Source organism: Salmo salar, chromosome 02, assembly GCF_965601325.2.
Source record: "Salmo salar chromosome 02, fSalSal1, whole genome shotgun sequence".
Classification (NCBI taxonomy): Eukaryota; Metazoa; Chordata; class Actinopteri; order Salmoniformes; family Salmonidae; genus Salmo; species Salmo salar.
The window spans coordinates 24224856-24495000 of record NC_138292.1 but is presented as its reverse complement, the minus strand read 5'-3'; the positions used below and the strand labels follow the sequence as shown (position 1 = coordinate 24495000).

At 43.4% G+C, this 270145-nt stretch overlaps 12 protein-coding genes, 1 long non-coding RNA gene and 3 pseudogenes across 31 annotated transcripts; 4 read left to right on the top strand and 12 right to left on the bottom strand.

Moving 5' to 3' along the window:
* Positions 1–26698: 26698 nt before the first annotated feature.
* LOC106578847 (uncharacterized) lies at positions 26699–45118 on the bottom strand. Of its 3 annotated transcripts, XM_014158058.3 has the most exons (5): positions 44829–45118; positions 33994–36651; positions 30252–33850; positions 29408–29918; positions 26699–28990 (listed from the first exon to the last, which is right to left on the bottom strand). In XM_014158058.3, exons 4-5 carry the CDS (start codon positions 29862–29864, stop codon positions 27567–27569), a joined length of 1881 nt encoding a protein of 626 aa, XP_014013533.2. In that variant the 5' UTR covers positions 29865–29918; positions 30252–33850; positions 33994–36651; positions 44829–45118; the 3' UTR covers positions 26699–27566. The 3 variants fall into 3 exon arrangements, with proteins under 3 accessions (XP_014013533.2, XP_014013573.2, XP_014013570.2); XM_014158098.3 differs by lacking the exons at positions 33994–36651; positions 44829–45118 and having other exon boundaries at positions 30406–32221; XM_014158095.3 differs by lacking the exons at positions 33994–36651; positions 44829–45118 and having other exon boundaries at positions 30280–32190.
* Positions 45119–45877: 759 nt separating this feature from the next.
* LOC106578889 (uncharacterized) lies at positions 45878–50094 on the bottom strand. Of its 6 annotated transcripts, none has more exons than XM_045712930.2 (4): positions 49839–50094; positions 47761–48140; positions 47576–47651; positions 45878–47339 (listed from the first exon to the last, which is right to left on the bottom strand). In XM_045712930.2, exons 2-4 carry the CDS (start codon positions 48106–48108, stop codon positions 45955–45957), a joined length of 1809 nt encoding a protein of 602 aa, XP_045568886.1. In that variant the 5' UTR covers positions 48109–48140; positions 49839–50094; the 3' UTR covers positions 45878–45954. The 6 variants fall into 6 exon arrangements, with proteins under 6 accessions (XP_045568886.1, XP_045568887.1, XP_045568888.1 ...); XM_045712931.2 differs by lacking the exon at positions 49839–50094 and adding an exon at positions 49762–49834; XM_045712932.2 differs by lacking the exon at positions 49839–50094 and adding an exon at positions 49583–49735.
* A 4713-nt stretch (positions 50095–54807) lies between these two features.
* On the bottom strand, positions 54808–58928 carry LOC106578895 (uncharacterized). Of its 3 annotated transcripts, none has more exons than XM_014158146.3 (4): positions 58858–58928; positions 56784–57163; positions 56597–56672; positions 54808–56342 (listed from the first exon to the last, which is right to left on the bottom strand). In XM_014158146.3, the coding sequence occupies exons 2-4, from the start codon at positions 57129–57131 to the stop codon at positions 54958–54960; spliced, it is 1809 nt and encodes a 602-aa protein (XP_014013621.3). In that variant the 5' UTR covers positions 57132–57163; positions 58858–58928; the 3' UTR covers positions 54808–54957. The 3 variants fall into 3 exon arrangements, with proteins under 3 accessions (XP_014013621.3, XP_014013613.3, XP_014013625.3); XM_014158138.3 differs by having other exon boundaries at positions 58740–58869; XM_014158150.3 differs by lacking the exon at positions 58858–58928 and adding an exon at positions 57975–58171.
* A 992-nt stretch (positions 58929–59920) lies between these two features.
* Positions 59921–64697, bottom strand: LOC106578882 (uncharacterized). Its single transcript, XM_014158119.2, has 4 exons — positions 64573–64697; positions 63832–64138; positions 63638–63725; positions 59921–62536 (listed from the first exon to the last, which is right to left on the bottom strand). The coding sequence occupies exons 2-4, from the start codon at positions 64123–64125 to the stop codon at positions 61104–61106; spliced, it is 1815 nt and encodes a 604-aa protein (XP_014013594.1). The 5' UTR covers positions 64126–64138; positions 64573–64697; the 3' UTR covers positions 59921–61103.
* Positions 64698–77751: 13054 nt separating this feature from the next.
* On the bottom strand, positions 77752–115275 carry LOC106574911 (multiple epidermal growth factor-like domains protein 8). Of its 3 annotated transcripts, none has more exons than XM_082961212.1 (43): positions 114752–115275; positions 113414–113665; positions 113056–113219; positions 112559–112768; positions 112007–112187; positions 111506–111594; positions 110313–110526; positions 106442–106625; positions 106010–106155; positions 105678–105788; positions 105420–105583; positions 104864–104965; positions 104573–104720; positions 103726–103889; positions 102497–102700; positions 102162–102365; positions 101768–102013; positions 101539–101657; positions 101308–101439; positions 100920–101117; positions 100442–100681; positions 100105–100289; positions 98224–98437; positions 97561–97804; positions 97311–97443; positions 96933–97183; positions 96652–96762; positions 96454–96572; positions 96047–96284; positions 95695–95866; positions 95254–95417; positions 94923–95058; positions 94583–94814; positions 94277–94403; positions 93984–94200; positions 93650–93864; positions 93310–93505; positions 92883–93051; positions 89235–89427; positions 88680–88850; positions 88203–88333; positions 81539–81671; positions 77752–81346 (listed from the first exon to the last, which is right to left on the bottom strand). In XM_082961212.1, exons 2-43 carry the CDS (start codon positions 113586–113588, stop codon positions 79850–79852), a joined length of 8643 nt encoding a protein of 2880 aa, XP_082817338.1. In that variant the 5' UTR covers positions 113589–113665; positions 114752–115275; the 3' UTR covers positions 77752–79849. The 3 variants fall into 3 exon arrangements, with proteins under 3 accessions (XP_082817338.1, XP_045568880.2, XP_082817339.1); XM_045712924.2 differs by having other exon boundaries at positions 105432–105583; XM_082961213.1 differs by lacking the exon at positions 114752–115275 and adding an exon at positions 114683–114702.
* A 1831-nt stretch (positions 115276–117106) lies between these two features.
* Positions 117107–126707, bottom strand: LOC106596675 (nuclear factor 7, brain). Its single transcript, XM_045712942.2, has 6 exons — positions 126027–126707; positions 123731–123826; positions 123003–123233; positions 122813–122835; positions 122605–122723; positions 117107–122412 (listed from the first exon to the last, which is right to left on the bottom strand). The coding sequence occupies exons 1-6, from the start codon at positions 126453–126455 to the stop codon at positions 121874–121876; spliced, it is 1437 nt and encodes a 478-aa protein (XP_045568898.1). The 5' UTR covers positions 126456–126707; the 3' UTR covers positions 117107–121873.
* A 19889-nt stretch (positions 126708–146596) lies between these two features.
* Positions 146597–154487, top strand: LOC106578934 (C-X-C chemokine receptor type 3). The gene is made up of 3 exons (XM_014158215.3): positions 146597–146675; positions 150957–151340; positions 151515–154487. Exons 1-3 carry the CDS (start codon positions 146673–146675, stop codon positions 152247–152249), a joined length of 1122 nt encoding a protein of 373 aa, XP_014013690.3. The 5' UTR covers positions 146597–146672; the 3' UTR covers positions 152250–154487.
* Positions 154488–155620: 1133 nt separating this feature from the next.
* On the bottom strand, positions 155621–158878 carry LOC106578808 (C-X-C chemokine receptor type 3). Of its 3 annotated transcripts, XM_014157995.3 has the most exons (4): positions 158580–158876; positions 158196–158271; positions 157086–157445; positions 155621–156774 (listed from the first exon to the last, which is right to left on the bottom strand). In XM_014157995.3, exons 2-4 carry the CDS (start codon positions 158205–158207, stop codon positions 155998–156000), a joined length of 1149 nt encoding a protein of 382 aa, XP_014013470.1. In that variant the 5' UTR covers positions 158208–158271; positions 158580–158876; the 3' UTR covers positions 155621–155997. The 3 variants fall into 3 exon arrangements, with proteins under 3 accessions (XP_014013470.1, XP_014013510.1, XP_014013501.1); XM_014158035.3 differs by lacking the exon at positions 158196–158271 and having other exon boundaries at positions 157086–157441; positions 158580–158878; XM_014158026.3 differs by lacking the exon at positions 158580–158876 and having other exon boundaries at positions 157086–157441; positions 158196–158509.
* A 14101-nt stretch (positions 158879–172979) lies between these two features.
* Positions 172980–175349, bottom strand: LOC106578794 (C-X-C chemokine receptor type 3-2). Its single transcript, XM_014157958.3, has 2 exons — positions 175215–175349; positions 172980–174237 (listed from the first exon to the last, which is right to left on the bottom strand). Exons 1-2 carry the CDS (start codon positions 175245–175247, stop codon positions 173128–173130), a joined length of 1143 nt encoding a protein of 380 aa, XP_014013433.1. The 5' UTR covers positions 175248–175349; the 3' UTR covers positions 172980–173127.
* Positions 175350–180932: 5583 nt separating this feature from the next.
* On the bottom strand, positions 180933–183302 carry LOC145860373 (C-X-C chemokine receptor type 3-2). The gene is made up of 2 exons (XM_082961145.1): positions 183168–183302; positions 180933–182190 (listed from the first exon to the last, which is right to left on the bottom strand). The coding sequence occupies exons 1-2, from the start codon at positions 183198–183200 to the stop codon at positions 181081–181083; spliced, it is 1143 nt and encodes a 380-aa protein (XP_082817271.1). The 5' UTR covers positions 183201–183302; the 3' UTR covers positions 180933–181080.
* A 26865-nt stretch (positions 183303–210167) lies between these two features.
* Positions 210168–211817, top strand: LOC145850266 (uncharacterized; annotated as a pseudogene).
* A 7009-nt stretch (positions 211818–218826) lies between these two features.
* Positions 218827–224447, top strand: LOC106578661 (toll-like receptor 13; annotated as a pseudogene).
* Positions 224448–224731: 284 nt separating this feature from the next.
* Positions 224732–229749, bottom strand: LOC106578743 (uncharacterized). The gene is made up of 4 exons (XM_014157881.3): positions 229556–229749; positions 227795–229237; positions 227368–227519; positions 224732–227090 (listed from the first exon to the last, which is right to left on the bottom strand). The coding sequence occupies exons 2-4, from the start codon at positions 229224–229226 to the stop codon at positions 226401–226403; spliced, it is 2274 nt and encodes a 757-aa protein (XP_014013356.2). The 5' UTR covers positions 229227–229237; positions 229556–229749; the 3' UTR covers positions 224732–226400.
* On the top strand, positions 229713–234327 carry LOC106578751 (platelet-activating factor acetylhydrolase IB subunit alpha1). Of its 6 annotated transcripts, none has more exons than XM_014157889.3 (7): positions 230379–230401; positions 230614–230707; positions 231102–231194; positions 231362–231451; positions 231646–231762; positions 231985–232107; positions 232884–234327. In XM_014157889.3, exons 1-7 carry the CDS (start codon positions 230394–230396, stop codon positions 233142–233144), a joined length of 786 nt encoding a protein of 261 aa, XP_014013364.1. In that variant the 5' UTR covers positions 230379–230393; the 3' UTR covers positions 233145–234327. The 6 variants fall into 6 exon arrangements, with proteins under 6 accessions (XP_014013401.1, XP_014013364.1, XP_014013410.1 ...); XM_014157935.3 differs by having other exon boundaries at positions 230380–230401; positions 230614–230643; XM_014157926.3 differs by lacking the exons at positions 230379–230401; positions 230614–230707 and adding an exon at positions 229713–229739.
* A 19469-nt stretch (positions 234328–253796) lies between these two features.
* On the bottom strand, positions 253797–257355 carry LOC106578929 (uncharacterized). Its single transcript, XR_014380412.1, has 4 exons — positions 257197–257355; positions 254490–254615; positions 254208–254285; positions 253797–254066 (listed from the first exon to the last, which is right to left on the bottom strand). It is a non-coding gene; the product is annotated as an uncharacterized LOC106578929 (long non-coding RNA).
* A 2115-nt stretch (positions 257356–259470) lies between these two features.
* On the bottom strand, positions 259471–264239 carry LOC106578657 (platelet-activating factor acetylhydrolase IB subunit alpha1-like; annotated as a pseudogene).
* Between the last annotated feature and the right edge of the window lie 5906 nt (positions 264240–270145).

Sequence of the window (270145 nt, the reverse complement as noted above, 5' to 3'; positions counted from 1 at the left end):
CTGGGTTTCTGGCGCCTGTTGACGATATAGACTCGTGTTCATCAAGCCATTATCTCTGTCTGTTTGTGCAATTATATGCCTTGGTCCTAAAGCGGGGCCAAAATCAGCCAGGAAAGAAAATGACAGGTCATTGTTGAGAATATGCACTTGAGACAGAGGGAAATACATTGTGAGGCTTGTGATGGTGGGATACAGGGAAGAGCAAGGTCAGGCTGAGGGTAAATTACATATCACATTACCTAGTGGGGGTCACCCAATTCCTCCCAATCTTTCACCATCCTCACCACAGTAACAGCTCTTTCTGTCTTGTTCCGTCCATCTGTCCGTCCGTCTATGCATCTGTCTGTTAACAGTATTGTAAACATTAAAGCTAATGTCCGGGACTACTATCAGCAGCAACAGTTTCAGGACCTTGGACAGCAACCCCGGCAGGCACTGTCAGACTATAGCCACATTTCAGCACTGGACAGCAACCACTCATTAGTAAAATGACTGTTTTCTAGTATGAGAGGACCATTTATTGGCAGGCATTACAATTGTTACTCTCAGTATTTATATTCAATCTCAACAAATGTATATTAATAACAAGTATGAAGATCTTGCCTTTCTGGTTTTGCTTTCATACCTAGAATCACCTTTATAGACATGTCATATGGTCAGACATGATCAAGTGTAAACAACAGTACAAATAGACAGACAGACAGACTCAGTCGTCTCCATGTTGGTCTCACAGAGAGATGGCTGACAGGGGTTGGGCTTCTTTCTGAGAGAGGTCACGACCTGAGGAAGTATAACCTGGTTAGGCTATAATAAAAACTAAGAAGACAGACATGGTAGTGAACATAATAACACTTTGAGAAGCATGGTAGGAAAAAGCTACTGGGGGAGGGGGGAGGGGTAATCTGAACAAATGTTTGAACATAGAGATCATATTAAATGTTCTAATTCTTAATTCTGTGTTAAAAGACATAATTATGGAAAGGAGGGTCCTTTTAATGACATGAGGAGAGGGGACTTCAAATCCAGGCCCTGCGGTCCAGAGTGCTGCTGGTTTTCTTTACTCCCTGGTAGTTCATTGATTGATTAATGTCATCGATTACCCTCCTTTTTCCTATCACTGTGATGGTTAGTTTGTTCTTATTTACACTTACATGGATAACCGTCCAGAACTTTCACCTCAATACCTCTTGTTAGGCCCATTCTACATCCTCTCTCTCTCTGATCCCTCTCTTTTTTTCTTCATAACTTTGACTCTCTCTAACCCTTTCATTCTCCCCCCTCCACCCACCCACAGCCTTTCCATTCTCATCCCTCTCTCTCCCGCCCCTCCTCTCTTTCCTCTCGTTCACAGCCCCTTTCTGTCCCTTCCAATCTCCCTCTTCCTCTCTCTCCCTCTTCTCTGCCTCACAGGGCAGTATTATATATTCCAGTCCCATGCTTTGCATGATTTGGGCAATAGATGAAGCCATATCCCTCTCTCCTCCTCCGTCTCTCCCCTCCCTCTCTCTCGCCTTGTTGTTTAATGTTTCAATTTGGAGGAAGCAAACATTCAATCAGACAGATTAACTGTTTAATGCATGTCATCAGTCAAACTGTCTAGGAGAGGGGGCCCCCTCGGCCTAGCGCTTTCTCCTCTCTCCCCCCTCCACCCGTGCTACGTCCTTCTCACTCCCCTGCTCTCCACGCGCCCACTGTCTACTCTCATTCAGGCTGGCCCATCCAGCACCAAGCCTAGACACAGCAGTGTGTACACGTACACACACACACACACACACACGGTTCATGCTGATATACTTATAAATATATAGCTTAGGCAAAGTGTCAAATGTGCTCAGACACACCCATACACAGATGGAATAGAGGTGTGTGTGTGTGTGTGTGTGTGTGTGTGTGTGTGTGTGTGTGTGTGTGTGTGTGTGTGTGTGTGTGTGTGTGTGTTTCAGCAGTACATTCAAACATTCAGTGGGATTCCGATGCCACATATCTTGATGTGCTAAAGGACACGTGGTGATTCACTTAGGATGGTAAAACTGATTTACACAATTAAGTCACACTCTCTTAACAGACGACAGTCTCACACACACACACACACACACACACACACACACACACACACACACACACACACACACACACACACACACACACACACACACACACACACACACACACACACACACACTACACAGGCCAGTGGACAGGGAAATCAAAGTGACATGGATGTAGAGCAAGGGAGTGAAAGATTAGAGGAAATGAAAAGAATAAAGAGGAAAGAGGGAGAGAAGGAAAGGGTTGCAGAGCATGGTGGAGGTGGAGTAGACTGGAAAATAGGGCTGATAGAGACATGCACTTTAGGAATAACATGAAACACACTCCAGATGGAACATCCAGTTCTACTGTAGATGCAGCTGGAGTTATGAAGTGTATTGTAATTTTAAAAAAATCACCTTTTCATTTCTGTTAATTGTATGTTTTTTATGAATGAGTATGAATGTCTGTGTCAATGACATCTGCTTAAAGACAACAGTGAGATCATTTTCACTCCTTTTATAAACATGTCAATCTTCATCACTTTTACTGCCCCATCTCTCTTTTTCTCCCTCCCCCTCTCTCGCTCCTCCTTCCTCCTCTTCCTCTCCTGGTGCTCCAGTGCGCCTGGTCTCCCCCACTCTCTGACCACAGCGCTGAAGGAGGGTGTCTAAACCAGGTAAGTATTGACAGGGAGCTCCAGAGACACAAGGAGAGAAGAGATAGTCAATGCCCAGGCACACAGGTCAGGGGTCAATGACAAAAGGTACAGTTGAAGTCGGAAGTTTACATACAGTTAGGTTGGAGTCATTAAAATTTGTTTTTCAACCACTCCACTAATGTCTTGTTAACAAACTAGTTTTGGCAAGTCTGTTAGAACATCTACTTTGTGTATGACACAAGTCATTTTTCCAACAATTGTTTACAGACAGATTATTTCACTTATAATTCACTGTATCATAATTCCAGTGGGTCAGAAGTTTACATACACTAAGTTGACTGTGCCTTTAAACAGCTTGGAAAATTCCAGAAAATTATGTCATGGCTTTATAAGCTTCTGATAGGCTAATTGACATAATTTGAGTCAATTGGAGGTGTACCTGTGGATATATTTCAAGGCCTACCTTCAAACTCAGTGCCTCTTTGCTTGACATCATGGGAAAATCAAAAGAAATCAGCCAAGACCTCGGAAAAAGAATTGCAGACCTCCACAAGTCTGGTTCATCCTTGGGAGCAATTTCCAAACACCTGAAGGTACCACGTTAATCTGTACAAACAATAGTATGCAAGTATAAACACCATGGGACCACGCAACCGTCATACTGCTCAGGCAGGAGACGCGTTCTGTCTCCTAGAAATGAACGTACTTTGGTGCGAAAAGTGCAAATCAAAGGACCTTGTGAAGATGCTTGAGGAAACAGGTACAAAAGTATCTATATCCACAGTAAAACGAGTCCTATATCGACATAACCTGAAAGGCCGCTCAGAAAGGAAGAAGCCCCTGCTCCAAAACCGCCATAAAAAAGCCAGACTACGGTTTGCAACTGCACATGTGGACAAAGATTGTACCTTTTGGAGAAATGTCCTCTGGTCTGATGAAACAAAAATAGAACAGTTTGACCATAATGATCATCGTTATGTTTGAAGGAAAAAGGGGGAGGCTTGCAAGCCGAAGAACACCATCCCAACCGTGAAGCACGGGGGTGGCAGCATCATGTTGTGGGGGTGCTTTGCTGCAGGAGGGACTGGTGCACTTCACAAAATAGATGTCAGGGTACTCAAGGAAGCAGGAGGGGTGAAGTCAGGCGCAGGAGACTAATGTCCGTGAAACCACGTTTAATAGGAAAAATCCCAAAACTGCCAACAACAAGGCAACAATACAAAGAACAGAACGAGCCCAAAAACAGAGTAGGGGCGCAGCCCAAAACTCGCAGCCTTACATACACCAAAAGGCAGAGGGAAAAATACCTAACCCCAGCCTAACAAACCAGACAAAGAACAATCACGCACAAACCCAAACCTAAACGGAAAGACTAAATAACCCCCCCACTAATGAAGTTAGGCGCCACCTTCAGTCGACGTTGTGACAGTACCCCCCCCCCCCCCCCCGACGCACGGCTCCCGCAGCGCGCCGATGCCGGCTTCGAGGACGACCCGGAGGGCGAGGCGCAGGGCGATCCGGATGGAGGCTGTGGAACTCCCGCATCAGTGATGGGTCCAAGATGTCCTCCACCGGTACCCAGCACCTCTCCTCCGGACCGTACCCCTCCCAGTCCACGAGGTACTGCAGGCCCCTTACCCAGCGCCTGGAGTCCAAGATGGACCGGACTGTGTATGCCGGGGCCCCCCCCGATGTCCAGGGGGGGCGGAGGGACCTCCTGTTCCTCAGCATCCTGCAGTGGACCAGCTTCCACCGGCCTGAGGAGAGACACATGAAACGAGGGGTTAATACGATAATAAGAGGGAAGCTGTAACCTGTAACACACCTCGTTTAATCTCCTCAGGACTTTAAATGGCCCCACAAACCGCGGACCCAATTTCCGGCAGGGCAGGTGGAGGGGCAGGTTCCGGGTTGAGAGCCAGACTTTCTCAGGGGCCTAACTGCGGCGGCTGTCAGCGTTCTCCTTTTGTCGTCCCCTGGCCCGTTCAAGGGATTCCTGAACGGCGTTCCAGGTGTCCTTAGAGCGTTGGACCCAGTCCTCCACCACAGGGGCCTCCGTCTGGCTCTGATGCCAGGGCACCAGGACCGGCTGGTAACCCAACATACACTGGAAAGGCGACAGGTTAGTAGAGGAGTGGCGGAGAGAGTTCTGCGCCATCTCGGCCCATGGCACGAACCTTGCCCACTCCCCTGGCTAGTCCTGGCAATAGGACCGCAGAAACCTGCCCACATCCTGGTTAATCCTCTCTACCTGCCCATTACTCTCGGGGTGAAAACCTAAGGTCAAACTGACCGAAACCCCCAGTCGCTCCATAAACGCCCGCCACACCCGGGACGTAAACTGGGGGCCTCGATCAGAGACGATGTCCTCAGGCACCCGTAGTGCCGGAAGACGTGGGTGAACAGGACCTCCGTGGTCTGCAGGGCCGTAGGAAGACCAGGTAAAGGGAGCAGGACTTAGAGAACCGATCCACAACGACCAGGATCGTGGTGTTCCCCTGAGACGGCGGGAGGTCGGTGAGGAAATCCACCGACAGGTGGGACCATGGTCGCTGTGGAACGAGGAGGGGCTGTAATTTCCCTCTAGGCAGGTGCCTAGGAGCCTAACACTGGGCGCGCACCGAACAGGAGGAGACATAGAGCCTCACGTCCTTCACCAATGTGAGCCACCAGTATTTCGCACTAAGACCCCGCACCGTCCGCTCAATCCATGGATGACCCGAGGAGGGTAGCGTGTGCGCCCACCGAAATAACCGATCGCGGACACCGAGCGGGACGTACGTCCGACCCACGGGCCATTGAGGGGGAGTAGGTTCCGCTTGCAGCGCCCGCTCGATGTCCGCATCCACCTCCCAGACCACCGGTGCCACCAGGCAGGAGGCTGGAAGTATGGGAGTGGGATCGGTGGACCGTTCCTCGGTGTCATGGAGACGAGACAGTGCGTCGGCCTTAGTGTTCCCGGGAACCTGGGATGTACGAGATCGTGAACTGGAATCTCGTAAAGAACATCGCCCACCTGGCTTGACGAGGGTTCAGTCTCCTCGCCACCCGGATGTACTACAGATTACGGTGATCAGTCCAGATGAGAAAAGGGTGGCGCGCCCCCTCAAGCCAATGTCTCCACACCTTCAGGGCTCTTACCACAGCCATAAGCAACTCCCTGTCCCCAACATCATAGTTACGCTCCGCCGGACTCAGCTTCTTAGAGAAGAAAGCAAAGGGGCGAAGCTTCAGGGGCGCGCCCGAGCGCTGTGATAGCACAGCTCCCACCCCAGCCTCGGACGCGTCCACCTCCACTATGAATGGCAAAGAGGGATCCGGATGCGCCAGCACTGGAGCATCGGTAAACAGAGCCTTCAGCCGACTAAAAGCCCCATCCGCCTCCGCTGACCACCGCAACCGCACCTGCCCCCCCTTCATCAGTGAGGTAATGGGAGCCGCCACCTGCCCAAAGCCCCGGATAAACCTCCGGTAGTAATTGGCAAACCCCAAGAACTGCTGCACCTCCTTCACCATGGTGGGAGTCGGCCAATTACGCACGGCCAAAATGCAGTCACATTCCATCACCACCCCGGATGTGGAAATGCAATACCCCAGAAAAGAGACGGCTTGTTTGGAGAACTCACATTTCTCAGCCTTGACGTACAGGTCATGCTCCAACAGTCGCCCAAGCACTTTGCTCACTAGAGACACATGCGCGGCACGTGTGACGGAGTAGATCAGAATGTCATCGATGTACACCACCACACCCTGACCGAGCAGGTCCCGGAGAATCTCGTCCACAAAGGATTGGAAGACGGCTGGAGCATTTTTTAACCCATACGGCATGACGAGGTACTCATAATGGCCAGATGTGGTACTAAATGCAGTTTTCCACTCGTCCCCCTCTTGGATACACACCAAATTGTACGCGCTCCTGAGATCCAGTTTTGTGAAGAAGCGCGCCCCGTGAAATGACTCCACCGCCGTGGCGATGAGAGGTAGCGGGTAACTTAAACCCACCGTGATGGAATTTAGACCTCTATAGTCAATGCACGGACGCAAACCCCTTCTCCTACTTCTTCACAAAAAGAAGCTCGAGGAGACAGGTGATTTAGATGGCCGAATGTATCCCTGCCTCAAGGACTCCGTGACGTATGTCTCCATAGCCACTGTCTCCTCCTGAGACAGGGGATACACGTGACTCCGGGGAAGTGCAGCATCAACCTGGAGGTTTATCGCACAATCTCCTCGTCGATGAGGTGGTAATTGAGTCGCCTTCGTTTTACTGAAGGCGATAGCCAAATCGGCATACTCTGAGGGAATGTGCGCGGTAGAGACTTGGTCTGGACTCTCCACCATAGTCGCACCGATGGAAACCCCTATACATCTGCCCGAGCACTCCTTCGACCACCCCTTAAGAACCCTCTGTCTCCACGAAATCTTAGGGTTGTGATTGGCCAGCCAGGGGATCCCTAGTACCACCGGAAACGCCAGGGAATCAATGAGGAAGAGACTAATACTTTCCTCATGACCCCCCCCCCTCCCCCGCATTACCATGACCAGTGGCACAGTGACCTCCCTGACCAGCCCTGACCCAAGTGGTCGACTGTCTAAGGCGTGCACGGGGAAGGGTTGGTCCAACTGAACCAGGGGAAGCCTAACTTAGTGGCGACCCCACGGTCCATAAAACTCCCCGCCATGCCTGAATCGACTAGCGCCTTAAGCTGGGAGTGAGGGGAAAACTCAGGAAAGGAAACTAACGCATGCATATGGCCGACAGGGGGCTCTGGGTGAGGCTGGTGCTGACTCACCTGAGATGTCGAAGGAGTGCTCTGCCTGCCCTCTGGACTCCCGGGCGAGCTTCTCCAGCAGCAGTCGGCAGTGTGCCCTCTGCGGCCACAGTGGGTGCAGGAGAAGGCTCCCCCTCCAGTCTTCCTGGCTGCAGCCCCCCCTATCTCCATGGGCGTTGGAGCAGGAGGGCTGGGAGGTGGAATAAAGAGGGCCCGGTTCGGACGCCCGCGGGCGGCCAGCAGGTTGTCCAGTCGGATGGATAGATCAATAAGCTGGTCCAGGGTGATGGTGGTATCCCGACATGCTAACTCCCGGCGGACGTCCTCCCTCAGACTACAGTGGTAGTGATCTATCAGGGCCCTCTCATTCCACCCCGCTCCAGCGGCCAGGGTCCGGAACTCCAACGCAAAGTCCTGCGCGCTCCTCGTCTCCTGTCTCAGGTGGAACAATCGCTCATCCGCCACTTTACCCTCCGGTGGATGATCGAATACTGCACGGAAGCGGCGGGTGAACTCCGGGTAGTGGTCCCTGGCCGAGTCCGGACTGTCCCAAACGGCGTTGGCCCATTCCAGGGCTCTACCCGTGAGAAACAAGACGAGGACGCTGACACTCTCCTCCTCCGAGGGAGGGGGGCGGACGGTCGCTAGGTACAGCTCCAGCTGGAGTAGGAACCCCTTACACCCAGCGGCCGTCCCATCGTACTCCCTCGGGGGAGCGAGTTTGACCCCACTGGTACTGGGTGCTGTCGGCGCTGGTAGAGGCGCAGGCTGTTAAGCAGCCGCGTTAGTGGGGGAGGGAGCGCTTCTCTCCCAGCTCTCCAGGCGCGCCAACACCTGGTCCATGGCGGTGCCCAGACGATGGAGGATGGTAGAGTGTTGGTCAACCCTTTCCTCCATGGACGGGGTTGGCGCTTCAGCTCCTGCTGACTCCATATATTCGGGTGCGTGATTCTGTCAGGGTACTCAAGGAAGCAGGAGGGGTGAAGTCAGGCGCAGGAGACTAATGTCCGTGAAACCATGTTTAATAGGAAAAATCCAAAAACTGCCAACAACAGGTAAGGCAGGGCAACAATACAAAGAACAGAACGAGCTCGAAAACAAAGTAGGGGCGCAGCCCAAAACTCGCAGCCTTACATACACCAAAAGGCAGAGGGAAAAAGACCTAACCCCAGCCTAACAAACCAGACAAAGAACAATCACGCACAAACCCAAACCTAAACAGAAAGACTAAATAACCCTCCCACTAATGAACTAACACAATACAGGTGCAAACCTAAACCAGACCTAACCAAAAGAAAATGAACAGAGGATCGGTGGCAGCTAGTAGGCCGGCGACGACGACCGCTGAGCGCCGCCCGAACGAGGAGAGGCGCCACCTTCAATCGACGTTGTGACAATAGATGGCATCAGTCAGGAAGTTAAATCTTGGTCGCAAATGGGTCTTCCAAATGGACAATGACCCCAAGCATACTTCCAAAGTTGTGGCAAAATGGCTTAAGGACAACAAAGTCAAGGTTTTGGAGTGGCCATCACAAAGCCCTGTCAGGAGGAATGGGCCAAAATTCACCCAATTTATTGTGGGAAGCTTGTGGAAGGCTACCCGAAACGTTTGACCCAAGTTAAACAATTTAAAGGCAATGCTACCAAATACTAATTGAGTGTATGTAAACTTCTGACCCACTGGGAATGTGATGAAAGAAATAAAAGCTGAAATAAATAATTCTCTCAACTATTATTCTGACATTCTTAAAATAAAGTGGTAATCCTGACCTAAAACTGAATTTTTACTAGGATTAAATGTCAGGAATTTTGTGTGTGTGTGTGAGTGAGTGAGTGAGTGAGTGAGTGAGTGCGTGAGAGAGAGAGAGAGAGAGAGAGAGAGAGAGAGAGAGAGAGAGAGAGAGAGAGAGAGAGAGTGTGTGTGTGTATGGTTGAAAAGCAATGGACAACAAAATACACAGACCAAGTTCTGACGTGTCAATGTGAGCCCATCTCAGAGGAATAAGACAATCCGTTTCTGACACCTATACAAATCAGTGGATTAGAGGTACTCATTATAAATAGAACTTTCACACAATCAAATAATCTGGATTGTAATCTCAAATTTAGAGAAGGCATTGAGAGAGATGGACTGAGACAAAGCGAATGAGAGAGATTGACTGAAATGTAGCGAGGAGTGGACAAGAGCGGGTATGCCACTGGACTAGGATTAGGATGCACACACACACACACACACACACACACACACACACACACACACACACACACACACACACACACACACACACACACACACACGATTTGTGTTGACACAGAGGGAGAGTGTCAGTGTGTATTGAACGGCGGCGGTAAGCGAGCCCTCCCCTCCCTCCATCTCTCCCTCTCTATCGGATATCAGTCCCTTCTCCTCTAATCATTTCCTTCCTTCTGGCCCTCTCTTCTTTCTAATGCAATTATCCATCATTCATCTCTTCCTCTCTCCTTCTCTTTACCTATTTTTTCTGCTTACTTCATCCCTCTATCATTTGTACTCTTTGCTTGGATGGCAATGGCCTTTTGCTGCATCTTTAGTTTCCGCCTCAAACAACTGACTCCTCTTCTTCCTTTATCTAAAGCTTCTCTTGTTGTTTCTTCTTTTGTTGGTTCTCACCTGGTTTCCTCTTCTGTTCTGATCAATTTACACCCTCAAAGAGTGAAACAAAATAGCACTGATCCATGTATGTCCCTCTCCAAATCCTAAATGAACTTTCCTAAGATAAATATAAATGTCTATTACATCTGACCTTTATGAACAGAATTCAATGATTATTTTCAAGCAAATACACAGTGGAGCATCCACCTGCTCTATAACCTCTCTGGAACTGGCCCAAATCATTGGACGCTGTTGGAGTCATTAACAACAACAACAGATCAGATCTAAGATCAGCTCTCCCTCCCTTAGCTTTAATCTTAACCTTTATGAGCAGAACAAGATGACAGGCCTGGGACCAGCTATTTAGCTGACCATAAGATGTAGTTAGACATACAATAACAACCACCAGCCAGAAACAGAAAACCCTCTAATATGGGGTCCTCAACCTGTTGGCTGAAATGTAGCAAACCAATTTTGGGACCTATACTGTAAACAAAACCAACGCCACAGGCTAGGACACAGTCTTAAGATACACCTCAGAAGGAATCAGCTGTGTGTGTCCCTCCAGTGCCCACAGTTGGGAAGCACTCCACTCCTCTAATCTATGAACTGTATATAATCACATGTACTGTATAAGCCATTGACTGCCATGGGCACTTCCCCTCGAAGAGGTGCTTTGTATCTCTGCCAGTTCACCTTGATAACACACACACCTTGTTCTGCGCCAGACGTTCTCTTAATGAACAGAATGGGAACAGTGTTAATTTGTTGACAACCTTCAACCCACCTGTACGTTCCCTGGTCTCTCTTCCTTCCATCTTGCTCAATCTTCCTCTATCCATCTCTCTCTCTCTGTTTCTTTCGCTCTCTCTGTCTCTCTGTCTCTCTCTGTCTCTCTCTCGCTCTCTCTAATGTGCACGTTTTTGATCTCTTCTGAAATGAAAGTATACACATAGCTCAGATTCTGGTTTTGAGAAGTACACTTACAGTATAGAAATGTAATGCAATGTAACTAGATAAAATTAAGTAATGTAAGACAGGTAATAGGTTAGTGATATAGGAATGAGCCTGTGACGCAAGTGTTTGGTCACTTTCATATGAACCCTATATTAACTCAGTATGTTGAGGATATCCTTTGATTTACGATTTTCGCCTAAAGAAGACCGTTAATCTGATGGGAAGATGTGGGTGTTTATAGACTGGGCTAGTGTGTGGCAGTAGGAAGGCGGTTTGTTAATTTCTGCCAAGGAAAAAAAGGAAGATAGCATGTATTTTCTTACCTCCTGTTGGGTCTTTAGAAAAGTTGAGTGGAAAAAGAAAATAAATCAAACGGAGCATTTTCACAGTAACAGGCGTATTGGCAGACAACCACCTTTCCCCGCAAATTTGCGAACTCCGCTTCCAACTCTGCGCTCAGAGATCTTCCGGAAACAGATGGTTGCCGGAATGTCCTCGAGCAAAGTACTACACAACTTGCTAGCCAAGAGGCGCGTGACAAGGGGTGCGCGCATCTCTGACAACTTCTGCTATTTTCTTTCGTCGTCCTCTTTGCATGAAAAACTGATAACAGTCGTTAAAATATATATCTTGAAGTGTAACAGCAAAAACAGACAAATAAGACGGAAGAAAAAGTAGGCCTATTCGGTGCTATAGGCTATTTATCTCTACGATGGAATGAATATATGTGGCCCACATATGTCATAGGAAAATGTTAGAATGACAAGAACTGCCTACAACGTGCCAAAAAGTGATGCAGTCTTGAGTATTTAAGGAATCTGCAACGTGAACTCGATCTGGCGCTGTCCATGGTGCTGAAATAGCTAACGCCTGACCATAGCCAGGCGCACGGTCATTCCGCGTTCAATGAAACTCATATATAGCAACATTGGCTATAGGCCTAATATGAATAGGATATTGTAGGCTGCACATTTTGAATCCCATAGGCCTAGGTCTATGACTATATGATAACTGTATCCAACAGTTTCGCTTTGGCCTATGAGGGAGTAGTGGGACGACAGAGGCCTAAACGAGAAGCAGAATGTTTGAACAACCTCTTTTAATGGATTTACAGACGCATTTCCAATTAGCCCGTTGTAATCCGCAGCTCATCCCTGTTTTACGCCCCGCTTGTCCTACACCCGATACTTTGATCTGGACTCAGCGGGCCTGACGCTCCGGCCCTTTGTTAAAGACTTCGCCAGGACTAATCTCAGTGACCCGGTGGAACCTTGACCACCAACTCCACGGCATTGGGTTTGGTTCGTCACCGCCCCGGACAAACAACGTTTCCCGGGATAAGCACTTGATCGTTTCATCAAACAGTGCGCGCCGTCGACTTCCCTCTCATCCTAACACGGGGGAGGGGGCACCGCCATCGAGCAAATTATCTATAAACAGCGCAGGCCAATATTCAAATGGGTAATGAGATACTTTATTTAAACTTCAGAAGCATGGGCTGAAAACTAAAATAAACAAAATAAAGTGGGAGAGGATTTTGCATATGGCTATTTTTGATGGATGGGTGGATGGATGGATGGATGGATGGATGGATGGATGGATGGATGGATAGATGGAAAGTTTTTTCTCTCCTCCGAAGACAGATGTGATAAGGGACGGGGGTAGGCTATAATGTCTCAGCAGCTAACAATGATCTTAATGGGAGTCTACGTTTGTCATCATTGTATCATTAATAACGGCACGCCAATTTAACAACACTTCAACCAAAGAGAATGGGGAGAGTTAATACGGAGGCGTATACATCAATCGTTTTGCATATATTTAGTCGGAAGGGTACAGAAAATGATACGCACAGACGAAAAAGCTCAATCGGATGAAGATAAAGACGGTGTCACTGGCTCTTATTGCAAAGCAATATACAACACAAGACACTCTCACAAGCACTCAAACTCAAACAGAGAGAAGGATAAGGAGAGAGAGAAGGGGGGAGAGAGAGTGAGAGACCCACACAGTGGCACCTCTCACCCCCACCCCTCCCTCCTTTCTTCTCTATCTCTCGCTCTCTCTCCCCTCTCTCTCTTTCCCTGTAAAAAAACGGCAAGCAGCCCCGACTCGCAGGGCCGCACATAGCTGATCAATATTCGATTTAGTTGCTAATTTAGGGCCTTTCTATACCTGTCATCCCGTGATGTATGAGTCCTAACCCGAGGTCGCCGCGGAAAAGAACAAGGAAAAAAATAAGAAGAAAAAAATCAAACACCAGTCAACTTTTCACTTAACAATAGAGCGACTTGAATATTATTTATGGGCGAAAGGCCCACTTTATGGGTGAATTGCTCCTATAGCTGGCGGAATGATGAAGCGCCTTGTAAGTACATGCCACACAGGCATTGACACAGGCGTAAACAGACACACAGGGGACAAAACATGTAAACATGTGAAAACATGCTGTTTTTTATAACGCGTGCAAAGAGAGGAAGCGTTGGCATCAGCACACATCAATTGAGTATCGATACACGTATAACTAACTACATATGAGCTCACAGCTGGTGTTTTTTTTATGTAAAGGAGATTTAGCTAGTACAACATCAGTGATGACATTTGGCCATTGTAAGTAAGTACATTATAACATGCTATAACATTTGGATTGAAAACAAGCCTTATGGACTTAGAGAGTTACATCTAGAGACAGATGATAAGCTTTCCTAAGAAGACACACACACACACACACACACACACACATCACAATCCCTGCTTTATTTTTATCAGTTAATGTCTTACCGATCGATCACTGTTCTAAGGATGTTATCAATAATTTGAAAGCTTGATTAACTTCAACGTTTCCACAACAATTCTCTACGTTTATACTCTCTAGAATTTTTAATTAACGCTTGCTTAATTAGTTCGAGATCGTTTAGGAGTAAGACGCTTTATTTTAGGGGGAGGGGTGGAAATGAACATAGAAATCTCGGCTGATAAATTGATATATTATCAGGAAAGAAATGTTGTAGGAATTTCTTGGCGGAACGAATCATAAACAGACATCCATCAAAATAAGGCAGCTAGAGATAAAATATTATTCTTTAGCAATATTATTTAATTATTTCATGCCTTTACAACCGATTAAATGTTTTAGACTGGAATAATGAGGATACAGTCATAATGTACTTTAGTACTGCCTCTTCACAAATGCCAATTAAATTGCCTATTGTTAAATATTCTATCAAAAGGGCACAATAAACAAAGACAGGCCAACAGAACACTATTTATCTCCCAAAGCCAAACAAATCATTTCAAACATCAGTAGGTCTGTTATTGGGCAAGTATAGAGCACCTTTGATATGAAAGTACTGACTTTGTCTGTGGTGCAGTAGAGTCCCATTCCTCCCTCTCATTGGATCTGTAAAGATAATCAAACATGATGCATCGACAATTTTAGATACAATTGCCACTTCCGTTGTTTTAGGGGTCAGTGGAATGAGTCAAAGGTCACAGTGGTCAAGGTCTGGGTGATGTGCTGAAGGTAACATATATTCCAGACAAAGAGGAAAGCTCTAACTGTGTATTAGTTTGGCATCAGACTTAAGACCTAATGGTGAATAAATGAATGCACGTTCTAATGCAATGCTAGTTCATAGAAGGCATTTCATTAGTGTAATCACTTGAAGGATCAATGGGCTGGCATTAGCAACACTACTGTTAGCCAACCATCTCCTAAGAGATCTGTGGTGACTTTGTCACCTGCAGAATATCTAATGTTAACATTTCAGAACCATGGACAGCGATGATAGCTGTGTTCAGTTTCCAACCTTCAGCACTACAGGGCAATGGACTGGGACTGTCAGCCATATTATATATTTTTTCCCTTCAGAATTGTAAATAGTCTACACCACCTAAGGGCTCTCTGAGACTTCTGGACAGACCAATGGAGAAATAACACTCTATGATTAAACATGAGGTGAATAAAGTATTCTAATTTATGTCAGCTGTTGTTGGTCCCTTATTAGAAGCCTAGGAAGGAACCATGATAGTGGATGGAGAATGGATCAACTTGGCCTGTTTATAGCTCCCTCAGCTCAGTCCTATAGGATCCAGTTGTTTGGTGGAAGTGCGAGTGTGATTTCCCCAGACCCTGCTCTCCAGAGACGCCCCGCTCCCCTGCCATCTCTCTGAGCCCGGCTGGTTAAATGGACAGGTCATTCATTCCCTGCTGCCTTTCAATCTCCCCTCCCTAGATGGGCCCTCACTGCCTTAAAGGCCACATTTCCCTGCCCATTATCTACAAGTCACAGGGAATATCTCAGCGCACTGCAGAATGATAACCCAACCAACATCATCGTAATCATCATAACCCAATCAACACAGTCGTAATCATCATAACCCAATCAGCATCTCTATACCAACACCAGTGAGCTACAGATGTAGGATCTTAATTTGAGCCAGTTTGCTACTGCAGGAAAATAATCCTGCACCAACAGGAAATGTGAATTATTATGTGGATTAGAATTAATGGACATTTGACATATTTTTCGTAAGGGAAAATCAAGTCTGAAATTTCTAAGTAAAATTTACAAACTTCAGAAGCCTTTTTGAACCTCAAATAAATTACAAGTTTTAAATGTCCTGCAACAGGGTGATCGAATTAAGATCCTACATCTATAGAGGCATCATCTAAATGAGTCAAATGAAATGGGTGCCACCTCCAAGAGCCTACATGACAGGCCATAGAGCTGTGTGCTGGGAATGAGAGATGATCAGAGTGTCCATTAAGTCTCTTGTCTGTGTTGATGATGGTGGTCCTGACTGGGCCGGTTAACAGTGTTATTAATAATCCTGTGATCTATGAGCTTGTCTGATGTCAGTCAGCCATTAGAGACTTGCCTCTATGTTCTCCACACCTCGTTTCCTTTACGTCGGTGTCGGCAACGGCCAAGAGGCCTGTTCACATAATTGTGCGTTAATAGGCAAAGAGTGGTGGGGGTGAGGAGAGGGGGAGGAGGGGGAGAGAGGGAAAGAAGGGTTTAAAAGGCAGGGTCATTATTTACAGGAATGATTAGGTGCCTTGACTGACCCATGCCATGCATCTCACTCACCAGAGTCAAATGACGGACCAGAGATAAAGAGAGAGAGAGAGAGCGGGAGGAATTAGAGACATAGTAAGAGAACAAGCTTGTGAAACAGGGAGACTGCAGACAGATAGGGAGGCCAAAAGAGAACAGAAGAAAATATGAAGAGAGTTAGACAGAAACAAAAAGAGTGAGAGGAAAAGAGAACAAGGTCGGGGTGCTCTGATAGGATGTCTAGTGGGCAGAGCAGTAGCCTACGGGGTCGGGGTGCTCTGATAGGATGTCTAGTGGGCAGAGCAGTAGCCCACAGGGTAGGGGTGCTCTGATAGGATGTCTAGGAAGCAGGGCAGTAGTCTACAGGGTAGGGTAGTCTGACAAGATGTCTAGGAGGCAGAGCAGTAGCCTACAGGGTAGGGGGGCTCTGATAGGATGTCTAGTGGGCAGAGCAGTAGTCTACAGGGTAGGGGTGCTCTGATAGGATGTCTAGGAGGCAGAGCAGTAGCCTACAGGGTAGGGTTACTATACTAGGATGTCTAGGAAGCAGAGCAGTAGCCTACAGGGTAGGGATACTATACTAGGATGTCTAGGAAGCAGGGCAGTAGCCTACAGGGTAGGGGTCCTATACTAGGATGTCTAGGAAGCAGAGCAGTAGCCTAAAGGGTAGGAGTACTATACTAGGATGTCTAGGAAGCAGAGCAGTAGCCTACAGGGTAGGAGTACTATACTAGGATGTCTAGGAAGCAGAGCAGTAGCCTACAGGGTAGGAGTACTATACTAGGATGTCTAGGAAGCAGAGCAGTAGCCTACAGGGTAGGAGTACTATACTAGGATGTCTAGGAAGCAGAGCAGTAGCCTACAGGGTAGGGTTACTATACTAGGATGTCTAGGAAGCAGAGCAGTAGCCTACAGGGTAGGGTTACTATACTAGGATGTCTAGGAAGCAGGGCAGTAGCCTACAGGGTAGGGATACTATACTAGGATGTCTAGGAGGCAGGGCAGTAGCCTACAGGGTAGGGTTACTATACTAGGATGTCTAGGAAGCAGGGCAGTAGCCTACAGGGTAGGGATACTATACTAGGATGTCTAGGAGGCAGGGCAGTAGCCTACAGGGTAGGGTTACTATACTAGGATGTCTAGGAAGCAGAGCAGTAGCCTACAGGGTAGGAGTACTATACTAGGATGTCTAGGAAGCAGGGCAGTAGCCTACAGGGTAGGGATACTATACTAGGATGTCTAGGAGGCAGGGCAGTAGCCTACAGGGTAGGGTTACTATACTAGGATGTCTAGGAAGCAGAGCAGTAGCCTACAGGGTAGGAGTACTATACTAGGATGTCTAGGAAGCAGGGCAGTAGCCTACAGACAGAGTCAAGTGAAGGGGACGTTTTAAAAGGCCTAATCGGAGCGGAATGAGCCATGAGAGGAGGGAGGAACTAACGAACACTGACTAGCAGGCCTCCCCTGACCTCTCTCTAACTCCTTCTCTCCCACCTCTACTTTCCCTCCCTTCATTTCCTCACTTCCTTCCTCCCCGTCCGTCCTCCACTCTTTCCCTTCCATCTACAAACAAAGTTGCCCAGTGTTGACTGGACTCTGGAGGCTTCAACAGGAAGGTGGGGGAGAGAGAAAGAAGGGGAGAGAGAGAAAGAGAATGAGAGAAAGAGAGAGAGAAAGAGGGGGAGGAGGAGATTGAAGCGTTTCTAATTTAAATAAACCCTTCGGCAGACTGAAACTGGCAGCAAGCTTCCCCTCCACGCGCCAGTGAAAGAAAGAGAAGAAGGGAAAAGAGGGAGGGCAAAAGGAAAGGAGAGAGAGATAGATAGATGGATATAGAGATGTCTCCATGTTGGTTTGGTTATCCGCATGGGAGAGCTAGGGACAGGGACGGGGGTCGAAGGGAATAGGCTAAAGTGGAAAAAGATAGGGGGGTATATAGAGGGGAAAGAGGTGGGACAGGTAGAAATAATGGGTCCCAAAGAGAAAGGAAAATGGAGAAGATACAGGAAGTAAAGAGGTAGGGGGAAGAGGAGAGAGCTGGGAAAAGTTAGGCGTTAAGGAGAGAAGTCACTGTGTGTGCGTGTGTGCGTATGTGTGTGTGTGAGAGAGAGATTGGGAAATAAGGGACAACGGCATGAGGTCATCCATTGGGAGACCTCCAGTCCTGCTCCCTGTTTCAACCACACACACATTCAGACAGGGTCTCTCAGCGGTGGGCCGATCAGTCTAATTTCATCAAAACTGGGCTTAAGTTTTTTGGCTTGTTCCCAGGACATAATGCTAGTCAGTCAGATTGTCTCCCCCTGCCCCAGCATAGCAGTGGCCCTCCCTCTCTCTCTCCCTCTCTATCTCTCACTGGGCCACAGATCAACCACCTGGAGGGATGGTTCAGTACAGCCACTAGGCTGAGCTATCATTAAAGTCCCACTGTTGAATGCCTGAGAGTTAAGGATTGTTGGCCAGTGGTGTCCTAAGGATTTATTTGTTCATGAAAAGTTTGTGGTTCGGAAAAAAAACAGTCAGTTCAGTCTGTTCAGTCATAAACAGTAATAAAAGAAAATCAGATGGAAAGCAGGCAAATGCCTTTCAGCGTCACAGACATACAGTGTATATTAAAACTATGAATGTAGTCTGTAGAAACCCAGAACCAAAGCATCCTGTCACCCTGCACTACATCAACTATAGACTATCACCTAGCTCCATGAGAGGCACCAATCGAAGAAACAGGTCCTATAACATGCATGTAGACAAAAATGACAAGATACGATTACACAGTCCCGGAATAAAGGAGCATGTGCACATAGCGAGACACGCGACTCTGTTTGTGTATATGCAAGGTATGTGGAGAGAGAGAGAGAGAGATCACCCCCTCCTTTCTTCAAACACACACACACACACCGAGAACTGGCTTTGGCTTCGGCGGCGCTGGAGTGGAGCGGAGACGACGGGAGAACCATAAATCTTCATATAGCGGCTGTTTTGATTAATGCAGCCGAGTCGAGCTAGGGGGCTGGACCTATCCCATTACGGCCTAATGGAAGATGGAGCGGCGCTGTCTCCACCACTAGGCCCCTGTCATTTGTTCCACTTTGCAGTCCATTTGGCCGAGAGACTACAAGCCACTCCATCAAAAATATTTTCAGAGTTAATTTCCGCCCGCTTAATTCGCCTTGATTCGGATTGCGTATCGAATGGCAGAATCGATTTTCGCCTGGCGTCTAAATTAAATAAAAGAGGGGGGTATACTTTAACTCTGCGTTTTCTTGCTTTTCTCTTTTCCATTTCATTCTTCCACCCATTTTTCCAACCATCCTTTACTGTTGGTTCCCCTCATTCTTTTTTTTTTCGATGCATCTCATTTCCCACCTCTCTCTTAGATTTTGATATGTTTGGGGAGGAGGAGGAGGAAGAGGGAGAGTGGGCACAGATCCTTGGGTGTAGTTACAGATGAAGGTAGACCTATTGAAAGAGAAGTAGTTTAGGTTGATAGATTTATGGATTTGTCATAAATTATAAACGGGCACAAATAAAGACACTCGTTTTGGGTAGCCTATGGGTTAAGTAGCATGATCCCACGCGGAGAGTAGCATCATGAAAGTGGTTGATCATGGGTTAAATGTAGGCAGGTAGTTTATTATTAATAATACATAATAGCCTAATGCAAAAAAGAAAAAGATAAACAGATACAATTTTAGGCGAATAGTAGCCTAACCAAGACAAAAACAATGTGGGAGATGTGTAAAGAGAATGGATGGAACAGGATGGGGTGAAGAAGAATTGGATAGACGGGAAAAGCGGGGTAAATTAGGGGCATCGGGGTGTTGAAGCGGCGAAAATAATAGGGGGAAAAGTACAAAAAAAATAAATGAAAAAAGGTAAAGAGCGCAGTGACAAATTGGTCGAGTGTGTCGCGCATTCCCTTTCAGATTTAAAGCCGCGTGTAGCCTATCGTCATATCTTTCCAGAGTAATTTATTTTCTCATTTCTCCTTCAGTCTCTCTCCCTCAGTCTCTCTCTCTCTCTCTCTCTAAGCCCCCACACAGGCTCCAGTCACGTGCGATTGAGGAGGGGGAAAAGTCAATACAAGTCTCCAGCGACAACTGTTTCCCCCCGTCGGCCTCTAGCGTATCTAGCACTCTCTTCCCGGTTTCGCCTTTTATTTGTTTATTCGTAAAAGTTTATCTTTGTTTCTTTCCCGTCCTCTTTCTCTCTCTTGTCTCTCAACCTTTCCCTTTCCGTCACATTGCTTCGTTTATTCTCCTCAGCAGTCAACATTTAGATATTGATTTGATTCTTCCTCCTCAACTGTTCACACTGAAATGAATGATTAGCCTAAATCCCTCTCGAGTCCAGAGGGGAAGTATTTTAGAAATATGAACGCAGGCATAGACATACATGGGGGTCACAGTTGATAAGGCCTCTGCATAGCCCACCCTGAGGGGGTAAGACATGTCCAGATAGGAGGACTGATGACCGATGTCTCTACTAGTGATATGACCAGTGCACTCAACCCATCCCGATATCTGTGTCTCTATTTCAGACCCCACATCTGTTATTGTAAGATCTTTAAGAAAAACTGCCTGAGCACAGAATAATGAAATCAAAACACAACACACACAGTCAACAACCCTCTGGTAAGAAACACACCGTGTCAATATTAATCACACTGACAGAAAGTCGAAATATGGCATCTGCCACAGCCATCTTCCCTCTCTCCTGTCTTTCTTTGTGGAGGACGGAGAGATGGAGGGAAAGGCAGAGAGGGGGAGGTTTAGGGGGAGAAAGAAAAGGGAAGGTGCTTTAAATGGAGGAGTTGGAGGGTCCGTAGAGAAGAGGGGATTTTGAAAGTGAAGGTATATGAGGTATAGGCCTAATGATGTGTACAGTCTAGTTGCCTTGGTAATGTTTAGTGTGCTAGTTTGAGTTAATTCAGTAGGAAAGGCCTCAACATAAGGCTAATGGCATCAAAACTAGGGTTAATATTGTAAAAAGCATGGAGGGAAAATGACCACAACGCAGTAAATATATGTTTTGTTTGGTTGATGTGGAAATCCCTTACAATACACTTCCCTTTAAGAAATGAAGTGATTGAAGGCCAAGGTCTGAGGTTCAACAAGTCTCTAAAATTGAGATCCGAAGCCTGTCTGTCTTCAGAGTTAGAATGACATCAGGATCTACACATTGTCAGGAATTACACTTGTAAGAGCTCAAACAATATAGAATCCATTCTCTGTCCCTCTACATTTCATCAGTCTTCCTGTTTCCTATGCTTCCCCAAATACACCCACTATCCTCTATTTATCCCTCAATCCTCTCGTCCTCTCCCCATCTGCCTCCTCCAATTGACCCTCTCCCTCTTTCTCCCTTCTTCTTTGGCTATACGGTGGTCACTTCTCTGTTGCCGCTCCTTCGCTCGCTCCTTTCCTCTCCTCCTTGCTCCTTTCCTCTACCCTCCATTCTGCCCCTCTCTGTCCCCCTCCTCCCTCTCTCCCTTTCCCCTGTGATGAATGAGTCTGTCTACTGGGTGCAGTTCATATTTACTGAGCAGGGGAGCGCACACTGTCAGTCTCTCTCGCCATCCACATTTCTATCCCTCCCTACACAGACAGAGGGAGCAAAAGGTTACATGGGGATGGAGGAGGAGGGAGGCCGAGGTCAGAGAGCCACGACAGCAGCGGCCGCGACAGATGCTAGCTGGATGGTACACCTGGACAAGCCCTTAATCAAGCAAAGAGAAAGTGGTTAGCAGTTCCTGTTAGTGATAGCCATGGAAGTCCTCACTACATACACTACATGTACTGACTAGGAAAACCTCTGGAACCATATAGGCTATATAACTAAGGCCCTGAGTTTTTCTAGGTCAGAACTTCAAAACACAGGCCCTATCTATAGGCCTACATGCCAGAGGGTGTAAAACAAATAGTTGGCAGCAATTGTCTAGGACAGAGGTTGTTATACTTTTTCAGCCTGCCCAGCAAACCAAAACTGTTTCTGTGAAAGTTCCCAGAACATTCGTTAGGTTGTGGCAAATGTTCTCATAACATAAAAACTGTCCAGTCGTGCTGATGATTATAGAATGTTTGTATAAAACATTCAATCTGATGTTGCAAAAATATCCCTAGAACACATTTAATCCGTTATTTAAAAGGTTCCCAGAATGTTTCATTACTCTATAGAAACATTCTGGTGAGAACATTATGGGGATATCACAAAATATATGTTCTCAAAATACAAAAACAGTTGTGTGGTTGATTCTGCCAGTTGTGTGTTTGATTCTTTTAGGGTGCAAAACAAAATAACCTGATGTTACCAGAATGTTCCCAGAACACATGTCATCTGTTCTTTAAAAGTTCCCAGAATAATTTTTTGGGTAATTAAAAAAAAAAAAAACATTTTGTTATCATCCTAACATTAGATAAAACCATAACTTGAACTTAATGGGAATCTTAGCTAATGTTCTGGGAATTTTACCAGTTTTTTGGGTGGGACCTAAATGAGAAATTCAGTCTTTTCCATGGGCCCAAGCTCATGAAAACATGCCCCCTTATGGGGGCCCTTTTTTTGCAATTTTATAACAATTTTCAGCAATTCTACTCATTTTGCCATGGGATGGAGTGAAATCTTTTCAGTTTTAAAGGTAGACACAGCGATATGACGTAGATGCAGAAAGTAAACAGCATTGTGGGTCTGTGTGCCCTCCATGTCCGGTTGGTATTCAGCCTTGATTACTTCAAGTTTAGATAAACTGGATAGATTAATTTACCAATCTAAAAATTATTCGCTGACATGACTAATTGAGTGAATGTCAGTGACTGACATAACAAGACGAAAACTGCTGAGGCACAACCAAATTTTGAAATTGCACCTTGTGTATTTTACTATTCTAACACTCAACCGTAAGTTGAGAGCCCAGAGGGAGTTCCTAATAAATGTAAAAAAATATATAGGCTATATATATATATATATATTTTACTCTGACATGTCGCGATCCACCATTAACATATCAGTGGCCCACTTTGGGTCGTGACCCCACTAACATACCCAGGTTGTTCACCAGCCTCCTCATTGTACTCTTTCCCAAACAATTGAGTTGTTTTTTTCCTTCTTCTTTTGTGTAAACCAATAGTTTTTGGCATCTTTGGACTTGTGAGAGAGTGAGGCGAAATAACTATTACCAGCTGCAGCCTATACCAAAGCCCCCCCAAAATACCCAGTTTCATCTACGCCTACACACCAGCGCGTCTCTCCAGTCTAACGGGATGTTTTGACCCGCATTTTGACCCCTTCATGAATGAGAGGAGTGGATGCGGACCTGGTGGAGCCCAAAGGGACGGGCCGAGAGCGGCTCCAAAGCCCCCATAGAGCCACCCTCTCTTCCCACACACTGACCTCCAGGGCCGACGAGAGCCAAAACCACCGTACCACGACGACACCGGTGACATTGAAGCACCAACACATACAATGTGTTCCTCTGCCAAATTGACAAAAATATAGACAGTAAATACGAGGAAAATTGGATACCTCAAATTACATCACAGAAAGAAAATCCCCCCAACTGGACTTTTATAGGATCCAATATGAGGTAATTCAATTTTTAGACTGCAACCTAAAAGACTACCAACTGTCTGTCAGGGGGACAGATTGAAAATGCTTTTGCTATTTGTCTTTGGGATGTCGAAGGCTAAATAAATGTTTGCTTTCATGTTTCGATTTGTTGATGATTTGCAGTAGTATCCGCAATAGTATCATCTATATTGTACTGATGAAATATAATGTCATTGCAGAGTCAGACATTCATAGAGTATACTGGAGCACCATAAATACAATGTATCTGAGGCTGGGGAGAGATAATGGATGGAAAATAAGAGCCATAGAGAAAAAAATACATTATTGAAGGGAGGGAAGAGATGCATCATGCCATAATTATGTGAATATTATAGAAAATAGGACAGAATGTAGGAGAGAGATGTTTGTCATTGGACACAATGACTGGTTTCAAAATAGGAAACACAAAATCTTTGGCTGTGTTCTCTTTCTACAGGTTCTAAAAGCAGTTTTAGACGGAAAAAAACACAGTGCTAAATAAAAGGGGTGTATTCCACTTGTGGCATGTAACACTGCTCAACATTATAGATACAAGAATACATGTAACACTGATCAACATTATAGATACAAGAATACATGTAACACTGATCAACATTATAGATACAAGAATACATGTAACACTGATCAACATTATAGATACAAGAATACATGTAACACTGATCAACACTATAGATACAAGAATACATGTAACACTGATCAACACTATAGATACAAGAATACATGTAACACTGATCAACATTATAGATACAAGAATACATGTAACACTGATCAACACTATAGATACAAGAATACATGTAACACTGATCAACATTATAGATACAAGAATACATGTAACACTGATCAACACTATAGATACAAGAATACATGTAACACTGATCAACACTACAGATACAAGAATACATGTAACACTGATCAACACTACATTATCTCTGGATAAGAGCGTCTGCTAAATGACTTAAATGTTATCAAATGGAATAGAGACCTTCTGATTCAGAACATTCTGTGCTTATCTGAAACAATGTGCTAAGTCTGTAACTCCCGTCTCTGGTTTGTGCCATCTAACAGCACTCAAGCTCTTCCTCCTGCCTGCCCCTAAATCAGAGGAGAGATTTCCTCCCGTATTCCCTGGCTGAAGCATCCATCGACAGCTAGCGGTTTCCCCCTGCTGCCCTGAGAAAGGAACTGCTTGTCAATTAGGACCCTTCAGTGACAATTCACGGGTGAACTCATCTGCAATAAGGCAGTTCTGGACTTCAAACTATGACAGATCCAGCCATTACAGTACTAACCATAACAGAGACACACACTCACTCAACATATCTTCACACTAACGCCTTTATCTGTGAGGCAGGATACATTCTCTGCTGCTGCCCTGTGTGTGTGTGTACTCTGTTTTATTCCCCCCCACCACCACCACAACCCCTGATCATATTTGTCCATCTTCCTGCCAAACCAATGGAACATTCTAAATATGTCTGCTGCACAATCCATCTCAATTTTCTAAATCTATTAACTTTCTTTGTGCGGCCTGCCTCCCCTAACGCCCGATCTTTAAAACCCGTGGTTGTTCAACACTTATGATAACGGCAACAGGGGAATTAGAAGATCCAGCCCATTTATCTCCCGTCCCCTCCTCTGCACAGACATGACGCGGCTAAATGAAAAATGGACACGGTTTAAAACGTATTGATTCCAGCTTTAAACAAAGGTACACTCAATATTATTTAGTTCTAAATACATCTTTGTTATCTGTGCCCGAGTGGTAGTTACAGCTACGTCCTCGTAATCACGGACATAAAAATAATAGAGCAATTCTCCTTGAATTGACCCAGACAAGCTTGTTTGGGACCCTTGTCCAAGTGATGCATATTCAGGCTGTAAATGAATGTGTGAGTAAGGTTCACAGCTGATGACTGGCTGGCTTACTATAGGATACTATTAGGGACAAAAGTGTTTGTGGTCCTCAATGACATGAGGAGTGGATTTAACACAAGTTCAAAAGATGCAAGTGATTTCAAGAATGCACAGCAGCAAATAACTTAGTGCCTTTGAACGGGGTATGGTAGTAGGTGCCAGGCGCACCGGTTTGTGTCAACAACTGCAACGCTGCTGGGATTTTCCCGCTCAACAGTTTCCTGTGTGTATCAATAATGGTCCACCACCCAAAGGACATCAAGCCTACTTGACACAATAGTGGGAAGCATTGGAGTCAACATGGGCCAGCATCCCTGTGGAACGCTTTCGACACCTTGTAGAGTCCATGCCCCGAAGATTTGAGGCTGTTCTGAGGGCAACTCAATATTAGGAAGGTGTTCCTAATGTTTGGTATACTCAGTGTATATCAGCAGAAAGGAAGAGGCGAAGCGAAAGGGTTCACTCTCACCAAAACCTGTCCAAAATAATCCCAATGCATTTCTATGGGCTTAAGCTACCTTCCCGTGGGCTACCTTCCCGCCTTTGGGAAACTACTCCGGGCCGAGACGTGAGCATCTTGTCATCATATACAGATCTTTCACTTAAACCTATGGTTGTCTAGCAATGACCAACAACCAATTTGACAGAGCTGAGGCAAATGTTATACAATCACAGGTGTGGAAAGCTCTTAAGAGACTTACCCAGAAAGACTTGCAGTTGTAATATTGACTCAGGGGTGTGTACTGACTCAGGGGTGTGAATACTTATGTAAATGAGATATTCCTGTATTTAATTTTCAATACATTTGCAAAAAGTTCTAAAATCATATTTCACTTTGTCACTATGGGGTATTGTCTGTACATGGGTGATATATATATATATATTTTTTTTTAAATCAATGTTAAATTCAGGCCTTAACACAAAATGTGGAATAAGTCAAGGGGTATGAATACTTCCTGAAGGCACTGTACGTGCTATATTAATTCCTAGCATCTATTAGGCCTACATTGTACAGAAATGGTAAGCTTCAAAACAAAACACATCCACCTAATAAAATAATATATCAATATACAATTTTTTGAAATAATTTATTGCATTGTGCAAGGTTTGGTTAAACAGCCTTAACATTGTTGTTCATATTTATTAGTCAATGTAATGACTTAGTAGATATCAAGTCATTGACACATTCTTATAACAACAGTTGCCTAATCATTTAGAATAAATACAATGTAATTAATCAGTTAACACTATTTATCACACAGCAAGACAACACTACTATTTATCACGCACACCAAGACAACACTATCAGTTAAAGTAGGTTATAGATTCAGTACATAGGCTGTATAAAGAGTATTTGTTTCTTGTATGTACTGCAGAGACCCAATCTGCTCACCTTCATAAGAAAAAACTTGTTATCATACATTCAGTAAAATAGTGACAAGATTTTAGATATAGTACAAAACAGAGATAATTCACTCTAAATAGTAATTGACATGATAGTCTACCTTACATTTAAGTCACTTTATTGCGCTATAATCACATCTTGACGTTTTGATGAATCATCTACACCTAAAGCCATGGCAAGTGGGAAAGTATATGCATTTGTATTTTGTAGTGAACTATCCCTTAAACGTCCAGAAAACAAATCTGAAACTGCATGCAAACTAAAAACTCTGCCCAGCATCTAGCTGTATCTAGTGGAGTGTCAATGTCTGGAGCGATTGGACCTTTGAATTGATGCTTCCTACATCATCTTGTTTGTCCGCTGTAATAGTCAGCCAAATACCCCACCACCACCTCAGTGTTCTGGTGAAATATGGCTCATCCCCCAGGTAAGGGCTATACATTGGGAGTAGTGAAAAGGGTGAGTTACCCCCATAAAGCATAATGCAATGAGTTTGAGAAAGGCGCGACACAGCCAGGCAAATCATTATCAATCAGCGACACTGAGCCAGGTGAACAGAGAGGTGGTGGGTGCGAGCGAAGGTCCGGAGGCAGCGGGGGCAGGAGTACGGTCTCTCCCCAGTGTGGGTCCTCATGTGAGTTTTAAGGTGGCCGACCAAGCGGAAGCTCTTGTCACACTCCTGGCAGGGAAAGGGACGTGAACCATTGTGGATCCTCATGTGTTTCCCCAGATCCCCTGAAGAGGTATAGCAGCCGTGGCAGACAGAACATTCATACGGCTTCTCTCCAGTGTGAGTGCGTATGTGTTTTGTGAGATCTCCAGACTGAGCAAAGCTCTTGCTGCACTCCGAACAGACGTATGGTCTCTCACCTGTGTGAGTGCGTTGGTGGTTCTTCAGATGTTCCAGTCGAATGAACTGCTTGCTGCACACTGTGCAGTGGTAAGGCCTCTCGCCGGTGTGTGAGCGCATGTGTGTCTTCAACGCCCCAATGTCTATCACCTTCAGGCCGCACTCCCCACACTGGTGGCCTTTCTCATTGTTGTGGATCTTTAGGTGAAGCCTCAGGTTTCTCTTGATAGAGAAGTCTTTACCACACTCTGTGCAGTGAAAGGGTTTCTCCCCTGTGTGAGAGCGTAGGTGAATGGTCAGACTAGACTTGTATCCAAACTGCCGGTCACAGTGGGAGCAGGAGTACTGCTTTTTGCCAGAATGAGTGGTCATGTGACTCCTGAGACCCTTCATACGGGCAAAATCCTTCCCGCATTCCTGGCATTTGAATGCCTTGACTCCAGAGTGTATCAGCAGGTGTTTGCGTAAACTGCCGCTCTCCGCAAATCTTTTGCCACACTCCTTACAGGCATAAGGCTTCTCTCCGGTGTGAATTCGCATGTGAATGTTCAGGCTCTGAGGACTACAGAGGATCTTGCCACACTCTGAGCAATGGAAGCCGACATCCAGACAAACCACAGGCTTAATGTCCTGAGGTTCAGTGCCCTCTGGTTCGTGACACTGGTGAGGTCCCAGTCCCCAACAATTCTTGAAGCTCTTCCCACAATCGGCACAACTGAGGTGTCCATTGGTGCTGACAACAGCCATTTTGTGTGAAAGCTCACAGTGGTTTTGCAGACTGCCCAGGTACCTGAATCTGCGGGCACACTGTGGGCAGGTGTAGAGTTTCACCGAAACCCTGTGGGGACGGGCAGGTTTCCGGGGAGTGGCTGAAGGGTGGATCTGGCGGGTGTGGATACTAAGCAGCCGTGGGGTTTGGAACATGAGGCTACAGTGGAGGCAGCTGTGTGCTGGGACCGTCTCTGTTCCACTGCTCTTTGAAAAACTGTTTCTCAACATGGCCAGATACTCCTTCTGGTGGTTCCACTTGATGTGCTTCTCCAGGAAGGAATGGTCGGTGAAGGAGATGGTGCAGTATGTGCAAGGAAAGAACTGAGGAGAAGAGACTGAGGGAGAGGGAGAGTGGTAGAAGCAGGGGTAGAAAAAGACAAAGAGAGAATACTAGATGGTTATAATAAGAAGAGTATTTTTGACCTGACTCTTTTTATTGTTATTATTGCTATTGACTGATGTACTGCATAGTTGAGGGCGCTAGCACATAAGCCTTTCACTGCACCTTTTATACCTGCTGTAAACTGTGTATGTGACGAATAAAATGTGATTTGATTTACAGAAGAGGGACATGAAAACCAAAATAAGAAACAATATAATTCCAAAAGTAAACGAGAGTAGTCTTATAGTTTCATGATGAATCTTAAATTCAAAGTCGATATCAAATAGCCATTTAGCCTAGTCAGTCAATATCAAATATTCATGCAAATTTTAAGATTACACAGATTTTAAAGATGGGTGTGCATGCATACCTCTGTTGCTGTCTGTATCCCTCCTGTCTTCGGTGTCCTCATCTGTGTTTTCTTCACCCACATTCTCCTCCTTCATGAAACACACTTGAGTTTCTCTCTTAACCACCACCTTATGTATTTCAGAATCAGAATCATACTCTGCTTTCATCTCTACTGTTCCTTGGCTAATGTAAACGGAATCTGTTTCAGTCTTGGTTATGACGGATCCAGAATCCTTGTGGAGTGCTCTAGAATCCAAGCAATGACTCTGCACTTCAAAGTCTGCTGGTTCCTCTTTAACTTGGATGGAGTTGGAAGTGACCCCTTTCGTGTTGGGAGAGGGAGCTTGGCTAATGTCTGATTCTTCTCTTTTGCAGTTAACATCATCTGACTGTGTTTCACACTCTGTTTTGATGGGGTCTCGATGGTGTTTAGACCTCTTGATTTTGTGTTGCTTTTTCACAGGTTTGTTCTTCATCTTGTTGACTAGTGTGTCTCTGCTAAGGTCAACACCTTCCCATTACTTTACATTCTGTGGAGAAAAGACCATGTTTGATTGAACATCACCCTTACAGAGAGCTACCAGGGATCATAATAACCCATCCAACATGTAAAAAGTAAGAAACCCCAATTCTGCATTAACTATGCTGAAGTCTGGTTTAGTAATCTCAATAGCCTACTACTTCATAGCCCTTCATTACACCGCATTATCATCATTACCACGGTCAAATGGACATCCTGCTAGCATGCAGAGTAACTTTTGGTTACAACCTAACTAGCTATATTTTTACGCCGTCGTTGGTAACCTTTATACGCTTGCATAGTTGTAGCAAGATAGCTAAACGTGTCTGTTAGCTAACGTTACCTTGCTACTTTGTAAGATTGTCACCCACCAAATGTAGCTATCTTGATTATGAAGACAACCACGAGAGGAAAATGTTGTGTTTCTCGTATAAATGCTCACGGATAAAAAAAAAAAAGCAGCCCAGCATAGTTTTGAAAATAGCTTTGCTAGCTACCTTATTTCTGATTGTTGTCATCTGAAACAGAGGCGGAAGAGGAAGCGAGACATCCCACTCCCTAATTATTCTGGTTCATCTACGGTCAATGAACTAAGCAGACCAGACCAAACTACTAATGCATTGGAGAGCCACCACGTTAAGAAGACCGGAACTGACCATTTTATTTCAATGATCAACGGCCTGAGTGGGACATCTTTATTTATCCACCATCTTTAACCGGAAAGACGCTGCATTTCCTGGATTGTTAACGTCATGAAACCTGTCCAATCAGGCAAAGGTCCCTGGGTCATGTGCGACTGATTCGACTGATTAATTCTAGCCACATTCATTCTCGACAAAAAGTATCTGCCATAGAGAACGATGGAGGCCTCTAGTGGCCAACAGGCCGAATTAGCATGGCCAGCACAATTGAGCGATTCCACCATTTTAATGTAGCCAACTGGGTGGGACTTACAACTTCATTGGCTGATCACTCCTGGAGACCCTGTTGCAGTCATGTCCAACCAGGCCATCAGGAGGGATCAGCCAATTGTGAAGAAGAAAATTGACCACCTCATAATGGAGATTACCGCAATGTCGCTGCCCATGCTGTCACAGACACTATAATCACAGATAGAACACTGAGCCAGATATTTTACTGGATGTAAACGTGAAGCATCCGGTTGGCGTTTCTACTCACTACAAAATATGGTGAAGAGATGAAGCCCAGTGGCCAGAAGTAGGAGAAGATGAAGCGAGATGGATTTTGTCCAACATTCTGCAAATGTTCTAATCAATGAAGCATTTTATCTCCATACAGTTTTCTGTTTCCAAAACTAGAATCCGTAACAGTATATATCCGTAACAAGGCATTTTGTAGACTTGACCCTTTGCCAAAGTTTTGCAAAAATTGTGTTGTTTAGAAGGAGTGCAAGGGCAAATTGAGTTATTACACATGCACATTTCACAGAGTTGGTGTTCCCTAATGGAAATAGGAAAATAAATGCTAGAACGTGCCAATAGGATCTCACTAGCTCGTGCTTAGCTCTGCCCACCTCCTTGCTTGTTCTGCCCACTATGATGAATTTGCTCCCATTGGAAACAACAGGCTCTGGTCTATCTTGGGTTAGTTATAAAAAAATATTTGCTGTAATAGCACATATACAAAGATGAGTCTTCTATCTATCTCTATGTTATCAGCACAGAAAGGGAAAAGTTACAAGTACACTACATGACCAAAAGTATGTGGACATCTGCTCGTCGAACATCTCATTCCAAAATCATGGGCATTAATATGGAGTTGGTTCCCCTTTTGCTGCTATAACAGCAACATTTAGTGGAATGCCTTCCCACTCACTAGATGTTGGAACATTGCTGCAGGGACTTGCTTCCATTCAGCCACAAGAGCATTAGTGAGGTCGGGCACTGATGTTGGGCGATTAGGCCTGGCTCGCAGTTGGCGTTCCAATTAATCCCAAAGGTCTTCAATGGGGTTGAGGTCAGGGCTCTGTGCAGGCCAGTCAAGTTCTTCCACACCGATCTCGACAAATCATTTCTGTTTGAACCTCGCTTTGTGCACGGGGGCATTGTCATGCTAAAAAAGGAAAGGGCCTTCCCCAAACTGTTGCCATGAAGTTGGAAGCCCACAATCGTCTAGAATGTCATTGTATGCTGTAGCGTTAAACTTTCCCTTCACTGGAACTAGAGGGCCTAGCACAAACCATGAAAAACAGCCCTAGACTATTACTCCTCCTCCACCAAACTTTAAAGTTGGCACTATGCATTCGGGCAGGTAGCGTTCTCTTGGCATCCACCAAAACCAGATTCGTTGATCGGACTGCCAGCGTGATTCATCACTCCAGTGAACGCATATCCACTGCTTCAGAGTCCAATGGCGGCGAGCATTACACCACTCCAGCCGACGCTTGGCATTGACATGGTGATCTTAGGCTTGTGTGCGGCTGTTAGGCCATGGAAACCCATTTCATGAAGCTCCCGACAAACAGTTATTGTGCTGAGGTTGCGTCTAGCGGCAGTTTGTAACTCGGTAATGAGTGTTGCAACCGAGGATAGGTGATTTTTACACACTACGTGCTTCAGCACTCAGCAGTCCCGTTCTGTGAGCTTCTGTGGCCTACCACTTTGTGGCTGAGAAGTTGTTGCTCCTAGACGTTTCCACTTCACAATAACAGTACTTAGTTGACCGGGGCAACTCTAGCAGGGCAGAAATTTGACGAACTGACTTGTTGGAAAGGTGACATCCTATGATGGTGCCACTCTGAAAGTCACTAAGCTCTTCAGTATGGGCCATTGTACTACCAATGTTTGTCTATGGAGATTGCATGGCTGTGTCCTCGATATTTATACACCTGTCAGCAACGGGTGTGGCTGAAATAGTCAAATCCACTCATTTGAAGGGGTGTCCACATACTTTTGGTATCAGATTTGTAGCAGTTGCGCCCTTCTCATTTTATAGCTTTATCAAAGCAGTACTTTCTGTAATAGTGTTGTCGAAGATGAAATGTGTCCATTGAATTAGCAAGATGACGGTTATTGTAACCAATATCTAAACTACAGCGGAGGCTGGTGGGAGGAGCTATTGGAGGACGGGCTCATTGTAATGGCTGGAATGGAGAAAATAGCATAGGAACAATAATCTAATTGGTAGAGACCATCACTATCAAGATGTGGGAATCACAATGTAGCCTTCATGCTTGGCCCAATCATCTTCAATAGAATGAATGTGTATGATTATTAGCAACTGAGACATGGTGCAATATCAAAACCAGTGCAGGCCATTGATGGCATATGGATTGACACAAATCAGTTATGACAGGCTGTTTAAGTGATTACTGTATAATTGATTTTAAAGTCATGTCTAATGTGCAATTACCAAACGTGTCCTCTTTCACATACTTTATTCACAGCAATCATTGTTACTTTTGTCATCCCCAGGCAGTAAGTCGGGCATATACAACCATCTGTGCATCACTCTTCCCTTGTTAACGAACTACAAAAATGTTATAACTGCCTTAATGTTGCTGGACTCCAGGAAGAGTAGCTAATGGGGATCCATAATAACTAGAAAATACAACACAAAATCAAGAATTGGCATGCTGTACTCAACAATTCAAATAAGTCTTTGGGTGCAGGGTCCAAAAGGCATATAAACTACCAAAGGAAAACAGGCATTCAGCAAAATAGTTTAAGTTTTAATGTTCTTTAGTAGCAACAGCAGAGGTCAAACAAACTGACATCTTTCGATGACACTGATAGCTTTAGTCAATGCTGACTGCAGTGCATGAGAAGGGTTGAGGTCTCCAGAGGAAGAATGAAAGGTTGTGGACATGTGCACATGCTTACAAACAGGAGCTACACGCTGCTTTTAATACATTACTGGCATCATGGGACCTTTTACTCCCTCTCAGTAGTTCAGGGAGTTTCCACCATCCAGTCTCCATCACTGTTGGAAACAAACCAATTCAAAACACAGTTGGGCCGAGAAAAAAAAATAAAATACTATTTACATAAATATACAATCTATTACACATAGACGCAATAAAAAAAAAAACAGCACAATTAAAAAAAAAATTAAATTAAGGTTACCTTGAATATAAAGTCCATTCTTCTCATAGTTTGGTTGGCAAACTGGTCAATGACCCTCTCATACCAGTGAGGATTCTTCTGCAATGATTTAAGAATTCTCCTTTCTATGGATAGGATTGCCAGGTTCTTGAGTCGCTCTTGTCCCATGGTGTTCTTTGTGTAGCTTTTCAGCCTCTTCAGACGAGAGAATCTGCTCTCCACACCTGCTGATGTTGCCCCTATAGTTGCAACTAGGCACATGAGCCGGTACACCTCAGGCATCACTTCATTCAATCCACACCCCTTGAAATGCAAGATTCTGTCACACAGTTTTCGACTGTTCCCTTGAAGCTCCTCGCCACAGTAGAACACTTGCAGCTCATTTTTCAGTTTTTCCATGTTGAAAAAACGGCCATAGCTCTGGGACAGGCTTTCCATTGCATTTGTAGGGAATTCACTCCGGAATGACTCAAATTTCTCATCATCTAACAACTCCATGTATCTCCTGCTGTCCAGGCTTTGGAACCTCTGTGCTATTTGTGTGTTGATATTGTCATGGATTGAATCGTACAGTGATTTGTACGTCTGCATTACATCCTGAGTGCCCTGCCTCCGCTTCCTTCTGTGCATAAACTCTGGATCATCTGTCATGTTCGAAGCCTTCTGATATATAGCACTAAATTCTTCTTCAGATTTGTGCTCCTCTATCTTGAGTAAAATATTCTCAATCCTCCTCTTACAAAATTCTACATCCATGGCATTCTGTTGCACACTGTCAAAAACCACATCTGTGCAAGCAAATATATATTCAAAAGTGAGAAGTAAAAAAATAAAATGAAAATCTTCCAGCTGTGTCTTGAACCCATTTGCATCGAAAATCGTGTCATCATCCATGTTAGGATGCTCTGTGATACTTGTGAATGTGTCCAACAGATGCTCAAAGTTTTTTGCCACCGTGTTAACGACTCTGGACGTGAAATTCCAATGTGTTGGTGCGTTTTTTGGCAAACTTGCACAAGCGGCCTTTTCTAGCAGCATTCTATTAGTGGACTTACAAAAAAAAGTTGCGAAGCCACCCAGTGTGGCAAAGAAAACCTTGGTCTTGGGCATAGACTTCACGCTCTGGCTTAATACGGAGTTGAGGGGATGTGCATAGCAATGCACAAAGGTGGCGCTCGGAGCTACAGCTCTTACTTTTGCTTGCAGATCATTTAAATCAGAAGCCATTACAGCAGCGCCATCATATGTTTGAGCGACTAGTTTCTCCACAAAGTTAAACTCTGACATCTCCGAATTCACTAGATCAAAAACAGACTGTGCATCTCGCCCAGCTGACACATCAAAGTAGCCCAAGAAACGCTCCTGGACACACCCCCGATCATCCACATACCTGACAATGACAGACAACTGCGAATGGTCTGTAGTTTCATCCATTTGCCATGAGAAAAATGGAGCAGCGTCAACCTCGCTTTTAATCTCACTTCTAATTGATGATGCGATAGCAGTTATCAAGTCGTTCTGAATTGTTCTTGACATTCCAGTGAACACAGTTGAAGATTCCATATGCTGAGCAAGTAAAGCATCATACCGCGCGATTACCTCTGCCAATTCCCTGTAGTTGCCTTTGTTTGCGGAACTTTCCGTCTCATCGTGCCCCCTAAAAGCCAACTCTTGCATGCCTAAGTATGCAATGCTGTCAATGAGACGTTTAAGAACATCCCTGTTTCTTCGGACCTTCTCATTGTGTTGCGCAGCTTGAATACGCAGGCCTTCATTAAGTGAGTGATTGGCACGATGACTCGGCTGTCCCAAAAGCTTGAGTTTTGCGTAGGAGTTGAGATGCTCCCGGCTTTCGTCATGCCGTTTAGCTGAACGGTCAATGTTCTTCAGGTCACTGAACCCCCCTTTAGCCCAAGGCTCAAACGTTCCAAAGAGCAGACAAGGCCAGCAATACAAGCGGCATGATGAAAGACTCCCTGTTAGCCATTGATACTTTTTATACCAGTTGGTATTGAACGCCCTCCTCACTTTGTCATCCTTCCTTATGTACTTGATTTCAGGCAGAGGTCGACCCTCGGTTTTAATTTGCACCCTTTCTGTGGACTCCAAAGAATGAAACGGGGTCTTCAACAAAAAATCCACAATGTTGTCAGAATTCGCGACCTGGCAGGTGTGGATAAGTAGCTGCTGTGGTGTGTGGAACATGCAACTGCAGTGGGGGCAGCTGTGTGAGGGGGCGTACACTTTAGTTTCTATCTTAACCACTCTGATTTCAGAATCATGCTCAGTCTTAATTTCCGCCGTTCCTTGGCTAATGTAAACAGAATCTGTTTCAGTCTTGGTTTTGATGGTTAAAGAATCCTGGTGGAGTGCTCTAGAATCCAAGTGACAATTTGATCTGATTCCGTTTTGTTCCTCACTTGTTTCATGCACTTCAAAGTCTGTTTCCTCCTCTTTGATTTGGATGATGTTGAAAGTAAACCCATTACTGCTGAGAGAGTGTGCTTGGCCAATGTCTGAATCTTCTCTACTGGAGTCAACATCATCTGACTGTGTTTCACAATCTGTTTTGATGTGGTCACGATGACTTCTAGTCATCTTGGTTTTATTGCGTTTTCCCAGGTTTGATCTTAATCTTGTCGATTGGTTATTGTCTACACCTTCCTCTTCATTTGCATTCTGTGGGAAAAAAAAGAGTTGATTTGAATAAACGTCACCCTTGCAGAGACACCAGGTCAGGAATCATCATGACAATCATCTTATCCAACACCACAAAGTAAAACAAACAAGCTGGTACATACTAAGGAGAGCATTTGGTTACAACATGCATTTTTACATAGCTAATCGATGGGCGAGCTAGCTAGCTAAGTTGCATAGCTAGCAAGACAGTAGCCCAATATTGGACAAAAGCAGCCTAACGTTACTACTTAGTCCAAGGACCTTACATGTTGTTTAAAGGGCGAATTGGCTCTCGAATCCAAAACAGCTAAATACTCATAAACGTGAATCGATTCTTAATTGCAGTACGGTTCTAGAAACATAAATCCCTCTACTTTCATCTCACATCAAAATAATTTCACAAATGCAAAATATACACTTACTGTAAGCTAATTAGCACAGGTAGTCGACTGTCTTTCGTAAAAAAGCGCTGTAACATGGAAATATGGCCGTGTGGGGAACCCTAACCCTATAAAAAGGTGTGTATCAATTTAATCTTTGGTTTATTGAAAATTATTTCTCGGCAATATGAAAGATAAGGTCCTTATGCTTCCAAAACCGTACCGCAAGTGATGCGTGTCAAATGTTCAGGCCGAGCGTCACTGCTCTTAACAAAAACTACCCACTACAGAAGACACCTTAGTCCAATTACTCTTTTTATGTGTAATGCAGAGCCATATACAATGCATTCAGAAAATAATCACACTCCTTTACCTATTCCACATTCTGTTTTGTTACAGACTACATTTTTATTGGTTCAATTGAGATTGTGTCAATGATCTACACACAATACCCCATAATGTCAAAGTGGAATTTGTTTTGTAGTTTTTTTTAATTAAAGCTGAAATGTCTTGAGTCAATAAATATTCAACCCCTTTGTTATTGCAAGCCTAAATAAGTTCAGGAGTAAAAATGTGCTTAACAAGTCACATAAGTGGCATGGACTCATTCCGTGTTCAATAATAGTAGTTAACATGATTTTTGAATAACTACTCCATCTCTGTACCCTGTAAGGTCCCTCCATCGAGTAATGAATATCAAGCACAGATTAAACCACAACAACCAGCAAGGTTTTCCAATGCCTCGCAAAGAAGGGTACCAATTGGTAGATGTGTAAAAATTAAAAAAAAGCAGATGCTGAACATCCCTTTGAACATGGTGAAGTTATTAATTAGGCTTTGGAAACTGTATCAATACACCCAGTCGATACAAAGATACAGGCGTCCTTCCTAACTCAGTTGCGGAGAGGAAGAAAGCTGCTCAGGGATTTCACCATGAGGCCAATGGTGATTTTAAAACAACTACTGAGTTTAATGGATGGATCAACAACATTGTAGTTACTCCACAATACTAACCTAAATGACAGAGTGAACAGAATGAAGCCTGTACAGATAAAAAAAATATTCCAAAACATGCACCCTGTTCGCAAGTAATACTTAAGTAATACTGCAAAAAATATGACAAAGAAATATACTTTTTGTCCTGAATAGAAAGCGTTATAAACTCAGCAAAAAAAGACATCCCTTTTTCAGGACCCTGTCTTTCAAAGATAATTCGTAAAAATCCAAATAACTTCACAGATCTTCATTGTAAAGGGTTCAAACACTGCTTCCAATGCTTGTTCAATGAACCATAAACAATTAATGAACGTGGACCTGTGGAACGGTCGTTAAGACACTAACAGCTTACATACGGTAGGTAATTAAGGTCACAGTTATGAAAACTTAGGACACTAAAGAGGCCTTTCTACTGACTCTGAAAAACACCAAAAGAAAGATGCCCAGGGTCCCTGCTCATCTGCGTGAACGTGCCTTAGGCATGCTGCAAGGAGGCATGAGGACTGCAGATGTGCCCAGGGCAATAAATTGCAATGTCCGTACTGTGAGAAGCCTAAGTCAGCGCAACAGGGAGACAGGACGGACAGCTGATCGTCCTTGCAGTGGCAGACCATGTGAAACAACACCTGCACAGGATTAGTACATATGAACATCACATTACAAACATTTCTAAAAACACATTTTCACTATGTCATTCTAAGGTATTGTGTGTAGATGGGTGAGGGAAAAAATATATTTAATCCATTTTGAAATCAGGCTGTAACAAAATAAATGTGGAATAAGTCAAGGGGTATGAATACTTTCTGAAGGCACTCTCTGTGTGTGTGTTATATACACACACACACACACACACACACACACACACACACACACACACACACACACACACACACACACACACACACACACACACACACACACACACACAGCTCAGGTGTAATGGAATGGAACTGAACTGAGTCATGGTCAAGGGCTAGCAAGATACAGTTAAAGTCAAGTTTACAAACACTTAGGTTGGAGTCATTAAAACTCGTTTTTCAACCACTCCACAAATTTCTTGTTAACAAACTATAGTTTTGGCAAGTCGGTTAGGACATCATTGTGCATGACAAGTAATTTTTCCAACAATTGTTTACAGACAGATTATTTCACTTAATCACAATTCCAGTGGGTCAGAAGTTTACATACACTGAGTTGACTGTGCCTCTAAACAGATTAGAAATTTCTAGCAAACTATGTCATGGCTTTAGAAGCTCCTGAAAGATTAATTGACATCATTTGAGTCAATTGGAGGTGTACCTGTGGATGTATTTCAAGGCCTACCTTCAAACTCATTGCCTCTTTGCTTGATATCATGGGGAAATCAAAGGAAATCAGCCAAGGCCTCAGAAAAAAAAATTGTAGACCACAAGTCTGGCTCATCCTACGCAAGTATAAACACCATGGGACCACACAGTCGTCATACCGCTCAGGAAGGAGACGCGTTCTGTCTCCTAGAGATGAACCTACTTTGGTGCGAAAAGTGCAAATCAATCCCAGAACAACAAAGGACCTTGAGCGTTATTTGTAACTTATTTTGTACATAATGTTTCTGCAACCGTATCTTACGGCAAAAAAAGAGCTTCTGGATATCAGGACAGCAATCACTCACCTTGGATTAGACAAAGCTTTTTTCTACAACAAGGACGACGCACAAGACATTTTCCAAACACCCCACAGGCCCGACATCCCCGTTATTTGCAAGAGGAAGCGACGCAGGTACAGAGGACAAAGAGCCGGATGCCTGGTCAGGACCCGGAGAAGGCAAGTGGGAAAGCTGCCGTTACTGTCAATACTACTCGCCAACGTGCAATCATTGGACAATAAATTAGACAAGGTACGATCACGAATATCCTACCAACGGGACATCAAAAACTGTAATATCCTATGTTTCACGGAATCGTGGCTGAATGACGACATGGATATTCAGCTAGCGGGATATACGCTGCACCGGCAAGATAGAACAGCACACTCCGGTAAGACGAGGGGGGGCGGCCTGTGCATATTTGTAAACAACAGCTGGTGCACGAAATCAAAGGAAGTCTCTAGATTTTGCTCACCTGAAGTAGAGTATCTTATGATAAATTGCACACCACACTATTTGACAAGAGAGTTTTCAGCTATACTTTTCGTGGCTGTTTATTTACCACCACAGACGGATGCTGGCACTAAGACCGCACTCAATGAGCTGTATCAGGAAATAAGCAAACAGGAAACTGCTCACCCAGAGGCGAGGCTCCTAGTGGCCGGTGACTTTAATGCAGGGAAACTTAAATCAGTTCTACCAAATTTCTATCAACATGTTAAATGTGCAACCAGAGGGAAAACAATTCTAGATCACCTTTACTCCACACACAGAGATGCGTGCAAAGCTCTCCCTCACCCTCCATTTGGTAAATCCGACCACAACTCTATCCTCCTGATTCCTGCTTACAAGCAAAAATTAAAGCAGGAAGCACCAGTGACTCGGTCTATAAAAAAAGTGGTCAGATGAAGCAGATGCTATCACAGACCGGAACATGTTCTGGGATTCTTCCGATGGCATTGAGGAGTACACCACATCAGTCACTGACTTTATCAATAAGGGCATCGAGGAAGTCGTCCCCACAGTGACTGTACATACATACCCCAACCAGAAGCCATGGATAACAGGCAACATTCGCACTGAGCTAAAGGGTAGAGCTGCCGCTTTCAAGGTGCGGGACTCTAACCCGGAAGCTTACAAGAAATCCGGCTATGCCCTGTGACGAATCATCAAACAGGCAAAGCACCAATACAGGGCTAAGATTGAATCATACTACACCGGCTCCGACGCTCGTCTTATGTGGCAGGGCTTGCAAACTATTACATACTACAAAAGGGAAGCTCAGCCGCGAGCTGCCCAGTGACACGAGCCTACCAGACGAGCTAAATCACTTTTATGCTCGCTTCGAGGCAAGCAACACTGAGGCATGCATGAGAGCATCAGCTGTTCCGGATGACTGTGTGACCACGCTCTCCGTAGCCGACGTGAGTAAGACCTTTAAACAGGTCAACATACACAAGGCTGCGGGGCCAGAAGGATTACCAGGACGCGTGCTCTGGGCATGTGCTGACCAACTGGCAGGTGTCTTCACTGACATTTTCAACATGTCCCTGATTGAGTCTGTAATACCAACATGTTTCAAGCAGTCCACCATAGTCCATGTGCCCAAGAACACAAAGGCAACCTGCCTAAATGACTACAGACCCGTAGCATTCACATCCGTAGCCATGAAGTGCTTTGAAAGGTTGGTAATGGCTCACATCAACACCATTATCCCAGAAACCTTAGACCCACTCCAATTTGCATACCGCCCAAACAGATCCACAGATGATTGCACTCCACACTGCCCTTTCCCACCTGGACGAAAGGAAAACTTACGTGAGAATGCTATTCATTGACTACAGCTCAGCGTTCAACACCATAGTAACCTCAAAGCTCATCACTAAGCTAAGGATCCTGGGACTAAACACCTCCCTCTGCAACTGGATCCTGGACTTCCTGACAGGCCGCCCCCAGGTGGTGAGGGTAGGTAGCAACACATCTGCCACGCTGATCCTCAACATTGGAGCCCCCCAGGGGTGCGTGCTCAGTCCCCTCCTGTACTCCCTGTTCACCCACGACTGAGTGGCCATGCATGACACCAACACCATCATTAAGTTTGCAGATGACACAACAGTGGTAGGCCTGATCACCGACAATGACGAGACTGACCTCCTCCCTATAGGCTGAGACCTGGCCAGGTGATGCCAGAATAACAACCTATCCAGCAACGTAACCAAGACTAAGGAGATGATTGTGGACTACAAGAACAGGAAGACCGAGCACACCCCCATTCTCATCGACAGGGCTGTAGTGGAGCAGGTTGAGAGCTTCAAGTTCCTTGGTGTCCACATCAACAACAAAGTAGAATGGTCCAAACACACCAAGACAGTCGTGAAGGGGGCACGACAAAGCCTATTCCCCCTCAGGAAACTAAAAAGATTTGTCATGGGTCCCGAGATCCTCAAAAGGTTCTACAGCTGCAACATCGAGAGCATCCTGACTGGTTGCATCACTGCCTGGTACGGCAATTGCTCGGCCTCTGACCGCAAGGCACTACAGAGGGTAGTGCGTACGGCCCAGTACATCACTGGGGCTAAGCTGCCTGCCATCCAGGACCTCTACACCGGCGGTGTCAGAGGAAGGCCCTAAAAATGGTGAAAGACCCCAGCCACCCCAGTCATAGACAGAGTGTGCTCTCTACTCCCACACGGCAAGCGGTACCGGAGTACCAAGTCTAGAACAAAAATAATTCAAGTTTATACCCCCAAGCCATAAGACCCCCGAACAGGTAACCAAATGGCTACCCGGACTATTTGCATTGTGTGCCCCCCCCCAACCCCTCTTTTATGCTGCTGCTACTCTCTGTTTATCATATATGCATAGTCACTTTAACTATACATTCATGTACATACTACCTCAATTGGGCCGACCAACCAGTGCTCCCACACATTGGCTAACCGGGCTGTCTATCTGCATTGTGTCCCGCCACCCGCCAACCCCTCTTTTACGCTACCGCCACTCTCTGTTCATCATATATGGATAGTCACTTTAACCCTATGTACATACTACCTCAATCAGCCTGACTAACCGTTGTCTGTATGTAGCCTCGCTACTTTTATAGCCTCACTACTGTATATAGCCTGTCTTTTTACTGTTGTTTTATTTCTTCACCTACCTATTGTTCACCTAATACCTTTTTTGCACTATTGGTTAGAGCCTTTAAGTAAGCATTTCACTGTAATGTCTACACCTGTTGTATTCGGTGCACATGACAAATAAACTTGATTTGAAGATGCTGGAGGAAACAGGTACAAAAGTATCTATATCCACAGTAAAACTGAAAGGCCGCTCAGCAAGGAAGGAGCCACTGCTCCACAACTGCCAAAAAAAGCTAGGCTACGGTTTGCAACTGCACATGGGGACAAAGATCGAACTTTTTGGAGAAATGTCCTCTGGTCTGATGAAACAAAAATAGAACTGTTTGGCAATAATGACCATCGTTATGCTTGGAGGAAAAAGGGTGAGGCTTGCAAGCCGAAGAACACCATCCCAACCGTGAAGCACGGGGGTGACAGCATCATGTTGTGGGAGTGCTTTGCTGCAGGAGGGACTGGTGCACTTCACAAAAGAGATGGCATCATGTGGATGGAAAATTAAGTGGATATATTGAAGCAACATCTCAAGACATCAGTCAGGAAGTTAAAGCTTGGTTGCAAATGGGTCTTCCAAATGAACAATGACCCCAAGCATACTTCCAAAGTTGTGGCAAAATCGCTTAAGGACAACAAAGTCAAGGTATTGGAGTGGCCATCACAAAGCCCTGACCTCAATCCCATAGAAAATTTGTGGGCAGAATTGAAAAAGCATGTGCAAGCAAGGAGGCCAACAAACCTTACTCAGTTACACCAGCTCTGTCAGGAGGAATGGGCCAAAATTCACCCAACTTATTGTGGGAAGCTTGTGGAAGGCTACCCAAAATGTTTAACCCAAGTTAAACAATGTAAAGGCAATGCTACCAAATACTGAGTGTATATAAACTTCTGACCCACTGGGAATGTGAAGAAAGAAATGAAAGCTGAAATAAAAATCACTCTACTATTATTCTGACATTTCACATTCTTAAAATAGTGGTGATCATAACTGACCTATGACAGGGAATTTTTACTAGGATTACATGTCAGTAATTGTGAAAAACTGAGTTTAAATGTATTTGACTAAGGTTTATGTAAACTTCTGACTTCAACTGTAGATACTACAGAGTAAACAAAATACTAGGCTGGTGGAAACACAATTCTGCCTTAGTAAACAGACTTAGGGTTTTGTCTTCGACATACCTTAATTGAACAACATTATCGTCACAGTACAAGTCATAATACCCATAAAACCTAGCAGTCAAACAATGAAATAGTTCCAATTGTTTTTCCACCATACATTTTTCCCGATTGGGGATTTTAGAAACTTCAAATATGGGCTTTGTTTCATGTAGGTTTACCCTGGCGTGACGTTTTGATAACCATGTGACTTTTACTAATATATTCACCTATATTTACGCCCTCCAAAATGAAATGTGTAGTCTTGCATATCTACTTTGATGCTAATTAGCAATTGTTGGATCTGAGAGTAAATAGAGCTGAATATATTGATTAAAGTAACCTTGTCCAAAATATATTTACATGGTTATCAAAACGTCATGCCAGGGTAAGCTTCCACGAAACGCAGCCCTTATTTTAAGTATTTCTACAATACCCTATGGGAAAGATGTATGGTGGAAAAACGATTTGAACCATTTCCCAGTTTGACCGCTAGGTTCTATTGGTGTTAGGACACCTTCACTGTGGGTCTCTACAACAACGGTCACCTGGACATACAACTATCAAAAACAGTAGCACCGAGTTTCTGTACAGTCTCAAATCATAGGTTTAACATGCAGATGAGAGCATTTGAAAACATCATACATTTTTACGTTATCATTGGGAGGTTAGTTAAGTTAGCGAGGTTGCATATCTTTCTGGGTCAGAAATGGACTCTCTTCGCCTGGCTAACGTTAGCTAACGTTAGCTAGCAAGATTAGCTAGATAGTAGATAATGTAAGCTACTTTACTGCTTTTGACGACTAGATATCACCCACCAAATACTGATTGTAAAGATATTAACCATTAGAGGAACAAGTTTATGTTTCTCGTACAAATACTCACGAATAGAAAATAAAGTTTCGCTACTCCGGAAGAATTATGCGTTTCCTTACAGAGGAAGAGGCGAAGCGAGAGGCTTTACTCTCGTTAGAATCTGTCCGCGAGATAAATGTTTTGTTGTTGTATGGAGGTCTATGAGAGTGTCGAATTACGTGAGGCTTTTTTTGATAAAATATAAGTTTCGTAATGTTTAGGTTGTTATAAATGTACGGATATAAGTGGATGCACGTGGCATTGCGGCAGCTAGGATAAAAACGACTTAGTCCTGCCTGTTGTGCCCAAGTTTATCTGCCCTCTCATTGGCTAGAATGGTCCAGCCTGTCTTCCATCATTGAGGGAGGACATGTATTTCCATTGCTAGAGCGGTCACTTGACTATCTTGTCAACATAATAGACAAACATTGCTTTTCTGCAGTTAAAACGTCACGGTACCTGACCAATCAAACAATGGCCCCTCGAATATATGAAAAAATTAGAGGCTGTTGATTGGTGTGTATTCTTAAATAAATATACATTTTCGCCAAAAGTATCAGTTTTGTATCAGCAATTTTTTGTAGCTATGCCAGTTCTGGACTCTAATCTTATTTATCAAGGACGAATTGTGGTCATTGTAATAGCAAGAAGATAGTTATGTATGGCTAAAGCATCTGTTGTAAAGAAGATAGAGCATACCCTTTAATTTACTGTCCTGATTCTCCATAGGCAGACAGGTTGACTCTCACACTAACAATGTTGCCCTAGGTCTGGGATTTCAGAAACAAATAAACTAAATTGTTGAATCAATCCTCTTCAAAAGCTTTCATATTGTAATATGAAATGTACGGCTTATTGTAATATCAAAACCAGCCAGTGCAGGCCAATAATGGTTTACCAATAGAATACTGGGAGACTGAAATGTATGTGATATGAGGCTCTTATTTCAGCTCAAAGAAAACATACAAAAAAACACCAGAACCACACAACAGGCATGCCATCTTTCACAGAATATAGCAGCCTTTATTGACATTACCATTTATTGTTATTAACACAACAAAGTCAGGAACAAAACCATCTTCTGTACATCACTGCTCTTTATTAAATAACTACAACAAGAGTAAAAGAGTTGACTGTATATAAATAATCAAATCATTCAGCAACATCTAGGCAGGTGACCAGAGAGGTGGTGGGCGCGAGCAAAAGTACGATGGCAGCGGGGGCAGGAGTACGGTCTCTCCCCAGTGTGGGTCCTCATGTGAGTTTTAAGGTGACCGACCATGCGGAAGCTTTTGTCACACTCCTGGCATTGATATGGCCGTGAGTTATTGTGGATCCTCATGTGTTTGCCCAGATCCCCTGAAGAGGTATAGCAGCCGTGGCAGACAGAACATTCATACGGCTTCTCTCCAGTGTGGGTGCGTATGTGTTTTGTGAGATCTCCAGACTGAGTGAAGCTTTTGCTGCACTCAGTACAGGTGTATGGTTTCTCACCTGTGTGAGTGCGCTGGTGGTTCTTCAGGTGTGCGTGTCGGAAAAATGTCTTGTCACACACTGTGCAATGGAAAGGCCTCTCCCCAGTGTGTGTGCGCTGGTGGGTTTTCAATGCAGCAATGTTTATGAACTTCAGCCCACAAACCCCACAATGGTAGTTCCTTTCATTGTTGTGGATCTTCAGATGCGTCTTCAGATAACCTTTGTCCGCAAAGTCTTTACCACACACAGTACATTTGAAAGGTCTCTCCCCTGAGTGTGTGCGCAGGTGAAGCTTCAAAGAATAACTGTATGCAAACCGCCTGTCACATTTGGGACAGGATAAAGGCTTCTCGCCAGAGTGAACGGTCATGTGAACTCGGAGGTGCCACATCCGGGCAAAATCCTTTCCGCAGTCTTGGCATTTGAATGGCTTGACCCCTGAGTGTATCATCATGTGTTTGCAATGACTGCTGGCTTCTGAGAAGCTCTTGCCACACTCCTTACAGACGTAAGGCTTTTCGCCGGTGTGTGTGCGCATGTGAATGCGCAGATTCTGAGGACTAGAGCAGCTTTTGCCACACTCTGAGCATGGCATGCCGATGTTCAGACAGACAGGGCCATCCTCAGGCATAGTGTCCTCAGGCTTGTGACACTGGTGAGGTCCCAGTCCCCAGGAATTCTTGAAGCTCTTTCCACAGTCAGCGCAACTGAGGTATCCATCGATGAAAGTAACAGCCATTTTGTGCCAAACCTTGCAGTGAGTATGCAGTCTGCCTATGTACTGGAAGCTCCGGGCACAATAGGGGCAGGGGTGGAGTTTCCTTAGAGAGGGAGAGGGGTGGGCCTGACGGATGTGGACGTGTAGCTGTCGTGGGGTATGGAACATGCAGCTACAGTGGGGACAGCTGTGTGTGGCGGCATACACGGTTTTACTTGTTGAGACTTGGCTTTTGAACAAAGCCAGGTACTGCTTCTGGTGTTTGGTCTTGATATGGTTCTCCAGGAAGTAACAGTCAGTGAAGGAGATGGTGCAGTGTGGACAAGGAAAGAACTGAGAAGTAGAGACTGAGGGAGAGGGACAGAGCAGTGGAAAGAAGGTAGAAAGAGAAAGATGACGGAACAGAACATAGTTATGATTTCCTTCATTTCCTCATTCAACAAAAAAATGCTTGAGTAAATATCTCTGCTAAATATTAATTTCAAAGTTTGGTAAATTAATGTTCAAATGATGTTCAAGTAATCCCATCATCCATTTCAAATGCAGTGTTGAGGGTGGACTGGATGTATGAACTATGCCCTACCTTCATCTGTCTCGTCTGGGTTTTCCTCCTTCACCAAACACACTTTAGTGTCTCGCAGAAGAGTCTTAACCACCACCTTATGGATTAGAAAAATGAAGAAACAACAGTATGTATTAACCAAAAGTAAATACTATTTTCTAGTTACTAACTGTCACATGTTGGGAAAGACCACTAACTCTTCTTACATTAGACAATCTTGTTAGCATCACCACAGGACTCCATGATATCTCGCTACACCGGGTCATAGTACTGGATGTATTTTGATGTTTGATGTGGTTCTTCTGGATGGAAGGAACAGAACGGTTTGGTTCCTCTCCCATTCCCTGCTGTTCAAAGTCTGTTGGTTCCTCTTTGATTTGGATGGAGCTGATATATACCCCTTTAGTAATGTAGGGTGATTGGCTAATGTCTGGTTCTTCTCTATTGCAGTCAACATCATCTAACTGTGTTCCACACTCTGTTTTGATGGGGTCTCGATGGTGTTTAGTCCTCTTGGTTTTGTTGTGTTGCTTTTTCCCAGGTTTGCTCTTCATCTTGTTGACTGGAGTGCTTCTTCATTTGAATTCTGTGGGGAAAAGAGCAGGTTTTATTTAGCATCATCCCTTAGAGAGCTATACCAAGCAGTGATCATATTAATAAACCATGCAACACACTATAAGTCACAGGAAGGCCAAAAAGATGATCAAGGACAACAACCACCCGAGCCACTGCCTGTTCAACCCGCTATCATCCAAAAGGCGAGGTCAGTACAGGTGTATCAAAGCTGGGACAGAGACTGAAAAACAGCTTCTATCTCAAGGCCATCAGACTGTTAAACAGCCATCACTAGCACAGAGAGGCTGCTGCCTATATACACAGACTTGAAATCATTGGCCACTTTAATAAATGTAACACTAGTCACTTTAATAATGCCACTTTAACAATGTTTACATATCTTGCATTACTCATCTCATATCTATTGCATCTTAGCCTATGCCGCTCTGACATTGCTCATCCATATTTGTATACATTCTTATTCCATTCCTTTAGTTAGATGTGTGGGTACTAGGCTTTTGTTTTGTAATTGTTAGATATTACTTGTTAGATATTGCTGCACTGTCGGAACTAGAAGCACAAGCATTTCGCTACACTCGCAATAACATCTGCTAACCATGTGTATGTGACCAATCCAATTTGATTTGACCAATCATCGGGTAATTGAAGAAACCACAACTCTGTATGAACAATAAATGTAACTGCATACGTTTCCAACAGTCAACCTACCAGTAATAATTGGCCTATAGACGGGTTGGTTGTTTAGCAACAAAACCGACGCGAACACAACTAGGGCAAAACAGACGGGGTTGTCTTAAATTTTTGATAACATGTAAACTATATTTCGTCTCCAATGTCTATTGAATACATAAATACATTTGCAAAATGAGAACTTGTCTCTCAAATACATCGTTACAGTTGTTGGTTAGCTAGTTAGAGGAATTTAGCCATTATAGTATAGATGACGTGGCAACAGTTAAAACACCTCAAAAAACGACACGGCAGCTTCTAGTCATTGTTGATGTTAGCTAGTTGGACATCCAGAATCACAACACATGGAGTTCTGCCCCATTGAAGCATCGTTTTCGTGACGTTGTCAGCTAACCCTTCAATATGACATTAGCATTCATGTTGCTCCCAACCCGCTCAGACATAAGCATAGCTCGTTATAGGATTATATTACCTAACGTTACTTACTGTTGCAGCCAACTAGCTAGCTACTGTTTTGAGCTGCTAGTAGCCTAGTCTTTGTAAACGAGAACAACACAGCAAAGGCCAATTACTTTGTATCTTGTAAATTCTCAATGATAGCTCAATGATAGAATGGCACACAGCTTCGCATTCCTTTGTTGACGCCATAAAACGCTGCACTTTCTGGTCTATGTCCGCAACGTTCCACCACTGATAGAACAAGGTCGTCACTAGTTACCACAGCCACAAAGTCATAAACCCCGCCTTTTTAAAATATCATACCTCATTTAGCAGGCACTCATATACCGTAGTGAATGCATACATTTTTGTACCGTTCCCCCGTGCGAATCGAATGCACAACCCTGACGTTACAAGCGCCATGCTCTACCAACTGAGCCACACGGAACCTATTTCTACAATTTCTCAAAAATGTGGGTTTAAACCTTAATCACACTGCTAACCTTATGTCGAAACCAATTTAGATGTTGTGGCTTTGGTAACTTGTGGAAACCATAGAAAAAGGGAACAGATGTTTTACCGGATGTATAAATCTGAAGCATCCGGTTGGAATTCCCACTTCACACCAAATATGATGAGAAGAAGCCCAGTGGTCTAGCCTGGCCACTGAAGTATAATAAGAATGAGCCTGATGACTTGCACTAAATTCTTCCGCTGCTCTGTCGTTCGCTACATACTTTAGTCTGAGACTCCCATAATTGAAGTCGTTTGTTGTGAAGAGGGGCACGAGTATCAAAGCCAACAACATATTTTCAAACCACCGCTTTACCCAGGGAGAAAGACTGCCCCCTTCTCATTGAAGCATAGACAGCGTTAAAATCACTAGACAGTGATAGCGCTGACGTCATCCACCTATTCCTATGGAAAACTCCCAATTGCGATTTTGAAACGCGCTGCGCCATATTGCCACAGAATAATCAGCAAGATATTTCACAGGATGTATTAGTGTGAAGCATCCGGTTAGCGGTTCCACTCACTACCAAAAATGGTGATGAGAGAAAGCCCAGTGGCCGGCAGTGGGAGAAGATGGAGTGAGATGGATTTTGGCCTACATTATGCTAATGTTCTCATTGACGAAACGTTTGACCTCAATACAGTTTTCTGTTCCCAAAACTAGAATCTGTTACGAACAGAGTGGACTAATTTTAGTAGATTTGACCCTTTACCAAAGTAAAAAAAAAAGAAGTTGTTTAGAAGGAGTGAAAGGGCGAATTGGCTTGCTGGAGTGTTTACGGACATGTTCAATCTCTCCCTATCACAGTCTGCTGTCTCCACTTGCTTCAATATGATCACCATTGTTCCTGCACCCAAGAAAGCAAAGGTAACTGAACTAAATGACTATCACCCGTAGAACTCACTTATGTCATCATGAAGTGCTTTGAGAGACAAGTTAAGGATCATATCACCTCTACCTTACCTGACACCCTAGACCCACTTCAATTTGCTTACCGCCCTAATAGATCCACAGAGGATGCAATTGCCATCGCACTGCATACTGCCCTATCCCTTTTGGACAAGATGAATACCTACGGCAGAATGCTGTTCATTGTCTATATCCCTGCCTTCAACACAATGATACCGTCCAAGCTCATCATTAAGCTCGGGGCCCTGGGTCTGAACCAGGCCCTGTGCAACTGGGTCTGGGACTTCCTGACAGGCCGCCCCCAGGTGGTGAAGGTAGGAAACAACACCTCTACTTCGCTGATCACCAGCACAGGGGTCCCACAAGGGTGCGTGCTCAGCCCCCTCCTGTACTCCCTGTTCACCTATGACTGCGTGGCTACGCACGCCTCCAACTCAATCATCAAGTTTGCATACGACACAAACGTAGTAGGCCTGATTACCAACAATGACGAGACACTCTACAGGGAGGAGGTGAAGGTCCTGGTGGAGGGGTTCCAACTGATCGTATACTTCTGGAAACAGCAGAGGGAGCACACCCCTATCCACATCTACTGGACTGCAGTGGAGAAGGTGGAAAGCTTCAAGTTCCTCGGCGTACACATCACTGACAATCTGAAATGGTCCACCCATGCAGACAGTGTGATGAAGAAGGTGCAACAGCGCCTCTTCAAAGTCAGGAGGCTGAATAAATTTGGCTTGGCCCCTAAGACCCTTAGAAATTTTTACAGATGTACAATTGAGAGCATCCTGTCAGGCTGTATCAGCGCCTGGTACGGCAACTGCACCGCCCAAATCCGCAGGGCTATCCAGAGGGTGGTGTGGTCTGCCCATTTGCCTGCCCTCCAGGACACCTACAACACCCGATGTCACAGGAAGGCCAAAAAGATCAAATGACATCAATCATCTGAGCCATGGCCTGTTCACCCCGCTATCATCCAGAAGGAGAAGTTAGTACAGGTGTATCAAAGCTGGGACCGAGAGACTGAAAAACAGCTTCTATCTCAAGGCCATCAGACTGTTAAAAAGCCATCACTAGCCAGCTACCACCCGGCTACTCAACCCTGCACCTTCGAGGCTGCAGCCCTATATACATAGACATGGAATCACTGGCCACTTTAATAATAGAGCACTAAATCAAATCAAATCAAATTTTATTAGTCGCATGCGCCGAATACAACATGTGTAGACCTGTAGACCTTACAGTGAAATGCGTACTAGTCACTTTAATAATGTTTACTCATCTCATCGGTTTACTCATGTATATACTGTATTCTATTCTACTGTATTTTAGTCAATGCCACTCCGACATTGCTCGTGCTAAATATTTATATATTTTTTAATTCCATTCTTTTACTTTAGATTTGTGTGTTGTTGTGAATTGTTAGATATTACTGCACTGTTGGAGCTAGGAACACAAGCATTTCGCTACACCCACAATAACATCTGTTAAATATATGTTTGTGAACAATAAAATTTGATTTGGATTATTGCACACCCGCACAGAGTAGGCGGTCCCTAATGGAAATATGCAAATTAACACTGGAGTGATAGATGAGCAGATGGTGATGTGCAAGTAGAAATACTGGTGTGCAAAAGAGCAGAAAAGTAAATAAAAACAATATGGGGATGAGGTAGGTAGATTGGGTGGGCTATTTACAGATGGGCTATGTACAGCTGCAGCAATCAGTTAGCTGCTCAGATAGCTGATGTTTAAAGTTAGTGAGGGAAATATAAGTCTCCAGATTCAGCGATTTTTGCAATTCATTCCAGTCATTGGCAGCAGAGAACTGGAAGGAAAGGCGGCCAAAGGAGGTGTTGGCTTTGGGGATGACCAGTGAGATATACCTGCTGGAGCACGTGCTACGGGTGGGTGTTGTTATTGTGACCAGTGAGCTGAGGTAAGGTGGAGCTTTACCTAGCATAGACTTATAGCAGACTTGGAGCCAGTGGGTCTGGCGTCGAATATGTAGCGAGGGCCAGCCGACTACAGCATACAGGTCGCAGTGGTGGGTGGTATAAGGGGCTTTGGTGACAAAACGGATGGCACTTTGATAGACTGCATCCAATTTGCTGAGTAGAGTATTGGAAGCTATTTTGTAAATGACATTGCCGAAGTCGAGGATCGGTAGGATAGTCAGTTTTACGAGGGTATGTTTGGCGGCATGAGTGAAGGAGGCTTTGTTGCGAAATAGGAAGCCGATTCTAGATTTCATTTTGGATTGGAGATGTTTAATATGAGTCTGGAAGGAGAGTTTACAGTCTAGCCAGACACCTAGGTATTTGTAGTTGTCCACATATTCTAAATCAGAACCGTCCAGAGTAGTGATGCTAGTCGGGCGGGTGCGGCAGCGAACGGTTGAAAAGCATGCATTTGGTTTTACTTGCATTTAAGAGCAGTTGGAGGCCCCGGAAGGAGTGCTGTATGGCATTGAAGCTCGTTTGGAGGTTAGTTAACACAGTGTCCAAAGAACGGCAAGATGTATTCAGAATGGTGTCGTCTGCGTAGAGGTGAATCAGGGAATCACCCACAGCAAGAGCGACATCATTGATATATACAGAGAAAAGAGTCGGCCCGAGAATTGAACCCTGTGGTACCCCATAGAGACTGCCAGAGGTCTGGACAACAGGCCCTACGATTTGACACACTGAACTCTATCTGAGAAGTAGTTGGTGAACCAGGCGAGGCAGTCATTAGAGAAACCAAGGCTGTTGAGTCTACCGATAAGAATACGGTGATGGACAGAGTCGAAAGCCTTGGCCAGGTCGATGAAGACGGCTGCACAGTACTGTCTTTTATCGTTGGCGGTTATATCGTTTAGTACCTTGAGCATGGCTGAGGTGCACCCGTGACCAGCTCGAAAACCGGATTGCACAGCGGAGAAGGTACGGTGGGATTCAAAATGGTCAGCGATCTGTTTATTAACTGGATATATGGATATAGGTCTGTAACAGTTTGGGTCTAGAGTGTCACCCCCTTTGAAGAGGGGGATGACCGCGGCAGCTTTCCAATCTTTAGGGATCTCGGACGATACGAAAGAGAGGTTGAACAGACTGGTAATAGGGGTTGCAACAATGGCGGCAGATCATTTTAAAAAGAGAGGGTCCAGATTGTCTAGCCCAGCTGATTTGTACGGGTCCAGGTTTTGCAGCTCTTTCGGAAAATCTTCTATCTGGATTTGGGTGAAGGAGAAGCTGGGGAGGCTTGGGAAAGTAGCTGCGGAGGGTGCGGAGCTGTTGGCCGGGGTTGGGGTAGCCAGGAGGAAAGCATGGCCAGCCGTAGAGAAATGCTTATTGAAATTCTCGATTATCGTGGATTTATCGGTGGTGACAGTGTTACCTAGCCTCAGTGCAATGGGCAGCTGGGAGGAGGGGTTCTTACTCTCCATGGACTTTAGTGTCCCAAAACTTTTTGGAGTTAGAGCTACAGGATGCAAATTTCCTTGATTACCTTTGACCTTTTTCAAAAGGAGGCAAGGAGAGGATGGAAGAATTAGCTAACCAATTGAGAATGTCCCTATGTCCTCATTTGACTATCAAAATGTGGGAATGATAGTGTAGCCTAAAAAACTATTTATGCTTGATCTGCATATGTGGTCGGAGGCTTTGTATGGCGTGTATGAGCCTCCGGAGGCATGCAGAGGCCAAATCAAGCTCCGTACCACATCGCTGTGCGCCTCTCACATTTTGTAACAATGCGGAGGGCTCTGTATAGCCCAGCATTGACATGATTGGTTGACGGTAGGTGGGGGCGGAAAGTCCTGTATAAACACAAACCTACTTACTTAAAAAGTTTGTTTCCTCTGACTACTGCGGTGGCTGCATCTCAGTAAACGCTATACTGCCACTGCAGATGGCGGATTGATCATGCAGAGACTTTAAGAGCTTGAATCATTCCTCTTCAATAGCTTGCATATTGTAATATGCAGAGTCAGACATGCTGCAATATGAAAACCAGCCAGTGCACACCTCCAAGACCAATGAATACTGGGAGACTGAAATGTATGTGATATGACTCTCTTATTGGCTACACACGCTTCCAACTCAATTATCAAGTTGGCATACACAAAAACACCAGAACTACACAACAGAATATACAGGCCTTTAATGTCATTACTATTTATTAGCATTACCAGGTCAGAGTCGGGCACAAAATCATCTTCTGTACATCACTGTTCCCTTATTAAATAACTACAATAAGAGTAAAAGAGTTTATTTATATAGTCTAATTTCATCATTCAGCGACATCTAGGCAGGTGACCGGTGAGGTGGTGGGTGCGAGCAAAGGTGCGATGGCAGCGGTGGCAGGAGTATGGTCTCTCCCCAGTGTGGGTCCTCATGTGAATTTTAAGGTGGTTGGCCAAGCGGAATCTCTTGTCACACTCTTGGCAGGGATATGGCCGTGAGTTATTGTGGATCCTCATGTGTCTGGTCAGATCAGCAGAACAGATAAACCGTCGGTGGCATTCAGAACATTCAAATGGCCTCTCCCCAGTGTGGATGCGCTTGTGTTTGGTCAGATCTCCAGACTGAGTGAAGCTTTTACCGCACTCAGTACAGGTGTATGGTTTCTCACCTGTGTGAGTGCGCTGGTGGTTCTTCAGGTGTGCGTGTCGGAAAAATGTCTTGTCACACACTGTGCAATGGAAAGGCCTCTCCCCAGTGTGTGTGCGCTGGTGGGTTTTCAATGCAGCACTGTTTATGAACTTCAGCCCACAAACCCCACAATGGTAGTTCCTTTCATTGTTGTGGATCTTCAGATGCGTCTTCAGATAATTTCTGTAAGCAAAGTCTTTACCACACACAGTACATTTGAAAGGTCTCTCCCCTGAGTGTGTGCGCAGGTGAAGCTTCAGACAGTCCTTGTATGCAAACCGTCTGTCACATTTGGAGCAGGAGAAAGACTTCTCGCCAGAGTGAATAGTCATGTGAACTCGGAGGTGCCACATCCGGGCAAAACCCTTTCCACAATCCTGGCATTTGAATGGCTTGACCCCCGAGTGTATCATCATGTGTTTGCGGTAACTGCTGTCTTCTGAGAAGCTCTTGCCACACTCCTTGCAGACGTAAGGCTTCTCGCCGGTGTGTGTGCGCATGTGAATGCGCAGATTCCGAGGACTAGAGCAGTTTTTGCCACACTCTGAGCATGGCATACCAATGTTCATACAGACAGGGCCATCCTCAGGCTTAGTGCCCTCAGGTTTGTGACACTGGTGAGGCCCCAGTCCCCAGGAATTCTTGAAGCTTTTCCCACAGTCAGCACAACTGAGGTATCCATCGGTGAAAGCGACAGACATTTTGTGCCAAACCTTGCAGTGAGTATGCAGTCTGCCTATGTACTGGAAGCTCCGGGCACAATAGGGGCAGGGGTGGAGTTTCCTTAGAGAGGGAGAGGGGTGGGCCTGACGGATGTGGACGTGTAGCTGTCGTGGGGTATGGAACATGCAGCTACAGTGGGGACAGCTGTGTGTGGCGGCATACACGGTTTTACTTGTTGAGACATGGCTTTTGAACAAAGCCAGGTACTGCTTCTGGTGTTTGGTCTTGATATGGTTCTCCAGGAAGTAACAGTCAGTGAAGGAGATGGTGCAGTGTGGACAAGGAAAGAATTGAGAAGTAGAGACTGAGGGAGAGGGACAGAGCAGTGGAAAGAAGGTAGAAAGAGTGAGAAGAGAGCGATGGGAGGAGAGAGGAAACAGAACATAGTTGTGATTACTTACATTTCCTCATTCAACAATAAAATGCTTGAGTAAATATATTTTCTGAAAATTAATTTCAAAGTTTGGTAAATTAATGTTCAAATGATGTTCAAGTAATCCCATCACCCATTTCAAATGCAGTGTTGAGGGTGGACTGGATGTATGAACTATGCCCTACCTTCATCTGTCTCGTCTGGGTTTTTCTCCTTCACCAAACACACTTTAGTGTCTCGCAGAAGAGTCTTAACCACCACCTTATGGATTAGAAAGACGAAGAAACCACAGTATGCATGAACCAAAACTCTAACTCCTATTGTCTAGTTACTAACTGTCACATGTTGGGAAAGACCACTAACTCTTCTTACATTAGACAATCTTGTTAGCATCACCACAGGACTCCATGATATCTCGCTACACCGGGTCATAGTACTGGATGTATTTTGATGTTTGATGTGGTTCTTCTGGATGGAAGGAACAGAACGGTTTGGTTCCTCTCCCATTCCCTGCTGTTCAAAGTCTGTTGGTTCCTCTTTGATTTGGATGGAGCTGATATATACCCCTTTAGTAATGTAGGGTGATTGGCTAATGTCTGGTTCTTCTCTATTGCAGTCAACATCATCTAACTGTGTTCCACACTCTGTTTTGATGGGGCCTCGATGGTGTTTAGTCCACTTGGTTTTGTTGTATTGCTTTTTCCCAGGCTTGCTCTTCATCTTGTTGACTGGAGTGCTTCTTCATTTGAATTCTGTGGGGAAAAGACCAGGTTTTATTTAGCATCATCCCTTAGAGAGCAATAACAGGCAGGGATCATACTAATATCGAACCAGGGTCTGTAGTGACGCCTCTAGCACTGAGATCCCGAGTGGTGCAGCGGTCTAACTAGCTAATGTCTTGAGCTGCTAGGATTAGTATTTTATTAGGATCCCCATTAGCTACTGCTAAAGCAGCAGCTACTCTTACTGGGGTCCCAACAAAACATGACATATTACATAACATGAATAGATAGGTACAGAACATACATTTTAAATTAGAATACACAATTTTATACAATTCCATGCATAATGTAGTCATTATAACGGCAATACTGCAGCCATTAATTTCCCATATAGTGCCACCCTTTGCTCTACCGTTAAAAATAGCTTTGTCTAAAAGCCGATTAATGCTTGATACGAAAATGTGGTCAGAGGCTCTATATGGATAGTGTGACGCAATCTCGGAGCCTCTGGTGGCATGCAGAGGCCAAATTGAGCTCCATACAGCACCGCCGTGCGCCTCCCAAATGTTGTAACAATGTGGAGGGCTCCATATAGCTCCTTCGCATTGACATTGTTGGGTGACGGTAGGTGGGGATGGGAGGTCCTGTATAAACACAAAGTCATTCTTTGACAACTTCCTTTACAACAGATCTGCGCTGCTCCGCAAAGCGCAATAAATATACATGCCCTGACTTCTGCAGAGGCGTATCGCCGTAAATGCTGAACGCCAATGCAAACATCAGATTGACCACGTAACGCCTTTAAACAGGTCTAATAAGGTCTAAAATATAATAATCTCACAGCAGAAGTTGTTTTGTAAACACCAGAGAAAATCTCAGAACATCAGGGGTGTAATCATTAGTCCAACCACGAGTTTCTATTGGACAAATTCAGATAAGTCCCTCCCCGTTTCGTTCCTTTTGCTTCCGTTAAAGAAACGTTTTGAAACAGAATCAGCGTAATGAATAGCCCCTGGAACCATCCTGTCCTTGGTTCTTCCGTTTACGTCAATCCTATGTAATCGTGTGATTCATCGATACTACTGAACGCAAGTGCAACCAGATAGGAAGAGGCAAAGCGAGAGCGTGTCTCTGCCCAAAATGTGTCCACGTTAAGCAGATCATTATTTATGTGAGGAGTGTGTGTATGGGGTCGGGGCAATGAGTGTCGAATTTAGTCACGATAAAAAGGAAATTATATTTTTATACGTGTGGCTTATTTTATATAATATAAGTTTGGTAATGCTTAGGTTGTTACGAGTATACTGATATAAGTGTGATGCACTGACATCCCGGCAGCTTTGAGAAAAAACACTTTATACAAGAGTTGTTCCTGTTGAAATTCGAGACGGTCTTACAGGCGGCGGACGTCAACACCCCTCATAGAATATTCAAAAAACGAGATGTATCCACCTATCTAAAGAAAGGAATAGGGGGGAGCCCGCCGTTATGCTCTGTAGACAACGAATCCCCATTGTTAGGGCGGAGACAAGCATCTCGTCATTATATCCAGTATCTTTGGTGCAACACACGAAAACGAAAATGCAATAATCATATGGAGTTTCACCTTAGTCGTTAACAAGTAGTCTCGTCTTTGTTGATGAGAATAATACAGCAAAGGCTAACGTATTATTTTATATCTCGTAAATGCTCAATGATAGAAGGGCCAACACAGCCTCGCCTACCTTTTTCGACGCCATAAAAACGCTGCACTTCCTACTTTATGTCCTTAAAGTGCCTACTCAACGTGGCCTTGACCAATCAGGTAATGGCTCCTCGATATGCAACAACGATTTGGAGGCGGTTTATTGGTGTGGATTGTTAAAGATATATTCCTCAAAATAAATGATATTGGAAATATGTTATGTTTATGATAATAAAAAGAGTTATTTAATTGCAATAATAACAGGCCTCTTCTGTCAAAATGTGGGAACGATACAGTACAGCATTGGTTCCCAACCGTTTTTGGTTACTGTACCACCAACTAAAATATGCTTTGTCTGGAGTACCCTTGAAGTATACCATAATGTGCATTTTACCAGTAGGCCTATAGTCTCATGAGTCTTCTCAAGTACCCCCAGGGTTCCTAGGCTTGTACCCTTAGTTGGGAACCAATAATCTACATGACAAGGTCATATCAACACCACTACAAGCCAATGATGGTTCTTAGCTTATGGACTAGTAAAAATCAGTTAATGACAGGATGGGTGGTTCTCTGTTCAAGTGGTAACCCTGTTAATTGACATTACTCTGGGAGTGATGTGGGTTCATGTTTTCATGTGGATTTACGTTAAAGGTAGACTCAGCGATATGACGTACATGCACAAAGTAAACAACATAGCGGGTCAATTCCTGCAAGAACTAAGTGCATTGAAGTGCGAGGCTAAATCTCTCTGCGGTTTTGGTCCTGGTGCCATCACGCTGTAATAGTATGAAGTGAACCATGCACATAGCGTAGATCAGAGGAGGCTGGTGGGAGGAGCTATTGGAGGCCAGAATCATTGTAATGGCTGGAATAGAATAAATGGAAAAGTAAAAAACAAAAACATGGAAACCATGTTTGACTCGGTTCCATTCCAGACATTCCAACGAGCCCATCCTCCTATAGCTCCTCCCACCAGCCTCCACTGGCGCAAATACTGTGTGAGAGCAAAGTCTGGCATCTGGCTCATCGCAATATCTGTGGTGCTGCTTGTGGCAATGTCATTTCGCTGAGTCTACCTTTAAGCACAAAACAGACATGCCATATTTCACAAACTGTCACCTTTATTGTCAGTCATCACCAGGAATCGGCATACAAATCTCATGTATATCATTTAAAAAGCGATGAAATTAAGAAAAAAAAATACAAAAAAAAGTACAAAACATTGTTTAATGAACTATGTAACTATAACCTAATGACTATCCATTATAACGTTATAATTTCACTGTGGCGGAGTCATCTCCAAGTGATAACTATGAATACAATGCATTTCATTATATACAGTGTTATATAAAAAAGCCAAATCATGATAATTTACAACATTAGGCAGGTGTTTCAAGAGGTTTGGTTTGTGAGTGAAGCTGGAGAAGAAAGGGGGGCAGGGGTACGATCTCTCCCCCGTGTCCTCATGTGGCATCTAAAGTGTTTCAGTTCATAGAAGCTTTTCCCACATTCTTGGCAGAAGTATGGCTTCATAAGTTTAGCACTGCAATATTACAACCAGTGCAGGCCAATGATGGCTTATGGACTGAAACAAATCATGTGTTCCAACTGTTCAAGTGGTCTTTATGTAATTAACTTAATTTAAAAAAAAGTAAACTATGCAAGTCAGTTAAGAACAAGTTCTTATTTACAATGACGGCCTACACCGGCCTATCCCGGACGACGCTGGGCCAATTGTGCGCCACCCTATGGGACTCCCAATCACAGCCGGTTGTGATACAGCCTGGATTCGAACCAGGTGTCTGTAGTGACGCCTCCAGCACTGAGATGCAGTGCCTTAGACTGCTGCGCCACTCAGGAGCCCCATGAATCTAAAGTCATGTTTATAACAATACTAGGGGAGTGACCTTTACATAAATGCTCCTCTTCTTCCAAATCAAGGTATACACTACAAACAAAAAGGAAAATAAACATCCCATCATCTTTTCGAAACATTATCACCTACTAATCACTAGGACAATCAGTAAAACCATCTTCTGTATATCACTGTCCCTTAAATTTTTTTTATTTAAAAATATAAAATACAGGTTAAAAACAAACAGACAAAAACGTAACTAACAATCTAATGTATATGAACAAATTGGAGTATTGCTAAAGACATTGTGGCATCATAGGTAGATTCTGTGATATGGAGTTATCATACACAGTAGGGGTACAGTTCGCATCTGTTGTCCAGCATCGATCACTGAAGGGAACGAATCCACCCCCCCCATTCATAGGTTTAACTCATTTAAGTTTAGGACATCTAGACAGGTGATTGGAGAGGTTGCTCTTGCGAGCAAAGCAAAAAAAGCAGTGAGGGCAGGAATACGGTTTCCCCTTGTGGATTTTCATGTGGACTTTTACATGACTCTGTTCATAAAAGCTCTTCCCACACTCTTGGCAGGAGTATGGCTTTACATCACGGTGAGTGTGGGTCCTCATGTGCAGGGTCAGAGAACCTGAACAGATAAACCGGCTGTGGCATTCAGAACATTCAAATGGCCTCTCCCCAGTGTGGTGGCGCTTGTGTTTGGCCAGATCTCCAGACTGAGTGAAGCTTTTACCGCACTCTGTACACGTGTATGGTTTTTCACCTGTGTGAGTGAGATGATGGTTCTTAAGGTGTGAGAGTCTAAAAAACTTCTTGTCGCACACTGTGCAGTGGTAGGGCCTCTCCCCGGTGTGTGAGCGCATGTGTAACTTCAACAACCCAAGCCTTATGAACTTCCGCCCACAAACCCCACAATGGTAGTTTTTCTGGTTGTTGTGGATATTCAGGTGTGTTTTCAGATAACATTTGTCAGCAAAGTCTTTACCACACACAGTACATTTGAAAGGTCTCTCCCCTGAGTGTGTGCGCAGGTGAAGCTCCAGACTACCCCTGTATGCATACCGCTTGTCACAATGGGAGCAGGAGAACTTTCTCTCACCAGAGTGAACAGTCATGTGATTCCTGAGAAGGTTTGCCTGGGCGAAAGCCTTCCCACAATCCTGGCATTTGAATTCTTTGACCCCCTTGTGTATCAGCAGGTGTTTGCCTAAACTGCTGCCGTTCGAGAATCTTTTGCCGCACTCCTTGCATTCATAAGGCTTCTCTCCGGTGTGGATGCGCATGTGAGTGTTCAGGCTCGTAGGAGTAGTGAGGATCTTGCCACATTCGGAGCAATGGAAGCCGACTTCCAGACATATCACAGGCTTAATGTCCTTAGGTTTAGTGCCCTCTGGTTCGTGACACCGGTGAGGCCCCAGTCCCCAGCAATTCTCAAAGCTCTTCCCACAATCCGCGCAACTAAGGTGTCCATCGATGCGAACAACGGCCATTTTGTGCAAATTCTTGCAGTGCTTCAGCAGGGTGCCCAGGTAAGGGAATCTGCGGGCACACTGCGGACAGGGGTGGAGTTTCCCCGGAACCCTGCGGGGATGGGAAGGTTTCTGGGGACGGGCAGAGGGGTGGGCCTGGCGGGTGTGAATATCTAGCTGTCGTGGTGTATGGAACATGCAGCTACAGTGGGGACAGCTGTGTGTGGGGCCGTACACTCTTTTACTCTTTGAGACTTGGCTTTTCAACATGGCCAGGTACTGCTTCTGGTGTTTGTTCTTGATATGGTTCTCCAGGAAGTAACAGTCAGTAAAGGAGATGGTGCAGTGTGGACAAGGAAAGAACTGAGGAGACAAGACTGAGGGAGGACAGAGATGGGTGGAAGGAAGGAAGGTAAAGAAAAAGGGTATGATAAAAGGAGAGAAAGGGAACAGAAATGTCATTTTCCTCAAAAAAAACAAGTTAGAAATCCTTGCTGACATTTAATTCACCTTCAGTAATTCATCACCCATTTAATCCTGTGAGACCCAAGGATTTTTGCAACACTTGTTTTCTACATAATCACTACATCTTAGAGATGATAGGACACAAATGCTTCTAAGAGATACATCTGGGTAGTGCCGAGTGATTAACCGAAATGTTGGTTATTTAAAAAAAGAAAACCTCAATGACCGACGTCGGTTCAATTATTCAAATTCAATTTATTTTGATGTGAGCTCAATGCACAGTTTCTCTAGAGATTAATCAGATCAAGCCCGAACTCTGCAATGTAGTATGGAGTTGTAGTTCCCAAATAGTCTACATAGTTTTGCAGTGAAAACGTAGTAATTAACTACAATGACCATAATCCATTACGTGCCTACTTGTCCGGTCCGTTTCTTTTACGCCTCCTATGTAAAAGAGACATTAGAATGCACGATCGAGAGCAGTTGCTTCGAGAGGTATCTTTACCTGAAAATACATGATCTAAGTGATTGATAGTTGGTAATCAGCAGTCATAAAAGTATGCCTTATTTACACTGAACTACTAAAATAGTGATTTTGTCAGAAAATAGGCAGCAGCTCTATAGAGAGGAAATGATGACTTGGAATGTAATAATAAAGTGTAATAGACAAATATTTTAAGTTAAGTAAAGTAATGGGAATAAATTATGGTTAATAAGTGATAAGCAGTAATGGGCATCAAATGACTTTCATTAATTGTTATATTGTATGTTACAGCATTCAACCCACATAATGCATGGTGCATTTAAGGTTTTAAACTGATCCAAACTGAAAACCGTGAACTTTTTTATATTTTAATTGAAACAGAACAGACCTCAAAAAGCACTAATCACTCAGCACTATATCTGGGTCACAGGAGATGAACTATGTAGTGTTTGACATGAATTAAGGCTCTTACAGGGTTAAACTGCAGTGTTGGGAGTAGACTGAAGTATGTATGAACACTATATCCTACCTCCATTGTTGTCTTCATCCCTCCTGGCATCTGTCTCTTCCTTCACCAAACACACTTTAGTATCTCTCAGAAGAGTCTTAACCACCACCTTATGGATTAGATTGATGAAGAAAACTGCATGCATTAACCAACAATCTAAACACTCTTGTCTAGTTATTAACTGTCACATGTTTGGAAAGACTAACTCTTCTGACCTTAGACAATCTTGTTAACAGCACTAGAGGACTCCATGATATCGGACTACACATGGTCAGTTGGTTGGATGTAGTTTGTTGTTGCTTTACATGCTTCTTCAGCAAGGAAAGTTTGGAACGGTCACCATCACCAGTTTCCTTCTGCTCAAAGTTCCTTGGTTCATTTTTTATTTGGATGGAGTTCAAAGTAACCCCATTCGTTTTGGACTGTTTAGTCCTCTTGGTTATGTTAACTTTCTCCAGGTTTGTTCTCCATCTAGTTGACTTGAGTACCTCAGTCTGGTTAACATTCATCTTTCTTTGAATTCTGTGGGGAAAAGACCAAGCTGACTGAACTCAAGAGCTAGACCAGGCCATCACCCATCCAACACAAAAATGTAACATTAGGCTGCGTTATCAAATGCTATGAACTAGCGAACTAGTCTACTTATAAACAAACCAACAGCGGCGATCGATTGACATTCCCATAATGTTGCGGGTTGCTACCATGTCAGAACGTGCCGTTTATAGTATTTTATGGCACTAGCCTCTTTGCTAATGATGTAGCAAGTTAGCTACAACTCTGCACCGTAGACCTGTGTCTGCACTAAATTGACTACTGCTAGCGCTAGGTAGCTAGCCAATAATGATCTTTGTTGATGCGAACAGAGCGAGCTAAAATAGCAAACCACCACCTGCAATTCAATGCTATATACTGGCAAGCAAGAAAGCTAACGTTAGAAAACTTTTAACCTGTCTCACCCAAATATTACCAAATTCACCAGAAACAGTTTTTGTTTCTCGTTAATCTTCACGGATAAAACAGCATGGATTTCGTACTGGCCGAGATTAAAACCAGAAAACAATTTACTTTAGCGGGGACAACTGGCCAATCAGGTAATAGCCAAAGATTAAGAGACTGTTGATTGGGTGTGTATTCTTAAAGGAATATTCCCGTGGAATCATGTACATAATAAATTGTAGACAAAATGTAGGAATGATACTACCATAGATATACAATATAGATAGATATACAGTATATACATACTCCCTGGACAGTTTTATCTCCATCTCTTCATTCAAAGACTCAATCATAGACACCTTACTGACAGTTGTGGCTGATTCGCGTGATGTATTGTTGTCTCTACCTTCTTTATATATATATATATATATATATATATATATTTTTTTTATTTCACCTTTATTTAACCAGGTAGGCCAGTTGAGTACAAGTTCTCATTTACAACTACGACCTGGCCAAGATAAAGCAAAGCAGTGCAACACAAACAACACAGAGTTACACATGGGATAAACAAAGGGACAGTCAATAACACAATAGAAAAATATATATACAGTGTGTGCAAATATATACAGTGTTCTTTCCCTTTGTGCTGTTTTCTGTGCCCAATAACATTTGTATCATGTTTTGTGCTGCTACCATGTTGTAGTCCTGTTGTGTTGCTACCATGCTATATTGTTGTTTTAGGCCTCTCTTTATGTAGTATTGTCTCTCTTGTCCTGATGTGAGTTTTGTCCTATATTTTTCATCCCAGCCCCCATCCCCGCAGGAGGCCTTTTGGTAGGCCATCATTGTATATAGCTAGCTAGTCTATTAATAAACAAACCACCAGCAATAGCAGCGATCTATTCCCAACATGATCATAATGTTGCGGGTTGCTACCATGTCAGAAAGTGCCTTTTATGGCACTGGCCTCTTTGTTAATTACATTTACATTTACATTTAAGTCATTTAGCAGACGCTCTTTTCCAGAGCGACTTACACCTTATGATATCCAGTGGAACAACCACTTTACAATAGTGCATCTAAATCTTTTAAGGGGGGGGGGGGGGGGGGTTAGAAGGATTACTTTATCCTATCCTAGGTATTCCTTAAAGAGGTGGGGTTTCAGGTGTCTCCGGGAAGGTGGTGATTGACTCCGCTGTCCTGGCGTCGTGAGGGAGCTTGTTCCACCATTGGGGTGCCAGAGCAGCGAACAGTTTTGACTGGGCTGAGCGGGAACTGTGCTTCCTCAGAGGTAGGGAGGCGAGCAGGCCAGAGGTGGATGAACGCAGTGCCCTTGTTTGGGTGTAGGGCCTGATCAGAGCCTGAAGGTACGGAGGTGCCGTTCCCCTCACAGCTCCGTAGGCAAGCACCATGGTCTTGTAGCGGATGCGAGCTTCAACTGGAAGCCAGTGGAGAGAGCGGAGGAGCGGGGTGACGTGAGAGAACTTGGGAAGGTTGAACACCAGACGGGCTGCGGCGTTCTGGATGAGTTGTAGGGGTTTAGTGGCACAGGCAGGGAGCCCAGCCAACAGCGAGTTGCAGTAATCCAGACGGGAGATGACAAGTGCCTGGATTAGGACCTGCGCCGCTTCCTGTGTGAGGCAGGGTCGTACTCTGCGAATGTTGTAGAGCATGAACCTACAGGATCGGGTCACCGCCTTGATGTTAGTGGAGAACGACAGGGTGTTGTCCAGGGTCACGCCAAGGTTCTTAGCACTCTGGGAGGAGGACAAAATGGAGTTCTCAACCGTGATGGCGAGATCATGGAACGGGCAGTCCTTCCCCGGGAGGAAGAGCAGCTCCGTCTTGCCGAGGTTCAGCTTGAGGTGGTGATCCGTCATCCACACTGATATGTCTGCCAGACATGCAGAGATGCGATTCGCCACCTGGTTATCAGAAGCGGGAAAGGAGAAGATGAATTGTGTGTCGTCTGCATAGCAATGATAGGAGAGACCATGTGAGGATATGACAGAGCCAAGTGACTTGGTGTATAGCGAGAATAGGAGAGGGCCTAGAAAAGAGCCTTGGGGGACACCAGTGGTGAGAGCACGTGGTGCGGAGACAGATTCTCGCCACGCCACCTGGTAGGAGCGACCTGTCAGGTAGGACGCAATCCAAGCGTGGGCCGCGCCGGAGATGCCCAACTCGGAGAGGGTGGAGAGGAGGATCTGATGGTTCACAGTATCAAAGGCAGCAGATAGGTCTAGAAGGATGAGAGCAGAGGAGAGAGAGTTAGCTTTAGCAGTGCGGAGAGCCTCCGTGACACAGAGAAGAGCAGTCTCAGTTGAATGACCAGTCTTGAAACCTGACTGATTTGGATCAAGAAGGTCATTCTGAGAGAGATAGCAGGAGAGCTGGCCAAGGACGGCACGTTCAAGAGTTTTGGAGAGAAAAGAAAGAAGGGATACTGGTCTGTAGTTGTTGACATCAGAGGGATCGAGTGTAGGTTTTTTCAGAAGGGATGCAACTCTCGCTCTCTTGAAGACGGAAGGGACGTAGACAGCGGTGAAGGATGAGTTGATGAGCGAGGTGAGGTAAGGGAGAAGGTCTCCGGAAATGGTCTGGAGAAGAGAGGAGGGGATAGGGTCAAGCGGGCAGGTTGTTGGGCGGCCGGCCGTCACAAGATGCGAGATTTCATCTGGAGAGAGAGGGGAGAAAGAGGTCAAAGCACAGGGTAGGGCAGTGTGAGCAGGACCAGCGGTGTCGTTTGATTTAGCAAACGAGGATCGGATGTCGTCGACCTTCTTTTCAAAATGGTTGACGAAGTCATCCGCAGAGAGGGAGGAGGGGGGGGGGGGAGGATTCAGGAGGGAGGAGAAGGTGGCAAAGAGCTTCCTAGGGTTAGAGGCAGCTGCTTGGAATTTAGAGTGGTAGAAAGTGGCTTTAGCAGCAGAGACAGAAGAGGAAAATGTAGAGAGGAGGGAGTGAAAGGATGCCAGGTCCGCAGGGAGGCGAGTTTTCCTCCATTTCCGCTCGGCTGCCCGGAGCCCTGTTCTGTGAGCTCGCAATGAGTCGTCGAGCCACGGAGCAGGAGGGGAGGACCGAGCCGGCCTGGAGGATAGGGGCATAGAGAGTCAAAGGATGCAGAAAGGGAGGAGAGGAGGGTTGAGGAGGCAGAATCAGGAGATAGGTTGGAGAAGGTTTGAGCAGAGGGAAGAGATGATATGATGGAAGAGGAGAGAGTAGCGGGAGAGAGAGAGCGAAGGTTGGGACGGCGCAATACCATCCGAGTAGGGGCAGAGTGAGTAGTGTTGGATGAGAGCGAGAGGGAAAAGGATACAAGGTAGTGGTCGGAGACTTGGAGGGGAGTTGCAATGAGATTAGTGGAAGAACAGCATCTAGTAAAGATGAGGTCAAGTGTATTGCCTGCCTTGTGAGTGGGGGGGAAGGTGAGAGGGTGAGGTCAAAAGAGGAGAGGAGTGGAAAGAAGGAGGCAGAGAGGAATGAGTCAAAGGTAGACGTGGGGAGGTTAAAGTCACCCAGAACTGTGAGAGGTGAGCCATCCTCAGGAAAGGAACTTATCAAGGCGTCAAGCTCATTGATGAACTCTCCAAGGGAACCTGGAGGGCGATAAATGATAAGGATGTTAAGCTTGAAAGGGCTGGTAACTGTGACAGCATGGAATTCAAAGGAGGCGATAGACAGATGGGTCAGGGGAGAAAGAGAGAATGTCCACTTGGGAGAGATGAGGATTCCAGTGCCACCACCCCGCTGGCCAGATGCTTTCGGGGTATGCGAGAACACGTGGGCAGACGAGGAGAGAGCAGTAGGAGTAGCAGTGTTATCTGTGGTAATCCATGTTTCCGTCAGCGCCAAGAAGTCGAGGGACTGGAGGGTAGCATAGGCTGAGATGAACTCTGCCTTGTTGGCCGCAGACCGGCAGTTCCAGAGACCTGGAACTCCACGTGGGTCGTGCGCGCTGGGACCACCAGGTTAGAGTGGCAGCGGCCACGCGGTGTGAAGCGTTTGTATGGCCTGAAGCGTTTGTATGGCTACGGTGCAGACTAGCTACTAGTCTGCACCGTAGACCTATGTCTGCACTATATTGAATACTGCTCCTGAGTGGCGCAGCGGTCTAAGGCACTGCATCTCAGTGCTAGATGTGTCACTACAGACATCCTGGTTTGAATCCAGGCTGTATCACAACCGGCCGTGATTGGGAGTTCCATAGGGTGGCGCACAATTGGCACAGCGTGGTCTTGGTTTGGCTCGTGTAGGCCGTCATTGTAAATAATAATTTGTTCTTAACTGACTTGCCAAGTTAAATAAAAAAAAAACACAATATATACAATGCATTTGTAAACTATTCAGGCCCGTTTCCACATTTTGTTATGTTACAGTCCAATTCTAAAATGTATTGAGTCGTTTTTTCCCCCTCATCAATCTACACACAATACCCCATAATGACAAAGCGAAAACAGGTTTTTAGACATTTTTGTAAATGTATTACAAATAAAAAACTGAAATATCACATTTACATTAGTATTCAGACCCTTTGCTATGAGACTCAAAATTGAGCTCAGGTGCATCCTGTTTCCATTGATCATCCTTGAGATGTTTCTACAACTTAATTGGAGTTCACCTGTGGCAAATTCAACTGATTGGACATGATTTGGAAAGGTCAGTACAGGTGCATCAAAATTGGGACTGAAAGACTGAAAAATAGCTTATATCTCAAGGCCATCAGACTGTTAAACAGCCATCACTAACACATAGAGGCTGCTGCCTACATACAGACTTGAAATCATTGGCCACTCGAACAAATGGATCTCTAGTCACTTCATTAATACCACTTTAATAATGATGTTTACATATCTTCCACTACTCATCCCAGATGTATATACTGTATTTTATACCATCTATTGCATCTCGTCTATGCCGGTCGGTCATGGCCCATCCATATATTTATATATACATATTCTTATTCCCTTTACTTGGATGTGTGTGTATTAGGTAGTTGTTGTGGAATTGTTAGATCACTTGTTAAATATTTCTGCACTGTCGGAACTAGAAGCACAAGCATTTCGCTACACTTTACTGGTCACATACCATGTGTATGTGACCAATAAAATTTGATTTAATTTATATAAGGTCCCACAGTTGACAGTGCATGTCAGAGCAAAAACCAAGCCATGATGTTGAAGGAATTGTCAGTAGAGCTCCAAGACAGGATTTGGTCAAGGCACAGATCTGGGGAAGGGTACAAAAAAAATATCTGCAGCAACCCTAAGTCTCTGAATGTCCTTGAGTGGCCCAGCAGAAGCCTGGACTTGAACCCGATCGAACGTCTCTGGAGACCTAAAAATAGCTGTGCAATGATGCCCCGCAACCTACCTTGACACAGCTTGAGTGGATCTGCAGAGAAGAATGGGAGAAACTCCCCCAATACAGGTGTACCAAGCTTGTAGCGTCATACCCAAGAAGACTCAAGGCTGTAATCGCTGCCAAAGGTGCTTCAACAAAGTACTGAGTAAAGGGTCTGAATACTTACGTAAATGTAATTTCATTTTTTTCAACTCTAAAAACCTGTTTTTGCTTTGTCGTTAAGGGGTATTGTGTTTAAATTGAGGAAAAAGTATTTCATCCATTTTAGAATAAGGCTGTAACATAACAATGTGGAAAAAGTGAAGGAGTCTGAATACTTTCCTGAATGCACTGTATATACACACACAAACACAGACATACAGAGAGAGAGAGAGAGAAATAATACTATATGCTTGTCAACCATGTTCAAATGTTTGGTAATGCAATAAATCACAACCAGTGCAGGGTTCCCGAATGGCACAGCATGTCAGTGCTAGAGGCATCACTACAGACCCTGGTTCGATCCCGGGCTGTATCACAACCAGCCGTGAGCAGGAATCCCATAGGGCGGTGCACAATTGGCCAGCGTCGTCCGGATTAGACCATCAATGTAAATAAAAACTTGTTCTTAACTGACGTGCCTAGTTAACTAAAAGGTTGAAACAACAAAGAAAATGGCCAATGACGGCTTATGGACTGAAGCAAATCATGTGGTCTCTAACTAATTAACTTAGATAAAAAATATGTTTATAACAATACTAGGGGCGTGACCTTTACATAAATTATTTTTCCAAATCAAGGAATACACTAAAAACACAAAGCAAAAAAACTGAAGCTCTTTCAGAATGTATTATCACCTACGGATCACCAGGACAATCAGTCATGATACCATCTTCTGTACATCAGTATATTTTATTTGTTTGTTTAAAGAGCAAATAAAAAAAACACAAAAACAACTAGTGTTTAAAACCTCTTAGACTTAAGGTCCCGTTCGGGAGACCTGTGTGGTTCTGGTACAGGTTCAGACCCTCTAACGTAGGATGTGAAATCTTAGACCACTTGAAGCTGGGATGTCCCTTCTATCATTTCAATCGCTCTTCCAACTGGCCAGCTCCTGGCTGAACCCAACATCACAGCCACTGACAAAGCCCATGCCTGAAATCCTTGTATCATAGCGCAGCAGGAGTGGTTTCATCACAGTTGCACATTCAGAGATTATTGGCTATAAATCAATCTAAAACAATTCATAGATTTTAAACAAAAAATATTAATATGAAATGAAAGGAGAGTTCCTAACGAGATCATGAAGCCAATCTAGAGCTCTGTGAGACGTTCACAGCAATGGGGGCAAACATTGACAGTAAACATACAAATATGTCATTTAAAGTTATAAGGAACATGAAATCTTAGTGTCATTTTATAATTTATTTATGCTATATTCAGAAAGCAAGTCATTTCAAGTCTTATTCATACAATTTTGTTGAATAGGAAATACAATGAAACTATGCATCATATTTGTACTGTGTACTTGAGCTTGTGTCCTCAAAAAGTTACCACCTCAACAATTTCACTTTTTTTTTTAACCAGAAAAGTTAGATAAAACTCCTTCTTTGAGTATACAGCATTACTAGTTATTGTTCATGGCCCTCGTGATAATTACTTTTGTGGATTACATTTTACTGGTTAAAAACAAATACCCATAGAACAAAAGTAACAACGTAATATACACTGAGCTCCAAAAGTATTGGGACAGTGAATTCTTGTTTTGGTCCTTTGGCTCTGTACCTCCAGCACTTTGGATTTGAAATGATACAATGACTATGAGGTTAAAGTGCAGATTGTCAGCTTTAATTTGAGTATTTTTATTCATATGAACTGTTTAGAAATTACACCACTTTTTGAACATAGTCCCTCAATTTTAGGGGACCAAAAGTATTGGGACAAATTCACTTGTGTAGTGAAGTAGTCAAAGGTTTAGTATTTGGTCCCATATTCCTAGGGACCAAATGATTACATCAAGATAGTAGAGTAACAAACTTGTTGGATGCTACCATGATAACTGATAGTCCTGAATACATTGTGAATATCGAGTGAGAAAGTTAAGAGTACAGACACACAAATATTATACCCCATGCTAACCTCTTACCATTACAATAACATGGGAGGTTAAGATTTTGTCAGAGGGTATGATATTTATGCCTCTAACTTTCTCACTCATTAATCACGATTCATTCAGGATAATCCGTAATCATGGTAGCCACTAATATAGAAGAAAACATTCTATTCTTATTTATAATAAAAAAAGTGACAATACATGATTTACCATTAATTTCTATTGGGCACAAAATACTCTGAAACACACCCAAACAAACAGCAAATGCATCCAGTCACAAGCTTGATGTAAGCATTGCGTGCTAGGAATATGGGACCAAATAATTTAACGTTTCCCTTAAAACGGGCGAGGAATATGTACAAAGTGTTCTTCTTTATAAACGGTTCACCCGCTATGGATGAAAATACCCCCAAATTAAAGCTGACAGTCTGCACTATAACCTCAGTCATTGTATCGCTTCAAATCCAAAGTGCTGGAGTACAGAGCCAAAACATGTCACTGTCTCAATACATGGAGCTCATTGTGACCCAACTGGAGGACTGCTAAAACATTGTGGTGTTATCATAAACAGGGGAGCAACATTTCGTTAGCATTTGTGGTCACACATCAGACAAGAGATCGGACTCCACTCCTATTCATTCATAAGAGTAACAGCTTCATAAAATGTGTTATGTTAAAAACATACATCATTATCATTTAGGTTTATGACATCTAAGCAGGTATTTGGAGAGGTTGGACTTGCGAGCAAAGCTGATAAAGCAGAGGGGACAGGAATAACGTTTCCCATTGTGGATTTTCATGTGGCCGTTCACATGACTCTATTCATAAAAGCTCTTCCCACACTCTTGGCGGGAGTATGGCTTTACATCACGGTGAGTGTGGGTCCTCATGTGCAGGGTCAGAGAACCTGAACAGATAAACCGGCTGTGGCATTCAGAACATTCAAATGGCCTCTATGGTTTCTCACCTGTGTGAGTGAGATGATGGTTCTTCAGGTGGTCGAGTCGGGCAAATTGCTTGTCACACACAGTACATTTGAAAGGTCTCTCCCCTGAGTGTGTGCGCAGGTGAAGCTTCAGACTCGCCCTGTACAGTGAGGGAAAAAAGTATTTGATCCCCTGCTGATTTTGTACATTTTCCCACTGACAAAGAAATTATCAGTCTATAATTTGAATGGTATGTTTATTTGAACAGTGAGAGACAGAATAACAACAAAAAAATCCAGAAAAATGCATGTCAAAAATGTTATAAAATGATTTGCATTTTAATGAGGGAAATAAGTATTTGACCCCTCTGCAAAACATGACTTAGTAGTACTTGGTGGCAAAACCTTTGTTGGCAATCACAGAGGTCAGACGTTTCTTGTAGTTGGCCACCAGGTTTGCACACATCTCATGAAGGGATTTTGTCCCACTCCTCTTTGCAGATCTTCTCCAAGTCATTAAGGTTTCGAGGCTGACGTTTGGCAACTCGAACCTTCAGCTCCCTCCACAGATTTCTATGGGATTAAGGTCTAGAGACTGGCTAGGCCACTCCAGGACCTTAATGTGCTTCTTCTTGAGCCACTCCTTTGTTGCCTTGGCCGTGTGTTTTGGGTCATTGTCATGCTGGAATACCCATCCACGACCCATTTTCAATGCCCTGGCTGAGGGAAGGAGGTTCTCACCCACGATTTGACGATACATCGTCCCTTTGATGCGGTGAAGTTGTCCTGTCCCCTTAGCAGAAAAACACCCCCAAAGCATAATGTTTCCACCTCCATGTTTGACGGTGGGGATGGTGTTCTTGGGGTCATAGGCAGCATTCCTCCTCCTCCAAACACGGCGAGTTGAGTTGATGCCAAAGAGCTCCATTTTGGTCTCATCTGACCACAACACTTTCACCCAGTTGTCCTCTTAATCATTCAGATGTTCATTGGCAAACTTCAGACGGGCATGTATATGTGCTTTCTTGAGCAGGGGGACCTTAGAAAACACTAATCCTACTTACCTCAGCCAACCTGGTTAGCACTACCACAGGATCCTTGTGGAGTGGACTAGAATATGAATGATGAGTTGAACTGGTGCTCTTTGAGAGGGCTTGGGTACAATCTGATTAATCTCTGCCGGTGGAGTCATCACCTGACTGTGGGTCATGTTGTGTTTATGTTATACCCAGGTTTCCATGGTGTTTAGTCCCCTTGGTTTTTTGTGCAGTGGTTTTGTTTTTGCACGTTGTTTGATCTTCATCTTGTTGACTAAAGTGCCTCTAATATCCTCCTTACTGGCATTCTGAGTGAAAAGAGAAGCAGAGTGTCAGTGAGCATCAGCCTTACCAAGACGAGCTAGACTAGGTCAGGGACCATAAGGGAAACTCTTCTCAAGGCACTTAAATATTTTAGTGACTTTTTCGTAGCAGGTTAGGAGACTGGTTTTGGTTAGGTAAATGCTCTCCTTACCTGCTACGAAAATCACTTTATTTTCATGGCACTTTGATACAGTGTATCCCAGGACCATTACAGCCTATACACCCAACACTGCAGACTTAGGCTGCTAAGGCAATGATGATTACACACAATTATGGATTATTAGCAAAAAGTTGAATCATTCAACTAACAAGGCTAGTTGTCTTAAATGAATGTCCCAGGCATTTATTTTATTAAATCACTACATAATAGGCCATTATTAGAGACAGGCTTCTATTTGAGCAAGGCATCTACACTGAACAAAAATATAAACGCAAAAGTGTTGGTCCTATGTTTCATGAGCTAAAATAATAGATCAAATTTTCCATATTTACCAAAAGAAATTCTCAAAAAAAGGTTGCACAAATTTGTTTACATCCCTGTTAGTGAGCATTTCTCCTTTGCCAAGATAACCTATCCACCTGACAGGTGTAGCACATCAGGAAGCTGATTAAACAGCATGAATACATTTACATTTTAGTCATTTAGCAGACACTCTTATCCCATAGTTTATTTCTCCGTACTGGGCCCCCGTGTGAATTGAGCCCACAACCCTGGTGTTGAAAGCACCCTGCTCAACCAACTGAGCCACACGGACTATACACATCATTACACAGTTGCACCTTGAGCTGGGGACAATAAAAGGCCACTAAAAGGTGTGTCATACAACAATGCCACAGGTGTCTCAAGTTGAGGCAGCCTGCAATTGCTGACTGCAGGAATGTTCATTTAATCTGCCTCAAACTTCCAACCGGTCTCACAACCGCAGACCATGTGTAACCACACCAGCCCAGGACATCCACATCCAGCTGCGGGATTGTCTGAGACAAGCTACCGGCCAGCTGATGAAACTATGGGTTTGAGCAACCAAAGAAATTCTGCACAAACTGTCAGAAACTGTCTCAGGGAATTGTATCTGCTTGCTTGTTGTCCTCACCAAGGTCTTGACCTGACTGCAGTTGGGCATCGTAACCGACTTCAGTGGGCAAATGCTCACCTTCGATGGCTACTGGCACGCTGGAGAAGTGTGCTCTTCACGGATGAATTCCAGTTTCAACTGTACCGGGTAGATGGCAGACAGTGTGTATGGCATGTGGGCGATCGGTGGGGTTATGGTTTGGACAGGCATAAACTACGGACAACGAACAGAATTGCATTTTATCGATGGCAATTTGAATGCACAGCGATACCGTGACGAAATCCTGAGGCCCATTGTCGTGCCATTCCTCCTCCACCTCATGTTTCCGCACAGCCCCACGACGTAAGGATCGGTACACAATTCCTAGAAGCTGAAAATGTCCCAGTTCTTCCATGGCCTGCATACACACTAGATATGTCACCAATTGAGCATGTTTGGAATGCTCTGGATCGTTGTGCACAACAGGGTGTTCCAGTTCCCGCCAAGATCCAGCAACTTCGCAGACATTGAAGTGGAGTGGGACAACATTCCACAGGCCACAATCAACAGCCTGATCAACTCTATATGAAGATGTGTCACACTGCATGAGGCAAAAGGTGGTCACACCAAATACAGACTGTTTTTCTGATCCACGCCCCTAACTTTTTATTTTTCTTGTTCTTGTTATGTTATTCCCAGTCATGTTAAATTCATAGATTAGGGCCCAATGAATTTATTTAAAATGACTGATTTCCTTAACTCAGTCAAATCTTTGAAAATGTGGCATGTTCAGAGTATTTTCTTAATGCACACAGCTTTGCATAGTTGTGAAATTGCAGAATTTTAATCAATTTCTTAATTTCCTGAACTAGTGTTATCACTTACACACTAATGTTTTAGTCTTAGTATGCCTCTTAAAATTAAAAAAATACATCTTTGACAAATAATTATTTGAAAATACATTTTCGGCGATTATTATTTTCGCAACTAGCAGTTTCTTACTGGCGATAAAAACACAAGTCAATACTGAATAATTTAAACGTACCAAATCAAAAATATTAAACTAAGTAAAACAATTCATTTTAACCAGTTAAACTAATTTAGACCTGACGTTTATTTGAAACAGGCGTATATTTGCTGACATGTGTGCCGTTGACCGGCTATTAAAAAGGGACAGGCGGCTATTTGAAACGGCGTTTAATTGAGCTACGGTTAAAGCTGTCAAGAATCTAGCTAGAAAATGTGGTCTTTGTTTTAAAACGGCGCGAGATAGCTACAAAAACACATCACGTGGTTTTAGTGAAACTTGGATATACCAAATTACGCAGCTTCCTACATCTTATTTAAATACATTTGACAATGGTCACCTAACGTAACTTTGTTATAAACATATCAACGATGAGCGTAAACGTTTGCTTAGGAAACAAGTCGTTCACGGACAGAAGTCTAAATAACTTAATTTACCTTCTTCGATTCAAACACAGTGACCGGAAGAACTCTGTTTGCACATCTTTGGCATGGGTGTCATGTAGAAATATGTAGTCTACTGATTGATGATGATTTTAAAAGGGATACTCGCAGAAAAGTGTGGGTACCTACTGACCTTAACCTAATTGTAACCCATTCTGAAATTAAATAGCCTATCGGTTTGCGGGCCAGGACTGTCCATTTATAGGGTGCGTTCGTAAATTCACTCTGGTGTGCCAATGGGTGCGCTCTGTACGCTGTGGCGGAGGAGTAGGGTTGATCCGAGCCTTCTGACCTCACAACGGCAGTCAAACACCCAAGCTAACTGGCTAAAGTTAACTAGCTTGCAAGTTACTTCCAGACATAAATGAGAGAACACCGCACTCTGACCATTTTACTTGACCTAGCAGAGCTGGTTAGGCGGTTTTCATGTTATCCAGAGCGTTGGCGACTAACTGTGCTGCTGGAAACAATTTAATTAAATGTTTTTGCCGATGATTACTGACACCGGCCATTTTCAACGGGTGTTGAGCGTTCGTAAATGCATCAGTTATTCTGCGTTCTGGCACCGCTCGCATGTACACATACATGTTATTCAATCATTGCACCCGATAGCCAGAGCGAATTTACAAACGCCTATAGCCTTCCCCTACTGATGACGTAACAGGATAAAATGTTCTTCAACCAAGGAATCTGCCACCATTTAAATTGTGTGTTGGACTGACATGAATAGGTGTGGCAGGTAGCCTAGTGTTGGGCCAGTAACCGAAATGTTGATAGACCGAATTCCCGATCTGAACAAGGCACTGTTCCTAGGCCGTCATTGCAAATAAGAATGTGTTCTTAACTGACTTGCCTAGTTAAAGAGAATATAACTAGTCGATCTCAACTATCGCCCCCCTTTCACTAAAAAATAAAACATGCACAAGAGGTGTCATCTTGCACTTTTAATATTGGCACCTACTCATCACCAGCGCAGTGTTCCCTTCAAAAGAACAAGCGCAAATGAATAATGTAAACACACAAATACAAGACAAGCACAATGTAACCAGTTTAATAATGCTTGTGACCGGACTCAAGCGTAGCTGAAGATAGCGTTACAATTTTCCTTAATTAGGTGCAATGCTACTAAACAAGAAAGCTGTCATTTGTTATATATTCGATTAAATACATGTAAATGAGAACGACTAATCATTTTGTAGCCTAATGGTTGTTTTTTTGTAGTGTATCCATTAGCACCATTCAGATTATCTTGGGGGGATTCATATGAGAATGCAAAAACAGTAACAAAAAATGGAACACACCCTCCTTGAAAATAACACTTTTTTCCCATTCATGTTATCTTTCAGTAGGAAGATGCAGCTTTGCACATATTTTGTCCCTTTCCTTGTCTCCATTATAATCTGACTTAATTTCCATAAAAAATGTTGTTCCACATACTAATGGTTCCATTTGTCACAAGACAAATCCAAAAAGTTAATTAAATTCTAATCATAGCTCTCATTGGCTGATACAATCATCCAACCGAGAGAGCCAAAAACAAAACCATATAATTTAACATACAGTTCATATCAAAGAACTGAAATAAAATCCTTAGAAACTAAACAATACATAGTGTTATGTTATCCACTCATAAAATGGCTACAGGGACAGAAGTCTGATGACAACCAAGTTAAATCCTTCATTTGTAACAAAATCAATTTAAACAGATATGAAATGTGTCAAAAGTGTTGCTTTGCTTAATATGTTCTCCATAAGCCTCACAATAGGAAACAATACACAACAGGATTGTTAGTTGTAGGCCTGGGAGTTCCAAGGCCCAAGAACCGGAGGCAGATGAGCAGAGAAACAAACACAACAGGATTGTTAGTTGTAGGCCTGGGAGTTCCAAGGCCCAAGAACCGGAGGCAGATGAGCAGAGAAACAAACACAACAGGATTGTTAGTTGTAGGCCTGGGAGTTCAAAGGCCCAAGAACCGGAGGCAGATGAGCAGAGAAACAAACACAACAGGATTGTTAGTTGTAGGCCTGGGAGTTCAAAGGCAGAAGAACCGGAGGCAGATGAGCAGAGAAACAAACACAACAGGATTGTTAGTTGTAGGCCTGGGAGTTCAAAGGCCCAAGAACCGGAGGCAGATGAGCAGAGAAACAAACACAACAGGATTGTTAGTTGTAGGCCTGGGAGTTCAAAGGCCCAAGAACCGGAGGCAGATGAGCAGAGAAACAAACACAACAGGATTGTTAGTTGTAGGCCTGGGAGTTCAAAGGCAGAAGAACCGGAGGCAGATGAGCAGAGAAACAAACACAACAGCAACCGATAAAGAACCAAGTAACAGGTCCTGTGAATGAACATGCACAAATATATACTTAGGGGTTTGAGTTCATAAACAGACACTTAGCTTAAAAGCCTGCCATATATTAAGTTACAATTAATATTACTCATCATTACTACCATGATATAAAAAACATCTGACAAACAAGCATCACTTTTGAATTTTTCCTATCATGTCAATTCAATGTTGCACATCCTGGCGGACTGCGCCTTCTGTCTCTTGTTTTTAATGGCAATGTTTGATTGTCACTTTTTGGGGTATAAAGCACATGTTGGTTCCAACGCCAGTAGTTATCATCCCTACTTTTATTGGTCATTCCAAAAAACGACAGTGCAGCAAAAGTCTCTGGTTGTCGACTGCACTCATACCTCGATAGCGGACGCAGACAGGATGCAACTGAATGGTTGAGCTGATATTACGTGTAGTTGTAGTGCATTTTAGAGATAGCTGGCTTGGTCACGTGAAGCGTTTGAAATATAGCGATACATGACAGAATAACAGACAATCAATATTGAAACAGTGTATATAAAGGTACGATCCTATCAACTTCAACAGGCTCTTATACAACTTTCTCCTGTATGGCCTTTTTCATGTAACTCCCCATCTCTCTTCTAACCTCTTAACATGTTACTACCACCCCACCACATACCCCTCTCTCTCTTACCCACTTTCTTTTTCCTTTCTCCCCCTCTCTTCTCTACATAGCCATGGTGGTGAGGTGCTGATGCCCTAGCAGGCCTTTGCGCCCCCCTCCCACCCCGGGGTGTCCCCCTCCATTGCCGTGACCACAGTACTCCTGGAGATTCTGCCGTAGTGTGACCAGGGCGGACCCTAGGCAGGCGCGGTTAGGGGCCAGGATGCCCCCCGGCAGCTGGATGAGGACGGTGGCCACCCCGGCCATGCCGTCGTCCGTGGGCTCCAGGGTGATGGGCCCCACCTTGAAGGTGGAGTAGGAGAAGCCCATGAGCTGGGACAAGAAGGGGTCGGAGCGGCAGAAGTGCTGGTAGCCGCTGTGGGAGGACGGGTGGTGGTGGTGCGAGGCCGTGGTGTTGGCGGTGGTGGGGACATAGTGGTGGGTGTTGAGGTAATGCAGGGGCAGGTGCTGCCCACTGTTGCCGCCTCCGCCCAGGGTAAGGTGGTGGTGGACGGTGGGGCCGGAGCCTGGCTCGTGTTTGTAGGAGATGGCTCCAGCTCGCCCCCTCTGGCCAACTACAATGCCCCCCAGCTTGCCTGTGCGTGGATGGGCTAGGGACACGGCACTGCCCCCCACCCCTCCGCCCCCTGTGGAGGGCAGGTAGATGAGCTGGGGCTCCTCTGGCTCCAAATAGACAGTGAGCTTGGCGAAGGGCCTGGACGCCATCTTGGTCATTTCCTGGATATGACGCCTCTGCTCTCGGCGGAAGTCCATGAACTGCTTGATCTTCCAGAGGAGGACGCAGACGGAGAGGAAGAGGAAGAAGCAGGAGAAGAAAACAGAGAAGAAGACGAACAGGTCGATGTGGGCCTGATCCTGGCGGAGGAAGAGCAGGCCCTGGGACTCGCCCTGTCTCTCCTCGGTGCCTACCCCACGCAGGGCGATGTAGAAACGGCTGGACTTCAGGGAGTGGACCTCATGGGGGAAGGTGATGACCACGCGGTCACGGACACCTCGAACAATCAGTACCGTCTGGGGCTTCCACACCGTGATGTAGGAGATGAGCCCCTCCGTCTTGGCCTCCCGTACCTCCCTGTCCGCCCCCTGGGGCTTGGCGTGGAGCTGCAGGGGGGTGTTGGGGAGCATGGGCCCAGCCAGGCTGGATGAGGAGTTGGCATACACCTTCATAGGTGATGGAGGCGTCTCCTTATCCCCCCCGCCCGCCCCACCTCGGGCCGCCGACTCATCCTCGATCTTGATGGCATGGATGCCTGTGTGGCGGTCCACTTCTACGATGAAGGTGTCGTGGGAGTTGGACACGTACACCTCCACCTCCCCGAAGGTCACGTCGATGGTGACCCGGATGTCCACGTTGGTGAACTTTGGCTGGGCAGCGAAGAAGACGGTGCGTCCCTTGGGCAGATTGCGGATGGTGGGGTCGTGGAAGCAATTTGTCTGAGAGGTGGGGTCGAAGCAGCACTCATTGTCCACGTTGAACTGCCGGTAGCACTGGCGCCCGTTTACCGGTGTGCCGTTGAAGGAGTCTTTGCACTTGGCGCACTGCGTGGAGGATTCCAGATAGGGAGAAGAAACAAGAAATACAAGAGCATGTAAGTACTGTGCTTATTGCCTGTATATGGATGTGATCTTTACAACCAGGAAAATCAAGGTATACGTATTCAGAACTCCCCAGGCTGTATCAGTATACCTGCTTGTAAACTGTGTCTAGTGCCTGCACTATCCTATCCATACCTGTGTTCTGTAGCAGTCCTTCCTGTCGCTCTGCGGGCTGCTGAGGCAGGAAGAGGTCTCTGTGTTGTTCTGACATGGGCAGCCTGTGCCGTCATGTTCATTACACGTGTCTGCATGGCCGTTACACTGACACCTGCAGGTGGGAGGAACAAAGAGCATTTCAGCTTTCTGTGGGATTCAGCCCTCCAAAGTGATTTTTACAGAATCACACCTTCATCAAGAACACTCTTCTGAAGTTCACAATCTGGAAAAGTGAAGATGGCGCCGGAAGAAAAATGGCGGCGGAAGAAATGACAGCAGTTTTACGGGCGCCCAACCAATTATGCTATTAAGTTTTTTATTTGTAACTTATTTTGTACATAATGTTTCTGCCACCGTATCTTACGGCAAAAAAAGAGCTTCTGGATATCAGGACAGCAATCACTCACCTTGGATTAGACAAAGACAGGACATACTCCGAACACCTGACAAGGCCAACATCCCCGTTATTGGCAAGAGGAAGAGATGCAAGTACAGAGGACACAGAGCGGTGTCCTCGTAAGGATCCGCAGAAAGCGAGTGGGAAAGCTGCCGTTACCGTCAATATTACTCGCCAACGTGCAATCATTGGACAAAAAATTAGACGAGGTACGATCACGAATATCCTACCAACAGGACACAAAACTGTAATATATTATGTTTCACGGAATCGTGGCTGAATGATGACATGGATATTCAGCTAGCGGGATATACGCTGCACCGGCAAGATAGAACAGCACACTCCGGTAAGACGAGGGGGGGCGGCCTGTGCATATTTGTAAACAACAGCTGGTGCACGAAATCAAAGGAAGTCTCTAGATTTTGCTCGCCTGAAGTAGAGTATCTTATGATAAATTGCAGACCACACTATTTGCCAAGCGAGTTTTCAGCTATACTTTTCGTGGCTGTTTATTTCCCACCACAGACGGATGCTGCCACTAAAACCGCACTCAATGAGCTGTATAAGGAAATAAGCAAACAGGAAACCTGCTCACCCAGAGGCGGTGCTCCTAGTGGCCGGTGACTTTAATGCAGGGAAACTTAAATCAGTTCCACTTCATTTCTATCATACATGTTAAATGTACAACCAGAGGGAAAACAATTCTAGATCACCTGTACTCCACTCACAGAGAAGCATACAAAGCTCTCCCTCCATTTGGTAAATCTGACCACAACTCTATCCTCCTGATTCCTGCTTACAAGCAAAAATTAAAGCAGGAAGCACCAGTGACTCGGTCTATAAAAAAAGTGGTCAGATGAAGCAGATGCTAAACTACAGGACTGTTTTGCTATCACAGACTGGAGCATGTTCCGGGATTCTTCCGATGGCATTGAGGAGTACACCACATCAGTCACTGGCTTTATCAATAAGTGCGTCGAGGATGTCGTCCCCACAGTGACTGTACGTACATACCCCAACCAGAAGCCATGGATTACAGGCAACATTCGCACTGAGCTAAAGGGTAGAGCTGTCGCTTTCAAGGAGCGGGACTCTAACCCAGAATCTTATAAGAAATCCTGCTATGCCCTCCGATGAACCATCAAACAGGCAAAGCGTCAATACAGGGCTAAGATTGAATCGTACTACACCGGCTCTGATGCTCGTCTTATGTGGCAGGGCTTGCAAACTATTACATACTACAAAAGGGAAGCACAGCCGCGAGCTGCCCAGTGACACGAGCCTATCAGACGAGCTAAATCACTTCTATGCTTGCGTCGAGGCAAGCAACACTGAGGCATGCATGAGAGCATCAGCTGTTCCGGACGACTGTGTGACCATGCTCTCCGTAGCCGACGTGAGTAAGACCTTTAAACAGGTCAACATACACAATGCTGCGGGGCCAGACGGATTACCAGGACGTGTGCTCTGGGCATGTGCTGACCAACTGGCAGGTGTCTTCACTGACATTTTCAACATGATTGAGTCTGTAATACCAACATGTTTCAAGCAGACCACCATAGTCCCTGTGCCCAAGAGCACTAAGGTAACATGCCTAAATGACAACAGACCCGTAGCACTCAAGTCCATAGCATGAAGTGCTTTGAAAGGCGTGGCCAGGCACGACTCCAACACCATCATTAAGTTTGCAGACGACACAACAATGAGACAGCCTATAGGGAGGTCAGAGACCTGGTCGGGTGGTGCCAGAATAACAACCTATCCCTCAATGTAATCAAGACTAAGGAGATGATTGTGTACTACAAGAAAAGGAAGACCGAGCACGCCCCCATTTCGACGGGGCTGTAGTGGAGCAGGTTGAGAGCTTCAAGTTCCTTGGTGTTCACATCACCAACAAACTAAAATGGTCCAAACTAGAGGTCAACCGATTAATCGGAATGGCCGATTAATTAGGCCGATTTCAAGATTTCATAACAATCGGTAATCTGCATTTTTGGACACCGATTATGGCCTATTACATTGCACTCCATAAGGAGACTGCGTGGCAGGCTGGCTACCTGTTACGCGAGTGCAGCAAGGAGCCAAGGTAAGTTGCTAGCTAGCATTAAACTTATCTTATAAAAAACAATCAAATCTTAACATAATCACTAGTTAAACTAGTAATATCATCAACCATGTGTGGTTAACTAGCTTGTCCTGCGTTGCATATAATCGATGCGGTGCCTGTTAATTTATCATCGAATCACAGCCTACTTCGCCAAACGGGTGATGATTTAACAATCTCATTCACGGATAAAGCACTATCGTTGCACCAATGTGTACCTAACCATAAACATCAATGCCTTTCTTAAAATCAATACACAAGTATATATTTTTAAACCTGCATATTTAGTTAATATTGCCTGCTAACATGAATTTCTTTTAACTAGGGAAATTGTGTCACTTCTCTTGCGTTCTGTGCAAGCAGAGTCAGGGTATATGCAGCAGTTTGGGCTGCCTGGCGAACTGTGTGAAGACCATTTCTTCCTAACAAAGACTGTAATTAATTTGCCAGAATTGTACATAATTATGACATAACATTGAAGGTTGTGCAATGTAACAGCAATATTTAGACTTAGGGATGCCACCCGTTAGATAAAATACGGAACGGTTCCGTATTTCACTGAAAGAATAAACGTTTTGTTTTTCGAAATTATAGTTTTCGGATTTGACCATATTAACTTAAGGTATAGGGGGCAGTATTTTCGATTTCGGATTAAATGCGTGCCCAGAGTAAACTGCCTAATACTCGGGCCCAGTCAAATATTTGCATATTATTAGTCGATTTGGATAGAAAACACTCTGAAGTTTCTAAAACGGTTTGAATGATGTCTGTGAGTATAACAGAACTCATATGGCAGGCAAAAACCTGAGAAAAATCCAACCAGGAAGTGGGAAATCTGATGCTTGTAGTCTTTTCAAGTCATTGCCTATCTAACACACAGCGACTTAGGGTTCATTTTGCACTTCCTAAGGCTTCCACTAGATGTCAACAGTCTTAAGAACCTTGTTTCAGGCTTTTGCAGTGAACAGAGAGCGAACAAGAATGCCGGGAAGCTGGTGACTCAGAAAATGACATGAGTTCATTGGCGCGCGTTCACGTGATGTGCTGTGTTCCATAACATGTGTTCCATAACATTTTTCAAGACGCTGGAATCGTCTGGTTGGAATATTATTGACGTTTTATGTTAAAAAGGGCCTAAAGATTGATCGTGGTGAAATTTTCGGCGCGCTTCCTACATTTGGAGTAGCTTACTGAACGCGCAAACAACGGAGGTATTTGGACATAAATTATGGACTTCATCGAACAAAACAACATTTATTGTGGATCTGGGATTCCTGGAAGTGCCTTCTGATGAAGATCAAAGGTAAGTGAATATTTATAATGCTATTTATGATTTTAGATGACTCCGAAATGGCGGGTATCTGTATTGCCTGATGTATTTTTCTGAGTGCCGTACTCAGATTATTGCAAAGTGTGCTTTCCCCGTGAAGCTTTTTTGAAATCTGTCACAGCGGTTGCATTAAGGAGATGTTTATCTATAATTCTTTGAATAACAGTTTAATATTTTATCAATGTTTATAATGAGTATTTTTGTAAATTGTTGTGCTAATTCACCGGAAGTTTGAGGCAAAATATTTTCTGAACATCACGCACTAATGTAAAATGTTTTTTTTTAAATATAAATATGAACTTTTTCGAACAAAACATACATGTATTGTGTAACATTGAGTCCTAGGAGTGTCATCTGATGAAGAACGTCAAAGGTTAGTGCTTAATTTTAGCTGTATTTCTGTTTTTTGTGACCCCTCTCCTGCTTAGAAAATGGCTGTGTGGTTTTTCTTGTTGACGCTCTGTCCTAACATAATCTAACTTTATGCTTTCGCCGTAAAGCCTTTTTGAAATCGGACAATGTGGTTGGATTAAGGACAAGTGTATCTTTAAAATGGTGTAAAATAGTTGTACGTTTGATAAATTTGAATTATGAGATTTTGTTGTTTTGAATTTGCCGCCCTGATATTTCACTGGCTGTGTTCACTCGCTAGCGTCCCACGTAGCCCATAGAAGTTAATGACCTAAGGCTCGTATTTCTGTGTGTTATTATATTATAATTAAGTCTATGATTTGATATTTGATAGAGCAGTCTGACTGAGTAGTGGTAGGCAGGAGCAGGCTCGTGAGCAGTCATTCAAACAGCACTTTCCCGCATCTGCCAGCAGCTCTTCGCTGTGCTTCAAGCATTGTGCTGTTTATGACTTCAAGCCTATCAACTCCCGAGATTAGGCTGGCAATACTATAGTGCCTATAAGAACATCCAATAGTCAAAGGTATATGAAATACAAATAGTATAGAGAGAAATAGTCCTATAATAACTACAACCTCAAACTTCTTACCTGGGAATATTGAAGACTCATGTTAAAAGGAACCACCAGCTTTCATATGTTCTCATGTTCTGAGTAAGGAACTTAAACGTTAGCTTTTTTACATGGCAAATATTGCACTTTTACTTTCTTCTCCAACACTTTGTTTTTGCCTGTTTTAAACCAAATTGAACATGTTTCATTATTTATTTGAGACTAAATAGATTTGATTATATATATATATATATATATATATATAAATTATTTCCCCTCAGGAAACTAAAAAGATTCATCATGGGTCCTCAGATCATCAAAATGTTCTACAGCTTCAACATCGAGAGCATCCTGATTGGTTGCATCACTGCCTGGTACTGCAACTGCTCGGCCTCCGACCGCAAGGTACTACAGAGGGTAGTGCGTACGGCCCAGTACATCACTGGGGCTAAGCTGCCTGCCATCCAGGACCTCTACACCAGGCGGTGTCAGAGGAAGGCCCTAAAAATTGTCAAAGACCCCAGCCACCCCAGTCATAGACAGACTGTTCTCTCTACTACCGCATGGCAAGCGGTACCGGAGTGTCAAGTCTAGGACCAAAAGACTTCAACAGTTTTTACCCCCAAGCCATAAGACTCCTGAACAGGTAATCAAATGGCTACCCGGACTATTTGCATATTGTGCCCCTCCCCAACCCCACTTTTATGCTGCTGCTACTCTCGGTTTATCATATATGCATAGTCACTTTAACTATACATTCATGTACATACTACCTCAATCAGCCTGACTAACCGGTGCCCCCACACATTGGCTACCCGGACTATCTGATTTGTGTCCACCCACCCACCACCCGCCAACCCCTCTTATGCTACTGCTACTCTCTGTTTATCATATATGCATAGTCACTTTAATCATACCTACATGTACATACTACCTCAAATCAGCCCAACTAACCGGTGCCTGTATGTAGCCTCGCTACTGTTATTCTTCACTGTCTTTTTTACTGTTGTTTTTATTTCTTCACTCATCTATTGTTCACCGAATACCTTTTTTTACTTAGAAATTGCACTGTTGGTTAGAGCCTGTAAGTAAGTATTTCACTGTAAGGTTGTTGTATTTGGTGCACCTGTTGTATTTGGTGCACGTGACAAATAAACTGATTTGATTCGGATGGGTGTGAACACCAAAATATGGCTCCATGTCCCTTTCATCCATTAAGCAGTGGTGTAAAGTACTGAAGTTAAAGTATTACTTAAGTATTTTTTTGTGGTATCTGTATTTTACTATTTATATTTGACAACTTTTACTTTTACATTCCTAAAGAAAATTGACTTTTTACACCATACATTTTCCCCGACACTCAAAAGTACTCGTTACATTTTGAATGCTTAGCAGGACCGAAAATTGTCCAATTTCACACACTTATCAAGAGAACATCTCTGGTCATCCCTACTGCCTCTGACCGGACAGACTCACTAAACACAAATGCTTTTTTAAATGATGTCTGAGTGTTGGAGTGTGACCCTGGCTATCCGTAAATAAAAGAAAAAAAGAAAATTGTGCCATCTGGTTTGCTTAATATAAGAAATGTAAACTTATTCATACTTTTACTTTTGATAATTAAGTATATTTTAGCAACTACATTTACTATCGATACTTAGGTATATTTAAAACCAAATACTTTTAGACTTTTACTCAAGTAGTATTTTACTGGGTGACTTTCACTTTTACTTGAGTCATTTTCTATTAAGATATCTTTACTCAAGTATGAGATTTTAGTATTTTTTCCACCACTGATTACAAGTGAATTAGATGTGGCTAGAGGTTCATTTGAAAGGAATCACTACTCACTTGTCACAGTTCCCCTGCAATAGGAAGTAACCGCTGAGGCAGCTCTCACACTTGTCCCCCACGCTGTTGTTCTGGCAGCTCACACAAACCGCGGAGTCCTCTGTAGGACCCTCCGACACCCACTGAATAATCTGATAATGGAGAGGGAGTTCAACAAGATAATTGCAGTTAAATGACATCCAAGATGGTATACCTGTTCCTACACAGTGAGTTTCTAGCTTGCACATAAATCTCTTTAATTACTTGTTACTTTTATTTCTTATCCGTATTTTTTTAAACTGCATGGTTGGTTAGGAGCTTGTAAGTAAGCATTTCACTGTAAAGGTCCACACCTGTTGTATTCGGCGCATGTGACTAATAAAATTTGATATGACCACAAAAGAGGTTGTTGATCAGATCCAAAGTAATCCATTAATAAACTCAAAGCAAGTTGGAAAGAACATATAAATGAAGTAAAACAGACAGTGAGTCACTTACGCTGACTGGGTCCAGAGGGTGGTCTTGGGGGTGGTCTAGCGCCCTCTTGAGTTCATCCCGGGACAGACACACTGCGCTGTTCCCCCTGCAGAACTCCCGACAGGGGCGGCACGTCCCCCCACCCACCGCCGATCCCACATACAGGGGCTTACACTTCTCACAGTGATCACCCTGGAACAGGGGAGAGAGAGCCACAAACATCAGTATTTGATACACTGAATGAACTGAGAATCTGACCTGGGATCAGCACCAGTGTGTCACTAGTGTTTTGGCACTCAAGATACACATTGGGCTGTGACATGCATAATCTTACAGTTATATATATATATATATATATATATATATATATATATATATATATATATATATATATATATATATATATATATATATATATATATACACAATCACACAGTATTTCAGCACGTGATTGTATGTATGTATGTATGTATGTATGTATGTATGTATGTATGTATGTATGTGTATATATATATATATATATATATATATGTGTGTATGTGTGTGTGTGTGTGTGTGTGTGTCTGCCCCACTCACCATAGTGTTGTTTTTACACTCCAGACACTTGTCAGGCTCAGACACTCCTTTACAGTTGCTGTGTTTGTTACAGCGACACTGAGACGAGCAGTTGTCCCCCACAAAGCCAAAGTGACACTGACACACTCCCGGGGACACACAGGTCCCGTTGACACAGCCCTGAGCACACACCGGCTCACACTGGCCTGACACACTGCAGAGAGGGAGTAGAGAGAAAGAGGAGCAACTTAAACGGATACTATGTATGTATGTATGTATGTATGTATGTATGTATGTATGTATGTATGTATGTATGTATGTATGTATGTATGTATGTATGTATGTATGTATGTATGTCTACTGAATTTGTAGCTCTGTTTGTTTCCAAGTTTTAATGTCACATGCACAAGTACAGCGAAATGCCTTTCTTGCAAACTCAAAACCAAACAATGCAATAATCAATGTATTACTAGAAAAAAACATGAGAAATAAGAAATATGAAATACACAATAAAGTAAGCAATAAGGATACTATACACAAGAAATATTTAAAAAGTCTGTTCCAATACCATATTTACATGTGCAGGGATACTGGAGTGATGGAGGTAGATATCAAATCAAATTTATTTATATAGCCCTTCGTACATCAGCTGATATCTCAAAGTGCTGTACAGAAACCCAGCCTAAAACCCCAAACAGCAAGCAATGCATGTGAAAGAAGCACGGTGGCTAGGAAAAACTCCCTAGGAAAAACTCCCTAGAAAGGCCAAAAACCTAGGAAGAAACCTAGACAGGAACCAGGCTATGAGGGGTGGCCAGTCCTCTTCTGGCTGTGCCGGGTGGATATTATAACAGAACATGGTCAAGATGTTAAAATGTTCATAAATGACCAGCATGGTCAAATAATAATCATCATAGTAGTTGTCGAGGGTGCAACAAGCACGTCCGGTGAACAGGTCAGGGTTCCATAGCCGCAGGCAGAACAGTTGAAACTGGAGCAGCAGCACGGCCAGGTGGACAGCAAGGAGTCATCATACCAGGTAGTCCTGAGGCATGGTCCTAGGGCTCAGGTCCTCCGAGAGAAAGAAAGAAAGAGAGAAAGAGAGAATTAGAGAGCATATTTAAATTCACACAGGACACCGGATAAGACAAGAGAAATACTCCAGATGTAATAGACTGACCCTAGCCCCCCGACACAAACTACTGCAGCATAAATACTGGAGGCTGAGACAGGAGGGATCAGGAGACACTGTGGCCCCATCCGATGAAACCCCCGGACAGGGCCAAACAGGCAGGATATAACCCCACCCACTTTGCCAAAGCACAGCCCCCACACCACTAGAGGGATGTCTCCAACCACCAACTTACCGTCCTAAGACAAGGCCGAGTATAGCCCACAAAGATCTCCGCCACGGCACAACCCAAGGGGGGGGGCGCCAACCCAGACAGGAAGACCACGTCAGTGACTCAGCCCACTCAAGTGACGCACCCCTCCCATGGACGGCATGGAAGAACACCAGTAAGCCAGTGACTCAGCCCCTGTAATAGGGTTAGAGGCAGAGAATCCCAGTGGAGAGAGGGGAACCGGCAAGGCAGAGACAGCAAGGGTGGTTCGTTGCTCCAGCCTTTCCGTTCACCTTCACACTCCTGGGCCAGACTATACTTAATCATAGGACCTACTGAAGAGATAAGTCTTCAGTAAAGACTTAAAGATTGAGACTGAGTCTGCGTCTCTCACATGGGTAGGCAGACCATTCCATAAAAATGGAGTTCTATAGGAGAAAGCCCTACCTCCAGCCGTTTGCTTAGAAATTCTAGGGACAATTAGGAGGCCTGCGTCTTGTGATCGTAGCGTACGTGTAGGTATGTACGGCAGGACCAAATCGGAAAAATAGGTAGGAGCAAGCCCATGTAATGCTTTGTAGGTTAGCAGTAAAACCTTGAAATCAGCCCTTGCCTTAACAGGAAGCCAGTGTAGGGAGGCTAGCACTGGAGTAATATGATCAAATTTTTTGGTTCTAGTCAGGATTCTAGCAGCCGTATTTAGCACTAACTGAAGTTTATTTAGTGCTTTATCCGGGTAGCCGGAAAGTAGAGCATTGCAGTAGTCCAACCTAGAAGTAACAAAAGCATGGATTAATTTTTCTGCGTCATTTTTGGACAGAAAGTTTCTGATTTTTGCAATGTTACGTAGATGGAAAAAAGCTGTCCTTGAAACAGTCTTGATATGTTCTTCAAAAGAGAGATCAGGGTCCAGAGTAACGCCGAGGTCCTTCACAGTTTTATTTGAGACGACTGTACAACCATCCAGATTAATTGTCAGATTTAACAGAAGATCTCTTTGTTTCTTGGGACCTAGAACAAGCATCTCTGTTTTGTCCGAGTTTAAAAGTAGAAAGTTTGCAGCCATCCACTTCTTTATGTCTGAAACACAGGCTTCTAGCGAGGGCAATTTTGGGGCTTCACCATGTTTCATTGAAATGTACAGCTGTGTGTCGTCCGCATAGCAGTGAAATTTAACATTATGTTTTCGAATGACATCCCCAAGAGGTAAAATATATAGTGAAAACAATAGTGGTCCTAAAACGGAACCTTGAGGAACACCAAAATTTACAATTGATTTGTCAGAGGACAAACCATTCACAGAGACAAACTGATATCTTTCCGACAGATAAGATCTAAACCAGGCCAGAACTTGTCCATGTAGACCAATTTGGGTTTCCAATCTCTCCAAAAGAATGTGGTGATCGATGGTATCAAAAGCGGCACTAGGATCTAGGAGATATGTACAGGGGTAAGGTGACTGACTAGGCAACAGGATATAAGATAAACAGATTAGCAGCAGCTTGTATGTGAGTGAGTGGGCGGGTGTGTAGAGTCAGTATAAATGTATGTGCATATAATGTGTGAGTGAGCAGATGATGGAGTGAGTGTTTGTGTGCGTGTGTTGGAGTGACAGTGTGTGAGTGTGTTGGAGTGACAGTGTGTTGGAGTGACAGTGTGTGAGTGTGTTGGTGTGACAGTGTGTGAGTGTGTTGGAGTGACAGTGTGTTGGAGTGACAGTGTGTGAGTGTGTTGGAGTGACAGTGTGTGAGTGTGTAGGGCCCTGTGAGTGTGCATAGAGACAGTGCAAATATTGAAATAAGAGGTCAATAAAGATCCAAGACAAACTCAGTCTGTGTAGCTATTCTGTTAGCTAATTATCAGGCTTATTGTTTGGGGATAGAAGCTGTTTACGAGCCTGTTGGTGTCAGACCTGATGCATCGGTACCGCTTGCTGTGCGGAAGCAGAGAGAATAGTCTATGGTTGGAGTCTTTAACAATTTTCCGGGCCTTCCTTCCGTACCTCCTGATATAGATGTCCTGGATGGCAGGGAACTCGGCCCCAGTGACGTACTGGGCTGTCCGCACAACCCTTTGTAGCACCATGCGATCGAGGTCGGTGCTATTGCCATACCAAGCAGTGATGCAGCCAGTCAAGATGATCTCAATGGTACAGCTGTAGAACCTTTTCAGGATACTATGCATGTATACCAACTGAATGTTTACAGGACAGGTGGAGTGGTAGTACTGATGATTGTGATGATGAGGTTGTGTGTGTATTGCTGCGGAGGTATCCAAGTGCTGCTACTTCTGCCGTTAATGATGATTGTGACGTGTGCCTTCCTACCGGCTGAGAACGTAGCCCTGCTTGCAGGTGCAGTGGTATCCCTGGGTCAGGTCATGGCAGTCCTGGGTGATGTTACAGTGGTGGTTGCCGTTGGCACACTCATCCTCCTCTGGGCAGTGGAGGAAGGACCAGCTGCTGTTCCTCTGGGGACACACTCCCTCACTCACACCTGACACACACACAGGGGAAAGTGAGAAGAGGTAACTTGAAATAGTTATCGGGAGTAGAGAATATAACACTAAATGAAGGACAATAAAGTTGCATTCTATAAAGCTCATATTGTATTCATACATACATACATACATACATACATACATACATACATACATACATACATACATACATACATACATACATAGGATGAGGATCTATTATTCTATCCTATAAAAGGATATTCTCAAGGTCTACTCAATTCTGTTCCCCTCACCGTCGAGGCCTCCCTGCTGGCAGCGTCCAGCCCCGTTGCCCCCCCGGGCAGCACACCAGCCACACTGGGGCCAGGCGATGCATTGAGAGCACTGGGTGAGCTGGGCGCACTGGGGGGAGCAGGAGTCCCCACCAGACAGCAGACGACCACACTGACCCGCCTCACAGCGCAGAGGCACGAAGGACGGACTCACACACTGGAGGAGAGGAGAGGGGGAAGGGAGGACAGAAACATAGTCTTGTTCATTTTTTAAGCTACAATGCAGAAATATATTTTTGGCAAAAAATAGACACAGATATGCCCCTACCCGCCACCCACACACAGTCTGTCTCCGTCTTACCTGCTGCAGTGCCATGCTCCACATACAGTGCTGCCAGCCCCCGTCTGAGCCCCGGGAGCCCAGGCAGAGGCTGCAAGTGCTGAGGTGGTGGCAGGGGGGCGGGCAGGGCAGAGGGGGGGAGGACTCCACCTGCATGGGGGACACGTTGAGCAGGGCGTAGCTGAAGCACGTCCAGTCGTAGGTGGGGTTCACACTCAGGATGCGCCTGGTCTCGCCTGGAGGAACCGCAACAAGATGTAAGAGAGTGGTTCTCAGTTCCAGCCACAACTTAGTCTAGTGGTCAACCCAAGACTCCTGTCCCTAGCAATAGAAGGTGAATGGCGGTGTCTCTCACCGGTGCGTTTGAACTGGCGTGTCCACATGCACTTCCCTGAGGCGGTGCACTTGGGGCAGTCGGAGGCCTCACAGCTGGTCTCAGTACAGTTGCTGGACAGGAAGATCTCTCTCTGGTTGATCCTGCAGTCGTGTTCGGAGGTGCAGCTGACTGTACTGCTGATGCATGCTCCCTCTGGACAGTTGGTGCACCACTTACACTGCAGAGCAGACTGGGACTGACAGAGAGGGGAGGTTAGTGTGTGTGTGTACTGTCTGAGCTGGTGTTTGTGTGCGTTTGCGTGTGTGTATTACCTGTGAGGGGCTAGAGAAGGTCCTGGGGTGGCGTGCCAGACACTCGCTGCAGGTCTTCAGTCTGCGACACTGGTCTGGTAAACGAGGGGTGGGGGAGCAGGGAGACTGACCAATGGAACAGCCCAGTCTGAGAGAGTGGGACAACACACCATAAAGAGGTAGAGAAGGGATAGTTTGTCACTAATTCTGAGATAGGGAAAGAATAAACATGATTACACAAAGTGACAACCCCAAGAAACACCTCCAAAATAAAAGACAGTCAACAACTTGGAAACAACATCATTCCCATGATAACCATAGCTGTACCTCTCAGCGGTATCGGAGGCGGCGCAGGTGCCCCTGCACCAGACACAGCTGCCTGTGGTGGTGTTGCAGGCCTCGGGCGTGGGCAGCAAGGCACAGGGGTCAGAGGGAAGGGTCAGGGTGAGGAGACGCCCCAGGGTGACCCCGTTGAACCCCCCAGAGAGGAACAGCCGCCCACCCCAGCCCACCATGGCCAGAGAGACTGAACGGTTAACCGGCTCGCCCACCGCCGAGTCTGAGAGAGAGGAAGGGAGAAACGTTAGGATAATCTCCACATCATCATCAAACTGAGCATATATGCAGTGTTTTGGCTAGTCACATGTAGTGTCAGTCACACAGTTACCTGGCTGTATCCAGGTGTTACAGTTGATCTGGTACAGAGACACTGTGTTGCTGTAGTCCTCCACTCCTGTCCTCCCTCCCACGATCACCATAGTGTCTTTTATCAGGGCTGCAGCGTGGAAGAAACGAGACAGGGGCTGGGGAGAGAGAGGGAGAAAGTAAGCGAGGGAGAAAGAAAAAAGAACGTGTTCATTTAAGAATAATTGTTACGATATAATGACGATGTCATCAATTAAGACCAGCCTGGGAACATGTAAAAGCTGTTTAAATACCGGTTAGCTAGTTGTGAAAGAAGCATGTTCTCGTGGTAAAGCTGCCGTGGTACTACCTACCTTATTCCCCTGTGAGGGGACCAGTAGGGACCAGGTGAGGTTGGCATAGTAGAGACTGTAGAGCTCTCCTGAGGGCTCCACTGTCTCCACGTGGAAGCGGTAGCCTCCGAACACGTACACGGCGTCCGTCTGCTCGTGGTACACAGCCGAGTGGCCATACAGACCTGAAGAGAGGACAGGACACACAGGAGTCAGTCAAGAGGCAACACGGGAGGGTTAAGGGTTAATCAACAGACTGGTAAATCATGCAACATCATAAGGGACAGCAGTTTACAGTTCATGGTGTCAGAAATAACTCTTTGCTCCAACCATAATGGATGCACCTCAATCTTTATATTCTATGCCTACTTAGTGGGAGAGGTTCCACGAAAGCTGAGTATGGACTTTCCAGATTGGCAGGTACTAAGTGAGTTAATGAGTGCAGGTGGAGGTCCTTCTGACCTGTAGGAGGTGTGCCGGTGTGGGGGGTGACGGTCCAGTTGCCAGAGTGGATGTTGAACTCCAGCAGGTGATGGTTGAAGCCGTTCTCTGGAGAGTAACCTCCGATGAGCAGCATAGAGGTGTCCCGACGCACCGTTAGAGTATGACCTGCCACCGGTGGCAGCACTGAGCTCTGTGGGGGAAGAGGACACAGACTAATTGGTTACATAGAACAAGTCTATAGTAAATTGAATCGTGGGGTGTAGGCTGACAGTTAACTACCAATATTTTATGTTTAGTGTTTTTTTGTTCATATATTTTCCCAAGTAAGGCAAGATGGTGGATTATTAAAACTAAACAAACCAACTCTAACCTTGTGCTGTCTCCACACCAGACTGCTGAGGTTGAGGCTCCATGTATCCATGGCGACGCCCTTCTGCGTGACACCGCCCACCACCAGCATGAGGTTGTGAGTGGCTCCCTGGGCGTCGGAGAGAGGCTCGTGACTGGCCAGAAGGGCAGAGGCATGGTGGTAGCGGGGGCTGGGGGTGGAGCCTTCCTCCACTGAGCTGGTCAGCATCTGAGTCCAGCGCCGCTCCAACACAGAGTACCTGAACCCACCAATCAACACAGAGGGAAGAGAGACATACAGAGAAACTAACTGATATGAATTACTGGTAATTTCAAACAATTACAACAACAAAAAATTGCTGTCTCATAAAAGGCATCTTTAAATGAACGTTAATAAAAACACAGCTATTAAAAAGTCATCCCCCCCACCTGTAGACGTTTCCCAGGATGCCCTCTGAGAGAGAGAGGCCTCCATACATCCAGAGGTTCCCCTGGGGCCCAGACACTAGAGAATGGCCCATCCGGTGGAGGAACCTGTGGGCCTGGTTCTGTGGAGGGAGGGGGAAGTTTAACACTGTGACACTCTGTGGTGGGAGTGTTTTTATATATGTGTGTCCTTGTTCTTACCGCTGTGAGCTGTGTGTCCAGTAGGGTTTCCCAAACTAGGCTGCTGGAGTCCAGAGGGGTGGAGCAGTCAGAGCCACCCCAACCGTCTGCACACACACACACTCCCAGAGACTAAAACGTACACATAGAGAGAGAGAGAGAGAGGGTTAACAGAGACACACAAGAGACTGCAATATATAGGAACAGGATAAACAAAGAGGAAAACATCAAAACACCAACAAAACAACAATGAGCATTCACACTGTCTTGCAGTAACAGTGCTACTGTTCAGTCCCTCTCACCAAGTTGCAGGAGCCTCGGCCCTCTGCTAGCCCACAGCCCCCGGGACAGAGGGGCCTGTCGCAGTACGGTCCCCCATACCCCGGAGTACACTGGCACAGCCCCCCGCTGCACTGCGCCCCTCCCTGGCATACGGGTGACCCATCCTCCCCCGCCTCAGAACCCTGGCGACAGCGCCGCACCCAGAAGGAGGCGTTGAAACCCTGAGGACGGTCGGACGAGACGTTGGCTTCAAAGTAGACAGAGATCACACCTGGGAGAGAGAAAAACAGAGGGATCAGAGAGGGAATCTTTCAATACTACTCATGATATTTACAGTCAGAAAATAAGTTGGAGAAAAACTTTATTTTAAAACTTTAAAAAAAATGACTAGTTTTAACCTGAAGTGGCCTCCACTGTGATTGGCTGAGTCCGGGTCGTCCCACAGAATGCGCCAATCAGGTTGTGGTCCGAGTGCACCACCCCGTTGCTCAAGAAACGAGGCAGGCCGTCAAACACGTAAACGTAGGAGCTCTGTGTGTGAGAGACAGAAAATACATCTCAGGCCATGGGAATGCTGGTGGCTCTGTTCACTACAGCACAATAAACATCAGTCTGTTGTAGGAGTTAGTGTGTGTGGTTAGTACTCACAGTGCACTGTGTGTAGGAGTCTGGGTGCAGGGTGAGAGCCACAGGAGGGCACAGCTCGCCCGGCACACAGGGGGCCAGGTTCTCAGAGACAGACAGGACCCACAGACAGTGGGAGAGTCCCCCCTTCCCCCCGACTCCCCCTCGCCACCCCATGGAGGACGAGATGGGGAGCTCAGAGAGGGGTGACTGGTGGGACAGGATCACAGAGCGCCCCTGACACTGACGGAAACAGGTGCCATTATTCCTGAGGAAGAGAGAGTTATATAAGTGATATGCATTAAGTGAGAAAAAGTCAAACATTCAAATGTATAGTGTCGTGGAAATTGCAAGATTATGTTATAATGCTTGTATTGTATTATAATGGTTGTTTTATTCGACAGAATAGAGTATTCTGTTAACTATTGCAGTTTAAGTATAACTCTGACTGGTGTGTGAAGTTTGTTTCTCCTCATTTGGTAATAGAGAAATTAGCCACAATAGTAAGCAGGTTCTTAATTACAGAGCACATAGCAACTAGTTGCTGATGCACAGTACACATACTGTTCTATAAAACAGATCATTTACAGAATGCCTATTATTTGCCCCTTGTAATGCTGCAAAACTAATTTCCTCACTGGGGATAATAAATCCATCCATCCAGAGTCCATTGTCTGTCCCCCTCACCTGGGGTCTCCGTAGTATCCAGGCAAGCAGGATTCACAGTGTGGTCCCTGGGTGTGGTGTGTGCAGTAGCATTGGCCTGTCTGATTGTGGCAGTAGCCCAGGAGGGGGCCTCCATGGCCGTTACACTGGCAGGGCACACAGCCCCCGCCCCCGGCCAGCGCAGAACCAAAACTCCCTGGTCGACAGTGCTCACACTGGAGACCCATTGTCCAATCTGAGGAGAAGGGAGAACGGAGAGCACATTAACTAATTAGAGAAAATTATAACTTTTGAAATTAATAAACTACAGTCGTGGCCAAAAGTTTTGAGAATGACACAAATGTACATTTTCACAAAGTCTGCTGCCTCAGGTTGTATGATGGCAATTTGCATATACTCCAGAATGTTATGAAGAGTGATCAGATAAATTGCAATTAACTGCAAAGTCCCTCTTTGCCATGCAAATGAGCTGAATCCCCCAAAAACATTTCCACTGCATTTCAGCCCTGCCACAAAAGGACCAGCTGACATCATGTCAGTGATTCTCTCGTTACCACAGGTGTGAGTGTTGACGAGGACAAGGCTGGAGATCACTCTGTCATGCTGATTGATTCGAATAACAGACTGGAAGCTTCAAAAGGAGCGTGGTGCGTGGAATCATTGTTCTTCCTCTGTCAACCATGGTTACCTGCAAGGAAACACGTGCCGTCATCATTGCTTTGCACAAAAAGGGCTTCACAGGCAAGGATATTGCTGCCAGTAAGATTGCACCTAAATCAACCATTTATCAGATCATCAAGAACTTCAAGGAGAGCGGTTCAATTGTTGTGAAGAAGGCTTCAGGGCGCCGAAGAAAGTCCAGCAAGCACCAGGACAGTCTCCTAAAGTTGATTCAGCTGCGGGATCGGGGCACCACCAGTACAGAGCTTGCTAAGGAATGGCAGCAGGCAGAAGACTTTTGGAGCCACGTCTCTCCAGGAAAAACATCAGGGACAGACTGATATTCTGCAAAAGGTACAGGGATTGGACTGCTGAGGACTGGGGTAAAGTCATTTTCTCTGATGAATGCCCTTTCCGATCGTTTGGGGCATCCGGAAAAAAGCTTGACCGGAGCAGACCAGGTGAGCGCTACCATCAGTCCTGTGTCATGCCAACAGTAAAGCATCCTGAGACCATTCATGTGTGGGGTTGCTTCTCAGCCAAGGGAGTGGGCTCACTCACAATTTTGCCTAAGAACACAGCCATGAATAAGGAATGGTACCAACACATCCTCCGAGAGCAACTTCTCCAAACCATCCAGGAACAGTTTGGTGATGAACAATGCCTTTTCCAGCATGATGTAGCACCTTGCCATAAGGAAAAAGTGATAACTAAGTGGCTCGGGGAACAAAACATCGATATTTTGGGTCCATGGCCAGGAAACTCCCCAGACCTTAATCCCTTTGAAAACTTGTGGTCAATCCTCAAGAAGCGGGTGGACAAACAAAACCCCACAAATTCTGACAAACTCCAAGCATTGATTATGCAAGAATGGGCTGCCATCAGTCAGGATGTGGCCCAGAAGTTAATTGACAGCATGCCAGGGCGGATTGCAGAGGTCTTGAAAAAGAAGGGTCAACACTGCAAATATTGACTCTTTGCATCAACTTCATATAATTGTCAATAAAAGCCTTTGACACTTATGAAATGCTTGTAATTATACTTCAGTATTCCATAGTAACATCTGACAAAAATATCTATAGACACTGAGGCAGCAGACTTTGTGGAAATGTATATTTGTATCATTCTCAAAACGTTTAGCCACGACTGTATATGTTGTTTTTCTGGTCATCTTGGGGTGTTTCTGTAAATTGTTCCTTTTTTGGAAGGCTTAGAATGGGTTGATATTTATGTCTGTCTCACCCTGGCAGTGGTCACAGATGCCTGGGGCAGTGATACAGGTGCTGTGGAAGTTACAGCCACAGTCCACGTCACACTCCACCCCGCTCAGCACCAGGGTGGCTGGGTCAGATGTCCAGCCCAGGGAACACTCACACTCGAACCGCGGGCTGCCGCTGCACTGGCCCTCACGACACTCATTATAACAACTGGAGCAGAGAGAGAGAGAGAGGTCAGCTTTAGGAGAATGGAGTTATTCAGAGAACGAGACATTATAAAAGCTAGTGGAAGGGAAAAGGGCTTGTCATGATTGAGAGGGAGAGAGAAAAAGAAAGAGCGACAGGGAGTGAGCCTCTCTCACGTCTGGTTGCAGTGCAGGGTGCCGTCCCCGGTGTAGCCCCTCTCACAGTGGCACTCAAAGGAGGTGGGGGTGTTTACGCAGGTGGCGAAGGGGTGGCAGCTGTGGAGGCCCAGCCTGCACTCCTCCACATCGGGACAGGTGGGGTAGGACCAGACTGGGTCCCTCTCTCCCTCCTCCAGGTGCTCCAGCTCCATCTCCATCTCCATGGGCCGCGGGGGGGCCAAGGTCTGGGGCTCAGGACTAGAGGGGGAGGAGGAATAACAAGGTTCAGTATTACCTCCTAATGCAGAGAGGTGGTCTGGTATTGACATGGTAACTTCACAGGCAGATCCAGTGTAGGCAGGCATTAGTTACACTGGACCTGCTCAGAGAATTAGTTTTTACCTCACCACAGCCCGTTTTGTGGGCTTGTCCTCAGTTGAAGTCAAACCTGGGTAAGTAAGCATTTTGAAGTGTGGTAGTTTGCTGGTCATCATACCTGGTAGCCCGTACTTCATCCACAGCCACACTGCAGTTATACACAGAGGGGTCGTCCATCCCTCCCCAGTCTCCTCGTAGACACCTGCCGATGGTGGGGTTGTTGTAGTCTCCACACCAGCCGCACTGAAACGTCTGGAGACAGTCTGTACAGGTGACCAGAGCTGAGCACTGCTTACACTGGGGCACTGAGTGAACACTGGAGTGGGGGAGAGAGGGATAGAGGAAGGGATGGAGAGAGGATTGGGGGAAGGAGGGAGAGGGAGACAGAAAGGTTTATTGAACGGTTGGTACATAATAGATTCCAAATAGGAAAGAGAAATAAGATTAAACCTCCATTTTAAAACTGCTGACTACAGGAGTTCAGCTCATTGGTTGTAATGGTTTACCTGTCATACCAGTCCCTGCACTCTCCGTAGGGATACTTGGTGAGGTAGGCAGCGAAGTAGAAGCAGGCCTGGGCCGACTCACACCACGCACACTGACTGGAGTTAGACAGACACTCCCCACAAGTCCTCCTCCTGTGAGAGAGAGTGAGAGAGTGAGAGAGAGATGCATACCCTAGAAGTAATTGCCCCAAGCAACATTATATTACGATGTGCCTGACAGTGGGTACTCACTGGTTGCAGACTTTAGGGCACCCCTCTGGGTCGCGAATGGATCCATCCAGTCTTCCCCGTCGGCTGCATTGGTAGTCACCCTTCTTGCTGGAGTTGATCTGCCACTCACAGTAGGGGTCCTGTCGGCCAAAGATCATAAAAGTCAAAAGGTCTACAAGATCTATAAGGGGAGTATAAAAAATCTGTTTTATGAAGCTAATGGCAGTGAGGTGTTCTGTATGTTAAATACCTGAGTGCAGGCGGAGCAGTCCCTGTACTCCTCACAGAGGGTGCATTGTGGCGGGGCCAGCAGCAGGTGGCGCTCCCCTCCCCCCTGGTCCTCCGGGCAGGGCTCCAGGTCAGGCAGCGCACGGAACAGACAGCGGCCCAGAGATGGGCACCAGCCACAGGACTGGTCTGACAGACACGCCAAGCAAGACTGGTACCCCGAGCAAGAGCCAGAACGGAATGGCTCCAAGAACAGGAAGGAAATCTCCTACAGAGAGAAAGAAATGAGAACAAAAAAAAGAGCTAGGCAGTGGGAGAAGCAAACGTCTTCGATATTGATGTTAAGGGTATTGAGCCTCAGTATTACTGTGAAAACCTTTTGTTTATAAAATGTGTAATTGTCAGCTGGTACTCACACTTCCGCCGGGCAGAGCGGTTCTGTTCCAGGTCAAGGCCATCTCACTAGTCTGTCCAGAGCCTGAGTTGTTGAGGTATCCCTCAGCCTGGACCAGGTAGCGGTTCCCTCGGGTCAGGTTGGGAAACAGACGACCCATGTCAGGACGGGACAGCAGCTTCGTCTCCTTCTCCTGGTGAGCTGCCCAACGACCTACCAACTCCTTCTGAGGGGAGGAGGAAGAGGGAGTGAGAGAGTTCAGTAAAACAAATTACTGGCTGGATCTACTCGTATCTCTCAAAAAATGTGTAATGTGTAATGTAAGCACCCATCTCCCGCTCGCTCTCCCTCGCTCACCAGTTGCAGGGAGTTGGGTCCAGCAGCCATGCGGGCCTCAAAGTGTAGCCTTTGTATCCGGGCCCACATGGAAACAGTCTCGGTGGGAGGGGGCGCAGGTGGAGGGGCGCCCCACAGGGGGTGGATGAAGCCCCGGAACTGCAGGGTGACGTCCATCTCTGTGGTGGGGCTGAGGATGATGGAGGTGCTGCGCAGGATGGACACCTGAAGGGGTGGAGGTTCAAGAGGGATTGGATGGAGGTGTTACAACAGACAGCAAGGTACAACATGTCAGAAGTCAGCAGCACTACATTCAGTCAGATAAGAGTTTGGGAAGCCCACAGTATCTTAAGCAGGGTGGGAGGAGGGAAAGTACTTAGAGGGGCGTTAGAGACGCAGTATAGCTAGAAGTAGAGGTAATACCAGTAATACCAGAAAGTAAGGTGGTACGGTGTCCCAGCAAAATAAAGTGGGGGTATGCGTACCGGTAAAACACAGGCCTATCATAATAATTCAAACAAAATGTCAAGAAAACTGTAGGCTACTACACCATTATTTTTCATTACCGCATGTCAGAGGCATGAAACATTTGCAAATGGACTTGAAAATAAATGGGTGGTATTAGCCTACACTCCACAATGTGATGTGGTACGACGAGAACACTGACATTTTGACAAGCCAGAGTTGAGTGGCCGACACCAGGACAGCAGTGGATGCAGAAATTATTGCCTAATGATAATCGGCAAATGTCATTACACTTTTTGTGTAAAAGATGTCGCTTTCCATTCAGCACTGTTTGGAGGCTGGAACTATGTTGAGAGTGGATGAATGTGCCTGGGTAGCCTAGTAAAAGGAGCCCTTTGAAGTGATTGTTTGACAAATCAGATGAAAACATCATGACTGGTTGTGTTTGTGAGGGAATCGAACCCACGAGCCACACAGGACCACAATACTTGGCGGTAGGGTTGTCACAATACCAGTATACTGATACTCAGAGGTATCGTGGCATGAAACAAAACATGGAGCGGAGTAAATGTTCTGAGGAAACAGTCCTAATGTTGGAAACAAGCAGCCTGATGTCACCCAGAATTCAGTTCATTTTCCAAGCTATAACACACAATCATCTACATACAGTAGGTTTTTTAAAAGACCAAAGAGTTATGTCTGCTTTGTGTTTTCCTTTTTGCCATGGAAAATCAGTTATAGTAGTATTGCGATGTTGGCAGCCCTACTTGGCGGGGCCTCTGTACCTTGTCAGGCTGGGAATCATTGCGGGGGTGCTGGAAGGTGAGCAGATGCAGTCCCGGGACATAGTTCTCAGTGCGACAGGAAAGGAGGGAGGTGAGGAAACGGGTGCGCTCCCCCCACCAGCCGTACGCCCCTGAGATCTGGTCCACACGGCAAGCACTTTGATCTGCAATACCGAGAGGGAGGGAGAGCTCATTAAACAACACACGCAGTACCAGACCTCAATCTTACAATACTTTTCATTTCATCTTTATTTAACTAGGCAAGTCAGTTGAGAACAAATTCTTATTTACAATGACAGCCTACCAGAAGGCAAATGGTCCCCTGCGGGGAGAGGGGCTGGGATTAAAAATAAATAACAAATATAGGACAAAACACACATGACAAGAGACACCACAACACTACATAAAGAGAGACCTAAAATGACAACATAGCATGGTAGCAATGCATAAAAACAACATGGCAGCAACACATAAAAACACAGCATGGTAGCAACACAACATGGCAGCAGCACAAAACATGGTACAAACATTATTGGGAACAGACAACAGCACAAAGGGCAAGAAGGTAGAGACAGCAACAGATCACAAGAAGCAGCCACAACTGTAAGTAAGAACGTCCATGATTGATTCTTTGAATGAAGAGATGGAGATGAAACGCAGCGAACTGAAAAGAGGAGCGACCCAGGGATGTGTGTGCTTTGGGGACCTTTAACAGAATGTGACTGGCAGATGGGTGTTGTATGTGGAGGATGAGGGCTGCAGTAGGCATGGTCCCTCATGTCTTTTTTCTCCTATGCATTTTAGCTTTTGATATTTGTATTTCCCCTCCTCCCTCTGTGCATCTCACCTGACACAGGTAGGCAGGACTCGTTCTGGACACACCAGCCGAAGTCACCGGGGGCGCGGGGCAGGGAACCTGGAGCCCCACTGAACACCAGGCAGGACTGGCAGTCAGACAGGAAGCGAGCCAGGCCCAGGCACCCTGTGCTGCCACACTGGAGAGAGACAGTTAAACATTGTTTTTATCCATGGTCAAGTTAGGTTGTTAGAAGGTGGATGGGGAGGACAGATGGATGAGGTTTGGGTTGAAGATAGAGAAAAAGGGATGGAAAAGCAGGATGTTGGATAGGTGTGTTACCGGGTTGGTGGGTTGGTACTCCCGACAGCGGCCCTCACACCAGCTGCATTCTGGGTTCTTCAGACACATGCTCTCGTCTGGTGCCTCGGCACACACAGCGTCCTGACACACACAGAAACACAGTCAAACAATTACACACACACACCACAGCAGGGCTCTCCAACCTTGTTCCTGAAGAGCTACCGTCCTGTAGGTTTTCGCTCTAACCCTAATACTAATGATCTGATACTAATAATTTGCTGGTTGATAAAAATGAATCAGGTTAGTTACAACTGGGGTTGGAGTGAAAACCTACAGGAGGGTAGCTCTCAAGGAACAGGGTTGGAGAGCCCTGTACCACACTATACTGTGAACTACCCCAAAATTGTGCACAAGAAATACAATGTTTACAAGTCCTGCTTTCAACCCGCAAAAAACTTTATCACTGAAAAACATTATGCTTCAGGAGATGAGAGCATTGCAGTTTCAACCATCCACCTCTCCCCCTTTCAATACGCCCCTGTCCACCATGCAATAATACTCCTTAATAAAGTCTCCATCCATCCCCCCTCCTTACTTCTTGACTCACCCGGTCTCCTGGGTCGCTGCTCACAAAAAGTGGAACTTTGTACGCCACCAGGTCTCCACGGGCAATACCACTGTAACCCCCGGCAACCAGCAGCACCCTGCCCTCCATCACAGCAGCTACATGGGAGTACCGCCCTCTCACAGCCTCTCCTCCTGTACGGAAAGAGAGAGAGAGATGATTCAACATAAAGCAACATGAATATGTCTGTGTATGAGTGAGTGAGAATGTGTGTGTGTAGGGACTCACTGTGTTGGAGGCTCTCCCCAGCTAACACCCACTGATGACACCCCAGGTGGTAGAAGAAGATTTCCTCATCATAACACTTCTCCTCCTGGTAGTGGATGTGCACATTCCCCCCTGAGTGTGTGTGTGTGTGTGTGTGTGTGTGTGTGTGTGTGTGTGTGTGTGTGTGTGTGTGTGTGTGAGAGAGAGAGAGAGAGAGGGGGAATAGGGAGAATAAGAGCGATATTAGAGGGAAAAGGGGCTGGACAGCAAACAGTTGTATGAATCCATTCAAGAGGTCTCCATCTCTATCCAAAATTCTCTGTGATCAGCATCTCTACCATATGTCCCCTCACCATAGACCACCATGTAGTTTCCGATGACGGTGGCTGAGTGGAAGGCTCTCTCCCTGGGGCCTGTGGCTGGGAAACGGGAACGGAACGAGGTCCAGAACCTCCGGTCCACGTGGAATACATCCGTGGAGTTCACACGTACACTGAACCTGAGGGGGGAGAGAGAGACAGGAAGGAGACAAATGATTTGAGACAATAGAAACAGTCCAACGTTAACACAGACACCTGCTGAGACACAAATAGATACCAAACACTACTGGGAATCACACGGACACTGACACTTGGAGAAGCCAAGAACCTAGCGAGAACCTGTTCTTGCATTACCAAATAGCATCAAACACACACGACACAATGTGTACTCTCAGTGTGTACTTTAACTTTGATAATAAACACACATCACCGTCACAGTCCCACAACCCCCTCCTCCAACTGTACCTGGCAGTGGTAGGCCTGTGGCCCCCGTAGACCAGCAGGGCCCGGGACGGGGGGTGGAACACCATGGAGTGGCCTGCTGTGGCGGGGGGCTTCCCCCCAGTGGGCTGCACCGCTTCCCACACCCCAGACCCCCGCAGACCAAACCGATACAGAGATGACGAGAACATGTCCTCTTCCGTACGACCTGCAGAGGGGAGAGGAGGAGAGAAAGATTACAAGAGTACTTATTCACAACGGATAGGCACAATCTTAGGATAGAGTGAAGTATTGAGACAGTGACACATTTGTTGTTGTTTGGGTGCTTTACTCCAGGACTTTGGATTTCAAATGATACAATGGACTATGAGGTTAAAGTACAGACTGTCAGCTTTAATTTGAGGGTATTGTAATCCATATTGGGTGAACTGTTTAGATAGAACAGCACTTTTTGTACATAATACCCTTATGTGTGTATTAAAGACGTCAAAAGTTTAGTAAGTGGTCCCATATTCCTAGTACACAATGACTACATCAAGCTTGTGACTCTACAAACTTGTTGGATGCATTTGCTGTTTGTTTTGGTTGTGTTTCAGATTGTGCGCCCAAATTAAATGAATGGTAAATAATGTAGTGTCATTTTGGAGTCACCTTTATTGTAAATAAGAATATAATGTTTCTTAAAAAAACTTCTACATGAACATGGATGCTACCATGATTACTCATAGTCCTGAATGAATCGCAAAAAATGTGGTATTTTATTTGGATCCCCATTAGCTGTTGCAAAAGTAGGATCTACTCTTCCGGGCGTCCACACAAAACACGACATACAGTGCATTCGGAAAGTATTCAGACCCCTTGACCTTTTTTGCATTTTGTTACATTACAGCCCTATTCTAAAATGGATTAAATCGTTTTTCCCCCCTCATTAATCTACACACAATACCCCATAATGACAAAGCAAAACCAGGTTTTTAGAAAGGTTTGCAAATGTATTACAAATTTAAATCTGAAATATCACATTTACATAAGTATTGAGACCCTTTAGTCAGTACTTTGTTGAAGCACCTTTGGCAGAGATTACAGTGTCGAGTTTTCTTGGGTATGACGCTACAAGCTTGCCACACCTGTATTTGGGGAGTTTCTCCCATTCTTCTCTGCAGATCCTCTCAAGCTCTGTCAGGTTGAATGGGGAGCGTCGCTGCACAGCTATTTTCAGGTCTGTCCTGAGATGTTCGATCGGGTTCAAGTCCAGGCTCTGGCTGGGACATTCAAGGACATTCAAAGACTTGTTCCGAAGCCACTCCTGCGTTATCTTGGCTGTGTGCTTTGGGTTGTTGTCCTGCTGGAAGGTGAACCTTTACCCCAGTCTGAGGTCCTGAGCACTCTGGAGCAGGTTTTCATCAAGGATCTCTTTGTACTTTGCTCTGTTCATCTTTCCCTCGATCCTGACTAGTCACCCAGTCCCTGCCGCTGGAAAACATCCCCACAACATGATGCTGCCACCACCATGCTTCACCGTTGGGATGGTGACAGGTTTCTTCCAGATGTGACACTTGGCATTCAGGCCAGAGAATGTTGTTTCTCATGGTCTGAGAGTCTTTAGGTGCCTAGGCAAACTCCAAGCGGGCTGTCATGTGCTTTTTACTGAGGAATGGCTTCATTCTGGCCACTCTACCATAAAGGCCTGATTAGTGGAGTGCTGCAGAGATGGTTGTCCTTCTGGAAAGTTCTCCCATCTCCACAGAGGAACTCTGTCAGAGTGACCATCGGGTTATTGGTTTATTATACCTCCCTGACCAAGGCCCTTCTCCCCCGATTGCTCAGTTTGACCGAGTGGCCAGCTCTAGGAAGAGTCTTGGTGGTGCCAAACTTCTTCCATTTAAGAATGATGGAGGCCACTCTGTTCTTGGGGACCTTCAATGCTGTTTACATATTTTGGTACCCTTCCCCAGATCTGTGCCTCTGCACAATCCTGTCTCGGAGCTCTACAGACAATTCCTTCGACCTCATGGCTTGGTTTTCGCTCTGACATGGACTGTCAACTGTGGGACCTTATATAGACAGGTGTGTACCTTTCCAATATATATATATATATATATATATATATATATATATATATATATATATATATATATATATATATATATATATATATATATATATATATATATATATATATATATATATATATATATATATATATAATTTTTTTTTAAATTTAACTAGGCAAGACATTTTAAAACAAATTCTTATTTACAATGACAGCCTACACCAGCCAAACCCGGACAACGCTGGGACAATTGTGCGCCGCCCTATGGGTTCCCAATCACGGCCGGTTGTGATACAGCCTGGATTCGAACCAGGGTGTCTGTAGTGACGCCTCTAGCACTGAGATGCAGCGCCTTAGACCGCCACGCCACTTGGGAGCCCTAATCATGGCCAATCAATTGAATATACCACAGGTGGACTCCAATCAAGTTGTAGAAACATCTCAAGGATGATCAATGGAAACAGGGTGCAGCTGAGCTCAATTTCAAGTCTACTAGCAAAAGGTCTGAATACTTATGTCAAGAAGGTATCCGTTTTTAATATATTAGCAAAAATGTCTCAAAATCTGGTTTCACTTTGTCATTACGGGGTGTGTAGATTGATGAGGAACATTTTTTAGTTAATCAATTTTACAATAAGGCTGTAAGGTAACAAAATGTGGAAAAAGTCAAGGGGTCTGAATACTTTCCGAATGCACTGTATATTATCTCTCTGATTACAATGAAGAGCAAGACGTGGCACTCTGTTCTGGGCCAGCTGCAGTTTAACTATGTCTTTCTTTGCAGCACTTGACCACATGACTGGACAATAATCAAGTGAAGACAAAACTAGAGCCTGCAGGACTTGCTTTTTGGAATCTGAAATCTAACAGTACAGCGTAAAATAAAAAGTTACAGACGCAAATATCATACCCTGATAAGGGAATTTATATGTTTAAAGTAATAAGAAAATCTGAATGACATTAAGAGTAATGACTAAAGTATTTCACCCTAATAGTTACAGAAGCTTAGTGATAATGGAATATATATGTTGAAGGTAATGACTAAGTAATTCCCCCCTGAAACGTAATTATTAGATTATGTAACATGTATAATGAATAATTAGACTAACGTAATTATTAGACTACGTAAAGTAAAATGAATTAGAGTGATAAACTTAAGTCCAATAAGGTTTGGTCGAGACAAGTAAGGGAGAGAAATGTGTGTGTGACTAAGAAAACACAGAGGACAATTAAACTATACATGACCTGACCTGGTTGGAACTTTGAAAAACTTACGACAGGAAAGAGACACTGTCAAGGTCCCTCTAATCTCGGAAGGGAGGGAACGGTATGGAACTGCCAGCTTGGTAGTGATATACGAGAAATGTGGACTGTGGGGAGAGATACAGCCCACCTACAGTTTGTGTGTGTGTATGTGCGGGGAAGTAGGTGGGGGTGGAAGTTATAAAATGACAGGTCTTTGTATTTTTGACTTTAGAACGTCCTCGTGAATAAAGAACCAACCTTTTGCAGAATCTGAGTCTTTGCCTAATTATTATTAAACCCAGGGTCTTACAAACCTCGGGGATTGGTCAAAGCGTAAATAATTGTTAGTTATAATCATTGGGATTGAAAATTCTCGTGACATACCCCCAAAGACATGCTAACATCTTACCATTACAATAACAGGGGAGGTTAGCATTTACTCCTCTAACTTTCACACTCATCATTATTCACCATTAATTCAGGATTATCCATAATCATGGTAGCATCGACATTAATGTAGAAGTGTTTAGAAACATATTCTGCAAGAAGTATTCTACAAATTCAGTTAACAACATTGCATTTCAATAAGTTATTTACCTCCAAATATGTAGAGATAGTTGTCCACTACAGCTGCTGCATGGTTGGCCACTCTCGGTGCCCCGGGCGAATGGGATTGTCCGAGCTGCTGCCAGTCATCCTGGATTGGGCGGTACATCCAGACGTCGCTGGCTAAAGCGCCGCTCGCGAGCTCTCCTCCGAAGATCACCATGTTCCCCATCCACTCTACTGCCGTGTGGGAGTGACGAGCCGCCTGACAGACGGAGGGGGGAAAGAAAGAAGGGAGAGAGGAAGAGGGAGGTGATGAGAAGAGAGATGGCAGTTGGGATAGGGTGGGCAGGAGGAAGGGAAGGATGAGCGGAAGTGGGAACAAGAAGAAAGAAAAGGGAGGGAGGGAGGGGTGAAAGTGAGGCAGTAAGATAGAGAGAGTTGTAGAAATGGGTTAACAGGAGAGGGAGGGAAAGTGAGATTTTTAGGAGCATTGGTTTAGTCCAATGAGTGCCATCGCATCGCCGGTGCATTTTGAACTAACCCCTTTTAGTCTGTGTGATTAACGGGGGCGAAGCTAGAGTGGTGTTTGTGAGACAAGGCGTAACCCAAAGGGGCCCGGGGCCGGGTCTTTTATACAAAAACGTCTGTAGAGTCCAAACGGTTTGAGCTACAAACTATTAAAAGCTGAGAGTCACATGAACACGCACATGTAACATATTTTGCTCTATGACGCTCACAAGCTACAAAAGAGTCATTAAAACATAAGGGGTTCTTTAACATAGAAGATCATAGTGAATCCCAGGACATAGTGTCTATAATACAGTAATAAGCTCACATACTGTAGTTGCTGTCACAAACTCCAAACAGGTGTCACTGACAATTTCAGTACTTACAGCATTCATATCAATTCATTTATCAGGTTTTTGCTTTGGCTGACCTTATTTGTTTATGGACATGTGTCAATAAAACTCATGAATGTAACTGTTTATGTCAAATTGTTTTGTGTTCTACTTGTAGCCCTGGTTGTCTTGAAAAGAAAATGGTAAAACACTTTATTGTGAGGCTATATAAGGGCTGGACATGTAGTTTAATGAAAGTCAGATAAATGAAAAGCCGATTTTTGCTGGGATCTTGAATAAAATATCAAAGCATAAGATAAACACAGGTAAGAATAACTAAAGAGAACAGTCTTTGACATATTTTATTAAGATTACATTTCTGGCATGCGGGCAGGCACTTACTGGGGAGTGTCCATAAAATCTGTTCTCCCATTGGTTCAAGCTGAAGTTGTATTTAACCAGGTCCCCCAAAGCTCGGTTCAAGTCAAACCCTGAAATATCAAACAGCCCCAACCATACAGAACCAGTTAACCCATTACATCATGACATACATTGAAACCCACATTGATTACTATGCAGAGCCAGTTGTCCAACAGCAACAAGGTCTTCTGTGAAGCCATGTGCTCGCCTCATCTAAACTGGGTTAATGTTAACCAAGCCCAACAAAACTCCTGACTGGGTCGATATCAGGTCCAGTTAGACAATGAATCAGCACATAAAGTGAAAACAAATCAATCCTAACATCCTGACTAGCAACACCCTGCTAACTAACAACACCTGAATTAGAATGGTACACATTATTTGTATACAATGGGCATGTATAATACTTGTTTTATGTACAATGGGATCCACCACTATATAAAAATAAATAAACAAACAGTTGTTCAGTGTTCCATCTCTCACCTCCAAACAGGTACATGGCTCCAGTGGAGGACAGGTAGACCCCAGCCGAGCCGGTCCGGGGGGGCGTGTAGGGGTCGCCCCCACTCACCTGCCACCACTGCCCCGCCCCACTGTCATCACGGAGACCCAGCTGACAGCTCTGGCCCAGGAAGTCTGAGCTGCAGAGACAACGCTCTCCTCTCTGAGAGGAAGAGAAAGGAGAAAGAAAGAGAGAGGAGAAAGTTTGACAGAAATCAGCAATCAACGATATTACAACATGTAAAGGAAAGGAGGGTCATTCAACCCTTATTTATGTTGCAGCACTGGTTTCCCCTTATGTGTTTGAACTCAAATGCATACCCTGCTTAATTATTAACTTCTTAGGCAGCCTTGTACATAGGTTCCCTCAGCTAGCTGTCTCCAGCATCTCAGTTGGCTGTCCACTTTCAATCCACGCCTAACTGATACCAACCTTTGTTTTATTGCACTGTAATAAACCAATACGTTGCCTGTATGTTGTCTAAAGACTGCAGTTTCCAATGTGGATAATAAAGTCTCCCTTCCCCTTCTTACCTTGTCACAGGTGCCGTGCAGGATGCAGGCCTGGGGACATAGAGGGGTGCTGCAGTCGGCTCCTCCCCAGCCCAGATGGCACTGGCACAGGGACGAGGCCGTGTCACAGCGCCCGTGACCTCCGCAGGCCCCAGGGCACACAGAGAACGAGTAGGTGGCATTGAAGCCCAGGAGGTTGTAGTTGGCATCACTGAAGAGGTGGAGCAGCATCTGGAGGGAGGAGAGAAGAGAGAAAGGATGTGAAGGGGGCAATGAACAACTGGATTACATTTTTCCCATGATATTGTAATCATTCCAGCCCATCGAGTCAGAAAAGTCCAGCTGTCACACTGAATTGTGTGCTGAAATCAAATTGGGGCCATGGAAACCCGTCAATAAATCCATCCATTTAATGGTGGTATGAAGTTTCCCCACCCAAATCCCCAGCAGTCTGAGGTTGATATCCTACATTTCAGAACATGTCTAGTTCCGCCTTCCATAGATAATGATGCGGTTACCTTGCCAGACTTGGCTTCTATGGGCTGCGGCAGGGTGGTGCCACTCAGACTGGCCAGTAGAGGGTTCTGGTAGGAGTCTCCATCATAGACGAACAGGTAATCATATGTGCATTCTGTCTCCATGAAGGTAAAGTTCAGGACGATACGGTAATTGCTGCTGGGGGCTTGGAGAGAATACAGGTAAGAAAGATCAGTCTGATATAATTTAGAGTTCACTTAATTTGCTCTATACAGGATTTTCCTTGGCATATCTTGAGACCCATGTATTCACATCAAACTGACAATCAACTAAGACAACTAATCTATCAACACACACTGTCCTCACAGCACTCAGTTTTCCTACCACCATCTCACTCACCTTTGATGAGCCACTCGCAGTTCCCGTTTACAGAGTAGTTCCCTGGCCCGTCTGTGACGTACCCTGGGGGGCCCCTGAGCACCTGTCTGTGGCCCTTACAGTCTCCTGCCCAACACCCAGGGGCCACAGCCACCAGCAGCAACCCCAGCAGGGGGACATGGAGGAGGGAGGCCATCCTCTCCCCCACCTGGAATAGGTGGAGGAGGTGAAGAAGATGGGGTTGTCCGATTACCTCGCTCACAAGCCGGGAACCTAGAAATGGTTCAAACAAGCAATGCAACTTCAGTGACGGACTACATATGCAAAAAATATTTTACAAAGAAGTTACATTTCAACATAGGATGAAATAAGCTCCAGTTTTGCCTATATGTGTTGCATTCTGGTTACAGCACCATATTTAGAGTCAAAAATATAAAACTCTGCAAGATAGGCATTAGGCAATAACTTCCAATCAAACTAAATACATACATTTTGCAGTCACATACAGAAGTAACCAAACAGGGTAAAGAAATCTGCGCTGGCAGGCAGAGAACATATTCTTTCATTTATGTCGATGGCACAATGACAACTTAAGGAATGTGTTTTTCATATGAGACTAGTGTTATTACTTTTCCAATTATTTCTGTCTCTAAGAAAAGTAAATTAATGATTCACATTTTGTAAAGTGACAACAGTCAGAGCCAGCTGTGATGTTGTAAACTGACAACGTGTCCCCCGCACATTGTAGAAGATTCAGCTTCTGCCAATATGACAGAATCTCATTCATTTGAATTTCAGACATGTACAAATAGTTTCTTGTTACACTTGTCAAAACATTAAGACATTTTCAATATAGATATTCATAGCTAATCATCATCACAGTTATTCTGTCTATGGATGCTGCTCTGTTTCTAGCTTACTAGTTAGCAAACATCTCAATTGAACCACGTTTAGCAAATCATTTTAAAGAAAGATAAACGCATATAACTTATAGCTAAATGCCAGGAAACCGTGAGCGAGCAGTTAGCTAACGTTACTAGTAGCTAGCCACTATCAAAACAATGCTAGCTAACCGCAGACAAACCATAACTAGCTAGCTAACATTAACGGTTATTGCTAAGGCTAGCTAACGTAATGTCATTAGTTGGCTAACGTAAACAGAATAGCTAAATACAAACGGTGTACGTTGCTAGTATCTAGTTAGTTATAACCAGCTAGCAAGCGAGTATTGAACGTTAACAGCAAATTCCGCTACGCTAGCTATCTTGAAAGAGATAACGTTAACGTTACCTAGTTAAATAAATACCACAGTAGCAGAGGACCGTTAGCTTAGCCTTCCCATGCATTCGTAATACTCACCAGATCCCGTGTCTCCGTCCCTATGATATTCTACATTGTCAGTGAGTTATGAGCGACACAACGCAAAACTGCTTGTGAGGTAGCTAACGTTAGCCAGCAGCGGCTACCAAAGAGGATCGTCGGACTCCAGCACTGGACTCCAGTCCCCTGCGTCCTGAATCAAAGGACACAGATCACCCTGCGCAGGGGCTCGCGTTTACTGGATTGCTGCTAGCCAGTTAGCGAGCAACCTATTTCCAGATGCAAAAGCGCTGGCATCTATTCAATGATGGTTAGCTAAATCATAATACTAATGAAATATATCTGTCGCAGCTTCAGACACATCTTCATAAATTTGCCTAAATTATGCTGTTACACCTTAGCACACTAGCCAGCGTACAATGTTACTTAATGTTTGTTGTTTTTGTACATGGCAGCCTCCCACACAAAATGCTCCTCTTCTTTATCTAAAGTTTTATGGCACACTACACCTATTCTGCCACCTACTGTACAGGGTATAAAAACAAAAAATATTCCATTGTATTCGCTGCTTCTTCTTTTTTAAGGTTTTATTGCAGACTACACCTATTGGTGTATTGCCGCCACCTACTGTTGAAACAAAACGCATGAAATAATACCATGCTATTGGTTGAGGAGAGTGCACAATTATGAACTTGAAAACATATTAATAAACCAATTAGGCACATTTGGGCAGTCTTGATACAACATTTTGAATAGATATTCAATGGTTCATTGGATTAGTCCAAAACTTTGCACATACACTGCTGCCATCCAGTGGCCAAAATCTAAATTGTGCCTGGGCTGGAATAATACATTATGGCCTTTCTCTTGCATTTCAAAGATGATGGCACAACATTTTTTTTCTTTGCATTATCTTTTACCAGATCTAATGTGTTATATTCTCCTACATTAATTTCACATTTCTACAAACTTCAAAGTGTTTCCTTTCAAATGGTATCAAGAATATGCATATCCTTACTTCAGGTCCTGAGCTACAGGCAGTTAGATTTGGGTAAGTCATTTTAGTAGAAAATTGGGGAAAAGGGTTGGACCCCTCAAAGATTTTTAAAATGCAACATGTCAGGATTGTTGACAAGGAATATTATCTGGTGTCTCTACTCCTACTACCATCAACTTCACTCCTTTCTTCCACTCTTCTCACCGACTCCGGATAGGAGACTTGCTGGACAGCCCTTATTCTTGCCACCTCCGTCTCCTTCACACTAACAGGACACTTCATAAATTCAGGTGCGTTCACAATAGCCACATTTAGGCTCAGCTGGCATATGATACCCCTCCCGTCTACATACACTTGACACATGACCAAATAGTTTGCATTTATTACCCTGCATAGGTTTGGGCATGAAGGCTCTCACAGGGAATCTCATAAAACCCAAATACACTTGAGAAGGGAGACTCTTCATCAGGAAACAGTAGAATGGATGGAGTGGGCTTCCTCACTCCATCCACCATGTTGGTTAGTCAGTGCACACCAACCACTTGATCCAATTCTTACCATATACTCTTGGCTTTTACTTCGAGCACCACCCCACAGATAACACCCTTGATTGGCGTCATGATTCGAAGATCCACATGCCAATCAATCAACTATGTTGTTGAGTCGCAGAGCATGCTCCTTCTGTTCCATAGGTATCAGTGGAGGCTGCTGAGGGGAGGATGGCTCAAGATAATGGCTGGAATGGAGTCAATAGAATGGCTTCCACTACATAGAAAACCACGTGTTTGATGTGCTTGATACCACGCCATTGACTCCATTCCAGCCATTATTATGAGCCGTCCTCCCCTCAGCAGCCTCCACTGACAGATATACAAAAAACAGAATATGCCCACTTCCCGTTACTCTCATCTATGACGCCTCAGCCAACGCATCCACAATTTTCTTCTTCTGTTTTTAAATGACGGTTGGCAATAACATGGTGCTTTACCGCCACCAATTGGACTGGAGTGTAAATCCATTACTACTACTCACAGGGATCCTCACCATTGACCCCTCCTGTACTTTCTTCACTGCCTCAAAATTCAACACCTTCTGCGCTATTCTGCCCTGGCCACCGCAACCTCAAAAGGCCACTCGTCATCACTCCATCACTAAAATTGTAAACCTCAGCATTGCCCTCCAGTGGCAATGTTTGGTAATTGCATCCTCAGAGAAAATCACCCGAAAAAGTATGAATATTGACAACTAGAAACGGTGAAACGGTGTAAGGCAAAGTGTAGTTCGGATGTCTAATCAGATGTAGTGTCTACCAGTTAAACCTTTATTACCATAGCTATAGCTGCTGTGCATCATCTGACAAGTGCATTGGTGGTGAATCTGGTGTATGTAGACTTCAAAGCACTCCATCCATTTATTCGTCATTATTTTACAAAATCAGTATCAACACAAACAACTTATTCAAACAGATTACTGGTTTAACAAACATTGAATAGTGTCTGAACATCTCCCAGAGAAAAAGCTTGACTGATTCAACAGCTTTATAGTTAAAAAAATAAAATAACATAAAAAGACAAACTCTACTTTCCCATAGTGTTTTTGAAAAATATATATAATAAATTAATAACAAATACAATCAATTTGATTGAGAGCAAAACACTTCGGCATTCACTCAAACCTAAGAAAATGAAAAGTAAGAAATTATCAATGCATTATTTCATGTCATATGATCTAATTGTCACAGATTTTTCATTGAAACATTACATCATGTCACTAAAATATCATACAACACTGTCAAAAGAATATGCAATCATATGCCTTACTAGATTTTTTAAAAATTTTGACATTAGATGAGCAAATAAAGCATCATATAGAATAGGCTTATACAAAGACTAAGACAGTTTGGCATAGACTAATTTGTAAAATAATGGTACCCGAACTACCTGCACTGACTCCATCTTGCACTGACCCTACACGCACACACAAGACCACATTTTGTTACATTACAGCCTTATTCTATAATATATATATATATATATATAATATATATATATATATATATATATATACTGCTCAAAGAAATAAAGGGAACACTTAAACAACACAATGTAACTCCAAGTCAATCACACTTCTGTGAAATCAAACTGTCCACTTAGGAAGCAACACTGACTGACAATACATTTCACATGCTGTTGTGGAAATGGAATAGACAACAGGTGGAAATTATAGGCAATTAGCAAGACACCCCCAATAAAGGAGTGGTTCTGCAGGTGAAGACCACAGACCACTTCTCAGTTCCTATGCTTCCTGGCTGATGTTTTGGTCACTTTTGAATGCTGGCGGTGCTTTCACTCTAGTGGTAGCATGAGACGGAGTCTACAACCCACACAAGTGGCTCAGGTAGTGCAGCTCATCCAGGATGGCACATCAATGCGAGCTGTGGCAAGAAGGTTTGCTGTGTCTGTCAGCGTAGTGTCCAGAGCATGGAGGCGCTACCAGGAGACAGGCCAGTACATCAGGAGACGTGGAGGAGGCCGTAGGAGGGCAACAACCCAGCAGCAGGACCGCTACCTCCGCCTTTGTGCAAGGAGGAGCAGGAGGAGCACTGCCAGAGCCCTGCAAAATGACCTCCAGCAGGCCACAAATGTGCATGTGTCTGCTCAAACGGTCAGAAACAGACTCCATGAGGGTGGTATGAGGGCCCGACGTCCACAGGTGGGGGTTGTGCTAACAGCCCAACACCGTGCAGGACGTTTGGCATTTGCCAGAGAACACCAAGATTGGCAAATTCGCCATTGGCGCCCTGTGCTCTTCACAGATGAAAGCAGGTTCACACTGAGCACGTGACAGACGTGACAGAGTCTGGAGACGCCGTGGAGAACGTTCTGCTGCCTGCAACATTCTCCAGCATGACCGGTTTGGCGGTGGGTCAGTCATGGTGTGGGGTGGCATTTCTTTGGGGGCCCGCACAGCCCTCCATGTGCTCGCCAGAGGTAGCCTGACTGCCATTAGGTACCGAGATGAGATCCTCAGACCCCTTGTGAGACCATATGCTGGTGCGGTTGGCCCTGGGTTCCTCCTAATGCAAGACAATGCTAGACCTCATGTGGCTGGAGTGTGTCAGCAGTTCCTGCAAGAGGAAGGCATTGATGCTATGGACTGGCCCGCCCGTTCCCCAGACCTGAATCCAATTGAGCACATCTGGGACATCATGTCTCGCTCCATCCACCAACGCCACGTTGCACCACAGACTGTCCAGGAGTTGGCAGATGCTTTAGTCCAGGTCTGAGAGGAGATCCCTCAGGAGACCATCCGCTACCTCATCAGGAGCATGCCCAGGCGTTGTAGGGAGGCCATACAGGGACGTGGAGGCCACACACACTACTGAGCCTCATTTTGACTTGTTTTAAGGACATTACATCAAAGTTGGATCAGCCTGTAATGTGGTTTTCCACTTTAATTTTGAGTGTGACTCCAAATTCAGACCTCCATGGGTTGATAAATTGGATTTCCATTGATTATTTTTGTGTGATTTTGTTGTCAGCACATTCAACTATGTAAAGAAAAAAGTATTTAATAAGATTATTTCTTTCATTCAGATCTAGGATGTGTTGTTTAAGTGTTCCCTTTATTTTTTTGAGCAGTGTATATATATATATATTTTTTTTAATATCCTCATCAATTTACACACGATACCCCATCAGGACAAAGCAAAACGTTTTCTTTATTTTTGCAAATGTATACATTTTTTTTAAACAGAAATACCTTATTTACATCAGTCTTCAGACCCTTTGCTATGAGACTCAAAATTGAGTTCAGGTGCATCCTGTTTCCATTGATCGTCCTTGAGATGTTTCTACAACTTGATTGGAGTCCACATGTGGTAAATTGAATTGATTGGACATCATTTGGAAAGGCACACACCTGTCTATATCTGTCTATATAAGGTCCCACAGTTGACAGTGCATGTCAGAGCAAAAACCAAGCCATGAGGTCGAAGTAACAGTCCGTAGAGCTCCGAGAAAGGACTGTGTCGAGGCACACATCTGGGGAAGGGTACCAACATATTTCTGCAGCATTGAAGGTGCCCAAGAACACAGTGGCCTCTATCATTCTTAAATGGAAGAAGTTTGGAACCAACAAGACTTATCCTAGAGCTGGCCACCCGGCCAAACTGAGCAATCGGGGGAGAAGGGCCTTGGTTAGGGTGGTGACCAAGAACCCGATGGTCACTCTGACAGAGCTCCAGAGTTGGGAGAACCTTACAGAAGAACAACCATCTGCGCAGCACTCCACCGATCAGGCCTTTATGGTAGAGTGGCCAGACAAAAGCCACTCCTCAGTAAAAGGCACATGACAGCCTGCTTGGAGTTTGCCAAAAGGCACCTAAAGGACTCTTAAACCATGAGAAACAACATTCTCTGGTCTGATGAAACTAAGATTGAACTGTTTGGCCTGAATGCCAAGTGTCCCATCTGGAGAAAACCTGGCACCATCCCTACGGTGAAGCATGGGGGTGGCAGCATCATCATTCTGTGGGGATGTTTTTCAGCGGAAGGGACTGGGCGACTATCCAGGTACGAGGGAAAGATGAACGGAGCAAAGTACAGAGAGATTCTTAATGAAAACCTGCTCCAGAGCGTTCAGGACCTCAGACTGGGACAACGACCCTAAGCACACAGCCAAGACAACGCAGGAGTGGCTTCAGGACAAGTCTCAATGTCCTTGAGTGGCCAAGCCAGAGCCTGGACTTGAACCCGATCGAACATCTCTGGAGAGACCTGAAAATAGCTGTGCAGCGACGGCTCCCCATTCAACCTGCCAGAGCTTGGGAGGATCTGCAGAGAAGAAGGGGAGAAACTCCCCAAATACAAGCTTGTAGCATCATATGAAAGGAGACTCGAGGCTGAAATCGCTGCCAAACGTGCTTCAACAAAGTACTGACTAAAGGGTCTGAATACTTATGTAAATGTGATAGTTTTTTAATTTGTAATACATTTTTCAAAACTTTCTACAGACCTGTTTTTGCTTTGTCATTATGGGGTATTGTGTAGATTGAGGGGGGGAAAAATGATTTAATAGATTTTGGAATAAGGCTGTAGCATAACTAATTGTGGAAAAAGGGGTCTGAATACTTTCCGAATGCACTGTATATTTATGTATATATATATATTTTCACACAAACACACTACATTGACACTTCCACACACACTTTTACACTCATTGACTGTTGCTGCTCTGTTCTTTATTTTACTCTTATATATCCTGATGCCCAGTCCCTTTACCTTGCCTTCATGTACATTTCAGTAATTTAGCAGACGCTCTTATCCAGAGCGACTTACAGTAGTGAATGCATACATTTTCATACATTTCATTTCTCATGCATTTTTTTTGGTACTGGCCCCCCGTGGGAATCGAACCCACAACCCTGGTGTTGCACACACCATGCTGGCGTTGCAAACACCATGCTCTACCAACTGAGCCACAGGGAAGACGTGTACATATACATATCGACCTCAAATACCTCGTACCCATTGATCTGGTACTCTCTGTATATAGCTCCATTCTTGTGTATTTTATTCCTCGTGTTACTATTTTATTTTGATTTTTAAACTCTGCATTGTTGGGTAGGGCTGGTAAGCAAGCATTTCACGGTAAAGTCTACACCAGTTGTATTCGGCGCATGTGACATAACATTTGATTTTTTTTGTTCATATAATTCCATACCGATACATAATTAAATCAGCAAACATACCAATAAATCTCAGAACGTAGCTAAATTTGACAGAAAATACGTTCTTACCACTGGATCCCCTCTAGTCCTAGAAAATCTATCTAAACATACCAGTTAAAGAAAATCAGTGTAAAAAAAATCCCTCATGTAATAAATGCCTGCATACTGTACATCCTATGGAAAGCATAGGAATACTGCTATGGCACATTTTCAAAGATGATTGTGACCACACAAAAAGCCTTGATCCAAACCTCAAAGCAAACCTATAGCCACAGTAAAATTACTAGAATACAACCACACCATCTATTCAAGTGCACATCTTAGGCTACCTTCTGACCATAACATGTGACCTCTATCCAAGCGAGTACTACTACTGCCCATCGGCTATTGAACCAGACACTTAGCAAGCTGTAGTGACTGTCACACTGGCCTGTCACACAGTATGAATGGTCACCTTGGCCGGGTTAACCTCCATCGGGGTGGTGTGGAGCCCAGGACCAAATATGGGGAACACTCTCTCTGTAAACTCATGTGTGAAGGTGCACAGGTGCTTCCCACCGTTGCCTGCATCCCAAAATGACACCTCCCCCTTATCCATGTTTAGCTTGACCCGGACCCGCTCTGGCCGACTCTCCACGACCAGCACTGTGCGTTTGCCCGTCAGCGCGTTGTACACCCCTTTGCTCAGCCCGATGGTCCACACGCCCCTGTCTGTGGACACGGTGAACTTCCTCTTGCGAGCCACAGACTCATTACAGATTCCCAGGATCCACTTCGGGTTGTCTCCCACATGGACCTCCCAGCGGTGCTTGCCGGAGCGGAAGCCCTCAGCTCCAAGGACAAAGACACAGGGGTCGAAGCGCTCAGGGTTGTCCGGGAGGGACTGGCGCTCTGGGCTGTCCCGTACGCTGGCCAGGTCTGGGGACATGGAAAGCCAGGGAGAGGCCGTGTTAGGGTCCATCACCACTGGGACTGGAGAGAGAGAGGGAGACGTGTTACAAAACATTATGACTGAAGCGTAACTGTTGCTCAAAGTGTTTCCTCCTTCATTCACAACATTGACCCCATTACACGTTATATAGCCATCCACACCCATTTTATTGTGTGTCATAACTTATGTAGCAAGTTAAAACCCTAACCTAAACCTTCAGTACATGTACTCACGGCATGTGACGTGAGCCTGCATGCTCTTCCAAATGCTGTAGCCCAGAGAGCCCACGTGCTTAGCCATGTTCAGGAGAGCATCTGAGGGATTCTGGGGGTCTTCACGAGGCCACTGGGCTCTGTGAAAACATGACATCCTAGATGATGACCATATTAGAGGGAGGGTACACAAACTGTTGGGCAACTGATAGGATGTTACTGTACTTACTTTTTCTTTAAGGCTTGGAAGTTCTGAAAAACAACACAATTGAATCCATTAGTTCATTGTGAATACGATTGACAAATGCATGCATTCAAAAAGGTCTCACTGTCATGCATAGTGACAATGTAGAGTTAGGATGAGAGAGGGCGACCCACAACCCCCCCCCCCCCCCCCGAGGGAGACCCCTCCTGCTTACCTGCAAGAAGGTTAAATCCTCCGCCCCCATCTCCCTCTTTACGGTTTGGACCAGCTTAGTGAGGGCAGCAATGTCACTGGTCAAGGAGCTGATCCTTTCCTCCATTCTGGATCTCTTGTCCTCCTCCTCGTCTGCCAGGGCCTTCAGCCTGGCAGCCTCCTCTGCACACAGCACCTGACGGAGCCTCTCAAACTCTGCCTTGATCTGCTTCTCTGCCTGCTCGGCCTGGCTCTGGGTACGAGAGAGGTTGGAGGAAGAGTGACATTTTGTAATGATACTGACATAGCTCTCGTCATTTATATCTCACACAACATTACTCATCTATAGGCTGTAATTATAGAATCCTCTAGAGGCTTTCTTGGACTTTTTCCTTGTCAGGACTCCAGGCCCTAGGTTTGATCTACAGTCAACTATTTTGTTACTTCCAATTCTTTCTGGTGGGTCAAGGAATCTCAGTCTGTCCCTACTCGTAACCAGTCAAATAGGTTGGTTCACATATCACATTACAGAACAATGATGAACATCAAACTGTTGGGCTCTGGATAGGCTACACACGTCTAGACAGAACTAGTGAGGGCATCAAAGAGGTCTAACAAATATCATTATCTTACACAAAACCGTCACCAAGATCTATCCACATGACATTGACAGGTGTGCATTAGTCATGGTCATGGATAGGCCCTACAGTGTAGATGTCAGCAGGTCAAGCAGAGACAGTATTATAGTACCTTCATGAAATCAACTGTGTTTGAGTATTTCTTTTTCATTCTCTTGAAGGTCTCCACTTTCTCCTCCAATATGTTGACTTTAATGGCCAGTTCTTCCTGCAATAGAACACATAAAACAAAAATTAATATGCATAATAGTTTGTGATCTATTGACTACCAGATAATAAAAAACATACAGCAACTTATTTGCAGTATTTGTTTCAGGTCCTAAGCTATTGGGTGTTGACTAAGGGACAATAAAGCCTTGTTCACACTGCAGGCCTTAATGCTCAAATCTGTTTAGGAACACTGACTGTCCGAACAGCAAGTTACAAGTGACCAAATCAGATGCGTGTTCAGACAGCAGTCTGACATGGCTACGCTAGTTGTCATAGTAACGATGCGTGTGTCCACAATGGTGTTGGCTGATTGGTGGTGGTGCTCGTGGTTCCTATCACTCAGAAGTTATGTAGCAAGCTAAGGTGACAACAATGCCTGCCGGGAAAGTTTTATTGTTGTAATCACTAACTTGGGGAGGGAGAGCAATGGCAGAACCAGAAGCAATGCTTGATTCTGTTGGTGTGAGTGAAGATAGATGAAATGATTGGAATACTGACATTTCTAAGAATGGAGGTAAAAAAGGGCTAAAGTTGTAAATCAAGATAAGCCTCAGTATGATAATGCCTCATTTGTTGTTGGACCGCGATTCGTGAGCAAGGATGTTTTTTGAGGAAACCCATTTGTGGTCACAAAGATGGCAAAGGATGCATTGGGAGAAGTGGAGTCAGAGAGACCAGGAGTGGTATGATGTCGATTTCATGTGTGTCAAAAGAACAAATGGATAATGCACAAATTATCGACACATTTAGTGGAATGCAATGATTATCGGAGTAAGTCACCAATAAAAGGTGTCATATCTGGCATCTCTATGGATATTGAGGCTTCATGGTTTAAGATTAACATGCCAGGAATAGTTGATTCACGTTGCTTAACCCGCACTGTGAATGGAAAGGAGGAAAGCCTTTGTGTTATTGACGTTTGATGAAGAATTTCTCCCAACCCATGTAAAGCTGGGATATGAGATATGTGGTGCGAGTTTATGTACAAAAGCAACTTCAATGTCATAAATGTAAAAAGTTTGGCCATGTGTCAAGTGTTTGCAAACAGAATATCATTGTTGAAGAGTCTGAGGACGCACAATGTTGCCATTGTGATGGGAATCACATTCCAGAGTTCCCTGAGTGCCCTGTTAGGATGGAAGAGGTTGAAGTAGGAAGGATCAGGGCTGTTGTGAAGGTCTCCTTTGCAGTCTGTGAAAATTGTTGACGCAGCGAGTAGAGATGATGAAGCTATGGCAGTGGATGCCCAAAAGTCTGTGGATGTCAGTCAGTTGAAAGATCCAGAAACACTAATCGTGAAGAATTTAGATTTTGTTGCGTTCATTGCATCTGACGCAGGTGATTATTTGTACAGGACAAACAAAACAATTTTTAAAAAATCTAAGAAACTGGAAATCATTGTGAAAGCAGCTAATGTTCTTAGAACTCCAGGATTTCACATCTGAAACATTGCAGGGAATGTCTGGAATTCTCCCCCTCTCAGGCCCCAGAACCTGTGTCGGGATCTGAGTACATTTGACTAAGTGAAGGAGTACATTGACTTTTTTGTGTGTTTTTTGTGCGTTTTATTTTGTATTAGTAGTACATTTCTTTTATCTCAGTTCTACCCCACCCAGTAGGTGGTGACAATACCCCTTTTGGATGTAGTCCGCCAATAAAATATGGAAGAAGAAAAGGTCTGCTATGGACGTTTTCTAGTTGCTTTGAATGTTCAAAATCAGTGTAAGAACACTTAAAGCCTCAAAGTATAACATGATCCAACTTTTTCGCTAGACACAGCAGTTCAGACACAAGTCCATGGCCAGGAATCATATTTGTATCTGACTTCAAACCATCTATAAAGTGCAAAAGCGGTGAGGGAGGAGTGCCCTTCTCAACTGAACAGTAATCTGCAGCGCTTGGTCATGTCAACAAGGCAGCATGGTGCCTCGTTTAGAAACACAGTTATCATTGCGAAGCAGATAAATGTAAAAAAAAAAAAAATCTAAATCAATCACTTTGCATGTCAAAACACTGCATTATATTAATACTCCGCGTGCCACTTTTGTTTTGAGCCGACTTCGCCGTCGGCCAGAGCGGGCATCTGGCTCAAGCCAGGGAGGCAAACGGGTTCCAAAACGAATGCAACTACTTTTCACCCAAACAAACTCCTCTCACCTGGAAACCCTTCCCAGATAATCGAATCTCCTCACTCTCACCTGACACAACGGCGCCCCCTCGTTCAGTGGCAGCAGCTCATGAGCCCGATGAAGAGGGACACAGTCGACACACACGGGCTCCTCGTCCTTTACGCAGTAAAGTTGAAACGCCAAACGATGCAGGTTACAAAGAGGCACTTTACTGATTGCGTTCGGTCCCCGCCAGCGCTTCTCCTTCTGAAAGGACTCGGTAGCGGCCATCAGCGCCCGGTTGGATATTGGTTGCTCGCCGTCACAGCTCTTCCTGCACACGGGACACTTCTGCTCCGGCCCCTTCCAGCATTGCTCCAAACACTCCTTGCAGAAGCTGTGGCTGCAAGAAAGAAGAACGGGCCCCCGGTAAAGATCTTTACAGACCGGACAGGTCAGGTCCTCCTGAAGGAAGGATGGACTCTCTGACATCTCCTCATCCCAACCACATTCAGCCATGGTGTCGCTGTCGGATCTGCAGGCCCCTTAAGAAAACGCGTAAAGTTTTTATTTTCGCTTTCTTCAAAATGCTCCTTTTTATACGCTGACAGTTGTCCAGAGACACTCTTCCTTTCTGATTGACGGTTTACCTTTATTCTTTGTAGATTTTTTTGACCCCAACACAAAACTTTAGTTTGTAAACAGGTAAAATGTGCCTTTTTGTAGAGCCGTTGACTGCCGTTCCAACCGTAACCTCCCTTCTGACTTCCTTCCTTGAGTAGGTGTGTGTATGGCGTGTAACCTTCTTCTGAGGTTTTAACAGCGGTTGGCATCCAATTTTTTGCATTACCGCCACCTACCAGACTGGAGTACAATTCCCTTATACTTTGCTTGAAAAATGTAATAAATAAATACCCTACCACACTACACTCACTAATATGGTACACAACCAATGATGTTCTACTTAAGATAGACCACCACATCCTGCCGTTTCCAATTGGAGCCGAGTAGGTGGGATCAAGTGTCGAGATGGGTTTTTCAAAGTCGCGTTTATTGGTCTGTCAGATGGCTTAGTAAATTAGGTTCAAAATGAGAAGCAGACGTTGGACTGGAGGTGATTTGGAAAGGACTTCAACGCTTGTGTTAATGTAGCGAACGTTAAGTAAAGATTCGTTGTTGAAACTTTTATAACGCCACCGAGATAGAAAAGGAAGTTCTGAATATATAGTTTAATGTTATGCATAAATTAGATATTAAAGCGTTTTGTACTGGGCATTAACTGTTTGGCTAGCTATTTTCCGTTAACATGCTGAGGAACAGTAACATTTTTACATTTTAGTCATTTAGCAGACGCTCTTATCCAGAGCGACTTACAGTAGTGAATGCATACATTTCATACATTGTTTTTCCGTATTGGTCCCCCGTGGGAATCGAACCCACAACCCTGGCGTTGCAAACACCATGCTCTACCAACTGAGCCACACGGTAAGTTAGCTAAATCAAGAGCGTTAAATTAGCTGGGCTCCGCACATGCAAGAAACTGATGACTAGTTAATAACAGTTGTCATTTTGCGAATCAATACTGGAGACTATTGGTAAAATATAATTGAGTGAGGTTATTAATAGCTTAATTACTCTAATCTTAAAACGTGTAATGTGCAGGCCAGGCAGCAGGCTGTTAGCCAGCCTGCCAGCTTAGTGGAGTCTGCCACTAGCACAGTCAGTGTAGTCAGCTCAGCTATCCCCATTGAGACCGTGTCTGTGCCTCGATCTAGGTTGGGCAAAATTAAAGATAGCGGTGTTCGCTTTAGCAATCTCACTAGTATAAAGACCTCCTCCATCCCTGCCATTATTGAAAGAGATTGTGATACCTCACATCTCAAAATAGGACTACTTAATGTTAGATCCCTCACTTCAAAGGCAGTTATAGTCAATGAACTAATCACTGATCATAATCTTGATGTGATTGGCCTGACTGAAACATGGCTTAAGCCTGATGAATTTACTGTGTTAAATGAGGCCTCACCCCCTGGTTACACTAGTGACCATATCCCCCGCGCATCCCGCAAAGGCGGAGGTGTTGCTAACATTTATGATAGCAAATTTAAATTGATCAACAAAAAAAACAACAACGTTTTCGTCTTTTGAGCTTCTAGTCATGAAATCTATGCAGCCTACTCAATCACTTTTTATAGCTACTGTTTACAGGCCTCCTGGGCCATATGCAGCGTTCCTCACTAAGTTACCTGAATTCCTATCGGACCTTGTAGTCATCGCAGATAATATTCAAATTTTTGGTGACTTTAATATTCACATGGAAAAGTCCACAGACCCACTCCAAAAGGCTTTCGGAGCCATCATCGACTCAGTGGGTTTTGTCCAACATGTCTCTGGACCTACTCACTGCCACAGTCATACTCTGGACCTAGTTTTGTCCCATGGAATAAATGTTGTGGATCTTAATGTTTTTCCTCATAATCCTGGACTATCGGACCACCATTTTAATATGTTCGCAGTCGCAACAAATAATCTGCTCAGACCCCAACCAAGAAGCATTAAAAGTCGTGCTATAAATTCTCAGACAACCCAAAGATTCCTTGATGCCCTTCCAGACTCCCTCTGCCTACCCAAGGACGTCAGAGGACAACAATCAGTTAACCACCTAACCGAGGAACTGAATTTAACCTTGCGCAATACCCTAGATGCAGTTGCACCCCTAAAAACATTTGTCATAAGAAACTAGCTCCCTGGTATACAGAAAATACACGAGCTCTGAAGCAAGCTTCCAGAAAATTGGAACGGAAATGGCGCCACACCAAACTGGAAGTCTTCCGACTAGCTTGGAAAGACAGTACCGTGCAGTATCGAAGAGCCCTCACTGCTGCTCGATCATCCTATTTTTCCAATTTAATTGAGGAAAATAAGAACAATCCAAAATTTATTTTTGATACTGTCGCAAAGTTAACTAAAAAGCAGCATTCCCCACAAGAGAGGATGGCTCTCACTTCAGCAGTAATAAATTCATGAACTTCTTTGAGGAAAAGATCATGATCATTAGAAAGCAAATTACGGACTCCTCTTTAAATCTGTGTATTCCTCCAAAGCTCCATTGTCCTGAGTCTGCACAACCCTGCCAGGACCTAGGATCAAGGGAGACACTCAAGAGTTTTAGTACTATATCTCTTGACACAATGATGAAAATAATCATGGCCTCTAAACCTTCAAGCTGCATACTGGACCCTATTCCAACTAAACTACTGAAAGAGCTGCTTTCTGTGCTTGGCCCTCCTATGTTGAACATAATAAACGGCTCTCTATCCACCGGATGTGTACCAAACTCACTAAAAGTGGCAGTAATAAAGCCTCTCTTGAAAAAGCCAAACCTTGACCCAGAAATTATAAAAAAACTGTCGGCCTATATTGAATCTTCCATTCCTCTCAAAATTTTTTGAAAAAGTTGTTGCGCAGCAACTCACTGCCTTCCTGAAGACAAACAATGTATACGAAATGCTTCAGTCTGGTTTTAGACCCCATCATAGCACTGAGACTGCACTTGTGAAGGTGGTAAATGACTTTTTAATGACGTCAGACCGAGGCTCTGCGTCTCTCCTCGTGCTCCTAGATCTTAGTGCTGCTTTTGATACCATCGATCACCACATTCTTTTGGAGAGATTGGAAACCCAAATTGGTCTACATGGACAAGTTCTGGCCTGGTTTAGGTCTTATCTGTCGGAAAGATATCAGTTTGTCTCTGTGAATGGTTTGTCCTCTGACAAATCAACTGTAAATTTCGGTGTTCCTCAAGGTTCCGTTTTAGGACCACTATTGTTTTCACTATATATTTTACCTCTTGGGGATGTAATTCAAAAACATAATGTTAAATTTCACTGCTATGCGGATGACACACAGCTGTACATTTCAATGAAACATGGTGAAGCCCCAAAATTGCCTTCACTAGAAGCCTGTGTCTCAGACATAAGGAAGTGGATGGCTGCAAACTTTCTACTCTTAAACTCGGACAAAACAGAGATGCTTGTTCTAGGTCCCAAGAAACAAAGAGATCTTCTGTTAAATCTGACAATTAATCTGGATGGCTGTACAGTCGTCTCAAATAAAACTGTGAAGGACCTCGGCCTTACTCTGGACCCTGATCTCTCTTTTGAAGAACATATCAAGACTGTTTCAAGGACAGCTTTTTTCCATCTACGTGACATTGCAAAAATCTGAAACTTTCTGTCCAAAAATGACGCAGAAAATTTAATCCATGCCTTTGTTACTTCTAGGTTGGACTACTGCAATGCTCTACTTTCCGGCTACCCGGATAAAGCACTAAATCAACTTCAGTTAGTGCTAAATACGGCTGCTAGAATCCTGACTAGAACCCCAAAATTTGATCATATTACTCCAGTGCTAGCCTCCCTACACTGGCTTCCTGTTAAGGCAAGGGCTGATTTTAAGGTTTTACTGCTAACCTACAAAGCATTACATGGGCTTGCTCCTACCTATCTTTCCGATTTGGTCCTGCCGTACATGCCTACACGTACGCTACGGTCGCAAGACGCAGGCCTCCTAATTGTTCCTAGAATTTCTAAGCAAACAGCTGGAGGCAGGGCTTTCTCCTATAGAGCTCCATTTTTATGGAATAGTCTGCCTACCCATGTGAGAGACACAGACTCAGTCTCAACCTTTAAGTCTTTACTGAAGACACATCTCTTCAGTAGGTCCTATGATTAAGTGTAGTCTGGCCCAGGGGTGTGAAGGTGAACGGAAAGGCTGGAGCAACGAACCGCCCTTGCTGTCTCTGCCTGGCCGGTTTCCCCTCTTTCCACTGGGATTCTCTGCCTCTACCCCTATTACGGGGGCTGAGTCACTGGCTTGCTGGTGTTCTTCCATGCCGTCCCTGGGAGGGGTGCGTCACTTGAGTGGGTTGAGTCACTGACGTGGTCTTCCTGTCTGGGTTGGCGCCCCCCCTTGGGCTGTGCCGTGGCGGAGATCTTTGGGGGCTATACTCGGCCTTGTCCCGGGATGGCATGTTGGTGGTTGGAGATATCCCTCCAGTGGTGTGGAGGCTGTGCTTTGGCAAAGTGGGTGGGGGTTATATCCTACCTGTTTGGCCCTGTCCGGGGGTTTCATCGGATGGGGCCACAGTGTCTCCTGACCCCTCCTGTCTCAGCCTCCAGTATTTATGCTGCAGTAGTTTATGTGTCGGGGGGCTAGGGTCAGTCTGTCACATCTGGAGTATTTCTCTTGTCTTTTCCGGTGTCCTGTGTGAATTTAAATATGCTCTCTCTAATTCTCTCTTTCTCTTTCTTTCTTTCTCTCTCTCGGAGGACCTGAGCCCTAGGACCATGCCTCAGGACTACCTGGCTTGATGACTCCTTGCTGTCCCCAGTTCACCTGGCCGTGCTGCTGCTCCAGTTCCAACTGTTCTGCCCGCAGCTATGGAACCCTGACCTGTTCACCGGACGTGCTACCTGTCCCAGACCTGCTGTTTTCAACTCTCTAGAGACAGCAGAAGCGGTAGAGATACTCTCAAAGATCGGCTATGAAAAAGCCAACTGACACTTACTCTTGTGTTACTGACTTGTTGCATCCTCGACAACTACTATGATTATTATTATTTGACCATGCTGGTCATTTATGAACATTTGAACATCTAGGCCATGTGCTGTTATAATCTCCACCCGGCACAGCCAGAAGAGGACTGGCCACCCCTCATAGCCTGGTTCCTCTCTGAGTTTCTTCCTAGGTTTTGGCCTTTCTAGGGAGTTTTTCCTAGCCACCGTGCTTCTACACCTGCATTGCTTGCTGTTTGGGGTTTTAGGCTGGGTTTCTGTACAGCACTTTGAGATATCAGCTGATGTAAGAAGGGCTATATAAATAAATTTGATTTGATTATGTCACATAGGCAAGAAGAGAGAAATAACGTTAGTAGCTAGCGCGATATATACACTATTTTATATTTCTCCGCTAACACGGTAGCGCAATAAATCCGATTCTGCACGTGTCAGAAATAGAGTAACTAGTTAGTTTAGCTAGCTAATCATTCAGGACCACACATCTGAGAGAGAACAGGACGTAAGTTATTTGTTTACTCGAGGTAGGCTGGACACATGACATTTAACGCTTTTTTTTCCTGATAAGAAGTTCATTGCATCCGCCGTGGAGCGCAGTTAAATATTACCATCTGTCCCAACTACTTGCGCTAGTTTTGTAGTAATCGCAAAAAAACAGGTTATATTTTAGGGCATTTTTCACCCTGCCAGCTCCTATTAGTTCTATTGAGCACCAACTCGCCTTCAGAACGTTCTATTCCCAGTCCATTGTTCCACGTCACAATGCCTGCTTCGCTATTGTTAGCAATATGACATGCCCACGTTAAACACGTAGGCTTACCTCAAGTAATGTATTATTAACAAGGTTAACAATAAGCTCACTGTTTGCCTGGGTTCACGTTGATGTAACCCACAGTGCTAACGATGGCTGGCGCATAGCCATAAAACGTTTAACGTTTTCTGGTCATGGTTAACCATATGTCCTTGTCCTATTTTCAAGATGTTGCCGATCTAAACAGCCGTAAGACATTTTTAAATTAAGAAATAACATATTTAAAAAAAAGAAAAAACACTTTTTGTTGTTTCTAAATAGCTGCTGAGTTTTTTGATATGCGTCAGTCTGTTTGTTAGTAGGCATCGAATGGAGTGAATGCTGCGCAGGTTCAGAGTTGCAAAATTGAATGGATAGGTCTAGTTTATTGATTTGTAGATCTGACGCAGTTGCTACCTCAGATTATAAGGCGAGCAAGTGTCACTAATGAGTTATGTAGTACCCACAGAATGCCACAGGGAGGCGCAAGAGGGCTATAAACCTATACTGTTTTTTTGCCTTAAAAACCCTAACCCTATCTTAGCCATAACCCTAACCCTAATTGTTAGGTAGGGTAGCCTAGAACACTTTTAAACAATTTTGTAATAATATGTTAGTAAATACCATTATAGTACTAAATAGCGTTTTCATTATTTTGTTAATCAAAACCTATGCAAGCATTCTGCTATTTTTTGTTATTTGTTATTTTATGATATTTATTTTTGCAAGGCAGAACACTTGATAAACAAGCCACATTTTATTTTTCAAATGTGGTTTGAACTGGGTGTGACCTAGTAACCTATATGTGAAAGTCCAGCAATTGGCGGGGATAGGTTGTGAAGGTTTGAGACTGATCTCAGGAATTAATAAGAAAAATACAATTTATTTCTCAGCTGCTTCACCAATGCCTTTATGTGAATTAATAACTTTTAATTGCTAAATATTTCCAATAGATGGCAGCATAAGACCACGAAGCATCAGTTATAGGCTATTTGTAAGTCAGAGCGTCTGCTAAATGATGTAAATGGTGTGTGTGTGTAACATGCAAAACATTAACAGCCCGAGGGATTCCACAAAGAAATTAGAAAAAAATGAAACTAATCCACATTATATCAATTCAAATACAGACATGTAGTGAATACATTTTTTTGACATTTTGTTTTGTTTAAGTTTTAATGACTCTAAATAGTTTTCCGAATCAGATTAAAAAAAAAATAGGAAAAGGGCCTTTTTCTTCATAAAATATTAATTTGTGTATGAAAAATGTTCCTAATAAAATAGATTTATGACATACTCGCGTTCAGTTATGGAATCAGTGTAGTAAAATAATATGTCCAGCTTAGAAATTTCAATGGTTGTATGCAATTTGAGGCCAAGATAGTTTTACATCAGTCCAGAACACTTCACTATATAAACAATGACAGAATAAGTGTACAATAGAATCAGTTTCTAGTTCACAAAAACACAAAAACTGCATTCACTGGTAACATCAGGTATATATTTAGAAATTAAGCTATTACACGGATAGAATCTATGGATTATCTTAAAGGAGATCTCCTCTACTTTATTGGTCACCATAAATTTGTGTGGAGTGAGCCAAGCATGGCGCCAGTTTACATCAAACGATGAAGCCCAACAAAATATTGCAGAGGGAATAGACTTCCTGTAGAAAATATCCCTTAATAAACTATTGTTGAAGTTCGTATCTAGTAGACCTATGCCATTCACCTGGATATCGCTTACAATCGGAGATATTCCAAAATATGCATTATTCTGAAGTAAAGTTTTTATCCCACTACGTATAGCTTTAATAAGTGTCATATTCCTTGCTTGAAACCTCAAAGTTATATCTTTCCATAAAATCTCTCCATGTAAATAGATTCCCACTAATATTAACTAATTGGCTGACAAGGACAATGTTTTTCGAGAACCATTTATGGTTAAATAACATCAAGATGTTATTAAAATTTCTATGTAATATCGACCCATTGTTCCATATAAAACATTTGAGGTGAAAAGTTGTTTATACAACAAAGCCCAGCACATTAAAGTCTGCTTGTGAAAAACCGCCAGTTTCACAGGAAGTTTACCCACAATATATGGACATTGTAGTAAAAAATTAAGCCCTCCAAACTTCTGAAAAACAAAATGAGGTTTAATATTCCAGAAACGGAGGATTTTTTATGTACCTTTTTAATCCAGTTGACCTTTGATATCTGATTGAAGAGAGTGAAGTCTAAGACATTTAGACCGCCATCACAAACCCTGTTGGTGATAACATCTCTTTTTATCTTATGTGGCTTGTTTTTCCATATGAAGTTGTACAAAAGCCTATCTAAGGTACAGCAAGTGGATTTGGGAATGTCAATAGATGAAAAAGATAGCCCCTCAGCTTTGGATAAAAGCACCCTTCCTTGAAGACTTAAATCCCTCCCTAACCATGAGGATCATTTTCTTTGACAGATTCAGTTACAGGGTTCAAATTAAGATCATTCACAGCCTTAAGATTTTTGGTGATCTTTACACCGAGGTAGGTTACAGTATCTTTTTCAGAGATGTTACAATCTGCTGGATTGACAGCTCCTTTCAAACAAACATCTCACATTTGGAAAGATTTAATGCCAAACCTGAGATTTAGCAGAACTGCTTCACAATATCCAATGCTAATCTAGCTTGTGACACATTTTTCAAAAAAAGTGAGGTGTCATCCGCCAGTTGGGATATCTTGATCTCTCTGGCCTGGAATGTAATGCCTTCAAATGGACTTTTATGAACTAATGAGCATAACATTTGAGATGCTAACAAAAATAAAAAGGTGAAATTGGACAACATTGTCGTATTCATTTGTAAATGTTAAACCTTGAGGATGTTCCATGACAGAGTTTGATACAGCTAATGCCACCATTCTACAGAGTTCTAATAGCATCAACAAAAAAATGATAAAATTTAAAATGCTTAAGACAATCAAAGATAAAATTGTGACTTACTGTATCAAATACTTTCTGAAAATCAAAAAATAGGATAACAGGGAAGTCATCCAATAGATCACAATACTCAACCAAGTCTAACACCAGCCTCAGATTATTAGATATATGGCACCCTTTCATTAAACCCTGATTGACAATCAGATCATTCAAGCAAGACTAACCTTTTTGCAAAGATTAAGGCTATAATTTTGTAGTTATTTAGGAGTGTGATTGGATGCCAATTATCAATATTTAAGACATCCTTGTGTGGTTTAGGTATAAGAGTAATAACCCCTTGCTTCAGAGAGGCAGGTAGTTCTCCCTTCTTTATAGCCTCAAAGGTTTCAAATAAAAATGGTGCTATTTCTTCAGAGAAGGTTTTGTAAAATTCAGAGGTTAATCCATCACAACCTAGAGATTTGTTATTTTTTAACTGAGCAACCCCGTACTGGATGTCCATAATGGATAAATCTTGACGACAAGACCGATTGAATTCTTTACTAACCGAATTACCATTCTTTATAGAATCAAGGAGATCCTTAGAGTCACTCAAATTGTTATCTAAGGAGTAAAGATTCTCATAAAACTTAGTGGTAAAGTCTGATAACAACTCTCTATCCTCAGTGGTAACCCCATTAATCTTAAGTTTCCGAAGTGTGTTGAGTTCCCCTCTCCTCTTTTCATAATTAAAAAAGTATCTACTATTCTTTTCGCCTTTTTCAAGCCATTGTTTTCTGGATCTTATGAAAGCTCCTCTAGCCTTTTCCTCATACAATGTATCTAGTTGATTCTGTAAATCATTCAATTTAGCTTTCTCATTAAGATCAAGATGCTCAATCTCTGTGATATCCACAATTGTCTTAGAGAGTTCAGCTACCTCACATCTCTTTCTTAAAGCAAGCGGTTTTTCATAAGTAATACCGGCTGAGCGGATTTTAAATTTCAGCAGTTCCCAATATTTCCCATATTCTGCATTAGATGTAGCTAAACTCCAGTTAACAGTAATTAGATTCTTAATAACATTTTTTAAATCATCATGCAATAACAGTTATTTAATTTCCAATAACCACCAGAGTATTTCTTACCATCATTACTGCACATTCTTACAGTCAACCATATGACTTTATGATCCGTCAGGACTGCAGGCAGTATTTTTACCTCTACAGTGTTAACCTCTAGTCTTGAGCCCATCACCCACAAATCAATTCTTGGTTGTAAAGAACAATCTCTATTACTCCATGTGTATTGTTTCTCTCCAGGGTTTTTAACTCTCCATATGTCAATTAACCTCACTAGGGTAGGGGGCAGCATTTGGGGCGGCAGCGTAGCCTAGTGGTTAGAGCGTTGGTCCTAGTAACCAAAACGTTACGAGTTCAAATCCCCGAGCTGTCGTTCTGCAGATTTAACCCACTGTCATTGAAATTAAGAATTTGTATTTAACTGCCTTGCCTAGTTAAATAAAGGTAAAATAAATTTGGAATGTTGGATGAAAAGTGTGCCCAAAGTAAGCTGCCTGCTACTCAGGTCCAGAAGCTAGGATATGCACATAATTGGTAGATTTGGATAGGAAACACTGTAAAGTTTCCAAAACTGTTAAAATAATTTCTGAGTATAACAGAATTGATATGGCAGGTGAAAACCTGAGGAAAATCCATCCAGGAAGTGCTATTATTTTGAAATGTCTCTTTTCCATTTAAAGCCTATCCACCATACAAAGACTTATGATGCAGTTCACGATCTCTATGCCTTCCACAACATGTGGCCAGTCTTTAGGCATTGTTTCAGGCTTTTACTCAGAAAAATGAGGGAGAAACAGCACTTTCAATGAGTGGACAGTGGACATTTCCAGACATGAGTCCAGCGTGTGATCGGGAGCACGCCTTTCTTGTTTCTCCTTTTCTATTGACGAAGCTTTTGTCCGGTTGAAATATTATCGATTATTTATGACAAAAACAACATGAGGATTGATTATAAACATCGTTTGACATGTTTCTACTTTTTAGATTTTTCATCTGTCTGTTGTGACCGCGCTTTGTTCCAATGTATTACTGAACAAAACGCACCAACAAAATGGAGGTTTTTGAATATAAAGAGGGACTTTATCGAACATTTATTGTGCAACATGGAGTCTTTGGAGTGCAACCATATGAAGATCATCAAAGGTAAGTGATACTTTTAATGCTATTTCTGACTTTTGTTACTCCTCTTCTTGGCTGCTAACTGTTTGTAATGATTTGTCTGCTGGGCGCTGTTCTCAGATAATCGCATGGTTTGCTTTCGCCGTAAAGCCTTTTTGAAATCTGACACAACGGTTGGATTAACAAGAAGTTTATCTTTAAGCTGGTGTATAACATTTATATCTTTTATGTATGTTTATTATGAGAATTTCTGTTTTGTTGAGTTTCACGCTCTGCAATTTCACCGGATGTTGTTTGAGAGTGTTTTACTGAACAAAACGCGCTAACAAAACTGAGGTTTTTGGATATAAAGAGGGACTTGATCGAACAGAACGAACATTTATTGGGTAACTGTGAGTTTTGTGAGTGTAACCATATGAAGATCAAAGGTAAGTGATTCATTTTATCGCTATTTTTGACTTTTGTTACTCGTCTGCTTGGCTGGTTACTGTTTATAATGATTTGTCTGCTGGGCGCTGTTCTCAGATAGTCACATGGTTTGCTTTCACCGTAAAGTCTTTGAAATCTGACACCGTGGTTGGATTAACAAGAAGTTAATCTTTAAACAGATGTATAACACTTGTATATTTCCTGAATTTTTATAATGAGTATTTCTGTTTTTGAATTTGGCGCTCTGCAATTTCATTGGATGTTGGCCAGCCCCCTAGAGAGGTTAAGTCCAGGCTTTGGCAGAAATTCACCAACTTGTTCACACCAATGTTAGGCCTATGGGGCAATCTATCAGTCTCGTTAGAATAAACCATATTAAAATCTCCAACTATAATCTGACTGGATGGATATTTTCTCAGACTTTTAAGAATTTCTTACATTTCCTCTAGAAGTAAGTTATTTGGAGGACTAGAACATTATCCATATACATTACACAACACATAATCTGCCCATGTGGTTGATGACTGCTACTAGCAAATGTCCATTTGAGTAAACAAAAATTACCCTTTGAAATTGTGTGCTAAAATTGCAACCCCAGCTGAATGATTAGTCCCGTGGTCCCAAAAAATGACATTGCCCCACTGATTTTTCCAATAATTATAGTCCTCTTTGCATGAATGCGTTTCCTGAACAAATACAAGATCTGCGTTGCAGTCTTTACAAACAAAAAAAGCTTTTTCTCTTCAACAGGTTTTGTATCCCCCTGGCATTGATTGACATAAACTTCAAGTCCATATCTACAGAATAGAAAGAAAAATCCTATGCAATCTCAACTCTACCCTCTCTTTAAAAAGTTGCTTCATATGTATTAACAGAAGTCTTAACTTGTAAACAGTAACACCATAATTCAAAACTAGAACGTTCAGTTTGCAGTGGGGAAGGAGCTATCTTGTAAACCTACTGACAGAATAAATCACCCCGGTCGTATTTCTTTTCCATCTGCGAAAAAGGCTCTGATTCCCCTGTAGTATCCACCCTTTCCTTGATTTCGGGCCTGTTGTCTGCTGCAGTCAAGTCCTCACCGACTCTAAATTTTCTCTCTTTCAGAAAGGCGCTTTCCTTTGCTTTCTTCCAAACGGCATCTCTCGCTGTGCGAAAAGCAAACTGGATGATGATCGAGCAGCTGACGATGGATGGCATCTTGTTTCTTCCCAATACGATGAGCGACATCCACAGCCATATCCATATATCCATCGGAGAAGTCCGGTAGCACACGGTTACAGATGTCTCTTACTAAGTGCTTCACATTCTCATCCTGGTCCTCGGAGACACTGTAAAGCCGTAGCCCCCACCTATCGCTCTGCTTCCGATAAGCACTCTTGCATGTCTACTATGGTCTTCTCCTGTGCAGTGCATTTCTCAGAAGTAGCAGTGTTTGCAAGTTTAAGCTCTTCGATACTCATGTATGCATGATTCAGAGAGGTCTCGAGGTCAACGATTTTTGATGTGTTTTCGCATATCATTTTTTCCAGACCATTGGCTCTTTCGTTTGTCTTTGCAGAGACAGCATTGATTATGTTGACCTGTAGTTTGCGCAAAGACAATTCTTTCTGTGTCTTTTTGGGTGCGGGACTATTGACTGGATTTTCAGAAACAACCCAATGTCCAGATTCTTCCATTTCTTCTCCTGAGGAGTCAGGTGGCGGTTTTTCTCCAATGTATGAGTGCTCAGCTAGCTAGTCCTCATGAGACAGTTTCATCATGGCGCTTGATGGTTTTTGCGACTGCACTTGAAGAAACTTTCAGTTCTTTAAATTTTACGGATTGACTGACCTTCATGTCTTAAAGTAATGATGGGATGTTGTTTCTCTTTGCTTATTTAAGCTGTTCTTGCCATAATATGGACTTGGTCTTTTACCAAATAGGGCTATCTTCTGTATACCACCCCTACCTTGTTGCAACACAACTGATTGTCTCAAACGCATCAAGAAGGAAAGAAATTCCACAAATTAACTTAACAAGGCACACCTGTTAATTGAAATGCATTCCAAGTGACTACCTCATGAAGCTGGTTGAGAGAATGCCAAGAGTTTGCAAAGCTGTCAAGGCAAAGTGTGGCTACTTTGAAGAATCTCAAATATAAAATATATTTTTATTTGCTTAACCTTTTTGTTTACTAAATTATTCCAAATGTGTTATTTCATAGTTTTGATGTCTTCACTATTATTCTACAATGTAGAAAATTAGTAAAACATAAAGAAAAACCCTTGAATGAGTAGGTGTGTCCAAACTTTTGACTGGTACTGTATATCACTTGTTGCCCTATCGTTCTGTACCGGTACAGATCTACTACTCACACCACTCCTCTCAGGATCCATCCCCCTTGACCCATCTTCCTCTACTTCACTGCCTCAGCATATGACAACTTCTGCACTACTCTAACCCTGGAAACCTCAACCTGCCTCGCTCGCACGGGCCATTTCTCATCCCCAGCTCCATGGGCACCCTTACAATTAACACATACCACTACTTTCCCCAATGCTACACCTTCCTTTGTCTCATGCCCTTCTACACACTTCTCACACCTAGGAACCTTCCTCCTACACACTGCTGCCACATGCCCATAAGCTTGACACCTGTAACAACGTAATGTATTCAGAACAAAAGCTCGTACAGGATAACTTATATATCCTAACATCACTTTATCGGACAAAGACTCAACATCAAAACTCAAAAGAACAGACAATGACTCTTCTGTTTCACCACTCACGCCACCCTGTCTGCGTTGCACCAAATGAAGAGCATCAAAAACCTCAGGAATCTTCCCTTCAGTTGGTCAACTTTTGCGTTTACTGCTACCCCAGTAATCACTCCTTTCAATGGCACCCTTTTCTTGAGAGCAAAACGATTCACATTTCTTGCCTCCATTCATTTAACGCGGAACGCCTTCTCCATCTGACCCAGCAAAAACACAAACAATTCTCACAAGACCAGTTCTGGTTACCCTCACTGATCTCGCAGCACCCAACTCTGTTTTCACCCACCCTGAAAACACAAATGGATCAGCCAAAAGGCAAGGGTCCACTTTTCCCAAAAACTCCTACTGTCAGACTCTTCTTTATCCTGACCCTCGGTGTAAGCCTCGGGGTCCGACAACTTCACCACACTTAACACCTCCGATACTTCGACTTCATCTTCCACCAAATTGAGAGGTGAGAGAGGAAAGGGTGGTTTTATGAGAGACATATTCAAAGTCATATCTTCAGTGCAAATGGTAAAACTCTGGTATTAAAATAGATTCAGTATTCTTTTTCTCTGAAAAAATGAGTTGGTGTGTACACCAATTTTGAAAACACTAAGAAGATATTAAACAACCTTTCAACTCAGTCAAATTCAGTCCTAATATTTGTGTTGTCGTTGATATGGTTTGTTTGCTGCTCAAGCACCATAGTGAACTATAATTACAGCTCATGTGTTTTGTGGTACCAGTTCCTTGAACAACATCTATAAGAGAGTTTCCTTTTCACTATTAGTACATTTCAGTTCTTGTACCATGTGGAAGTAGTGCACTCAGTCAAACTTGTTACATGTGTAACAACTGCCTTTTGAAACAATTGCTTTTTTATAAGTTTTGAGAACAAATGAAGCCTTAAATTATTTTTGCAATATGTTTTTTTTCTACTATTTGTCATGTGAAGCCAATTTTCATGTACAGAAAATTGGTTTTCGGTGAAAACCGAAAAAGATAGACGGGAGGCGGCAGTGGAAAGAAAGGGGGAGGAAGAGGGGCAAGTGTAGGGTTTTAAATAATTCCATAATGTGTGTGACTAGAACATTGTCACTATTTCGCAATATGAGTTTCTACTGGTGTGTGTGTGTGATAAAATGACTGTTCTCATTTGGAGGACAGAGTACTCTCTGAATAAAGGATTGATCTATTGTAGATTGGGGGCTTTGTCTAATTCTTCATTAACCAGAGTCTTACAAACCTCTGGGAATTGGTCAAAGCTTAAGTGATTGTTGAGTTCAACAATTGGGATATAAATTCTTGTGACAATAACTATTTTTGATTCCAGGTAGAACCTTTTTGGTTCCAGGTAGAACCCTAGTGGGTTCCCTCTAGGGAAAGGGTTATACATGGTTCTACCTGGAACCAAAAATTATTCTCCTATAGGGACAGCCGAAGAACCCTTTTTTTCTAAGAGTGTAGGACTTGAATATGTGTATGGAATGTGAGGCTCTCGCAGGGCGAGGGAGTTCCAGAGTTGGCTAAAAACCCAGTCTCCAATGGAGGGGAGCCTGGTGTGAGAGATGATGAGGCGGCCAGTGTCAGAGAAGCTCAGTGAACAGGTAGGAGTATAGGCATAGCATAGGCACAGGAAAACATGTTTTTCACGCACTACAGACGGCTATATCTGGTCAGCTAATACAGGACTACATATCATTATGTAACCAGGCCCTACAGAAACAATTTGTGTTCTAGAAGATAAGAGGTTTGAGTCCTCAAAAGGGGTTATACATATATAGTTGAAGTTGGAAGTTCACATACACTTAGGTTGGAGTCATTAAAACTTGTTTTTCAACCACTCCACAAATTTCTTGTTAACAAACTATTGTTTTTGCAAGTCAGTTAGGACATCTACTTTGTGCATGACACAAGTCATTTTTCCAACAATTGTTTACACAGATTATTTCACTTAAAATTCACTGTATCACTCTTCCAGTGGGTCAGAAGTTTACATACACTAAGTTGACTGTGCCTTTAAACAGCTTGGAAAATTCCCGAAAATGATGTCATAGCTTTAGAAGCTTCTGATAGGCTAATTGACATCATTTGAGTCAATTGGAGGTGTACCTGTGGATGTGTTTCAAGGCCTACCTTCAAACTCAGTGCCTCTTTGCTTGACATCATGGGAAAACCAAAAGAAATCAGACAAGACCTCAGAAAAAATTGCAGACCTCCACAAGTCTGGTTCATCCTTGGGAGCAATTTCCAAATGCCTGAAGGTGCCATGTTCATCTGTACAAACAATAGTACGCAAGTATAAACACCATGGGACCAGGCAGCCGTCATACCGCTCAGGAAGGAGATGCGTTCTGTCTCCTAGAGATGAACGTACTTTGGTGCGAAAAGTGCAAATCAATCCCAGAACAACAGCAAAGGACCTTGTGAAGATGCTGGAGGAAACAGGTACAAAAGTATCTATATCCACAGTAAAACGAGTTCTATATCGACATAACCTGAAAGGCCGATCAGCAAGGAAGAAGCCACTGCTCCAAAACCGCCATAAAAAAGCCAGACTACGGTTTGCAACTGCACATGGGGATAAAGGTCGTACTTTTTTGGAGAAATGTCCTCTGGTCTGATGAAACAAAAATAGAACTGTTTGGCCATATTAACCATCATTATGTTTGGAGGAAAAATGGGGAAGCTTGCAAGCCGATGAACACCATCCCAACCGTGAAGCACTGGGGTGGCAGCATCATGTTATGGGGGTGCTTTGCTGCAGGAGGGACTGGTGCACTTCACAAAATAGATGGCATCATGAGAATGGAAAATTATGTGGATATAGTGAAGCAACATCTCAAGACCTCAGTCAGGAAGTTAAAGCTTGGTCGCAAATGGGTCTTCCAAATGGACAATGAACCCAAGCATACTTCCAAAGTTGTGGCAAAATGGCTAAAGGACAACAAAGGCAAGGTATTGGAGTGGCCATCACAAAGCACTGACCTCAATCCCATAGAACATTTGTGGGCAGAACTGAAAAAGCGTGTGCGAGCAAGGAGGCTTACAAACCTGACTCAGTTACACCAGCTCTGTCAGGAGGAACGGGCCAAAATTCACCCAACTTATCGTGGGAAGCTTGTGGAAGGCTACCTGAAACGTTTGACCCAAGTTAAACAATTTAAAGGCAATGTTACCAAATACTAATTGAGTGTATTTAAACTTTTGACCCACTGGGAATGTGATGAAAGAAATAAAAGCTGAAATAAATAATTCTCTCTACTATTATTCTGACATTTCACATTCTTAAAATAAAGTGGTGATCCTAACTGACCTAAGACGGGGAATTTTTACTAGGAATAAAAGTCAGGAATTGTGAAAAACTGAGTTTAAATATATTTGGCTAAGGTGTATGTAAACTAGAGATATACATGATACAATTTTTTACATTAATGTTATGTCATTGTTAAGTGAGAAAAGCACTCTGAAAAGGGGGGGAACAGCTCTTCCGGATGTGAACATGAAACAGATTTTAAATTCAGTCTAGTGATATAAAGAACCATTTCAAAGTAGAGGAGACACGGGTGAGAAAGTCAGACGTGACCCCCACCTGTGGCCTCTCTGTTCCCTCGATCTATCCTCACATTGAGTTGTGCAAGACAGATCAGGTTTCAAGCATCTGGTCAGCACTGCCTGGCTTTGAGTCAACAGATACTGACAGCAGTGACTAACGACGTCTTAAGGCCAACCAGAACACAGGCTGTAAATGGTTAAGAATACATTGATATCCAATTTTATGAGTGCATCTGTGCATCCCTGTGTGTGTGTGTGTGTGTGCGCATCCCTGTGTGTGTGTTTGTGTGTGTGTGTGTGGTTGGGGGTTGGTGTTGGGTGTCTTTGCAGGTGAACAGTGCTGAGAAGAGCAGAGTTTAGTGCCCATTATAGAAATATATAGAGGACTCATCATGTGTGTATATATATATATATATATAACCAGTTTTAGCATGAACATTGCCATTGAGGGCTTCCACTATGCGCTGGCTATCCTGTCAGACGCTATAATAGCACAGATATAAAGATGAGATCTATCTCTTTGTGTCCCACATGCAGCATCGATAGCTCACCTCACATACTACAGCTGCACCGGACGCTGCAAAGGTGTTAAAAACACTGCAACTACACCATGTGCACAGACCAGACAAGAAGAACAGACACTGAAACAAACCAGACGTGTGTGTGTGTGTGTGTGTGTGTGTGTGTGTGTGTGTGTGTGTGTGTGTGTGTGTGTGTGTGTGGTGTGTGTGTGTGTGTGTGGGTGGTGGTGTGTGTGGGGGGGGGGGGGGGGGGGGGGAGAGAGGCAGGTGATGTGGTTTGATGGCTTCGGTAGGGATCACAACATGAACGAAAGTAGTAGAAACAGGATGTAAAGTGGGTTAGAAAGTAAGATAAGATTTTTTTTAAACAAATACGTTGAAATCAAGATAAAGAACATTTGGTTCATTCATAATGAAAACCTTAGAGATCACAATGTCATAATACTAGTTCTACATTTAAGATGCCATATGTCTGTGGCAGAGTTATCTTGGCCATGTGACCTGTTATAGCCTATAATTTGAAACAACTCCTGGCCCTACTTGTCATAATGTACTTTGGGTGCAGATTTAGAAATCAAGTATTGCCTGCAATCAGACAATTAGGTACTCACAGATTCATAGCACAGACACACCACCATGCAGATAGATATGTTAGTGTCAGAGACACACAGGAAGGGTGTCTTCTCACCTTTTAATCCCATTTCACTGAAACTAGAGAAAGAGCGAGGGGATAAGAGCGAAATAAAAAGGGTAGGGCAGAGTGCGAATTATATCTCTTTTTCATGGGCCTAATGGGAAAGATGTAATTTTACTGTAAAAATGTATGACCTTTTAATGTGGCATGAACACAACCAGTCATGATGTTTTCATCTGATTGTCAAACAAATGATTTAAAAAAATTGACCTGCGCAAGTAGTTTGTCCACTCCAAAATCATTCCACCATCCAAACTGCTATTTGATGAATGGAAAGACACAACCGTTACAAATTGCTAAAAAGTCACATTCGGTGATTGTCATTAGGTCCACAGTTTTGTAGCCTGAATTAAATGATGCATCTTGCTGATAAATTTACCTTTTAAGAAAATCAAATAACTCAAGACACCTGAAAAGGGGCTGAAATACGGGACTGTCCCGGGATGACAACTGCAGCTACCTGTGAAAAACAATGTTTAAACTATGACAGAGAGGTGGGGTTGTTCATTTCATTTGGATATTTACCACTGTAGCAGTACAAAATTGCATTTGAAACAAATAGGAGAATGGTTAAATTAACATTACTTAGAGACCCTCCAAACTTTGACTTTTGTTGCATTTAGAGGTGCTCATCTCTCATTCAGTAGGGTTTAGTCCCCCGTAATTCACACTCTGGGGTAGGTGGAGAGAGAGAGTTTAAAGTGTCATGTTAGGCAGTGATATGTAATCTGTTCAGTGTGACTATGTGGTTAATTGTGCAGCCTTAGCAGAGGGTCTTATCATCCTTCACCTTTGTGTTAGAATGTGCAAGCTAACAATGTTGACTTTTTCAGCTCTCTTCTTTATGTTACGGCGTTCAACAATGTGTTTATTAGGTAATAACACATTTATTAAAAATTACAGGAAAACAAGGTATATGGAATATAATAAATACATCTGACCACTGGGTAGCCTAGTGGTTAGAGCCTTGGTAACCAAAAGGTTGCTGGATTAAATCCCTGAGCTGACAAGGTAAAAATCTGTCGTTCTGCCCCCGAACAAGGCAGTTAACCCACTGTTCCCCAGTAGGCTGTCATTGTAAATAAGAATTTGTTCTTAACTGATTTGCCTAGTTAAATAAAATAAAAAAATCTGTGATCAACATTGGGTCTGTAGAAGTATTACATATGATTAAATATGAATGCCTTTAAACTTATTTCCTCTCTACTGGTTCCTCCCCATTCATTGAAAATAGCAGTTCTGTTTGACATCATGCTCACAACAGCGCCAGCCCATCATCTCTGTGGAAACTGATTGACAGACTGCATCAATACCATTCAAAGGCATGGTAAGTGTCCCTATATACACATATTTCAACTGCATATACAGAATAATCACTATCATATTGAATAACAACATTGAATTTGTACAAATAGGTACACTTATTTTATTTGTCTATTTTTGTTTTTTAAATAACAGTTGGGAGTATTAATGGCATTATAAGCAATTTTACATACCTTTTCACAAAGCAAATTGATAATAATAAGAGGCTTTTAATTTGTTACATGTGCTGCAAAAATGTCCTAAATTTGAGTCAGACCTAAGAAAAGCACCTTTACATTAAGTGTAGGTGTGAACAGTCTTTGAAATAGTCTAATTAAATTGTCTAAAATGACAGAATCTCGACAGATGATCTTCTGATAAGGAAAGCCCTACATTATTGACATTTGAAACCTGTTGAGAGGAACTAAAACTCAGATAGGGTTTCAGGTAGTGTCCCCACATCTCATCTAACATATTTCACAGTTGCAGTCCCGGGTATATAAAATATGTGTGAAAAGAAAGACAGTACCCACACATTTTGTTAAGATGTTCACATGTTCCACAATAACGCACCAATATTTTGACTCACAGTTGCATTATTGGGGAGCAAACGGCCTATATTCTCCTTCCTTCTCCTAGTATGTTTTGGACTTCTAACCCCTTTTAAACAGAGCTAAAGTCTTCTGGGTTGTACCATTGGATTTGTCTATAGATACCAACCATTAGTCTGTGTGATTAACGAGGGCTGAGTGGTGTTTGTGAGACAAGGGTGGATCCTTTAAGGGGCCCGGGGCTGAGTCTTTTTACAAAAATGTTGAGTCCGAATGGCTTGAACTACAAACTATTAAAAGTTATCTTTGAAAAGCCGAGACTCTCACGAACATGCACATGTAACATGTTTTGCTCTATGATTCTCACAAGCTACACAAGAGTTGTTAGAAGGTAAGGGGTTACTCTACATAGATACTGTAATAAGCTCACATAGTTGCTGTCACAAACTCCAAACAGTTGTCACTGACTAGTTAGATATTCATTTCCCAGTGAGCAAACATTTCTATACTTAGATTTTTTTAAAATAAAAATGTGTCAATAAAACTAATGAGTGCAACTGGTTATGTCCAGTTGTTTTGTGTTGTACTTGTAGCCCTGGTTGTCCTGAAAAGAAAATGCTAAAAACACTTTATTGTGAGGCAAAATATAAGGGCTGTAGATAAATGAAAAGCCCATTTTTGCTGGGGTCTCTGGACTGACAGGGTTAATATGTCACAGTTCAACATACAGTACACATGGGCGCCTGGTTGAAAACTAAGACATAAAAAAACCTCACACAAAGTGACAGTCGAGGTTTCGTGTGATTTTGCTTGCAGAAAGGGTGTTAGTTTGTCCAGGAATCAGCCTATTGTATCTTTTAGTGTCTAACAGTGCCTCGTAACTGAAGACAATTTGGGCAATGAAACTACAGAAAGCCATTCATATCCAATGGAAGAGAAGCAAAGTGGGCAGCTTTCCCCAACTTTGGTCCCGTCCTGTTCATCCTCCCTCATCCATGCTCGCCAAATGGTTACAACACCCACTTAACTTCCCTTCATCGAAAATGAATGGGTCTGTATTGTTTCACCACCCCCATCGTGTTATGTGGAAATGCACTGTGACAGCTGTTGATACCTACAGTAAGGGAAAAAAGTATTTGATCCCCTGCTGATTTTGTACGTTTGCCCACTGACAAAGAAATGATCAGTCTATAATTTTAATGGTAGGTTTATTTGAACAGTGAGACAGAATAACAACTTAAAAATCCAGAACAATGCATGTCAGAAATGTTATAAAATGATTTGCATTTTAATGAGGGAAATAAGTATTTGACCCCTCTGCAAAACATGACTTAGTATTGGTGGCAAAACCCTTGTTGGCAATCACAGAGGTCAGACGTTTCTTGTAGTTGGCCACCAGGTTTGCACACATCTCAGGAGAGATTTTGTCCCACTCCTCTTTGCAGATCTTCCCCAAGTCATTAAGGTTTCGAGGCTGACGTTTGGCAACTCGAACCTTCAGCTCCCTACACAGATTTTCTATGGGATTAAGGTCTGGAGACTGGCTAGGCCACTCCAGGACCTTAATGTACTTCTTCTTGAGCCACTCCTTTGTTGCCTTGGCCGTGTGTTTTGGGTCATTGTCATGCTGGAATACCCATCCACGACCCATTTTCAATGCCCCGGCTGAGGGAAAGTGGTTCTCACCCAAGATTTGACGATACATGGCCCTGTCCATCGTCCCTTTGATGCGGTGAAGTTGTCCTGTCCCCTTAGCAGAAAAACACCCCCAAAGCATAATGTTTCCACCTCCATGTTTGACGGTGGGGATGGTGTTCTTGGGGTCATAGGCAGCATTCCTCCTCCTCCAAACACGGCGAGTTGAGTTGATGCCAAAGAGCTCCATTTTGGTCTCATCTGACCACAACACTTTCACCCAGTTGTCCTCTGAATCATTCAGATGTTCATTGGCAAACTTCAGACGGGCATGTATATGTGCTTTCTTGAGCAGTGGGACCTTGCGGGCGCTGCAGGATTTCAGTCCTTCATGGCGTAGTGTGTTACCAATTGTTTTCTTGGTGACTATGGTCCCAGCTGCCTTGAGATCATTGACAAGATCCTCCTGTGTAGTTCTGGGCTGATTCCTCACCGTTCTCATGATCATTGCAACTCCACGAGGTGAGATCTTGCATGGAGCCCCAGGCCGAGGAAGATTGACAGTTCTTTTGTGTTTCTTCCATTTGGAAATAATCTCACCAACTGTTGTCACCTTCTCACCAAGCTGCTTGGCAATGGTCTTGTAGCCCATTCCAGCCTTGTGTAGGTCTACAATCTTGTCCCTGACATCCTTGGAGAGCTCTTTGGTCTTGGCCATGGTGGAGAGTTTGGAATCTGATTGATTGATTGCTTCTGTGGACAGGTGTCTTTTATACAGGTAACAAACTGAGATTAGGAGCACTCCCTTTAAGAGTGTGCTCCTAATCTCAGCTCGTTACCTGTATAAAAGACACCTGGGAGCCAGAAATCTTTCTGATTGATAGGGGGTCAAATACTTATTTCCCTCATTAAAATGCAAATCAATTTCTAACATTTTTGACATGCATTTTTCTGGATTTTTTGTTGTTGTTATTCTGTCTCTCACTGTTCAAATAAACCTACCATTAAAATTATAGACTGATCATTTCTTTGTCAGTGGGCAAACGTACAAAATCAACAGGGGGTCAAATACTTATTTCCTTCATTAAAATGCAAATCAATTTATAACATTTTTGACATGCATTTTTCTGGATTTTTTTGTTGTTATTCTGTCTCTCACTGTTCAAATAAACCTACCATTAAAATTATAGACTGATCATTTCTTTGTCAGTGGGCAAACGTACAACATCAGCAGGGGATCAAATACTTTTTTCCCTCACTGTAGCACTACCTAGCCTGCTTGCTAGCACCAACATGAGGGGCGAAGCTAGCATGGTTATCCAAATGATTGTGTTATGTGTAAATTCACTGTAAGACCTAGATTCTATCAGATCAAGAGTTAACCAGACATAACCGACACCCGCATAGCTGTTGTTTTGGCTTCATAATTCATAAAGGTCATGTTAACTGCCTGATATTATCACAGAGAGCAAAACATATAAAATCTCCTAAGCCTGTGTTAACCTCAGACCTAATTTTCAGCGTTTATCCCTAAACCCCATTCTTTCTCCATTCATTTCCCCAATAGAGCCCCACAGTGGAGGTGTCATAATACCCATAAAACCTAGCGGTCAAACAGGGAAATGATTCCAATAGTTTTTAAACCATACATTTTTCCCATAGGGAATTTTAGAAACCCTTAAAATAAGGGCTGTGTTTCGCTTAGGCTTACCCTAGCGTAACAGTCACCTTGTCCTAGAGAGATTTACACAGTTATCAAAACATCATACTGTGGTAGTCTATAGGAATGGCTGAACGACACCAACTCCTTTCAGGTCTTTAGGACTACAAACTGGTGAGCTCTATTACCTCTGTGTCAGTGAGTAGACAGCGCCCCCTTGGGTGCACAATAGAGCAGTCTGTATGATCAATTGGCATAAGGATATCATCATCTGAATTACAATCCGTCATCTGAAAATCAACCATTCAAAATGTAAAATAGCCACATATATCACACATAGAAATCATACAGGTGAAAAACACTACATTTTCCACTTTTTTTGCCATTGCATTTTACTCACACACTGTGATGCATTATTATGCTTAAATGTCAAAGACAATTAGTTCTGTTTCACTTACAGGATTCCCTCATGGCCGGCGGTGAAAAGTTAACATTTACCGAAGTTGACCTCTCTGGTGATTATGATGGGGATTATAATGAGACCTACAGTGACATGTGCTGTTCTACTGCTGGTGTGTGCAGCATGGAGGGCATGCGTTTTGACGCTGTGTTCCTCCCCATATTCTACTCCCTGACACTGGTTCTTGGGCTGCTGGGCAATGGGCTGGTACTTTTGGTTCTGGTACAGAGGAGACGGAGCTGGAGCGTGACAGACACCTTCATCCTGCACCTGGGCATGGCCGACACTCTGCTGCTGCTTACGCTGCCCCTCTGGGCTGTTCAGGCCGCTGGGGAATGGAGCTTCGGGACCCCCCTCTGCAAGATCACTGGAGCCATGTTCACAGTAAGGACTATACACATTAAATAAATAAACTGTTGGGTTTAGTTTACATTTCTGAGGAATACAATAGCGAATGGAATACAATTGTCGTCAATATGTTTTACCCAATTACAAACTTACTCTTTGTCAACTTTGTAGCAGTTTTATAACAGTCTGATTTTCTCTAACTCTCCTCAGATCAACTTTTACTGTGGCATCTTCCTGCTGGCCTGCATCAGTCTGGACCGCTACCTGTCCGTGGTCCACGCGGTCCAGATGTACTCTCGCAGGAAGCCCTGGATGGTGCAGGCCAGCTGCATGTCTGTGTGGCTCCTCTCACTCCTCCGCTCCATCCCCGACTGGCACTTCCTGGAGTCTGTGAGGGACGCCAGACGAGACAAAGTGGAGTGTGTCCACAACTACCCGTCCCTCTCCCAGTCTGGGTTTGACTGGCGCCTGGCCTCCCGCCTGCTCTACCACACGGTGGGCTTCCTCCTCCCATCTGCAGTGCTACTCTTCTGCTACTCCTGCATCCTGCTGCAGCTGCAACGCGGCTCCCAGAGCCTCCAGAAGCAGAGGGCCGTCCGGGTCATCCTGGCCCTGGTGCTGGTCTTCTTCCTCTGCTGGACGCCCTACAACATCACCCTCATGGTGGACACCCTCTACTCCAACAACACCCTGGTGGACACCTGCGGGAGCCATAAAGCCCTGGACATCTCCCTGACGACCACCTCCTCTCTGGGCTACCTGCACTGCAGCCTCAACCCCGTGCTCTACGCCTTCGTGGGGGTGAAGTTCCGGCGCCACCTGCTGGACAAGCTGAAATCCCGGGACTGCAAGCTGAAGAGTGGAGTCAGGCTGCAGACTGCCAGACGGAGGAGCTCCATGTGGTCTGAGTCTGGAGACACCTCCCACACCTCTGCCATCTATTAAGGACTTTTCTCTCTATCCCAAGATTTCCAAAACTAGGTCCTAAACTAGGTCCTAAGGACCCCAAAGGGTGCATGTTTTGTTTTTTGCCCTAGCAATACACATCTTACACAAATAATCTGCTAATTGTCAAGCTTTGATAATGTGAATCAGCTGTGCAGTGTTAGGGCAATAACCAAAACATGCACCCCTTGGTGTCCCGAGGACCGAGTTCAGGAAACACTGCTCTATCCTGTTGCTCTTGAGTTGTCGTTGACTCAATAAGTGGAATATCAATGTGACCTTTAGTCCACTCTAGCTTCCCCTCCAGTAGATTTGAGCTGGAGGAAAGGTTGTTAGAGCCGTCGTGTTTCACCATCATCTTTTCCCAATAGAGCGCGTAGAATTATTTCCTATTAAAGAAACTTTTTGTAAAGAATGGAGCCTATAATGAAGTTACACATAAGTAAATCAATCAGTTGTACATACTTAACCTCTCTAGGGTAGGTGGCACCAAATCGTCCCACCTACGTAACAGCCAGTGTAATCCCGTGGCGCGTTATTCAAAAACCTAAAAAATGCAAAAACTTACATTTTTCAAACATATGACTATTTTACACCATTTTAAAGACAAGACTCTCGTTAATCTAACCACACTGTCCGATTTCAAAAAGGCTTTACAACGAAAGCAAAACATTAGATTATGTCAGCAGAGTACCCAGCCAGAAATAATCAGACACCCATTTTTCAAGCTAGCATATAATGTCACATAAACCCAAACCACAGCTAAATGCAGCACTAACCTTTGATGATCTTCATCAGATGACAACCCTAGGACATTATGTTATACAATACATGCATGTTTTGTTCAATCAAGTTCATATTTATATCAAAAACCAGCTTTTTACATTAGCATGTGACTAGCATGTGACTAGCATTCCCACCGAACACTGCCGGTGAATTTACTAAATTACTCACGATAAACGTTCACAAAAAGCATAACAATTATTTTAAGAATTATAGATACAGAACTCCTCTATGCACTCGATATGTCCGATTTTAAAATAGCTTTTCGGTGAAAGCACATTTTGCAATATTCTCAGTAGATAGCCCGGCATCACAGGGCTAGCTATTTAGACACCCAGCAAGTTTAGCACTCACCAAAGTCAGATTTACTATAAGAAAAATGTTATTACCTTTGCTGTCTTCGTCAGAATGCACTCCCAGGACTTCTACTTCAATAACAAATGTTGGTTTGGTTCAAAATAATCCATAGTTATATCCAAACAGCGGCGTTTTGTTCGTGCGTTCAAGACAATATCCGAAAGGGTAAATAAGGGTGACGAGCATGGCGCAATTCATGACAAAACAATTCTAAATATTCCATTACCGTACTTCGAAGCATGTCAACCGCTGTTTAAAATCAATTTTTATGCAATTTTTCTCATAAAAAAGCGATAATATTCCGACCGGGAATCTGCGTTTAGGTAAACAGACGAAAGAAAATAAAGCATTCGGTCGACTCGGGCACGCGCCTAAGCCCATAGTATTCTGATCGGCCACTTGCCAAAAGCGATAATGTGTTTCAGCCAGAGGCTGCCTCGATATCGTTCAGCTTTTTCCCGGGCTCTGAGAGCCTATGGGAGCCGTAGGAAGTGTCACGTTAGAGCAAAGATCCTCAGTCTTCAATAAAAAGAGCCAAGATGAAACACAACTTGTCAGACAGGCCACTTCCTGCATGGAATCTTCTCAGGTTTTGGCCTGCCATTTGAGTTCTGTTATACTCACAGACACCATTCAAACAGTTTTAGAAACTTTAGGGTGTTTTCTATCCAAAGCCAATAATTATATGCATATTCTAGTTACTGGGCAGGAGTAGTAACCAGATTAAATCGGGTACGTTTTTTATCCGGCCGTGTCAATACTGCCCCCTAGCCCTAACAGGTAAAAAAATAATATTAACGTGATTACAAAATTATATTTCCACTATAATTTTTTTTAAATCTAAAACAGTTCTGAGTATGAAAATATCTTTTTAAATTTTAAGTTTGTAATTTATCATTTTACTTACCTGCTTCAGGTTTTGTTAAATGATAACTGGCATATGTGCTCTGTTATAGTTAATGCATTTGGTATTACTGACACATGCAATAATTTGAGATATATTTTGTTCATAACAAAAATGCACAGTATCCTATGACAGGTTTGCATTTCAAGGAACCATAGGGAAATACTGAATAAAGTTATATTTTTTATACTATCGTTCAGAATCTCTGTCTTTTAATGGTTGGTTAATAGATGCTTGTACACCAAAAATGAAAACCCCTAGAGGCAGCAAGACTCAGATCAGCATAAGTGATGTAGACACACCGCCACCAAAGGCCTTTTCAGGATGATTCAATATCACAGAACAATCATAGACATGTATTGATATCTATGATTGTCTGGCATGTAGAATGGCGAATTGTGTCAGCTCTATACATCACATTTTTATCTGCAAACATTCCGAACATTCCACCTCACTGAACACAACATGGTAGGCCTGCTGGTAGCCTAGCGGTTAATAGTGTTGCACAGGTAACCTGAAAGTCGCTGGTTTGAAGGTACATTTTTTGGGGGCAGATGTGCCCTTGAGCAAGGCACATAATTGCTCTGGATAAGAGTGTCCGCAAAAAGATAACATAATTACCCAAGTTCTCTGTGGTTTCAGCTGAAAAATACATACTTTTACTGTGGCAGGAAGCCAAGTAAAGCTTACCAACATGGGGTGACAAAGCTTTGCACCAAAGGGCTTTGCACACAAAAAACGTTTTTTGATTTTTTAAAAATATAACACAGGAGTGAAGAGCGATATGAGAAGTCCCCACCCAAGATGACGATGAGACAGTCTGCCTCTCTTCCTGTCCCTTCTCTGCTTTACTACAGCATATATGCACCTAAAGGTTTATTCTAGAAGGACATACAGCAGCAACAAAAACTTTCTCTAATCTTTCTCTCATTACTTGTTCCATTCAAGAGCTTCATAAGCACTTCAGCCTTGAGTTAGCTTTACTTAATCATCAATAATGTTGAGTGACAAGACTTAATGGACAGCATCACTCAGTCCAACTGAACAGCTTGCCTCTACCACCTTTTAGCAAGAAGAGAAAAGTATAATCCACTTTAGCTGAAACAGGAAGAGAAACAGGAAGCAGGTCATATCTTGAGTTTGGTGTGTTGCTGCTACTGACACATGATTTCTCTGTCCTCCATATCTCATAGAAAACAAAAGGTGAAATATCACACAGTGAAACAAAACCAAAACAAGTATGTTCATGAGCAAAAACAGGAAGGAGGAAAAGTGGTTAACCAAAATACAAATAGGGTCAAGTTCTGGCATGAATATTCCAGGTCAGTTCTTCCATTCCATTCCATGTCACATTTATTCCAAATCACAAATATATATAGATGTAGGTTTGAATAATGAATGCATGATTCTTTCCAACAGATTCTACAGAGCCGGACGACATTGATAGGTAAAACGTGAAGAGCAGACAACCCGCTGACTTTATACAAATATATAAATATACATTTAGTCTGAGAGTTTTCCATGAAAGTGCAATTCAAAGAAAGCAGTCCTCATAAGGGGCTTTCTACTATGCATGTCTTCCTCTCATGACCCAGTTTACAGTCATCCACCAGTCCCCAGACCCAAACCCATGACCCATACATCAACTTCCCCTCAAGACAGGAAGACATACTATATTAATCATTAGGATCCTCTTCCTACCCATCAGCTCTGGGTGGACTGTACCTGTCCCATGGTTGTCATTGGGTTCAACGTCCCCTTCTCCTCTGCTTGGTCAGGTGAGTCTTCAACCACACCTGAATCCCACAGTGAGAGTTTCGGATCGTCCTGCACCCCCTCAACACACCTCACCATATCCAGCACGCGTCGCCGGAAGTTTCTACACAGGCCGAGATGGAGCACTGGGTTGAGGCAAGCGTGCAGGCAGGCTAGAGCGAACGTGACAATCAGACTTTTCTCCACAGCTGTCCTCCCGTTCTCACAGGAAACAGAAACAGGCTCCCCAGGTCTCCCCTGAAAAGTGTCCACCATGAGGGTGATGTTGTAGGGCGTCCAGCAGAGGAAGAAGACCAGCACCAGGGCCAGGATGACTCGGACGGCCCTCTGCTTCTGGAGGCCCTGGGAGCCACGTTGCAGCTGCAGCAGGATGCAGGAGTAGCAGAAGAGTAGCACTGCAGAGGGGAGGAGGAAGCCCACCGTGTGATAGAGCAGGCGGGAGGCCAGGCGCCAGTCAAACCCAGACTGGGAGAGGGACAAGTAGTTGTGGACACACTCCACTTTGTCTCGTCTGGCGTCCCTCACAGACTCCAAGAAATGCCAGTCGGGGATGGAAAGGAGGAGGGAGAGGAGCCACACGGACAGGCAGCTGGCCTGCACCATCCAGGTCTTCCTGAGAGAGTACATCTGGACCTCGTGGACCACGGACAGGTAGCGGTCCAGACTGATGCAGGCCAGCAGGAAGATGCTACAGTAAAAGTTGATCTGAGGAGAGAGAGAGCGAGAGACAGAGAGACAGAGAGATATAAACTTGAGAAACCTCTTGGCTGGAATGAACATTAAGTTGACACAACTGTGTTCCTCTTTTGTACTTCCTCTTTTCCCAGAAATGTTGAGAGTTTATTAATGGACTCAGAGGAAGAGCCCATTAAGAGTACCCCCCATCATATACCACACCACTCCACACTAGTCCAAATCCTTTTCATTTACCCTCTCTCCCCATCCCCAACCCCCAGTTTACGTTTTCATACAAGTATATACACTTGCTTGACCAGTCCCGTCTCCCCAGTCCTTACTGTGAACATGGCTCCAGTGATCTTGCAGAGGGGGGTCCCGAAGCTCCATTCCCCAGTGGCCTGAACAGCCCAGAGGGGCAGCGTAAGCAGCAGCAGAGTGTCAGCCAAGCCCAGGTGCAGGATGAAGGTGTCCGTCACCCTCCAGCTCCGCCTCTTCTGGACCAGAACCACCAGGACCAGCCCATTACCCACTAGCCCCAGGACCAGTGTCAGGGAGTAGAGCATCGGGAGGAACACAGTGCCAAAACGCACCCCAACGCCATCTTCAGGGGAGCATTCCTCTTTATAAACATAGTCCTCATCGTAGTTATAGGTGCTATTCTCTAGAAATATCCCTCCCAGGTCCAAATCCATGTCTGTCTGTGGAGAAGTCAAGAATCAGTTGATCATTTGGGTAATACAGGCCAATCTATTGGGTTTAAGATAAAAACAATGCAGGCAGAATGTGTGTTGGCGAGAACAACAATTTCCTCTTTCACCAAGTTATACCTAGAGAGATCTGTCTTTAGTCTCCGGTCCTCTGCTCTAACACGGACAAGTTGTGTGGGTGTGAGAAAGAGAGGTATCCCCTGAAGTGTCTCATCTGACAAGGGCCAGATCAGGTTATATTCACGCTGCTCACATGATTCCGATGTCACCAGATGAGGCAACACCACACACAGCATAGTAAGAGCGGAAAGTACTGTTCTCCTTACGGGGGCTGTCCACTGCACTGCAGACCATCTGACTTGTGCCATTGACACACTATGGGAGCTTGTCTCGTTGTGCTCTAACCACACTCTCTAACCTCTTTGTAGGTATTCTATACTTATCTGATTTTCTGTTAAACCAGAAAGACTGGTGGGAGTCGGCAAGAGAGAGGGGGAGACAGAGAGAAAGAGAAAGAGAGAGAGAGAGAGAGAGAGAGAGAGAGAGAGAGAGAGCATATCCTGGGAAATATGGGCGTATGGATGCACGGACATATGCATACAAACACACACAAAGGAATTCGAACAGCATGAAAGACTTAAGCGGAGTAAAGACAACTTGTGTAGGACAAAGACCACAGACGAGGAGAAAAGAGAAAACACATAGACAGTAGAAGGGGTTTGAAATGAGAAATGTACTTACCACATTAGCCATGTTCTATAACCAATAATTTAGTAGTCCCAGTAGCATTGGAGACAAACACTGCTGTTTGCTTACACTATAAATAAGACAGGAGAGAACAGGCTGTTTGTTTGAATGGCTTCATCCCCTGAGCACTTAAAGAAGCAGAACAGAAAAGAGCTTAAAGGAAGAGGGGAAAGAGAGACAACAATTTCAACTAACAGTTCACACAAAACAAAAGTGAAGGAGGTCATAGGGATGATGCAGGACTTTTAGAAGAGAGGAAGTATAGTAATTTCAGTCCTCTACTCACAACGTGAGCAGAGTTGTACAGTACACACGTCACACACCCAGAGAACCAGCGCCTGTATTTTGGGAGCTTTGCAGAAGAGAGGTAACACCTACCGCAGCTGCCGATTGTTGGTCAATAACATGTACTTGGCAGGGCTTGCGCTCACTAAAGCTGTGCTGTGCGCAGTGTGAACATAGTCGCATCTGGCGAGAGTGGAATTGTTGGAAGTGTTGTTTTGATGTTGCAGCCTGGTCTCATAGACAAGACACAACATAGTAAATGTAAATCCGGATCCGTGAAACAAAAATGTGTATGATATGTTACGTTTGGTATGGTTAGATAAGACAGACGGTTACTTAAGGAAAAACAAAAGTATGGTGGTTGGTTGGGTTTGGCATATAACGTGAAAGTCTAGCCACCCAAAGGTTGTGAATTCAAATCTCATCATGGACAAATTTAGCCTTTTAGCTAATTAGCAACTTTTCAACTGCTTACTACTTTTGAGCTACTTTGCAACGACTTAGCATGTTAGCTAACCCTAACCTTTGCCCTTTTAGCTAACCCCTCCCCTAACCTTAACCCTTTAATCTAACTCCTAACCCTAACCTGTAGCCTAGCTAACGTTGCAATTGGTAACATATCATAAGAAATGGGTGATGGACATCCACAAATGAATACATACCATACGAAACGTAACGTACAGTATCATCCGGCTGTGATTGGGAGTCCCATAGGGCTGCGCACAATTGGCCCAGCATTGTCCGGGTTTGGCTGAGGTAGCCGTCATTGTAAATAAGAATTTGTTCTTAACTGACTTGCCTAGTTACATGGTTAAATAAAAATAAAATAAATAAAAATCATAATAAATAGAGTGCTTCGGTACATACAGAATAATACGAAATGCTCTGAGACCAGGTTGGCAGATATAGTGCTGGTATGAGCAGCTGTGGTTACTTCGAGGGAAACTTTTATCCACTTCTGTATTGGTAGGTGCCGCTGCTATACATATGAGCTCCAAGGTCCAAACATGAAGTGTTGGAGACAGTTCTAGTTTGCATGCATATCTTAGGCTTCAACCGCAGTAGTTGTGCTACATCGGGGCCTGACAAAATAGTGCTTCAGTTATATTAAATTCGTGGTGCAAGTCCATCTCAATAGTTTAGACTAACAACACCTCCTGCCCTAATCTCATCTCATATCCTCTCCTCCTTCACTGATCTGAAGACACAAGATTACCCTACTAAAAGCACTAGGGTTATGCATACATACATTACATTTCCTAAGTTGGCAAACAAACACACACTGGGCCACGAACGATGTGTTTACAATACCGCATTGGTGAAAATAGACCAACGACTCATTGTTGAATTTGCAATTTCCAACTTGTTGTGTAATCTTTATGTCCAATGGCCGATGAGCACTGATACATTTTATCTATAATTTCTCTTAATTATTTATCTTTATATGACAAGGATTAAAAGGATTTGCCAGTAGATTGTCGACTTGATTCATGATGATGACTGCTTGTAAGACTTTGAAAGTAAGATGTTAACATGAGCAGTCCAATCAAAGCTACTGTACATATAACGTGATTTGACATGATTTTTTAAACTTTTTATTTGACCTTTATTTAATCAGGAATTTGGTTTATCTGTGGCCTATGACCTTGAGCCTTCTTGGAAGGGCACTTGTAATATAACTCTATGGCAGGACCCAAAGGGCTGAAATTTTGGATGTCTACCCTTACTAAGGACTTAAACTTGGTGATGACGTACTGTCCCCATGAGTGACAGAACACTGAGCCAATCATGGCACAATGCTCCTATTTTCTGCTGGCTCGCCCCACCACCACAGAAAGCACTGAGCTAGGCTGAAACACCTGCATTTTGGAGCTGCCTTACTCAAGAAAACAAAAAAGAGACCGTGTGTATGCAGCTTTATTAACTGAATGACATATATATATTTTTACATTGTTTGCAAACTGATATGCGACACGTATTAATGCCAAAATAAAATTCAAAACAGGCAAGCCCCACCCCCCAATTATTTTTATATACACACTACTGTTAAAAAGTTTGGGGTCAATTTCCTTGTTTTTGAAAGAAAATCACATTTTTTGTCTATTAAAATAACATCAAATTGATAAGAAATACAGTGTAGACATTGTTAATGTTGTAAATGACTATTGTAGCTGGAAACTGCAGTTTTCTTTTGAATATCTTCATAGGCGTACAGATGCCCATTATCAGCAACCATCACTCTTGCGTTCCAATGGCACGTTGTGTTAGCTAATCCAAGTTTATCATTTTAAAAGGCTAATTGATCATTAGAAAACCCTTTTACAATTATGTTAGCACAGCTGAAAACTGATGTTCTGATTAAATAAGCAATTAAACTGGCCTTCTTTAAACTAGTTGAGTATCTGGAGCATCAGCATTTGTGGGTTCGATTACAGGCTCAAAATGGCCAGAAATAAAGAACTTTCTTCTGAAACTCGTCAATCTATTCTTGTTCTGAGAAATGAAGGCTATTCCGTGCGAGAAATTGCCAAGAAACTGAAGATCTCGTACAACGCTGTGTTCTACTCCCTTCACAGAACAGAGCAAACTGGCTCTAACCAGAATAGAAAGAGGAGTGGGAGGCTCCGGTGCACAACTGAGCAAGAGGACAAGTACATTAAAGTGTCTAGTTTGAGAAACAGATGCCTCACAAGTCCTCAACTGGCAGCTTCATTAACTAGTACCCGCAAAACACCAGTCTCAACATCAACAGTGAAGAGGCGACTCCGGGATGCTGGCCTTCTAGACAGAGTTGCAAAGAAAAAGCCACATCTCAGACTGGCCAATAAAAATAAAAGATTAAGATGGGCAAAAGAACACAGACACTGGACAGAGGAAGATTGGAATAAAGTGTTATGGACAGACAAATCTAAGTTTGAGGTGTTCAGATCACAAAGAAGAACATTTGTGAGACGCAGAGAAAATTAAAAAGTGCTGGAAGAGTGCTTGACGACATCTGTTAATCATGGTGGAGGCAATGTGATGGTCTGGGGGTTCTTTGGTGGTGGTAAAGTGGGAGATTTGTACAGGGTAAAAGGGATCTTGAAGAAGGAAGGCTATCACTCCATTTTGCAACACCATACCCTGTTGACGGTACTTAATTGGAGCCAATTTCCTCCTACAACAGGACAATGACCCAAAGCACAGCTCCAAACTATGCAATAACTATTTAGGAAAGAAGCAGTCAGCTGGTATTCTGTCTATAATGGAGTGGTCTGCACAGTCACCGGATCTCAATCCTATTGAGCTGTTGTGGGAGCCGATTGACCGTATGGTATGTAAGAAGTGCCCATCAAGCCAATCCAACTTGTGGGAGGTGCTTCAGGAAGCATGGGTGAAATCTCTTCAGATTACCTCAACAAATTGCTGATTTTGTACGTTTGCCCACTTACAAAGAAATGATCAGTCTATAATTTTAATAGTAGGTTTATTTGAACAGTGAGAGACAGAATAACAACAAAAAAATCCTGAAAAACGCATGTCAAAAATTTTATAAAATGATTTGCATTTTAATGAGGGAAATAAGTATTTGACCCCTCTGCAAAACATGACTTAGTACTTGGTGGCAAAACCCTTGTTGGCAATCACAGAGGTCAGACGTTTCTTGTAGTTGGCCACCAGGCTTGCACACATCTCAGGAGGGATTTTGTCCCACTCTTCTTTGCAGATCTTCTCCAAGTCATTAAGGTTTCGAGGCTGACGTTTGGCAACTCGAACCTTCAGCTCCCTCCACAGATTTTCTATGGGATTAAGGTCTGGAGACTGGCTAGGCCACTCCAGGACCTTAATGTGCTTCTTCTTGAGCCACTCCTTTGTTGCCTTGGCCGTGTGTTTGGGTCATTGTCATGCTGGAATACCCATCCACGACCCATTTTCAATGCCCTGGCTGAGAGAAGGAGGTTGTCACCCAAGATTTGACGGTACATGGCCCTGTCCATCGTCCCTTTGATGCGGTGAAGTTGTCCTGTCCCCTTAGCAGAAAAACACCCCCAAAGCATAATGTTTCCACCTCCATGTTTGACGGTGGAGATGGTGTTCTTAGGGTCATAGGTAGCATTCCTCCTGCTCCAAACACAGCGAGTTGAGTTGATGTCAAAGAGCTCCATCTGACCACAACACTTTCACCAGTTGTCCTCTGAGTCATTCAGATGTTCATTGGCAAACTTCAGACGGGCATGTATATGTATTCTTGAGCAGGGGGACCTTGCGGGCGCTGCAGGATTTCAGTCCTTCACGGCGTAGTGTGTTACCAATTGTTTTCTTGGTGACTATGGTCCCAGCTGCCTTGAGATCATTGACAAGATCCTCCCGTGTAGTTCTGGGCTGATTCCTCACTCTTCTCATGATCATTGCAACTCCACGAGGTGAGATCTTGCATGGAGCCCCAGGCCGAGGGATATTGACAGTTATTTTGTATTTCTTCCATTTGCGAATAATCACACCAAATGTTGTCACCTTCTCACCAAGCTGCTTGGTGATGGTCTTGTAGCCCATTCCAGCCTTGTGTAGGTCTACAATCTTGTCCCTGACACCCTTGGAGAGCTCTTTGGTCTTGGCCATGGTGGAGAGTTTGGAATCCGATTGATTGATTGCTTCTGTGGACAGGTGTCTTTTTTACAGGTAACAAGCTGCAGTTAGGAGCACTCCCTTTAAGAGTGTGGTCCTAATCTCAGCTTGTTACCTGTATAAAAGACACCTGGGAGCCAGAAATCTTTCTGATTGAGAGGGTTTAAATACTTATTTCCCTCATTAAAATGCAAATCAATTTATAACATTTTTGACATTTGTTTTTCTGGATATTTTTGTTGTTATTCTGTCTCTCACTGTTCAAATAAACCTACCATTAAAATTATAGACTGATCCTTTCTTTATCAGTGGGCAAACGTACAAATACTTTTTTCCCCCACTGTATATATATATATATATTTTTTTTTTTGCTGCCCCACCTGCACTGAATGACAGGTCGCCACTGAGTATGGTATTTATGAATTTGTGGATGTCCATCTCCCATTTTGTATGATATGTTACGAATCACAATTCCTATTATATGTTACGAATTTGCAAAATGTAAAGTAAGCTATGATATGTTACGAATTCTAGCTAGGTGGCTAATGTAAGCTTGCTTTCAAATGTTAGCTAGGTTAGGGGTTAGTGTTTGGGTTAAGGTTAGACTTAAGTTTAAGTTTAGGAGTTAGGTTAAAGGGTTAAGGTTAGGGGAACAGTTAGCTAGCATGCTAAGTAATTGCAAAGTAGCTAAAAAGTAGTTGAAAAGTTGCTTATTAGCTAAAATGCTAAAGTTGGCCATGATGAGATACAAACTCGCAACTTTTGGTTGCTAGACATTTGCGTTATTCATAGTTACAAAGTAGCTAAAAAGTAGTATGTCGTTGAAAAATTGCTAATTAACCCTCCTGCTGTGTTCCGGTCGAATTGGACCGATTTACAAGTTCGCTCTGAAAAATGTAGCTCATTTAATCTGATTGTCATAAGGTTCCATGACTTTGTCCACACAGGGCATCTGAACACAGAAAATACATGTTGATGATTTTCATTACATTATGGGTGTTTTATTTAACTTTTGTACACCTGTGGTGTTCCCGGTCAAAAATAACCGGTCACTAGAAATGAATGGGTGAGACTACAATTAGTGTATAAAATTGAGTTCAGGCACATGCCCATTCATCAGATGGACACATTTCCTCTCCCAGACCCCCACAAGCATTGTGTTTGAGCACACACACAAACACACACACACACACACACACAAACACACACACCACACACACACACACACACACACACACACACACACACACACACACACACACACACACACACACACACACACACACACACACACACACACACCTCACTCCCCTTCTTGGCTTCCATGGCAAACCCCACAGGAACCTTTTCCCAATAGAATCTTTCCCCCACCAGAACCACACCTGTTGGCATTCTCACAAACAATTGCAACATAGTTTCAATAATATATAGAACTTTTCTTGCAGCTCTGGTATATGAAGCTTTTTTGAGGCCTTGCTCACAATTCATTCTTTGGCACCACAATGACCAAACGATATACTGTATGTGAGGCTCTTGATCATATCTTTGATCATGACGCTGGTGAGGAGGAGAGAGTCTGTTAAACTTTGACACAAAGTAGTCTATGATAAATAGAGTATTTGTTATAGTCAAAAGAATCCATACATTATGCTTTTTTTTACTCAAAAATTAGTTATATGAGCTCAGGCCAATGAGGCCTACAGGCCATAAATAGCAAATAGAAGTTCAAAACTTGTAATGTTCACAAGAACTTAAGTTGATAGAAAGATCTAACACAACATTAGGCGATAATATATGTATTACTATGGATTTATAATCAGATACAATGGGCGGTCTTTTGGACAGGGAACACAGAATGAATTAACATGAAACGAACACAAAAGGAGGGTTAACTAAAATACTAAAGTTGTCTGTGATGAATTTCGAACTCGCTCACCCATCCACCCTGACCAACCACCCTAAAGTTACCATCTGTCTTATGTACCCATCAGTTGCGGTCGGTGCCGTTTAAGATGAGGGAGGACAATTTTTACTTTTCATGGGAATAGCTTATTAATATTACAGTACATTGGATGACTGCCATTCATAGTCCATTCATCCAGTTCAATGTGACAGTGATAGGTTTAGGCTACTACATGATTCTCGAATTTTCACTATACCAATCATGGGGTTGCTCAACCTAGCCTATGAATGAAAGTTTACAACATAGGTGCACACAGGTCGGAGATATTTTTTTATAGGTGTCAGACAGTGACACATGGACAGACAGTGACACATTCAATATCGCCTTGCACACTCTTCTTGCCTGCATCTTGCTGATCTAGGGTGTAATCATTAGTCCAACAGTTGCAAACAGCAGTTTCTAAGACAAATTCAGGTATGTTTATCCCCGTTTTGTTCCTTTTGCTTTCGTTTAATAAACTTTTTTTCCACAGAATCGGCAGAATGAATACACCCCCAGATCACAAGGTTAACAAGGTTAACTTTTATAGCAGCCACTTTGTATTCCTTTTCGCATCTAAGCGCTCCCCACCTCTCACTGTTTCCCTTCCCTTATGGACTTCAATGCACTACACATCAGCTGTATGTGACCAGGTGAAAAAACCTTTACAAGCCAAACAATTTCATAACCCTTACATACAGCCTACATCCTTGTCACCATATTGGCTAAAATAACGTCATAGTCAGCGTAGGTAATACTAGAACTAACACATTAAACCTGCTACAAAGCAGTTTAGCACTTATACCAGCAAACCCCAGTGGCAATAAATTAGTAAAACCAAAAGCTTACCTTGACTTGGAAGAGTTCCAGTGTTGTGTTGGATAGTCATTGCCAGCTAGCTAACATAGGATCTCTCTATTTGAACAGGGTGATTGAGTAGGCTAAACTAGCTAGCTGCATTTTCTAGCTAAGTAAGTGAAACAGAAAATGAAAAAAAAACATATGGAAATCTATCTTTCTCTTGCTTCTCCTCCATTTTCATTTTTGAAGATCGGAAGAAATATTATATAAAGTGGTACCAGCAGATGTGTTGTAACACTTTTTGCTTAATGCTATATTTGAGACAAGCTACTGATATTGTTGCAGTGAACAACATACTTGTTATGTATGTCATTTACTGTTAAAATTGTGTTATAACTTTGTAATTATATTATTTCATTGAGCATATATATACAGTTACTACCTATCTTGATTTATAATGCTATTTACTTTCCTCATGAGAATGGAGACAGACTATACCATATAGACATACTGACAAGCTGAATGTGCTTTGTACATTAAGTTATACCAGCTCCGGTAAAGAGATCAGAGACTCGGGTGACTTCTATGTCATCTTTACTAAACAACATAACATAATTAACAATTGAAACAATTAGCACAGCATACAAAAACAAGGTTTGACCACTCCTCAAAAATGGCTTCACTCCTGCTCCTCAAAAGAGATAAAGACAGTAATTGTCTTGTTGTCAACTGCCTCCAAATAGAACATCTCATAATCTCTCTGTAACTGGAACATGAATGGTTCCTTGAGGAGAATATTGATCCAGTCCATCATACAACCGTAGTTCTTTAAGGGTTGTAATGCGTCTTCCCCCTCCATCTCAATTACACTAGGGAGGGAAACAGTGCCTTTAAATGTTTGGAGTTCACACCACCTTGCTGCCTCTAGGGTGTCCCTTAGAAGAACATCTGCATCCTTGAAGAAAAAATAAGAATACATATTAAGAGTAGTGCCTCATTGGGTGATCAAGTCAAATTACACCCCACTTTCACAACACCACCATGCAAACGAAAGCCACTATTACTAAAGGGGTTTTCAGTGATATCTATCACTACTCAACAAGTCATCACAACTATTATATATTGCCATGCATCAAGTCATCAGCATTACACAGTAGACTACATACCCAGTTCACTGCTCCCAGTTCACCATGCATCAAGCCTTCAGCATTACACACAGTAGACTACATACCCAGTTCACAGCTCCCAGTTCGCCGTGCATTTTGTTTTCAGTATCGTCTAGAACGACAACAGATTGTGGTCATTAAGTAATGTAAGGGAACCTCTAGGGATGTGTGTACAAGAATGCACCTTATTTTAGCTAATAGCCTACACAGCACCTGATCCTGCAGAGCTGGATGCAGATGTGGCATGCTGTGACTTCTTGGGGGGGAAGTTTTCTACGTCCTGAAATATATTGGAGAGGGGGGGTTTAAGTCTTTAAACATTGGCTTAAGACTATACCACTCATCATATGAGAGGGGGGGTTAAGTCTTTAAACATTGGCTTAAGACTATACCACTCATCATATGAGAGGGGGGTTAAGTCTTTAAACATTGGTTTAAGACTATACCACTCATCATATGAGAGGGGGGTTAAGTCTTTAAACATTGGCTTAAGACCATACCACTCATCATACATTTTGACCTACCTGTAGTGTGTTTTGTTTTCGCTGCCTTTTTCAATCTTTCAACCTCTCTTCTTCAGACCTTAGTGAGTGAACAACATACACTACATACATACAATATGAAGATATACTCAGGTCAGTCTGGCTACAGTAAAACAAGTGATTTTAAGGATGCAAATAAAAAGTTTTCATAATGTTCAAGACTTACGGCATGGGAAAGTTCTGCAGGAGAACCAGCACCACCATCGCCTGATTTGCTGCATGTTTTCTTTTGAAAAAGAAAATCACACAATCGGATGGGTATCCCCAAAAACTTTATATCCACTAGTGATGAGAATTTCATACATACCTCAGTAAAATCACACTGTGCTTCCATTGCAAATGTACAGAGCGTACTGTAAGTTAAGAAATAGTAGGTTGTTAAGTTTGATAGTTATGATAATATTAAATAATAATACCTCCCCAGGAATATATTTCAGGATGTAGAAGACGTCCCCCCCAAGAAGTCACAGCATGTCGCATCAACATCCAGCTCTGTATGAATAGTGTATGTAGTGTAAAAACTGTAGGAAACAGGTCCCAAAAAGTGTCAAGAATAATAAACAAGAAAAAGTATGAGCAATAACAATAGTGTGCTTTGCATGTTGCAAGTATAGAAATAATAATAACTTTTCATATGTTATAACAGAAAGTAGGACTAATATATATACTGAATAGCCAGCATCTTAGCATCAAAACAAACACCCCACAGTTTGAGAAACCTTGCTCTGTGGTGTGAACAAGGTTCAATTTTCAATAAAGGAATGACAATGAAATGGTACAGTTCAGTGGAATAATTTAATGGAATATCTAACCTGACCATCATCCACACCAAAAGTCCTCCAAGGTCCAGGGGACAAGATCCGAGCAATGTTTCTGTGAACACAGTGTAAGTGAAAATAAAGAAAATGTACAATTCAACAGCTTTTTATACTCCAGCATGCATAACAGTTATGAACACAGTTGGAACTGAAGTTGCCCAAGTATTTTTCACAACATGTATGGGTGTTGCTGGACCAGAAAATGTATTTCGACTGCAAACACACCATTTCTCACATCAGTGCACTCACATGCCAAAAATCTTTCCTTGGACACTGTTTCAAAGCAATGTGTATGCTTTCTTCGTAAATGTGTTTTGAAGTTTTTCTTATTTAACTTCAGTTTGCAGTGTGGACAAGTTACAATGACTTTTCTTGACTTGCTATGTATGTTGGGACCAGGTGATTTCATTATTGTATAAACTATGTGTAGACTGTGTAGACTCGCTATGTGTAACTTACAGGCTGACTACACCGCTCGCGTTGCAAAATACATTTCTAAATCTATATTATTCAATTATTGCACCCACACTGTTTGCGCGCGCCAACGAGCGTCTGCGTTGCCAAGGGCTAAAATAGAAATCAGTTCTATTTGTGAAGCAGATCGCGCTGCAAGTCCTGCCTCTCCCATCTCCTTATTGGTTTATAGAAGCAGGTACCCACGTGCCATCTCCTCATTGGTTATACCCACGTGTGACTGAAAGACGAACGAGGTCAGTGGCGGTAATGCACCTAATTTATTAAAGTTGCCAATCGCAATAGAAAGTCAAGAGAAGAAAAAGCCTAGAAGGACGAGAGATGACTAGAAACGATTCGGTTGACCGTTTTATGTGTGGATTAATTGTCGGAGTAGAGGACCTTGTGCATTTGAGGTAAAATAACAACTCAATGTTTATATACCAGGACAAATTAGTTAGCAACAGAAAGCTAGCTAAATAGGACAAATTAGCTAGCAAGTGCAAGCTAGCTAGCTAAATTGCCATAAATGTTTAAAGCTTTTACATTACATTTTAGTCATTTAGCAGACACTCTTATCCAGAGCGACTTACAGTAGTGAATACATACATTTCATACAATTTCATATTTTTTATTATTATTTTTTCTGTGCTGGCCCCCTGTGGGAATCAAACCCACAACCCTGGTGCTGCAAACACCATGCTCTACCAACTGAGCTACAGGGAAGGCCTAAACCTGTCCCCAAATTAATGAAATTGGTTCAGAGTTTGTTTTGATATTTTAACCTGCAAGTCATGATCGCGTTTGGTGTGGGGGGGACAAAATAAATGTATGCACGATGGCGTACTCGTTAACCTAGGCTTACTGCTCATGTAGGCAAATTTGTCCAAACAAGATTCCCTCATTGTGAGCAATTAGCTAGCTCACGTGCAAATGGGTGCTAATTAACGCTATGCTAATATCAGTGTGGTAGTTGGTCATATAAAAATATACCACTGCACTGGTATACATGAATATTACAAAGTACATTATGTATAATGACAGTCTCACTTACTTCCATGGTTTATAATTTTATCCATGTTGGTTAGGTTCGATTAAGGTTCGCTTTCGTTGACGTTGATACCGTCGACCGACGTTTACCTCAACTTGGGTGACCTTGATGGAGACAGGAAGGTTTCAGGTTAAATGTGTTTGACTCCGCCCACATTGAGCCCGGCCCCGAACTGCACACTGCAGTTAGGGGCTTCTCATTCATGCAGCAAGAGCTCTGATAGGTTGGAGGACGTCCTCCATTAGTTGTCATGATTACTGTGTAAGTCTATGGAAGACGGAAGCTCGCTGTCCTCCGGCTACACGATGGTGCTACCCTACAGAGTGCTGTTGAGGATACTGTAGACCTTCATTGCAAAAGTGTGTTTTAATAAATTATTTGGTGACGTGAATATATTTAGTATAGTTTTATCTAAAAAGGACAATTTTTGAAATGTTTTATTTGTATGAAATTCACTGCGGAGGATGCTCCCCCCCTTCCTCCTCTGAGGAGCCTCCACTGGTACCCATACCAAACATAACATACTAAATGGAGTGTCTCTGATTTACATACAGAATACATCTAAATGCTCTGAGACCAGGTTAAATAGCCTGGGAATTTGTTTTCACCTGCCAGGTTGTTTCAAAGTAGAGATAAAGTATCCTACTGTCACGTCCTGACCAGTAAAGGGGTTATTTGTAATTAGAGTTTGGTCAGGACGTGGCAGGGGGTATTTGTTTTATATGGTTTTGAGTGTGTGTTTATGTAGAGGGGCGTTTGATTTATGTTTCCGGGGTTTTTGGTTTAGTTCTATGTCTGTTTCTAGGGTGTTTATTTCTGTTTAGTAATTGGGATTGGGGCCTTCAATTAGAGGCAGCTGATTATCGTTGCCTCTGATTGAAGGTCCTATAATTAGGAGTATGTTTGTTTTGGGTATTGTGGGAGGTTGTTTTGCACTGCTAGGGTTAGCCTGAAAACTGTTATGTTGTCCGTTTGCTTGTTTTTGTGAAGTGTTTGTGGTTATTTAAAATAAACATGAAATTGAGCACTCAACCCACTGCGCCTTGGTCCAATTCATACGACGGCCGTTACACCTACAGATTAAGAGAATAAGGAAAGGAATAAAACACATTTTTTATACATTGTCTACCAGATGGCAAGCTTGGCCTTTTTTTGTAAGTGCTTCTTGAATGTTTCCTGATACTGGCTACATTAATGCAGATAAATTAACCTTGAAATGTTGTATTGACAAAAATATCTAGAGACGTAACAAGATATTTGCACATCATTTATTGATATATCAAAAGTGTTTTATTCTACTTCCTCAAATTTCTACAACATAGAAATACATGTATACAATCCCATGTACATATCTGTTGTGCTGACTGATGTATAACAATCTCATCTAAAGAAGTAAATTACAAAATGTTGAATAACAGTCTGGTACCAAAGGACACGTGGACATTTGCAATAGGTAAAGCTGCATGAGTCTGTCATGATTTAACATCTTTGTTTCCCCTCTTCAACAAGTGACAAAATGAAGCAATCAACCAAAGAAAAAACAATTGCTGCGAGGATTTGAAATGTATAAGTATTTGCTGCCTTCAAAAACACAAGGCAACATATGAGTAACACATATAGTGATGACTTGGCCCTTTTGAGAAAGTGGGTTTCATACATTTAAAAAATATATATTTTGCAAGAGATTATCCAGTTCCTTGAAATTATAGTCATCAATTTATCAGGAAACCAAACAGCTTGAGAAACTCGTCACTGCTCAACTTCATATTATGCAGTCTTTGCTGCTCACACTAGAGGCAGATGGGGTTAACATGGTCACACTACTAGAGGCAGATGGGGTTTTAACTTGGAAGGCTATGCGATTGGATGGACAGTAGAATCTCATGAACAAAAATTACAAGATAGAGAAAATAGGCTACTATATGAAAAATGCCCTCCCTGAGAATGTGTTGTCTTTAAAAGCACCATAATTTTGAGCTATTACAGTAGGACCAGGGCCACTATCAGGAAGCACCAGAGGAACGAATCACAACAAACTAACATACATTTTTTCCTCACTTTGACACAATGTGCACATCTGTATTTCTTCCCCATTTTGTCATTTTCACAATCAACAATTTGTGTTCCCTCTTTTCAGCACCCACTTGTTCATGATTTCCTGTCCCCCTTTTGTCTTGTATTCTCTCTTCCTCTCTCTTTTTCTGTCACTCTCTCTCCCTCCCTCTCTCCAGGCTCTCACCGGGGCCGTGACGCACAGACCTTTCACGATCGTCACTAGTTACCAGAGCCACAGTCATAATTATGGCTAGACCCCGCCTATTTCTACAATTTCTCTTCAAGTCTGATTTTAAACCTAACCTTACCCCTAACCACACTGCTAACCTTATGCCTAACCCTAACCTTAAATTAAGACAAAAGCGAATATTTGTTTTCATGAATTTTTACATTAGAGACAATTTTGACTTTGTGGCTGTGGTAACTAGTGACAACCACCTTAAAAAAAATGATATCTCTAAATGTATAACATTTACCTGCCTTTGTAGGGATAAAAAAATATATATATTTCTGCAACAACACAATCACTCATCAAAAATTGTAAGCACGCTAGTTACAGTGCCTCCTAAACACATGATTGACATCAGATAAAGAGGATAGGCTATCAGCTGATCATTGTGTTGATGATTGATGTAAACCTGATAGTTAACTAGCATTTTTTGAGATTTCTCTTCAATGCTCTTAAATAATAACTTCATTATATACAATAATATTCATACTCTTCTAACTCATGCTACAGTATATGGTTGGCTGGCTGGTGGCTTGTGTGGTTAGCTAAAGTCTAGACTACCTGTGTTGCTGCTGCCCTGACACACATGTGCAACACCCGACTGATGAAGTGATGGAGTTGGGTCAGAGGGTCGTAGAGCATGAATGCAGCTGCTCCTCTCTATGTCTTCTGCCTCTCTGCTGCGCAAAGGCTATGTAGGCCAAACCAAATATTGATGATGTAGATCAAATGTTATGCTGCTGTGGCAGTACTGTTGATATTTAAACTAGGTAGCTTGCTACACAGACTCGACTGGTGACTGCATCTCAAGCCATGCATGTTTGGATACCGGGCACACGCAAGCTCTGTACAGGGCAGACCAATGGGATGGGGTGCGGGGGGTGGTGAACTTGACGACTTTATGATGACTTGTGGGTTCAGAACAACAACAAAAAGGTGCTCGGGCACAGGTAGACCCCTATCTGTGCACTTGGCTTGCTCAAGCCATGACAGAGAAGTGGGAGGTGTTCTCGCTCTCTGCTGAGCTGAAGGACCCAGTGGGCCTCCGTGTTCTCCTCTGTCCTCCCCATCCCTTCATCCCTGGATAGAACCTCTGTCCCAGCAGCCCCTTACACATTCTGGTCAGCTCACTCCTAAATTTCACCCCCACAAAGCCGTACAGCAGCGGGTTTAGGGCACAGTGTGACAGCCCCATGCTCTCAGACACCAGGATCCCGATGTCCACCGTGCGGCCAAACTGGCAGCCTCCACTAATCACTCCCAGCTTCTTCAGGCTTTCGGCCAATTGGAAGGAGTTGTAGGGCGCCCAGCAGAGCACAAACATGGACACCAGGGAGACGATGAGGTGAAGGGACTTCCTCTTCTGGCGGCGCGAGGCGTTGCAAAGGGAGCGGAAGATACGGATGTAGCAGTAGAGCATGACCAGCAGGGGCAGCCCAAAACCCAGCACCAAGTTGACTAGCGGCATCCCCACCTGCCACTGCACTGAGCTGTGGGTGAACACCGCCTGGCACACCAGCAGGCCCTGATGATCCCCCGAGCGCCCCACTTCCACCACCTGTCTAAAGGCGATGTCCACCCCACTCAGGCCCAAGCACACTGTCCAGATCAGGGCGCAGGCAATCTGGGCATGGCAGGTGTTGCGTTTCCAGCTGGTGCTGACGGCGTGGACAATGGCCAGGTAGCGGTCGAAGCTGATGCAGGCCAGGAACAGGATGCCGCTGTAGCGGTTCAGAGAGAACAGGGCTCCGGAAATCTTGCAGGCGGCCACGCCGAACACCCACTGGCGGGCCCACTGGACGGCGAACAGGGGCAGCGTGAGGGCCAGCAGGAGGTCGGACACGGCCAGGTGGAGCAGGAAGGTGTCGGTGAGGGAGAAGGAGCAGGCCCCGCCTGTCTGAGAGGTGCGGTAGCGCATCAGCACACACAGCACCAGGATGTTACCCACCAGCGCCAGCACAAACACCAGGCTGTAGACCACAGGGGAGTAGCTCTGGGTGAAGTCCATGATGCCATCCTTATAGCAGGGCACACTGGATTGGCTACTGCCTGTTTCAGAAGAAGAGCTGTTGTAGATGTCTTCATAGATCTGGAGACATAGAAGAGGAAAAGAGAGTGAGAGGAAGGAAAATTTGCTAACTACAACAATGTTCTGGGTCCTTATGCATAAAGCATTCCCCCCTGCCCATATAATCTTTTTCATTATGATCTAAAAGGTAAGACTGATCCTAGATCAGCACTGCTACTCTGAGACACTTTATGGATACAGGCCCTAGATTCGCCTCATAGGACAGAATGCATTTGTATTACATTTAAGTCATTTAGCAGATGCTCTTATCCAGAGCGACTTACAGTAGTGAGTGCATACATTTCATTTCATGCATTTTTTATTTGGTACTGGCCCCCCGTGGGAATTGAACCCACAACCCTGGCGTTGCACACACCATGCTCTCCCAACTGAGCCACAGGGAAGGTATCTCTAAGTAATCTCAAGATGATGCAGTGCTAAATTCATCCAGATGTGTGTACCTGTTACAGATCTTAATTTGACCTATATGGTCACAGCAAAATAGTCCTGAAGAGATCGGATATGAACATTTAGTCCATAATGTTGCTTGATCGGTGGTTAGGCTATTAGCTGGACAAAAGAAGTCTACATGAAAAGTAATGTTAATATAACCGTTTGTTAGTGTAAGTTCAGTGAATTTATGTAAATTCAAAAGCTTATCTGCATTTCCTGTGGTACAGGAAAATTCTCAGCAACAAAAGCATGATCAAATTAAGATCCTACGCTTGTAGCTTCTATGATTTTGAACAATATTTTAAATGGCCTCAGACTCTCTAATCATTGTTTTAAAATTAAAGTATTCATGTACAGATTGTTTTTCATTGTGATTTATTTTTTTATTCTGTTAATTTCTTGACTAACCATGTTGTAAAATATAATTTCTTATTTGACAATTTTTTTTGTCTGCTACTCCCAATTATTTCTTGCAGCATCTATAGCTCTTGTAGTCATAAAGAACTACATTCATCAGTATGTGGCATAACAAGACCGTTACTCACATAGTAATCTGTGGTTGCATTGACGTGATCCATTGTTACCAACGAAACAGCGGAACACCTGAAACACCTTCACAGACTCAGGACACTCTCCTCGTAGTCTCACCCGCGTTCCTCTCTTCTTTTGCCACTCTGAACCAAATAAAAAGGAGAAGTTAGCAATTCAGGAACTGAATCCTCTCATATTTTAGGCCAAGCACATCTATTCAAAGACAGCTGTTAGGAACCGGTGACTGTGTCCAAAGGGGATTGTGACATATCGAAGGTAAAAAACTAAATGTATGTGGCTGACTCAGAGATAGACAGTGCATAACCAGAAAAACATTTCTCTGTCTAACTGTTATTCCTGGCTTATATTGGCGATACATTGCACACGTACAGTACATACAGTGCATACGGAAAGTATTCAGACCCCTTAACTTTAACATTTTGTTAAGTTACAGCCTTATTCTAAAATGGATTTTAAAAAAATCCTCAGCAATCTACACACAATACCCCATAATGACAATGCAAAAACAGGTTTTTAGAAATGTTTGCAAATGAATACAAAATAACAAATAGAAATACCTTATTTGCATAAGTATTCAGACCCTTTTCTATGAGACTTGAAATTGAGCTCAGGTGCATCCTGTTTCCATTGATGATCCTTGAGATGTTTCTACAACTTGGAGTCCACCTGTGGTAAATTCAATTGATTTGACATGATTTGGAAAGGCACACACCTATCTATATAAGGTCCCACAGTTGACAGTGCATGTCAGAGCAAAAGACAGGATTGTATCGAGGCACAGATCTGGGGAAGGGTACCAAAACATTTCTGCAGCATTGAAGGTCCCCAGGAACACAGTGGGCTCTACCAAACTTCTTCCACCAAGACTCTTCCTAGAGCTGGCCGATCTGGCCAAACTGAGCAATTGGGGGAGAAGGGCCTTGGTCAGAACACGATGGTCACTCTGACAGAGCTCCAGAGTTCCTCTGTGGAGATGGGAGAACCTTCCAGAAGGACAACCATCTCTGCAGCACTCCACCAATCAGGCCTTTATGGTAGAGTGACCAGATGGAAGCCACACTTAAGTAAAAGGTACAGTGGGGGAAAAAAGTATTTGATCCCCTGCTGATTTTGTACGTTTGCCCACTGATAAAGAAAGGATCAGTCTATAATTTTAATGGTAGGTTTATTTGAACAGTGAGAGACAGAATAACAACAAAAATATCCTGAAAAATGCATGTCAAAAATGCATAACAGTTATGAACACAGTTGGAACTGAAGTAGCCCAAGTATTTTTCACAACATGTATGGGTGTTGCTGGACCAGAAAATGTATTTCGACTGCAAACACACCATTTCTCACATCAGTGCACTCACATGCCAAAAATCTTTCCTTGGACACTGTTTCAAAGCAATGTGTATGCTTTCTTCGTAAATGTGTTTAGAAGTTTTTCTTATTTAACTTCAGTTTGCAGTGTGGACAAGTTACAATGACTTTTCTTGACTTGCTATGTATGTTGGGACCAGGTGATTTCATTATTGTATAAACTATGTGTAGACTGTGTAGACTCGCTATGTGTAACTTACAGGCTGACTACACCGCTCGCGTTGCAAAATACATTTCGAAATCTATATTATTCAATTATTGCACCCACACTGTTTGCGCGCGCCAACGAGCGTCTGCGTTGCCAAGGGCTAAAATAGAAATCAGTTCTATTTGTGAAGCAGATCGCGCTGCAAGTCCTGCCTCTCCCATCTCCTTATTGGTTTATAGAAGCAGGTACCCACGTGCCATCTCCTCATTGGTTATACCCACGTGTGACTGAAAGACGAACGAGGTCAGTGGCGGTAATGCACCTAATTTATGAAAGTTGCCAATCGCAATATAAAGTCAAGAGAAGAAAAAGCCTAGAAGGACGAGAGATGACTAGAAACGATTCGGTTGACCGTTTTATGTGTGGATTAATTGTCGGAGTAGAGGACCTTGTGCATTTCAGGTAAAATAACAACTCAATGTTTATATACCAGGACAAATTAGTTAGCAACAGAAAGCTAGCTAAATAGGACAAATTAGCTAGCAAGTGCAAGCTAGCTAGCTAAATTGCCATAAATGTTTAAAGCTTTTACATTACATTTTAGTAGACACTCTTATCCAGAGCGACTTACAGTAGTGAATACATACATTTCATACAATTTCATATTTTTTATTATTTCTGTGCTGGCCCCCTGTGGGAATCAAACCCACAACCCTGGTGCTGCAAACACCATGCTCTACCAACTGAGCTACAGGGAAGGCCTAAACCTGTCCCCAAATTAATGAAATTGGTTCAGAGTTTGTTTTGATATTTTAACCTGCAAGTCATGATCGCGTTTGGTGTGGGGGGGACAAAATAAATGTATGCACGATGGCGTACTCGTTAACCTAGGCTTACTGCTCATGTAGGCAAATTTGTCCAAACAAGATTCCCTCATTGTGAGCAATTAGCTAGCTCACGTGCAAATGGGTGCTAATTAACGCTATGCTAATATCAGTGTGGTAGTTGGTCATATAAAAATATACCCCTGCACTGGTATACATGAATATTACAAAGTACATTATGTATAATGACAGTCTCACTTACTTCCATGGTTTATAATTTTATCCATGTTGGTTAGGTTCGATTAAGGTTCGCTTTCGTTGACGTTGATACCGTCGACCGACGTTTACCTCAACTTGGGTGACCTTGATGGAGACAGGAAGGTTTCAGGTTAAATGTGTTTGACTCCGCCCACATTGAGCCCGGCCCCGAACTGCACACTGCAGTTAGGGGCTTCTCATTCATGCAGCAAGAGCTCTGATAGGTTGGAGGACGTCCTCCATTAGTTGTCATGATTACTGTGTAAGTCTATGGAAGACGGAAGCTCGCTGTCCTCCGGCTACACGATGGTGCTACCCTACAGAGTGCTGTTGAGGATACTGTAGACCTTCATTGCAAAAGTGTGTTTTAATAAATTATTTGGTGACGTGAATATATTTAGTATAGTTTTATCTAAAAAGGACAATTTTTGAAATGTTTTATTTGTATGAAATTCACTGCGGAGGATGCTCCCCCCCTTCCTCCTCTGAGGAGCCTCCACTGGTACCCATACCAAACATAACATACTAAATGGAGTGTCTCTGATTTACATACAGAATACATCTAAATGCTCTGAGACCAGGTTAAATAGCCTGGGAATTTGTTTTCACCTGCCAGGTTGTTTCAAAGTAGAGATAAAGTATCCTACTGTCACGTCCTGACCAGTAAAGGGGTTATTTGTAATTAGAGTTTGGTCAGGACGTGGCAGGGGGTATTTGTTTTATATGGTTTTGAGTGTGTGTTTATGTAGAGGGGCGTTTGATTTATGTTTCCGGGGTTTTTGGTTTAGTTCTATGTCTGTTTCTAGGGTGTTTATTTCTGTTTAGTAATTGGGATTGGGGCCTTCAATTAGAGACAGCTGATTATCGTTGCCTCTGATTGAAGGTCCTATAATTAGGAGTATGTTTGTTTTGGGTATTGTGGGAGGTTGTTTTGCACTGCTAGGGTTAGCCTGAAAACTGTTATGTTGTCCGTTTGCTTGTTTTTGTGAAGTGTTTGTGGTTATTTAAAATAAACATGAAATTGAGCACTCAACCCACTGCGCCTTGGTCCAATTCATACGACGGCCGTTACACCTACAGATTAAGAGAATAAGGAAAGGAATAAAACACATTTTTTATACATTGTCTACCAGATGGCAAGCTTGGCCTTTTTTTGTAAGTGCTTCTTGAATGTTTCCTGATACTGGCTACATTAATGCAGATAAATTAACCTTGAAATGTTGTATTGACAAAAATATCTAGAGACGTAACAAGATATTTGCACATCATTTATTGATATATCAAAAGTGTTTTATTCTACTTCCTCAAATTTCTACAACATAGAAATACATGTATACAATCCCATGTACATATCTGTTGTGCTGACTGATGTATAACAATCTCATCTAAAGAAGTAAATTACAAAATGTTGAATAACAGTCTGGTACCAAAGGACACGTGGACATTTGCAATAGGTAAAGCTGCATGAGTCTGTCATGATTTAACATCTTTGTTTCCCCTCTTCAACAAGTGACAAAATGAAGCAATCAACCAAAGAAAAAACAATTGCTGCGAGGATTTGAAATGTATAAGTATTTGCTGCCTTCAAAAACACAAGGCAACATATGAGTAACACATATAGTGATGACTTGGCCCTTTTGAGAAAGTGGGTTTCATACATTTAAAAAATATATATTTTGCAAGAGATTATCCAGTTCCTTGAAATTATAGTCATCAATTTATCAGGAAACCAAACAGCTTGAGAAACTCGTCACTGCTCAACTTCATATTATGCAGTCTTTGCTGCTCACACTAGAGGCAGATGGGGTTAACATGGTCACACTACTAGAGGCAGATGGGGTTTTAACTTGGAAGGCTATGCGATTGGATGGACAGTAGAATCTCATGAACAAAAATTACAAGATAGAGAAAATAGGCTACTATATGAAAAATGCCCTCCCTGAGAATGTGTTGTCTTTAAAAGCACCATAATTTTGAGCTATTACAGTAGGACCAGGGCCACTATCAGGAAGCACCAGAGGAACGAATCACAACAAACTAACATACATTTTTTCCTCACTTTGACACAATGTGCACATCTGTATTTCTTCCCCATTTTGTCATTTTCACAATCAACAATTTGTGTTCCCTCTTTTCAGCACCCACTTGTTCATGATTTCCTGTCCCCCTTTTGTCTTGTATTCTCTCTTCCTCTCTCTTTTTCTGTCACTCTCTCTCCCTCCCTCTCTCCAGGCTCTCACCGGGGCCGTGACGCACAGACCTTTCACGATCGTCACTAGTTACCAGAGCCACAGTCATAATTATGGCTAGACCCCGCCTATTTCTACAATTTCTCTTCAAGTCTGATTTTAAACCTAACCTTACCCCTAACCACACTGCTAACCTTATGCCTAACCCTAACCTTAAATTAAGACAAAAGCGAATATTTGTTTTCATGAATTTTTACATTAGAGACAATTTTGACTTTGTGGCTGTGGTAACTAGTGACAACCACCTTAAAAAAAATGATATCTCTAAATGTATAACATTTACCTGCCTTTGTAGGGATAAAAAAATATATATATTTCTGCAACAACACAATCACTCATCAAAAATTGTAAGCACGCTAGTTACAGTGCCTCCTAAACACATGATTGACATCGGATAAAGAGGATAGGCTATCAGCTGATCATTGTGTTGATGATTGATGTAAACCTGATAGTTAACTAGCATTTTTTGAGATTTCTCTTCAATGCTCTTAAATAATAACTTCATTATATACAATAATATTCATACTCTTCTAACTCATGCTACAGTATATGGTTGGCTGGCTGGTGGCTTGTGTGGTTAGCTAAAGTCTAGACTACCTGTGTTGCTGCTGCCCTGACACACATGTGCAACACCCGACTGATGAAGTGATGGAGTTGGGTCAGAGGGTCGTAGAGCATGAATGCAGCTGCTCCTCTCTATGTCTTCTGCCTCTCTGCTGCGCAAAGGCTATGTAGGCCAAACCAAATATTGATGATGTAGATCAAATGTTATGCTGCTGTGGCAGTACTGTTGATATTTAAACTAGGTAGCTTGCTACACAGACTCGACTGGTGACTGCATCTCAAGCCATGCATGTTTGGATACCGGGCACACGCAAGCTCTGTACAGGGCAGACCAATGGGATGGGGTGCGGGGGGTGGTGAACTTGACGACTTTATGATGACTTGTGGGTTCAGAACAACAACAAAAAGGTGCTCGGGCACAGGTAGACCCCTATCTGTGCACTTGGCTTGCTCAAGCCATGACAGAGAAGTGGGAGGTGTTCTCGCTCTCTGCTGAGCTGAAGGACCCAGTGGGCCTCCGTGTTCTCCTCTGTCCTCCCCATCCCTTCATCCCTGGATAGAACCTCTGTCCCAGCAGCCCCTTACACATTCTGGTCAGCTCACTCCTAAATTTCACCCCCACAAAGCCGTACAGCAGCGGGTTTAGGGCACAGTGTGACAGCCCCATGCTCTCAGACACCAGGATCCCGATGTCCACCGTGCGGCCAAACTGGCAGCCTCCACTAATCACTCCCAGCTTCTTCAGGCTTTCGGCCAATTGGAAGGAGTTGTAGGGCGCCCAGCAGAGCACAAACATGGACACCAGGGAGACGATGAGGTGAAGGGACTTCCTCTTCTGGCGGCGCGAGGCGTTGCAAAGGGAGCGGAAGATACGGATGTAGCAGTAGAGCATGACCAGCAGGGGCAGCCCAAAACCCAGCACCAAGTTGACTAGCGGCATCCCCACCTGCCACTGCACTGAGCTGTGGGTGAACACCGCCTGGCACACCAGCAGGCCCTGATGATCCCCCGAGCGCCCCACTTCCACCACCTGTCTAAAGGCGATGTCCACCCCACTCAGGCCCAAGCACACTGTCCAGATCAGGGCGCAGGCAATCTGGGCATGGCAGGTGTTGCGTTTCCAGCTGGTGCTGACGGCGTGGACAATGGCCAGGTAGCGGTCGAAGCTGATGCAGGCCAGGAACAGGATGCCGCTGTAGCGGTTCAGAGAGAACAGGGCTCCGGAAATCTTGCAGGCGGCCACGCCGAACACCCACTGGCGGGCCCACTGGACGGCGAACAGGGGCAGCGTGAGGGCCAGCAGGAGGTCGGACACGGCCAGGTGGAGCAGGAAGGTGTCGGTGAGGGAGAAGGAGCAGGCCCCGCCTGTCTGAGAGGTGCGGTAGCGCATCAGCACACACAGCACCAGGATGTTACCCACCAGCGCCAGCACAAACACCAGGCTGTAGACCACAGGGGAGTAGCTCTGGGTGAAGTCCATGATGCCATCCTTATAGCAGGGCACACTGGATTGGCTACTGCCTGTTTCAGAAGAAGAGCTGTTGTAGATGTCTTCATAGATCTGGAGACATAGAAGAGGAAAAGAGAGTGAGAGGAAGGAAAATTTGCTAACTACAACAATGTTCTGGGTCCTTATGCATAAAGCATTCCCCCCTGCCCATATAATCTTTTTCATTATGATCTAAAAGGTAAGACTGATCCTAGATCAGCACTGCTACTCTGAGACACTTTATGGATACAGGCCCTAGATTCGCCTCATAGCACAGAATGCATTTGTATTACATTTAAGTCATTTAGCAGATGCTCTTATCCAGAGCGACTTACAGTAGTGAGTGCATACATTTCATTTCATGCATTTTTTATTTGGTACTGGCCCCCCGTGGGAATTGAACCCACAACCCTGGCGTTGCACACACCATGCTCTCCCAACTGAGCCACAGGGAAGGTATCTCTAAGTAATCTCAAGATGATGCAGTGCTAAATTCATCCAGATGTGTGTACCTGTTACAGATCTTAATTTGACCTATATGGTCACAGCAAAATAGTCCTGAAGAGATCGGATATGAACATTTAGTCCATAATGTTGCTTGATCGGTGGTTAGGCTATTAGCTGGACAAAAGAAGTCTACATGAAAAGTAATGTTAATATAACCGTTTGTTAGTGTAAGTTCAGTGAATTTATGTAAATTCAAAAGCTTATCTGCATTTCCTGTGGTACAGGAAAATTCTCAGCAACAAAAGCATGATCAAATTAAGATCCTACGCTTGTAGCTTCTATGATTTTGAACAATATTTTAAATGGCCTCAGACTCTCTAATCATTGTTTTAAAATTAAAGTATTCATGTACAGATTGTTTTTCATTGTGATTTATTTTTTTATTCTGTTAATTTCTTGACTAACCATGTTGTAAAATATAATTTCTTATTTGACAATTTTTTTTGTCTGCTACTCCCAATTATTTCTTGCAGCATCTATAGCTCTTGTAGTCATAAAGAACTACATTCATCAGTATGTGGCATAACAAGACCGTTACTCACATAGTAATCTGTGGTTGCATTGACGTGATCCATTGTTACCAACGAAACAGCGGAACACCTGAAACACCTTCACAGACTCAGGACACTCTCCTCGTAGTCTCACCCGCGTTCCTCTCTTCTTTTGCCACTCTGAACCAAATAAAAAGGAGAAGTTAGCAATTCAGGAACTGAATCCTCTCATATTTTAGGCCAAGCACATCTATTCAAAGACAGCTGTTAGGAACCGGTGACTGTGTCCAAAGGGGATTGTGACATATCGAAGGTAAAAAACTAAATGTATGTGGCTGACTCAGAGATAGACAGTGCATAACCAGAAAAACATTTCTCTGTCTAACTGTTATTCCTGGCTTATATTGGCGATACATTGCACACGTACAGTACATACAGTGCATACGGAAAGTATTCAGACCCCTTAACTTTAACATTTTGTTAAGTTACAGCCTTATTCTAAAATGGATTTAAAAAAAATCCTCAGCAATCTACACACAATACCCCATAATGACAATGCAAAAACAGGTTTTTAGAAATGTTTGCAAATGAATACAAAATAACAAATAGAAATACCTTATTTGCATAAGTATTCAGACCCTTTTCTATGAGACTTGAAATTGAGCTCAGGTGCATCCTGTTTCCATTGATGATCCTTGAGATGTTTCTACAACTTGGAGTCCACCTGTGGTAAATTCAATTGATTTGACATGATTTGGAAAGGCACACACCTATCTATATAAGGTCCCACAGTTGACAGTGCATGTCAGAGCAAAAGACAGGATTGTATCGAGGCACAGATCTGGGGAAGGGTACCAAAACATTTCTGCAGCATTGAAGGTCCCCAGGAACACAGTGGGCTCTACCAAACTTCTTCCACCAAGACTCTTCCTAGAGCTGGCCGATCTGGCCAAACTGAGCAATTGGGGGAGAAGGGCCTTGGTCAGAACACGATGGTCACTCTGACAGAGCTCCAGAGTTCCTCTGTGGAGATGGGAGAACCTTCCAGAAGGACAACCATCTCTGCAGCACTCCACCAATCAGGCCTTTATGGTAGAGTGACCAGATGGAAGCCACACTTAAGTAAAAGGTACAGTGGGGGAAAAAAGTATTTGATCCCCTGCTGATTTTGTACGTTTGCCCACTGATAAAGAAAGGATCAGTCTATAATTTTAATGGTAGGTTTATTTGAACAGTGAGAGACAGAATAACAACAAAAATATCCAGAAAAATGCATGTCAAAAATTGTATAAATTGATTTGCATTTTAATGAGGGAAATAAATATTTGACCCCCTCTCAATCAGAAAGATTTCTGGCTCCCAGGTGTCTTTTATACAGGTAACGAGCTGAGATTAGGAGCACACTCTTAAAGGGAGTGTTTCTAACCGCAGCTTGTTACCTGTAAAAAAGACACATGTCCACAGAAGCAATCAATCAATCAGTTTCAATCTCTCCACCATGGCCAAGACCAAAGATTGTAGACCTACACAATGCTGGAATGGGCTACAAGACCATCGCCAAGCAGCTTGGTGAGAAGGTGACAACATTTGGTGCGATTATTCGCAAATGGAAGAAACACAAAAGAACTGTCAATATCCCTCGGCCTGGGGCTCCATGCAGGATCTCACCTCGTGGGGTTGCAATGATCATGAGAGCGGTGAGGAATCAGCCCAGAACTACACGGGAGGATCTTGTCAATGATCTCAAGGCAGCTGGGACCATTGTCACCAAGAAAACAATTGGTAACACACTACGCCGTGAAGGACTGAAATCCTGCAGCGCCCGTAAGGTCCCCCTGCTCAAGAATACATATACATGCCCGTCTGAAGTTTGCCAATGAACATCTGAATGATTCAGAGGACAACTGGTGAAAGTGTTGTGGTTAGATGAGACCAAAATGGAACTCTTTTTCATCAACTCAACTCGCTGTGTTTGGAGGAGGAGGAATGCCTATGACCCCAAGAACACCATCTCCACCGTCAAACATGGAGGTGGAAACATTATGCTTTGGGGTTGTTTTTCTGCTAAGGGGACAGGACAACTTCACCGCATCATTTGACGGGGCCATGTACTGTCAAATCGTGGGTGAGAACCTCCTTCCCTCAGCCAGGGCCTTGAAAATGGGTCATGGATGGGTATTCCAGCCTGACAATGACCCAAAACCCACGGCCAAGGCAACAAAGGAGTGGCTCAAGAAGAAGCACATTAAGGTCCTGGAGTGGCCTAGCCAGTCTCTAGATCTTAATCCCATAGAAAATCTGTGGAGGGAGCTGAAGGTTCGAGTTGCCAAACATCAGCCTCGAAACCTTAATGACTTGGAGAAGATCTGCAAAGAGGAGTGGGACAAAATCCCTCCTGAGATGTGTGCAAACCTGGTGGCCAACTACAAGAAACGTCTGACCTCTGTGATTGCCAACAAGGGTTTTGCCATCAAGTACTAAGTCATGTTTTGCAGAAGGGTCAAATACTTATTTCCCTCATTAACCTGTTATGGATAGGCGGCAGTATTTTCACGGCCGGATAAAAAACGTACCCGATTTAATCTGATTATTACTCCTGCCCAGAAACTAGAATATGCATATAATTATTAGCTTTGGATAGAAAACACTCCAAAGTTTCTAGAACTGTTTGAATGGTATCTGTTAGTATAACAGAACTCATTTGGCAGGCCAAAACCTGAGAAGATTCCTTACAGGAAGTACCCTGTCTGACCATTTCTTGGCCTTCTTGATCATCTCTAACCAAAACAGGGGATCTCTGCTGTAACGTGACACTTCCTACGGCTCCCATAGGCTCTCAGAAGGCGGCAAAAAGCTGAATGGTGGCTTTGCAGGCCCTGGCTGAAAAACACTAGCGCATTTAGATAGTGGTCGATCAGAGAACAGAGACTGGAGGCGCGTGCACGAGGCGACCCCATGTTTTTATTCTTTCGTCTTTGAACGAAAACAACGACTCCCGGTCAGAATATTATCGCTTTTTTTACGTGAAAAATAGCATAAAAATAGATTTTAAACAGCGGTTGACATGCTTCGAAGTACGGTAATGGAATATTTAGAATTTTTTTGACACAAACGCGTCGGGCGCGTAACCCTTCGTCACCCTTGGATAGTGTCTTGAACGCACGAACAAAACGCCGCTATTTGGATATAACTATGGATTATTTTGAACCAAACCAACATTTGTTATTGAAGTAGAAGTCCTGGGAGTGCATTCTGACGAAGAACAGCAAAGGTAATCCAATTTTTCGGAACACCTGCTCCAATATCCAATGATGGGCGTGGCGCGAAATACAAAGTCCTCAAAAATCCGAAAACTTCCATTTTTCAAACATATGACTATTTTACACCATTTTAAAGACAAGACTCTCCTTTATCTAACCACACTGTCCGATTTCAAAAAGGATTTACAGCGAAAGCAAAACATTAGATTATGTCAGCACAGTACCAAGCCAGAAATAATCAGACACCCATTTTTCAAGCTAGCATATAATGTCACAAAAAACAAAACCACAGCTAAATGCAGCACTAACCTTTGATGATCTTCATCAGATGACACTCCTAGGACATTATGTTATGCAATACATGCATGTTTTGTTCAATGAAGTTCATATTTATATAAAAAAACAGCTTTTTACATTAGCATGTGACGTTCAGAACTAGCCTACCCACCGAAACTTCCGGTGAATTTACTAAATTACTCACGATAAACGTTCACAAAAAACATAACAATTATTTTAAGAATTATAGATACAGAACTCCTTTATGCAATCGCTATGTCCGATTTTAAAATAGCTTTTCGGTGAAAGCACATTTTGCAATATTCTGAGTAGATAGCTCGCCATCACGGGCTAGCTATTTTGACACCCACCAAGTTTAGCCCTCACCAAACTCAGATTTACTATAAGAAAAATTGGATTACCTTTGCTGTTCTTCGTCAGAATGCACTCCCGGGACTTCTACTTCAATAACAAATGTTGGTTTGGTTCCAAATAATCCATAGTTATATCCAAATAGCGGCGTTTTGTTGTGACACTATCCGAAGGGTAAAGAAGGGTGATGCGCCCGACGTGTTTCGGGACAAAAAAATTCAAAATATTCTATTACCGTACTTCGAAGCATGTCAAACGCTTTTTAAAATCAATTTTTATGCGATTTTTCTCGTAAAAAAGCGATAATATTCCGACCGGGAGTCGTTGTTTTCATTCAAAGTCAGAAAATAAAAACATGGAGTCTCCTCGTGCACGCGCCCCCAGTCTCATTGTTCTCAGATCGATCATGTTTTTCAGCCATGGGCTACAAAGGCATCATTCAACGTTTTGACGCCTTCTGAGAGCCTATGGGAGCCGTAGGAAGTGTCACGTTACAGCAGAGATCCTCAGTTTTCAATAAAGAGAGTGTAGAAGGCCAAGGAATGGTCAGAGAGGGCACTTCCTGTAAGGAATCTTCTCAGGTTTTGGCCTGCCAAATGAGTTCTGTTATACTCACAGACACCATTCAAACAGTTTTAGAAACTTTGGAGTGTTTTCTATCCAAAGCTAATAATTATATGCATATTCTAGTTTCTGGGCAGGAGTAATAATCAGATTAAATCGGGTACGTTTTTTATCCGGCCGTGAAAATACTGCCCCCTAGCCATAACAGGTTAAACTCCATCATCATTATCAGTTATACAAATGTCCTTAAAATTAGTATTACAAATGACCTTAAATTCACTATCCAAATGGCTTTTCAATGAGGCTGATCAGACCGCAAAGGAAAAGTCACCAGAGTGGTCAAAAGTCATACCACCCTTTCAGAACTGTGTTTCTTACTACATTAGACAAATGAAAGCTAAGAACTTTATCTACATTTTGTATCCTGGGTTCCCAGAACATTCCCTATCAAAAGAATTTCACGTGTTTAATTAAAACTCAGAAAACAATACTTAAACGATTCCATGTGTGTATAACTTCTAAGATTCCATATGTGTGTATAACTTCTAAGATTCCATATGTGTGTATACCCCTTTAAGATATCGTGGCTTCTAGGTGTACAGAAGGAACACTATTAGCTCTCCAATTTAGCTTCTTGCGATACCTATCGGTTGAGGGACTGTGTTGATCTCCACTAATCGTGTCTACCCAGTCTGTGATTTTCCTCCCCTGTGACACCCACTGGCCCATGTCCTCCCACCTTTCTGAGGGCTCCCTGGTGAGAGATACATAGGGGCTCCACCTTTCTCTGAACAATGTCGGGTTCTGTGGAAGTAGCTCCACTTCCACAGCAACATGAGTGCTGTCATAGCGTAACCACTTTAACCCTATAGTTTTCTCTGGGGTTTTAAGTAATGCTTCCTCATAGACAGGATCTGGACCTGGGTGTTTGTTATACCAGAGAGTACAGTGTAAGTCATCGGGAGACATTTTAACGAGTCTTGGTACTAGTTGTTCTGAGAGTTCCATCAAGGTTTTAGGAATATCTGTTATTCCCCCCCCCCCCCCCTCAGCAAATCCTGACTGTACCAATAACATGGTTCCCCGTCCCCACAGACGACCATATTTAGTTTCGTCATCACATTTACATTTTACATTTAAGTCATTTAGCAGACGCTCTTATCCAGAGCGACTTACAAATTGGCGCATTCACCTTATGATATCCAGTGGAACAACCACTTTACAATAGTGCATCTAAATCTTTTAAGGGGGGGGGGGGGGGGGGTTAGAAGGATTACTTTATCCTATCCTAGGTATTCCTTAAAGAGGTGGGGTTTCAGGTGTCTCCGGAAGGTGGTGATTGACTCCGCTGTCCTGGCGTCGTGAGGGAGCTTGTTCCACCATTGGGGTGCCAGAGCAGCGAACAGTTTTGACTGGGCTGAGCGGGAACTGTGCTTCCTCAGAGGTAGGAGGGCCAGCAGGCCAGTGGTGGATGAACGCAGTGCCCTTGTTTGGGTGTAGGGCCTGATCAGAGCCTGAAGGTATGGAGGTGCCGTTCCCTTCACAGCTCCGTAGGCAATCACCATGGTCTTGTAGCGGATGCGAGCTTCAACTGGAAGCCAGTGGAGAGAGCGGAGGAGCGGGGTGACGTGAGAGAACTTGGGAAGGTTGAACACCAGACGGGCTGCGGCGTTCTGGATGAGTTGTAGGGGTTTAATGGCACAGGCAGGGAGCCCAGCCAACAGCGAGTTGCAGTAATCCAGACGGGAGATGACAAGTGCCTGGATTAGGACCTGCGCCGCTTCCTGTGTGAGGCAGGGTCGTACTCTGCGAATGTTGTAGAGCATGAACCTACAGGATCGGGTCACCGCCTTGATGTTAGTGGAGAACGACAGGGTGTTGTCCAGGATCACGCCAAGGTTCTTAGCACTCTGGGAGGAGGACACAAGGGAGTTGTCAACCGTGATGGCGAGATCATGGAAGGGGCAGTCCTTCCCCGGGAGGAAGAGCAGCTCCGTCTTGCCGAGGTTCAGCTTGAGCTGGTGATCCGTCATCCACACTGATATGTCTGACAGACATGCAGAGATGCGATTCGCCGCCTGGTTATCAGAAGGGGGAAAGGAGAAGATTAATTGTGTGTCGTCTGCATAGCAATGATAGGAGAGACCATGTGAGGATATGACAGAGCCAAGTGACTTGGTGTATAGCGAGAATAGGAGAGGGCCTAGAACAGAGCCCTGGGGGACACCAGTGGTGAGAGCGCATGGTGCGGAGACAGATTCTCGCCACGCCACCTGGTAGGAGCGACCTGTCAGGTAGGATGCAATCCAAGCGTGGGCCGCGCCGGAGATGCCCAACTCGGAGAGGGTGGAGAGGAGGATCTGATGGTTCACATCTCTGCCCAACAAGTTTACTGGGCATAGTTTAGATATTAGAACAGGGACAGTGGCTTCTCCCCCAGATGACTCATGTTTCAGGGTTATAGGAGCAGATAATGTTCCATGTATTGATGTCCTGATGCTGACCGTACTATTATCTGTTCCCCATTACTTTTTATCCCTTTGGGAGCCTCGTCTGCACAGATTGCTGTGCGACATGCCCCAGTATCACACAGACATTTGATTATCTTTCCCATTACTATTAGTGTCAAATAGGGTTTCTGTTCCTGTTGTAATGCCAAATCAATCGTAGCCAATTCAAAAACTTCACAATCACTGTTTATAACTAAATCCTGAAAATCCTCCTTTGAGTCTGGCTGTGGGCGCCTGACCTTCTTCTCTCTGTATTTGTCTCAACCCCCTCTCTGGCCTCTCTTGTCTCTGTTATTATTACAATCTTTATGAGAATGGCCTCCCTCCTTGCAGTGGGTATATGGTGATTTACAATTTCTAGCAAAATGTCCTATCTTGTGACAATTGAAACATTTGTATTCCTCTTTCTCTCCTGTCCTGCTTTTCCGTTCTTTTCTGTCACCTCTACCCTTCCCTGCAATCTCTCCTAGAGTGGTCATCAAATAATCCGCTCAATACCGTTCCTTCTTTTCTTTCTCACTTTTCTTATACTGCTCATAGTGAACTGCATATCTCTTCACTTCTCTCAGCTCTGCTAGCCCCCACCCTACGAGGTTCTGTTTGATGGCACGACTTATCTCGGGACGCATTCCACTGAGGAAAGCAATTGTTAATGGCTGATAATACGGGGCATCAAATCCATCCACTACCGGGGGTTCTATTAACCCACTTTTTGCGTTGAACACGTCCTTTAATCTCTATAGGTATTGGCTTATAGTCTCACTGTCTTCTTGTTTGCACTTATGAACCTTAGAGAAATCTGCATGTCGGTGATAGTGGTCCCTCAGATTATTACACAGCTGTGTGATTTTCTCGACATGCTGTCCATCTATTGCCCAGGGCACTACTGTCAAATCACCATGTCCTGGTACCCAATTTCCCCCTTTCTTTTGACTGTCTATCCACTTTTCTCAATAAAGTTGCTAAATTCTGTCCTCCTTTCTGTGTCTCTTTTTATTTTGTATTTTATTTTTTAAACTCTGATTCAATTACAATCTGTGTCTACTTGCTATTAATCTTTATGTGTATGCTATTTACCGTTGTTAATCTAGAATTGAAGAATAATTATTCGTATGGACCCTGACACATTGCTTATATCTCACGCGTAGACGAACCTGTCTTTTCTCGCGACTGTTGACTGAACAATATATTCACCTCTCACGCAACCAATTATCTTCCAATTCTATGTGTGTGTTTTTAAGTCAATTTAAAACTTCTATATGTATCATTACCCGATGTATTCCCTTCTCACAATATAGAATTTTGTTTTTAGAATGATCATTCATACGGACCCTGACACACTGTTTATATCTCACGCATAGAGGAACCTGTCTTTCCCCGCGACTGTTGACTGAACAATATATTCACCTCACACGCGACCAATCATCCCAGCATAATCATTCTATCTCTCTCGAAACTTTTTCTATAGAGTTGTTTGATCGGACATTAGGTCGCATAGGTATGCAATTATAAGCTACTTTCCAGGGGCCGTAAAGCCCTAGTTAATGGCCTATTTATCTATTGCTCCCTTATAACAATAATATCTCTTATCTCACTCCGCCATATTAGGTTTCCCTTCTCCCATGGATATCAGACTTAAATGGACTCCCCCTTAAAGATCTGACTATCACCTTATAGTCTGTTGACCCTTTTTTACGTTATCAGGTTTCACCATAAGCGCTAGTTTAGTTTTATGCAGTGGCCACAGTTGCCCAGGGTCATTACGGACCCTGTTTCGCCGTTTTTGAATTTACAACTAATTCCTGTCTTCCATTCGCACAGAATACTTGGTTGCCTTTAAAACATTTTTCTCTATGCGAACTCATAAAGACAGGTCACCAGCTATAAACTTCCCCGATTTCAGCGTCTATCACCCAGAGTACATTAAAATCCTCTAATCGCTCCTGCCTTTCACTCTCACATCAATCGCTTTTGCCTTTCACTCTCACATCAATCGTTTCATCATTTAATGCCAACATACAGGTGTACTACTCATTTCATCATGTAATGCAGACATACAGGTGTATTGCTCATTTCATCATATAATGCAGACATACAGGTGCTAGCACTCATTTATCATTTAATGTAATCATACAGGTGCTATTCCCCAAAACAATGAATAAAGCGCACTGACCTTGTTATTTGCAGCTGAGGTTTTAATGTTGGTAAAATCTCGTCACCGCCTCTGTCGCATACCAGTTTGCCACCGGCCTGTAAAGAACCCTCAGCAAGGGGCCAGGTCTTTGATCTACGGATATTTCATCCGCCCGTGCACGGTTTCGGTGTCTTCCTGGACCGACAGGGGCAGATATTGAGATCCGAGCTCGAAGGACCAATTGTTAACGGAATTTTATATCTTAATGATAATAATTAGCAATCAATAAGCCTTGACTAATCCCCAGGGTTTGTAAGACACTGGGTTTAAGAATAATTAGGCAAGGACTCAGCTTTCTGCAAAAGGTCCATTCGGCTTTATTCAGAGAACGTTCTGAGGTCCAAATAACAAAACATCATTATATACCAGGCTCCTCATTTACGCACACTCCTCCACACACAAACAGTAGATAACCTACGCACATACATACACACAAATATTAGATGTATGATTCACTCCCCGGATTTCTCACAACCGTTAATCACTATCCAGCGCTGCCCGTTCCTTTCCCCCGAGATTAGAGAAACCTTGGAGATACCTCCCTGCTAAAAACACACACACATTTTGTCCTGGCCTTCTACTAGACCTTATGGGACTAACCATTCAGTACATGAATTATTCATTATCCATGCTACATAACTACTAATGAATAATGGATTATTGATTAATTTACCTTTATTAGATAATTATCTTATCAATAATGTACAAAGTATGTTTTGGTAAACTATTAAAGGTATATGGGGAAATAACTTTCTTATTAAATTCATGTGTCACGTAGTTTGGTCAGGACGTGGCAGAGGGTATTTTGTTTATGTGGTTCGGGGTGGTGATTTTTGTAGTAGGGTGTTTGATGTATTATTTCTGGGTTTTGGTCTATGTTCTATGTTTTGTATTTCTATGTTCTTTCTGGTTTGTGGTATTTCTATGTGTAGGTTAATGGGGGGTTGGACTCTCAATTGGAGGCAGGTGCTTTCTCGTTGCCTCTGATTGAGAGTCCTATATATGGGTAAATGTTTGGTGTAGTGTTGTGGGAGAATGTTTCAAGACTGTTTTGTTGTTCGTGTGTTCGTTATTTTGGTGTTCTCTTTATTTAAAAATAAATAACAAGATGAGCATTCACATCCCGCTTGCATTTTGGTCTCATGTTGACGACAATCGTTACATCATGGGTAATTAGTTGGTGTTAGTCATAAGTAAAGTTTTTAAAAGGGATTATGTAAATATTGTTTGAAAATCTTTAAAGCTCTCAGACTGGGTGTTTCTTTTCTATCCAATTGAGGGAAACCTTTTCGCTTGATCTAATAGTGTATCACTACTATCACTACTATTACTATTTGTTTAAGGAAACCAACCGGAAAGCAACTACATTGCACACACAAGAGTGTAAGATTTCACATCCTTAATAACCTCTTACATCTAGACGTTCCGCTAGCGGAACACCTGCTCCAGTATCCAATGATAGGCGTGGCGCGAATTACAAATTCCTCAAAAATACAAAAACTTCAATTTTTCAAACATATGACTATTTCACAGCATTTTAAAGACAAGACTCTCCTTTATCTAACCACACTGTCCGATTTCAAAAAGGCTTTACAGCGAAAGCAAAACATTAGATTATGTCAGCAGAGCACCCAGCCAGAAATAATCAGACACCCATTTTTCAAGCTAGCATATAATGTCACAAAAACCCAGAAGACAGCTAAATGCAGCACTAACCTTTGATGATCTTCATCAGATGACACACCTAGGACATTATGTTATACAATACAAGTTCATATTTATATAAAAAAAACAAGTTTAGCCTTCACCAAAATCAGATTTACTATAACAAAAATGTTATTACCTTTGTTGTCTTCGTCAGAATGCACTCCCAGGACTTGTACTTCAATAACAAATGTTGGTTTGGTTCAAAATAATCCATCGTTATATCCAAATAGCGGTGTTTTGTTCGTGCGTTCTAGACACTATCCGAAATGGTAAATCAGGGTTACAAGCATGGCGCAATTCATGACAAAAAAAATCGAAATATTCCATTACCGTACTTCGAAGCATGTCAACCGCTGTTTAAAATCAATTTTTATGCAATTTATCTCGTAAAAAAGCGATAATATTCCGACCGGGAATCTCCTTTTCGGTAAACAGAGGAAAAAACTGAAAGACGGGGGCAGCCAGTGCACGTGCCTAAGCCCACTGTCCCTTGATCGGCCACTTGAGAAAGGCGATAATGTGTTTCAGCCTGGGGCTGGAATGACGACATTCAGGTTTTTCCCGGGCTCTGAGAGCCTATTGGAGCCGTGGGAAGTGTCACGTTACCGCAGAGATCCTAAGTTTTGGAATGAGATGTCAAAGAAAGACAATAAATGGTCAGACAGGCCACTTCCTGTAAAGGAATCTCTCAGGTTTTGACCTGCCATTTGAGTTCTGTTATACTCACAGACACCATTCAAACAGTTTTAGAAACTTTGGAGTGTTTTATATCCAAAGCCAATAATTATATGCATATTCTAGTTACTGGGCAGGAGTAGTAACCAGATTAAATCGGGTACGTTTTTTTATCCGGCCGTGTCAATACTGCCCCCTAGCCCTAACAGGTTAACTTTTTCCAAACTTAACTTAGATGAAGCAAAGCTCTCAGGTTAATTGAAAGTTAATTCCCAGATAGCCTATACAGGTTTGATTTATCATAAATAGATTAATCAGTAAAATCTGCTTTAGCAAAGCACATTCAGTAAAACCCATTACTGACGGGGGTGAATCCCATGTGGCTTCGGCCCCAGGGAGGAGTGTACCCTAGTGGTGAAGGTTCCCAACATTTGACCTACGGTTTACACTTATGATATCCAATCAATGGAGATTGTATGGATTATCGTCTCATTCAATTAATAAGTTAAATTGTCGAACATACCTTTCTATGTTCTTCCAATTCAACGAGACAACTTAAACTTTACATATTAACCTGGATGAAGCAACCTCTCAGGTAATTCAAGTTTAATACCCAGATAGCCTACCCAGGTAGGACTAATCATTGGCATTGATTAATTCAATTTGCTTTTGCAAATTCATTCACGTCCAACTTCCACAGTACTGTATAGTACTGATAGTTCATTAACGTCTATAAATAGATTAAAATCGTCTTTGCAGCTCCCAACATTCCAAAACCAAATTTTGGAAAATTAGGAAAAACATTTTTCCTTTCAAATGTTCTAATAATGTGCAAGCTATCAGAGGGGGTGGTCCCCACTCCCCCACTAATTAGTGAACCTCCACCCGTAAATGGATTGATCTCTGACCTCAGCAGCGAGAACAATCCTAATTATGCCATTAGTGGAAAAGCAGACAACAATGCTTTCCAAAATCAACCATCGGGAGCAGGCCTCGTAAAGGTTCTCTCCAGTCTAGCTCTGATGTCTTGCCATCCGAGATTGGCATCTGTCCAATACCACAGTGCACAGCTGAAGCACGAGCAGGTAACGGTAGACATAAAGGGACAGGTGGAGAGAACCGGGAAACCAATGACAAATGCAGAAAAGGGAAAATTTCTGCTAGCTATGGAACTGCGTTTGAAAACTGAACAATTAAATGTAATTGCAAAAACGTATGACGATGAACAAGCACAAGCTCTTCAACAAAATCGTTTTCTACAGGAGCAAAATCATATGCTACAGGAACAACTCGATTTAGCCAAAACTAAATACGATGATGTCCACGCCAAACTAGATAAATCTGAAGAGTTATCTACAAACAGGAGCGCTCAACTTGACAACATGCATGCTGTTTTGTTGAATGTTACTCAAAATAACACGGTTCGCCTCAAAGCGCTGCAGACCAAAGACGATCAGTTAATGAACACAATGACAAAGTTGGATGACAAATCAGCAGAACTTATTGAAGTCGCTGACCAAATGAATGATGAGAGAACTCAGGTGATGAGGTTGGAAATATTGATTTCTAAGCAAGGAGAGGAAATCTCATCACTGAATCTCTCCCTCCGTACTCAAGACCTCTATCTGCAAACCATGACAGATAAGTAAGAGACCGAAAGGAGCAGGTGTGACACTCACGTGTCCAAAATCAGTACTCTAAGTGCTCAAGTGGACTCTGCAAGGCAGCAGAATACCACCCTTAGGTACCATCTGGAGGAAATCCAGAATGGTCACGCTCTACAGTGCGACTACCCATCCAAGCAACCGGAGCCCTGTACTCACAGGAGTGAAGACAATAGGTTTCAGACCTTGCCTCCCTCATGTGTCCCTCAGTCTTCTCCTCTTGGCCCTTCGGCACTGAGTAATATGGTGCCTCTTGGCCAACAACAACAAGGCTTGGCTTCTTCTCTTGGCCTTTCGGCCCCAATCTCTCCACAGGATGAAGCCAACCCTCTCCGCCCGCTTGGCGCGGAATACCTTGACAAACTCATCAACAATTTCCCCACCTTTGACCCTGTTCCAGGTCAACCAAACGATACTGAGACGTTCCTAGCTGACATAGAGGACGCGTTGGATGGCTACCCGAACGCTACGGGTTCTGACAGGGTTTACCTGTTGAAGCGAACGTCGAATAGACACGTGACGAGGTTCATTCGTCTACAACAGCAACACGTGCTAAATGACTACGCTAAACTTGCCACAGCTTTGAAATTAGAATTCAGTGGTTCAGCGACTCGCAAACATGATAGCTCACTGGCTAACACCGTCAAACAAGCTCGGAACGAACACCCACAAGCTTACTATCATAGGCTTCGTTCAGCTTACTTTGGCCTACTCACTGAAACAGGAATGGAAGAGCTGTTACCATTCAAACAAATGTTTCTGTCGAACATGTATCCCACCTTCATTACCTACTTGGGCCCTGCCGCCCACGTTGGCTTGCCTATCTTACAACTCAGAGAGCTTGCAAGCACAGCTTTTGAGGCATCAAAAGTTCACAACGCTAAGAGCCCTGACCACTCGGTTTTGAAGTTTGACCAGGAGCACTCACTCCAGTTAGAGGGTGCATTATCAGGTATTGGAGCGTCGAGAGATGACGCACAACAACAGTTTCTACCACGAAACCGGGGAATTACCGGACACCAGGTCCGCAAAAATTAACACCCATAGCAAGGACGTTAAAGTTCAAATTTCTCCCGCTCTCATTCAAGACCCTATCCAGGGCCCGCTTGATCAAGAAACAAGCCCCCGGGCTTTGTCTATAGACTCTGATACAACGGTTGCGAAGAAAAATGTCAAACGCTTTGAGTATACTCTGCTTCCGATGATACACCTTCCGCTGTGTTGGGGACTGTCACCCCTTACAATGACACTAATGGCGTCAGTCCAGCAACTGACCCGATGACTCCCACTGGTGAAACACTTTGCGATATCACAGACCGATATCCTCGTCTCAGTTCACAGGTACTGAAGAGGTTGCCACACGTGGACGCGGTGGTGACTGACATGCCTCGACAGCCACCGAGCGTTTTGAAACACAAACACCAGGAGATTTGGTTGAAAGGTTACAGCCATTCTCATAGAAACGCGGCCGCTGACAACTCGTACATAGGGTCCGATCTTTTCGTTTGCGCATCGGACACCAACACCACCCGCTGGTGGGGGGGTCCCGAGACACAAAGGGGGGGAATAGTAGCCCAGACCCATGATGAGCCTCATCGAGGCCGGTGGGGGGGTCGAGACTATGGACAACACCGTACGAGGCCGCCAGAGCATAACTCAAATCTAGTTGTAAACTCCCCTATGAGAACAGTGAGGAGCAGACAGGCCCCTAGATGGGGTTTATCTTAGAATACATCTAAGATAGTACTGAGGTGTACCACACTGGTCATAAAGGAAGTCCAGTGGACTTGTCCACCTCCAAAACAAATGGCATCAATAATCATTCTTTGCCATGTGTAGGTTCAACTACAATACAACTAGTAAAATGCTCCAATCATGTGTTCCGGTAGATAATATTTCAGAATAAATCGGTAGGATAACTGGTCCCCTTGAGTACCAGTACCAATACTAGCAACAGTCAGTCCAGCTACAATCAGTAAGAAGGTTAGAGACCTAACCAATCAAATTACCATTGACAACAGTGACATAGGAGTCACTCAGAGTGCAACACGTGGAGGGGAATCTCCAGTGCACTCTTCCAATGGTTAACACACATGTCACTAATAAATAGGACCCTGCATTCAGGAGGAAAATTATTAGAAGTCATGAACCATGATCACACCACGTACGACTGGTCCAATACTTAAAGAGTACTTCCGTCATGAGTTTAGCTCCTCCGTGGATAACATAGCTATGAAATAGACTTCATACCTATCGCTACTACAATAGTGGAAGACACAGTGACTTGTAGAAAAACTACTACAGACTCCCTTGACACCAATTCTGACTGACCTCCAGGCATTGACCTGAAAATTACCTGACTACGTCAGACTCATTCTGAACAAGTTGTAATCTGCCAGGATACTTGGTTTTCTTCCCTTGACTTATGCGATTGTGTTAGCATAAATGCATATGCACAACGGAACATCCAATTAGGATTTATGCTAGGACCACTTAAGGGCCCAAGCAATATACCAGCCTTAGTAAAGTTGAACATTTACTTCTAGGCCTTTGACTCTACAGCACTCACCAGTTTTCTTCCCAGAAGTCCATAGGTAATCCCTGTAGACTGCCCAAAACTAGTGCATTACAGCTGTGGACTTATCATATAGTTATCAACTTAGGATAGTGCCTAAGCAACACACCAAGTAGGAAAACCCTAGATATGGCATTAGAGATAATGCCATGATAATCATTTTGCCAGAACATTGGACAGAATACAGTCCAATTAGATGATTTTTGTGTGAGAACTATATTTTGTATATCTTTTGTTTATGCTTTCATTCCTTTTCGGTTCAGTTCCTTTGACACTTAGGAAGTGATAGAGCCATAAACAAAGTCCCCATACAACCATCACTTAGTGCCACAACACCGCTCATTGGGGAATGAATGTAATTATATATATTTCATGAGTGTGTGTGCGTTGTTAACATCTGCCTAAGTTACTGCCCAGATCTTCCAGTCTGGACGACAGGTCCGGAACGGCGACCCCAAATCCGGACACCCAAGGCCTATCCTTGTGGCGGCATGCCCGCTGTGAGAGAGCCTACCAAGGTAAACCACCAGAGGGGGGGACCGCAACAGCGATCACCGACCAGGACATTCCCTGGCCCTTCCTGGGGTACTTTGCAGCTTCCAGGGAACCTACCAAGGTACACCACTAGCGGGGACCGCAACAGCGACCACCAACCGGACATCACTGCCCATCCTTGTGGTGGACTGCTTCGCTTTCAGAGAGCATACCAAGTTCAACCACCAGAGGGGACTGCAACGATGATCTTCAAACGGGATTTTATGTTGATTTGTAACTTGCAGGATAAACAAGATCCAAACCACCAGGGGGGGTATGTCATGACGTTGCCCTCTGGGTTTTCTATGCACCATCCCCCGACCTCTATACTTCTGACACGGCTGTGTGAAGGCGGTCATAAAATTCCAAAGGAGAATGTCCTGCCTCATGGCCCCAGTATAAAGAGACAGAGTGGTTTCATGGAGAGAACAAAGGATTCTTCCACCTCACAGAATTGGAGAACCAAACGGCATTTATGTTCTGGAGAAGGTATAAAAGATCGGTGAAGAATCCAGCTACGAACTGGTCCGCTTGGTACAATTTTGTGAGGCTCATTAGAGACAATATGGCCATATTACCATACTAAGGTTTATATACTAGCCTCAGCGATGAGACTTACATCTAATGGTTGTATAAAATGATTTAATAAGATAAAAGCTATTTGGAATATGTTGCGATGCTATTTACTGCTGTTAATGTGAGAGAATTGTATTTCTGTACAAAGCTTATCTCAGTCATCGGCACGCCCCCAGGGACACAGACAGGACAAGGTGTCATGTGACAGCTTTTCTATGTTCAGCACAAAACCCCCACCCAGAATTTCTTTCTTCAGACCAGCTTACCTCAGAAGAGAGAGCCAAGGTTTGACCATGCATCCCTCTACTGAACTTTAACCATACGACGTGGTTAAACTTTTAGACTATCGATACCGACAGAATAATAACAAGTCTTTGATATTAGCTACTAGTCTGCAGCTAGAAATTCGGTATCATTGAACGCGAAGACCGACAAAACATCCATCCATTTGTTGGTTTGTATGTCAAAGCTTCGCAACAATGTTGCTACTAATCCATGCGATCCATAACCGGCGCGGTCCCAAACGATAACACCCACGACCTAGAGCGGTCACACCGATGATTGAGTTAAATACTTTATAAACTTCCCATGCTGAATGTAAACAAGGACATCTGCAGCATAGAGCACACAATCAAACTGTCGCGCCAACCAAGAGCTCCTCCCCTAGAGAGCTTTTAAAAAAATGTATTTTGTATTATGAACACAACAAATACAACAACAAAAAAACAGAAATATACAAACAAGAGTACATAAACCTAACAGACAGAGGTATTACATGTCAAGATTCATTTTCAATTTGTTAAATACTTTTATGGTGCGTATTGCTTTTTTGTTTTTACATTTACTGATCATTTCAAAATAATATTTCAATTCTATCTTAAATAATGTGAAAAGGGGTTTGTACTCTGCCCACTTCATTTTATGGACAAAGAATCTTCCATGAAAGATTAACAAATTAACAATGAAAGTTAAATCAGGGTCCATATCATTTGGATCAAAATAAAGCATAATATCAGAGTCTTTCAAATGAACATTAATAGTTGTTTCTTTTAAAATAAAATCTTATAACTCACACCAAAATCTTCTGACATAAGAGCAGTCGCAAAATAAATGGTCAAGAGTCTCTGGGTCACAATCACAAAATACACATTTGTTATCAATAGCAATATATATGTTATTACATTTATAGTTTAAAATGTAAATTCCTTCTAATTGTATTGAGGCTACAAAGTCCTCAACAGCTGCACTTGGAGTATTGTTATATTCTCCTAAAAGAAGAATAGCACCTTTAGGAACATCTCTAACAACAATATGATACTCCTCAGGAGTGAATGTAACATTGTGTGTTCTAATAAATTCTGGATAATCATATAGTTGTCCATCATTGTTCAGTAATTGTTTAACCCAAATAATGTTGTTGTCAAACCAGTTCTGGAAAAACAAAGACTTGTTTTTGTATTTCTTGTCTTTATTATTCCAGATTGTATACCTATGAGGGGCAAAATTGTGTTTGTACACGAGGTTCCAAGTTAGAAGTACTTGTTTATGAAAGCTTAATAGGGATTTTACCCTTATCAAAGTTGGTCATAATGACCATCGTTATGTTTGGAGGAAAAAGGGGGAGGCTTGCAAGCCGAAGAACACCATCCCAACCGTGAAGAACGGGGGTGGCAGTATCATGTTGTGTGGGTGCTTTGATGCAGGAGGGATTGGTGCACTTCACAAAAATAGATGGCATCATAAGGGAGGAAAATTATGTGGATATATTGAAGCAACATCTCAAGACATCAGTCAGGAAGTTAAAGCTTGGTTGCAAATGGGTCTTACAAATGGACAATGACCCCAAGAATACTTACAAATTGTGGCAAAAATGACTACCAATTTGTTGGAATATTAAATTAGGTATGATATTCCAGATGCAATCCTTATTTCTTAAATAGTTTTGCATCCATTTAATTTAAAATATTATATTAGAGGTTTTAAAATCCAGAGCATTGGGCCCTCACCTTGGGTGCTACATATTACTGCTTTTCTTAAATAATGTGTTTTATTCCTCCATATGAAGTTAAATAATTTGGTATCAACCATTTTAGTTACTGACAGAGGAACATCCAAGGCAAGGGACGTATAAACTAATCTGGACAGATCTTCAGATTTTGATAAAAGTACACGTCCAGATAAAGAAAGTTAAATCTCAGGAGTTAAATCTCTTTCCAATTTTCTCTACAATAGGAGAGAAATTTAAGTTGGCCCTTTCTTTTTGATCTTTGCTAACTGTAATACCAAGATATGTGATCACATCTTTTACAGGGATATTACATACTGAGTTTAAGTCACATCTTTTCCTGTGGTCCCGTGTGGCTCAGTTGGTAGAGCATGGTGTTTGCAACACCAGGGTTGTGGGTTCAATTCCCACGGGGGACCAGTACGGAGAAAAAATGTAGCAAATGTATGCATTCACTAGTGTAAGTCGCTCTGGATAAGAGTGTCTGCTAAATGACTAAAATGCAAATCTTCTCAATGCAAATAATTCACATTTCCTAATATTCAGAGAGAAACCTGATACATGTGTGAAGGCATTAATACACTCAATAGCTTTCTTGACTTCATTATGATATTTCAAAATAATGGTGGTGTCGTCAGCTAATTGAGAGCTGAAAGAGCTGTCTTTAATTCCTCCTTTCTTACTGCTGATGCGCTCTTAAAGTGGCAGTGCACAGTGAAGGCTCCGTGCAGGATTTCGCCTCAAGTTTTAAGAAAAATAGAGTTAAGATAATATTTACTAAATAAACTAAAGTAACACATATAAAACAACAATAACGAGGCTACAGTATATACAGTGGGTACAGGTACCGAGTCAATGTGCTGGGGAACAGGTTCGTCGAGGTAATTGAGGTAATATGTACATGTAGGAAAGGGTAAAGGGGCAAAGCAGACGGCACCATTTTCTTGTTTTTAAAATGTATGGATAGCCAGGGCCACACTATAACACTCAGACATTATTTACAAAAGATGCATTTGTGTTTAGTGAGTCCGCCAGAGGCAGTAGGGATTTCTACATGGTCTCTTGATAAGTGCATGAATTTGACAATTTTCCTGTCCTGCTAAGCATTCAAATGTAACGACTACTTTTGGTTGTCATGGAAAATGTATGGAGTAAAAGGTACAATATTTTCTTTAGGAATGTAGTGAATTAAAAATAAAAATTGTCCAAGATATAAATAGTAAAGTACAGAAAACCCCCCAAAAATTACTTAAGCATTACTTTAAAGTATTTTTACTTAAGTACTTTACACCACTGAATATCTGTGATAAAAATGTCAATTATGGGCAATGTTTTTATTCAAATCAATTATAGCAGTTGCAAGCTTACCACTGGTCCTCCTTCTCGTCTCCACACTCTCCCTCTCAGAAGGCCTAATCCACACACAGATACATAATGTGTGGGACAAATACTAAATTATTTTCAGAAGAAGCCTTTGACTCGCCTCCTGAAGTGCCACCGTACACAGCACAGTCGTTGGTTAGGCAGCACAAAAGGGTTCACATCAGCAAGAGCAGGGCAGGCCGGGGCTCATGATTGGGAACGCCTATCCATTGCAGTGTGTAATGCAGTGTAGCCTAGTTTTATATCCACTATCCCAGTAGCGCATAAACTCGGGAAGGAAGTACATTTTCTTAGAAATACAACTTTGCCCTGTGATTCTCCGAGCATCCTCTTCGTATAGTCTAGGCCTATAGTGTATAGTATAGGCTATGGATCATTTTATTGAGACCACACTAGGCGCACTTGATATTGCTCGCCCAGCAGAGAATCAGGGATGAGGGGAATCATCGGGCACACATCAAGATACTCATTCTCAAACCCTGAGCAATATGACATTTAAATGACAAATTACATGACCCTCCCCTGGACTAAATACAAATATACTAAACCCTCACCCTGACTGAAATTGAAAAAGCATGACCTTCCCCAATTTTCCTCCGGTAACAACTGTGTCAATTTAGACCGCTCCCTTAGCGCAGAATTGAAACCTTTTTTGGTGTTACGAGTTCTGTTTACTGCAGAACTGGAACCCTTTATTTTGGTGTCGTTTCATCTTGAAAATCCCTGAACACTATCAGAATTTGAAGAGTTAGACAATTTTATTAAAATGTCACTTCACAATGACACATCAATTGACTACCGCTATACAAAATACACACATTGCGGACTGCTCAAAGCGTTCTGGGACACTAAAAACAATCATAGTCAAACATGATACATTATTTCCTTTGGCATCATCTATAATACATTATATAATCTATACATTATTGGTACATTACATCATCTATACACACTTTTGCATAAACAAACCAGAAGTACAGTACTAACTTCAACATGATAAAAGAGACATGCCATACAACATTTTATCTGGAATGACAAAAAGTCTCATTAAACTCTATTCACAATATTTCTATACATAAATGAACTGCCTCCAGCCTGCCTAACTTTAATACTCAAATTATATTTAAAAAATGTTTCCCTAGACATGTCTTTGAAGTAAAAAAAAAAAAAAAAGTCTGGCATTTTCAGTATCTGCACCTGTATAAATTTGAAAGTACAGTCACACTTTGGGTACAGTAGCCAAAATATGTCATATGAAAATTATAATGCTGCAATAGCATACACAAAATAACGCAGAGCAAGTACTGCTTTGTTTTCCACCACCAAGTAGAAACGTGTTGAAGAATGGACTGAGCCAATACTCGCAACATAGGGAGTTAGAGGTCCTGTGGTGACATCAGATGGTGTGGAAGTCTCCTTAAATTAATAAAAAACAATATATTATAAAATTGAATGAAAAAGAATGTAGCATACACCAATACATTAAATACCGTAAATAGTCACTTAATGAAAACTCCCAAGGAGATGGGGAAGCATCAGGAGTCTAGCTATAAAACTCCTTCACAAACAGTGTGCTGTCTTCCCCAAGGAGATGGGGAAGCATCAGGATGCCAGCAATTGTATGGTGGCGTGTTACCATCCAACTTGTGTCGTTATGTCTTCATCCAGGACAATGTTTATTCTCTCCACAATGTCTTTGAGGACTGCTTGCTTTGAATTGTTCCTTAGCTGTTGGTTGCACTCCATTCTTTCTATTTTGGCTCAATCCATATCCAATAACTTCACCGCCGGAGTGCCAGCATGTCTGTGAAAGTATCTGAGAGTATTTGTTGAGTTAGTGAGTAGCTCAAAGTCTTGAACAAAAAGGGATGTTCCTCCAGTATTTCATCTTTATTTTCACATGTTAAGTAACTCTCTCCATTGTGTGAATGTTTCCTCAAGAATACTTTCTAGCTTGTTCAAATCCCTCTCAAATCAAATCAAATTGTATTGGTCACATACACATGGTTAGCAGACATACACATGGTTAATGCGAGTGTAGCGAAATGCTTGTGCTTCTAGTTCCGACCATGCAGTAATATCTAACAAGTAATCTAACAATTTCACAACAACTACCTTATACACACAAGTGTAAAGGAATGAATAAGAATATGTACATATAAATATATGGATCAGTGATAGCCGAACGGCATAGGCAAGATGCAGTAGATGGTATAGAGTACAGTATATACATATGAGATGAGTAATTTAGGGTATGTAAACATTATATAAAGTGGCATTGTTTATAGTGACTAGTGATACATTTACTGCATACAATTTTTTATTATTAAGTGGCTAGAGATTTGAGTCAGTATGTTGGCAGCAGCCCCTCAATGTTAGTGATGGCTGTTTAACAGTCTGATGGCCTTGAGATAGAAAGAAGCTCTTTTTCAGTTTCTCGGTCCCAGCTTTGATGCACCTGTACTGGCCTCGCCTTCTGAATGATAGTGGGGTGAACAGGCAGTGGCTTGGGTGGTTGTTGTCCTTGATGATCTTTTTGGCCTTCCTGTGACATCGGGTGGTGTAGGTGTCCTGGAGGGCAGGTAGTTTGCCCCCGGTGATGCATTGTGTAGACCTCACTACTCTCTGGAGAGCCTTACGGTTGTGGGCGGAGCAGTTGCCGTACCAGGCGGTGATACAGCCCGACAGGATGCTCTCGATTGTGCATCTGTAAAAGTTTGTGAGGGTTTTTGGTGACAAGCCACATTTTTTCAGCCTCCTGAGGTTGAAGAGGCGCTGTTACGCCTTCTTCACCACACTATCTGTGTGGGTGGACCATTTCAGTTTGTCCGTGATGTGTTTACCGAGGAACTTAACACTTTCCACCTTCTCCACTACTGTCCCGTCGATGTGGATAGGGGGGTGCTCCCTCTGCTGTTTCCTGAAGTCCACAATCATCTCCTTTGTTTTGTTAACGTTGAGCGTGAGGTTATTTTCCTGACACCACACTCCGAGGGCCCTCACTAACTCCCTGTAGGCCGTCTCGTCATTGTTGGTAATCAAGCCTACCACTGTAGTGTCGCCTGCAAACTTGATGATTGAGTTGGAGGCGTGCATGGCCACGCAGTCATGGGTGAACAAGGAGTACAGGAGAGGGCTGAGAACGCACCCTTGTGGGGCTCCAGTATTGAGGATCAGTGGAGATGTTGTTTCCTACCCTCACCACCTGTGGGCGTCCCGTCAGAAAGTCCAGGACCCAGTTGCACAGGGCGGGGTCGGGACCCAGGGTCTCAAGCTTAATGACGAGTTTGGAGGGTACTATGGTGTTAAATGCTGAGCTTTAGTCGATGAACAGCATTCTTACATAGGTATTCCTCTTGTCCAGATGGGTTAGGGCAATGTGCAGTGTGATTGCGATTGCGTCGTCTGTGGACCTATAGGGGAGGTAAGCAAATTGGAGTGGGTCTAGGGTGTCAGGTAGTGTGGAGGTGATATGGTCCTTGACTAGTCTCTCAAAGCACTTCATGATGACGGAAGTGAGTGCTTTGGGGCGATAGTCGTTTAGCTCAGTTACCTTAGCTTTCTTGGGAACAGGAACAATGGTGGCCCTCTTGAAGCATGTGGGAACAGCAGACTGGGATAGGGATTGATTGAATATGTCCGTAAACACACCAGCCAGCTGGTCTGCGCATGCTCTGAGGATGCGGCTAGGGATGCCGTCTAGGCCAGCAGCCTTGCGAGGGTTAACATGTTTAAATGTTTTACTCACGTTGGCTGCGGTGAAGGAGAGCCCGCAGGTTTTGGTAGCGGGCTGTGTCGGTGGCACTGTACTGTCCTCAAAGCAAGCAAAGAAGCTGTTTAGTTTGTCTGGGAGCAAGACATCGGGGTCTGTGACAGGGCTGGTTTTCTTTTTGTAGTCCGTGATTGACTGTAGACCCTGCCACATACCTCTCGTGTCTGAGCCGTTGAATTGCGACTCTACTTTGTCTCTATACTGACGCTTAGCTTGTTTGATTGCCTTGCAGAGGGAATAGGTACACTGTTTGTATTCGGTCATGTTTCCGGTCGCCTTGCCCTGATTAACCTCTCTGGGAAATGTGGGACGCTAGCGTCCCACCCGCGGGACACACTATTCAACAGCCAGTGAAATAGCAGGGCGCCTAATTTAAAACAACAAAAATCTCATAATTCAAATTTCTCAAACATACACTTCTCGTTAATCCAACCACATTGTCTGATTACAAAAAGGCTTTACGGCGAAAGCATAACATTAGATTATGTTAGGACAGCGCCGAGACAAGAAAACCCCACAGCCATTTTCCAAGCAAGGAGAGGCGTCACAAAAACCAGAAATACAGCTAAAATGAATCACTAACCTTTGATGATCTTCATCAGATGACACTCATAGGACTACATGTTACACAATACATGTATGTTTTGCTCGATAAAGTTCATATTTATATCCAAAAACCCCATTTTACATTGGCGTGTAATGTTCAGAAATGTTTTGCCTCCCAAAACTCCCGGTGAATGAGCACATCAATTTACAGAAATACTCATCATAAACGTTGATAAAATATTAAACTGTCATTCAAAGAATTATAGATACACTTCTCCTTAATGCAACCGCTGTGTCAGATTTCAAAAAAACTTTACAGCGAAAGCACACTTTACAATAATCTGAGTACAGCGCTCAGACAACAACAAGCAATACAGATACCCGCCATTTTGGAGTCAATTAAAATCAGAAATAGCATTATAAATATTCACTTACCTTAGATGATCTTCATCAGAATGCACTCCCAGGAATCCCAGTTCCACAATAAATGTTTGTTTTGTTCGATAAAGTCCATAATTTATGTCCAAATACCTCCTTTTTGTTCGCGCATTTAGTCCACTACTCCAAATGCAGGATTCTCAGGTTTTTGCCTGCCATATGAGTTCTGTTATACTCACATACATCATTCAAACAGTTTTAGAAACTTCAGAGTGTTTTCTATCCAAATCTAATAATATGCATATCCTACCTTCTGGGCCCGAGTAGCAGGCAGTTTAATTTGTGCACATTATTCATCTGAATTTCCGAATACTGCCCCCTGTTACCAAAAAGTTAAAAGCAGTGGTTTGCGCTTTCAGTTTTGCGCGAATGCAGCCATCAATCCACGGTTTCTGGTTGGGGAAGGTTTTAATAGTCGCCGTGGGTACAACATCACCGATGTACTTGCTAATAAACTCACTCACCGAATCAGCGTATACATCAATGTTGTTGTTCAATGCTATCTGCAACATATCCCAGTCCATGTGATCGAAGCAATCTTGAAGCGTGGAATCAGATTGGTCGGACCAGCTTTGAACAGACCTGAGCATGAGCGTTTCCTGTTTTAGTTTCTGTCTATAGGCTGGGAGCAACAAAATGGAGTCATGGTCAGATTTGCCAAAAGGAGTGTGAGGGAGGGCTTTGTATGTGTCGCGGAAGTTAGAGTAACAATGATCCAGGATTTTGCCAACCTGGGTCGCGCATTCGATATGCTGATAAAATTTAGGGAGCCTTGTTTTCAGATTAGCCTTGTTAAAATCCCCAGCTACAATAAATGCAGCCTCGGGATATGTGGTTTCCAGTTTACATAGAGTCCAATGAAGTACTTTCAGGGCCATCGAGGTGTCTGCTTGGGGGGGATATACAAGACTGTGATTATAATCGAAGAGAATTCTCTTGGTAGATAATGCGGTCGGCATTTGATTGTAAGGGATTCTAGGTCAGGTGAACAAAAGGACTTGAGTTCCTGTATGTTGTTATGATCACACCCCGATTAGTTAATCATAAGGCATACACCCCCGCCCTTCTTCTTACCAGAGAGATGTTTGTTTCTGTCGGCGCGATATGTGAAGAAACCAGGTGGCTGTACCGACTCTGATAAAGTATCCCGAGTGAGCCATGTTTCCGTGAAGCAGAGAATGTTGCAATCTCTGAAAGGCAACCCTTGCTCGGATTTTGTCTACCTTGTTGTCAAGAGACTGGACATTGGCAAGTAGTATACTTGGGAGCGGTGGGCGATGTGCCCATCTACTGAGCCTGACCAGAAGACCGCGGCCCCTTCTGCGGCGCCGTTGTTTTGGGTCGCCTACTGGGATCCAATCCATTGTCCTGGGTGGTGGACCAAACTGAGGATCCGCTTCGGGAAAGTCATATTCCTGGTGATAATGTTGGTGAGTTGACGTTGCTCTTATATCCAATAGTTCCTCCCGACTGCATGTAATAAGACTTAAGATTTCCTGGGGTAACAGTGTAAGAAATAATACATAAAAAAATACTGCATAGTTTCCTAAGAACGCGGCCATCTCTGTCGCCGTCCTCTATCTTCCTAATTTCTTCTTTCATTAGTAATACTTCATCTGATGGGATCTGGCATGGCGGTAGCTCCAAGTTCACACTGGTTGGAGTGTCAGTCCTCCTTTTTGCTTTTGATGTCTGGGACTCTCCCTCACCCCCTGCTGCTCTCCTAAAATGTGGGACTATGCCCCACCGTCTGTGCATTTTAGCTAGGTAGCCTAGGACAACAAAATCTAAAAGCGTGTACTGTATGACAAAGTCATAGACCTTTTTGTCAACATGAAAGAGAGGAGGATGGCACTGGCGTTTGTGAAAATTGTGGGAAAATATAACAGCTCTGTATCTAAATCTTTTTAGATTTTTTTGTGTAGAATATTTATAAAAAATCAGTATCAATCAATAGTTAGCTGTAAACTATTTGTATTTTAAATAATAACTCACTGATTATGCTCCCTCTCCACTTATTTTCTCCATGCTCTACAATCATATTACGGCAGAACTACCAGAACAACTTCTCTGTGGTGGCAGAATCTGTGACTCACTTGCAGAAGCTGACAAAACTAGACCTGTGCAATAACAATCTAACATCCCTCCATCATTCTAACCATACAGACCTACCAGAGTCCCTCGCCACCCTCTATCTCTGTAAAAACAATCTGGTCATTTTAGCATGTGAATGGGGCTTCCTCAGCCATGTACTACTGCTGGATCTCTCCTACAATGACCAGATCCCTTCAAGGGCTTTCCAAGGTGTTGACTTGCGGAAGCTAAACTACATGCGTTTGCGTTCAACCAATGTCACAGTGCCAGAGCTTTTGAATGTCAGCAATGTTACAGATGGGAACATAAACGTATCTGGTATGGGGTTGAAGACTGACAATCTGCTCATGGAGTTATGCAGCCTTTTGAGTACAAAGATCACATTTAAAAAAATCTGTGTCTGGAAACCATTGGGATACCGTCATTGCGGAAGAACACACTTTCCAACTGTCCACCAATCCAAGGTTTATTGGACCTTTTCTTCAACAAGTTGAGGAAGGTAAGGCCTCCAGGATCAAATCAAGAAATTCACAGCAGAGAAAAAACACCTCACCTCCATAATGTCCTGCAACAGACAGAACCTTTCTTTCCCAAATCTAACAGATCTGAGCTACCGTTACAATCGCATACTCAATGTCAACTCTTTTGCTTTCCACCACACACCAAATGCGAAGACCCTACAACTCGCAGCAGACACTTTTGACAATCTGACCAACTTGACTTTCCTCTCCTTGGACCAGTCCTGTGCCTGGGTGATGCAGCTGCAGCCAGGCGTCTTCAAAAACCTGCGGAAATTGAGCAAGGAACATTGGCATTCAGTCCTGCTCAAAGGAGGTTTTCGGGAATCTGACAAAGCTGCAGATCTTGCCTCTCAACCAATACGTAATGCAATCCTTAGATGTGAATGTGCTGGAGGCTCTCCCTAAACTGCGCAACATTCCTCTTAGTTGCACCTGCCTCAACAGTGACCTGCAGAACTGGACTTTGACAAACCAGATAGTCCAGTTAGTCTTACTCTAATGTCCACAGTGCCCAGAAAAAACCTCCAACCTCCAACCTTTGACACCAAACCTCCAACCTCCAACCTTTGACACCAAAGTTTTCTACCTGGACCTGGGAGAGTACCTTTTAGCCACCACTGTGATTTTACTGCTGACTATAATCCCGCTTAGTAGACCAGCTACTTCCCAACCTGGAGGGCAACGGAGCCTCTGCCCGGCTGTGCCTACACCAGCGTAAACATCATGGACAACATCGTCTCCTCCGTGTACAGCAGCCGCAAGACCATCTGCGTGGTTAGTAAGCACTTCCTGTGCAGCGAGTGGTGCTCCCTGGAGATCCAGCTGGCCAGCTACAGGCTCTTCCACAAGCTCCAGGATGTGCTCCTGCTCTACTTCCTGGAACCCATCCCTGAAAGGCAGCTGTATGAGAAAGGTAATGTTGAAAAAGACCTACCTGCAGTGGCCGGGGTCAGACTGCATGGACCCGGTCAAGGCTCAGGAACTGTTTTGGAACCATCTGAGGAGGACGCTGAGGAGCGGGAGCAGCAGGTTTGAAGAGGAAGATGAGGAAGAGGGGAGGGAAGAATACTTAATTCAGCCACCGACCGATGATGCTAACTATTACATAGCCTCCCTGTGGCTCAGTTGGTAGAGCATGGTGTTTGCAATGGTGTTTGCAATGCCAGGGTTGTGGGTTTGATTCCCACGGGGGGCCAGTACGAGAAAAAAAAAATGTATGAAATGAATTGAAATGTATGCATTCACTACTGTAAGTCGCTCTGGATAAGAGCGTCTGCTAAATGACTAAAATGTTTAAAAAAAAGAAAGTCTTTAGCAAAGGGTTAGAGGACACGCTTTGCCCTGGCAACAGCCTGATTCCTGGATATGAAACAAAGTTCAATGTTGTAAAAGTACTAAAATGAGGCACACATATGCTGAGAGAGGAACTGAGTATTTTGTAAATGTGCCCTCGGTACAATGATGTTCTACTTGCTTTGATCGATTGCTATAATAAACTAGTCATAATTTGTTTCCTTTTTTAATTTGCTTTCATGGAAAACAAACTTAATCCTGTTGTGATCAGTACTAAATAATATTGTAATACTGTATGTACATTTAAAAGATGTAGAGGGAAATGGAAATAGATATACCCTGACAAATCATGTTGCAAAGTTAATATAAATATTCAATAATAATTATTGTTGGTAAATACACCGAGAGATGAGACCTATTATTTAATGACGTAAGGAAATGGTTAGAGGACACACTTTGCCCTGGCAACAGCCTGATTCCAGGATATGAAACTAAGTTCAATGTAGAAAAGTACTGAAATTATGCCTACCCACACACATAGAAAGACAGAGAGGAACTGAATCTCTTGTAAAAGTTCCTTCATTACCATAACGTTCTACTTGATTGAAATCCAGCATTGTTTATGCTTTGATCGACTGCAATAATAAGCAAGTCATCAATTGTTTGCTTTTGTAATTTTCTGTCATGGAAAAAACTAACTTAATCCTGTTGTGATCAAATCAAATGTATTAATATAGCCCTTCTTACATCAGCTGATATCTCAAAGTGCTGTACAGAAACCCAGCCTAAAACCCCAACCAGCAAGCAATGCAGGTGTAGAAGCACGGTGGCTAGGAAAAACTCCCTAGAAAGGCCAAAACCTAGGAAGAAACCTAGAGAGGAACCAGGCTATGAGGGGTGGCCAGTCCTCTTCTGGCTCTGCCGGGTGGAGATTATAACAGAACATAGCCAAGATGTTCAAATGTTCATAAATGACCAGCATGGTCAAATAATAATAATCACAGTAGTTGTCGAGGGTGCAACAAGTCAGCACCTCAAGAGTAAATGTCAGTTGGCTTTTCATAGCCGATCATTGAGAGTATCTCTACCACGCCTGCTGTCTCTAGAGAGTTGAAAACAGCAGGTCTGGGACAGGTAGCACGTCCGGTGAAAAGGTCAGGGTTCCATAGCCGCAGGCAGAACAGTTGAAACTGGAGCAGCAGCACGGCCAGGTGGACTGGAGACAGCATGGAGTCATCATGCCAGGTAGTCCTGAGGCATGGTTCTAGGGCTCAGGTCCTCCAAGAGAGAGAAAGAAAGAAAGAGAGAAAGAGAGAATTAGAGAGAGCATACTTAAATTCACACAGGACACCGGATAAGACAGGAGAAATACTCCAGATATAACAGACTGACCCTAGCCCCCCGACACATAAACTACTGCAGCATAAATACTGGAGGCTGAGACAGGAGGGGTCAGGAGACACTGTGCCCCCATCCGATGATACCCCCGGACAGGGCCAACCAGGAAGGATATAACCCCACCCACTTTGCCAAAGCACAGCCTACACACCACTCGAGGGATATCTTCAACCCCCAACTTACCATCCTGAGACAAGACCGAGTATAGCCCACAAAGATCTCCGCCACGGCACAACCCAAGGGGGGGCGCTAACCCAGACAGGAAGACCACGTCAGTAACTCAACCCACTCAAGTGACGGACCCCTCCTAGGGACGGCATGGAAGAACACCAGTAAGTCATTGACTCAGCCCCTGTAATAGGGTTAGAGGCAGAGAATCCCAGTGGAGAGAGGGGAACCGGCCAGGCAGAGACAGCAAGGGTGGTTCGTTGTTCCAGAGCCTTTCCGTTCACCTTCACACTCCTGGGCCAGACTACACTCAATCATAGGACCTACTGAAGAGATGAGTCTTCAGTAGACTTAAAGGTTGAGACCGAGTCTGCATCTCTCACATGGGTAGGCAGACCATTCCATATGGAGCTCTTTAGGAGAAAGCCCTGCCTCCAGCTGTTTGCTTAGAAATTCTAGGGACATTAGGAGGCCTGCGTCTTGTGACCATAGCGTACGTGTAGGTATGTACGGCAGGACCAAATCAGAAAGATAGGTAGGAGCAAGCCCATGTAATGCTTTGGAGGTTTGCAGTAAAACCTTGAAATCAGCCCTTGCCTTAACAGGAAGCCAGTGTAGGGAGGCTAGCACTGGAGTAATATGATCAAATTTTTTGGTTCTAGTCAGGATTCTAGCAGCCATATTTAACACTAACTGCAGTTTATTTAGTGCTTTATCCGGGTAGCCGGAAAGTAGAGCATTGCAGTAGTCCAACCTAGAAGTAACAAAAGCATGGATACATTTTTCTGCATCATTTCTGGACAGAAAGTTTCTGATTTTGCAATGTTACGTAGATGGAAAAAAGCTGTCCTTGAAACGGTCTTGATATGTTCGTCAAAAGAGAGATCAGGGTCCAGAGTAATGCCGAGGTCCTTCACAGTTTTATTTGAGACGACTGTACAACCATCAAGATTAATTGTCAGATTCAACAGAAGATCTCTTTGTTTCTTGGGACCTAGAACAAGCATCTCTGTTTTGTCCGAGTTTAAAAGTAGAAAGTTTGCAGCCATCCACTTCCTTATGTCTGAAACACAGGCTTCTAGCGAAGGCAATTTTGGGGCTTCACCATGTTTCATTGAAATGTACAGCTGTGTGTCATCCGCATAGCAGTGAAGTTTAACATTATGTTTTCGAATGACATCCCCAAGAGGTAAAATATATAGTGAAAACAATAGTGGTCCTAAAACGGAACCTTTAGGAACACCGAAATTTACAGCTGATTTGTCAGAGGACAAACCATTCACAGAGACAAACTGATATTTACATTTACATTTACGTCATTTAGCAGACGCTCTTATCCAGAGCGACTTACAAATTGGTGCATTCACCTTAAGATATCCAGTGTAAGAATATCTTTCCGACAGATAAGATCTAAACCAGGCCAGAACTTGTCCGTGTAGACCAATTTGGGTTTCCAATCTCTCCAAAAGAATGTGGTGATCGATGATCAAAATATCTTTCAGTAAAACCTTGCAGTAAAACCTTGAAAGACCACTAAGATCTAGGATCACGAGGACAGATGCAGAGCCTCGGTCTGACACCATTAAAAAGTAATTTACCACCTTCACAAGTGCAGTCTCAGTGCTATGATGGGGTCTAAAACCAGACTGAAGCATTTCGTATACATTGTTTGTCTTCAGGAAGGCAGTGAGTTGCTGTGCAACAGCTTTTTGTTAACTTTTTGAGAGAAATGGAAGATTCGATATAGGCCGATCATTTTTTGTATTTTCTGGGTCAAGATTCGGCTTTTTCAAGAGAGGCTTTATTACTGCCACTTTTAGTGAGCTTGGTACACATCCGGTGGATAGAGAGCCGTTTATGTTCAACATAGGAGGGTCAAGCACAGGAAGCAGCTCTTTCAGTAGTTTAGTTGGAATAGGGTCCAGTATGCAGCTTGAAGGTTTAGAGGCCATGATTATTTTCATCATTGTGGCAAGAGATATAGTACTAAAACTCTTGAGTGTCTCCCTTGATCCTAGGTCCTGGCAGAGTTGTGCAGACTCAGGACAATGGAGCTTTGGAGGAATACGCAGATTTAAAGAGGAGTCCGTAATTTGCTTTCTAATGATCATGATCTTTTCCTCAAAGAAGTTCATGAATTTATTACTGCTGAAGTGAAAGCCATCCTCTCTTGGGGAATGCTGCTTTTTAGTTAGCTTTGCGACAGTATCAAAAATAAATTTCGTATTGTTCTTATTTTCCTCAATTAGGTTGGAAAAATAGGATGATCGAGCAGCAGTGAGGGCTCTTCGATACTGCACGGTACTGTCTTTCCAAGCTAGTCGGAAGACTTCCAGTTTGGTATGGCGCCATTACTTAATAATAGTGTAATACTGTATGAACATTTAAAAGATGCAGAGTAAAATGGAAATGGACATGGGAAATAAGATGATCAGATAAATCATGTTGCAAAGTTAATTTACATATTCTATAAGTATACTTCTTGTTGGTAAATATCACTTTCTCAATTAGGAATGCACAAAATAAAACAAATACATTAATGATCTATTATTAGATTTTAATATAAAACAGTGCGTTACTATGCACAGTATTATTTTCACAGGTTTCATTTTATTTGGTCCATCTTCAATGGGGAGAATCTCAATTACATACTCACATCCTCTCTCCTCCTCAAAACCCAGAGGAAAAGGTCAGAGGGGAGGGACCTCTGAAGGGAAGATGTGAGTATGAAATTGAGATCTTCCCATGGACAGCAGACAATCCTCTGCATAATGCATTCATGCTGATTTATGTCTTTGATCATCTGTGCTAAAGAATTCTGCTTGTCAAACAGCATACTGTATAAGTTATGCAATGCATTTTATTTTATAGTGCTTCTATGTTTTTGCATGCACATGTTTCAATTAGAAGTATTCATGCAATAAAAAATACATTCTGCTGCTGTTACTTTTCCACAGCATTATTGTGTTTTCATTGTCCAGGCTCTAAGTAGTTTTAGAGTATGGAAAAAATATGAAAGAAAATATTTAAAAATATTTGTAAAAATGCAAACAACATTTCCAGGCTGGCACTTTGTATTCCTGCCCATCATATGGCCTTACAATATTCAACAGAGAAATAAAACATCAGTCAGTTGTAATTGTAAACAATTAGACTTGATGGCATGCATTTGGAAAATACTCAACAACATAGCATTGTGCTTATGCATGTCTCTACTACACAAAGGATCAGTACAGTCTCATCCGGGGGAAAGACCAGCGTTCAGGGCTGGGGAAAGCAGGTAGGGACCCATAGGGCATAGGAGGGGACAGGCCACTCTCCAGCATGTGGGAGGGGGGATAGTAGGCCATGTCAGGAAGGTGGGACCTGGAGATTACAGGGCTGGTTGGGGGGCGACGGTTGAAGTGATAGAAAGGGTGGAGCTGATGACTGTCTAGTAGATAGTGGGTAGGAGCAGATGAGGATGAGGAAAATGGCTCCTTTAAATGTCATATGGATCTTGCCGCTGTGGCAAGTGTCTGTCTCTGTGTCTTCACCCTCCTTTATAGACTTCCTTTATCTTCGGGCCAGGAAATTTCCCGACAACATGACCTGACCAAGAAAATTCTGACTTTATTTATAGCCTAAAACTGCAGACTGGCTGAGATGTCCCTCTTTAAGGTCACTTAGTCAAGAAAAAGTCAAGGCCCTACCTGTAAGTGTTTTCATAGTGTGTGATGTCATGATTCATGTTAACCTGTTTGTTTTTACCCAGGGTTCCGTGCGTGATGACTAGGTAGCAGTGGTGTTAAGTACTTAAGTAAAAATACTTTAAAGTACTACTTAAGTAGTTGTTTAGGGTATCTGTATTTTACTATTTATATTTTTACTTCACTACATTCCTAAAGAAAATATTGTACTTTTTACTCCATACATTTTTACCCAAAGTACCCATTACATTTTGAATGCTAAGCAGGACTGGAAAATTGTGAAATTCATGCAGTTATCAAGAGAACACATGGTCATCCCTACTGCCTATGGTCTGGCGGACTCACTAAACACAAATGCATATTTTGTAAATAATGTTGGAGTGTGCCCCTGGCTATCCGTACATTTTAAAAACATGAAATTGGTGCAGTTTGCTTTGCATAATATAAGGAATTTGAAATGATTTATACTTTCACTTCTACTTTTGATACTTAAGTATATTTAAAACAAATACTTTGACTTTTACTCAAGTACTATTTTACTGTGTGACTTTCACTTTTACTTGAGTAACTTTCTATTAAGGTATCTATAATTTTTCTCAAGTACTGTATGACAACTGGATACTTCTTCCAACACTGCTGGGTTGTCATGGCCTGCCTGACTGCAGAATCTGTCAGATGGCCTGTTTACAGTTTACTCATATGATGTACTTTATATAGTGTTGTTTTATATCATGACTCAATTAAGTAATGTGTGTATTTGCTTGTCTGAAAATTACCTGATTACCTGAGTGAATAAAGCTTCTACCAAAGTTTCTTTTGGCAATTATTTCTTTGTTAAAGTTTGCTTAAGGTTCATGGTCCCCCAGACTACCCGCCACACCCTCTTCAGCCAACTACCTTGGTGTGGTGGACACAATTAATCCAACCAACTACAAAAGCACAAACAGGAATTACGTTAAAAAATATATAGATATAAAAAAAACATTTTAGAAATACGACAAACGAAACTTGAATTGTCATATAAGTGGTGACCAGGAACACCTTTCCTTTTTATATGAAATAAGACCCATCCCTCTCAATGCGTTATTTGGTCCTACTTATCAGTAAAATATTGAGACCTCCCACTTTCTTTTGCAATCAATCCTTCTAGTGTATAATAGTGTTTCAGTTATTTTGAAATTACTCAATACACAAATATCTGTTTTGAGTTTTAAAAATGAAAACCTTCCCCCAGCAGAATAAAGAGATTGTATATAGTGTTGCATCTGTGTATTTTGTGTTTGGCACATTGCTGACTGGAGTACCTGGGTTTTCCTCTCCCTCGCCATGTACATGAAGAACAATAAATGGAGAACAACTTTCATTTGATCGTGCACCATGACTCCATGTCCGTTGTCCCTTTCCTTCCTCTTTCTGTACAACCAAAGAGAGGCAGTCATTAAACAGGGATTAAGAGACAAGCTTTCATAATGTAGCAGAAAGGACATGATACAGGCATGTTACAGCCCCCAGAACTGAGGTGAGGCTGGACTCGAGGCTTTTAATTAAAGATCAAATGGGACTTGAGATATGATTTTGCTTTATTTGAATGTGATTTGTAAAATAACTCTTGAAACGTGTTTGATAACCCATTATAAAATTATGTTATGATGGATTATGATAGGTAAATGAAAGATGTAGAATTTGCTATGGATTATGATGAGTGAAATGAAATTGAACAACTCATTTGTCAGATTAGGAAAATTGCTGCATGCAGCAGTACAAAAGTCAATGCTTTGATTTCTCACAGTGGTTGAGGGTCTTTCTATAAACTAGAGTACAAGCTGTTTAATTAGCCTACATTTTGATATTTTCCCACATCATCAGGAAGAACATTTCTGAATGATAGTCAAGTGACGAGCAACTGTTGCGATAGCGCATGCAGTGTTCACAAGTTACAGTGCCTTCGGAAAGTATACTGACCCCTTGACTTTTTCCACATTTTGTTAGGTTACAGACTTATTCTAAAATTGTTTAATACTTTTTTCCTCAATCTATACACAATTCCCCATAATGATGAAGCAAAAACAGGTTTAGAAATGTTTAGAAGTATTCAGACCCTTTACTCAGTACTTTGTTGAAGCACCTTTGGCAGCAATTACAGTCTCCAGTCTTCCTGGGTATGACACTACAAGCTTGGCACACCTGTATTTGGGGAGTTTCTCCCATTCTTCTCTGCAGATCCTCCCAAGCTCTGTCAGGTTGGATGGGGAGCGTTGCTGCTCGGCTATTTTCAGGTCTCTCCAGAGATGTTCGATCAGGTTTAAGTCTGGCTGGACATTGAGACTTGTCCCGAAGCCACTCCTGCGTTGTCTTGGCTGTGTGCTTAAGGCCGTTGTCCTGTTGGAAGGTGACCCTTCACCCCAGTCTGAGGTCCCGAGAGCTCTGGAGCAGGTTTTCATCAAGGATCATGATTATGCCACCACCATGCTTCACCGTAGGGATGGTGCCAGGTTTCCTCCAATCTTGGTTTCATCAGACTAGAGAATCTTGTTTCTCATGGTCTGAGAGTCTTTACTGTAGGTGCCTTTTTGCAAACTCCAAGCAGGCTGTCATATGTCTTATTGAGGAGTGGCTTCCGTCTGGCCACTACCATAAAGGCCTGATTGGTGGAGTGCTGCAGAGATGGTTGTCCTTCTGGAAGATTCTCCCATCTCCACAGAGGAACTCTGGAGCTCTGTCAGAGTGACCATCGGGATTTTGGTCAACTCCGTGACCAAGGCCCTTCTCCCCCGATTGCTCAGTTTTGCGGGGCGGTCAGCTCTAGGAACAGTTGGTGATTCCAAACATCTTCCATTTAAGAATGATGGAGGCCTCTGTATTCTTGGGGAACTTCAATAAACATTTAAATAAATAAGTATTTAGACCCCTTGACTAAAGTGTACCAACATTTTTTTGTACCCTTCCCCAGATCTGTGCCTCGACACAATCCTGTCTTGGCACTCTACGGACAATTCCTTCGACCTCGTGGCTTGGTTTTTGCTCTGACATGCACTATCAATTGTGGGACCTTATATAAAACAGGTGTGTGCCTTTCCAAATCATATCCAATCAATAGAATTTATCACAGGTGGACTCCAATCAAGTTGTAGAAACATCTCAAGGATGATCAATAGAAACAGGATGCACCTGAGCTCAATTCCAAGTCTCATAGCAAATGGTCTGAATACTTACGTAAATAAGGTATGTTTATTATTTGTAATATATTAGCAACATTTCAAAAAACCTGTTTTCGCTTTGTCATGGGGTATTGCTGAGGATTTAAAAATTTTATTTAATCATTTTTACAATAACTCTAACGTAACAAAATGTGGGAAAAAGTCAAGGGGTCTAAATACTTTCCGAAGGCACTGTATGTCCAGAATATTTATTTTTATTTAATTTAACTAGGCAAGTCAGTTAAGAACAAATTCTTTTATACAATGACGGCCTACCAAAAGGCCTCCTGCAGGGACGGGGGCTGGGATATATATATATATATATATATATATATATACTGCTCAAAAAAATAAAGGGATCACTAAAATAACACATCCTAGATCTGAATGAATGAAATAATCTTATTGAATACTTTTTTCTTTACATAGTTGAATGTGCTGACAACAAAACAACATAAAGATAATCAATGGAAATCCAATTTATCAACCCATGGAGGTCTGGATTTGGAGTCACACTCAATATTAAAGTGGAAAACCACACTACAGGCTGATCCAACTTTGATGTAATGTCCTTAAAACAAGTCAAAATGAGGCTCAGTAGTGTGTGTGGCCTCCACGTGCCTGTATGACCTCCCTACAACACCTGGGCATGCTCCTGATGAGGTGGCGGATGGTCTCCTGAGGGATCTCCTCCCAGACCTGGACTAAAGCATCCGCCAACTCCTGGACAGTCTGTGGTGCAACGTGGCGTTGGTGGATGGAGCGAGACATGATGTCCCAGATGTGCTCAATTGGATTCAGGTCTGGGGAACGGGCGGGCCAGTCCATAGCATCAATGCCTTCCTCTTGCAGGAACTGCTGACACACTCCAGCCACATGAGGTCTAGCATTGTTTGCATTAGGAGGAACCCAGGGCCAACCGCACCAGCATATGGTCTCACAAGGGGTCTGAGGATCTCATCTTGGTACCTAATGGCAGTCAGGCTACCTCTGGCATGCACATGGAGGGCTGTGCGGCCCCCCAAAGAAATGCCACCCCACACCATGACTGACCCACCACCAAACCGGTCATGCTGGAGGATGTTGCAGGCAGCAGAACGTTCTCCACGGCGTCTCCAGACTCTGTCACGTCTGTCACATGTGCTCAGTGTGAACCTGCTTCATCTGTGAAGAGCACAGGGCACCAGTAGCGAATTTGCCAATCTTGGTGTTCTCTGGCAAATGCCAAACGTCCTGCACGGTGTTGGGCTGTAAGCACAACCCCCACCTGTGGACTTCGGGCCCTCATACCACCCTCATGGAGTCTGTTTCTGACCGTTTGAGCAGACACATGCACATTTGTGGCCTGCTGGAGGTCATTTTGCAGGGCTCTGGCAGTGCTCTTCCTGCTCCTCCTTGCACAAAGGCGGAGGTAGCGGTCCTGCTGCTGGGCTGTTGCCCTCCTACGGCCTCCTCCACATCTCCTGATGTACTGGCCTGTCTCCTGGTAGTGCCTCCATGCTCTGGACACTACGCTGACAGACACAGCAAACCTTCTTGCCATAGCTCACATTGATGTGCCATCCTGGATGAGCTGCACTACCTGAGCCACTTGTGTGGGTTGTAGACTCCGTCTCATGCTACCACTAGAGTGAAAGCACCGCCAGCATTCAAAAGTGACCAAAACATCAGCCAGGAAGCATAGGAACTGAGAAGTGGTCTGTGGTCACCACCTGCCGAACCACTCCTTTATTGGGGGTGTCTTGCTAATTGCCTATAATTTCCAACTGTTGTCTATTCCATTTGCACAACAGCATGTGACATTTATTGTCAATCAGTGTTGCTTCCTTAGTGGACAGTTTGATTTCACAGAAGTGCGATTGACTTGGAGTTACATTGTGTTGTTTAAGTGTTCCCTTTATTTTTTTGAGCAGTATATGTGTATATATATATATATATATATATATATATATATATATATATATATATATATATATATATATGAAGAGATTGAGATAAAACTGTCCAGTTTGAGTGTTTGTTAGTCAAGGGGTCCTGCAACAGACAGAACCTCTCTTTCCCAAATCTGACAGATCTGAGCTACCGTTACAATCGCATACTCATTGTCAACTCTTTTGCTTTCCACCACACACCAAATGTGAAGACCCTACAACTCAACATAATCGCCCATATTGACCATAAGGCTTTCAGTGGACTGCCTAATCTTGTCACACTGCGTCTGGACAACAACCTCCTGACCGATCTGTACAAGGATAGCTTTGAAGATCTGCAGAGCCTGGAAATACTTAACCTACGTAACAATCAGATAGCTGCTATTTTCAACAAGACTTTCCATTCACTCAAACACCTGCACATTTTGGATCTTGGAGGGAACAAAATCACTCATTTTAAAGAGTTAGCCTTGTGGGGCTCGATAACCTGGCCAATTTTTACCTCGATGGAAACAATCTCAAACAGATTGACAGCTCCAAGTTTAAACCATTCCACGCCACACTTGAAGTTCTTGATCTACATGGGAATCAGGTTAGCTTCTCCTCTAAACGTACCAACTCTCCTTTTGTGAATCTAACAAAACTTCGCAACCTCAAACTAGATGCGCAGATGCCCCACGGCCTCAACGTGCTGCCTTATGCCTTTTTCCGTGGTCTCAACTCCGTCCAATCGCTCTACCTCACCGACAATCACATCTTCAGCTTCGCAGCAGACACTTTTGACGATCTGACCAACTTCACTTTCCTCTCCTTGGACAACTCCTGTGCCGGGGTGATGCAGCTGCAGCCAGGCGTCTTCAAAAACCTGCGGAAATTGAGCAAGCTCAGTGCAAGGAACATGGGCATCCAGTCCTTCTCAAAGGAGGTTTTTGGGAATCTGACAGAGCTGCAGATCTTGCTTCTCCACAAAAACATAATGCAATCCTTAGATGTGAATGTGCTGGAGGCTCTCCCTAAACTGCGCTACCTGGACCTGTGCAACATTCCTCTTAGTTGCACCTGCCTCAACAGTGACCTGCAGAACTGGACTTTGACTAACCAGAGTCCAGTTTGTAGACTGTATAGTAAGACTGTGCCAAGATAAAAAACGCCAAAAAAGCTTCCACAACTTTGACACCAATGTTTGCTACCTGGACCTGGGAGAGTACCTTTTAGCTACCACAACCACTGTGATTTTACTGCTGACTATAGTCCCGCTTCTCTACAACAAGCTGTATTGGAAACTGAAGTATAGCTATTATGTGTTCCGCTCCTGGTTCGGCCAACACTGGCGCAGGCTGAGGGAGAAAGAGGAGCGCTGCAAATACGATGCTTTCATCTCCTATAACTCGGCGGACGAGCCCTGGGTACTAGACCAGCTGCTTCCCAACCTGGAGGGCAACGGAGCCTCTTTCAGGCTGTGCCTGCACCACCGTGAATTTGAGCTGGGCCGCAACATCGTGGACAACATCGTCTCCGCCGTGTACAGCAGCCGCAAGACCATCTGCATGGTTAGTAGGCACTTCCTGTGCAGCGAGTGGTGTTCCCTGGAGCTCCAGCTGGCCAGCTACAGGCTCTTCCATGAGCTCCGGGATGGGCTCCTGCTCATCTTCCTGGAACCCATCCCTGAAAGACAGCTGTCGGCTTACCACCGTATGAGAAAGGTCATGGTGAAGAAGACCTACCTTCAGTGGCCGGGGTCAGACTGCATGGACCTGGTCAAGGCTCAGGAACTGTTTTGGAACTATCTGAGGAGGGCGCTGAGGAGTGGGAGCAGCAGGTTTGAAGAGGAGGATGTGGGGAGGGAGGAATACTTCAATCAGCCACCAACAGATGATGATAACTATTACTTAATGCCTTCAGGAAAGGGTTATAGGACACACTTTGCCCTAGCAGCAGTCTGATTCCTGGATACAAAACAAAGGTCAATGTAGTAAAAGTACAGAAATTATGCACACACACAGACACATACAAAGACAGAGAGAGGAACTGAATCTCTTGTAAATGTGCCCTCCGTGCCATGATTTCTACTTGCTTGAAATCTAGCATTGTCTATGCTTTGATTGAGAGCTATAATAAGCTTAATTCATTTGGGGGGGGGGGGGGGGGGGGGGGCTTTTGTAATAAAAACAAATTTAATCCTGTTCTCTACTAAATAATATTGTAATACTGTTTGTACATTTAAAAGATGAAAAGGAAAATGGAAAAAAGATGACCAGACATACCCTGACAAATCATGTTGCAAAGTTAATTTTAATACTCTTTAAGTATACATCTTGTTGGTAAATATCACTGTCTCAAATCAGCAATACATCGACAGATGAGACCTATTACTTAATGACTTAAGGAAAGGGTTAGAGGACACGCTTTTCCCTGGCAGCAGCCTGTTTCCAGGACATTAAACAAAGTTCAATGTAGTAAAAGTACTGAAATTATGCACACCCACACACATAGAAACAGAGAGAGGAACTGAATCTCTTGTAAATGTGCCCTCCGTGTCATGACTCTGTCCGGTACCCTCTGTATATAGCCTCGCTATTGTTATTTTACTGCTGCTCTTTAATTATTTGTTACTTTTATTTTTAAGGGCTTTGTTGGTTAAGGGCTTGTAAATAAACATTTCACAGTAAGGTTAAAGGACACGCTTTGCCCTGGCAGCAGCCTGTTTCCAGGACATTAAACAAAGTTCAATGTAGTAAAAGTACTGAAATGATGCACACCTGTTGTATTCGGCGCATGTGAGAAATAACATTTTATTTGATGTTCTACTTTCTTGAAATCCAGCATTGTTTATGCTTTGATTGACTGCTATAAGCTAAAGCCATCATTTGTTTGCTTTTGTAATTTGCTCTCATGGAAAAAACGAACTCAATCCTGTTGTGATCAGTACTTAATAATATTGTAATACTGTATGTGCATTTAAAAGATGCAAAATGGAAATAAGATGATCAGACGTACCTTGACAAATCATGTTGCAAAGTGAATTTAAATATTGTATAAGTATACTTCTTGTTGTAAAATATCACTGTCTCAATCAGTAGTACACAAACTAAAACAAGTAAATTAATGATCTATTATTAGATTTTAATATAAGATACAGTGTGTGACTATGTACAGTATTTTACTCACAGGTTCATTTTATTCAGTCCATCTTACAGGGGGAGAATTGTATACTCCTCGTGTCCTCGCTCCTTCTCAAAACCAATTGGAGAAAAAGGTCAGAGGGGAGGGACCTCTGGCTTTCTCATCCAATGGGTTTTGAGAAGGAGACGAGGCGAGGAATATGCAATTGGGATCTACCCATGGACAGCAGACAATCCTCTGCATAATGCATTCGTGCTGATTCATGTCTTTGATAATCTGTGCTAAAGCATTCTGCTTGTCAAAAATAATGAAGTATAGTTTAAGTAGGCCCATTGGCCCCCAAAAAAAACAAGGGCCACATTCTTGGATATTTTGTACTGCCATAGTTGACAACATACTGCATAAGTTCCGCAATGCATTTTCTCTTACAGTGTTTCTGTATGTTTTTGCATGCACATGTTTCAATTAGAAGTATTCATGCAATAAAAAAATACATTTTGCTGCTGTTACCTTTCTACAGCATAATTGTGTTTTTACTGTCCAGGCTGTAAGTAGTTTTAGAGAATGTGAAATGTATGAAAGAACACATTTTAAAAATAGTAATGTTTTCTCACACATTTAACTTATATTTGTAAATATACAAACAACATTTCCTGGATGGCACTTTGTCTTCCTGCCCATCATATGATGGTATTCAATAACAATAAATAAATAAATCAAGTCAGTTGTAATTGTAAACAATTAGACTTGATGGTATGCATTTGGAAAATATTCAACAACATAGCATTGTGCTTATGCATGTCTCTACTACACAAAGGATCAGTACAGTCTCATCCGGGGGAAAGACCAGCATTCAGGGCTGGGGAAAGCAGGTAGGGACCCAGGGGGCATAGGAGGGGACAGGCCACTCTCCAGCATGTGGGAGGGGGGATAGTAGGCCATGTCAGGAAGGTGGGACCTGGAGATTACAGGGCTGGTTGGGGGGCGGCGGTTGAAGCGATAGAAAGGGTGGAGCTGATGACTGTCTAGTGGATAGTGGGTAAGAGCAGAAAAGGATGAGGAAGAACCACCAAAATGGCTTCTTTCAATGTCGTATGGATCTTGCTGCTGTGGCAAGTGTCTGTCTCTGTGTCCCTCTGGTGGCCCTGTGGGATACTGTAGGAAACACTGCATACTCTTCTCATGATAGAAAGGCCCACTGATCCGCTCTCTCACTGTTTCTGTCTGGTTTAGAAAACTCAAATCTGGGTCATCCCTCCAGTTCTCAAAGTGATCCACCCTGGTTGACTCTCTCATGCTTCCCCTGTCGAATACGTCATCCCAGGACTGACGCAGACCGGATTGAGCTGCCCAAGGTGAGGCAGGAGGGGGGGCAAAGACGTGGTGGCGAGAGGGGGAACCAGAGGGCTGGAGGTCCATGAGGAAGTGCGAGGAGGAAGCGGGCCTAAGTAGTTCTCCGATCAGTTCCCCAACCTGCTCCACACTGGGGTTGGGGTTCCATGCAGCAGCCTAAAGAGAAGCAAGTGTGGCAGCAATTGGTTTGTTATCATACAGTATATCTAAGTATTGCAAAGAAGACTGTCATTTAGAACATTCTGTGACAATTTCACTAACAAAATGTACTGTAGCATTATAGTAGCACGTTCTACTGCAAATTTGTTTAGGAAATCCTATCTCAATAAACCTACAATTACCAATTATATATTAGACGTAAATTCACAATTTTTATTTACTATTACGCTATATGGCTGATGATGACTGATAGTTCAATGTCTTATGCTCGTACCGTGTCCAGGCTGTTTTGCGACCCAATGAGGGGCTGAGGGGTCATTCTGTTGGGGCATAGCTGCTTCCTCCTCCTCTTGCTGGGGGCTGACCTCTGGGAGTCCAGGCACGGATGTTCCACCATGCTGTCTTCAAAACCACCATCCAATGGAGCTGTGATAGGAAGACATAGTTGGCAAATCATTCAACTACACTACACCACTGAAGATATTTTCGAAGTCCCCACTTTGGTGTACAATAGTATCGATATCCAAATGCAGTTAGGCTACAATAAAACATTTGACAAATAATACAGATAGGCCAACATTACAATCAATATGATCTGATTAGTTACAGTATGATTATATGATCAAGAGTACAGAGGATTCCATTTCTTATTGCGGTCCTCAACCCAACACTCACAACCGCAAGCACATTATATACCGTACCTGCAGGCCAGCCTCCATATGCATCCACGCCGGCCAGGATTGTGCTCTGCCCCAGGCCGGCCCTGGTTGTGGTGGGTCCTGTACTGAAGCTGAGACGTCGCTGCACGTTGAGTAGGTTCTCCTGCAGCTGGAGCCCGTGCCTCTCCCGTAGGGCCTGCAGCAGCACCTCCCTACTTTCCGCCACCAGGTGTCTCCTGTGGAGCAGTGGCAGCTGCAGAGACCTGCACAGACGCGCAGCTACCACACTGACAGGGTTGGTGACAGTTTGCTGCATCTGATTGTCTGAGCTCTCACTGCTTCCACCTCTTGCTGGGAAGGAAGACACTGTGATGTTTGGACTGGGCCTGAATGGCTGTGTGTGTGGGAGAATAGGTCCATGGTTTTTGGGGGTCTGCTCCAAGGTAAGGACAACAGGCTTAACCTCAGCCCTTGTGTCAGGTGGTCTCTTATTTTCATTCTTTCCACTGGGTGACAACAGTGTTTCACAGACTACAGGCCTGGGCCCCTTGCTCTTGTTTCGTACCACACGTGAGGGACTCTCTGTGGATAATAGGGTAACTATGCCGCCCTCTGATGATGTCAGACCGCTGTGATGTGTCTGTCCTGGTGTGATACCAGACTCCTGGCTGTTAGAGTGACTGGCTACATTCTTCTCCAGAGAAACCTGAATAGATGTGAATTTTCTTCTGAAATCCTCTTGTGTATCCCCATGAGAACACTTAAAAAGTCTGCTTTCTGAATTAGACCTATACTCATAACGCTTGTTGGCCTTAGTACTACTCTTTGCTACTACTCTTTCTACTCTCCCTTTATCTGGATCCTCCTCAACATTGTCAGGAACAGCAACTTCACCCACATCTGAATCAGGCCCAGGAGAGGAGAAAGGAAGAGAAGATGAGGGTGGAAGGGGAGGAAGAGTAGCAGTGGTTTTGCCTCGCCCCCCGCGCTGCCCAAGCTTCTCCAACTTCCTCTGCTCACTCAGCAGGCGCTCGATGTCGATGGACTTCACCTCATGGTTGAACAGGCCATGGTGGCCGATGAGACGGTTGTTTGTGATGTTTGTGATGCTGGGCTCTTGCCCAGCGGGGAAGACGCGGGCTAATGGGGCATCTCTCCGTGGAGGAGGGCGAGAGCTACTTTGGCAGCAACCATGACAGTGGTCTTTCTCTTTGCTGCTTTGGTGCTGGTGGGATCTGCTAATAGATCCTCCTCTGCTTACCTGGCTCCTCTCCTTGCGTGTTTTCAGTCGTTTAGTCTTGTTCGTCTGGCTGTTTTGTGCTTCTGTGTTCTTGGTATGGCTTGAAGAGCAGCAGTGTGGAGTGGATCTGTTGGTTGGGCTACAGGTTTTATCTGTAGACTTGAAGTGCTTGCTAAAAACATGCAGGACATTCTGCTTCTCTGTTAAGGCTCTGCCATGTAGATGGCTCATCATGAGGTGGAATGCTAGGGGCACAAAAGAGACTCAATAATTAAAAAAAAAATCTAAATGGCTGTTGGGTCACATGCAGAAGTATTATTTGAAACAGAACACTTTTGATCATTAACACAAATTAATGAAACCTGGAACATTTGCTAACGTTGTCAGAAAAAGAACTCCATCTAGCAAACCTAGTAGCTAGATCTGGCCAACATTATCAAGCTAGCAAGACAAAACAGTTCACAATAACAAAAAGTGCTCAATCAGCACACATGAGCAAAATAATGTTGTTGATTAGCTAGCTAGCTTACGTTAGCTAACGTTAGTAAACTGCAGTCACTCACCAGCAATTTTTGTTCTGGATAAATTAGGCACACGTGCAGGAAATCAAGGCGAAATTTAATAAAGACAAGAAAGATACCCTGATACAGTATTGCATGTACCAGTGATATTATGTAACGTAAGCTAGCAAGACACAGAAAACGTGTAATCTACAATTTCGCAAACTATCCAAAAATGGAAGTTGGGGTAAACATTCTAGTTTTGAAAATGTTTGGTTGCCCAGCAACGTTCCGTACGAGCCGCCAATATCACATCGGAAAGGTGATGTGCTATCAATGTAGCTGCGCGTGTTTGCGTAGGGTATATTCAACAATATCACCAAACTGAGTAAAACTGCACATTTCATTTGCATCATTTCCTCATCATGTGGCAAATGCAGTTTTAGCTGGCTGGTGCGAACTAACTGTAATATACAGAGTAACGTAATAGATAACTAAACTTTCCTAAACAATTTTTCAATTTACGTCAAGTTCAATGAAACAACCGTAGACCTTTGTGAAATTGGCGAGACGTAAAACGAACATAACTTGATTAATGACATGACGCGGGAGAGTTCGGCAATAATCGCAGTCTTTTGTAAAGTTATACGTTTGAATGAAGAAACTGAGAAGCTCTTGTGGTATGTAAGTTAGTTGGTCCCGTGTACCTCAGTTGGTAACGCATGGCGCTTACAACGCCAAGGTTGTTGGTTCGATTCCCGGGGGGGGGGGGGGGTATGAAAATTTAAGCAATCTATTGCTCTGGATAACAGCGTCTGCTAAATGACTAAAATGTAAAATTTGCGCAACGGCGGCGCGCCTTTCCCTAATGAACAAACACCGGACGATTCCAAAGCTAGAAATGAGGAGGTAGGTTATATTTATCCGCAACTATAATTCCCTTTGGCAGTCACTTTGATAGCCTTTAATATAGTGAAAATAGGTGTTTTATGAAAGTATTCCTACACATTACTACTTGTATACATATCACTAGACTGGGGAAAAAACAATATTTTATTTAAGTTGCTCACCTATGAGTGGTCAATGGTACATCCTATAGTGACTTGAAATTTTACTTTCAGGAACTATCAGGCAGCCGAACCACAATTACGGTATTGTAAAACAATAATACCTGTTAGCTGTTCAGCAACCTCACCTATTAATCTGAAAAAGTCTGTACGTTGATGCACCACATTGCTAATGCATCATTGGTTCGTAGCACTTTATGCTAATCTTATGATTAGCTAGCTAGCTACTGTATAGCTAGCTGACTATTCCTGTAGCCTGGCTTGACATATGACTAACGAATCCTCGTGTTTTTGGTGTATTTGTGTTAAAGTATTAGTTACTGCAATCGTTATTATTATTAGGCCCCATAATATGTGCCAGTGCACGCCCATTTGTGAATAGGGTTACACATTTCACTTGGAATTGTTTTGCACTACTCTACTGTAGTGACCCAGCTAGCTACCCGTGGTTAGTTGCTTTTTGATTCACACACAGTAAGCATCCAACCATCTGCTCTAATCTACCAAGCCTTGATTTTCACTTTGTTTCTTTCTGACACTAGACAGACAAAGTGATGAGCTCAGGAGACTCCAACCCCGCCGCCACACCCACACCTTGTGTGGACATCCAGGGAGATGGCCGATGGATGTCTTTGGTGTGTATCCTGCTGCCATTTCAGAATAACAGTAGCATATATTGTCAATTTCCTCTCGTGTCCTGATTCAGAGGGGTTGGGTTAAATGCGGAAGACACATTTCGGTTGAATGCTTTCAGTTGTGCAACTGACTAGGTATCCCCTTTCCTCTCTCCTTCTGCCTACAGCATAACCACTTTGTGTCTAACAGCAAGGACAAGGAACCAGATGTCCTGTTTGTAGGAGACTCTCTTGTCCAGCTCTTGCACCAGTTTGAGGTAATCTCTCTATCCTGACAGCTGTAATGGGACTGCAAACATTGGTATCATTTGTTGGTTGGAACTTTAGCCAACATAATTTGCCACATTTGAAAATGTTCTGATTACAAGTCTTGTCATTTCAGAAGAAGACATGCTAGCTACTAAGTTATGCAAGTTGACATACTGGTATTGTGTTCATTTGTTTTTGTCAGGTGTGGCGAGAGCTGTTCTCCCCTCTCCACGCTCTCAACTTTGGGGTGGGTGGTGACGAAACACAGCATGTCTTGTGGAGATTGAGCAATGGAGAGTTGGCCCACATCAGCCCAAAGGTATGTATACACAAAGACAACATGTTAGTACATTACATTAGAGTTGATCATACACTACTCATTGTTCAGATTTAAACCCTAATGTCTGCACAGACCCATGGTCCCAAGCTTGTTCTCGGGCCAAAAAGCACTTTCAGAATCAATCATTGAAAATGCTTTTAAATCAAGTGGTATGAATGAAACTGCCCACCAAGCTGATGTTTGTGCCTCTGCCTCCACCAGGTTGTGGTGCTGTGGGTGGGCACCCATAATCACGGTCACACTGCAGAACAGATCTGTGGAGGCATTATGGCCATAGTCCAACTCATCAAGGACAAGCTGCCGAAGGCTTACACTCTTGTACTGGTGGGTTTTTCTTCGTCTTTTCTACCACGTGACTTAAACCATTGTAATGGGAAAGGTTTGATTAATAATTTTCCTGTATTTGATTTACTGTTACTAAGTACTGATGTTCCTTCCTTTGACCTGTTTAACTGCCAGAATCAAATGTCTGCCAGTGTTGAATGTTATGGTTAAAGTTTGCTGAAAGACTTTGCAGAGGACACACTGATAATGTATCTGTGACACTGTGATTCTGTAGCAGCTGATGTTGTGACTTCCTACAAGCCTCTCGGGCTGTTGTTTACTCAACACTCGGTGCAGTGGGATTAATATATAAGTTCCCTCTCAGAGAAGCCCGTTAGACATTTCTCTTGGCTTCTGCTCTGGAGATGTTCTCCCTGAATTCTTGTAATAAACTGAAATAATTTAAATTAATGTGATTGACTGCTCTCCCTTTTATTCACCTGGAAAATCCCCTTTACAACCATTAACCTTCATGATAACCCAAACCTAAATGATGAACTGCATGCTTTATGGACTCCATTATCATTGCAAACTATATTGGCACGTTTGTCCTTTCTAGCATGACAACAATGTGACTATCATGCACAGGAGGTTGGTGGGACCTTAATTGGGGAGAATGGGCTCGTGGTAATGGCTGAAGCTGAATCAGTTGAATGGTATCAAACACATGGTTTTCAGGTGTTTGATGCCATTCCATTTGCTCCATTCCGAACGTTATTATGAACCGTTCTCCCCTCAGCAGCCTCCTGTGCTATCATGTATGTTTCCAACCACAGGGAGTGCTGCCCAGGGGTAAGATGCCCAACCCCCTGCGGGAGAGGAACGCCCAGGTCAACAAGCTGGTCAAGGAGGCCGTGTCCTCTCTCCCCCACGCCTCTCTCCTCAACGTGGACCCTGGCTTTGTGCACTCGGACGGCAGCATCTCCCACCAGGACCTGTATGACTTCCTCCACCTCACCCCTCAGGGCTACCAGGCTGTGTGCCAGCCGCTACACGCCCACCTCAAGGGCCTGCTGGAGAAACAGGCTGAAAACTGAAGACCAACAGATGGAGAACTGATGGCCAATGACCCAATGACCCACTCACTACATCAGAGGTAAAAACCCTGGTCCTGGAGAGCCACAAGAGTACAGGCTTTTAGCACATTCACTGCTTTTAGAACACTTTTTAGTATTTTAGTACAGACTTTTGTTCCAACCCATGATTCAAATAATGATCTAGTCATGATTAGTTGAATAACATTGAATGTTTTGAATGCTGGGCTGGAAGAAAAGCCTGAACTTAAAAGGCTTTCCAGAACCAGGGTTGGTAACCACTGCACTACTCTATTCTATGGGACCATACTGTAACTTACCACCAAAATGGCTGCGTAGAGGACCGCTAAGCACTAATGGGATCAAATATCTGTGTTAGTAGTCAGATTGGACCACTTATCACCATTTGAGATTTGATTGAGCTGTTTTGAGAGAGTGTCCTTCTCTTCAGTTTCATTCTGTATTATGGATATGATGCACCAATATGTCAGGATCTGTCTTTTCTGGCTGATAGATACTTTATAAGAGCTTCCCCACAGAAAGGTTAGGATAATCTGAAAAGCCACCATACTAAAAGTTTGTTTTGTTTCCTCTCAAAATATCAACATTTCCTGTCTTTTTCTCCTCACTTTGAAAACATCTACAGTCCTATTGATCTGATTGGTTACTAATAATATCATTTAAAATCCCTCAAATGGTGTCCCATATGTGTTTAGACACAGAGACCATTTAAGGTGATGATGCAAGAAGGCATCACTTGGCCAGTCGGCTCCACTGTTAAAGCATTACTTGTTTCCGGTATCTGTTTACCACCGTTGCTTTTTGTTACTTGTGAAGATTTAGGCTGAATATGTCTTATTTTGGCTGTAGAAATATGGAGAATGAAGGGGAAGGTTATGGTGTATTTGGAGTGAACGATGAGGGCATTTCAAAGTAGCGCTGAGACTGGTGGGTATTTGGCTTGGATATGATACTGAGTCAGTGTGTATGGATGTGGTGTACCTAGCTTATACTTGTCTTGCACTCTTTATTCAAAGGCAGTCACCCCACGAGACCCAAGACTCCCTTTGACTGTTTGTATATACCACATATATAGTCCTAACTGCCTCTATCTTGAATGTTGATTGTGGAAAAACTGAATATGTGATGTCAAAATGCAATGCATTAAAACCGATGAAAGCTTGGACATTGCTTCTTTGTTTGCAGCTTCCAACCACTGAAGTGTGTCTGCATGACGGCTCTGCAAAGAAACGTTTTTAAACCAAAATTATAACATCATTGACCTTTAGCTGTATCTTGTCAAAATATCCAGTGTGTGTGTTCCAGTGTGTGTTTGATTGCTTAATGTACTCAAACTAATGGGTGCAGCGAGAGTACACATGGAACACAATGGCGAGATTTATTGTATTGGGATGACCAAACAGTTTTATACCTGCATGTGATGTTGTGAGCACATCCAAGATACTGTACCTGTATGTGTTGAGTTATGCCTGAGCAGAGAACCACAAGAGAGCTGTCTAGTGACACACAGTGCTGTGATGAGACGTTGGACCCACTCTTTTGTATGGTTAGTTGGCAGTGTCAGTTGTCGAGAAGTGTTTGTTTACTAGTTCCACCTTACAGCTTCTAACATGCCCGAAAATGGAAGCTCAAGAGACCAAGTGTAAATATCTGTTTTTAAGTTGGTCTTCAGAGATATCATCGACATGGGGATGAATGATCCAGCCAATCCAGCATAGCGGTGTGGAGCCCAATACCATGACTGATTAATGGAATCCAGCAAGCATCAAACCATTATGCCGTGAAAGAATGTTCATGTCCTGTGATAGTCGATGTGAGATTTGACTCTGTGCAAACAGAACTTCTCTAACCCTTTCACATAAACTGTCATTTATTTTGCTCTAATCTTTTGAATGACGATCTGGGCAGCATATTGACCTATCAGATCAATGACGCTTTTAATTCCTCATTGTTTTGATCATTGTCATGAAAGCTGGTGGTTCCTTTTAACATGAGTCTTCAATATTCCCAGGTAAGAAGTTTTAGGTTGTAGTTATTATAGGAGTTATAGGACTATTTCTCTCTATACGATTTGTATTTCATATACATTTGACTATTGGATGTTCTTATAGGCACTTTAGTATTGCCAGTGTAACAGTATAGCTTCTGTCCCTCTCCTCGCTCCAACCTGGGCTTGAACCAGGAACACATCGACAACAGCCACCCTCGAAGCTGCGTTACTCATGCAGAGCAAGGGGAACAACCACTCCCAAGTCTCAGAGCGAGTGACGTTTGAAATGCTATTAGCGCTAACTAGCTAGCCATTTCACATCGCTTACACCAGCCTAATCTTGGGAGTTGACAGTTTTGAAGCGTACCCCACAGTCCAGCTGCTGCTCTGCAACTGAGTCTGCCGGAGACAGGATCAAGGTCACCGTGTTGCCCCCACAGCCGGGTTCTCAGAGGAATGCACCTTCTCAGTACTGAAGCTCAGCACACCTGGAGAAGAGTGGAAAGATGGGTCTTTAGCATCCAGTGGTCAACAATCCTGGTCCTGGAACACAACCGGCTGTACCCACTTTTGTTCGTCTTCCAGCTAAACAGTTGCTGATTAAGAAATACATTAGTTGAATTCACAGTTTTAGTTGTTTTTGAAGTGATATTATCACAGTCAAATATGAACTTGAGGTCACTAGTCTTTAACATGCAATATTATGGGGCCATTTGTTAGAGTCTACCTGGTAAATACAATGTCATTTCTTAGGTAATGATATAATACAAATACAATATAATACAAATACAATAAACAGGTACTCAATCAAAAAAAGTTTCACAAACTATCTAGTCTAAAATTATATCCAGTTTAGTACAAGTTGTAATGACTAAATTCACATTTTGCTTTCAATGTCTCTATTTTACACTCACTTCTCCATCTTTTGGACTATCACAGGGGGTTTAACTCAATATTAAGAAGGTTTGGTTATGATTTCCATGGGATAATTTCACTTTAACCTACCTCTTCCACAAAAGTGTACAGTAGACAGGGTAGACAGGGAAGAGGTAAGGTGGCAGGGGATGTTTATGAGGGGGAACACAGAAGGAGAAGGAAGTGTGCGACATTAAAAAGGGCACTTACACCAACAAAAGGAATGTACACTAATATCAGGCATGGGAAATGTTCAGATTTTGTGTAATCATATGACACTTGTTACATGAACAGGCAGCACATTTAGGCTCTGAATAGAGCTTAGTACAATATCCCAGTGTTCAACTCAGCTCTAATGGTGTGATGGTGTTATCAGATGGTGCCTGTTCTCTCCCTCAGGGCTTTATGTTGATTAAAATGACCTCTTACCCTCAACCTGAGAGCTTTGTAATACAGCATGTGGGTACTTATGATGGTTTCATAGAATAGCTGAGTGTCTTCGCATGACCAGTTTGTTCCTCTATTCATGCTCCATGGTTGGACAGTTATATAACATCAGGCAGTGGTCTATGGCACTATCTCAGTGCAAGAGGTGTCATTAAAGTCCCTGGTTCGAATCCAGGCTGTATCACATCCGGCCGTGATTGGAAGTCCCATAGGGCGGTGCACAATTGGCCCAGCATCGTCCGGTTTTGGCCGGGTAGCCCGTCATTGTAAATAAGAATTTGTTCTTAACTGATTTGCCTGGTTAAATAAAGGTTAAAAAAAATACATTTAAAAAATACCTTTTCCTCCACTGTTCATCAATCAAACCTGATCTGGCATAGACACACATAGATGTGCTCAGGTGTTCCCTGATAGGGACCTGTCACTAATTTTCAATTTATTTTCACCTTTATTTAACAAGGTAGGCTAGTTGAGAACAAGTTCTCATTTGCAACTGCGACCTGGCCAAGATAAAGCAAAGCAGTTCGACACATAAAACAACACAGAGTTACACATGGAATAAACAAACATACAATAAATAATACAGTGGAAACATCTATATACAGCATGTGCAAATGAGGTAGGATAAGAGAGATAAGGCAATAAATAGGCCATGGTGGCAAAGTAATTACAATATAGCAATTAAACACTGGAATGGTAGGATGTGCAGAAGATGAATGTGCAAGTTGAGATACTGGGGTGCAAAGGAACAAGATAAATAAATACAGTATGGGGATGAGGTAGATTGGATGGGCTATTTACAGATGAGCTATGTACATGTGCAGTGATCTGTGAGCTGCTCTGACAGCTGGTGCTTAAAGCTAGTGAGGGAGGTAAGAATCTCCAGCTTCAGAGATTTTTGCAGTTCGTTCCAGTCATTGGCAGCAGAGAACTGGAAGGAGAGGCGGCCAAAGAAAGAATTGGCTTTGGGGGTGACCAGTGAGATATACCTGCTGGAGCGCGTGCTACAGGTGGGTGCTGCTATGGTGACCAGTCAGCTGAGATAAGGCGGGGCTTTACCTAGCAGAGACTTGTAGATGACCTGGAGCCAGTGGGTTTGGCGACGAGTATGAAGCGAGGGCCAGCCAACGAGATCATACAGGTCGCAGTGGTGGGTAGTATATGGAGCTTTGGTGACAAAACGGATGGTACTGTGATAGACTGCATCCAATTTGTTGAGTAGAGTGTTGGAGGCTATTTTGTAAATGACATCGCCGAAGTCGAGGATCGGTAGGATGGTCAGTTTTACCAGGGTATGTTTGGCAGCATGAGTGAAGGATGCTTTGTTGTGAAATAGGAAGCCGATTCTAGATTTAATTTTGGATTGGAGATGTTTAATGTGAGTCTGGAAGGAGAGTTTACAGTCTAACCAGACACCTAGGTATTTGTGGTTGTCCACATATTCTAAGTCAGAACCATCCAGAGTAGTGATGCTGGACGGGCGGGCAGGTGCGGGCAGCGATTGGTTGAAGAGCATGCATTTAGTTTTACATGCATTTAACAGCAGTTGGAGGCCACGGAAGGAGAGTTGTATGGCATTGAAGCTCATCTGGAGGTTAGGTAACACAGTATCCAACAAAGGGCCAGAGGTATACAGAATGGTGTCGTCTGCGTAGAGGTGGATCAAAGAATCACCAGCAGCAAGAGTGACATCATTGATGTATACAGAGAAGAGAGTCAGCCCGAGAATTGAACCCTGTGGCACCCCCATAGAGACTGCCAGAGGTCCGGACAACAGGCCCTCCGATTTGACATAGTGAACTCTATCGGAGAAGTAGTTGGTGAACCAAGCAAGGCAATCATTTGAGAAACCAAGGCTGTTGAGTCTGCCAATAAGAATGTTGTGATTGACGGAGTCGAAAGCCTTAGCCAGGTCGATGAATACGGCTGCACAGTAATGTCTCTTATTGATGGCGGTTATGATATTGTTTAGGACCTAGAGCGTGGCTGAGGTGCACCCATAACCAGCTCTGAAACCAGATTGCATAGCAGAGAAGGTACGGTGAGATTCGAAATGGTCGGTAATCTGTTTGTCAAAGACCATAGAAAGGCAGGGTAGAATAGATATAGGTATGTAGCAGTTTGGTTCTAGAGTGTCTCCCCCTTTGAAGAGGGGGATGACCGTGGCAGCTTTCCAATCTATGGGAATCTCAGCCGATACGAAAGAGAGGTTGAACAGGCTAGTAATAGGGGTTGCAATAATTTAGGCAGATAATTTTAGAAAGAGAGGGTCCAGATTGTCTAGCCCGGCTGATTTGTATGGGTTCAGATTTTGCGGCTCTTTCAGAACATCAGCTATCTGGGTTTGGGTGAAGGAGAAGTGGGGGATGTTTGGGCGAGTTGCTGCGGAGAGCGCAGGGCTGTTGACCGGGGTAGGGGTAGCCAGGTGGAAAGCATGGCCAGCCGTAGAAAAATGCTTATTGAATTTCTCAATTATAGTGGATTTATTGGTGGAGACAGTGTTTTCTAGCCTCAGGGAGGTGGGCAGCTGGGAGGAGGTGCTCTTATTCTCCATGGACTTTACAGTGTCCCAGAACTTTTTTGAGTTTGTACTACAGGATGTAAATTTCTGTTTGAAAAAGCTAGCCTTAGCTTTCCTAACTGCCTGTGTATATTGGTTCCTAACTTCCCTAAAAAGTTGCATATCACGGGGGCTATTCGATGCTAATGCAGAACGCCACAGGATGTTTTTGCGCTGGTCAAGGACAAACAGGTCTGGAGTGAACCAAGGGCTATATCTATTCCTAGTTCTACATTTTTTGAATGGGTTATGCTTATTTAAGATGGTGGGGAAGGCACTTTTAAAGAATAACCAGGGATCCCCTACTGACGGGATGAGGTCAATGTCATTCCAGGATACCCCGGCCAGGTCAATTAGAAAGGCCTGCTCGCAGAAGTGTTTTAGGGAGCGTTTGACAGTGATGAGGGGTGGTCGTTTGACCGCAGACCCATTACGGATGCAAGCAACGAGGCAGTGATCGCCGAGATCTTGTTTGAAAACAGCAGAGGTGTATTTGGAGGGTGAGTTAGTTAGGATGATATCTATGAGGGTGCCCGTGTTTACGGATTTGGGGTTGTACCTGGTAGGTTCAATGATAATTTATGTGAGATTGAGGGCATCAAGCTTAGATTGTAGGATGGCCGGGGGGTGTTAAGCATGTCCCAGTTTAGGTCACCTAGCAGCACGAGCTCAGAAGATAGATGGGGGGCAATCAATTCACATATGGTGTCCAGGGCACAGCTGGGGGCAGAGGGTGGTCTATAGCAAGTGGCAACGGTGAGAGACTTGTTTCTGGAAAGGTGAATTTTTAGAAGTAGAAGCTCGAATTGTTTTGGTACAGACCGGATAGTAAGACAGAACTCTGCAGGCTATCTCTGCAGTAGATTGCAACACTGGGATAATTAGGGATGTGATAATATCACTTAAAAATTACTAAAAACGGTGAATTAAGCTAATGTCTGTCTTAATCAGCAACTGTTTAGCTGGAAAAGGAACAAAAGTGGGTATACCCTGTTGTGTTCCAGGACCAAGATTGGTGACCACTGGATGCTATAGACCCTTCTTTCCACTCTTCTCCAGGTGTGCTGAGCTCCAGCACTGTGGAGATGCATTCCTCTGAGAACCCGGGCTGTGGGGGCAGCATGGTGACCCTGACGCTGTCTTCGGCGACGCAGCTGCAGAGTGGGGGCTGTAGGTGGCGCTCAGATCCTGACCTGGTCGGGGCGCCAGCAGGCCGTGTTCCTGATCCATAACGGCAGGGCCTCGGTGGACACCTGTCTCGGGACACTGACCTCCATCACGGTGGTCTACTCGGGGTCTATGTGGTCCAGAGCACCAGCCCTCAGCTCACAGCCACCTCCACCCTCACTGTGATAGGTGAATCAGAGACATCAGCTCACTATTAGATTAGTTAGATTAGATAAGTAATATCCTGAAGGCCCTGTGGGTCTATACTGTAACTACTGTTAAGATAGCCTAGCTTCCACCATGACTTGAAGTGTAATACAACAATTCTGCCTGTCTGATATGACATAGACATACAGGTTTCGTTTGAGTGTGGACCTGTGGGTGTCCTTGTCTCTGTTTGTACTTCATCTACACCATCATCTACATCAAGCTGTTTGAATTGAGTATGGTTGTTTGAAGGTCAGCCATATTCAAATGGCTTGTATTGGTAGAATTCCACCATTGCTATAGACACGTTTTAATTGAAACTGGTTGTCTTTATCCTTTTCCAGAATTGTGTTCCCTCTGGTTTATGTTAATTGTTCTCACTCACTCACTCACTCACTCACTCACTCACTCACTCACTCACTCACTCACTCACTCACTCACTCACTCACTCACTCACTCACTCACTCACTCACTCACTCACTCACTCACTCACTCACTCACTCAGAGAGCCTGTTTCTGCTGTTAGACTGGTGGCCAAAAACACAGGCAACTTAGTGGAGTTCAATGGAACTGCTGAGCCTCTACATCTCAATATTAGCTGTGAGTATGTCAAGCTTTGACTGACTCTTTAAAGTGATTTGGGAGTGACACAATAACATGGCTACAATCATATGGCCAATGATGCATGATTTATCATGATCAATTGATTTTGCTCAAAAACACATAGGCTCCCTGTCACGTCTGCTCCCACCTGGACTCACTCATCACCTGTTTTTACCTCCCCTATATTTGTCAGTTCCCCAGCTCTGTTCCCCACTTCTGTGTTGATTGTATTTTGTTTGTGTTACCTGTTTGCTGATGCTGTTCCTGTCTCGTTCCTTGTCCGTTATTTATTAAATGTTTTATTCCCCGTACCTGCTTCGTCTCTCCAGCGTCATTCCATGTGACACTCCCTGAATATCCCTTCAAGCGTCTGGTTCCTCTCTACCACCAGGCCCCATTGGGTATCTACTACATTTCCATAGTAGATACACTATATATACAAAAGTATGTGGACACCCATTCAAATTAGTGGATTCGGCTATTTCAGCCGCACTCATTGCTGACAGGTGTTTTAAATCGAGCACACAGCCATGAAATCTCCATAGACAAACATTGGCAGTATAATGGCCTTACTGAAGTGCTCAGTGACTTTCAACGTGGCACCGTCATAGGATGCCACTTTTCCAACAAAGTCAGTTGGTCAGTTGTCCTGCTAGAGCTGCCCCGGTCAACTGTAAGGGCTGTTATTGTGAATTGGAAACGTCCAGGAGCAACAATGGCTCAGTTGCGTAGTGGTACTGTAGGCCACACAAGAATGGGACCGCCGGGTGCGGAAGCTCGTAGTGCTAAAATATAATCTGTCCTCGGTTGCAACACTCACTCAATTTAAAGGGGTTGGGTTAAATGCGGAAAACACATTTCAGTTGAAGGCATTCAGTTGTACAACTGACTAGGTACCCATTTTCCCTATCCCTTCATCTGCTGTGGTGTAAAAGTCAATGCATCACACTTTGTGTGTAAAGGTGACTTTGTGTGTGTCGAGGTGTGTTACTCTCTCTCAGGTGGGTTGTGGGTTCTAGTCCCAGATACAATACAACAAATCTGTTGTGTTTGACACCAGTGTTGCAACCCTGTTCATCTCTCCTGACCATGATGGTATTTGACCTTAGAAGAGTTACAGCTGGACCATGTAGATACAGTAAACAGTGACTAGAGTGATGTGTGTGGAGGTAGAACCTGTGGTTAGTTGGTTTGTATAATAATGGGTAAACAGAGAGACAGACAGATTCATGTCTCTATTAAATCCCAGTCAATATCACTGAGTGTGAAGCAGTCCATGACCAAACATGCAATAATAAAGGGACAGCAAAAAGCTTTGATGTAGATGGCATATAAACTCTTAGACAAAAGGGTTCCCAAAGGGTTCTTTGCTAAGTGTCACGTGTGCTCTCTCTCTCTTTTCGGCCACTCGGTCACCAGGCTGCTTGTTATGGTGCACAATTGACACCATCGTTACACGCACCTGCGCATCATCACTCACCTGGACTCTATCACTTCCTTGATTACCTGCCCTTTATAGGTCACTCATTTTGGCTCCGTCATTGTTTCTGTTTCCTGTCTGTGCGTTGTTTGTGTATCTTGTTTTGTATTGTTTAATTTATTTATTAAAACACTAACTCCTTGAACTTGCTTTCCGACTCTCAGTGCACATCATTACACTAAGGAAGGTTCTGTCCAAGAACTGTTTTCATCTGAAGAACCCATTTTTGGTTATTGTTTATTTAATTTGCTAGTCCCACGAAGTACTGTACAAACCAGATGGGATGGCGTATCGCTGCAGAATGCTGTGGGCCTTGAATACTAAATAAATCACAGACAGTGTCAACAGAAATGCACCCCCACACCATCACACCTCTTTCTCCATGCTTCACGGTGGGAACCACACATGCAGAGATCATCCTTTCACCTACAGTCGTGGCCAAAAGTTTTGAGAACGACACGAATATTAATATTCACAAAGTCTGCTGCCTGAGTTTGTATGATGGCAATTTGCATGTACTCCAGAATGTTATGAAGAGTGATCAGATGAATTGCAATTAATTGCAAAGTCCATCTTTGCTATGCAAAGGAACTGAATTCCCCAAAAACATTTCCACTGCATTTCAGCCCTGCCACAAAAGGACCAGCTGACATCATGTCAGTGATTCTCTCGTTAACACAGGTGTGAGTGTTGACGAGGACAAGGCTGGAGATCACTTTGTCATACTGATTGAGTTCGAATAACAGACTGGAAGCTTCAAAAGGAGGGTGGTGCTTGGAATCATTGTTCTTCCTCTGTCAACCATGGTTACCTGCAAGGAAACACGTGCCGTCATCATTACTTTGCACAAAAAGGACTTAACAGGCAAGGAGTAAGATTGCACCTAAATCAACCATTTATCGGATCATCAAGAACTTCAAGGAGAGCGGTTCAATTGTTGTGAAGAAGGCTTTAGGGTGCCCAAGAAAGTCCAGCAAGCGCCAGGGCCATCTCCTAAAGTTGATTCAGCTGCGGGATCGGGGCACCACCAGTACAGAGCTTGCTCAGGAATGGCAGCAGGCAGGTGTGAGTGCATCTGCACGCACAGTGAGGCAAAGACTTTTGGAGGATGGCCTGGTGTCAAGAAGGGGAGCAAAGAAGCCACTTCTCTCCAGGAAAAACATCAGGGACAGACTGATATTCTGCAAAAGGTACAGGGATTGGACTGCTGAAGACTGGGGTAAAGTCATTTTCTCTGATGAATCCCCTTTCTGATCATTTGGGGCATCTGGAAAAAAGCTTGTCCGGAGAAGACAAGGTGAGCGCTACCGTCAGTCCTGTGTCATGCCAACAGTAAAGCATCCTGAGACCATTCATGTGTGGGGTTGCTTCTCAGCCAAGGGAGTGGGCTGACTCACAATTTTGGCTAAGAACACAGCCATGAATAAAGAATGGTACCAACACATCCTCCGAGAGCAACTTCTCCCAACCATCCAGGAACAGTTTGGTGACAAACAATGCCTTTTCCAGCATGATGGAGCACCTTGCCATAAGGCAAAAGTGATAACTAAGTGGCTCGGGGAAGAAAACATCGATATTTTGGGTCCATGGCCAGGAAACTCCCCAGACCTTAATCCCATTGAGAACTTGTGCTCAATCCTCAAGAGGCGGGGGGGACTGTAACGCCCTGGCCATAGAGAGGGGTTTTTTGTTCTTTATTTTGGTTAGGCCAGGGTGTTACATTGGGTGGGCGTTCTATGTTCTTTTTCTAGGTTTTTTGTATTTCTTTGTTTTGGGCCGTGTGGCTCCCAATCAGGCACAGCTGAAGTTCATTGTTGTTGATTGGGAGTCACACATAAGGAGCATGTTTTTCCTTTGGGTTTTGTGGGGGATTGTTTTCTGTGGTGTTAATTTTGGGACCAGACAGGACTGTTTGCTGTCGTTTCTTTTCGTGTTTATGTTCATTAAACTCTTTAATAATGAATACACATCCTCCACTGCACCTTGGTCTAATTCTAACGACAGGCGTTATAGGGACAAACAAAACCCCACAAATTCTGACAAACTCCAAGCATTGATTATGCAAGAATGGGCTGCCATCAGTCAGGATGTAGCCCAGAAGTTAATTGACAGCATGCCAGGGCGGATTGCAGAGGTCTTGAAAAAGAAGGGTCAACACTGCAAATATTGACTCTTTGCATCAACTTCATGTAATTGTCAATAAAAGCCTTTGAAAAACTTTGGGCCACGACTGTACTCTGCGTCTCACAAAGGCACAGCGGTTGGAATCAAAAATCACAAATATGGACTCATCAGACCAAAGGACAGATTTCCACCGGTCTAATGTCCATTGCTTGTGTTTCTTGGCCCATGCAAGTCTCTTCTTATTATTTGTGTCCTTGAGTAGTGGTTTCTTTGCAAATCGACCACAAAGGCCTGATTCAAACAGTCTCCTCTGAACAGTTGATATTGAGATGTATCTGTTACTTGAACTCTGAAGCATTTACTTGGGCTGCAATTTCTGAGGCTTGTAACTCTAATGAACTTATCCTCTGCAGCAGAGGCGACTGGGTCTTCCTTTTCTGTGGTGGTCCTCATGAGAGCCAGTTTCATCATAGAGCTTGATGGTTTTTGCGACTGCACTTGAAGAAACTTTCAAAGTTCTTGACATTTTCTGGATTGACTGACCTTCATGTCTTAAAGTTGTGTTTCTCTTTGTTTATTTGAGCTGTTTTTGCCAAAATATGGACTTGGTATTTTACCAAATAGGGTTGTCTTCTGTATACCACCTCTACCTTGTCACAACACAACTGATCGGCTCAAATGCATTAAGAAAGAAAGAAATTCCACAAATCAACATTTAACAAGGCACACCTGTTCATTGAAATGTATTCCGAGTGACTACCTCATGAGGCTGGTTGAGAGAATGCCAACAGTGTACAAAACTGTCATCAAGGCTAAGGGTGGCAACTTTGAAGAATCTCAAATACAAAATATATCTTGATTTGGGTAACACTTTTTTGGTTACTACATGATTCTATATGTGTTATTTCATAGTTTTGATGTCTTCACTACTAATCTACAATATAGAAAATAGTAAAAATAAATAAAAACCGTTGAATGAGTAGGTGTGTCAACTTTTGACTGTTACTGTGTGTGTGTGTATATACAATTGAAGTCGGAAGTTTACATACACCTTAGCCAAATACATTTATACTCAGTTTTTCACAATTCTTGACATTTAATCCTAGTCAAAACTCACTGTCTTAGGTCAGTTAGGATCACCACTTAATTTTAAGAATGTGAAATACCAGAATAATAGTAGAGAGAATAATTTATTTCAGCTTTTATTCCTTTCATCACATTCCCAGTGGGTTAGAAGTTTACATACACTCAATTAGTACTTGGTAGCATTGCCTTTATATTGTTTAACTTGGGTCAAACGTTTTGGGTAGCATTCCACAAGCTGAATTTTGTCCCATTCCTCCTGACAGAGCTGGTGTATCTGAGTCAGGTTTGCAGGCCTCGTTGCTCGCACAAACTTTTTCAGTTCTGCCCACAAATTTTCTATAGGATTGAGGTCAGGACTTTGTGATGGCCACTCCAATACCTTTACGTTGTTGTCCTTAAGCCATTTTGCCAAATCTTCGGAAGTATGCTTGGGGTCATTATCCATTTGGAAGACCCATTTGCGACCAAACTTTAACTTCCTGACTGATGTCTTGAGATGTTGCTTCAATATATCCACATAATTTTCCTCCCTCATGATGCCATCTATTTTGTGAAGTGTACCAGTCCCTCCTGCAGCAAAGCACCCTCACAACATGATGATGCCACCCCCGTGCTTCACGGTTGGGATGGTGTTCTTCAGCTTGAAAGCCTCCCCCTTTTTCCTCCAAACATAACGATGGTCATTATTGTCAAACAGTTCTATTTTTGTTTCATCAGACCAGAGGATATTTCTCCAAAAAGTACGATCTTTGTCCCCATGTGCAGTTACAAAACGTAATCTGGCTTTTTTATGGAGGTTTTGGAGCAGTGGCTTCTTCCTTGCTGAGTGGCCTTTCAGGTTATGTTGATATAGGACTCGTTTTACTGTGGATATAGATACTTTTGTACCCGTATCCTTCAGCATCTTCACAAGGTCCTTTGCTGTTGTTCTGGGATTGATTTGCACTTTTCGCACCAAAGTACGTTCATCTCTAGGAGACAAAACGCGTCTCCTTCCTGAGCGGTATGACGGCTGCGTGGTCCCATGGTGTTTATACTTGCGTATTATTGTTTGTACAGATGAACGTGGTACCTTCAGGCGTTTGGAAATTGCTCCCAAGGATGAACCAGACTTGTGGAGGTCTACAATGTTTTTTCTGAGGTCTTGGCTGATTTCTTTTGATTTTCACATGATCTCAAGCAAAGAGGCACTGAGTTTGAAGGTAGGCCTTGAAATACATCCACAGTACACCTCCAATGGACTCAAATGATGTCCATTAGCCTATCAGAAACTTCTAAAGCCATGACATAATTAAAAAAAATGTTCCAAGCTATTTAAAGGCACAGTCAACTTAGTGTATGTAAACTTCTTACCCACATGAATTGTGATACATTGAATTATAAGTGAAATAATTGGTCTGTAAACAATTGTTTGAAAAATTACTTGTGTCATGCACAAAATAGATGTCCTAACCGACTTGCCACAACTATAGTTTGTTAACAAGACATTTGTGGAGTGATTGAAAAACGAGTTTTAATGACTCCAACCTACAGTTGATGTCGGAAGTATACATACGCCTTAGCCAAATACATTAAACTCAGTTTTTCACATTTCCTGACATTTAATCCTTGTAAATGTTCCCTGTCTTAGGTCAGTTAGGGTCACCACATCATTTTAAAAATGTGAAATGTCAGAATTATAGTAGCGAGAATGATATTTTCCAGCTTTTATTTATTTAACTAACATTCCCAGTGGGTCTGACGTTTACATACACTCAATTAGCATTTGGTAGCATTGCCTTTAAATTGTTTAACTTGAGTCAAACATTTCGGGTAGCCTTCCACAAGCTTCCCGCAATAAGTTAGGTGAATTTTGGCCCATTCCTCCTGACAGAGCAGGTGTAACTGAGTCAGGTTTGCAGGCCTTCTTGCTCGCACACACTTTTTCAGTTCTGCCCACACATTTTCTATGGGATTGAGGTCAGGGCTTTGTGATGGCCACTCCAATACATTGACTTTGTTGTCCTTAAGCCACATCTTTGGAAGTATGCTTGGGCTCATTGTCCATTTGGAAGACCCATTTGCGACCAAGCATCAACTTCCTGACTGATGTCTTGAGATGTTTCTTCAATATAGCCACGTCATTTTCCTGCCTCATGATGCCATCTATTTTGTGAAATGCACCAGTCCCTCCTGCAGCAAAGCACCCCCACAACATTTACATTTTTGCATTTTAGTCATTTAGCAGACGCTCTTATCCAGAGCGACTTACAGTAGTGAATGCATACATTTTCTTATCTCCATACTGGTCCCCCGTGGGAATCAAACCCACAACCCTGGCGTTGCAAACACCATGCTCTACCAACTGAGCCACATGGGACCGCAACATGATGCTGCCACCCCCGTGCTTCACGGTTGGGATGGTGTTCTTCGGCTTGCAAGCCTCCCCCTTTTTCCTCCAAACATAACGATTGACATTATGGCCAAACAGTTCTGTTTTTGTTTCATCAGACCAGAGGATATTTCGCCAAAAAGTACGATCTTTGTCCCCATGTGCATTTGCCAACCGTTGTCTGGCTTTTTTATGGAGTTTTTGGAGCAGTGGCTTCTTCCATGCTAAGCGGCCTTTCAGGTTTTGTCGATATAGGACTCGTTTTACTGTGGATATAGATACTTTTGTACCTGTTTCCTCCAGCATCTTCACAAGGTCCTTTGCTGTTGTTCTGGGATTGATTTGTACTTTTCGCACCAAAGTACGTTCATCTCTAGGAGACAGAACACGTCTCCTTCCTGAGCGGTATGACGGCTGCGTGGTCCCATGGTGTTTATAATTGCGTACTATTGTTTGTACAGATGAACGTGGTACCTTCAGGCGTTTGGAAATTGCTCCCAGGGATGAACCAGACTTGTGGAGGTCTACAATTTTTCTTCTGAGGTCTTGGCTGATTTCTTTTGATTTTCACATGATGTCAAGCTAAGAGGCACTGAGTTTGAAGGTAGGCCTTGAAATTCATCCACAGGTACACCTCCAATGGACTCAAATGATGTCAATTAGCCTATCAGAAGCTTCTAAAGCCATGACATAATTTTCAGAAGTTTTCCAAGCTGTTTAAAGGCACAGTCAACTTAGTGTATGGATGCTTCTGACCCACTGGAATTTTGATACTGTGAATTATAAGTGAAATAATCTGTCGGTAAACAATTGTTGGAAAAATTACTTGTGTCATGCACAAAGTAGATGTCCTAACCGATTAGTCAAAACTATAGTTTGTTAAGTGTATGTAAACTTCCAACTTCAACTGTATATATGTATATATACACACTGCTCAAAAAAATAAAGGGAACACTAAAATAACACGTCCTAGATCTGAATGAATGAAATAATCTTATTAAATACTTTTTTCTTTACATAGTTGAATGTGCTGACAACACAATCACACAAAAATAATCAATGGAAATCCAATTTATCAACCCATGGAGGTCTGGATTTGGAGTCACACTCAAAATTAAAGTGGAAAACCACACTACAGGCTGATCCAACTTTGATGTAATGTCCTTAAAACAAGTCAAAATGAGGCTTAGTAGTGTGTGTGGCCTCCACGTGCCTGTATGACCTCCCTACAACGCCTGGGCATACTCCTGATGAGGTGGCGGATGGTCTCCTGAGGGATCTCCTCCCAGACCTGGACTAAAGCATCCGCCAACTCCTGGACAGTCTGTGGTGCAACGTGGCGTTGGTGGATGGAGCGAGACATGATGTCTCAGATGTGATCAATTGGATTCAGGTCTGGGGAACGGGCGGGCCAGTCCATAGCATCAATGCCTTCCTCTTGCAGGAACTGCTGACACACTCCAGCCACATAGGTCTAGCATTGTCTTGCATTAGGAGGAACCCAGGGTCAACCGCACCAGCATATGGTCTCACAAGGGGTCTGATGATCTCATCTCAGTACCTAATGGCAGTCAGGCTACCTCTGGCGAGCACATGGAGGGCTGTGCGGCCCCCCAAAGAAATGCCACCCCACACCATGACTGACCCACCTCCAAACCGGTCATGCTGGAGGATGTTGCAGGCAGCAGAACGTTCTCCACGGCGTCTCCAGACTCTGTCATGTCTGTCACATGTGCTCAGTGTGAACCTGCTTTCATATGTGAAGAGCACAGGGCGCCAGTGGCGAATTTGCCAATCTTGGTGTTCTCTGGCAAATGCCAAACGTCCTGCACGGTGTTGGGCTGTAAGCACAACCCCCACCTGTGGACGTCGGGCCCTCATACCACCCTCATGGAGTCTGTTTCTGATCATTTGAGCAGACACATGCACATTTGTGGTCTGCTGGAGATCATTTTGTAGGGCTCTGGCAGTGCTCTTCCTGCTCCTCCTTGCACAAAGGCGGAGGTAGCGGTCCTGCTGCTGGGCTGTTGCCCTCCTACGGCCTCCGCCCCTGATGTACTGGCCTGTCTCCTGGTAGCGCCTCCATGCTCTGGACACTACGCTGACAGACACAGCAAACCTTCTTGCCACAGCTCGCATTGATGTGCCATCCTGGATGAGCTGCACTACCTGAGCCATTTGTGTAGGTTGTAGACTGCGTCTCATGCTACCACTAGAGTGAAAGCACCGCCAGCATTCAAAAGTGACCAAAACATCAGCCAGGGAGCATAGGAACTGAGAAATGGTCTGTGGTCACCACCTGCAGAACCACTCCTTTATTGGGGGTGTCTTGCTAATTGCCTATAATTTCCACCTGTTGTCTATTCCATTTGCACAACAGCATGTGAAATTTATTGTCAATCAGTGTTGCTTCCTAAGTGGACAGTTTATTTTGCAGAAGTGTGATTGACTTGGAGTTACATTGTGTTGTTTAAGTGTTCCCTTTATTTTTTTGAGCAGTATATATATATACATATAAGGTAGGGGTGGAATACACATCTCATATGTATATAAATATATCATCTTTGTCATGCGAATGGTGTATAAAAAAGTACCATTTACAATGCATTTGGATTCAGACCCCTTCACTGTTTCCACATTTTGTTACGTTACCGCCTTATTCTAAAATGGATAAATAAAAAATATATATATATCATATATTAATACCCCACAACGAGAAAGCAAAAAATAGTTTTTAGAATTTTTAGCCCAATTATTAAAAATAAAAACGGAAATATCACATTTATGTAAGTATTCAGATGCTTTACTCAGTACTTTGTAGAAGCACCTTTGGCAGAAATTACAGCCTCGAGTCTTCTTGGGTATGATGGTACAATTTTGACAGAAGATTTTTCTCCCATTATTCTCTGCAGATCCTCTCAAGCTCTGTCAGGTTGGATTTGGAATGTCGCTGCACGGCTAATTTCAGGTATCTCCAGAGATGTTCGATTGGGTTCATGTCCGGGCTCTGGCTGGGCCACTCAAGGACATTCAGAGACTCTGGAGCTCTGTCAGAGTGACTATCGGGTTCTTGGTCACCTCCCAGTTTGACCGGGCGGCCAGCTCTAGGAAGAGTCTTGGTAGTTCCAAACTTCTTCCATTTAAGAATGATTGAGGGCATTGTGTTCTTGGGGACCTTCAATTCTGCAGATATGTTTTGGTACCCTTCCCCAGATCTGTCCCTCAACACAATCCTGTCTCGGAGCTTTACGAACAATTCCTTCGACCTCATGGCTTGGTTTTTACTCTGACACGCACTGTCCAATTCATGTCCAATCACCTGAATCTACCACAGGTGGACTGTTTTATATATCTATTGCATTGCTGGAACTAACCATTTGATCAAATTACATATATTGATACTGTACATAAAGCAATACTCATCCTCTCTCCTCACAGAGGCTATAACGTTGGTGATGGTGAAACGAAACAGATTACCAATAGCATCTGACAACCTAACCCTGACCTGTGATGTCACCGGGCGCTATGACACCATCTACTGGATGAAGGACAACCTGTCTCTGGTCCTGAACAACACCTTGAACTCTGACATCACCATCTCTAACAACTCTCTGCACTTCAGTCCAGTCAAGGTGTCTAACGATGGAAACTATCAGTGCGTTGCCACCAACCTCTTTGGTCCAAACACCAGCCCTAAATACCAGCTACTGGTGAACTGTAAGTACTGGTGTTTTAATCTGTTGGTAAAATATTTTAAAAGATATGCATTTGGTGTTATATTATGTAGAAAGTCAGAAACCCACCACTATTATGACAGTTAGTGCTATCTGGGTTCTTTGGGACATCCCTACCCTAAATCTTAACCTTAACCATAACGCTTACCTAACCCTAACCTTAACCATTTTATATTTCAAATTCAATGGGGTGATATCAGAGTTGGATGTCCCAAGGATTCCGTTTAGACTTTCCCTATTATGACCCCACTTCTCTGAACCTCTCTTGTAGCCCTCTGAGTGTGAACATCTCTGGCCCAGGCTTAGTGGTGATTGGCTCAGTAATTACTGCCAATCTGAAGTGCTCAGCCGACTCCTGGCCAACCAGTGAGTACTGGTGGAAATACATCAACCAATCATTGCCGGCGACTGGTCCTTTGATGGCGGTAGGCGTCTCCTTGAAAAATGCAGGGATATACACCTGTTTGGCCAAGAACCCTCTAACTAACATCTCAATGTCCAAGACCATTAGTCTGGATGTCACTGGTAAGTGGGTAGGTTGTTATAGTAAGACCTAGGTGGTATATAATGAGTAATTAAATGTCACAATATTGTTTTTATTATGTAGAATTTAATTTGGTTCTAGTTTGCGTACGTGTTTGTGTAAAGATCATTTTCATGCATCAGGGAAATGCAATACAGACATTTTCTGAACTGGGGGGTACAGACAGGAATCAAGAAGATACACTGTATATTTATTTTTAACATCCTCACTCACTCACTCTCCTTCCCTGCCTCCCCTCCTCTCCCATTCCCTATGTCCCCTCCTTTCCCATTCCCTATGTCCCCTCCTTTCCCATTCCCTATGTCCCCTCCTCTCCCATTCTTTGTTCCCCTCCTCTCACATTCTCTTTGTCCCCCTCCTCTCCCATTATCTTTGTCCTCCTCCTCTCCCATTCTTTATCCCCCCCTCTCCCATTCTCTTTGTCCCCCTCCTCTCCCTTTCTCCTTTCTCTCCCAGGCCATTCACCTGCCCCTCCATTCCAGTCCAGAGTTGGTCTGATGCTGACAGCCCTGCTAGCTCTCTCTCTCTGCCTCTGATCAACCACTGAGACCACCACAGTAAGCACACTGCATGTCTGCTGGTTGGCAGCCAATCACCCCCTTCCCTCTACCCTCACTGACTCCCCTCCCAGATCTGAAAAAGGACTGGATAGGAATAAGTGGTATTGTCGATATTGTAATTGCCCCATCTTGCCACCATAGGGCTGGGTTTAGTATGCTCAGCTCCTTTCCAATGCTTTTAGATTGTGAGGAGAGTCAACAAGAGGTCAGATGGGAGGGGTCTATCCCCTTAGAATAGAACCCACCTCACAATGTGTTTTTATGTCAATCATCTCTATAAACTGATATTCTTTAAAAAAATACAAATCTTGAAAACTGGTCGACAAACATGGTAATTCAAGGGGCAAACATCCACTGCTCAACTGAGCTGCCTATTTCTGTTTTGAATTCAATGTTCTTAGATATTCACTGCCCTTGTGACTGTAAATATTGCCTGGAAGTCCATTCACTGAGTGCCTTTCTGTGTTCTGCATTTGATCATGTATACAAACTCTGTAGTTCAAGTACAAATTCAGGTTTATTTACCTTATAAATACCTTAAAGGTAAAATGTTTCAAAACGATAATACATTTAGCTGGCGTTTATGTAAAACAAGGGTTGTGTCTTATGTTTATTTTTCCTCTTCATTAATTATTGTCTTAAATTAATCTTTGTCTTTCACCCATGTCCTACTGAATGGTGCAATCTTGGGTGATTTCTTTATCGGCAAAATCGCTGTGAAGAAATGTTTGATTTAATGAAGCAGTAACAGGGGGATTTCGAGTGGCACAAAACACGCAAAAGGAAATATTAAATCTAATGATAAAATGATAAAATAATACACTGGAAATTAATCCACACACATAGTGAAACTTGTTATAAAAATGTGTATTTCAAAGGAGTATAATTATATAATATTTTTTTATAAAAAAAAACGAGTCATGGTTCTTGAGCGAGCAACATGAGATTACAAAACATGGTCACAAGGTTTATAAAGAAGTTATTAAATGTCAACTCTTTAAATTGGAATACTCATGAAGTTTTTGCCTAAGTCACCCTTTGACCTTTCTACCCTTTCCATGATCTTCTGGCATTTCCACTGATTCTGGAATCCTTTCCTTCGGCACATTGCCACAACTGGATTTTGTATAAGTCAGAGAGGATGGGATGGGAGAGAGATACACAGATTGGTGACTTTGAGAGATTCCACTGTAACAAGCATTGTAGTAACTCTTCAATGTACTGCTGTTAGTGTTACAGAAACACAGGGCTACTTACAGGCCTTCCTGGGCTTGCGGTAGGATTTGGCAGACTCCTGGCAGAGGCAGCCTCCACTCAAACCCTCTCTCCTCCTCCCTGAGTGACACAAAGCAAACTGCTGTATTAGCCTGAGTGCCATTCAGTTTCTGCCAACTATTTGACATCCAAAAATATTACTATCATGGGCTGTCAGAAACAGACTGACAAGTAGGCTACAATTGTAAAAAATAAAATCACAAACTACTGTATCCCCTAAAATATACATACTGGACAAATAGCAATGACTTCGTAATCACTCACCCTTACAGTCACACAGTCTGTCATGGTGTCTGTGGGGGTTGATCTGGTCTTCAACTCTCCCTGGGTCCTCCACTGTACCTGTAGCTTCACTGACACCTGAACGTTGTACATCAGTTTCAGGAATCGCTTTGTAGAGAGAATGAGAGAGAGAGGTTGATCCTAATGGATATGTACAGTAAGTATGATGGATATTTTTAAATGATTGATGAATCTGTATGATGGATGTGTATCTAATCAAATCAAATTGGTCACATACACGTGTTTAGCAGATATTATTGCAGGTGTTGCGAAATTCTTGTGCTTCTAGCTCCGACAGTGCAGTAATATCTAACAAGTAATATCTAACGATTTCACAACATTTACCCGATACACACAAATCTAAGTAAAGGGAATTAAGAATATATAAATATATGGATGAGCAACGTCAGCGCGGCATAGAAAAATATATAATAGAAAAGTATAGAATACAGTACATACATAGAAGATGAGTAATGCAAGATATGTAAACTAAAAGTGACTAGTGTTACATTTATTAAAGTGGCCAGTGATTTCAAGTCTGTGTATATAGGCAGCAGCCTCTCTGTGCTAGTGATGGCTATTTAATAGTCTGATGGCCTTGAGATAGAAGCTGTTTTTCAGTCTCTCGGTCACCAGCTAGGATGCACCTGTACTGACCTCGACTTCTGGATGATAGCGGGGTGAACAGGCAATGGCTCGGGTGGTTGTTGTCCTTGATTATCTTTTTGGCCTTCCTGACAGGTGCTGTAGGTGTGCTGGAGGGCAGGTAGTTTGACCCCGGTGATGCGTTGTGCAGACCGCACCACCCTCTGGAGAGCCTTGCAGTTATGGGCGGTGCAGTTGCCGTACCAGGGAGTGATACAGTCCGACAGGATGCTCTCAATTGTGCATCTGTAAAAGTTTGTGAGGGTTTTAGGTGACAAGCCAAATTTCTTCAGCCTCCTGAGGTTGAAGAGGCGCTGTTGCGCCTTCTTCAGAACCACACCGTCTGTGTGGGTGGACCATTTCAGTTTGCCAGTGATGTGTACGCCGAGGAACTTGAAACTTTCCACCTTTTCCACTGTGGTCCCGTCGATGTGGATAGGGGGGTGCTCCCTCTGCTGTTTCCTGAAGTCCACGATCATCTCCTTTGTTTTGTTGATGTTGAGTGAGAGGGTATTTTCCTGGCACCACACTCCCAGAGCCCTCAACTCCTCCCTCTAGGCTGTTTCATCATTGTTGGTAATCAAGCCTACTACTTTTGTGATGTCTGCAAACTTGATGATTGAGTTGGAGGCGTAATTGGCCACGCAGTCATGGGTAAATAGGGACTACAGGAGGAGGCTGAGCACGCATCATTATGGGGCCCCAGTGTTGAGAATCAGCATAGTGGAGGTGTTGTTTCCTACCTTCACCACCTGGGGATGGCCCGTCAGGAAATCCAGGGCCCAATTGCACAGGGCAGGGTTCAGACCCAGGGCCTCGAGCTTAATGATGAGCTTGGAGGGTACTATGGTGTTTAATGCTGAGCTGTAGTCAATGAACAGCATTCTTATATAGACATTCCTCTTGTCCATATGGGATAGGGCAATGTGCAGTGTGATGGCGATTGCATCATCTGTGGACCTATTGGGGTGGTAAGCAAATTGAAATGGGTCTAGGGTGGCAGGTAAGGTAGATGTGATAAGATTCTTGACTAGTCTCTCAAAGCACTTCATGATGATAGAAGTGAGTGCTACGGGGGATCGTCATTTTGTTCAGTTACCTTTGCATTCTTGGGCACAGGAACAATAGTGGCCATCTTGAAGAATGTGGGGAAAGCAGACTGGGATAGGGAGAGATTGAATATGTCCGTAAACACACCAGCCAGCTGGTCTGCGCAAGCTCTGAGGACGCGGCTAGGGATGCCGTCTGAGCCAGCAGCCTTGCGAGGGTTTAAACGTTTTAATGTCTTATTCACGTCGGCCACAGAGAAGGAGAACCCACAGTCCTTGTTAGCAGGCACTGTGTTATCCTCAAAGTGGACAAAGAAGGGGTTTAGCTTGTCTGGAAGCAAAACGTCAACGTCGGCGACGTGGATGGTTTTCCTTTTGTAGTCTGTGATTGTCTGTAGACCCTGCGACATACGTCTCGTGTCTGAGCCGTTGAATTGCGACTCCACTTTGTCTCTATACTGACATGTTGCCTGTTTGATTGCCTTGTGGAGGAAATGACTGCTTGTTTTCTGCCATGTTCCCAGTCACCTTGCCATGGTTTGCGCTTTCAGTTTTACACGAATGCTGCCATCTATCCATGGTTTCTGGTTAGGGTAGGTTTTAATAGTCACAGTGGGTACAACATCTCCTGTACAGTTCCTGATAAACTCAGGCACCGTCTCGGTGTATTCGTCGATATTATTCTCAGAAGCTACGATGCATATTTCTGTATGATGGATGTGTCTGTATGATGGATGTCTGTATGCAACTACTATGAGATGGCTATCTCTGTCTGCAACGCTTCATGAAACGCTCAAAACATCAGAAAGAAACATTCAAATGCAGATGTCTATAAGTCTCCATATGAGTTAAGAGCTAAATGTAGTTCTTTCACAGACACCTCACATGATGCACACCAGTAGCAGTTGTAATAAGTGTAACCTGCTATAACTCACTGTACATTATGAAGCCAAATACATTCAACAGTAAATCAAACAGAATGTTCAATACTTTACCTTGCCCTTGGCCAGTGAATGCCAATACACAGAACAGCAAAAGCATCTTTATTCCCATTCCCCTGGCCACAATATCCTTGTGAATGTGCAATATAATCTCTACAGCTATGACTGAATGAACAACTAACCTCCGCAGTTACTTCAGCCCTTTATATAGACGTGTGACTCAATCTGAGATAAAATGGGCCATGTTCTATGAAGCGTGTGCCCCTACCTACACCTGCCTTGTGGATTCTGTTATATCTGCCAAGCGTTTTGAAAAAAGTGGACGTTGGCCAAAACAACACCTCATAGTGTTATTTATGAGTGAAGTCAGCCTGACAGGTGGATGAGAGTCCTTCATGATACTGACTTGTTATAATGTCTATGGAAAAACACTCTTCTGCCTTCATGGCTTATGTTCAATAAATATACTTTCTTTCAGAGCAAACTAACAAATAACGTTCATTAAGTAGAATGCTCACCTGAAGACTTGAAGGCCACTTGAAACTGTCAGCCAGACACTGTGATTGTGTTTCATTGGCAAACATTAAGACAATGATCAAAACAATGAGGAATTAAAAGCGTCATTGATCTGATAGGTCAATATGCTGCCCAGATCGTCATTCAAAAGATTAGAGCAAAATAAATGACAGTTTATGTGAAAGGGTTAGAGAAGTTCTGTTTGCACAGAGTCAAATCTCACATCGACTATCACAGGACATGAACATTCTTTCACGGCATAATGGTTTGATGCTTGCTGGATTCCATTAATCAGTCATGGTATTGGGCTCCACACCGCTATGCTGGATTGGCTGGATCATTCATCCTCATGTCGATGATATCTCTGAAGACCAACTTAAAAACAGATATTTACACTTGGTCTCTTGAGCTTCCATTTTCGGGCATGTTAGAAGCTGTAAGGTGGAACTAGTAAACAAACACTTCTCGACAACTGACACTGCCAACTAACCATACAAAAGAGTGGGTCCAACGTCTCATCACAGCGCTGTGTGTCACTAGACAGCTCTCTTGTGGTTCTCTGCTCAGGCATAACTCAACACATACAGGTACAGTATCTTGGATGTGCTCACAACATCACATGCAGGTATAAAACGGTTTGGTCATCCCAATACAATAAATCTCGCCATTGTTGTGTTCCATGTGTACTCTCGCTGCACCCATTAGTTTGAGTACATTAAGCAATCAAACACACACTGGAACACACACACTGGATATTTTGACAAGATACAGCTAAAGGTCAATGATGTTATAATTTTGGTTTAAAAACGTTTCTTTGCAGAGCTGTCATGCAGACACACTTCAGTGGTTGGAAGCTGCAAACAAAGCAATGTCCACACATACTGTAAGCATTTATTGGTTTTAATGCATTGCATTTTGACACAATCAACATTCAACATCAACAACACAACCATGGTCAAGTACGGAGGCTGGTAGGCCTACACATGCAGTATATACAAACAGTCAAAGCAGCCTTTTATAGGGAGTCTTGGGTCTCGTGGGGTGGCTGCCTTTTGAATATAGAGTACAGGACAAGTATAAGCTAGTTACACCACATCCATACACACTGACTCAGTATCATATCCAAGCCAAATACCCACCAGTCTCAGCGCTACTTTGAAATGCCCTCATCGTTCACTCCAGAGACACCATACCCTTCCCCTTCATTCTCCATATTTCTACAGCCAAAATAAGACATATTCAGCCTAAATCTTCACAAGTAACAAAAAGCAACGATGGTAAACAGATACCGGAAACAAGTAATGCTTTAACAGTGGAGCCGACTGGCCAAGTGATGCCTTCTTGCATCATCACCTTAAATGGTCTCTGTGTCTAAACACATATGGGACACCATTTGAGGGATTTTAAATGATATTATTAGTAACCAATCAGATCAATAGGACTGTAGATGTTTTCAAAGTGAGGAGAAAAAGACAGGAAATGTTGATATTTTGAGAGGAAACAAAACAAACCTTTAGTATGGTGGCTTTTCAGATTATCCTAACCTTTCTGTGGGGAAGCTCTTATAAAGTATCTATCAGCCAGAAAAGACAGATCCTGACATATTGGTGCATCATATCCATAATACAGAATGAAACTGAAGAGAAGGACAATCTCTCAAAACAGCTCAATCAAATCTCAAATGGTGATAAGTGGTCAAATCTGACTACTAACACAGATATTTGATCCCATTAGTGCTTAGCGGTCCTCTACGCAGCCATTTTGGTGGTAAGTTACAGTATGGTCCCATAGAATAGAGTAGTGCAGTGGTTACCAACCCTGGTTCTGGAAAGCCTTTTAAGTTCAGGCTTTTCTTCCAGCCCAGCATTCAAAACATTCAATGTTATTCAACTAATCATGACTAGATCATTATTTGAATCATGGGTTGGAACAAAAGTCTGTACTAAAATACTAAAAAGTGTTCTAAAAGCAGTGAATGTGCTAAAAGCCTGTACTCTTGTGGCTCTCCAGGACCAGGGTTTTTACCTCTGATGTAGTGAGTGGGTCATTGGGTCATTGGCCATCAGTTCTCCATCAGTTGGTCTTCAGTTTTCAGCCTGTTTCTCCAGCAGGCCATTGAGGTGGGCGTGTAGCGGCTGGCACACAGCCTGGTAGCCCTGAGGGGTGAGGTGGAGGAAGTCATACAGGTCCTGGTGGGAGATGCTGCCGTCCGAGTGCACAAAGCCAGGGTCCTTGTTGATTAGGGAGGCATTGGGGGGAGGACACGTCCTCCTGGACCAGCTTGTTGACCTGGGCGTTTCTCTCCCGAAGGGGGTTGGGCATCTTACCCCTGGGCAGCATACATGATAGCACAGGAAGTTTCTGAGGGGTGAAGAGCTCACAATAACGTCCGGAATGGCATCAAACACCTGAAAACCATGTGTTTGATACCATTCAACTGATTCAGCTTCAACAATTACCACAAGCCCATTCTCCCCAATTAAGGTCCCACCAACCTCATGTGCATGATAGTCACATTGTTGTCATGCTAGAAAGGACAAACGTGCCAATATAGTTAGCAATGATAATGGAGTCCATAAAGCATGCAGTTCATCATTTAGGTTTGGGTTATCATAAAGATTAATGGTTGTAAAGGGGATTTTCCAAGTGAATAAAAGGGAGAGCAGTCAATCACATTAATTTAAATTATTTCAGTTTATTACAAGAATTCAGGGAGAACATCTCCAGAGCAGAAGCCAAGAGAAATGTCTAACAGACTTCTCTGAGAGGGAACTTATATATTAGTCCCACAGCACCGAGTGTTGAGTAAACACCAGCCCGAGAGGCTTGTAGGAAGTCACAACATCAGCTGCTACAGAATCACAGTGTCACAGATACATTATCAGTGTGTCCTCTGCAAAGTCTTTCAGCAAACTTTAACCATAACATTCAACACTGGCAGACATTTGATTCAGGCAGTTAAACAGGTCAAAGGAAGGAACATCAGTACTTAGTAACAGTAAATCAAATACAGGAAAATTATTAATCAAACCTTTCCCATTACAATGGTTTAAGTCACGTGGTAGAAAAGAGGAAGAAAAACCCACCAGTACAAGAGTGTAAGCCTTCGGCAGCTTGTCCTTGATGAGTTGGACTATGGCCATAATGCCTCCACAGATCTGTTCTGCAGTGTGACCGTGATTATGGGTGCCCACCCACAGCACCACAACCTGGTGGAGGCAGAGGCACAAACATCAACTTGGTGGGCAGTTTCATTCATACCACTTGATTTAAAAGCATTTTCAATGATTGATACTGAAAGTGATTTTTGGCTTGGGAACAGGCTTGGGACCATGGGTCTGTGCAGACATTAGGGTTTAAATCTGAACAATGAGTAGTGTATGATCACATCAACACAACATCAGTATGTCAGCTAGAATAACATAGCAGCTGTTATTCAGTTGTGCAACTGGTTACCACCAGTGGTAAAGGCGCCACAGTCAGGCAGAAAAATCTGAATGTTCTATCAGTGAGAACAGTTAGTTTCCCTGGCTGATATTGCTGCTACTTAGAAATACATGCCATTCTATAAATGCTATACGTACATCTCTTTATGAAAAGGCCTCCACTGGTCTGCCAACAAACTCAATGTATGACAAACACTAGTGGTAATCAGATGATCCAAATAATATAGGCAGCCTAGTAAACAATGCCCCCCTCTGGTATGTCCTATTCAAGCAGTGGTTCCCAAACTTTTTATTGTCCCGTACCCCTTTATCATTCAACCTCCAGCTGCGTACCCCCTCCAGCACAAGGGTCAGTTCACTCTCAAATGTTGTTTTTTTTGCGTTTATTGTAAGCCTGACACACACACACACACACACACTATACAGTACGATACATTTATTAAACATAAGAATGAGTGTGAGTTTTTGTCACAACAAAGTAGGACGTGACAAAGAGCTATTATAGGACCAGGGCACAAGTAATAATATACTGCTCAAAAAAATAAAGGGAACACTTAAACAACACATCCTAGATCTGAATGATAGAAATAATCTAATTAAATACTTTTTTCTTTACATAGTTGAATGTGCTGACAACAAAATCACACAAAAATAATCAATGGAAATCCAATTTATCAACCAATGGAGGTCTGGATTTGGAGTCACACTCAAAATTAAAGTGGAAAACCACACTACAGGCTGATCCAACTTTGATGTAATGTCCTTAAAACAAGTCAAAATGAGGCTCAGTAGTGTGTGTGGCCTCCACGTGCCTGTATGACCTCCCTACAATGCCTGGGCATGCTCCTGATGAGGTGGCGGATGGTCTCCTGAGGGATCTCCTCCCAGACCTGGACTAAAGCATCCGCCAACTCCTGGACAGTCTGTGGATGGAGCGAGACATGATGTCCCAGATGTGCTCAATTGGATTCAGGTCTGGGGAACGGGCGGGCCAGTCCATAGCATCAATGCCTTCCTCTTGCAGGAACTGCTGACACACTCCAGCCACATGAGGTCTAGCATTGTCTTGCATTAGGAGGAACCCAGGGCCAACCGCACCAGCATATGGTCTCACAAGGGGTCTGAGGATCTCATCTCGGTACCTAATGGCAGTCAGGCTACCTCTGGCGAGCACATGGAGGGCTGTGCGGCCCCCCAAAGAAATGCCACCCCACACCATGACTGACCCACCGCCAAACCGGTCATGCTGGAGGATGTTGCAGGCAGCAGAACGTTCTCCACGGCGTCTCCAGACTCTGTCACGTCTGTCACATGTGCTCAGTGTGAACCTGCTTTCATCTGTGAAGAGCACAGGGCGCCAGTGGCGAATTTGCCAATCTTGGTGTTCTCTGGCAAATGCCAAACGTCCTGCACGGTGTTGGGCTGTAAGCACAACTCCCACCTCTGGACGTCGGGCCCTCATACCACCCTCATGGAGTCTGTTTCTGACCGTTTGAGCAGACACATGCACATTTGTGGCCTGCTGGAGGTCATTTTGCAGGGCTCTGGCAGAGCTTCTCCTGCTCCTCCTTGCACAAAGGCGGAGGTAGTGGTCCTGCTGCTGGGTTGTTGCCCTCCTACGGCCTCCTCCACGTCTCCTGATGTACTGGCCTGTCTCCTGGTAGCGCCTCCATGCTCTGGACACTACGCTGACAGACACAGCAAACCTTCTTGCCACAGCTCGCATTGATGTGCCATCCTGGATGAGCTGCACTACCTGACCCACTTGTGTGGGTTGTAGACTCCGTCTCATGCTACCACAAGAGTGAAAGCACCGCCAGCATTAAAAAGTGACCATAACATCAGCCACGAAGCATAGGAACTGAGAAGTGGTCTGTGGTCCCCACCTGCAGAACCACTCCTTTATTGGGGGTGTCTTGCTAATTGCCTATAATTTCCACCTGTTGTCTATACCATTTGCACAACAGCATGTGGAATTTATTGTCAATCAGTGTTGCTTCCTAAGTGGACAGTTTGATTTCACAGAAGTGTGATTGACTTGGAGTTACATTGTGTTGTTTAAGTGTTCCCTTTATTTTTTTGAGCAGTGTATAATAATAATCAACAATTTTGCTCTTTATTTAACCATCTTACATATAAAACCTTATTTCTTCATCTAAAATTGTGAATAACTCACCACAGGTTAATGAGGAGGGTGTGCTTGAAAGGATGCACATAACTCTGCAATTTTGGGTTGTATTGGAGAGAGTCATGGTATTTGTATTGCTAGGCAGGAAACTAAGTGATACGGCAATACACTTTTCTTTCTCCCTTAACGTGACCTGACCTGACCTCAACCCCCTTCATCACTAATCCATGGCTCTCTCCCCTTATCAATACCTGCCACATGTGATCGCTTTCTCTACACTCAGTACATTCCAAGCTTAATGGCACCCACCATATACCTTCCCCCTACAATTAACCATTAACCTCTGATGTAGCACCCCTCAGGGCTCTATTATAACTAATTATTAATAATATTTAAAGTTCAGAAATCCAAATCCATCACAGGTAAAAACTCAGACTCAAAACTCAAAAGGACTGACCGTGACTCCTCTGTTTCACCACTCTCACCATTGAGTCTGCGTCGCACCAAACGGCAGGCGTCACAAACACCAGGAATCTTCAACTTCAATTGCTCCACCTGCACACTTAACACTACCCCAGAAATCACCCCTTTCAATGGTGCCCTATTCATTAGCGCAAAGCAAGAAACAGATCTTGACCCAAGTTGCGTGACACGGAGCTTCCGCTCCCTCAGGTCCGAAGAAACACAAACAAATATCACAAAAAAGATGGCGGAAGCGGACGCTGATGGTGATCTTGAATCTAACAGTGGTGGAATCAAGGAGAATTGGACTAATGTCCAAAAAATTGGAAAACGGAGAAAAGTAGCATACAAACACAAACAAACTTCTTTCCAACCTACCCTGAAACCACAAATGGATCCTCCAAAAGGCAAAGATCCATTTTCTCCAAAAGAGTCACTCCTACTGGACCAGATTCTTTTTTATCATGTCCATCAATGCCAGGCTCAGGCTCTGAGCTCTTCCCCACACCTTCCACCTCACATAACTCGTCCTCGTTCATTTCCATTTCACCTCCAGAACTGGGTCTGGAGCACGGTTCACTCTGTTTGCACTTGACACCAATCTTCTTTGACGACCTATCTCTACTTTTATCGCCATTTTCCTCAAATTCAAATCCAACCTCTACTTTCCTCACTCTTTTCAACCTCTTCTTCCTCTTTTTACCCCTCTATTCCTCCTCAGAAATCCACCTTTCTGTGTCCCTGTCCCAATATTCCTCTTCTACCCACATTGCTTCAACACCATGCGTGTCATCTTCCCCTGATCGTTCCTGAAAGTTACATTTACTACAGAACATAGCATTGATTACTCATAGGTGAGCTACTTCAGTAAAATATAGTTTTTTTTCAGTCTAGCATTGGAGGCTGGTGAGAGGAGCTATAGGAGGATGGGCTCGTTGTGATGGCTGGAAAGGAATCAATGGAACGGAGGTTTCCATATGTTTGATCTGTTTGATACCATTCCACTGATTCCATTCCAGACATTACAATGAGCCCGTCCTACTACAGCTCCTTCCACCAGCCTCCACTACAGTCTAGTGATATGTATGTGATTTGTATGAATACTTCCCTAAAACATGTATTTTCTCTGCAAATTAACCTGTTGGGTCTAGGGGGCAGCATTTGCACGTCTGGATAAAAAAAATGTACCCGATTTAATCTGGTTACTAATCCTACCCAGTAACTAGAATATGCATATACTTATTATATATGGATAGAAAACACTCTAAAGTTTCCAAAACTGTTTGAATGGTGTCTGTGAGTATAACAGAACTCATTTGGCAGGCAAAACCCTGAGACATTTTCTGACAGGAAGTGGATACCTGATGTGTTGTATTGACTTTAAACCTATCCCATTGAAAAACACAGGGGTTTAGGAATATTTTGGCACTTCCTATTGCTTCCACTAGATGTCACCAGCCTTTACAAAGTGTTTTGAGTCTTCTGGAGGGAGATCTGACCGAACAAGAGCCATGGAACGGTGATGTCCCATTAGACACCTGGCGCGCTACTTCATGTTGGGTACCCTCGTTCCAATACGTTATAAAAGGCTATGCATTCGTCCACCTTGAATATTATTCATGTTCTGGTTAAAAAAGGCCCTAATGATTTATGCTATACAACGTTTGACATGTTTGAACGAACGGAAATATATTTTTTCCCCTCGTTCATGACGAGAAGTCCGGCTGGCTTACATCATGTGCTAACGAGACGGAGATTTTTGGACATAAATGATGAGCTTTTTTGAACAAAACTACATTCGTTATGGACCTGTGATACCTGGAAGTGACATCTGATGAAGAGAATCAAAGGTAATGGATTATTTACATAGTATTTTCGATTTTAGATCTCCCCAACATGACGTCTAGTCTGTATCGCAACGCGTATTTTTCTGGGCACAGTGCTCAGATTATTGCAAAGTGTGATTTCCCAGTAAGGTTATTTTTAAATCTGGCAAGTTGATTGCGTTCAAAAGATGTAAATCTATAATTCTTTAAATGACAATATAATATTTTACCAATGTTTTCTAATTTTAATTATTTAATTTGTGACGCTGACTTGACTGCCGGTTATTGGAGGGAAACGATTTCCTCAACATCAATGCCATAGTAAAACGCTGTTTTTGTATATAAATATGAACTTGATAGAACTAAAAATGCATGCATTGTCTAACATAATGTCCTAGGAGTGTCATCTGATGGAGATTGTAAAAGGTTAGTGTATCATTTTAGCTGGTTTTATGGTTTTGGTGACCCTGTCTTTGACTTGACAAAACATTACACACAACTCTTGTAAATGTACTGTCCTAACATACTCTAAATTTATGCTTTCGCCGTAAAACCTTTTTGAAATCGTAAAACGTGGTTAGATTAAGGAGATGTTTATCTTTCAAATGGTGTAACATAGTTGTATTTTTGAAAAATTTGAATTTTGACATTTATTTGGATTCAAATTTGCCGCTCTTGAAATGCACCTGCTGTTGATGGAGTGCACCACAGGTGGCACGCTAGCGTCCCACCTAGCCCCAAGAGGTTAAGGCTACCAAAGTGACTACCAAAGGGGATTATAAAATGTAGCGTACTTCCTCATTTCTAGCTTTGGAATTGTCCAGTGTTTGTTCATGAGGAAAAGGCATAACGCCAATGTGCAGATAACAGAGCAAGTCACTGATACAAACCATGATAGCTGCTCAGCTTCTTCAAATGAATACAGACTATTGTCGGGTCACGTCAATTCGAATCTGGTATTAGAACAAATTATTTAGCAAAGAGTAACTCAAGTTTTCTTTCTTCTTTAATTATTGCAAACACTGGAATGGTAAATATGTTGTTCGTATATACGGTCTCACTGTGACACCACGCAGGGCAGACAGAGAAGAGAGCGTCACATCCTTTTGTTCTCCCTTATATACTCTGACAGAGATAGTTCCCGCTCAATGCTGGCCTGTTAGAGGGAGGATGAGCGTGGTTTAAATTTGCTCATCCTAACATCGGCGTGCAGGCTGGTCCCAGCCTCATGACGCACTTCCTGTCGCCGGGTGTAGTTCTTGTCTTCAGCAGTTGACTTATCCGTAGTTTATATACTTAATGTTGTAGCATAGCTTCCCCGATATATTATATAGGTTATGCAAACAAATAGCCAGTTCAACCCTAACAATCCCCCTTTTCACACCCCTTGGGGTGTGAACATACTCCAATAAGAAATTTCTGAGAAATGTAGGATTCCCCCTGTTGACACCCCCTAGGGTGTCACTCAACACAATTTGTATATCTCCATTTTAATGATTAGATAATTAGTTAAAAACCCTCACATCCTTCCGGCTACACCTAACTTGTACTAGGTTGACTACCAGTCACCCAGGAACTTCAAACCCTCACATTAGGAAAGACAAATTTTACACAGGATAAATTCAAAACATTTTACTTAAAAAACGTATAAAAAGAAGACCTTCTTGCGACAGTGGCTACACCTAACATTTGTGGGACAGACACTTTGTCCCAGTACTTTAAACCTTCACATCCACCTGCCACTACATTCAATACATATGAGAACATTTTGGATAAGCTTTATTCAACCACTTCCTCAACAGCAACCCAAGGATCGTCCTCGGACAGACACATCTTTTGCCCAGAGCTGGATTTAGTGTTCTCCGGGGTCAATTCCATCAAAGGCATCATTCCGGTTCCTCTGACAACTTCTGTAAGAGACTTTCTTAAGCATGGGATTATACAGGCAGCACAACACATCAATAACAGGAACACAAGCACTAGGGTTAGAAATCCAGTATCCAGTATCCACCATAGATTTGTACTTGCCAAAAAAGATATTCATCCAATTCCCCTCGCCTACCCCTGCTACACCCTTGATTTCAGCAGATAGCTTGTCAAGTCTCAGTAGGGCTTAAAATCATACAATTTCCATTACAATCCACCCGATTGGCTAAATATTTCACATACTTTATAACACCTCTATTTTTATTGGATTCAGAAATGTCACACAAAATCAAACTAATTCATGAATCTCTAAAGATGGTCTCATCTAACATGGGCTCCTCATAATGAATGAATGAATGAATCCTCCACCTGGCTCGGCGGTAGGTACTTGTCGTCCCATTGGTCTGAACTTTGACTCGGTCCGTATCTCACCATCTGCTCCGTTATCGATCTCTCCAGAACCCTGGAAATGAGACCTCTCGCACAAGGGACCAAACAACAACCACACAACACAAACACACTCATACAGGTGAAAGCTGCCCATAATACAGTTCTTACAACACTTTTCCATTTTCCCAAACATGAGATGTGTTATCAGGAATGTACGTGCAGCGATGAACCTAATCATTCTACCTACACCGCCCTCTTCTGCCAATAACATATCGAGAGTCAATCTATTTTACCAGGTCATGAGGGGGGTGGCGGATAATTGGTCAGAGAACCTCTTTACTGCATCCCCGGTTTCATTCATGAATCTCTGTTGATTATAAAAGATGTCATTAATCCAATCCACATTTTTATTTATTGTCAACTACCAATATAATGTAGAGTTAAAGCCTTCACATATTTGATTCATAGCTTTGTATTCATCTGGAACTTCCCTGAGGATGCCAATAGCATCCATCTAGACAAAGCTACTCCCATCCTGGTCAAAACTCCTCCTGTGCCTACTTTAGCCTCCTATAACTGGCCTCTGATGACTAACTCGAACTGGTTGGACCTATAACCCCAGGGCGCAAGTTCCTAACCACCCTTTGTGGTAATTTCTGTCGTATGCGTCCTTTGCTGGTACTAGCCCACCCTACATCAGTTATAGGTGCTATGAGGTTAAGAATTTTCTCCTGTGCTTTCAAACCTAAGTCAGTCACATTAACGATTACCTTTCAGCCATTAAAATCATCTTAGTTCTCGGTGCCATTCTTGTATCTATAACACTGGTATTCATCCGGAGTTAGGGTGAACCGAGGTGTGTTGGCTGAGTACTTCAATCTGGCCAACCCCAATTCCTCTACAGTTTTCTGCTTCACCAGGAAATTGTTTAATGTTTACCTTAAATCCTTCATCTTGATCTTCTTTGACTCCTTATTCTGTAAGTCACTCATCAGTGTATTATATAGTTTATCTTCTACTTCTTCTCAATGCCAACGGTATCTTATGATTAGTACCAGAAGGTGGTGGATCTGAATGTATCAGAAAGATTAGATTATGATGCAGCTCAGAGTCTCTACTCTTCCCAAAAACCGCCAACCCTCTCCTGCCCTTAGTCTCTCTGCTTGGTACCACCCCATACTCACACCTCTAGGAGCACACACAGTGATGAACGGTCGGGATAGGAAATCTTCGTTAAGGAGGTAGCCCCCGGACCCTGTTGGTACTCGGTTCTTCTCCTAACTCTGTGTGTGATCAGCAGTGCTCATATGTGTACATACCTTCTTGCAGTGGATAACGTGGACCCAATTGACTCTCTCAGCTTTTCTAATGGCAAAGGCAATGGTTTAACCTGTCTGGGCCAGTGGGACGCTTGCGTCCCACCCTAATCAACAGCCAGTGGAATCGCGTCGCGCTAAATGCAAAACCTCATAAATGCTATAACTTCAATTTCTCAAACATATGACTATTTTACACCGTTTTATAGATACACCTCTCCTGAATCGAACCACGTTGTCCGATTTCAAAAAGGCTTTACAGCAAAAGCAAAACATTAGATTATGTCAGCAGAGTACCCAGCCAGAAATAATCACACAGCCATTTTCAAAGCAACTAGCATGCATCACAAATACCCAAAACACAGCTAAATGCAGCACTAACCTTTGACAACCTTCATCAGATGACACTCCTAGGACATCATGTTACACAACACATGCATTTTCTGTTCGATAAAGTTCATATGTATATATAAAAACAGCATTTTACATCGGCGCATGACGTTCAGAAAATCTTTTCCCTCAAATGCTTCCGATGAATCAGCGCTACAATTTACAAAATTACTATTCGAAAACATTGTTAAAATGTAATATTGTCATTCAAAGACTTATAGATTAACAGAACCTGGTATGGGCCTTCCCAACGGGACTGCTTCCAGTTTTTCTCCTCAGGGACTGGATCCACACCCAGTCTCCTGGTTGGATCGAGTGAATCACCTTCTCCTGTAATTCACCTGTTGGACTCAAAATCTTGGACATACGGGTTTGGTTAACAAACAGTCTTCTCATGTGTTCTGCTAGTATTTCTTCAACTTCTATGTCTACCTGTTCTGGTATCCCTATTCTCCCTAACTCTGGCATTCTATAGGCTCTACCTGATTAGCTAAAATGTCATCCATCATTTAAAGAGATAGATTCCAGTACCCCAACCCTAGGGATAATATCTTGTCCTAATATTCTAGCTACCATATGTAACGCCTGTCGTTAGAATTAGAC

Bases quoted from the DNA above. Each gene is read 5' to 3' on its own strand.
- LOC106578847 (XM_014158058.3), bottom strand. From the start codon at position 29,864: ATGAAGAACAAACCTGTGAAAAAGCAACACAAAATCAAGAGGTCTAAA. The intron at 28,991-29,407 runs GTATGCATGCAC...CCTCTCCCTCAG, and splicing joins GGATACAGACAGCAACAGAG to TCTCTTCTCCTCAGTTCTTT.
- LOC106578889 (XM_045712930.2), bottom strand. From the start codon at position 48,108: ATGAAGAGCAAACCTGGGAAAAAGCAACACAACAAAACCAAGAGGACT. The intron at 47,652-47,760 runs GTAAGAAGAGTT...CTAATCCATAAG, and splicing joins TGCTAACAAGATTGTCTAAT to GTGGTGGTTAAGACTCTTCT. The intron at 47,340-47,575 runs GTAGGGCATAGT...CCTCTCCCTCAG, and splicing joins CCCAGACGAGACAGATGAAG to TCTCTACTTCTCAGTTCTTT.
- LOC106578895 (XM_014158146.3), bottom strand. From the start codon at position 57,131: ATGAAGAGCAAGCCTGGGAAAAAGCAATACAACAAAACCAAGTGGACT. The intron at 56,673-56,783 runs GTAAGAAGAGTT...CTAATCCATAAG, and splicing joins TGCTAACAAGATTGTCTAAT to GTGGTGGTTAAGACTCTTCT. The intron at 56,343-56,596 runs GTAGGGCATAGT...CCTCTCCCTCAG, and splicing joins CCCAGACGAGACAGATGAAG to TCTCTACTTCTCAATTCTTT.
- LOC106578882 (XM_014158119.2), bottom strand. From the start codon at position 64,125: ATGAATGTTAACCAGACTGAGGTACTCAAGTCAACTAGATGGAGAACA. The intron at 63,726-63,831 runs GTCAGAAGAGTT...CTAATCCATAAG, and splicing joins TGTTAACAAGATTGTCTAAG to GTGGTGGTTAAGACTCTTCT. The intron at 62,537-63,637 runs GTAGGATATAGT...GTCCTCCCTCAG, and splicing joins GGATGAAGACAACAATGGAG to TCTTGTCTCCTCAGTTCTTT.
- LOC106574911 (XM_082961212.1), bottom strand. From the start codon at position 113,588: ATGGCCTCCCTCCTCCATGTCCCCCTGCTGGGGTTGCTGCTGGTGGCT. The intron at 95,867-96,046 runs GTTAGAGTTGGT...CTTCCCCCACAG, and splicing joins TGGTGTGGAGACAGCACAAG to AGCTCAGTGCTGCCACCGGT. The intron at 88,334-88,679 runs GTAAGTGACTCA...CTCCATTATCAG, and splicing joins ACCCTCTGGACCCAGTCAGC to ATTATTCAGTGGGTGTCGGA.
- LOC106596675 (XM_045712942.2), bottom strand. From the start codon at position 126,455: ATGGCTGAATGTGGTTGGGATGAGGAGATGTCAGAGAGTCCATCCTTC. The intron at 122,724-122,812 runs GTAAGTACAGTA...ATGTTTTCACAG, and splicing joins TTCCAAGCCTTAAAGAAAAA to AGCCCAGTGGCCTCGTGAAG. The intron at 122,413-122,604 runs GTGAGTACATGT...CTCTCTCTCCAG, and splicing joins GCAGGCTCACGTCACATGCC to TCCCAGTGGTGATGGACCCT.
- LOC106578934 (XM_014158215.3), top strand. The intron at 151,341-151,514 runs GTAAGGACTATA...AACTCTCCTCAG, and splicing joins TCACTGGAGCCATGTTCACA to ATCAACTTTTACTGTGGCAT.
- LOC106578808 (XM_014157995.3), bottom strand. The intron at 156,775-157,085 runs GTAAGGACTGGG...CTCTCTCCTCAG, and splicing joins TCACTGGAGCCATGTTCACA to ATCAACTTTTACTGTAGCAT.
- LOC106578794 (XM_014157958.3), bottom strand. From the start codon at position 175,247: ATGGATCACGTCAATGCAACCACAGATTACTAT. The intron at 174,238-175,214 runs GTGAGTAACGGT...CTATGTCTCCAG, and splicing joins ATGCAACCACAGATTACTAT to ATCTATGAAGACATCTACAA.
- LOC145860373 (XM_082961145.1), bottom strand. From the start codon at position 183,200: ATGGATCACGTCAATGCAACCACAGATTACTAT. The intron at 182,191-183,167 runs GTGAGTAACGGT...CTATGTCTCCAG, and splicing joins ATGCAACCACAGATTACTAT to ATCTATGAAGACATCTACAA.
- LOC106578743 (XM_014157881.3), bottom strand. From the start codon at position 229,226: ATGATGAGCCATCTACATGGCAGAGCCTTAACAGAGAAGCAGAATGTC. The intron at 227,520-227,794 runs GTACGGTATATA...TTCCTATCACAG, and splicing joins ATATGGAGGCTGGCCTGCAG to CTCCATTGGATGGTGGTTTT. The intron at 227,091-227,367 runs GTACGAGCATAA...GCTTCTCTTTAG, and splicing joins CGCAAAACAGCCTGGACACG to GCTGCTGCATGGAACCCCAA.
- LOC106578751 (XM_014157889.3), top strand. The intron at 231,452-231,645 runs GTAATCTCTCTA...TGTTTTTGTCAG, and splicing joins AGCTCTTGCACCAGTTTGAG to GTGTGGCGAGAGCTGTTCTC. The intron at 231,763-231,984 runs GTATGTATACAC...TGCCTCCACCAG, and splicing joins TGGCCCACATCAGCCCAAAG to GTTGTGGTGCTGTGGGTGGG.